Source organism: Podarcis filfolensis, assembly GCF_964270895.1.
Source record: "Podarcis filfolensis genome assembly, chromosome: 11".
Lineage (NCBI taxonomy): Eukaryota > Metazoa > Chordata > Lepidosauria > Squamata > Lacertidae > Podarcis > Podarcis filfolensis.
In genome coordinates, this window is record NC_139613.1 from 17201728 (window position 1) to 17440892 (window position 239165).

The following is a 239165-nucleotide window of genomic DNA, read 5'->3' on the forward strand; positions in this document are numbered from 1 at the left end:
TTGTTGTTAAGGGAAGCCTGCCAGGGGAAGCACACCTGACAGGTGCAGATGGCTCCCTAATCCTCTTTTATCTTACAGAGGCAAGCAGGCACCTGGCCTGCTGACTTCTCCCTCTCCATTGTCATAGCCCTTAATACATTTGACCCCCACCCATCCCAAGCTGTTAACACCCCCTGCTCTGCCCTGCTATTTGAGTCTTTGGAAAGAAAGCCAGTAGCCTGAGGGTGAGGCCACTCAAAGCCAAACACGCAGGTGTCTGAGCAGTTTTATCTGTTCTGCCTCAGGGCCATCAGATGTGATGGGGACAGCTATGTTTGTCGTTCATGTGTAAAAGGGGCATATTGAAAAGAATGACAGTGGATGGCCATTGGGATGTGTTGATTGCTTCCAAATAGCTATGGGAATATACTGGGTTTCTGAATGGCTAAAAATGAAAGTAAACTGAGTGGCCACTGGGAAAGAAGAAAGGCATTCTAAAGGCCAGGATTAGCCAAAAATAATTATGGTGATGGGCTTCCCCTGTTCTGGGGAGGGAATGAATGGATGAAGCTTTGAAGTGGTCTGTGACTAGTAGCTCAAATTCAAAAGGTGTGGCAAGAGAAGGAATGAGTGATGGTTTTGTTTTCTTACCTATGCTTATCAATTAGAGCAAGCTGGAGTGTGATCGTCTCTTTTGCTGTGTAACCCCTTTGTAGTTATTTGGTTCTAACATTTCAAACTGCTTACTTCAACTGTCAAGCAGGGACAGAATACCCAAAATAAGAAGAGTGACTGCTGAAGAGAATCAGTAGAAGCACTTATCTCCTTTTATGTAAGGAGTTTTCTACTTCACACCAGCAGGCGTAAATGGTAAAATGTCTCTAAGATTGTTTGCTTTTGCAAAAGGCTACATTTCAGCTGGCTGAATAAGAGCCTTTATTAGGCATGTGTTTTACAAGTTGAACCTACACATTTTACTCAGAAGGCGCTGTGGGTTAAACCACAAAGCCTAGGGCTTGCCGATCAGAAGGTCGGCAGTTCGAATCCCTGCAACGGGGTGAGCTCCTGTTGCTAAAACCCTGCTCCTGCCAACCTAGCAGTTTGAAAGCATGAAGGACAAGTAGATAAATAGGTACCGCTCTGGCGGAAAGGTAAACGGCATTTCCGTGCACTGCTCTGGTTTGCCAGAAGCTGCTTAGTCATGCTGGCCACATGACCTGGAAGCTGTACGCCGGCTCCCTTGGCCAATAAAGCGAGATGAGCGCCGCAACCCCAGGGTCGCCCACGACTGGACCTAATGGTCAGGGGTCCCTTTACCTTTTACTACGGAGTTCAGTGGAAATTACTTTTAAATAAGCATCCATAAGATTGCAGTCATACAATCAAAATATAGTTATGAGCAGCTGGAAGTTAGACTGCTTTGTAATTGGAATATGGCAGTTTCCCCATCCACCCATTGTTTGAACTGAACAATGAGCTCACCTGTGTACTGACGACCTTCTGATCAGCAAGCCTAAGAGGCTCAGTGGTTTAGACCACAGTGCCATCCGCTCGCAAGCTCTTTTACCTTTACCTAGACAGCTTTGTAATTGGAATATGGCAGTTTTCCCATCCACCCATTGTTTGAACTGAACTGAACTGAGAGTTTTATTTTCTCTCTCTCTCTTTTTTTTAAAATGAAACTTTCTGGGCTAATGCAGTGGTTCTCAAACTCTTTTTCTCTGGGGCAAGCTTTCAGAATAAAACTGTGCTTGTGCCACAGTGAATTTTTTTTTATTGATAAGATAAACATTGGAGAACACATTGCCACCCAATGCTATTCCTGTTTGCATTAAAATCATAGTAGTCATAGCCAGATTATTTGTATTCAGCTTTTTGGTATATTAAGTGTGCTGGGATTTCTGGTTATGCGAGTGGTCTCCTAACAACTCTCAGTGCCCTTAAACTACGGTTCCCAGGATTCTTTAGGGGAAGCCACTTTCGTTCATATGGTATAAGAGTCTTTGGGGGGGTGAGCCATGATTGTTCAAGTAGTATAAAAGTGCCCCAAATTTACAGTGTGAATGTGATCCCAATTATAGTCAAGGTCTCTCATACACAAACAGATGCCTGTTACTATATAAAAGACAATTCAGAACAATTTAGTAATAAATGAATAATAAAATAACATAGCTAGACAATTAAGAATGCTTATTACTAGCAAGGGCAAAGTGAAGCTCACTCTGGCCTGAGCAGTAGTAGCAACTGCAGAAGCAAGTCCTTAGCACCTGGTGTAATAATAATAATAATAATAATAATAATTTATTTATACCCTGCCCACTCTGGGCGGCTTCCAACAAAACACTAAAATACAATAACCTATTGAACATTAAAAGCTTCCCTAAACAGGGCTGCCTTCAGATGTCTTCTAAAAGTTTCTTTTAAAAGTTTGTTACTAGGAAAAGAATGAGAAACACTTCAGGCTTAACGTAAAATGGCTGGTAGCAAAGCTCTCTCTTCTGGTGATGGTGGGAAAAGCAGCAGCAGAATGAGCCCTTTAGAAAAACTGTGAAGAGGGAGGAGGGGCAAATATTAATAGGAATAGGGTAAAACACCCTGTGTCCATGGGAGTAGCTAAGGGGGGGCCAGGGGGGCAGCTGCCTCTGAATCAATATAAAGGTAAAGGGACCCCTGACCATTAGGTCCAGTCGTGGCCGACTCTGGGGTTGTGGCGCTCATCTTGCTTTATTGGCCAAGGGTCATGTGGCCAGCATGACTAAGCCGCTTCTGGCAAACCAGAGCAGCGCACGGAAATGCCGTTTACCTTCCCGCCGGAGCAGTACATATTTATCTACTTGCACTTTGACTTGCTTTTGAACTGCTAGGTTGGCAGGAGCAGGGACCGAGCAATGGGAGCTCACCCCGTCGTGGGGATTCGAACCGCCGACCTTCTGATCGGCAAGTCCTAGGCTCTGTGGTTTAGACCACAACGCCACCTGCATCCCCTGAATCAATATAAATCAATACAAATCTGAGGTTCTGCCCCCCCCCCACAAAAACCTGCCCCCTAACAAAAAATCCTGGCTATGCCCATGCTGCGCTCTATGATTAGTGGCAGGTGGCAATGGTGATGGTAAACCACAGTGTTCTTAAGAAGAGTATCCCTAGGTAACTGTGCACAGGAATCCAGCCTTATTGTCTAAATGTGCTTAGGACTGCAACCTTGAGTTCTGGTCCTATATATGTTTACTCATAGAAGCAAATCCAGTTGAGTTTAGCATGGTTATACGCAAGTAAGTAGCTCTAGAAATGTATTGGGCATCAGGTTCTGAATATGTTTTCCTAGGAGAGGATCCCTATGGATAATGTGGTAAGGCTTTGTGCCACTTGAAAACAATGGACAGCTCATATAAAATATGCCAACATTTAATTTTCTAAATTATAGAGGAATGTATGATATGAAGGCATTTGTGCTTTGCCAGTGGAAGTCAAAAGCTACAGCTGATGGAGCATGTGTGAAAAGAACATGTTATTTCCATAGTTGCTACTTTTGATCCATGTTATTTCCACAGTTGATATGTCACCCTAACTGTATCTACTCAGCTGTGGCAATGTGCAGGAAGCATCCAGTACATACAAAACAGTAAATTACATCCTTAACACAATTCTGTAATGCCCACAGAGAAAGCATTAAGCGAAAAACAAACCAAGCATTAGCATGTTATGAAATAAAAATGGGAGAAATTAAGCCTGCATCACTGAAGTGCAAATAAACACAAAAGGAACAGATGCTCAGACCAAAAATGGGTTGTAGGCACAAGAATATGGGCACAATTAACTGCAGGTGCAAAACCAGAGACCCAGCTGCAAAACTCCCATGTTTTCACACTGAGATATATATTTTTGTTGGGGTACTCAGTCCCATGCAACATATTAGCAAGTGTTAATATTCACCAAACATGATCTTGGGCAGCCTGGTCCTATGGTCCAGCTAAAATGGATATCCTTGGGAACCAATGTTTCTTCATTTCAAAATCTCTCTCTTGTGCTAATGATCAGAAAGCTGTTGAGTAAGATAATGTGTATTATTATTATTAATAATAATAATAATATACTGCCCTAAACCCTGAGGTTTCAGGGCAGTTCACATAAAAAGATCACAGTATATAAAATTAAAATAAAAGCAAAAACCAAATAATACCTCCTGTATCACAGGAGTAGAAATTTGACAACTTTTCAGCAGGCTAAAGGTGGAGTGGCAAGGGCTACAGGCAGGGAGCCTTTTACAGAAGGTTGCTTCTCCTACTATGCAACCCCAATTTTTGAATTGTGGCAGGGGAATCATGCACACAGGACACATTTGTGCATGCAGTTTCCTATCCAGATGGGAAAAGGCACGTGGAAGCCAGCTTCCATGTATATAGAGCTCTAGTTGGCTCCGGGTAAAGGGATTCAGATATAGATTTCAGCTCATTTAATAACTGATAAAGTTAATCAGATTTTGAAATAATAATTATGAAGTTTGTCAGATCCCCTATTATATTGTCCAGATATTGAACTGTATCCAATTGTGATTTGTAAATAATCTCTATCTCTCTTGTAGCTACCACTATTGCATCATGTGAGCACACACGTGTAGTACATGAAGAATGATGTATATTGCTGGTAATCTATTTATCTAACCCAGAGATCAGCAAACTTTTTCCGCAGGGGGCCGGTCCACTGTCCCTCAGAGCTTGTGGGGGGCTGGAATAAATTTTTAGGGGAAATCCCCCCGACTCGCCCCTCCCTTCTCCACAGCACTGGACGAGCCCCGGTGGCTGTTTACCTGTGCCTTGCGAGTGGCAGGGGCTGGCGGCGGCACGATGAGTGGTGTGAAAGGGCTGTCTCTGGAGAGGGGCTGCCTAAAATGGCACTCAACCAACTGCGGTTCAACAAAGCCCAGCCTTCTTCCTCCTCTAGGCAGGGCGGGGAGAAGCCAGGAGGGAGGGAGGAGACGCCGCTGCCATGGTGTGTATGAGGGAAGGGGGGTAATGGATCAGAATCCCCACATTGATCCACGCGGCGATTCCTGGACTGTCCGTGGGCCAGATCCACAAGGCAATTGGGCCGGCTCCGGCTCCCGGGCCTTAGCTTGCCAACCCATGATCTAACCCCCTGCCGTAGAGCACCTTATACCTGCACAAGCGACGCTGACACAAAACCCCACACATAAAGTAAAATAGAAACATTGCCACCCAACCCACCATGGCCCCTCCACCTCTTCCAACCTTTTTCTTCCTAATGTAACAGTAATGTCTCAACAAATGAATCTGATCTGTAGAAAATGTAACTTGGAAAAAAAGAGACATCGCACATACTTTTGTAAACCAAGAAATCTTTAATAAAAAATACATTTTAAAAAATGGAGGTGAGGTATGAAGAAGTGTGAGATTAAAACAAATGCTCAATATAACAACAAGGCAAGAAATGGTTCTTGTTTCTTCTGGAATGATGTTGTCCATCACTGAGTTTTTAGAATCTAATTGATGCCATAAGGTTTCAGGGTGCGGGGGATAGTAAGAATGATCTACTATGCTACCAAGAGCAATAGAATGAAGAAATCAAAGTCTGCAGGAGGTGATAATAGAACTGTAACAACAATAGTTTCTCAGCACCCCAATAACCAAATAACCCATTTATAGATTAGTGCAGACTGTTAATATAGAATGTATGCTCCACATTATATGTCAGACAAGTTATCGTGTGGATTCTAGCTTAATTCAGTGCCCTTATGTACACTTTTAATTCAACGTCCTTTTCTACTTGCTGACTCTTGAGACTATTAGCTCTACAAATGTCATGCATTATTTGCACAGCCAAATAGAACTTTGCTTTGTTCATATTATCAGATATACTATTCTCTTCTGGTCTCTATTAAGCATTCAAATTCACATGACTTTGTTTACACAAAGCTGTGACATACTGATCTATCAATGTCTCTCTTGAGGATTGATTTCATGTACAAACAATGCTTTGGACACAGATTACAGCATTCTTTTCCTCTTTATATACTGGGTTTTTAGCTTTTGCTGCAGGTATGAAGTTCCTAAACAGAAGAGAATAAAGCTACCTGGCAAGTTAATAAAAGAAAACAAATCTAGACCAGGGTACCAAATTTATGTATTTTTGAAGGCGATTCTATCATCAAATATGTATGTTTGCAAACATATATAACCTAAAAGTAAGATAGGATAGAACACTGAAGTTGAAAACATTTGTCTTTTCCTTACAAATTAAAATGTGGGTAAACTTTTTATGTTGCTGCTTAATTAAAATTGGGTAGGGGCAGCAACATGCACCACCAGCGTGGCAAAACACATGTCTGCAGTGTATTCATGTCCATTTGTGATGGCAAGGCTTGCCCTATAATGAGAAATGAATCTGAGGAATCGAATGCTGCTCATCCAAGCTCACTGTGGAAAAATAAAGGAAGTAGGAGTTCATGAGAATTCTCCAGTGACATCTTCTGCTGTCTCATATCTAAGTTGTTGGCTAAGTTGTTGGCAGAGGGATAGTGGCTTGCTGGACTAAAGCAAGCACAACCCTGCTTGAAACAGGCTGTGAGCAGGGCTGTCCTGCTTGTAGCAGCTTTTGGTGATCACTCCTGCTTGAAATGCGCACATCACCTCTACTAACAACTGAACAAGGCTCCAGCCTCACATGATGTATCTGTTGCATTTGTCAACCCTCCATGAGTGCTGAACTGAGGCTGTGTTCATATAACTATGTTATCTGCAAAAAATCAATAAATAACATTTTTAAAGGCTTGTCCTAGTCAATATCATTCAAGTGAAATATTTGCAGTGACACTGTCATTGTTTTTTAGTGTGTGCTGTTGTTTGTCTTTTCAAATTTTAGAACAGAAAATGTAACACTTATAACATTGATTATCCTTTCTCCCGAGGCCAGCATAAAATGTGTGAATATGCTAGCAAAATTAATATTTCATTAAAGGAAGGATTACATTTCCTATACAGTTACAGCTACACATGTAAGTTAAATTATTTGAACTATGATTTTGGCAATGTTATATGCTTGGGTAATTTTCAGCTTCTCGTCGCATGGTGCAAGGTAATGAATCAGCATTAGGACAGGCTGTCAGAATACTTTCACATGGTTCTAGAACACACATTCTTTAGGACAGGTTCTGAAGGCAGGCTTATTAAAGCTAAGGCATCTACATCTGGGCAGTGCCTGAATGAGAAGACCATTTGCATTCCCAACCAATTTCACTGGCTGGCTCAGAAATAGGACTTCAGGCACAGATCTTAGATTGCCAGCAGGATCACGCGGATGCAGGGTGCAAACTATTTAAGAATTAAAAGTTAATGACGAGAGCCCGGGTCCTGGTGAACAGCTGAAAGTGAAGCCCCACCATGGGCAAGCAAGAGGCATGGAGACCCACCCTCCCGGATGGAGGCAGTTCTGGAGCAGCGCTCCAACCTGATTTCCTGCTTCCTGGTGACTCAAGCCCTGACACCCAGGTGGCTGTGTTTTGCATTAAGTTTCTGAATCATCTTTGAGAGACTGCCACCACCCCCAACCCCCGAGCACTGAAGCAACCAAAGCTAGACCATGATGCTCCAGTAGGGCCACAGCTGTCATAGCTGTCAACTTTTCCTTTTTCTTGCGAGGAATCCTATTACGAATAAGGGAATTTTCCTTTAAAAAAGCGAAACGTTGACAGCTATGGCTGATATACAAGCCTGTGAAGGTAGAATGCACTCCTTGCCACAACTGCTACCTGTACCTCCCAGACAGTAATGATATCTAGATACCTGTTTGTCTTGTTAACTATAAAACACCTAGATACCTGGTTAAGAAACAATTTTCCAAATTAATTGATATTGTTATAATTTGGCTATCATTGGGGGGAATATTGGAAAATTAATAAAAACTTATTTGTCGAAGAAGAAACAATTTTCCATATGCCATAAACTAGTGTTTCTGGGGGAATAATAATTGTTGCTGTAACGTGAGCACTTTTACAAGGCTTTTAAAATAGTCCTCAGTTTCTTATATGCCTTATTTATACACCGCACTTTCTGAACAAATAAAAATTACTGCTGAAGGAAGTCACTAAAGGGCTATTACTATTTAAAGTACGTACTTTTGTCAACATTTTATCTACTTTCAACAGACATGGCTATTCCTTAAAATAATATGATGTATAATAGAAACAGCTATTAATCACAATATGTAATTATAAAGATGTACTGCCAGACCAGTACTTAAATGTACCATTGAACCATTATTTAAACCTCATTGGAATTAATGAGAAGTACAGAATAATATTTAAATTGTGTAAAAGCTCAAATTCTTGTCACCTTTTTGCCTCTCTCAGTATTAAAACTTTTATTCAGAAGTATGTTGCCAACCTCACAGATTATCAGATACTATGTTGGAATATGGCTGCAAGGAGAACCCATACTGATTTCATTAGACATTGAGTTAATGAGTTTTGCTATAATTCAGTGGATCTAGTGACAAATAGGTATAGATTCCTAGCATTTATAATTAATACACTTGGAATCCGTGGCTTTCTGTATGTATGATATTCAGCAACATACACATTCAGATTATATGCTTTTGATGACACACTCTTTGATAACATGCTATGGAAGGAAGAGCATAATCTGAGTGAATAGTGAAAAAATCACTGATCCAGTAATTGTATTCTCCAGTGTCTTAAATTGGTGGTTTTCAAACTGTTCCTAAGAACCCTGGGATTCCCTGGGATCTTCTCAGGAGGTTCTTAGTGTGAAAATACAGCAATGTCAGAAAGACATCTTATTCACCACAACTGAGCTTCCTCTATGACCGGGGAAGGGGGACCTGTCACTGACTTCAGTTCCCATCAGCTCCAGCCAGCATGTTCAGGGATGATGGGAGTTGTAGTCTAGCAATATCTGTTGAGCTGTAAATTCCCCACCCATATCCTACAATGTCTTATATTGAGAAAACACTGGACACATTATAGTGCTCAAGAGTCCATTTTGAGGATGAGCAATTACCTAAACCTTTGTGGCTTCACTGGCACTCTAGAACAGGATAGCGATGTAATGCTCTCCAGATATTGTTCTATTACAACTCCCATCAGCCCCAGCCAGCATAGCCAATGGGTCAGGGATGAAAAGAGTTGTAGTCCAACAACATCTGGAAGACAAAATGTTGGCTACCCCTATTCTAGAATGTGTTCTAGAATGCTACGCCACATATAGGGCTTCTGCAAGCAGGACCCAGCAACAAAATTATGCAGTATGGAGAGCTTCTGTTCATGGTTTCAGCCATTCCATTCTTCCTTCCAGTTTCCTGCCCCCCCTCAACTGACCCCAAAGTATGTATTTAGTGTCTAGTGAGCATTCTCAGTCCTTGTTGACTTGGGTTTCTTCCTCCATTTTTATGTTTTTTTAGGGCAGGTACTACATTAAAGTCATTGATTTCTCCATTGATGTCTATGGGAGCTATCTTAAGTTCCTTTGAACATTTTCAAATCACTTTTTGGAGTGGAGCAGGAATAATAATAATAATTTTATTATTTATACCCTGCCCATCTGGCTGGGTTTCCCCAGCCACTCTGGGCAGCTTCCAACAGGATATTAAAAACACACTAAAAGGTCAAACATTAAAAACTTCCCTAAACAGGGCTGCCTTCAGATGTCTTCCAAAAGTCAGATAGTTGTTCATTTCCTTGACATCTTATGGGAGGGCATTCCATAGGGCGGGCGCCACTACCAAGAAGGCCCTCTGCCTGGTTCCCTGTAACCTCACTTCTTGCAGTGAGGACTAGTCCTGTCCTATGACTTGCAAAGGTTGCAGTACTCTGAAAATGCCACGGCTTGTCTTTCTACACCGGTGGTTTTGCTTTATTTGACATTTCTGCCTCTACCCCCCCCCCCCCCCGCAGTTGGCATGTATGGCATTATCTCATTATATCTCCACAACAATTTTGTGTGGTAGGTTAGGGAAAGAGGTCATGACTTACCCAAGGCTATGCGGTGGCTTTGTGACTAAGCAGGGACTTGAATGCGGGTCTCACCCACTCTTGCCCAACACTTTATCCGCTTCATCCAAGTTGGTTCTTGTATAGTTATCAAGATTATTTGATGAATGCAAATCTTCTCTCTGGAAGGCTGGTGTCACTACAAAGCTAGCAGAAGTGCTGATATATTTGCAATCAATGTTTCCCATCATAGAATGGGGATTTCCCTAATCAGAAGAAAGGTATAAATATAGCACTGAGCTGGTGAACCATTGCAGCTAAGAATATGAACAATGAACTTAGGTCCCCTGCTTCAAATTTCACCTTGGCCTTAAACTCACTAGGCTACATTAGGCAAACCACAACCTCTCAGCCTCTGCATCTGCAATATGGGGATAACTGACCTACTTAGAGAGTTGTTTTAAGAATAGAGTATGAAACAATTCACCCATGGAAGGTGTTTTAATCTACTTTAGTTTTTTATTTTGATCCAAATGGGAATATATTGCTTTTCTATAACTTCCGTAACTTTTAAAACCATTTTCCGTCTTAAAACTATTTTCCATCATCAGCCTAGATAGCTCAGTTAGAGTGTGGTGGTGACAACGCCAAAGTTGCAGGTTCGATCCTCATATGGGACAGCTGCATATTCCTGCATTGCAGATGTTGGACTAAATGATCCTCAGGTTTCCTTCCAACTCTATGATTCTAATAAACTTTTATCTTGTTTCATAAACTTAGGTAGTCTCAGCTTGCTGTAAGCACTCTCATGCCTGGAAACCATACCTTGTGTTCCCTTGAGAGGCTTCAGGGAGACCCCAGGGGAGAGTTTAGGCTGATTCATAAGGGGTAGCCTGGTATATACACTCTCCACTTTTTTCTTGTAGCAATGACTTGTTTAAAGTGAAAGAGTAGACTGAGCATAGGGGTACATTGTGTTTGCTAGGAACACTTTCCCCTTGGACAGCACAGGACGTAGGGTGGCCCAACACTTCTAATACTCCCTTTCCAATACCCCTTTCCCTGAGTAGCGCGGGAAATAGGAAATCCTGCAGGTGAGCAAAACTTTTTTACAATTCAGTATGTTATGTATCTTCAGGTAAAACAGAATCATGAGTGCTGATAGTATCTTTATCTGTTTAACGTTATAGCTGGGAGCTGTTACGCTCTGAAGCTGCTCACTGGCACTGTCTGTCAAACCCACTGCCTCAGCTTTCAAAAGCTGTACTTGTCAATTTTCATATTATGCACATATCACATGGTAAATCAAATGGTTGAAGAAAAACAATCAGTACCAACCCCCCCTCAAAAAAAAACAGCCAAAGCAGAAGACCTATGAAACATTATAAAAAGGTAAAGGGACCCTGACCATTAGGTCCAGTCGTGGCCGACTCTGGGGTTGCGGCGCTCATCTCGCTTTACTGGCTGAGGGAGCCGGCGTACAGCTTCCGGGTCATGTGGCCAGCATGACTAAGCCGCTTCTGGCGAACCAGAGCAGCACACGGAAACGCCGTTTATCTTCCCGCTGGAGTGGTACCTATTTATCTACTTGCACTTTGATGTGCTTTCGAACTGCTAGGTTGGCAGGAGCAGGGACTGAGCAACGGGAGCTCACCCCGTCGCTAGGCTCTGTGGTTTAACCCGCAGCGCCACCTGCGTCCCCATGAAACATTATAGAATGGTATAAAAGCATATGTGGGGTTTTCTTTTTTAAGCCAGTTTGTCTGTCACTTGCTCTCACTGCTCATTTGTACCTGTGGATCTCCTTTATCAGGACAGTTAAGGATTTAACATTCCAAACAACTCCTACTAGCACTGATTATTTTTCATATTGTAACGGCAGGTTAGATACTTCACAAAACAACAAATGATGTGCTCCCTCTTCCATTTCAACCCCCTTTCGCAAAACTCTACTTTCTCTACCCTTCATGCTCCCCATCCATCACTGTGGTCATTGCTTCAGTTAGAAGCGGCCACATACTGTATAACGTTTTCATTAGATTGTATCACCTATATACGGACTGTTGGCAGTTTAGACTGCAATTCAAAGTCCACTTACCCATGAATAAGCCCTACTGAATTCAATTGGACTTACTTCTGAGTAGACATGGTTCAGATTGCAGCCTTAATGATGAGACCTTGTTGGAGGGGTTTGTCAAACATTTGGACATTGGAAAGAATATAAATGCAAAGTATAATTAAGCCATACTAGTAACCTTTGATGAGAGATGTTTAGGCCCTGCCCCAGGTTTTAGGAACCCTGGATGTGTTTCTATTGGTAACCCCCCACAATGGTGGTACTGCCAGACTTCCCCTCTCTTAAACAAGTAAACAGTCAGGTAGGTTTACCTGTTGGCAGTGATGTAAAGAGCTAGGAGACAAGTGACCACTGATTAGCAGCTTGTAGCTGACACATTTTATCTTCCACAGCACTGTTAGAGATTAAATGTGGCAGCTGCCAGGCACCCACCTGAGCTAAGTATCCCTTTTGCTCCCAGGCCATTACAGTGATACCCTGGCAGGTAAGCACACCTGGTGGAATCGCTGCCAAGTGATGGCTGGGGATGGTGACAGACGTCCAGGCAAAGCATCAGCTCAGCTATCCCCTGCTGGAGTGTGTGGCTGGTAGCAATTGCCCCCGTATGCTGAACACCAGTGCTGGGCTTGTAGATGCTGTTGCCGGCCAAAAAACTTCAGTATATATTTTTTTAAGATTCAGCATTCAATTTTTAAAAGACTATTCTAAAAGAGTCAGGATAGTATAGTGGTTAGAGTGTCAGACTACAGCTCAGGAGACCCCCGTTCAAATCCCCCCTCAGCCATGAAGCTCACTAGGTGTCCTTGGCCATTCACTATTTCTCAGCCTAACCTACCTCACAGGGTTATTATGAGGATAATGGGCGGGGGGGGGGGGGGGGCGACCCTCAACACTGTCTTGAGCTCCTACCAGGAAAAGTGAGACATGAAAATCTAATTAATAAAATGGGGGATAAATAAATAAAAAACTCTGAGGAAAGTTAGATGAAAATGAATTATTCCATCTGTAATACATGTTAACACCCCCCTACATATTTGTAGTTATTTATAACATCCAAAGGGATGTCAAAAGATTTGAGTTTTCCCCCAACCCATTAGCTGCGGCTGTTCATATGCCATGTGCTCTGCTAAAGTAAAAGGAAATACCAAACACCTCTCATCTTTTATTATAATTAAACGGGTCAGTTTTACACAAATATCTGCAGTTTCCCCTGCAGGTACACGATTCATGGAATATAGCCTAACAGCTCAATCCTCTGTCTTTCTCAGATAAAAAGGTCCCATCATGTTTAGTGGGACTGACTGTTAGCCAAGTGTGGCTAATGAGTTGAACCTGACTTGAGAGTAGACTCCATTTCTTAGTGGTATTTACTTTTGAGTAAACAAGCATGGGATCAGGTTGTATGTCTGATATGAATTACTGGGTACTAGGCTTTTCATCCTATTTTCTTAATTTACTTTTTAAAGAACTGAAACTTACTTAATGGGAGATATAAAGCACTGTCTGCCTCAGGAAAATGTGTCCCAGTGGTGATATTAGACAAAAAGCATGAAAAATGTTTTTCAAAACACTAGAGTGCATAAAGCATTAATGAACATTAATGTCTAGAACTGCATATATTACATGAAAAAGGATGTGTATGTGTTTAAATTACAAATCACATTCTTTATGTTGTTATGGTTTTTTGGGTTTATTTTTTTTTTAATAGCAGTTCTGTTTTTTAAAAAATTGCATCATGGAGTGACATATATTTCTGAATACACAAATTAATGTTTAAAAGATTATGACAATCTTTAAAAGCCAATAATTTCTTTAAAATCTCATATTAAGTGTGATCTAGCTGTCTGATTCTTGGGTTCTGTATGCTTTGGCACAACAGAAGAAACAGAATCATTTCTCTTCATTCTCCTGAGAGAAACTTCACTGGACCGTACCATTACCCAGATAAAAAAGGAAGATGACTTATTGTTATCCATTAATTTGCATATTTCTTTTTTAAAAACGTTATAAATGAATCCATAATATCATTGTAAAAATGTTGAAGTATACATCTATGAAATAAAATGGTCAAACCTGAGGTAAATATTTGAGGGCAAATATGGACTCTTTCCTAAAAGGAGTTTAGTGGCCTAGTCCGTTGTCTGAGGGGAATAGAAAGGCGAAGGATTTCTTCAAGTCAAAGGGCCACTCTGGAAATCTTACAGGGCTTCATAGCTATATCTTAGGAGACTTTATGAGTCCCTCTTAATTATTTTGAGGATATAGCATATTGTAAGGTCTGTTGGGAGCGCCATTTGACATCAGTATCACTATTCAAGCAGGGGTAATTTCCAGATTTTCTTCATGATAATGAGATAAAAAAGGGAACTATCAAGAGAGACATTTGCTTAAATGTTGTTCACTGCTTTGCGTATTTGTAATTAAAAGGTGGTTTTGAAGTGTATTTAATGAGCAAGCATTAGATATTCAGCCCATATGAGAGACAAGGATTACCTTCTGAGTAATTGATGGCAATGAGCAGGTGAGGAGAGAGTAATTTCTAAACACACCTAATATAAACTGAGTAAAACACATAGTTGTGGTTTTTTGTTTTCAAAAAATGATTAATCACGTGAAATTAGTTCTCTGAAGTCCTATGGGGCAGTTGTTCCCTTAATCCTTGCTAAGTTCTATAGGATTTAAATATTTTGGATTTTTTTAAAGGTACTCTGAGGAGATGTTTGGCTGGATCATATGGGTTTACCTAATGATGGGCCTTTTGTTTATGTGCTTCCAGAATGGCTGAAAACTTTAATAATGTAGTGCTATGCATGTCTACTCAGAAGTAAGACCCATTAAATTCAATGGAGCTTACCATCAAGCAAGTGTATATAGAATTTCAGACTTAAATCAATTCAGGATTTTAATGTTTGTATGTTGTTTTATCGTATATTTGAATGCTGCTTGTTTTTTATGATATTATGCAATCTAGAAATTTTCTCAGATAAAAAATTTATAGGTACCAGATGCAGAATAGACTCACTGAAATGAATGGACAAGTTACTGGACTCGATTTATTTCAGTACATCTACTCTGAGAATGACTAAAACCTCACCATTATTAGCAATTGGTGACTGGTTTTTCATTGTTCAAGGGAAATTGAGAGTCGGTTATAAGCACTGTTATCACATATTAAAACTTTTAAACATTCTATTTTAGGTATTATTACTTAAAACATGGATTTGCAGCGCATCATTTTTGTGGAAGAATAAAGAATCACAAATCTATGACAAGGTAAGGAGGAAGCAAGAAAAGGTAAGAAAATACAAATGTTTTTCTGTCTGAAACTTCCAACATTCAGCTACATAGGATGGCCCCAAGTATTATGAGAGAGAAAAATTTCACTTTCTTCACACTATGCATAATATGTTATCTCCTAATAACCCTTCCCTTTCAAACAAAAAAAGCCCAAAATGATGTTTTCAACACAGGGGAATTGCTTCAGCCGCTTGATAATTTCAATTGTCCTTTTCCAGTTGCATGAGTTCAGGAGAAGGTGTCACCCCCCACCCCCCGGGCATGGAGGGTGGTAAAGTAGGCCCAGACCCAAGGACATGATAGAGTCCTACTCTTTCTCATGTGATATTAATTGTGTGGGGAAATTAAATGTCCAAAGAGGGTTATTGTATTCTAAAAACATTACACCATGACAAATAGAAGAATGTGTTAAAAATGCAAAAAAAAAAGAATATTTTTCTGCTCCGCTGCATGAATATTTTGACATATTTACACAAAGTAACTATGAAACTATCTTAGATAACACTCAATTCTTATTACTTTAAATTATTCCATTAACCCAAGTATTTCCTAAACTTGCAAAACGCTATACAAATGCAAATTAATCATCTTCAATTCCAGATTATATTCCAGTCTAAAAAGCTATTTGTTGATAAATTTGTACGTGTAAGGCAAACAAAGCAGGTATGCAATGAGTGAAAACCTTATTATAAAATATTGGACATGTAGGTTTGTACCAGTCAAGTTGTCACTGTAGTAGTTGAAAAGCATTAGAGTAGTATATGGATTAGCTATTTACCATCTAAATAAAAGTTAAATGTATTTTAACTTGTTAGTCTTTATGGCGCCAGAAAACTCTTTGTTGCACTTAAATTGCTCCATTTGTATCCCAAGGTTAGAACAGCACTTTATCCTGTGAAATTGCAAATTCCAGTGGGTTAGCTGTGTTAGTGTATAAAAGCAAATACAAAAAGGATCATGTGACACCTTAAAGACTAAAAAATGTATTGTGTTCATGAATGCTGTTGCCTGAGTCTTTACCTTTAAAGTAAAAGACTATTATTTGGGCTTGTTGCAAGCTAGGCTTGGTTAACTTGCCCAAGGCTACACTGTGAATTTCAGAGTCAAGTAAGAATTTGAACCCAGATTTTGGTATTCCAACTCAACACTCTCTTAGTGAGGGTATTACTCATTTTGTACTACTGATACTACTGATACGACTGGTGTAATGTTTCTGACATCTAGAAGTAACAAAAGGCTCAGTAGTCAGGGGTCAGCAACCTAAGGCCCATGGGCTGGAAGCAGCCCGCAGAGGTCGTTCAAGCGGCCCACGAACAGAGCTGCCCGCTCGCGTGCTGTGATAAACTGGCGCAGTGTGGCACGGGGACCTGCTTCTGCGGTGCCAGAAATCAAATCTGCGCATGCGCAGAAATTCAAAATTGTGTCTGCGCAGACACAGATGCCGAAAATTGCACGGGCGCATGATCCAGCCCACGGAGAGATCTCTGCCGGACCGATCCGGCCCAGGCAAGATAAACCTTGCTGACCCCTGGTTTAGACCGCAGCACCACCCACTTGGTGGTTTGAATCCGAGTGACGGGGTTTGCTCTTGTTGCTCTGTCCCAGCTCCTGCCAACCTTAGCAGTTCAAAAGCATACCAACGTGAGTAGATAAGTAGGAACCGCTGCAGCGGGATGGTAAGCAGCATTTCTGTGCACTCTGGCACCCGTCACAGTGTCCTGCTGTGCCAGAAGTGGTATAGTCATGCTGGCCACATGACCCTTAATGCTGTCTGTGGACAAATGCCAGCTACCTTGGCCTGAAGCGAGATGAGCGCCGCACCCCATAGTCAAATTTGACTGGACTTAACCGTCCAGTGGTCCTTTACCTTTAGAAGTATCAATTTCAATAGAATTTTTTTTTAATTGAAATTCTTATATTAAATTATGCAAAAGGTATAACAGGTCTAGGAGCTTTGGTCACCAGGTAATAATATGCTTAATACATTCAGAAACAACTTTGTAAATAGGCTGTAGCTCTGCAACTCATGATATTATATATTATGCTCAGTACAGTATTTATGTTGTTCACCCTGCATCTAAACTTTCAGAGTGGTGCTGATTTCTGTATTAATTACAGGGCAGCATGCATATGTTAGTGTCTGTTTCTGGATTCATTTTCAGAATGCAGGTTTGCAAATAAGGGAATTTCCTGCTAAGGTTGCCTAGAAATAACTCAAAAGTTTTCTGGGCTTTTTGTGCTTTTTCCACAGGAGGGCACAATTTGGCTCTTTACATTTATACTTAGTATGAACAGTCTACATTTTAAAAAGGAAATCCTGACTGCACAAGGCAAAGTGTATCTGAGCAGATATTTTTTTGATCTGCCTTATTAAAATATATTAATATTTCAGTATCTGAGAAAACCACATTTAACTAAACTTGTTTTGTTATAGTCTTCAAACTATGTTTTAATGTATAGACCTGACTGAATGAAAACCTGTAGAGGGTGGTACTACTCAGAGTAGACCCACTGAAATTAATGAATATGACTAAGTTAGGTCCATTAATTTACTTAGGTTTATTTAAGTAACACCCTAAATTTAAATTTAAGAGCACAACTACATACAGTTTATGACCAAACAAGTATTTAGCTTGTAAATAATTTACAGATGAAATATGAGATTAATTCTTATGCTTTTTTTGCAACATACTTTAAATTGCCCGCAAATACTTTTTATCAACATTTTTCTCAGAATACATCTTATGTGAAGAAATTAAATTCATAACATTTCAACCTATATTTTATACAAGTCAAGTATTCTGGATTTTTTAACAAAAAAATTCACCATACCATAATTCCTAAACATATAGTAAATGAAGAATTTAATGACACTTTTAGTTAATGGAGAAATGTGTTACCCCTAAGTTTCTGCACCGAAACAATCTGCTTGTGGGTATACTACTGCTTTGGTATCTAGGACCTGCTACCTGTAATAATACTTGAAAACACATACAATTTAAAAAGTTAGTGTCTCTTCTCTACAAACTGTGCAATTATTTTTCAGGATAAATGATACCTAACACGTTTTGGTCACTACCTGGCAAATATGTCTAATTTTGTCTTTACTAAATCTCTTTGAAACAAATGAAACTGAATTTTCATTGCTTTGACTTGAATGTCCAATATGATCCTACACATATTTAGTCAGGAAGTCCTACTGTGTTCAGTGGGAATCACTCCCAGGTAAGTGTGTAAGGCATTAGTCATGACTAACTGTAGCAGGATTCTAGGTCTTTAAATCTGGAGTGTATGTATATTTATTTCCTTATATTCAAAGACTTACAACCCAGAATGTTACAAGTAGCTAAAATCATATTCCTATAGCACAATATGCATAAACTTAAAACTATACCCTTAAAACTATACCCATCTACACTCAAGATCATCTTGTTTGTATGTGCTCTTTTGAAACAGGGCCATAGTGCCTAATTTCTGGCAGAGGCTGGCCCTGGATTACTACATTCAAACAACTACATGAGGTTGAGCTCTGAGCATTATGGAAAACTGACTCAAGTAGAAATACTGTATTTAAAAATTAGCACCTTGATTATATTTGGCGGGGTTGAGAGCTCCAAAGCACTGGAAAAAAAGCAGACATTTAAGCCAATTTATATGAATTCCACTTCGTTCCTATTCCATAATTTCACAAACTAAAACAATTTACCTGAAGAGAAAATAGATAGGCTTTCAAGTCCGTCAATGTCCCCTTCTTCCAAGGCTGCCTTCTCAACCCATTATTACACTATTTGCAAGAAATCTGTCAACAACCATCTCAATTTTCCAGCGAAGGAGCCTTCATTTCAATATCACGGATTCCCCCCTCAACGCTATTTCAAAAAACACGGTTTTGGAAAAGCATGCCCATCTGGAAACCAGAATTTTCAACAGTGAGAACTTCAAATCCGACGATATGGCGATCAGGATCAACACCTTATAAAAGCACACATGCAAGCACGAACGAGAAATTTAATAAAAGAAAACCAGGCGTAAGCGGAAACAAGCTTCCAATATTCCATCTGGATATGAAAGAATGCAGCAGGTATCCCCCCCCCCCTTTCTAAATTTCCACTCGTCCTCTTCCTTGGGAGTTCTTCGTATTTTCAATCCTCTTCATGTGGCTTTTATCATTTTTAAAAGATAGAAAAAAAATGGACAATTTATTTTGCTGAAGTATTTCAGTCGTGTGCCTGATCTTGACAGTTCGTAGATCTTCTCCTCGTAACATCAGGCCTTTATTTGCAAACTCCAGCCTTCCGTATATACATACAGCAAAAGAGAGGAGTGGGGGAAAGAAAGAAAGAAAGAAAAACGGATAAAAAGAGAACAGCAAAGCACCCATATACGCAACTCGGAGCTGCCATCAGCTGCCTGCGCGGCGACGCAGACTGAAAAGCCTCCCCAGCGAGTGCATGGATGGATCTCTCGGCTTAGGGAGGCAGGAAAGCAGTGAGCAAGCGAAACAGAAGCAGCAACAGAAGAAGGAGAGGGAGAGAGAAAAAGGGGAGGTTGTTGGTGTTTGGCGCCGGTGGAGGGAGTCATTCCTACAGCTGCACTTCCGGTCGGCATTTTGTTCTGAGAGGGAGCGAGACCGACGCTCACATTCACGCAGGCTCCTTTTTCCCTCTCTCTCTTCTCTCTCTCCTCCCTCCCCATCTCCTCCCTCCCCGGTACCGACTCACCGTGGCCTAAGCAGTCCCCTCCCTGCCCCGCCCCACCCGCCCGCGTACACAGAGGAGGCGGAGAGGCGGCGGCGGTGGTGACGGCGGCGGAAGAGAAGGAACAAGCCGCGGCAGAGGAGATTCCCCCTCCTCCCTCCTCCCTCCCTCCCTCCCGCTCGCTCGCTCCTCTCCTCCCTCCCCTCCCGGGGTTGGTCGGTCGGTCGGTCGGTCGTTCGGTGCGTGAGGTGTTTATCGAATCCGGCTCGGCCCCGGCCCGTGTGGATGTTGGCGGCGTGAATCGGGCTTGGTGGGAGGACGACGGCAAGGAGGGGAAGGAAGAAGAAGAAGAAGAGGAGGAGGAGGAAGAAGAAGAAGAAGAAGAAGAGGAGGACGGCGGCGGCGGGGAGGACGGCAAAGACGACGGCGGCGGCGGCGACTTAAGGGATTCGCTTCGGCCGCTCCCGCCCGTCCCCGGCTCTACATGTTCGCTGCACTGAGGAGGAGACGGAAGAGGAGCCAGCCCCCCTCCCGGCCCGGATTATTGTTGTTATATTATCTCCCCTCCTCCTCTCGCTCCGCGGCGGCCCAGCGGCGGATCCTCTGAGGAGGGAGGGGGGCGGATTTTTCTCCTTCCTCCTTCCCCCCCCCACCGCTTGGCTTTCGGTTGGCTTCAGACGGTGTTTTGCTCAGGTAAAAGCCCCCCCTCTTCCCCCCCTTTCAGGTTTCTCCTCTTCCTCCTCCTCCGCGAAAGGGAAGCCGCGAGCTGGGCCTCCTCTTAGGCGAGGCGGCCCAGTCAGGGGAATCAGCCTTTTCGGCCGGTGTGGGAAAAAGGAGAGGAGTGGGGCGGCGGGGGTGAGGGGAAGAGAAATAATGAGTGGCAGCCGAGGGGTGGGGGGTGTTTTCACGTTTCTCCCCGCCTCCGCCTCCTCCCGGGGTTTGGCGGAGGAGAGAATGGTTTCTGCCGGGCTGCTGGAGGAGCCCAAGCCCGGAGGAGGGCGCAGGCCCAGCGGCCAGCGCGTTCACTCCAGCTCGGGGATTAGAGAGGCGAGGTGGCTCCTGTGTGACAGGCCTCGGCGCCCGAGAGCAAGAGCGGGGAGGAGGAAACAATACAGTTGGAGCAGAGGCCGGGGCACCGAGCCTGTGCCATATTTACAACTTCACACCGGCGGGCTGAGCTGAGGGAGGGAGGAGGGGAAAGAAAAGGTCCCAGCCAAATCGCGCAGGGTGGCGGAGAGAGAGAGACGGGCGCTCCCACGCGCTCCCTGTGTATGGTTGGCAGCAACTATGTTTCCTTCGAACCTTCCTTGCTCAATCCCGACGGTTCAGATAGTTGGAGTGTACACGGTAAATTTGTTTGGCTGGAGAGGTGATTAATTGTCGCTGGCTCTGTGCAAGGCCTTTCGAATGCGTGCACTACTACTGCTACTACTACTGCGTTGATAAAATAAAGGTAGCCCTTTCTGGATGAGTGACAGAACGCAAACACCTGCCCAACTCTCAACGTACACTGGCTGCAGCGTATGCCACCTTTATTTCCCTTTTTTCCATCTCGCTTTCCATAAAAAGATAAATAGTTAGCTGTTGTTGCTCCATGGGAACTAAAACGTTGATACTTTGCAACGACGGATGCCTAAACATCTATGTGGTTGATTGCCACTCTAAAGGCCAAAAACCTTAAATTTGGAATCTCCTCATCAATTGTAGTTAACCCTGCGGTCCTAAAACATACATGTTGAAGGAAGTGCTACTGAAGTCGATGCAGCATACTTCTGAGTAAACATGTTTAGGATTGGGCTGAGAAATGGGTCAAAATTGTGCAGAATTAGACTGAAGTTTTAATATTTTAAAAACGAAAGTAGATCAATTTCAAATCCATAGGTATTGATTGCGTCCAGGCTGTTTGTGTAATTGGGTGATGCCTCTGTCATTTATCTGAAAGTTTGTTAAGCCTCCTAACATTAAATGGTAGCATATGTAGCATTTTAAAAGATACATATAGAATATTTTGGAAATTATAGATTCATAAATGTTGTTTTAATAGAATGGAATTGTTCTGCATAGCTATGAAGAACTGCATTTCATCTGGTTGTGATAGCTATTTTTATATTGCTAGTTGCCAAATGATGTCTTTCAATGATGGTTAGAGCATAGCAACATTTCATAGTGCTAGCTTTCATGATGTTGTAAGTGTTGTATTTGTATTGGAAGTTAGTTGTTATTTAGTGCTTCTCATAAGTAAAGTAACTTTTGTTGTTGTTCATAGAGTACTATTGTGCATTTATGGCTCCTCATACATGTTAATATAGTGACGTTAATATAGCTGTCACACAGAAGGCGTGTTTTTAATGCTGTGAATCTGTGTAGTAGTCAGCAATGTGTCCGTGATTTGTATTGGTCAGGCAGCAGTTTGAATTTTAAAAAGCTTGAAGATCCTGCTGAGCCCCAAACCTGGCCTCCCTCCCTCCCACTAATCTGCCATTCCTGTCTTTGTGCTGCCTGGGCCTGTTAGACACTGTTTGCAACAGGGCCTCAGGCCTATATGCACGGGAGAGGAACCATTTTCAGTTTGAAAAAGCAGCTTTTATTTCTGAACTTTATGAATTGCTGAGCGAGACATGTCGTTTCTAATTGTGCCCGTGTGTGTAACTGAATCTTTGTTTTCCCTAAGCTGTGGTGTATGTAGAGGCATAGGTCTAGTTTACAGGAAAGAAAGGACTGTATGGAAAATAGTTGTACTTGACTGTTTTTCATCATCAGAAAGCGACACTAGATCTAATAATTCTTTTGTCACTTAAGTTACACACAATATGATTTTGCTTAAATTGCGAGATGTTTCTGATCACATTTTGTATAATTCCAGCAAGTTATTTATTTTAGTTCAAGATTTAATTATGAACTAATTTCCTATAGCCACACATTCTCCTACTGCTGTCTTTCACTTTATTCAAAGATTTTGTGTGTTTTGAAGGTGATCATGTAATATATGGAATATGGAAAATTCAGCAGACTTTTTCTACATGTATTCTATGATTTGTATTATTATTTGACCATATTTTTATTTTTATTTATATGAGATTACAAAGTCTCCAGCTTTTTTAAAAAATACCAAGCAGTGGACAGAAAACTTAAAATAGTCTCTAGAAATACTGAACAATTATTTCTTCATTGAATTTCTTGGTTAAATATGTGTGATTAGGATGCCTTAGCTAATAAGCAAATCTTTGTTTCTTGCTTCCTAAAAATTTATATATGATGTACACTTTCCATTTTTTTAGTTCTTGAATAGTTTTTTTAATGAAAAGTTCATAAAATAAAATAAGTGCTAAAACACTTACTGTAGTTTGTTTTAACAAAGTATAAAACATACCTAATTTTGCAAATCTATAATCTTAAATTGAAACTGATTCAGTTCTGTTAAAATTAATGAAAAGGAGATGGTTCATATACTGGGTTGTGAATAGGATTTTACTTGTGTAAGTAAAAAGACACTTTATCAAAAAGACACTGCTCTCTCTCCCCCCCCCCCCAATTTCTCTAAGCATTTGGGAATGGTGAATGTGCTTTTTGAAAACTGCACATATAGGGATGCATTTAAATGGTATGTAAAACTTTAAATTGTGTCACAGGTAACTGCATTTTAGCAGAGTGTTACATATATTCTATTTTTAATAGTTTTAATTTAAGAAAAAAGTTAACAAATTAGTTTAAACCTTTATTCTAACATTGGAGCTACACATTCTGGCACTACCGTATGCCCACACACTTTTGCTCCCCATTTACTTTGTTGAAATGACATACATTCTAACTGCATGGATTAAGTGTGGAATCAATGCCATATATGCACTCAATCTAGGTCAAGGACAATGCCCCTTTATTGTATCTGGTGCCCAGGACAATGCACTTCTAATCCTAAATGGGCAATAAGATGTGCCCATTCACATCTTGTATACTTTATACATATGATGAAACTAGTTAATGCTGAGTAGGGTGAATAATTTACTGTGAATGAAATTATTTCATTAACCTACATTGGCATTTTTAGAGATTAGTAATTTAGTGTTATACTGTACTTTGCAGTATAGAAGTCTTGACTGGACTTAAGTATGCAAGTTAGTGATTCTTCGAAATGCTTCTTAAGCATTGGTTCTGAACAGATCTGCTTAGAAATAGGTTCCATTGGAACTGGTGTGACTTGCTTCCATGTTTTCAAGTCAGAATTGGAGTTTTCCATTGTAAGGCATTTGTATGTATGACTGTGGACAGGGCTGGGGAAATTGCATGGGTTGGATGCAGAATTGCTCTTCCATTATCTGAAAGTCTTCTGTTAGAGGAAGAGGGGAGGTGATCTTTGCCCATTTCCCACCCAGACACCATCACTTCATTTTCCCAGGGAGTCTCCTAACCTTCCAGAACAGATGTTTTGAAGGTACAGATGACTGCAGGGGGAATTAGCAAAAATAATCTCACCCTCTTTTGCCTTCAAAGCATCCAGTTAGCATAATTCCATTCTGCTGCAAGTTTGCATGAGCTTAGGAACTTTTTAGCCTTGCTGAAAGCTTGGGGCTTAAATTTGCATTGACTGCTAAATATTGCTGAAGTTTGGGAATGATAATAATTTTTCAAATAAGTTGAGTGTGGTAGTTTTCTTCATATCATTCTTGGTTTTAGATTTTCCAGACTTACTATTTTGTTTTCCCAGATGTAGCTATTGAAAAATTAGGCATTTCACCAGGCTTGGAAATGACACAAGTTGCTAGTGCAGTACTCAGCAAAAGTTTTGCTAGCCTGTCTGTCACTGTCTGAAAGCAAAATGAAGAAACTAACTTCTGGTTTACAGAGCTCCCCTGCCTGATCACCTTCTGGAATTTATTTTACTTATTTATAAAAAATATTAATGAGTTGCCTTTTGGTCAAAAACAGCTTGCAAAGCAGGTTATAGTTTATTTATTTTTAAATAGCTTCTAATTATTAGCTTTAGTAATTAATGAGAGCCAGTGTGGTGTAGTGGTTAAGAGCAGTAGACTCGTAATCTGGGGAACTGGGTTGGCGTCTCAGCTCCTCCACGTGCAGCTGCTGGGTGACCTTGGGCTAGTCACACTTCTCTGACGTCTCTCAGCCCCAATCACCTCACAGAGTGTTTGTTGTGGGGGAGGAAGGGAAAGGAGAATGTTAGCTGCTTTGAGACTCTTTTGGGTAGTGATAAAGCGGGATATCAAATCCAAACTCTTCTTCTTCTTCTTCATAACCATTCTATAACAGTGCTTTAAATTTTGGGTTTTTATATATTCTTATTCAGCCTTACTTTTGAATGACTGTTGATATCACTGTCATCTAGCATTGGAGCTAAGAAATGAAAAAAGAGCTAGGGCTAGGCTATGGAGGAGGCAGTCACTGCTCTATCATAGGAGGGTAGTATGCCACTCAGGACTTCTCCTTATGCAGCTTCAGCAGGCTAGTGGAAAACTGTGCAGATGGTATAAATACTTTTTGGGGCATGGGATGTTTGGGATGTTGTAGACCAACAGTTTGCAAGCCTGGCCTCCTGGAGTGGGTACTAGTTGTCCCTTGAGGAGCATCTGAACTGTATGTGCAGTTGGCCAAGCACTACTGCTGGCTCTGCATGCTGCCCTAAATTAAATACTCTCCTTTGAGGCTGTGTGCACTTTTTTTTTTACCCTTTTCTCAAGGGTTTACAGCTCTTTAGAGGAGGTGAAAAGTAGGAAGAGCCATACTTTCAACTTAAAATGGCAGCAACTTGTCCACGCCCCCTGCTGTGTTTTCCTTTTTGCTCTCTCTTCCATCTGGTTCTGAACCAGAACACCCATAAGCTAAGATCCATGATAGCACCATACTGTTTGTCTGTAGGAAACACAGCATGTGTCTGTCTTTTCTATACCAGTATGGCAGAAATGTTGACAATAGTGGCCTTACCTGGCTTTTTAAATGCCTTCTGGGCTTGACTGATGGCATGGTTAACTTGTGACAACCTACCTCTTTAGCATAACACCTTGGGCACACAGCAGAGTCTTGAGGCAGCAGTATTGTGTTGACTATGTCCAGAAGGTAAAAGCACAACAATATTCAGTGAGTTTTCAACTTGGCAATGTTAGTGGGTGGGGAGGGAGATTGGGATTGAGCAGAACAATAGAATCTTAATACTGTACACTTCTTAAAAAGAGGGAAATGCTGAAGCCCTTCCCATGGCCATCTACAACGAATGGCAAATTGAAATACAACTCCTTCTGCAGTCTGATGCAACTATACTGAACGTGTGGAGTGAAGGAGAAGCAGTACTTGGTAGCAGCAGGTATTGGATTAGTTCATGCTTCTCATTACTGACACATGCTTCAGTCAAAACCACTATTCAGCTATTCACTGTGTGTAGCCTCTGAAAATGCTGCCATGTAGTAGTGTTTGAAATGTGAGCAGTGGCTGAAAACACCCCACAGTGGGGGAGATTCAAATGATCAGCTTTCACCCAGGAGTTGAACCTTGGGAAAAAATAGGTTTCGCTACTCTTTGGTTTGACCCATATTTTCTAATGTTCTGGTTTAGTTCCAGTTCGGTATCAGTTTTTGCACACTACCAAGACTAGACATTAGCTTTAAATAATAAGTAATGTGTTGTAGTACTTTAAACTAGCTCAAAAGCATTTCATGCAGATTAATGTTATCTACTCTTATGCTTACAATGCAGCTTTTGTGCAATGCTGAATAACTTCATTTTAAAACAAAAACACATCCAGTGGGCCTTTTGAACCACTCCCTCCAATTTCCACTGCAGTCCTTGGATCATTCAAAAAGCTGTCCTTGATAGTAAGGGGTGCCTCTTAAGTAAAGCTCTAGCTGATTGGATGGAAAAACTGGAATACTTTGTGTGCCCATAATTGCTTATGTATGTGAATAGTATCTTTTGTTTTCAGTTGCTTGTGTGCTTTAATATATATATTTTTATTTATTAAATTTGTATGCCAACCCTCATCCATAGATTTCAGGGTGCTTCACAACATAAAGTTACAATATTAAAACCACAAAATGCATAGTAAAAATAAGAGCAACAACAAATCAAGAATCCTCCCTTCCACAACACATTTGAAAGGTCATCAGATGTCAATCAGCCAAAGGCCTGGTTGAAGAGGAATGTTTTTTCCCTGGTAGCTAAAGGTATATAATGAAGACACCAGCTGAATCTCCCTGGAGAGAGCATTCCACAAACGGGGAGCCACTGCAGAAAAGGCCTATTCTTGTGTGGCCACCCTCAGAACATTTTGTGGAGGAGGCACACAAAGAAGGGGTACATATGCTTCAGGTTACATACGCTAAAGAGGATGTTCTCAGTATTCGAAACTCCCATTGTTCTAGGCACATTTTGCGACAGGGAATTTCATTAGCGCAAGCAGTTTCTGACCTCTGGGCACAGTACTGCTCCTAAGATTTCAGATTAAAATTGCAGAGTGCTTCCGCACTTAAAACAGCTTCCCTACTTCCAGCTTCTCTCTGAAGACTGGAGAAGAGACCCTCTTAAGAATATTAGTGAGGTGGATGGGGGAAGGACTAGCCCATGTGAAAAGTGAACATATTTTAGTTGAGGTTCATTCATTTTCAACTTTGTATTGTTATTTAAAAAGTGTGCCTACACATTCCGTTGTTGCACCCTAACCTATGGCTTGTTTTAACATTGGTTTCGTATTATGTCTGAACCCCCCCCCCTTTTTTTAACCAGCATACCCTAGCTAGAAAGGCACAGAACAAGAGTGCTTGCATGGCCAAGTGATGCTTTCTGGTTCTGTTCCAGATAAGTCCTTGTCCTTACTCTGCCAGGCAACAGGTCTTTTTCCTGCCTACCTCTTCCAGATCAAGCCTTTCCTCTCTAACCAGACCATGACTGCTTTTCAAGGAGAGGGGAAAATGTAAAGGAATTGTTATTCTATCTTACTAACACCTATGCAAGGCTGCATGTCAAAGCACTAATAAAATGATACCAAGCTATCCCAGTAGTTAAGGCTACTTACATTAAAATTAATAACTTTTTGTAGGGACAATATACTGTCCTTTCTTACCATACATATATGTGCATGCACACAGATGAGAAGAATGTGCTGGCAGGAATCCTTCCAAGATGATGGGCTATCATTCCACTAGAGTTCTAGCAGAACCTGCCTGTCAATCATCTGATGTAAAAATAATCCCACCTGTCAAAGTTGTGGGGACAGATTACAGTCTAACCTGTTGGACTTCTGAAATAATTGTAAGAGAGGTTTATTTCCTTCATGTTTTGCATGTGGGCTTCTCAGCAGTATTGCGGTTGGCCACCATGGGAAATAGGATGCTGGACTAGACAGATTTTTGTCTGAGCAGGATTCTTATGAAGTCACTGGGATATGAATAGTAAAATTATTTACTGCAAAGTAAACTCTATGGAATTGCTTCAGACTTGGTATGTTTCATGCAAAGAACACCATAGTGACCTAGATCTAGCACAGATGCAAAATGTGAGACAGTTTTTCAGGTATGCGTAAGTTTTTGAACTCTTGTGTTGGAGGCAGGTTAGCTATTGCCTCTCAAGGTACTTAAAAAACTACTAAAAATTTTCAATCAGAAAAAATGTTTCTGCTTGCATAGGTACAGAAGAAGCTATGTGGTTCTAAATTTACTTAATCAATGGCCAAGACATATCACTTTATCTATGTTATTATATGCTGTTAACCATCTTAACTTTTCTTTGCACCTCCCATTATAACTAAATATTTTCACAAGGGTAAGTGTCAATACAAGAACACATTAGAGGAATCATGATGTGGTGTTTAAAAATGGGTTGCTAAAGAGTCAACTCCTTAGCACACTCCACCTCCACCTCCAACTGCACTGATTTTATCAGCAGATAAAAAAAATTAAAGTAGAGGCAGCAATGGATTGCAAAAACTCTCGAGACAGCCCAGCATTCTGAGGGGGCAAATCATCCCCTTCCTGGTCATCAGACTGATCACTTGAAAAGCAGGGAGGGGCATTAACCCATCCAGCTGATCCGCATGTATCTGAGGAGGGGAGACTGTGCAGGACTAGCATGCAGCTGCAAACGTGTACAGTGGTACCTCGGGTTACATATGCTTCAGGTTACAGACTCCGCTAACCCAGAAATAGTACATCGGGTTAAGAACTTTGCTTCAGGATGAGAACATAAATCGTGCTCTGGTGGCGCGGCAGCAGCAGGAGGCCCCACTAGTTAAAGTGGTGCTTCAGGTTAAGAACAGTTTCAGGTTAAGAACGGACCTCCAGAACGAATTAAGTACTTAACCCGAGGTACCACTGTATTGGCTGAGGGTGATTATGAGCCTAGAGCCAAAAAGTTTAGCTACCCCTGCTCTAAAATATCTGTTATGATCCCTGTGAACCTTTTGAAGTGAATTTTTAATTTACTAGGAAACTCTTTATAAATAGAATTTTCTGCAGAAAGTGAGCATACGTATAAATAAATACCCTCCTGCAATACCTGTTAAGTGAGTAAGTAGACAGGCTTATGTGGTGGTATATACTACAGTATAGTTAAACTGGTATGTCTTTTTGTTGCACTTCTTTCTAAGGTATCCAAGAACTGCTTCATAACCTTACTTGCTCTAGTTTATTTTGTCCTCTTTTGATACAGTAGTTTTTGTTTGTTACCAGCCTCTTCTGTGCCTTTAGCTGTAATTAAAGTAGGAAATGTGCACTATAAGAATTGTGGAATTCTCTTCAGAAACTGGTATAGCTAGATTAAAACTTTAGCTGTATGGAACATCAGATTGCATGTGCATTAATGAACATGGTAGATGCAACAAGATACTTACTGCATGGTTTCATGCATGGTTTTTTTCAATCTCAAATCTTGTTAGGGGTCATACAATTTGAGAGAAATAGAACTCTTATTTATATTGACATTTTTGACATTTTTACAGAGTTTTGAAATGTTCTTGGCAGTCCCATGAAGTTGATGGGTACTCTTATTTCAGTTATGGGAACAACTTTCTGAGAATTAACAAAGGCCAGCAAGGTCCATTGCCTATAGGTCTTGGGTTGTACTACAGGCTTTTGTTACTATCACATGTTTGAGTTTCTGAACAACTGTGACGTCTGGAAACAATTTTCTTACTAAAAATATCTTAAATCAAAGGTGCAATTCTTTGCATTCTAATATGAGAAAGAAGATGAAAAAATGTTGAATTTGTGTTTACTTAGATTACAATAAGTTGAATGTTTCCAGGCTAATTATTTTCTGAGCTTTACATGGTCCCTAGTTGCTCTGTATAACAACCTTGAATGGGGTTAAATGTCTGCCTTTAGTTTATAAAAAGGCATATATCTTATAGAGAAGATAGATATTCACTATTACTGGGTGAGAAAGTGTTAACTCTACATTTCCCTAAATGGTATATTGAAAATCTACTTGAGATCCATTACTTTTAAAAATCTTGCTGGCTGCAACTTGGTAGACGCCTCCTTCAGTAAATGTTGAGGTGAATTCTTCTGCAATTAAACAGATGCTTCTGCAAGGACAGGTGTAAATCTTACACCAGTCCCAGCTTGCAAAACACACATAACAGATCTTTATTACAGGATATCAAGGGCACATGCTCCTGTGTATATGTTGAAGTTAGAGGGTGGCATGCATATGAAGGATTTTTGCTTTGTGTAGAAATATATTAAAGGAATTACATGAACACATATTAAGAGATTTAAGAGTTTAGTGTTCATGATTTTCAGATTCAGGGTTCACTTTTAATCAGAAGCTGCAGTATGGACTTTCTCTATTTTATTGTACACACCCATTTTTTTCTCTAAGGTAATGAGATACAAAGGAGGTTAGAATCCTCTAGTTATATACAAGATATCACTTTTAACAGGGAAAGCGTAATATGTGTACAGTGGATATACAGTCTTCCACACAGAAGAAGGGGCAAATCATACATTGCACATTGCCTCATAAACCATAAAAATAGGACCAAGCCTACTTTTTCAGGCCTGGTCCTGGCTCTGGTTTCCCCAGGCTTTTGTAGGGATGGGAGTGGGAGCATCAGAAGTACGTTTTGTGAGTGTGTAGGGGAAGCTGACAGGAGCTGCGAAGCATCCAGATCATAAACATTTTCAATCTTACCTCTGGGGAATGATTTGGTCTGATCATTCAAAAGAGGAAGGCATAGTTCTATGCACTGAGACTGCAGGGTTACATGAGAGCAATTCAGAGAAGCCAAAGCGCTGTAGGGTAAAACATATCTGCCTCAGATATTTGGAAAGAGACAGTGTGTAGAGGTAGGCCAAATGCTAGAAGCTTGTGAGCCAAGATGGGTGAGCTGGAGTCATTGGCATAATAAATATAGTAGGCCTAATATAGAGTACAACAAGCTAGAAATCCCAAAAGGGGTGGACTTCACATAATTGCTGAGAAGTAATTGGGTGGAGTAGTTAGGACTGGAAATATAGTATTCTCTATCTTTCCAAAATGTCCAGGGTAGACTTGAGATGGAGAATGAAATCAAAGAAGTGTGGTAGTAATGGGTGACCTGCATAGACTTGTACATGCATGTTCCATTCATGACAGGTAACATTTCTAGATGCCCTGAATGACTGTGCTTGAGCCATTGGTTGGGGGAACCAACCAGTGGTGCTTCTGGACTTAAGTCTTAAGTGATGCCTAGGAGGACCTGGTGCAAGATGTAAGTGTTGAACCTATTGTAACAGTAACCATAGTGCTATTAAATTCAACATACTTGTTGAATTTTCCAACATACACGTTGGACAGGTTGTCAAGAAAATCAAACAGGCATTTTCGACTTGAGGAAACCACCCCCAAAATGACAGGATTGATTAAAAAAAGGAAGTTCAAAGGAAAAGTGGAGGGACAGTCTCTCTGAAATGCTTGGGCTGTGTTAAAAAAATCACAGTAATAGAAGCTAAGCTCTAATGTATATCACAAATCAGGAAATATTCCACCACAGCCAAAAGCATGCCAGCATGTATAATGAGCAGAGTCCTGGAAACCTAACAGAGGCAAGAAGGTTTCCTTCAGTAGCATCCTGTGTGAGAGGCAGGGAAGGGAAGATCTCCCAGGGTGGGAAGCTGGGAGAAGAAAGGGAAGCTCCCAGGTGAGAGCAGGGAGGGTCTGCCCCCTTTTATGTGGGACAAGGAATAAGATCTACCTCTGGTAGAGGCAGCTCTGCTCAGGGAGGTTTTTTAATGTTTTGAGTATTTTTGTGTGTTTTAATACAGCTGTACCTTGGTTTTCGAACAGCTTAGTTCCCGAATGTTTTGGCTCCCGAACGTCACAAACCTGGAAGTGACTGTTCCAGTTTACGAACTATTTTTGGAAGCCGAACGTCTGACGGGGCTTCTGCGGCTTCTGATTGGCTGCAGGAAATTCCTGCAGCCGATAAGAAGCTGCGGTTTGGTTTTTGAACGTTTTGGAAGTCGAACGGACTTCCGGAATGGATTCTGTTTGACTTCCAAGGTATGACTGTACCTCGTTGGAAGCTGCCCAGAGTGGCTGGGGCAACTCAGTCAGATGGGCAACATATAAATACTAAAATAATAATAAGTGTGTCCCTGAGGACAGAAGGGCTCAAAAAGTTCTTCCTGTAGTGGGTTCTCCCTGCTCTCCATTTATTTATTTATCTTTCAACCATGCTCCCAAGGTTGTAATTGCGTGAGTAAATTGTGTATGTGGCAGGCACAGTGTACTTTCCCCCCCTTTTTGTGCACTGTACTTATACATAAACATGCAAAGGATTGTGGTCACTTGTGGTGCACAGACTGTGATTTTAGTAACAGGAAATTATGAAGCTGTACCATTGAGCTGTTCTGGAGCATCTAACGTTCTTGCAGTTAATATTTATTCTAATATTTACACTCAGTCAGTGTTTGAAGTTCACCAGGCGCCAGGCGCATTTTGCACCTGGTTGTTAGCCACTTGCAACCAAGTGAAGATGTCAGGGCACTGGGCGTCTGACTTCTCTACCATCTGGAGGTGCAAGCCTGGGGGTCCTTGCATTTTGGCTGGTTTCCCACACTAGTAACACATCCTGTAGAATTCTATCTGTTATTTTTTATCTGCACAATGAATTCTAGGAATTAAAAAGTTGTATTGAAAAATACAACTTTCAAGCCATCTAGCCCATAAATGGAAACTAGGCATTATGTTTTGGAGACTGTAACCCTGCTTTAAGGAATCATTTGGTGCCTATCTTATAAATATGTGTTTCTAACACTGCACGCAGCATAACACTGGTAGGGAAACTGAAGAAACTGTGTCTGTGCAATGCGATTACTTTCCATTTGTTTTATGTTCCAATCTAATGAATAAAAATATGGGTTCATTCACTTTAATCATTTTCACATGCTATATAAATACTCTGCATGTACACATGTGCATATCATATAATTTTCAGTTGGAAAAATAACCACAAAACATGCATAGATAAATTTAATATAACAAGTCAATGGCTTCAGTAGGTTAACAGCAAAGCAGCAGATTACTTTGTAGGAGGCAGTGTACATTTCTTTTTTCTTAAAAAAAGCTTGAACTTTTTCCTAACAGAGACAACAACTTTAAAGAAATAGGAAAATGTTTTATTGACCTCTTTGAAACAATTCTGTTATCAGTCTGAGTAAACAGAATGTCATATACCATTTAATTTCCTAAACAAAGAACCAGGATGTAGCACAGCAGTAATGCGTGGTGATTGGAGGGGGAATAGCCAGTAACTATAGGGGTCAGGCTATAGCATCCACACTAGTAAGACAGAGCCTCTATCATGGTTATCTGTTTTGCTGAACTTAACTACACTTTAAAACACATTTAAGTAGTGGACATACTGTGGTGTTTGTCATTGTAACCAACTTGTACAGGTTTGTATATTATGAGATAGGCAGTACAATTCTATGCTGGGAGATATTTATAACATATAAGGTAAGGTGGGTGCAAGGAGGAGAATGAGAAAGGGATGGATTTCTGGAGTGTGTTGTGTGCTTGTTTGGATGTTCAAGACAACTGGATTTGGAGGGAGAAAGAGAAGAGTGACTGGTGTAAATGCTGAGGGGTAGTGGGTAGAGTAGGTAGAATAGGATAGCATGTGTTATGAAATCTTCCTTGGCGATAACACGTAGTCGAGTAAGACTGTCTTCCATGAACATGGTCTTAACAGTAAGATTATGAAATATAAAGTATTCAAACACTGTTATGGAAAACAAACCATATATTCAGCTTTTCCTATAATAAGGATTTCTTCATTCAAACCACTTCTCAAATTTGGCCAAGCTATTAAGGCTGTGACAAAGTCAGCCAGAGAGATTTGTATCTGTATGGTGGCAGCAGAATACCAGTAGTTAGGAGATTGTTTAAGGTTATAGAAGCTTGCTGCTGGGATCCCTATAAGGCAAATAGGTACGGTATGTGGGGCACGGGGGTATTGAGAGAACCCTTGCCAGGCAAAAAGGGGATTGGTAATTTGAATTAGTACCCACTTGCTCCTAAGTGGTAGGCTTGGGCAAGGGAGGGTATGACACATGCTTTCACACATTGAGATTATGGGACTTGGTTGTCTGTATCCATCCTATGAAACAAAATATTGGGACATATATATGTAAACACACACACACACACACACACACACACACACACAAATATTGCAGCATATTCTCAGTCCCTAGCCAGCCTAGAAAAGGAGTTTATCCTGTTCAGGCCTCTGAGAGATTCAGCAAAACAGAAAGGAGAGGAAATCTTTCTTATTTCCTAACCCTTTGATGCCTTCCTCTTTTGTGCTATATAGTGCTCAGGGTTGGTTGCCAGTGCCAAACGTGAATATTTTTAATAGCTATATAGCAAATGTGGGAAAGTTCTATTGAGTAGGAAAGGAAAACTATCCTTCCACTGAAATTTCCATGTAATGGCTATCTATACTGAACCAAAACACCTTTTGTGATTTTTAAGACAAGATAAAGTGGTGCATTCAGATCATCATTTGGGTGAGGCTCAGGGTTTCAAAATGCGCAGGTAGCATTCATGAATATAGGAAGCTCATATAGGAAGCTTCATATAGTTGCCCACTGCAACTGGAGGATGATGGTAAGCATGAGTGGATAGAGCTTGGGTGCTCATCCCTGCTGCCTCCTCACATTTTTCTTTGCAGTATATGTCCACAGCAGCCATTATGTTAAGCCAGGGGTAGCCAGCATAGTGCTATTGAGATGTTGCTAGGCTACAATTCCAATCAACTCTTACCATTGGTCATGCTAGCAAAGCTTGATGGGAGTTGTAGTCCAACAGTTGGAGGGTCCCATGTTGGCTACTCCTGCAGTCTATTGGAGTGGGAGAGAGATGGGACTGTAGGCCCTTTGCATCTGCTGTGCTGAAAGACCAGCAGCGTTTAGCTCCACTTCTTGAAATATATTTTTTTCAGTTGGATATTATAAGAACTCTCTAAGGAAAAATGTCTGAGATTATTTTTATTATTTTCTTCCACTCAATCCCCTTTTGTTTCTGTGGTGTTTTTAGACAGTCCTTTCCTTCAGGTTTCTAGTCTTATCACTGATATTTGTATGCTCCGCTATGAGTCTTTTTGGCTGAAGAGCAGGATAAAAATGTTTCAAATAATTAAATAGTTGGTAAGCCCACAGTGGGTTTGAATCTCCATGTCAAACTTTACATCTGATCACACAGACTCTCATTGGTATTATGTATTAATGGATATTCATAATAGCCATAATTAATTTGCAAATATTACGACTATAGATTATCAACATTTGAAAATGGAACTAAAAGAGATGTAATCTGTTGCCATGCCTGTAATGAGAGAAGTGACACTAGAGGGTCATTAAGGACAGCCCATGCCTTAAACTAGGACTAGGCCAGTGAAAACCTGTTTTTTACCTTGTTGAGTCATAGTAACTCCTGGAGTGAGGATAGATTAGAAGTGAAAAATGCATTGTGCTTCTTAACCATGATTTGGAACACCTTCAGTGTTTAGCATCTAATTCTGTATATTGTATCTTAATTACTTGAAAGTGTAAAATTGCAGGACTTATTAATGAGCTATGTTGCCAATTTGATTCCTGTGAGATGAATGGAATACAGATAGCAAAACTCCCTGTTTATTTACATAAACGTCATTGTACAGAAAGTGTGTAGGTGTACTAATATGTGTAGGTGTAGTAATACTGAACATACTAAAAATTTGAGCCCTCTTGATTTTTCTTGCAAGTGCTTGCAGTCTTCTGCAAATTTACAATCCTGTTTCACCTAGTTACCAGTGATGTCTTAAGTTGATGGCTACCTCTGAAAATATAGGCAGGCTTCTCTCCCTGTGAAAGCTGAGTATAGCAGTGTTTTAGCTATTAACTGCATGCCTGGTTTGTGTCTCTTCAAACTCAGTCTTTTATGTACAAAATGTACAGATACAGTTTTTGAGTTTGAGAGTCTTGCTGAAAGCAGATTAGCAAAATATAGTAATTGATGATGGGGCAAAGCTTCTGAGACATTATTGGTAGGAAGCAAATAATGGGGAGGTTCACTCCCCCCCCCAATTAAGTATACTGAGGGGTTGAATGATTTTTCTTGCTATGCTGTGGTTGTAAATAAAAAATGGGGCCAGTGAGACAGTATGCCAAGTGCATTGTCACAGCAAGTAATATCAGCAGAGTTCTGAAACTGGCTATATGTGCAGAAAGAAACTTAAGTGTGAGAAATATATGTAACCAAAGCTGCAATTCTGTGCATACTCCATTGAATAACATGGGGCTTGCTTCTGAGTAAATATGGTAAGTTAGTTAGAACAGTCTTTCCCAAACTGGTGCCCTCCAGTTGTTTAAAGATTTAAGATGTAAATACATTGCTGTATAACAAATCAGAAATAGTCTAAACTAGATAAGTGGCAGAAATAAGCAGCAATTAAAATTAATATAACAAATCAATATTACTTACGGTTAAAGACTGAGAAGTGCAGGCCAGTTCTAACCTGGCATCTAGAAGGCAGTACAGCACCTAGCAAATATTTAAGGGCAGGGAGTTCCGTGGTTAGTATGCCACTGCAGAGAAAACCCTGTCCCTGTGAATAACCATCCCATCTCTGTAGATGTGGGATCTTGAATAAGGATCTTGGCTAATGAGTGTGTTCACATGGAAGCAAATTACAAAACTGTAGTCATAGAATGTCTAAGCCTTCTCTTGCTGCTTCTTTACGTAGCATTTTACTGACTTTGAGTAGCTTTTTGCTTTTAGGGTAAAGTTAATCATGTCTTGCCTCTGATTTAATATAACTGCAGAAGGAGTAGGTGTGACAGCTGGAAATGTAAAGGTTCATTATTTCAGGTTCATTGCAAGGTTCATCATTTCAGTAGCCATGATTCTAACCAGGTTGGATTATAATTGTTTGTGACCATAGATTTTTGTTTGTTTGTTTGTTTATGGATATATCTATCAGGCCTGGGCGATGTATCGATAAATCGCCCAGGACCGGTATGAGTGCGATGGTGTCTTTACCTGGTGGTATATCGTGGGTGAAACTGACGCCGTACCTGAGTCCCTCTGCTACCAGCGTTGCTTTCAGTATTGGGCTGCTGGTAGCAGAGGGACTCAGGAGCAGCAGTGGTTGCATGCACGACATACTGCCAGATGAAGCCGCCATCACACTCTGCTCCTCATACTGCAGAGGGAGAACAAAGTTGCATCAGAGGGCTGCTACAGCTTGTTCCTTCCTCAGCTTCTTTAAACTGCTCTGCTAAGGCATGGGCAGCCATGCACTCCTCAGTGGAGCAGTTTAAAAAAGCCACCAACTGCCTCCAGTTTGTGTGAGCCAGAGGTGTTTGTGGGCTCTCCATTAAACTGCTCCCCCTCAGCTGAGTGAGCCTTGATGCCTTGCATGTGAGCTGGGGAGGCATCAGGGCTCACTCAGCTGGGGGGAGGAGCTTTCAAGGCCCCCCAGATAAGAAGCGCAAATAAGCCCCGATGTCCCTCTAGCTCGCCCCATGTTGTCCTACAACACTGAGTGTGGCCCAGATAAATGATCTCCATTTAGGAGTTCCTGGTCAGAGCACTGGAATAGAGCTGATCCCTTTGGAAAGTAGGACTTGCAATCAATGCTGAATTTAAATTCAGTGCCAGATGCCAAGTGCATTTGAAGTATACTCCTGATTCTTCCTTTGAAGTCTTGAGTTGCCTCCAGCCGAACCCAGTTTCCCACTGCAGCCCTGTTGTTAATGTTTTGCAAGGCACCAGTTGCTTGGTAAATTTCTGAAGAATATTGTTATTACTGATTTAGATTTTCTTTTCCTATATTAGACATTAATATCAGTGGTGTATTCTGTATGGAATAGTGAGAAGACATCTGGCTGTGGTCTCTGTAGAAATTGAAGGCCTGGGAAAATCCAGGAGGCAGGCTTAGTGATGTTAAATTCTCTAAAATATTCTCGATTAATGAGAATTTTCATTTAAAATAGGAGAATATTCATCTTAATGCATTGAAGATGATATAATTTTAATGCATTGAAATTGATATAATTTTAATGCATTGAAATTGATATAATTAACATACATGTTTATTCGTGGGTAAACTTGTTCAGATGGCAACCAAAAACTGTACAGTCATACCTCTTGTTTCAGGTTGCGAGTTTTCAGGTTGCATCCCGTGGCGACCCGGAAGTACCGGAAAGGGTTACTTCCGGGTTTCACTGCTCGCACATGTGCGGACGTGCAAAATGACACACATGCGCAGAAGCGGCGAATCGCGACACGTACAGACGCAGGTTGTGTTCCTTTCATGTTGCAAACGGGGCTCCGGAACGGATCCCATTCACAACCAGAGGTACCACTGTACAGATACTTTTATTCAGTGGGGCAATGCAGTAAATTCATATTCTTTGATTTTTTTGCACCAAACTTGAAATTTAAAATTCAACATGAATGACTCATGTTAATCTGTAAGCCTGCCACTAACTGTATATTTACCATCAACTTTGAATTCTAATTATGTTGTGTATGTATGGAATGTAGCTTTTAAAGTAAAAGGAATATTAAAAAAAAACTCAGGTCCGCTACTTGAGTACATTATTTAATAAGCATATCTACATGGTACAGTATTTTCAGTCCAACATTAATAAAAACAATATAAAGTTTAAAATAAATGCTATTATTTCCAGAAAATAAAACACAAATAACCAGTAATGACATATAAAAAAGAAGCCATTAACATCAAATATATTATCATTATATGATAATATATTTCAGTATGTCAGTCTCTGGTGAATGGCACCTTGTACCATTGAATGGCACTGCAAAAACCAGTTACTGGCAGTAAATAAAAATATAGAAAAGCCAACTGTTTAAATCAAGGCCACCTCACATGCTGTTACACATAATTGTATAAGCCTAGGTACTTTAAGTGTATAAAGCATTAAAGCTACTTTTTGTAACAAAAATGTCACATTGTATGGCCAAGGGTATAGAATTGCTAAGAATAAGATCACACCAAAATAGAAAATTGGGACGCGGGTGGCACTGTGGTCTAAACCACTGAGCCTAGGTCCTGCTGATTGGAAGGTTGGCGGTTTGAATCCTTGTGATGGGGTGAGCTCCCGTTTCTCAGTCCCAGCTTCTGCCAACCTAGCAATGCGAAAGCATGTCAAAGTGCAAGTAGATAAATAGGTACCGCTCCGGCAGGAAGATAGACAGCGTTTCCGTGCGCTGGTCTGGTTTCGCCAGAAGCTGCTTAGTCATGCTGGCCACGTGACCCAGAAAAACTGTCTGTGGACAAACGTTGGCTCACTTGGCCAGTAAAGCAAGATAAGCGCCGCAACCCCAGAGTCGTTCGCGACTGGATTTAACTGCCAGGGGTCCTTTACCTTTACCTTTTTAAAATAGAGAAAAGACTATTACATATAGTTGAAATACATACGAATTCAAATGTTCATCAAATTAAATGAATAGCATTTTTAAAACTAAAAAAAAAGTTTTAAAACTAAAACTAAAAAAAGAAAGTTTTCTGTAGCTCACATTTCAGAACTGCCAATGGTGAATGACACAATGCCCAGTAATGCAACTGAATAATAATTAAAAAAAATTGCTCATTGCTTACACTGGAAATATCACAGCTTGACTTACTATTAACTAGATTTTTTAAATGTGGGTTGTAAAACTGGGTCTTACATTAGAATTTACAATTTGTGGAGAATAGTCACCGGAGAATTTTCTAGCAGAGAGTATTCTTGAGAATATTCTCATTCTCAAGAATATTCTCACCTCGCATCACTAGGCAGGGTGTCCCCATCTTTTTCCAGAGCCATGAAGGGCTAAATAGAGAAGAACATTGTGAAATACTTGTTTTTTCAGAATGAAGTTAATCTTTTTGTAAAGCAGTGTCTGAAAATAATACTGAGGTGTGGAAAAACTCTTAGATCAAAATTCAAATGTAGTAATTTGGTGATAAACAGCGTTTCTCCTGCATTTGACAGAGTTTACCATCAATCAACAAACTCTTGATCCTGGAAAAGTATGTTCTAATGTTGCAGAATGCAAAGCATCTTCGGTTATTTGACCCATGGGTGCAATCTGTGAGCATGTGGAACATTGGTTGTGTCACCTGATGGCAAGGTGTTCTATAATACAGCCTCTCTCTTACCTTGCCTCAAATTCTTTTACCTTTTGCATTAAGTTAAAGAAAGAAGCTGATGAATGTTTATAAACGTTCATACATAATTAAAGAATAGTATAAATTAACATGTGAATGAGTTGGGAATATCTTTAATTCATGCAAACTTTATTTTTTCTAAAATCCCATGAAGCTCAGCATGAAAATTTAGTATCTAATCTTTCAGATGCTGATCCATAACACACCATGTTAAACCATAGTTTAAAAACAAGCTATGATTTCATGATTATTCATGCTGCTCAAAAGCTTCTTTGAAATATTCCCCTCCCCTCAATTCCTGCTTCTGCTGATTTGCAGACAAAACAATACAGAACCTGTGTTGTTGCATTGCTCAAAACCAGGTTCATGGTTTGAGCAGTAAGCTCAAAACAACCCTTGGTTACTGCTTACGGATTTTTTTTTGGGGGGGGAGCAAACTATGAGTCTGGGTTCAGATGATGTGAAAAGCTGGATTGAGTCTTGTTTTTTCCAGTGCTTCAGAAGTGGAGGAGGAGCACTGTAGAAACTTTCAAGTAGCATGCATGAGAATGCTGCTCACTTTAAGCCATTAGCTTTAAACTATGGTTAAATGTGATGTGTGAACTGGCCACTGATTGAAATTAGACACATAGCTATTTCTTTTCATTGATTCTAGTATTTCTCCCCAATGATATATTTACTGGGATGGAGGGAAGTATAAATAATAAGGGTTCAGGATAGCTAAATTTTTCTACAGTTATTACGATATTTGCAGCCTCATCCCAGAAGCTGTCCCAGAAACTCCAGCGGGTGCAGAATGCTGCAGCGAGGCTTCTCATGGGGTCTCTGACATGGGAGCATATTCACCCAGTGCTTTTCAAGCTGCACTGGCTCCCGGTGGAGTACAGGGTCAGATTTAAGGTGCTGCTTTTGACCTTTAAAGCCCTTCACAGCCTAGGACCCTCATACTAACGGGACCGCCTCTCCTGGTATGCCCCACTGAGAGCCTCAAGGTCCATAAATAGCAACACCCTAGTTGTCCCGGGCCCTAAGGAAGTTAGATTAGCTTCAACCAGAGCCAGGGGCTTTTCAACTCTGGCTCCGGCCTGGTGGAACGCTCTGCCTCATGAGACCAGGGCCCTGCAGGATCTGATTTCTTTCCGCAGGGCCTGTAAGACAGAGTTGTTCCGCCTGGCCTTTGGCTTGGAGCCAATTTGATTCCCTCCCTCTTTTTCTTTTTTCTTTTCCTTCTCCTTCTGCGATGAGGCTACATTTTAATATTTTAATGTTTCAATATTTTAATGTTGTATTTTAATTTTGTTTTTAAGTTGTAATCATTCAACTTGTTTTTATTATTTCTTGTAAGCCGCTCTGAGCCTGGCCTTGGCTGGGGAGGGCGGGGTATAAATAAAAATTATTATTATTATTATTATTATTATTATTATTATCCATGTATACTTATTCTGAAGCAAGTTCCACTGAGTTCAGTGATGCTTATTCATAAGTACAGTGGTACCTCAGGTTACAGACACTAACCCGGAAGTAGTACCTCAGGTTAAGAACTTTGCTTCAGGATGAGAACAGAAATTGCGCAGCGGTGGCGGCGTGGCAGCAGCGGGAGGCCCCATTAGCTAAAGTGGTACCTCAGGTTAAGAACAGTTTCAGGTTAAGAACGGACCTCCAGAACGAATTACGTTCTTAACCCGAGGTACCACTGTAATCGTAGTCTTTCAGTGTGTTGTGGTGGTATACCAGGGAAGAGTTCAGTGGTAACTGTAACGTTTTTAGTAAATACTCAAACTTATGGCTATTGCTTAATTATGTTTAAAAGATTTTTATTTTCCGAGCCTTTTCCTCTAAAAGCATCATTTTCTTTAGCTACTGCATGACAACACTTAGCTTTCTCTATTACTGTTTACATTAAGAGTTAATACAGTATCCCCTGACAATGTCAGGGGTTTTTTTTGGATGGGGAGTGAAGAATTGGGCGGCATTTTTCTCAATGGTTTAACAATTCTGGAAGTTACTTGGAATACATCTTAATCCCAAACAACATTACAATCCTTTATAACTCTACTAAAAAGTAAATCCCGTTGTATTGAATGAGGATTACTCAAATATTAGTGCTGTATAGGATTACAGCCTAAGTATACTTTAAACAAAATAAATATTTATAAACTCATTGGAACTATGCTTATGTTAATTTGTCTAAAACCATCTAGAACAGATATGAAAGCAAAATTCTTGTAGGCAGAGCATGACAATAACCGTGTAGGCTATTGTCACCTGGTCACTTTAATCCATTTGAATCTCCTTTGTTCTGCAGCTTAACCAGCTGGAAATGGGTATCCATTTTGCGCAAATGGAGAATTTTAGAGTGCCTAGCTGTAGTAAAAGCCACACAAATATTCTTCTGTGCTTTCCGGTGCACCTGAATGATGGTAGTTTGGTGGCTCGGGGCCAGTTTTGATCTTTCAGTAATTCATGCATCATACATCAAGTCATCTGAAATCATATAGTACTTGAGGTTTAAATATGTAAGAGAAAGTGTATAACACTTGGGTTTATATTGCCCAGATACATTAACAAATAAATACATGTATAATAAAACACCAAATAATTCATTGTATGCCACAGCCTGTCTTTTTAAAGTTTTGGTGCTTAGCCATCTCTTAGATTTCTCTCAGCAGCTATATTTTCTTACTATTCCTTCTGGAATAATTCCCCCTCAGCACAATTTGGAATCTTTTCAACAACTAATTATTCTTGCTTGAGTATTTTGAAGCCACACTGTCAGGGAATGTGTTTGCCATTCTGTTCTTTTAAAATGTTATTTAACTAGCTTTAAGTAAAGATGGATAACATTAATAAACTTGTTTCTTTTCCATAAAGGTAAGTGAGCATTGGCTTTTTATTCAGAAGCTGAATTCTTGCATGGTGAGCTTTTCCCTTTATTTGTGCAGCACGTGCATGCGTGCATACACACACACATTTATGATGTTACATGCTTTGGGGAAATATCTACTGCAGCTGTTCCCATTTTCCCAGTTATTAAAAATATTTATTACCTGAAACTTTTGAAACTTTGGGTGCTGGATTCCTATTGGGTTTAAGGTGACATACGAAGGCATGAATATAAATATAAGGACACATTTGGAGTACTGTTTTTGATGTCACTGCCTTTGAGAAGAGCTACATAATAGAAGTTATATGGGAAAAGAATGAAGGAGCTGGTTATGTTAAGCTCAGAAAAGGTTAGCAGTTTACCAAATAAGATTGTAAGATTTTTTTTGCTCATACATTCCATGCAAAAGCTGGGCAAGTGTCTGCTGAATATAATTGATATATGTAGTACTCTGCCTGTACCAGAACTTTGGACTGATGGAATCCCTTTAACAATTTTTCTTTCTTTCTGTGTTGATCACTAAAATGTTAGGACAATATAAGAATTTAAAACTGACATGGCATTCCCTTTTATTTGTTGTTGTTGTTTAGTCGTTTAGTCGTGTCTGACCCCATGGACCAGAGCACGCCAGGCCCTTCTGTTTTCCCTTTTATTAGGCCAACCTAAATATCACAAAGTAGTGTGCAGATTTTCAAGTTCTTCAGAACTCCTTAGCAAGCTGGATGGTAAATGGGGGCAGGAATGTGGGGAGCAAAAAACAAAACAAAAACAAACACTTATTGGCTGATGTTGAAGCCATGGAGTCTCTATCAAGTCATAGTCTTAAAATGGAATTGGAAGGAGGTAGTACACATACAAATAAGGTGAACCTATTTAGGTGCTCTGCAGGTATCTGGTTGCAAAAGGCCTGTTGGGAACAAGCATGAAATGACTGATAAAGAATGGCTGTTACCCATATTGTCTCACTCATTAGCCAAACACATTTCTGTTTTAATTTGATTTTATTTGGGAGTATTTATAGACCTACGAATCAAAGTTCTTGAGCTGTGTGTGTTGCTGCTCTGAGATTTTCCACATTATTTTTTAAAAACAATTTGACATGCAATTATTCTGTCATCAAATGTTGGTTTTATTGTAGTGAGAGGATTAGTAGTGGTATTCTAATGTAGGTATGTTCTGATATTGCACTACAGGAAGGCAAACAACTCTATTCCAGTTCCCAATATACGGTGTCACTTTAGTGTGTTCAAGAAAGACTATCTGAGGCATAGTTGTGGGAGGACATCTATCTCCACTCCCTAGATGCTGGAGTCAGGGCACACCCATACACAGACACCACAATGACAGGGACTTTGCTAGTTGTAAATAAAACTAGTAGCTGAGTCATCAGGGGGAAGGGCTACATGTGTAACACTTTGTGTCACTAGTTTCCTGTCACTTTCTCCTGTATTTTTGAAAGTCTCAAAGTTGCCTAGTTGTATGATCCAGCAAGATATTGCATAGAAGCTTACTTTACCAGCAGCTGAAGACTTATTTCAGAATAGCAAGGGCACTGAATTGAGATCTGCTGAATAAAAGTGAATTCTCATTTTCTAGTACATTTCCACGAAACATGTTTAGAGTGGAAAAACCACCCAAGGGTGAAGGTTATATCTAATGTAAATGAAGGAAGAATTTGGTTCTTTTTTTGTTTTTATTTTTTACCAGTGTAGTCTTAAGTGCTAAAGCAGTGTCAGTGCAAAAGTTTATTGTTCCTGGGGCCAGTTAAAGTTACTAAGCTTACTATATAAAGCACAATATACATTCACGGTACTGTTAAAAAATTAAATTAACAAACATTTTAATTAGCAGTTCTCTGTTTAAAAAGCTGTGAATTGTTCTTGTGAAAGAGCCTTGTCTGTCCTGCCTCATTGTTATTATTGTTGTTGTTTTATTTATTTATGCCCCAACTTTTTCCCAGACCAGGACTCAAGACAGCTCACACAAATTAAAACACAAATAAAATACAAAAAGCTAAAAACCACATAAAATATAGGCATTAAAAAGTAATTAAACTCTAGTAGAATTGATACAGTAAAATTATTAAAATACAAATAATAAAAACAAAAATAGCACAGTACTATTAAAAACCCATTCCTTTAAAAAAAAACCCGTATAGTGTATGTACTGGATAACCGTTATCTTCTGCAATCTGAAACTGCCTTTGATTTAGTACTTACTGCTTGCTAATAACCTGACTAGAAATGGAAATTATATAGCTGGTTTTTGAATTTTCTTACTTTTAAAAGGAACTAGGGCAGCCTTTTGGAGATTGTGCAGATAGTGGAAATTGTATAGTAGTATATGATTTTGTTCCTTGAACTGGGTGAAAAACTTACTCCTTGTTAGATTGTGTAGAAGTGATGAATAGTTTCTTAATTCTGCAACCTCTGTGGGGCTATTTGTATGGGGGTACTGCACAACATACACACAGCTCCAGTGGGGAAACCCTTACAACCAATCCAGTTGGTTACACAAAACCGCAAAAGAAAGGGAAAGAATTTCACATGCTATTTCTTCATGCTTCCTATAGTTTTGAGGAGCTCAGCAGATTCCTTTCTTCTTTGCCTCTTTCTCCTCCTGACCCTTTTAGGTACATCTCAAAGCCACATCTTACTTCTTTCACCCCCACCTGTAAGCTCCTCTCCTGGCTGGGAACTGTTTCAGGCTTCTGCAGTTGTAACCTTGGGGGCCCCTTCTCAGAGTTCAGTTGCTATAAAGTTGCTGCTTCCGCTGCCCAGGCCTATTCCTGCATCCCAGGACCTCCTTAGAATGCATGTACTTCTGATGTCCCACAAGAGCTAATAAATACTCTTGAAATATCTCCTTTCATTATTACTTTTATTCCATTAAAAGAGAAGTACAATCTATTTCAGTATAAATCAGAGAGAGACTGAGTGAAATCGATGTTTTGGATGGGGGAAGTGTCTATACAAGTCCCTGAGTGACAGCCTTAGCCAAATCATAGTCTCCTCGTCTAGGCTTTTTCACAAGGTTATTTTGAGATAAATGAAATTAAAGATGACAAAGGTTTTTCAATACTGTACTAGAAAGTGACATTCTTTGACCAGTATCCTATATAGCAGTGATGGGGAATCTGTGGCCCTCTAGATGTTGTTTCAGTGGGTATGGCTAGGGAAAAAGGGAGTAGGAATCCCAGCAACATGTAGATTCTGAAAAGTTTCAATACTTCAATTAAGATATTGTCAATAGCAGGGAAGGTTTAAGGATGGGAATATATGACAGCAGAGAACAACACCCAGCTGCAGCAGTTACTAATATACCTTTCTGAAAATATTTGGTAGTATTTCCAATTACCTTTCTGAATGATTTGAAACTATCCAGCTTTGAAATCTCTGCTTTTGTTACTTCCCTTATAAGCTTATTTCATTGCTAGAAATATCTACAATAAGGCAACATCCACAGCTTGTGCTAATAATCATAAAAAGCAGCCTGCTTTCTGAAATGAGCCTCTGCAAGGGCACAAACTCTGTTTTCTGTTAGTTAAGATGACTGATGTGTCTTAGTCCAGTGGGCAGGGGTGACACACATTTTCATGGTCTTCCTTAAAAAGCGCTTTGGAATGTGAACAGTGGGAGACCAGGGTCCCTTCAGTGTTTTGCTAGTTAATCTGTTCTGAGGGTACATGCTGTTAACAGGAACAAGAGAGTCTTGTGGTACTCCTTGGACTTGGTCTGAAACCAGTCTCCCTCTTTTTGGTGAAGTTGCTTGGAAGCAATAGAGATTAGTTTCTCTGTATTGGAGATTAGAAAATTTAACTCTTAAGCGGCAGGTAGAAATTAAGAGAGGCTTGGTTTATTCATAAAAATGGAAACATTCAGCCCTGGGTTGTGTATACTCCATTTTCAAAATACTTTTTATCCTGTACAAAGGAAATTGAACAGATTTACACAATTTCTCTTATATAATTATTTAATATGTCACATAATTCTGGTTTTGCTACTGATGGAGGAGAAAATATTCTTAGAAAGTTGATGTGCATTCTGACCTGTTTAAGTATTTTAAATTTTTGTATGTTTTAAACTATTGTTGTAAATCGTCCAGGGATGTTATTGTTTTGTATTTTTGTAAACTGCTTTGAAGTGGTGGTGGTGGTGGTGGTGGTTGTTTTGTTTTTACTATCAAAATGCGTAGATTTTATGAAATAGATAAATAAAATGCTGTGCAGAGAGAATTCCTGCCTCTTGGAGGAAAGTAATTTATTTATTTAAAGACTTTATACCCCATCCTTCAATATGCATATTTTCATAGCAGCTTAGCATAACTAATCATTCTAAAAAGATAAAACTTTTCTAATGCAACCCAGCAGTAAAGCAGGAGGGGAAAATAGTTAGCAATGATGAAACCATCACAGAACGGTTAAAAATTAAGTCTGGGTAGTTTTGGCTGATGCTAAAAATACATCTGTAGACACAAGGTAAAACCTTCCTGGGGAGAGCTTTCCACAAGTGAAAGCTGTAAAGTTGGGGAATCTAGAAGTAGGGCCTTGCATGAATATTTTATTTATTTGTATACTTCATTTTATTCTGCTAGTAAAATACATAGTTTGCTTTCGGATTTCAAATGCAAGGCCACTCTTGGGAACATTGATTGATCTAAGAGTAGAATCTGAATGGCTTGAATACTTAGGAATAAAAATAATAAAAACAATACTATTGTTTAACAGAGGAAATATTTTTATCTTAGAAAATTGCAAGTTAGATGTACTGACTCCTTTTAAAATCAAGTTATAAATGACAATTGCCCCCATCAATGTTATAATTTGAATACTATTTTAAACTATAATTTTGAAGTATTTTAATAACCAATCAGTTTAGTTGTGTGTGTGATTGAGTGCAGTACAGATATGGCACAGTTCTTGAAAAACATTATAAATGTATATTTCTGGGCTGGTACTACAAATAATGCTTCAAGAATGATAGTACTTGTTTCTAGAATGTGCTATTAATGGGACAGTATATGTTAATTGTTGGCAATTAGTTGGCCAGTGGTCCCATCTAGTACCAAGTATTGTAGAAGTGGGCTCATTCTTTCCTGTGACTGTTCACCTGCATCAAATAGAATGATGGATGCCCCCAGGTGGTTGTCACCAATGGAAGCTAAGGAAGTGAAAAAACTCAATATGGAATCCAAATGGCCAAAATATTGGGAAATTATAGAGTATGAGGAGGGAAAAGTGAAATTGCAGAGTTATGAGAAATTGAAGTCTAAAGTAAGAGACTGGCTTCATTACTACCAAATAAATGAAGTTTTTAAACAGGACAGGAAAATTGGCTTCCAGGTGGAGAGGTCAAAATTAGAAACAGAGCTATTGGAACCCAATACTAAGAATCTGTCAAGAATGTATAACTTGCTGTTGAAATGGAATACACAGGATGAGACGGTTAAATCAGCTATGATTAAATGGGCACAAGACATTGGTCATAACATTATGTTTGCTGACTGGGAACAGTTATGGACCACCGGTATAAAGTTCACGGCATGTAATGCCTTAAGAGAGAACATTATGAAAATGATATATAGGTGGTACATGACCCCAGTCAAGCTGGCAAAAATTTACCATACGCCCAATAATAAATGTTGGAAATGTAAAGAAACTGAAGGTACCTTTTACCACCTTTGGTGGACGTGCCCTAGGATCAAGGTCTTCTGGGAAATGATTTATAATGAAATGAAAAAGGTGCTTAAATGCACTTTCGCGAAGAAACCAGAAGCCTTCCTCCTGGGCATGGTAGGCCAATTGGTGTCAAGGAAAGATAGGACGTTTTTTATGTATGCTACAACAGCAGCAAGAGCACTCTTAGCAAAGTATTGGAAGACACAAGAGCTACCCACACTGGAAGAATGGCAGACCAAGGTGATCGACTACATGGGACTGGCGGAGATGACTGGCAGAATCCGTGACCAAGGGAAAGAGACGGTGGAAGAAGATTGGAAGAAATTTAAAGTCTATCTTAAGAATTGTTGTAAAATTAATGAATGTTAAAATGTCTTGGGTAATGTAAAATAGAATTGCAGTGACAAACAATTGGATATGAAAAAAAAAGAGTTAAAGAAGGTGCTATAAGAAATTGAAATTAGGGGTTGCTGGAATGATTTAAAACAGGGATGCAGAAAGGGGAGGTATGGGGAAGTCGCTGAAAGAAGGTTTCAAGAAAGAAAGATCAAGAAATTATACGTGTTTATATGTTTGTTTGTTTATGTATTGTGTTGTATTGTCTTTTAATATGTGTTGAAAAACCAATAAAAAAATTTATAAAAAAAAATAGAATGATGGATGAGCTTAGCAGGTAGAATGATCTTCAGGCAGCCCTCCCCCTGTTTTTTTTTACTTCTGGCTACCAGCTGCATATTGTAGGTAGAAGTTATATTCATGTGGAATGCAATCCAGTGGTCAGTGGGATTACTCACACACAAAATGTTCATCAAACGTATCTTTCCAAACACCTTTGCTACACAGACACCAATGCAAACAGAACCAAACTGAAAAAGCAACTTCTCACATTCATTCAATTTCCTTTTGAATATAATCTTGGCTGAGAAGTTGTGCTTGCAGTTGAAGAAGGATGTCTACAATACCATTCAATGCATGTGAAATTAGTTATAAATTATCAATATGGGATCTTTTAGCCTGTGAAGTAGCAATTCTTCAGGAAAATATTAAAACAAGTTAATTAGGTATTTTATTAAAAAATGCTCATTTGCAAATTACTCATAAGTAGGCCCATTGACCTCTGTGGGACCTGCATGCCTCATTTGGGCTCTGTGAACAGGTGACTTGCAAACTTCCATATGCATGCAACTTCTACCTGCAGTATGCAGGTATTTTGGCCCTTTCCAGTGCTAAGCTTTCAAATTATTCTTCATGGTGTTGGGTGATAAGTGAATTTTTAATTTTTTTGCTCTATAACAGCCTATTGTCTGATGTTTTATCAATATTAATTAATTAATTTATTTGTTTGTTTATTTCTGTTGGGAGCCACCCAGAGTGGCTCAGGAAACCCAGCCAGATGGGCGGGATATAAATTTTAGCTGTACTAATGTGTCAGCTGGAGATAGTCCCGAACCTGCAAGATTCCCTAAATTGAGATGCAGAGTATATGTTGTACCATGTACTTAAAACTGGTGTTCATGCACTAAGACTTGGCTTCTGTTGCTTCGCCTTCCCTATGACCATTCACCCATTGCTGTTGTGGAATCTTGTTATTGGAGCTTCTTTGAGGGACTTCTGCAAATCTTTATCCTTACTCTGATACCTTTCATGCTGTGCCTCCATACTCATAGGAGGTACAGGTGCTTTCTTACTCAATCATCATTTAATTTCCCTTACCCCTCAATATTTTCATAGGTAGCTTACTCTTCCCCATATCATTAGTAAAGCATGTATTTTGCAGAGATGGGGGTATAGATGTAAGGTAAAGGTAAAGGATCCTTGACAGTTACCGTATTTTTCGCTCTATACGATGCACCCGACCATAGGACCATAGGATGCACCCGACCATTTAGAGGGGGAGAACAAGAAAAAAAATCTCCCCCTCTCTGCTCAGCGCCCCTTCAGCGAAGCGGCAGAAAAAATGGAGCCCCTTCCATTTCTCCTCCCGCTTCGCTGAAGGGGCACTGCACAGCTCTCCCTCTCTGCCGAAGCTGGGAGAGTCTTGCTCTCCTGGCTTCAGCAAAAGGAACCTGAAGTCTTCGGAGCACAGCGCGAGTTCCCGCTGCGCTCCAAAGGCTTCAGGCGGCTATCCCTGAAGCCTGGAGAGTGAGAGGGGTCGGTGCACATGACCCCTCTCGCTCTCCAGGCTTCAGCGAAAGCAACGCGTAGCCTCCGGAGGGCGGAGGGAGCGCTCCCTCTGCGCTTTGGAGGCTATGCGTTGCTATCGCTGAAGCCAAGAAGCCTACATTCGCTCCATAGGATGCACACACATTTCCCCTTAATTTTTGGAGGGGAAAAAATCCTATAGAGCAAAAAATACGGTAAGTCCACTCACAAACAACTCTGGGGTTGTGGTGCTCATCTTGCTTTACTGGCCGAGGGAGCCGACGTTTGTCCGCAGACAGTTTTTCCGGGTCATGTGGCCAGCATAACTAAGCTGCTTCTGGCAAAACCAGAGCAGCACAGGGAAACGCTGTTTACCTTCCCGTTGGAGTAGTACCTATTTACCTACTTGCACTTTGACGTGCTTTTGAACTGCTAGGTTGGCAGGAGCTGGGACCGAGCAATTGGAGCTCACCCCATCGCGAGAATTCGAACCACGACCTTCCGATCAGCAACCCCTATGCTCAGTGGTTTAGACCACAGCGAAAAATGTATACCCAAGCTTATAACAAGTATGATGAAATCTTGTCCCATCCCCCCCCCCCGGTAAATTAATTGGTTTAATGCTAGAAGTAGTACTGCATGTTTTAGTGACAATTTTGTGATTGTGGCAGAACGTGGAAATTTGAAAGTACATAAGAGTTTCTCATTTGGGTTAAATATTCGGTAGCAGATAATGATTTAAATACTCCTAAATCTGGCAGTGATTTCCTGTTTTCTTGGCTTTTTAAAAAAACCTTCCTACAAGAGTGGCATGATTGAATAAAAAATAATACATTTCAAAGTGTCCAGAAGGTGGAGGATTTTAATAGGACTGTAGCATGAAACTCCCTGCCTGCCTGCCCTACTGTGTACTAAGAATTTGCTCATTAGATGCATGCTTGTAGGAAACTTGCTTCAACTCTTGAGAAGGTTGGCAGAAAGTGAAGAGTTTCTAAGGCTTTCTGGTTGTTGTAACTTATAAAGTGGAGTTTAAAGCAGAAATAAACTTACTTTAAAGGAGCTAAATATGTGTCCCCCCCCTCTGTGTGTGTGTGTGAGAGAGAGAGAGAGAGAGAGAGAGAGAGAGAGAAAGAAAGAGAAAGAGAAAGAGAAAGAGAAAGAGAAAGAAAGAGCCCCAGTGGTACCTCAGGTTACATATGCTTCAGGTTACAAATGCTTCAGGTTACAGACTCCGCTAACCCAGAAATAGTACCTCGGGTTAAGAACTTTGCTTCAGGATGAGAACAGAAATTGTGCTCTGGCGGCGCGGTAGCAGCGGGAGGCCCCATTAGCTAAAGTGGTGCTTCAGGTTAAGAACAGTTTCATGTTAAGAACAGACCTTCAGAACGAATTAAGTACTTAACCCGAGGTACCACTGTATTGTATACACCAGTGGTTTTCAAAGGGTTTGGTGTGCCACACTGGTGTGGCAGGCGAGGATGGCAAGTGTGGTAGGAAGTTTCAAGGACAAAGAAACATTTAAACATTTCAATGTAGTATAGTATAGTTTCAAAATATATTTTTAATTTGCAAAATATGGATAAACATCTTTTCAAAATGAGAGCATCAGGTGATACTGAGGACAATCCTAGATGTGATCTAGAATCGCTATTCAAACAGAGTGTTGGAGAAGGTGCATTTATAACTATACGTTGGGAATGATGCATGTTCTTGTGTAACCACATTGTTTTATACTATCTGGATGTCCCATCATCATATTAGTAAGTAGTTTTGTTCTATGTTATAAATCAACCACTGCCAGTAGTCATTTCTTTTTGTTTTTCAATGTATTTCTTATCAATAAAAAAGTCAGTGTGCCACAAGCAAATTTTTATTCTGAAAGTGTGGCCCGGAGAGAAAAGTTAGAGAAGCAGTGGTATAAGCAAAGGTTATACAGATTCAGCTTGTGAAACTTATTTCCTGTGATGTTGTGATTACAACTGGTGTATATTGTTTAGAAAGGATTAGATGGCTACTATCCATGATAGTGAAAAGCACAATCTCAGTACAGTGCACCCTCCGGATACGAACTTAATTCATCCTGGGGGTCCGTACTTACTCCGAAAAGTCCGTATCTAGAGGCACCGCTTCTGTGCATGCGTGTGACGCAATAGAACGCTTCTGTGCATGTGCATGGGGCGAAACCCGGAAATATAAACTTCCATGTTTGCAGCGTTCGTAACTCGAAATTACGTTACCCGAAGGTAACGTAACCCGAGGTACCACTGTATTCAGATAGTAAATACCTCTGGACATTAAAGCTATTATTCCAGTCATGTCCAAACTTGGCCCTCCAGCTGTTTTGGGACTACAATTCCCATAATCCCTGATCACTGGTCCTGTTAGTTAGGGATGATGGGAGTTGTAGTCCCAAAACAACTGGTCATGCCTGTGTTATGCCATTAATGAGATTGGTATGTCTGTCTTCTCCCTCTGTATTTTCTCTGCTGCATATACTTGAATACTATATGTGTGCAGTGGCTTGCCTGACAACTTATTATTAATTAGAAACCTTATATTGGGTTGTATCCACATTGTATGTACCTTAGCTGCCACTTTGACAGAAACCCTGTTCCTGTGCACAAATGTGTGGAAGGTATGCCTGAGGTTTAGCAATCAGTTGGTGTCGTACCTAGGTTTTTTGAAAAAATGCTTTTCATGTTGTTGATTATGTTATATTGAAAAATGTAATAGATTTGCAAAGAATCAATAAAAATATTAACAGTAAAGTACGCAATCGGCAAAAGCTGATTGGCGTTCTGATTGACTATGAATTAAGAACTGGCATTTTAGTAAATGTGGTGTTATAAAGTTCTGGACTGCAGTCTTGTACCAAAGATCTGTAAGAAGTTATTGTTGCTAAGGTTTAATTCCAAAGCTCACTGTATCATATTTAGAATTCTGAATACTGCTACTTCATTTTGTCTGTCTGTCTGTCTGTCTATCTATCTATCTATCTATCTATCTATCTGAAGTGTAAATGTTTACTTCGGCCAATTTAATTCTGCCTCTTGTGCTTTTAAGGGCTGACCAGTCTAACTAATTTTATAGACTTGTGAGGAAGTTTAAACATTTGAAAACTAAATGTATAAAAGTTACCAAAAATAGAAAATTATACTAGTCTAAGGCCCTGGTGTTCTAAATTTAGTCCTGGATAGATGCCAAAGGACTTGTGGCAGTTTTAAATATGATGATACTTTGACAAGTTGTTTGTAAAAGACACCCATTTCAGTATAACCTACTTCTTACATCTTCAGTATAACCTACATTTTGCATTGATATGCAAGACTAACACAGCCTCAAGAGACATAGGTTTTTAAAACACCTTCTTAAAGATGTGCATCTGTATCCTGCCCCAGGCATGTTTACTCAAAGAATTCCATTGGACTTGCTCCCAGGTATTTCTGCATAGGGTTAAAGCCTTAGGCTGAGATAGTTACATCTTGTGTGTAAAGTTCATTGAATATGAATTTCAGAGTATGAAGAAGACATTAAAAAACCCTTTCAGACTATTGGAGCAGAAGGAATATTAAAATAATGAGGTAATAAAATACAAGTTTGAGAGTATAAAAAGATAAAGCAAAGTTATTACATGGAGAAGAACAGTTGCTGAGTTTTTTCTTAGTGCAAGATGCACAGAATTAATACTCATTTGAATGAATAGTGCCTTTTTGAAATCATTTGTGTTTTGTGATGGTGTGTTCATAGGACTTTTTATGCTGAAGAACGCTAGGAAAAGGTTTCACTGCAATCCTATGCATGCAAGATATCAGCTTTGTTTACATGCCTGTTCCTTTAACAGAAAAGGTGTTATGTTGTTTGTTGTATGGTGTTTTTTAGCTCTTTTCTTGCATTCTCTTTCTAACATGAAATACCACATCATGCATCTGCCAGAAATTCACACGTCATTGCAATGTAGCTTCCATAGACCTTTTCCTTCTGTTTATGTGAGCAGCCTTGTTTCCTCTTCCACAAGGGGGCAGAGTAATATCTCAATTCAAAAGAGCCTAGTGAACAGCTGCTGCATTTCGAAGTTGTAAGAATGCCCTGCCCACTTAAGAAACAGGCAGCTGAGCCAGGCTGGAACTTAAAGGAGAATGTTACAGGAGGAATCAAAGATTGAAAACTCAGTCTTATTTGTGTCTCCTTATGATTGCATGTATGTGGTTAGGGCTTAATTTAAAGTTTGCATGTTAAGTCTATCAAATTATGGGTAAATAGTGAATTGAGTTGCCCAGTTAATCATAGTGAATCTGAGAGAGATTAATTTATTCTGTTGATAAGCAAATGCAAGCTTTCAAGCATCTAAGATGTTGTCTAGAGGAAAAGTAAAATAAATAATTACAGTGCAATAATAAGCATGTTTATTCAGAATTAAGTCCCATTGAATTCACAGTGGGATTTACTCCCAACTGAGTATGTTAGGGTTGCTGCCTAAGCGTTAATGCACGGGGGGGGGGGGCTTTCTTATGAAAAGATATGCATAGGATTGTGCTGTATGCAGTAGCCTGCTGCAGATTTTGTTCAGTGGCGTGACCATGATCCAGTACATCTATAAAACTAGTTTCATGTACCCAAGGGAACTTGAGTTATATGTTTCTTAAAACAGTAGCCCTCCCCCCACCATATGACATTTGGGGGGTTCTGATACTCTGCTGCTTCTTTCCTAAGCAATGAGTACATATTTTTGAATGCCTTTCATTATATACCTTACCCTTCTGAACAGGATGTATCTGTCTAGTATGAATGGGTGGGAGAGACAATGGCAAAAGACTCTCTAGATGTAGTGGGACTCCATTTCCCATCAGCCCCAGCCAGCATGACCAATGGTCAGGAATGATGAGTTGTATCTAACCCTTCGCAAGCAGAGTTCTACTTACATAATGAGATTTCCTCTTTTCCTTCCAATCCTCTATCTGCACCTGCCCAAAATCTGCTCTGGAGAGCTCCACACCTCCCTGGGCCAGATTTTGAGGCATGAGCAGGAGAGAGAAGTTCCACAGCACAAACTGTTGTGTGGGTGGAATGGCAGTGTTAGATACAACTCAGCAACATCTGGCAATGGGTTCTCTACTCCTGCTCTAGACTTAAGTTCTAGCAGTGAGTTTTAGGATACCACATGCCTCTGTACAATCATTCTAATTATTTACATTACGTGTCTTTGTTTATTCCCTAAATTCACTAGGTTTGCATATAGACTTGTGAAAATTTCCCACTGCACCATCAATATCAGTATGCTCCCGTTTTGGTTCTTAAGGTATCACCGCCACTCTTCCCTGTTTTGAATTTGTTACATTGGTCATCTAGCTTGTTCTTGCATGGTTTTTCTTTTACAAATAGCCTGATGAGGTAGGGAATCTGGATCAGCCTCATGGCATGAGAAAGGGGAACTTTAAACCTCTGTCCCTGCCATGGTACCAGCTGAAATTGGTCCCCCACACCATTGGAAACTTTGCACCTATTGTAGATAGCAAGCCTGGGGGGATTCTGATAGTGACCACAGCATGGGTAAAAAGTTCAATCCTCTTTCTCTCACACCACCGTCCCATTCAGATCCCCACTACTATCTACTTTTTACTGAAAAACAAACAAACAAACAAACATACAAAGGCAAATTCATTGGCAACTCTTGTATCTTGTCTGTCCCTAAATGAAGGCTTTTCCCTGAGATTTTTGGTTCTGTGTCATGTCTTTATCTAGGCTAAAGCCTTATTCTGCTCCAAAAGCACGCTTCATTGGAATTGAATTTGATTTCAGTTTTGTATTCCAAGTTTAATTCATTGGATTGCAGTTTTAGGCTGGTATCCTATCCATTTTTACTTGGAAATAAGTCTTATTGAAGTAAGTGGGACACATAGTTGCATATTGTTATACTGTAAGTCTTTAAAAATGCAACTTTAAGTAGCAGGCCTCTTGAGTTGAATAAGGGTGGGAAGTGTTAGCAGCTTTGTGCTAACATAGTATACTGGTTCTTTTCTCCCTTTGGGATAGGTTTGATTTAAATGTATGTGAAATGGTGGGGGGCTTAGATAACTGCCTTCCTAGAGAGCCAGTGTGGTGTATTGGCCTAGGTCCTGAGAGACCAGGGTTAAAATTCCTACTCTGCTTGAATATCACTGGGTGATGTTGGTTTAGCCTTGCCTCTCAACTAACTTACCTCACAGGGTAGTGTGAGGATAAAATGAGGAACAGGAGAATCATGTATGCTAGCTTGAGGTCTTTGGAAGGAAGGTGGGATATAAAGGTATTTATAAAATAAGTTTTTTAGCTCTGAAGTGTTTAGAAGCTAGTAATACTGTAAGGTACAGTTGTTAGCATTTTGTCTCTTTGGGAAATTTAAGATCTGCATCTGTTTATCTATAACAGGTACAATAATCATAATGTGGTGGTGGTTATAATAGCTGTGTGAGTGTGTGTAAAATCTCAAATTAGGGTAACCTCATAACATCTTAACTCACTTTGGAAAGTGCTTGAGTGAAGAAGCCTGGCTGACGTTAAAATAGAAATAGAAATAAATTTCTGAATGTATTTTGCTGATTAACTTGGTGGCAAATCTTATTGTCTAAAACTTTTGGGGAGAATGAAGTGCTATCAGTATGAGACCAGCTGCTTGTTTGTCCTTAGTTTCCAGGCTACATAGGTGTATTCTGTGTGTCTGAGTGAGATTTCATTGCTGATGACACTGTGAGGTTTTCATATTGCAGGCTAAAACAGCTTGTGTTTTGTTGTTGTTGTTGTTGTTGTTGTTGTTGTTGTTGTTGTTGTTGTACAAATGCTTAAATTTTTTCAGTACTATTTAGTGAGTAAAATGTGTTTATATTAGTCATTTTTTCTTTGTTTATAATACTTTTAGTTCCCATGCGTATTTTAACTGGATGTTCCAATGCAGCCATGCACGGTATTTCCTGACATGTTTTCATATCTGATCAGAATTTTTCATTTTTATTTCATAGATTGGTCATTAGCTTTGTAAAATATGAAGAAAATATTCTATTTTGAATAAATCAATTTGATTAAAAAAGCTATGGGATTGTAAATGTTTTTCATGTTCCTTATCTTTGCTGCTGCTGATACTATATCTATTGGACAGATGTTACAAAATTCCTGAGATATGTTTGCAGGCTGGATATATTTGCAAGCTCTTTATTTTGCCATTTAAAGTGTTTAAATACTTGAAATATGTTTCCAAGTATTTGAACTGCTTCTGGATTCATGCATCCATCTTTGAACATGTAAAGTGCACTTCTTTTTTTAAAAAAAGTTTTTATTTTAAAATGACCTGACACCTGACCTAAAATGATAAAACACTGACCTATAGAAAATTTTGGCCAGAACAAAAAGTTAGAGGGAGAAGCAAACCATAACTCTGGTTCAAATGTCATGCTGAACTAAACTGCATGGCTTCTTCGTACCACTAGCATAGGGACAAAGTTCTGTTCATTCAGAGTAATCTATTAATTATGGCTTGCTTTGACATACAATGTGTCGTTTTTGAAGTGTTGGGTTTCCGTTTCACGTAGGCCTCTTATCTGTTTAAGTTTATCGTCAATAATAGTTAAATGGCAAGAGGAAAATCTTTATTAAAACTGTTGTAGGCTTTCCGCTTGCATGTTTTTTCAAGGGAGGAAAGCATGACCACTGCTTGGTGGTGGTAAAAACAGGTATATTTTATAGCATCATGATGTGTGCTTAGTTTTAGTAAATGAATATTTGGTAGTAGACACTGCAACTGTTTACATGTATGATTAAACTATATATTTAGAGACAAAGTGCTGATGGAGTCCATTTTGCATGCATTCAGTTGACATGCAACCTCTGATGTATGAGTTCTTTTGAACCCAGAAAAGGGCAGAATGGGGACTGAATGGGGTGGGGCATGGGCATAGCCAGGATTTTTGTCAGGGGGCAGGCTTTTGTTAGGAGGGAGGCAGAACCTCAGATTTGTATTGATTTTGATTGATTTTGGGGGCCAGCTGCCCCCCTGCTCTCCGGCTACACCCATTGGGTGGGGTATAAAGAGGCGTAATGGGGCAGGGTGGACTTATATGTGCTCTGCCGAAACACATGGTGGCCAGGAGTGTAAGCCCCAAACAAATTGGGGGTTGCCTGTATACATAGTTTTAAATTCTTATTGCACGTATATTTTAATATTCAATAAATGAACCGTATTCAATTATTTGGGTCTAACGGGAGGATTCAGTTGTTCTGCCAGTTCCAGTATGGAAAGCTAATTTTGCAACATGAACATGATTTTTGCAAGTATGAACATAAATTGTGTAAATCAATCTAATCTCATAAATATTTCACTCTTCGAGTTAGTCAGGAAACAATGCTGTTCATATTAGGAGAGATGCTCATGAAAGTCAAAGGGGCAGGTTACTGTAAAGAGTGAGATATTTAGCTTGGCTATTGAAAGTCCCTGGTTTCCTGCTTACATGTATGAGCCTTCATGAGCTGTATGGAAGAAGGCTAAGGAAAGCTTTTATTCTGCTTGAAATAAACAGCAGTTCCTTGTTAAGTCTGGACTCAGGGGCGTTGGTTTCTTTAAGTCAGGGTGGCTAACCTGTGGTCTGTGGATGTTGTTCCATTTCCAGCTAATTTCAGCCAGCATGGCCAGCCTTCAGGGATTATGGAAGCTGTAACTCAGCAACATATGAAATGGCCACAGGTTAGCCGGTCCTGCTTTAAACATTGGTTTGTTAGAAGAAATTGTGATACCAAAAGGTTTACCCAGATGGGGTGAAGGAAAAGAGGGTCTGTGATGCTACAGTATGTGTTATTATCTAGGGAGTGGTTGGAGAGCATTCATAGCTCCAAGCAGTAGAAGTCAGCGGGGTAGCACAAGTAGAGTGGTGTTGCTCACCTGCCTTGTCACTGCCAGTAACTGAGAGAGGGGAGCAGTGAAGCTTTGGGATCTAGTACAGTGTGGCATGGTGGCAGGAGTATTGGATTGGCTCTGCCACTGCCTGAACTGTGCTCAACTGCCTGCACCTCACCCCCCTCAGGAACTGGGAGTGACATCAGTGTTTAGAAGGCAGGTGAGCTGCATTGCCCTGTCTGTGCCACCTCACTAACTGCTACTGGCTCCAAGCAATATTTGCCAGGAGACTGCAGTGTTGAGGTAACCAGAGGGTAGTTAAAATGTGGAGAAAGAAGGGAGACACATGAAGCTGGGAAAGCGGGGGGTTGGGGTGTGGAATCCAGTTCTCCCATGATCTATCAAAGTATATTTTATTGATGCAGAAGCCCATCCCACCGAAGCAGCTGCAATCTGTAATCAGAAACTAGTGGACTGGGTTTAGTTTATAGACTGAACAGTCCAACTAAATAGGGAATGAAGGCAAGAATTCCTTGCTGTCTGAGGCTCCTTGTTTCTAGGGCATATGTCAGTGGGGTGGCCTAAAAGAAACATTAGCTGCAGGAGACAGTATGGCATTGAGGCACAGGGGAACTGATAGCTTACCATTCAGAACCATCGTGGAAGCTTTGCATAATCCTGGCACCCAGGCAACACCTGTAGCTCCTAGTAGGAGTTAACTAGTATATTATGATTACTTTTTGTTTGATTTATTTGTCTCCTAATACAAAATGTTTCTAGGTGACTTACATACACAGTTTTAACAAACAACAACCATAAAGTTTGACAATAGAAGAAAATACGGACTTTGAAATTGCTAAATATCATATCAAAGGGATTGCTTAACTTTTGTAAAGTTGTTGTTTAAACCCTATGTGTGTTTGGATTTCAGACTCTCATACTAGATCACTACATGATTGAACTTTTGTGGTTTTAGATTGTGGCTTGGTCAGAAACCAAAGCTTCAAGAAAAAGTATCTCACTGAGTTCATGCATGATGGAGAACAAGTGGTTAGTTTAGAAGCAGAAGCTTTCAGTTGCAAAAGGAGGGGAGAGTGCTTAAGGCCAAGGCTTGTTCATGTATTGGGTGATCATGGTTTCCTATTCTGTCTGAAACAGCCCTATATCACCTCTATCCAAGAAATCAAGACATCGATGAGTCTGAGAGATGCAGGAATAATCTTGGCAGCCAACAGTGTTCCCTCCCATACAGCTTTACATCCTTTTATTGTCTCCCTCTCCCCCCCCCCCCCATGAACTGGAAGAATCATGGAGCCCTGTGGGGAGAGTATCTCACAGAAGATTTGCAATCCTTTCTTATAGAGGAAGAAAAAAGCCCAATGGACGGAGCTGACTTCTTCCTTGCCTGGATAGCTTTGAGAATGGAAAGGAGGGCATCCGATCAGAGATGTGGCAGGCATGTTCAAACTTCATGCAGGGGCCGCAGAGCAAGGAGGAATTTCTTTAAGCATGGGAAGCAGGAAAAAAACCTATAGCTGCCTGCCCCCCCATGCGTTCATAGCATCTCATGGTCTGGTGGGTGTCTGTGAGCATGTTGGGGACCCCAGCTTTACTGGCAGTAGTTCTCACAAGTTTCAGACTAGAGTGTTTCGCTGCACTATCTGGAGTTGATAGAAAAACAAATTTGGGAATTGTAAGCATAAATGGAGTATCTGAAGCTTGGTTTAAAAAAAATCATTCATTTAAGTCACCTTTCCAAACTCTTAGTATTGTATATCGAAAACATGTAAAAAAAACAAAAACAAAATAAACAGCAGCAAACAACAGAATTGTGTACAAGACTGCATAGACAGTAATATCAGAAATTTGTCTAGTTCCTGAGCCAAATGCAACCCTGCACTGTTTGAAAGGGAAAATTTGAGAGGTTAGGAATTGAATTCAGGAGGTTTAGGTGGGTTTAATAGGTCAGGCATTATTAGGAATAAATGGAAATCTGTACTCTGTTGGTTCAACCCTCCCCTCCCCTTCTAGATCAGATCCTGCTTGCATGCGTCTCACAAGCATCTTGTGCCTGTGCTTTTGCCTGTGCTTTTCCTATCTGCATTTACTTAGGAATAAGTCCCACTAGTAGAGTTTACTTCTGTGAAGGCATATGTAGGAAGAGTCACAGCTCAGTGATAAAGCATCTGCTTTGCATGCAGAATGTCGTAGATTCAGTCCCCAGCATTCCTAGGTAGGGCTGGGAGAGAACCCTGTCTGAAATCCTGGAGAACCACTGCCAGTCAAGTGGTTCATCTGCCGAGAGTGAGATGTTGGCCATTGAAAGCCCCTTATTTCGTGCTACATCTGTCAAGTGAAACATCTGTGTATCTGTCATTAGAAACAGAATGCATGGTCTAATGCTGTATCAGAAAAAAACAAAACAAAGAGATTACACGCATTGGATAATACAAATGATGTAGACAATTTTGTTGAAATATGGCCTCCATTTATAAAATACTTTCCTGATGATCCTGAAGAATAGCGATTATCAAAATCACAGATTGGACTTTGGCAAACTTGGCCCCTGGAGTTGAGATTTTGTTTTTGTATTCTTTTTTCTCTCTCTCTTTTTGGTAATTGTTATATATAAAACTATAAAATCAATAAATCTATATATTTATTGAAACCAAAAAGAAAGAAATTGAGTACTGCATATATGTCAGTTCCTTCCCCCAACTCCTCCCCTCTTGAGCATTGTTGAGTATTTACAACAACATGGTAGTTGTCTTAAATCTCTTGAGTCAAAGGCTTTTTAATTGCCTTCTGAGGTGGCAGACACCTCCCTTTCATGCAGTGATGCAGTTACTGAACCCTGCACCCACCTGGTAAGCCCTCCTTAATTGGCTCTTGAAAAGCCATGCTAGGTAAGGGTCAAGAGGGCCAGCCAAGGGACAAGTACCCTGTCCACATCATCCAGCCCCAAGGTCTTAAATGACTTTCATAAATCTGGACAAGGTTTTGGAGACTTCAGCAGGACCCATCAAATGCATGAAATCCACATTGTTACGGAGATGAGTGATTTTCAAAGTGCCTAGGTTACAGAAGGCTGCAGTGTAAAGCAACGTAAGCCTTGGCTTCCACACCATAGGCAGAATTATGTGCTCTAATGTATTTTGGGTCATCTTCATTGCAGGTTTTCTGCCATTTGTGCTCTAGCTATTGTCCACCCTGTTTCATTGTTGAAGCATTGGGAGTACCAAAAACAGCATCGGTGTGGTGGGAGGTCTACAACGTTGGTTCAGTTGTGCTGTTGGCCTATCACATCTCATTATTCCACAGTTGAGACTAGGGCATGTTAAAATATCTTAAATGACCAGAAGCCAAAATCAGTTTCTTCCAGTTCTCTTTCTCCTGTATTTTCCAGTATATTTAAATATGCCAGCATAATGCCACCGCCCCCCCGCACTAAGCTATCTGGAGCCATGTTTAATAACTCTACCATATTTACCATGGGGTACTAAGAATAGATCTTCCCAACTGTTTCATTTATGCTAATTGGATGAAGCTGGTGGATGACATTGTTCTATGTTAGCAACTGAGTAGAGAATCAAGTTATAAAACTTACTCCAGATTAGCATGGAGTATACCGTATTTTTCGCTCTATAACATGCACCTGACCATAACACGCACGTAGTTTTTAGAGGAGGAAAACAAGAAAAAAATATTCTAAACGAAACAGTTGATGTATGATTTTTGTGGTTCATGCTGTGGCCACAGACGTGATCTGATGGTGAGTTTGGGTTAGCCCAATGCAAAAATCCTGAGGATCCACGTGGATCCATGCTTTGTAACCACATTTTTGCGCCATTGCAGCCCCATGAAACAGTGGGTGCGTGTGTGTTTTTTGGTGCAGGCTGTAGCCATGGATATGCTATGTGATCTGATGGTGAACTTGGGGTGACCCAGTGCAAAAATCCTGAGGATCCATGTGGATCCGTGCTTTGTAACCACGTTTTAAGTGGGGAGGGAAGGAAAAGCATTCAAGGGACAAGGAACATGCGTGGGGTGTGTGGAGAAGGATGCTGCTAATAATGCAGAAGAGGGGTTTAAGGGAAGAAGGAACACGCGTGGGGTGTGTGGAGAAGGATGCGGCTAATAATGCAGGCGAGGGGTTTAAGGGGAGAAGGAACACGCGTGGGGTGTGTGGAGAAGGATGCTGCTAATGATGCAGGCGAGGGGTTTAAGGGGAGAAGGAACACGCGTGGGGTGTGTGGAGAAGGATGCGGCTAATAATGCAGGCGAGGGGTTTAAGGGGAGAAGGAACACGTGTGGGGTGTGTGGAGAAGGATGCTGCTAATGATGCAGAAGAGGGGTTTAAGGGGAGAAGGAACATGCATGGGGTGTGTAGAGAAGGATGCTGCTAATGATGCAGGAGAGGGGTTTAAGGGGAGAAGGAACACGCGTGGGGTGTGTGGAAAAGGATGTGGCTAATAATGCAGGCGAGGGGTCTATGGAGAGAAGGAACACGCATGGGGTGTGTGGAGAAGGATGCTGCTAATGATGCAGGAGAGGGGTTTAAGGGGAGAAGGAGCTCGTGTGGGGTGTGTGGAAAAGGAGCTTTTCGGTGAGCTGAGGGGGGAGGGAAAGAGCACTGTTGCTTTAAAGGAGCCCACCGGACAGCAGCCACTTACAGCAGTGTAAGCAGCCCTTTCCTCTCCCGCTTTGCTCCTTCTCTCCCTCTTTGCTGCTTTACGCAGCTAATGGCGAATCCCCTGCAACCCAAGTCCTGCTCAGTGGATCAGCTGAGACGCTGGGAGAATCGTAATTTCCCCCTCTCCCTCATCCCGTGCCCTCCTGTCCCCAGCAGCCTTTTTAAAAACTTTTTTACTGGTTTTCACTGCGCTCGTGGCTCAGAGCCCTCCTGTGCCCTGCCGTCCCTCTGCAGCCTCATTGCTCCGTTTAGAGAGCGCACGGACTTTTGCTAGCTGAGGCTGCAGCAGCTGTTGCTGGCTACGCGGCACTTTTTCCGGCTCGCTATGGCTCCCGTCTGTCCCTCCTCGCGTGTAAGCGGCTGCTGCCCGCTTTGCTGCCATGGCTCTCCTTCCCTCCCTCCTCCTCGACTCCTCCCCCTCCTCCTGGCTGTAAAGCAATCAAAGCTAGAGCCATGCAAAGCCCTGCAAGCGGCTCCCGCTTTGCTTGACTGACGGCAGCCATGGCTCCGGTCGAGTGCATTCGCTCCGTAACACGCACAGGCATTTTCCCTTACTTTCTAGGAGCAAAAAAGTGCGTGTTTTGGAGCGAAAATTACGGTATGTTTGTGTCACAGGGCTCAAAAAGGGGACCCCTGACCGTTATGTCCAGTCGCAGACGACTCTGGGGTTGCAGTGCTCATCACGCTTTACTGGCTTCCAGGTCATGTGGCCAGTATGACTAAGTTGCTTCTGGCGAAACCAGAGCAGCGCACGGAAATGCTGTTTACCTTCCCACCGGAGCGGTACCTATTTATCTATTTTCACTTTGATGTGCTTTCGAACTGCTAGGTGGGCAGGAGCTGGGACCGAGCAATGGGAGCTCATCCCATCGCAGGGATTTGAACCGCTGACCTTCTGATCGGCAAGCCCTAGGCTCTGTGGTTTAGACCACAGTGCCAACCACCACAGGGCTCATAAGCATACCTACATGTGCAGTCTTCAATGAGTTGTTCTCTGCTTTCCTTTGTTGCATGATAAGATTACACAGCATCTGTAAGTGGTGTTATATCTATGAATGCCATGGAGGTTCCATGGAAATCTTTTTTGCTGAATATTCTCACTCTCATTTCTCTGCTTTTTAACTGGGGTAAAAATATCCCTTGCTCCTGTCTATAAAAGACAAATGATTGATCTGTCTGCCATTCTGTGAAATATGATTATGAAAATCAATTTAGAGATTGGCAATTGGGGAATTTAAAGCATTTAGATTCTGAAAGGGAGGAAGATGACAAAAAAGGGGAGGGGAATCGTCTGTGGGCAACACATGGGGCAAAAGGAAAGAGTATTGTGTAGAAGACACACAAAATGCAGAAGATAGTTAAGTAGACTTTCAGTACTATAGTGCAGAGTGTACATCTGTTATACCCACTAAGACTTTATAAAACACACTGAGGCATCACAGAAAATGGCCAGAAATGCAAATAGAGAGAAAGAAAGAGGTGAACCACAAATTGATAAATGTTGAAAGAAAACTGAAACTAAAGCTGCAATTCCAACACCATTTACTTGGGAACAAGTAATATATATATAGAATATATATATATATATATATATATATATATATATATATGCGTAAGCATACATAAGGTTGCACTGTAAGACATTTTATTAAACTTAATTTGTTTCATTTTCTTACTATAAAGATGATTGGTTGAACCCAACATTAGCAGAATGGACTTCCACCCACATAGCAGAACTTCCTGTTTGTCTCTTTCTCCCTGTTACCTTTCTTTCACCTTCAAAAAGGGTGGGTGACTCTCCAGGGCAGATTTTTTGGGGCACATAGGAAGCTTCATGGGGAAAGAGAAGGCGGCAAAGTCATTTTATGTCTGCTTCTGCGCCATTGAATTCCACCCAGTATGTGCACTTTTATTATGTAAAGCATTTTCATCTTGTTCTTTAGTCAAAGAGCTTTCCAAAAGAATAACACGCTATCATAAAATATGCATTAGAAGGATGCATTCTGTTTTTCATACTTGCTTTGTTGATAAATTTAAGACTATTTTAAAATGTGTGAACAATGTAGTAACTTGTCCGTAAACTAAAATGTAGCTTCTTCAGAAGTGTACTGATTTGATTTGTTCGATCTTGCAGACCTCACTTGTCTCTTGTCACAATCCCTCTCCCCCTGCTTCCTTGTTTTCTTGTGTGCAACATTTGCTCCCTAACCTTTTTGTTGTAAGCAGCAGCCATGAAAGTCTTGTTTCCACCAAGTGAATTATGTGAACTGAACGTTAAAAGTTTTCTAGGTCTTCCACCTAAATTGCATATGAGTTATACATGGATATGCAGGGACTACATTTCAGAGTTTCAGTGTTACAAGAAATATATGATCTGGGCAATGATACAAGAGGCATATAAATCATTTGTTTGGGCTGATCTGCCAAAAATTGGGCAAAGTCATGCCAAAGTCATGTTTCAGTCCATCATCTTGATTCAAAATGGCACCTGGCATCCAAACAGACAAAGACTGCCACTTACCTCTTGGGGAATCATGCAACTATATATTAAGAGGCATCAAAATAGGTGCAGGGTGGACCTGTCATGCCAAACTTGATGATGTTCCACCCAGTGGGATGGTGATATCTTGACACTGTTTGGAACTGTCATGCTAAGTTATATTTTGGTCCACATTCTTGATTTAAAAAGGTGGTTGGCACCATCAACAAAGACTGCCACCTTCGCCTTGGGAACCCTTGTTCATAAACATGAATGCACATATTTTGAAGATGGTGGTACAAATAAAATATTTATATTTACATTCCTGAAATAATAGAATTCTTAGACTGATTGAGGACCAGAGAAGCATGAAACGAACTCTGCTATTGCAATGAGGTTTCTTTGACTCCCTGCATTATCCTACTGCATACTCCTAAAAGTCAGTCCAGAAGTTTGAAGGACCCTCTGGGGGACTGCAGTGGGACAGGGCAGAATTTGGGGTTGGGCTGCCTTCCTTGAGTAGTTGTTCTTGTTGTTAGCAGTATCCGTCTGTCTCGGGAGACTGTGGAGGAGTGTGCCTTTTGGGGGATGTGTGTGTAAAATCTAACTGTTGGAAGGTTGAAGTGTCTGCTGTGGCTGTAGAGACCAATATGGGAAAGACATATTTTGTTTCAGCTGGGGCAGATGAAAGCGTTCAGTTCTGCTGTTGCAGGTGTACTATGACGTTTCTTCTTTCTGTGCTCTTCCCAGTAGTCATTCCTCCTCTAGTCGCTGGTGTGGATACATGACCTGACTGTCTGTCTCCAACCACTGTGGTCATCTGCAAGGGATTCCCATTGGGTTGGTGTTGACAGCCTTCATGTCACATGCTTTGTAGACATCTTTGTAATGCAGAGTTGGTCTGCCAGTGGGCCTGGTGCCTGAAACCTGCTCCCCGTAAAGCACATCCTTTGGGATCCTGCCATCCTTGGGAACTTTGCCATCAGAAAGGCACGTAAATTTATGCAAGATCCAAACCATTGTGTTCTAAATGTACTGAGTGCTGTTCATGTTTTTGAAATTGTAAAATTGTTTTATTTTACATCAGGTACATAGCTAGATTATATTACAGTTGGACCAGTTCAATTAAATTCAAAATCCTTTATTAGGCATAGCACACCACACATTATCAAACAAACATCATATACAGACTGTATAAAATACGGGCTCAGCGAACACAATTTATCCCAGTCCTATTCTTAACTCCAAAAAATAAATCGATGTACATAGATAATATAATACAACACAGCAACATCGCCTACCATTAAGAACCCCTAAGTCTCTCTAAGGACCAGTTCAATATAACACAATCTTTATCTCGTTTAGAAACTACTACACGGGTGTATTTCAAATGTGCTACCTGGATATACAATATTTTGAATGTATAATCACATGACACTTATTTTTATTCTAGTAATTTTCCTTATATTATCTGAAACTTAAAATAAGATGGCAGCCTGGGATCTCTCCTTTTAATACGTTGTTGGCATCTGGTAGCTTTTCACTTGAGCTTTTATAAGGTTGTATTTGAAAAATAATTAGGAGTCTCAAAACAAGTAATGCAGAAATGTTCTGAATATTTACCAGGATCTACAAATAAAAGTATTTATTCCTTTTTGTCTTTTAAAGTGATCCCTTGACAAAGACTGGAAGAGTAGCATCTTTTGATATACATATAGACCAGATTTTGATCCTTGAATGGCCACCAGGGGGCATTGCTGCATTCATTGGAATAGAACTTGCGGTGAAGTTTTCACAATAGTTGTAGCTGCTCTATTTGATGTTTAATATGGTGAAAAGGAAGTTGTTATTGCTTTTGCAGCACTGGCAAATCTGAAAAGTGACCAAAGGTTAGAGTGGCAAAGGAATTAACAGATATGAGTAAAGTATCTTATGCAGTTCTATATAAGAATTGTATGGTTTCATCCATAGAGGCATGTGGAAGGTGCCTGTGAATCTGTGAGCCAAGGTGTGAAATTATTTTGACTCTGATTGCCACTGTATAGATTTGTAGTAAGCCAATTATTGAGATTGTGGTTTGATATGGGATATGATATCGCATCTGTTTACAATTTTTCCATCCTTGTGTGCAGTGCTCTGCAGAGGCCCCCTTTCTACTTCAACTCTCTTTAAACAACTCTCCTTTTCCCTGCATACTCCTTTCTACCATATATCAGGTGCTGCGCCTCCCTTTGTTTTATTGTTGTTAGATAGTACTGTTTTGTTCTGACATGATTTTAACCAGTTTAAACTGCATTGAATGATGTATTCACATTTAATGTGAGGCAATTGTTTTTGTTAGTTGGCTTAATACATTTACTTTGAAGACTATTTAAAGATTTAGCAAATCTTTTTGCCTTTATGAAAATAGCATCATTTTCAGTATTGGTGTTTTCATTTCAAGTACAGTAAAAAATAAAAAATGACTAAATCTATGTTCTGTTCTCACCCCTCCCCATTATTATGACAGTAGAGTGCCTTAGAGGCTAGCTGTGATTCTGAGAACTTGGAAGGATAACAGCTGTCTGTGGATCTCCCTATCCACTGAACACTGATAGATGGGCTCCAACTGCTTATATATTCCTAGCAACAAATTACAGAGGCGTAGCTCTGTTAGTCTGTTTTTAACCAGAGCTCACTTTGACAAATACATCTTTGTAAATAAGATGACTCTTCATTGTTCATGGTGGTTGTGTGCTAGCTGAAATAGTGGTTTCTTTCAATGATTTTTGGAGTTGCATCACTGAGTAGCATGCCTAGATAGGGACTCTCCAATTTACACTAGGTGTTGTACTGGCTTAAACAACAACAACAACCACTAATAACATAATTTGTTTAAAAAGTTACATTTTCTGGTACAAGCAAACTTGAAACAGGTAAGGATTTCATATATTCAATATAAAATTGAATTGTTCTATCATGTAGCTAGCAGTGTGATCAGACTGGAACTGCCTGGTAGAAAATAACAAATAGAGACCTTGTAACAAAGTGTTGGAATGTATCCCTGGGAGGCCTGTGCAGAGCTCTGTGTGAAGCCTGGGGTGGGCTTCTTGGCTGCAAGGGCCTGATCCCTGGTGTGCATAATGCTTGTAGCGAAGGGAACTAGACACCTCTGCCCCCAGCAAAAAGAGAGTTAGCATCAAATATCTGTTGTTCTTGTGTGAACATTATTTTTGAACATTTTAAAGTTTTTGAACATTTTAAAGTGCAACCCAGCTTATTATACATGTGATTGATTGTTGAATTTGTTTTGAGCAGAAATCTTAGAGGGGTAATTTTAAGAAGATTACATTGGTTGTGACATCTAATGCAGGCTAGATAAAGTTTGCAAACTTCAAAATTATAAGAGAATATGGACTATATACATTAATAATAATAATAATAATAATTAATAATAATTCATGACTGCTAATCAAATAACTAGTTTTCTATGTAAAAGAAAAACATTGAAAACAATAACTGAATTGAGTTTAAGTTTTCTATTTAGTTATTTATTTACCTGCTCATCATTTAAACCAATTCCACAGCAGGATACACCATAAAAATATGTAATATGTAATAAAAAACACAATCTGAAAATCAAACCGCTGCAATAATACATCACATTTTCATAGCAGCACTATGGAAACAGTAAAACATCTCCAGTCAATTTAACTAAATGCCTGAATAAATAAATAAATCTTTAAAAGAAAGCTAAACATATCAGGGTTTGCATCAACCTGATTCTTGAGGGGAGGGCATTGGGGAGGGCTTGGTGATGTCTGGTTTTCAATATCACAATATATCGCCAGCTAAACACTGCAATATCTCAATATATCATGATGTCTGAAATAAGGCTGGAACTTTTGGGGAAAAGTAAAAATCTAAATTTGATGCGTTTAATTAAATGAAAATTTACTCAGTGATAGCATGTTAAACTAAACCGTTAAAGATTTCTGGAGGATATATTACTGTTCTGTTAAGGGTCTTATATACCCATAGCAACGCCATGTACTTGGCTCCATAACACATTGGGAACTGTTGTAGATCAGTGTTAGAAAGTCAGGTAGATAATCTAGGTGCCACTTGGCACCTGAAAACTAGGTTACAGGTGGCCAGCCAGCCTCTGCTTCAAAACCTCCAAGGGAGGACAGTGTACCACCTACCAAGGGAGTCATTTCCATCTTCGAACAGCTCTTACTGTCAGAAAGTTCTTCCTGTTGATTAGCCAGAATCTCCTTTCTTGTTACTTGAAGCCATTGATTTGGATCCTGCCCCCTCCAGAACAAGAGAAAACATGCTGCCCCCATCTTCCATGTGACACTCCATCAGATATTTGAAAGTGGCTACCCTATTTCCTTTCAGTCTCCTCTTTTCCAGGCTAAACATAACCAGCTCCCTTAACCATTCCTCATAAGGCTGGGTTTCCAGACCCTTGATAATCTTGGTTGACCTCCTTTGCACTTATTCCAGCTTGTTAATATCCTTCTTAAATGGTGGCACCCAGAACTGGACACAGTACTCCAGGCATGGTCTGACCAAGACAGAATAGAGCGGGACTATGACACTATATTTTTGTTGGTGCAGCCTAGAATAGCATTAGCTTTTTGCTGTTGCATCACACTGTTGACTCATGTTAAGCTTGTGGTCTACTAAGACCCCTAGATCCTTTTTGCATGTACTACTGGCAAGCTAGGTGTCCCTCATCTTATATTTGTGCAGTTGGTTCTTCCTAAGTGCAGAACCTTACATTTGTCCCCACTGAAATTGATTCTTGTGTGTATGTAGCTCTGCATGTATGTAGCTCTACTCACTACTATAATATAGTGTATACATATTTATATATTTTGTGCTTTTTATAAAATATGTGTTCCTTATATTGAGCCACACTAATAAAAAAGATGTCAAATTATGTGTTACTTACTAAATCTTTATAGCGTTTATCCTCCAACAAACTCAAAATAATTACATGGGTGCCTCTCATATTATTTTATTTATTTATTATGTACTATATTTATACCTGCCAAGTTGGAATTCAGGGCGGCTTACAACATTTAAAAACATCAGTTGTAGAATAAATAATAGTAAAAACAATACTTAAAATACACCACAATATATCTAAAACCAGCAATTTGAACTGACAGCAGCCCAGACATCAGCATTGTCTGCACCTTAGTTTCCAAATGCATAAAGCCTTTACTGCAGAAGTAAATTGATGCATCCTTGCCTGAACAGAAGCAGGAGCCAAGCCACATTGATCTTATCCGAAGAGGAAACTTTGTTTGCTGATTGGAATCTCCACACCACAGGAAGAGTCTAATAAACATGGCTTTAAGGCACACACCTTGCCTTTTGCTAGGCAGAGTAGAGACCCTGATAATCGTGCTTAGCCTGATACCCGTGCTGCATCTCTATTCTGCCTAGCAAGAGGCATGGGTGTGTGCCTTAAAGCCACATGGATCTTTTGGGGGGGAAAGCAGGGAAGCTGGGTCTCTGCCTAGCAAGAGAAGGGAAACTTATTATTAATGCTGGGTCTGTCTCTACCAAGAGGCATGGGATTTGTGTCTTGCAGATTGTGCAGGCAGAAAGCAGCTTTTACTGCAAAGAGGCAGCAGGGGCTTATGCTGCTTAGAGGTAGCAAGGGCTTATGCCTTGCAGATCTGGCAGGAAAGGGCCATTTACTTTGCAGTAAAGGCTTTACTTTGCTGTAAAGTGCTGCTTCCTGCCTGCCAGGTCTGCAAGGCCAGCTGGGCAGTGCATTCTTGATACACGGTGAAAAAATAGGAAAACTTTATCACAGTCGAGTTCATACCTGTAAGGAACAAAGTATGGATATATTGTTCACCTCTAGTTATGATGCCACTGTACATCTTTGTGGCACAGTTAAGAGACGATATCAGATAACTGGTTGGTATATAGTGGAAAAGGTGATCTAGCAAATATCCTAGGCCCAGTGTTAGAAAAGAATACAAAGATGAAAAATGGACGAACTGCAGCTAAAATATCATGTTAATATTTCACAAAGTCTAGTCCTTCCCCTGTCCACCCCCCCTAATATTATTAAGAGGGTCTCTTCTCCAGTCTTCAGAGAGTAGCTGGAAGTAAGGAGGCAGAAAAAGCTCCTCCTTTCTTTCCACTTTGCAGTTTTAAATTGAAATCTTAGGCGCAGTGCTGCACCCAGAGCTCAGAAACTGCTCGTGCTAATGAAATTCCCTGTCGCAAAATGCACCTAGAACAATGGGAATTTCAAATACTGCCTAGGCCCTAAGTCACATAGGGCTTTGTAAGTCACCTCAGGCACCTTGAACCTGGATTTGTAGCTAACTGGCAGCCAGTGCAGTTTCTGTAGTACTGGTGTTATGTTTGTGACTAGACACCTGCCTTGCCACAGTGTTCTGCACCAGTTACAACTTTTTGAACCAAATCAAAAGACTGCCCCACATAAAACACCTTGCAATAATCTAGTCATAAAGTAACCAATGGAAGAACCACTGTAGCTAAGAAACAGAAACAGTTACAGATGGAGTACTAACCGGAGGTGGTAAAAAGGCACTTCTCACCATGGAAGTAACTTGTGCCTCCATGGACGATTCTGGATGTAAACCAGTGCTAGATTTATAGATGACACAATAGTTGCATATTTATTACTGAGGAAAATTATGTATAAATAGCATAGACATCTTGTTTTTACCTGATGGAAAAAACACGGTTCTGCTCTGTCGCTGCAGAACTTCTATAAAGTTCTGGGCATTCCGTATCAAAGTAAGGGATTTTGCTTAGTACCCTCATGTGGGTAGAGGGAAAGCAAAAACAAACTATTTTACAATTCTGTCCCTGATCTCTCAGAAAATAATATTTGACAAAACAGGGATCTGGATTGCATAATGCCAAAGTTTTGGACAATGCTCTTAACTAGTATTGGGACGCGGGTGGCGCTGTGGGTAAAACCTCAGTGCCTAGGACTTGCCGATCGTATGGTCGGCGGTTCGAATCCCCGCGGCAGGGTGAGCTCCCTTTGCTCGGTCCCAGCTCCTGCCCACCTAGCAGTTCGAAAGCACCCCTAAGTGCAAGTAGATAAATAGGTACCGCTTTATAGCGGGAAGGTAAACGGTGTTTCCGTGTGCTGCGCTGGTGCTGGCTCGCCAGAGCAGCTTTGTCACGCTGGCCACGTGACCGGGAAGTGTCTGCGGACAGCGCTGGCCCCCGGCCTCTTAAGTGAGATGGGCGCACAACCCTAGAGTCGGACACGACTGGCCCGTACGGGCAGGGGTACCTTTACCTTTACCTTTTTACCTTAACTAGTATAAAAGTTATATTGAGTTGCAAATCAATATGCATCAACTGTTATAGCAAACAATTGGAATACGTGTTTGTTCAGGAACTTCTATTATATGGTGGCGGGGGGGCGGGGGGGGAGATACTTGATTTATACCAATTATTATTTGATTTACTTTTCTGATATTCACTGATTTTAAATATTTTGATCTATTCACTTTTGAGTTTTTGTACTGAGGGCAGTTGCTTATACCTCTTTAAGATGACTGCTAGTGCTGCCTCTCATGCCATGTTTGCTAAAAGTTTTGTCTTATTTCACCTGTTGCATTCAGAATTTCACACAAGTATTACAAGAATTGCTGTACAGTAACTTTGATCTGAGACTATAGTATAGCATGCGCCCTCTTGTGGACAAATCCATATTTATACTTAGACACGTGCATGTGTAAGGATTATTTTTGAATGATATAATTAAATGGAAGCCCTTTTCCTATAACTTGTTTTATGAAAAGAAGATGACTTAATGTTTGTCTTATATGGATCAAAATGGATCAAAATAACCATAGAGAATCATCTGTATCAATAAAGCTGCTTATATTCTTACATCTTTTAAAAATATTTTCCTCAATCTTCAAATTTATTTCTTCTTCTTAAAGATACACAGTTCTAGCTGCAGAAGGTATACTATGATAATGAAGGGCATATGGAAATCTGCTTTAATACTGTCTGCTCTGATGACTGGCCAGGTTCTCCAGCAGAGGTCTTTCCCATTACATGCAACTTAATCATGTAACTGGAGATTGAATTAGGAACCTTCTGCGTGCTAAACCTTTGCTCTGCTACTGAACTACAGCCTTTTTCTTAACCCTCAGATGTCTCTAGAACAGTTATATTTGTTATATTGTAAATTCAAAGCCTACCAGCAACTGGACAAAAATAAGAGCAAAATAAGCTGTCATTTTTCATCATATAACTGATTCTTATGTATGTTATACTTTTGTTTGGATTTGTAATTGCCTTGTTCATTTTTTGGTAACAGCCCTTAAAGCTGCCAGTTGTAATTAGCATCCTGAATTAGTAATTTATGTAGCAGTGAGATGGATATGGTCCATGCCAAGCAAGTCTTGAATAGTAAGGTGAAACCCAGCATTGAGATGGAATATAACTGCATTTTCTCTTAGTACATTTTCAGTACATTTTAATCTTTCACAACAAAATACCTTTATGTTGGTTGATTACTGTGTAAAATTACAGTAATGATTGGTCTGGCATCATCATTGGAGGCAGCAAACACTGACCTTTCGGGGGGTGGGGTGGAAGCATTTGAGAAATCTAAGGCACCCTACTTTGTCCTATCAAAACTTTGATCTTAAACTGGTGGGCTGGGACCCACTCCTGGGTCATGGCATGATCTAAGGTGGGTCACAAGAGCAGCACTACCACTGTATAAATATATGGGGGGGGGGGAGAAATAAAGAACTGGATCACCAAATGCATGTTTGGGTTAAAGGTTGGTCCTGCATCTAAAAAGTTGAAAATTACTGTGTTAAAAGAACAAGAGTTTTAGTAGGCTGAAATATAACTAGAGGATACTTTTGTTCTTAATTGCATTTCATGATAGCATAATCCTTTTGATTTTTTTTTTTAATTGTTTCATTCCTAATGGGTGTTGAAATGTGGTAGTCATCTGAACTGTATGAAACTGAATGTGACTTGTCTAGATAAACATTCTCTAATTAGCCCCCATCCTGAAATTACACTGTATTTGTTCTGTAAGTTGTCTGCAGAAAGTTAATCTAAACAGTTTCTGTTACAACACCATCATCCTGATCTAGCTAAGATCATCAGCTGTTAAAAAATATAGATAAATGCGGCACATACAGTTCCCCAATATGATCTGTCTTCCCTTTGCTACTCAGTAACTGGCCTGTGTGATGTATGGTGTATGTATTTTTGTGCTTTATGGTTTATTAACTTCTAAATAGCAGTAGATCACTATCTGCCTGTAAGTTCCACAGCAATGATTGTGCAAAAGTTGCCTTTTGATATTCTATAAGACATTTTGCAGATGTTTGGAGATTAGTGAAACTAGCTAGGCATTAACTATATATGTAAAAGCAAATGCTCTTATTTCCAGTCTTTCACTTATTTCGATTTGTCATGTGTTCTGTATGGCTAAGAAACTTCATAGTATTGTGTTTTGTTAAATGGTCAGAATGTATAATTAAAACTTACTTGACATTAAAGGCTTATTTCACACTATGTAAACCCACGTTTGTGACCAAGCATATCTACATCAGGAGCCACTCATTACTCCCTGACCCAAGTGATTTCCAATACTTTTTAAAAAGTCACATTTACACTTCAGATGTGCAATTAACTCACTTTATCTGCACATTAAAGAAAACAAATGTGTGAAAGGAAACTTTTTTACCTTGCTGATTTATAGTAATGGTTCATCAAGAAGTAACTGCTTTCACATGTTAATTATTTAATCTAGAGGATCACTAGAGGCATGTGATTAGATTTTTCTAATTTCCCAACTGTGCAGGTAAATACACAAAACTGAATAACCTACACAAATTTTAATTGGCCACATGTTGTTGGCTTTTTTGGGGGGGGGTGGGTTGACTGGTGACTTTACAAACTGCTTACCTAGAAGAAGGTGTCATCCATGTAATGTCTATCTACAGAATCATGGCAGTTGTTTTCCTTGTGTTGTTTTTTTTTTTACTATAGTTGCTGTAAGAATAATAAAGTTCAGTAAAATTAGTTTTTTACATACTTGGGAACTTCTTGGTGGTTCTTTGCAAAATAAGTATTTCTTTCTCATTCCAGTGCTTGGGAGATGGGAAGTAATGATAGCTGGCATCCGAACTAAGATCTGTGTGTAGGCACTACCATCCCAACATTTCAGGATGAATGGGGATATGCCTCATGTTCCCATCACTACTCTTGCAGGGATTGCTAGTCTCACAGACCGTAAGTATCTCTCTTGAGTTTTGTTACAATTCATTAATTAACCCATTTGGGGAGCAAAATTCTGAACTGCACGTTTATTTTTATGGTGGGGTGGGTTTAGTTTTCTTAAAACTCTCTCTGCCCTTTGGCATTTTATGGGTTTCTCTTTATGTGTCAGTGGATAAAAGTTGGAGGGGTATTGGGCAGATGGCCATAGGGCCTTTGTGGAATCTGGTTCCTACTAAAGTGTGTTTTATTCATAATTTAATAAAAACTTTGAGATTGAAACCTGCATAGTGAAATGCAGCTGCTACACTATAATCTCTATACTGCCTACCTTCCTCTTGGGCAGAAGGATGGCATTAAAGGTTCCTTTGTTCTGGTTTGAAATGAAAGCTGCAGCACCTTACTAGGCTCCCTTTGTGGATGGGTGATCACCTGCACACTCCTAAGCTCTTCATGTGGGAAGATAGTAGGGATTAGGAAATGCTTGTTTAGAGCATTGTTGAATTAGCTTTTGTGAAGTGAAATTGACAAGACATATAAAACAAAATATATTCCAGGGATATATGTACTGAAGTAAGGAGAGTGCCTAAACATCCCCCAAATTCATTTTTGAAGGTCTGTGCAACAGGGCACTGGTGCAGGTGGAACTGATAATTTGACTGGTATGCATGATGCTTAATAGTGAAAATAGTTTTGAAATTAATGCATCTAGTCCAGTTATGGCATGGGTTTTGGCACTGGCAAAATACTGATTGTCACTAATGATGTAGTAGGCACTGTAACTGAGCACATTCCCAATCACAATCTGCACAATGCTCAAATTAGCAATGGGAGGTGGGGAGAAATGCTTTCTAAAACATTTATGTATTGGTGGAATAATGCAATTTATTTTTTTTACTCTTTTCAAAATAGTTTTGAACCAGCTTCCTCTTCCATCACCTTTACCTGCTACAACTACAAAAAGCTTGCTCTTTAATGGACGAATTGCAGAAGAGGTGAACTGCCTTTTGGCCTGTAGAGATGAAAATCTGGTTTCACAGCTTGTGCACAGCCTCAACCAGGTTTCAACAGATCATATGTACGTATTAAAAGTCACTTCACAAATTAATGTCAAAAAGTTTCAGTATAAACTATAGTAGAGGCAGGTTATAGATATTACTGTGTTGTTCTGTCCTAATAAAATGCAAGATTCTGTAGTTATTGAACATGGCTGTATATTTTTCAGCAACAGATGGCCACTTATCTATTATTGCGCTGGATTAGATGCCAGCAATAAACTTCAGATTTGGTGCTGTAGAAACTAATTTCAAAGAAGGTGGTTTGAATGGATTTTAAACTAAGAATTATTTTAGAGAACAGGGAACTTAATCAGTGGCCTTGTACTGACAAGATGAAACATCTCACCAGGGTCTACACCCAATTATAATTTATTTGGAGAGATGCGGGAGAGGGCTGGATAAAAATGTACGTATTAGTTCTGAACAATTCTCAAGATTTCATAGAGAAAAATTTCTACTTAGGAAAGAGTTCTGGTCTGGGGAAAAGTGGCCCTAACATGAACTGCTAATGAATGTGTGGCTTATTGACCTAATGAAAATAGAGTGAAGACAATATATTAAGTGCTTAAGCAAAGTAATCTTATGGGCAGTAGATAGAACAGTAGTGTAGGTGAGCTTAAGTATCCCGTCCGTTGACCTGCTTTTGGCATGTGAAAGCTGTATTTAATTTAGAGATGTATAATCCATATTTTTTTAAAGCTTGCTCTGAAGAGGAGGTCATAACCAGCTGGCACAGTGTGTTCCCATGACACTGAGCTGGGCCTAATCATAACAACTTGATCAAAAGTCCTGTAGGCATTTTTCATAGCTTCTCAAATAAAATAGATCAGATCTGGTGCTCAGTTCTAAAGACAGCCAAGATGGTTGCTCTGACGCCAATTATTGACAGGCAAAATTGAGACAGGCGAAGTGTCTTTCTAATCAGAAACACAGTTGCCAGTATTGAGCCCAAAAGAACAATATAAAGTTTAAAATTTAGCTTCAGAATAAATTGGACAGAGGAATTGGTCAGACAAAACAAGATAATAGATAGCAACACAAAACTGGTTGTGTAGAGAAATTTGAGTAGATTCCATCCATAATTTACAGGATAGCTTACACAAAGATTGAGAGTGACTCTTCAGGATTGCAGTATTATTCATTGATACATCACATTAACCACGATGAGCAAAGGATTATTTATTTTTGAGAATTTACATACTGCTTAATTACAATTGTCTCTTAGTGGTGTACAAGTAACTCAATACAATGACTTCCAGAACTCAGTGATTCTGGTTGTAACTGTCCAGAGTGCTGCCCATGTAATCTGACATAGAAACATGAGTTGCAACAGTTCCCATTGGAAAGAAAAAAGGATATGTGTTAATGATCTTGTACAAACTGTCAGTTTAGTAACTTCCTGTATTTTTGAAAAAAATCTCATCAGTCCCTGTTTGTTTATCTCCAATGCCAGAGAACTGAAAGATAACCTTGGCAGCGATGATCCAGAAGGAGATATACCAGTCTTGCTGCAGGCTGTCCTGGCAAGGAATCCTAATGTTTTCAGGGAGAAAAGCATGCAAAACAGATACGGGGTACAAAGTGGTGAGAGTTTTTATTCATTTTATTATTTCTAAGCAAGATAATATGCAGCTGTGTTACTTTTCATTGTGATACTCTAAACTGATTGTGGATACAATTCAGATTCTTATAGTTGGTTTTCTGTTATTATATGAAAATGTGCTGCGATTCAGATGAATTAGACACAAGAGCATTCACTTTCAAACAAGTGCATCTGTTCCTAGGGGAGTTACTTTTTTATGTTCTTCTGCAGTGCCTAGCATAGCACTGGATCTAAGTAAATGTTAAGTAGTACAGCCACTTGAGGTTTATCCCGAGCCAAGTGTTTCAAGGTAGCAACCCAGTCAGATGGTCAGGGTGGTGATAATAATAATAATAATAATAATAATAATAATAATAATAATATGGTGATTATTATTAGCATAATATCTGACAAACTTTTGCTTTGGCCATTGCTCCATTTCCTTTGGAAGTACTGAGGAAATGAAAAGATGAAGCAAATTGGCAGCTCTAAACTTGCCCATACATTAGTAAGTTCAAATTATGGAGTGGATTTGAAACTATACACATTAAGATTTTGTGTATTGTCTGAATTGAACTATTCTTTTCTGACCTGTAGAATAAAGGGGTGGTATGGTATATTACTTTTTCTTCTATACTTTCAGCAGTAATCCAATATTTCATGTGTGCTACATTAAGATAAGCACCTGTAACTGCTCTGAAAAATTGCAGAAAGCTGTAGGGCTATGTATGCCACTGAGAATGGATTTTGAGATGCTGTCCAAGTGTGTGTGTGTGTGTGTGTGTGTGTGTGAGAGAGAGAGAGAGAGAGAGAGAGAGAGAGAGATGTTGCTCAGATACCATTGTCATATGCACAAATGTGTTTGATGCTTGTAATACTTTATCTCGATAATAGCTATAGTTGAAGATATTTTGTAATAGTTATGACAACTGGAAAACAAAGCATTGGATTAAATATACAAGTAAGTAGATACTTTGATGTGACTTCTAAAACTTTTTTTTTGTTTTAAGGAATGATGATGCCGCAGTACAAACTGTCTCAGAATTCCATGCATGGTAGTCCTGCATCTTCCAATTATCAGCAAACCACTATCTCTCATAGCCCTTCCAGGTAAATGAAGTTTGTAACATAGGATTATAATTTTTTAAGCCTGTATATAAAACCTATTTAATATTTTGAGTAAGGACTACTGTTTTTCTAAATATTGAAGTGAGGCACTTTGAACCCCAGACAAAACGCATAACTAGATGAACCATAAAAAATGGCTTACAGTATGATGCAAGGCTGTAGGGGTAGGATTCAGTAGAGTGTGCATCCAGAATTCAGATTTTCAACACTTGAGTCCCTAACCTCTCAGAACTGTCTCAGTTACACCTGAAGTAATCCTTCCCCCCAGCAAGCATCCTTATTGGCAGTTCTCATGTCAACCTTTCCCTTAACAATTGATGCAATATGGGGGTTTAAGCAGCAGTTCACAAGATTATTGCAGGGATGTACATAAAGAGAAATTCTGATAGATTCTACGAAATTGCAATTGATTCTCTGTTAAGAAATGTCTGTGAAATAGTAATTTGGAAAGCAAAAATTAAAATGAACTTATGAAATACACAAGGACTGTTCTCCAAATATTTGGCAATAAAAGGAATTATTTGATATTTAATGCAAGGTGTGTTGACTTACTAAGGTCTTGGTATTATGCAAACAATGCACTTAAAATGCCAGGAAAACTTTTTAGTGTCTTCTCTTCAATTATAATTTGAGGAGTTATTAGGAAACACATAGTATAATCAGTTAGAAAAGTTTGCTAGGATATACACGGACAAGGAAAGTACCATATTTTTCGCTCTATAAGACGCACCAGACCACAAGGCGCACCTAGTTTTTGGAGGAGGAAAACAAGAAAAAAAAATTCTGAATCTCAGAAGCCAGAACAGCAAGAGGGATCGCTGCGCAGTGAAAGCAGCAATCCCTCTTGCTGTTCTGGCTTCTGGGATAGCTGCGCAGCCTGCTTTCGCTCCATAAGACTCACACACATTTCCCCTTACTTTTTAGGAGGGAAAAAGTGAGTCTTATAGAGCAAAAAATACAGTAGTTAAGCACAGTTTATGACATTGGTTTTGAGATTTTCTGTAAGCAGCTTTTACTCAACAGCAGTGCTCACGATTTTATAGTGCTTGCACTTCTTTTTCCAATTTTCATTTACTTGTGCAAAGAAAAGGAGGAAATTTCTTAATTTTTATAAATTCATTAGTCAGACTTGTTTTTCTAAAATTTTATACAGGGTTCATTACAGATCTTAATGAATAATATATAATGATCTTTAAACAAATCAATTTTAGATTCTCACAGTCTGCCAGTAGAAGCTCCACAAGGACTTTCACTAGTGCAACAGGACTCCCTCCCCCATTGATTCTTGGGGTGTGGGGTGGAAGAGCTCTCCAGACCGTGTCAGGGGAGGAGACCGTGGACCATTCCTCCCTGGGATAATACTTGTCTTTCCTTAAGAATTTCCTCCTCTGAGAGATCTATATGGCCCTTCCATGAGTTGAAGAAGCTTTCTGCTCATGGAAGAGCACCTGTGGATCCAATCCATGAATTACTAGGAATTGTATTATCTGTTTATTGTATTGTATAGCACCTGTGAAATTATTTAAGGAAAATCATGTTTAGATTGATGTTCATATATGCTTTGTTTGGATTTTATTTACAGTCGATTTGTGCCACCACAAACAAGCTCTGGTAATAGATTTATGGCACCACAAAACAGCCCTGTGCCTAGTCCATATGCTCCTCAAAGCCCTGCAGGATATTTGCCATATTCACACCCTCCAAGTTACACGCCTCACCCGCAGATACAGCAAGGTATTTATTTTCTCTGTGTCTTTGGAATATATATATGTACAGAGTTGGTTTTTGTTCATCTAGTCAATCTTAGAATTTGTGGAGTAATAGTTCTCAAAATCTGATCTCTGAAATATGTTTTTAGTTAAAGAAAACATAGAAACCACACTGATTAAATATAAATATAAAATCTGTTCTTGAAAAATTATGCTAGAAAATATTTAAACGTATGCATTCACCCTTATCTTCTCTTATTTCAGCTTCAGTATCCAGTCCCATTGGGATGAGGAATATACATGAAAATAAAGTTACAAGTCAGTTGTCAGGCAATTCAGCTAATCACCATGCTGATAATTCTAGACATGGCTCAAGTGAAGACTACCTGCAAATGGTGCACAGAATAAGCAGTGAAGTATGTAACATATCATTTTAATGTTTTATAAACATTAAGGCACTGTTCCCTGAAAATAAATAAATAAATAAATAAATAAATAAATAAATAAATAAGTGTGTGTGTGTGTGTGTGTGTGTGTGTGTTAGGTACCTATGCTGTACATTAATTTTTGAAAGATGGAAAATTTTGTGCATACAGTTAAAACTTTAGCACAACTTCAGACTTTGTCTCCAGTCTGATTTTATAAATTAGTTCACTGAAAATGATAGAGAGCAGTAGAAACATTGCCTTTGGGTGCTTTTGTTTAATACTGTACTTGAATGACAAATATTTTATGGTAAAGCATTCCTGTATTACTTTTGGTCAAGTAACCTACAAAATGAGATTAGTATTGCTGATCCATAGTATGATGGTTTTTAAAGGAATACTTAAGCTTGTGTGATAACTTGTTGAATTCTTAGTTCCTCACACTTCCTGGTATCTTTCACATATTTTGAAATCTTTTTTGGGTGCAGGGAGGGCATGATGCAATGTGAAACTGTTTTCAGGTTCTCAGGGAAATAGCTCCACATTGCATTTACTTTGAGAATGCATCACTGTAGCCCTAAACTGTTGATGGTGAGCCAGAGCTGTTTCATTCCCCTGGATGTGAGAGAAATAGAGTATCCCTCCTCGTCCTCTTGTAGTACTAGTTTTCCTCCCCTACTTCCTCCAAGCTCTTAAAAAAAGCTGGAGAAAGAGATGGAGTGTTTTCTTCTCAATTGAGATTAAGTTTGCTAAGAAATGTTTTTCTCTTTAGCCTATGATTTGAACCACAAAATTTAGTAATGCTTTGTTCATAATTCTTAACTTTAATAGCTCGATCGTACTACTATATGATGAATGCTTTTATTTTCATATACAGTGGTACCTTGGGTTACAAACACCTTGGGTTACAAACACTTCAGGTTACAGACTCCGCTAACCCGGAAGTAATACCTTGGGTTAAGAACTTTACCTCAGGATGAGAAAAGAAATTGCGCGCCAGTGGCGTGGCAGCAGTGGGAGGCCCCATTAGCTAAAGTGGTACCTCAGTTTAAGAATGGTTTCAGGTTAAGAACAGATCTCCGGAATGAATTAAGTTCGTAACCAGAGGTACCACTGTAAAATGAAGTCCTTGTTGTTGCTAATATGTGGCATGACAGAGAAATTGCACTGGTAATTATCCTTGTGGCAACTTCATAAAAAGCAAAAACAGGAAGTCATTGAAAAAATTGCTCCTTTCTAATAATCCACTAATATGATCCCTAGGAGGGTGATTCTTCAGTAAGGAACACTGCATCGTTTTCCTTGAGATCACCACAGTCCGTATGTTCTCCTGCTGGAAGTGATGGAACCCCTAAAGGTAACTGTATGACTCTTTGATACTGTTGTAGATAAGAAACCTAGATCTGTGCCAAAAGTTCAGGACAAAGAAAGTTCAGGACAGAAAACTTTTGGATTTCTAACAAGAACAGGACTATATTAGATGAAAGACTAACTCAACAATAACTTTTGATACACCTTGAAAATTGACAGTCTTTCAACACATTGCCCATGTGGAGGGCTAAAGTGTATTTCAAGAGAGAGGCTGTTTCACTGTATCATAGTTTATAGTTTATTTTTAAGAAAATATAAATAATATGGCGCATTTATTCTGGATATTCCTGGTTACCTTCTACATAAAAAAACCCCTCCAGGTTTCAGATTCATAACTGTTTATACCTTTCATAACCCTCATACTGCTTAGAGTTTTGGCCTATCAAGCAGAATGCAGCTTGCAAAGCCATCTGTTTTTCCTCCCTCCCTCCCTCTTTTCTTTTTATTTTACAGTGATGGGAAGGGCTTGGAGGGCCACCTGGTCTGATGCCTATAACTTAAATGAAGCCTTTTCCAATATGCCTTTTACTACAGCTCCCATCAGCTCTAATCATCATGGTCGGAGTTGGAGTTGATGGGAGTTTTAGTCTATAACATCTGCAGGGCACCAGGTTGGGCACGTCTGGCTTTAGTGGGTCACAGGTTTTGCAGGCCTGCCTCACAGAGTTGGACACTGAAAAAATAAATATCAGGATTCTTTACCTTACTTCCTGCCCTCAAAAATTGTTATTCAAGCTTGGTCAACATTAATTCCTGATGAAACTGAAAATCCAAAAAGTTGAAAAAACAATTCCAATTAGAAGTTTCAAAAAACTAAGAACATGTACTTTTTGTCAGTTCATGTTCACTATGTACTTTCTTCTTCATGATACCATTAATTTTTTAGTCACATTGTTGGGAAAGAAACATGTTTAGACCACTTGTTGGCTTAATAGTTTAGCTGAGCTCAGATATATAGTTAGTTGCTGTACAACCTGAAGAATTTATAATATTCGGTTACATCTTTTGTTGAATGCAACTCCTCTTTCTTTCCTTTACATCATAAAGATATTGTATGTGGGAAATGTCTTCTATGTACATTAATGTGTTTGAATGTGTGGCAGATTGCTTTCTAATATTTTCTGAAGTTACAGAACTCCAGCACTGCCTGTCTTAAATAAAACCTTTATCTCTATTGTTGATGTATAGTGCTATAATCCCCCCCATAGTATTGCTGCCCTTCTACCAGTGTTAATTAATTTTTGCGATGATAGATAAAGCTCCCTTTATCCCTGGCAGCTAAATGCATCACTAAATAAGGTCACCCGTGCAATCTAGGCAAGGAGAAGGGTGTTCCATAACATGAGAATCCAACACCAAGAGCACGTTTTGTTCTTCATCCTATTTATTTTCAACCTGTTTAGTGACAAGATGTACATTAAGAGTGCTAGTAAGGGGCAGATTGAGTTGACCGTAGAGATTATTACTGGACAAAGAAGGCAGCCCCTTAGATAATACCAGTCAGACATAGATAGTATCTAAAAAAGAAATTATTCTATGTTTATAATGTTTATGTTTTTGTTTATAATCTGCACTTTCATAAAATATAGCAGGGTAGATTACAACACATAAAATATGATGAAATAAATCTTAAAAACAGACATAATGCATAATTAAAAATATCAACCAATACTGGTTGATTAAAAAGAAAAAATCAGCCTGCCTAAACAGTACTGTTTTCAGAATACTTCTGAAGGCAGGCGGGAATGGTTCTCCTTGAACTGCTACAGGTGTGCAGTTTAAAGGACAGGGCCTCCCACACTCAAGGCTTTGACTCCTAGTGAAGGCCAAACCTGTTGAGGCCCTCCATCTCACTGTGGAATGATTGCAAAGGGCCGTTGACACAATTTTTACCAAGTTAACTCAAAGCGACTTACAGTATATAAACAAATGCATGCATTAAAACTGGAATAAAAAACCCCCAAAAATATGAAAGTCAGTTTTTCAAAAGCTGGGAAAAAACATCCCACCCATTTAAGGAAGCCATAGATAATTAAAAGCCAAATGCCTTTTTTTTTTTTTTTTGCTGGCGCCTAAAGATACGTGATGATAGCACCAGCTGAGTTTCTCTGGGGAGAGCATTCCACAAGTGAGGAACTACTACTGAGAAGGCCCATTCTCATGATTCCACTCTCTAGACCTCCCATGGAGCAGGGTGGATGGGTGGGTACCTGAAGAAGGGCCTCAGATTCTCAGATTATGATTACAGGTTCCAGGTCAGTACATATGGGGAAAGATGGTCTTTACAGGCCAAAACCAGCACTTCAGATTGGGCCTGGAAACTAATTGGGAGCCAGTAAAGTTGGGTCAGGATTGGTTTTATGGGCTCAGATTGTTGTGCACTTGTGAGCAAATTGGTTGCTTATTTATGCACCAACTGCAGTTTCCAAACTGCATTCAAAGGCAGCCCCACATATAATGCATGGTAGTAATCTAATGTATAGGTCACCAGAGCATATACAACAGAAGTTGGACTAAAGGTAAAAGGTAAAGGACCCCTGGACGGTTAAGTCCAGTCAAAGGTGTCTATGGGGAGCAGCGCTCATTTCTTTTTAGCCAAGGTAGCCGGCATTTATCTACTTGCACTGGTGTGCTTTCGAACTGCTATGTTGGCAGAAGCAGGGACAGAGCAATTGGATCTCACCCCATTGCACGGATTCGAACCACTGACCAACCGGTCGGCAAGCCCAAGAAGCTCAGTGATTCAGACCACAGTGTTACCCGCTGTTGGACTATCCATGTCCAGATAGGGGAGTAACTGGACCTCCTGTTGAAACTGATGGAAGCAGCATGACCAAGACCACTTGAGCCTCAAGTGACAGTAATGGATCCAGAAGTACCACCAAGCTATGAACCTGCTCCTTCAGAGGGAATGTAACCCTATCCAGATCAGGCTACTTCCCATTCACCAGTCTAGGGAACCACCCACTAATGGTGCCTCAGTCTTCTCCGGATTGAGCTTCAGTTTATTGGCTCTCATCCAGTCTATTAATGAGGCAAGACATTGGTCCAACATATCCACTGTCGCAGCTGAAAATATAAAGAAGATGAGCTGTGCGTCAATAGCATATTGCTGATAATGTACTCAAGACTTGAGATGACCCCACTCAGTGATTTCCTGCAGATGTCGAACAACATGGGGGATTAATCTGAATTCTGTGGAACCCCACATTGAAGACTCTATGGGACCGGATGACACTCCCCAAGCACCACCTTCTGGAAACAATCATCCAAGTAGTATTGGAACTACTAAACAGGGATGCCACCTACCCCCAACTCAGACAGCCATTCCAGAAAGATAACGTGGTCAGTGGTATTGAAAGTTGAGATTAAAGACAAATAACGGACACACACACTCCTTTCTCCCAACAGAAGTCAAAATACAGGATGACCAAAGCAGTTTCCATCAGGATCCCTAAGTCTCAAAGGGCAGACTATCTTAATCACTCCCCCACCCTTGCAGTGGGAATACTGCTAGCTTCACTGGGAAGTCCAATCTTCACTAGGAAGTGGCCTGACCATGACAACAGAGTCACAGAGACACCCACCCGCTGCTATTTATAGACCACCCCTCTCCCCACTTGGAGCAAAGACAAAGTAAAGGGTATCTGAGACAGCTGCCATGGAGGCCATGAAATTGTGAGCTGCTCCAACTGCAGGCTTGGCATGGTTGCTGAAATCACCCAGAATTATTATTTGGGATTCCTACAATACCACGCCCAAGACTTGCTCAGTCAGGGCAGCTTGGTGGGTGGTACAACAACAACAGCATGCCCAATGTGTCCCTAAGACCCAGAGTCAGATGCAGATCCTCTGGTCCATCCCTGGGGCATAGAGATTTCCCTATGAGGGAGAATGAACTTTGATGAACCACAGTAGTCCCATCTCTCTAGCCTGGGTTGGTGCTGCACTGAGTACACAGTGGGACAGAACTGGGAAAGATATGGCTCACCCTTCTCTCCTGCTCACACCTTATTGTGAAAAGGATTTCATGGAGTTGGAAAATATTCAGAAAAGGGCAACTAAAATGATCAAGGGGATAGAGCAAATCCTCTATAAGGAAAGGTTGCAAGATTTGGGACTTCATTGTTTACAGAAAATGCGACTAAGAGGTTACATGATAGAAGTTTATAAAATTATGCATGGCATAGAGAAAGTGGATAGAGGAAAGTTTTTCTCCCTCTCTCATAACACTAGAACTTGTAGACATACAAAGAAGCTGAATGCTGGAAGATTCAGGAAATGTAAAAAGAGTACTTCTTTACATATTGCACCATTAAACTAAGGCATTAACTCCCACAGGAGGCAGTGATGGCTACCATCTTGGATGGTTTTAAAAGAGGATTTGACAAGTTCAGGAGAGGGAGTCAGTAGAGCTTTCAATGGCTACTAGCTATGATGGCTGTGCCATCAGTAATGGTTATGAATACTAGTTTTTGGAAACCACAGGAGGGAATGGTGCTCTTGTGCTTGGGTCCTGCTTGTTGGTTTCCCACAGGCATCTGATTGGCCACTGTGAGAACAGGATGCTGGACTAGATAGGTCACTTAACTGATCCAGCAGGCTCTTCTTATATTCTTTTTTCTTGGTAATGCACACCCTGGTCAGCACCTTTATCAACAATTAGATCATGTGTGAGTATGGTCTTATTATTCATTAACCTAGAATTTAGCACCAGCACCACTTAGCTTTTGAGCACAGTGGATGAGCACCCAGCAGTGTCATGGGGCTGTGGAGAGGCAGATACAAGCACCAGATGCAAGTTGTCTCCATTGTCTGCACCTTTTATGATGCCTACCATTCCCTTCAATTCCCATTATTAAATGGTGCATGTTTATTCCATGCTTTTAAAAAGTATTTTCTTTGCCTTAGCTTGTTTAACTGATACTTCCTGAGAAGTGGTTGAAAAATGGAATAGTTGTGATTTGATACCAAGTTCCAGCATTAAAAGTCCATCTATCTGACATCCAAGAATAGGTGGGCACTAGATGAAGAAACAAAGCCTAAATCACAAGCTAATCAAATGGTTAGCATTTGTCCTAACATAGTTGCAGATCTTGCATGATAGGAGCCATATATGTTGATCATATTTTACAGTTGGCATTAGAAGAAGCTTAATGGGAATGGATAACCACTACTTTGCTTGTAGGTGGCAGACAATATTTTTCTTCATAGGCTTGAATATTAGTTTACATTTATTGCACTGTATTAGACCAAAGGCATGCCTTTAATACCATTATTTTAAAAAATGGCAGGCTAGTTCTTACCCCTAAAATATTAGAGAGGGGTGTGTGTGTGTATTCATTCATCCACGCCTGGTTGGCTCTTTCAACAATATAGTGGTATCTCGTGTTACGTACTGACCCCCTTATGAATGCTGCAGGTTATGCACTCCGCTAACCTGGAAGTAGATGCCGCTTGTTGTGACCTTTGCCCTGGGATGTAAGTGGAAGTTGCGCTCCAGCAGCACGACAGCAGTGGGAGGCGCCATTAGAGAAGGCACGCCTCATGTTACAATCGGTTTCCTGTTACGAATGGACCTCTGGAACGGATTAAGTATGTAACACGAGGTACCACTGTACTTCTGTTTGTTTCAATAATTTGTTACAGGTAAGTAATTTCTATTTCAGGAATTAGATCTATTCCTGATCATTCTTGAAAAGAAGTAAAAGTGTTGATGCCAACAAACCAATTTTTTGACTTTAAGAATGTTTCCGTTTGTCCTGATCCAGGGAAAATTCTGAAATAGACTTCTGTATGTTTATGTTATGCAGAGGCTCACCCAGGCTCACTCAAACTGGCTGAATGAATCTTTATACACACACTAGGATGTGGATGTTCACTGAGGCACCACTTGCTATGCGTGACTAGTTTTCTGTGGGTAGAGCTGGAACCAGGGCCTTTAGCTCTTGTGTTTCCTTTTTAAGGAAAGTTTGAATTGGTTAACCAGTGTATGAAGACTGATAGCAAACTTTAAATGCTTATTGATTTTGTTTCAACCCTAGAGTGGCATTAAGTTTATAATACGTTACCTTGTAAATTAGATCTTTACAGTGTCTGTTATGCTGCATGTATGTTGCAGAGATGATCCGTTCTCTAGCTCCATATGATTGTCAAGTGTATTTAAACTGTTATGCCTTGAATTGGAGGCAAGGTTGACTAGATTGATAATCTCCATAAGGTTTGTATTCTGCAAATCTGCTGATCTTCTAGAATTTCTAGACTGGTGGAAACCATTCTGCCTTGGAAAAAGTTGTTAGAGACGGAATAAGAATATCAACACTTGGTAGGGGTCACACTTTTTTCAAGAGTGAAGAGCAGCATCTGTCCACAAACATGAAGAATGACCAGGAGTTTTCTTCATGATAAAAATAAAGGAGAAATAAAAGAAAATCCTGTATGGCGTGTAAAACTTTGTTTCTTGGTGTCTTGCCTTCATCTTATATCACATTTTAAATAGAATATGGGCCTTATCAATGAACTTGTATATTTACTTGGAGACTCTTGAACAGGTCTTTCCCCGTAATAATAAATTACTACTACTACTACTACTACTACTACTACTACTACTTGGAGACATTAAATATTGCCCCTAGAAGTTTCTGGCTTGCCTGAGGGCCACTTAGTTATTAAATAAATTTTGTTATACTTTTACTTGTACTAATATAATTGAGAAGGCATCTAACTGACTATAGAATAATAACTCATTTAACTCTATGGAATAATAGTTCTGGGGTCATCTGTACTTGGACAATATATTCACTGAAACATATTGTAATAGTTTGTGTGACTAGTGACTCCTCAATACTAAATACTCAATACTAAATCAACAAAGTTTTTATTCTTTCATTCATTGCCATGCAGAAAAAGCTGACATGTTTTGGATTCCAGTGTGTTGTTACATGGGATATTCATTGTTCTCTATATACAAGTCTGTGAATTAATTTCCGTATACTAGGTGAGGGCTTGAAAAGTCCCTTCCAGCTGTGACCAGTCCCATCCAAAGGGGGAAAAGAAAAATGAAGGCGCCATCTGGAGTGATTTGTTTCTTCAATTAGTGGAAATATCGATATAGTGGCAAAACTTACACTTTTAGGATCCCCAAATATGTACTATATTGTCACACTTTTATGGATGGGGAAACATCACAGTGAAGGTGAATTTCAGCTATAGAGACTGCAGAATATTTGCTTAATAGAGGTGAAGCACCATCCTGAGACTCGCAGGATCATCTTAAGAGAAGACTTATTAGTACTTTGGGGAAAAGAAGCATAAATACCAAAGTGATGTAGATTTACTACCTGACTAGTGGATTATCTATTAACAAGCAAACTGATGGAGCAGTGAGCCTTTGCAAGTTTTGGATTGTTCCTGAACCTGAAAGTTGCTGATACCAAAGAAGCTGAGTCACCTGTTGTTGGATGTATTGAGGCTGCACATGAACATGAGGCTAGAGAAGCAATTGAAAATGTCCCTGCTCATGGGAGAGTGCTTGGCTAAGGATAAACCACTCATAGACGCTATCAGACAGATCATGCAGCCTAGTGAAATATCTGGAAAAGGGGGCTCTTGCATCTCTGTAGAGTATACTTATAAGTTTGAGTTGATGCTTGGTCATCAACACAATCCAAATTTCTGCAAGCCCCACCTACAATCATCTGCAAAAGCATTCTTCAGAAGACAAGACTGTTTATAACCATCCAAAATTCAGCAAAATTCTCTACTGGTAACTTAAATAACAAATATTGCAACATCTCAGAGTTAGATGGGACCTAACTGAGTCAACTAGCCCAACTCCCTTTCTGGTAAAAGATAACTATTTGTAAAGCATCCTTATGTGATGCTTATCATTGGGGAAAAAAAGGAGAGGAATTCTTCAATCTTCCTATTCAGCTTTTTAAATTGCTGGATTTATTGTATCACAAAGTAGCGGAGCAGTAAGGATCCCTAATTAAAAAAAAGCTAATTGCTTTCTGAGAATGAGTTCATATAAGTACTTTGAGTGCTGTTATATTAAATAGTGTGTGTTTATCTGAAGTTCTAACTGTGCAGCCTTCTCAGATGTACTTAAAAAAACACACACCCTAAGATGTAGAGCAAAATTTAGAATGTGATTGGTGATTCCCGAAGTTCAGCGCTAGTTGGCAATCCCTGTGACACTTTCCCCTGGGGCTGCAAGCCCTTTTTGCAGCTACAGTGCTGCCCTAGAGAAGTAAATACTTCCTTTGGAATGTAGAGTTTGGGGCATTACAGATTAATCACTATTAATAGATTGTGTCTCATGCAGAAACATGCTATCAAGGCTCACAAATTTACAGGCTGGAAAATGGAGAAATGGCAGTAAATAACTGCAAAAATGCAAAGAGAAAGAAGATGAATAAAGCACACACAGAGAGGCAGAGATCCATGTTTTTAATGTGGACTCTATTTTAAATTTAACATTATTGCATTACTTATATAAACCTGAAGACATAAGTAATTTGAGTTTGAATATGACTTCTGTTAGTTACTTCACAGAATGTGACCTATCTGCTACTGTGTTAAAGCATTCAGTTGCTGGCAGTACCATGAACTACTACAAATTCTCTATCACTGTGCTTCACTAGCTGAAAATACAGCAGTGGCATACAATTTAATCACCCTTTTCTACCTCTGTACTTAAGTAGAGGAAGAACCTTATATGAGGAAATTGTTGTGGATGTTAAACTTTGTGTGTTACTTCAGACACTTTTTAGATAGCACAGGAGGGTAGTGGGTAGTGTGTCAGTGCAAATGAATGCCTTTAATTAGTATAGGATGTAATGGCAAATGGACTCTACCAAAATCTTTCACATAAATGGGCAATCTTGGGGGGGGGGGTAGTTAACAAACAATAACAGTAGGCAACATGGCAAAAGCAATACTTTCAGCTGTTTGTAAGTAGAAAATGTATTGGTATGTAAAAATTAAGCCAGACTCATGTGAGAGGCCTGTTCCAGTTGCTGAAAGACGCAAAACCAGCTAATCTATTAGAGTCATTTTCCTTTCTCAGATCCTTAAGAGTAGGGAACTCGCATGACGCTGCATGTGTGTATGTGTGTATGGATGTGTGTTAGTTGCAGTCCGATTTGCCTGTCTGCAGCTCATTATTTTGGGCTTTGATCACTGGACTCTAGTGAGAAGCTAGCTATCTTTAAACTTTGTTCTCCCCTATGGCCTTGGATGCATTTTGATTAACTCCATTCTTTAATAGTTGAAGCCCTGCCCCGGTTGAGCACAGTCCCAAAATGGTTTCTACCTCTTGGTACCTCTCATGTTAGATGTGGATTGCTAAATTGCTAGGAGTTACAGGCATCTTTTACTGCAGATATTATAGGTGGGTTGTAGTGAATATTACAGACCTCAATATTCCTCTAAACTGAGTTTTTGCCATTTTGTAAGTGCAAATATCTGTACAAGTACAAATTACTAATAAAGACTATTTTTGTGTGCTTTCATAGAAATGTGAACCAACATAACTGTTCAGTTTTTCTGAATTATTATTCTAGGATCAAGACCACCTTTAATACTTCAGTCTCAGCCTCCACCTTACTCATCACCTAGAGATGTTCCCCCAGACATATTATTAGATTCTCCTGAAAGAAAGCAAAAGAAACAAAAGAAAATGAAGTTAGGCAAGGATGAAAAAGACCAGACTGAAAAAGCTGCAATGTATGATATCATTAGCTCTCCATCTAAGGACTCTACTAAACTTACGTTAAGACTTACTCGTGTAAGATCTTCAGATATGGACCAGCAGGATGATATGCTTTCTGGTTTGGAAAACAGTAACGTGTCAGAAGGGGACATTTCCTTTAATGTGCAGTATCCAGGACAGACTTCTAAAACACCAGTTACTCCACAGGATATTAATCGCCCATTAAATGCTGCTCAGTGTTTGCCGCAGCATGAACAAACAGCATTCCTTCAGGCACAACAAGTGCCTGTTTTACAACCGAACACTTCAGTTTCTGCAAAACAACCTCAAAATCCTTTGGTACAGACGCATCAACAGGTTTCACAACATGGAACTATCACGCCATATGATGAAGTAGAATTGGATGCATTGGCTGAAATTGAACGGATAGAACGGGAATCAGCTATTGAAAGGGAACGGTTTTCAAAAGAAGTGCAAGACAAAGGTAAAACTGTTGCGTATGTGCTGTATTTATATTTAATCAAATTTCCTATCCCCTAGAAGTCCTTGAAAATAAACCATAATCTCCATATAACTTCACATTCTTAGTACAGAGTTGGTGATTAGTGGTGTCTAAATATTTAGAGAACAAACTTGTAGTGTGACAAATCTCTCTTAAACCAAAAAGGAATACAATTTAGGTTGTAATCTTGTGTATACTCACTTGGAGATAAGTGCTATTGAACTCAATTGGATTGACATAGGATAGGGCTGTTTACTGTAACTTGCATTTCTCTTCTCAAGAGTAGAGCAAGGGATAAGGGAAAAGCTTTGTAATTGATGATAGCCACTTTTTGCAGCATTCATCCTGTAATGCATTTGTTAAGGTGGGCAGACTTTCAGCTTGCAGGATCTGGTTTTTGTGTGTGTATATTTCCCAGAGCCAGTTACAACATACTAGTGGTGAATCTAGCTGGAAAAAATGTGGCTGGAGCTGGACACAATTGCAGTGACCTTCCTTTATCAGTAGACATTTACATCTGAACTACACACCAGAGACTTAACATCACACAAAGATCTTGTTACAGTGATTGCATTTAGTATATTATTTTTCTAAACATTATAATCCAATGCTGATCAATTCTCCCTTGTGCTCCCCCCTCATTACCTCAAGTGATGAGAAATAAGAAGAAAAGAAGGGAGGGAGAGAATGGAACTAATATCAATCCTGTGCTTGTTTAACCAGAAATAAAACTAGTAACATCTTGCATTATCAAAATAACAGACTTGCGAACCTACTCTACTTGTAAAACTAAATTAATTCATTTTAGGAGATACATCTAATATCTACCCAATGCATATATAGTCAGAAATGTCACCAAGATATGAGTGATTGAAAGCCATACTAGAACTAGGTTGAACAATTTCATAAAAGTAAGATAGCAGATCACCAGAGTTTGTCGCCATCAGACTTGGAGAGCAATTATTTGCATGTTTACTTAGAAATGTAACTTTGTGTTCGTTTGAGCTTAGTTTCAAGTAAGTGTGCTATTCCCCCCCCCCCCCGATTTTTTGTTAGTAGATAGAGTGGGAGTTATATTTAGGGGGGAAGTGGGATTTTTTTGAGGAAGGAAGTGGAAGAGTAGGAAGAGAAGAAGAAAATATGAAATAGGCAGCTCCTAAGTTGGCACAAGTTTAGCTCTGTCACCAAGAGGATAGAACTACATGCACCTTGGGCAAGTCATTGGTGGGGAGGCGGGTGCAAAGAGAGGAAAAGTTTACGGGCAGCACTTCTCTCAAATAGAACAAAGTCTCAAGTTTCATCACAATTAAGGCTGCAGGCACAGCTCTCCAACTTCTCCAGGCTAGTGCAAGGCAAACTTTCTCCTTGCAAGGGGGAGAAGATATGGAGGCAAAAGAAAGGGATAACAGCTGTGGCTCCTGCATATGGATTCTCACTTCTATTCTATGAATGGATGCTTAACATGCTTGGGAATGAGAGGGGAATTTGATCAAATAGTTGCTCTCACCTCAGCATTTTGCTAGTTGGTACCCCAAGCAATTTTTTGTCTCCATCTGGGCTGCTAACTTTGCCTCATCAGAAGCAACTTAGTTACTCTTATTCTGGCCTTTTGAACAGGTGCAGATCCGCAGTTAGGGTAAAAATGCTGCTGGACATGTGCACGAAGCAGCAATAAAAGAAAGATCATGCCAAGTCTCTCAGGGGAGACTATTGGCAGGCAAAATCATCATGATTGACATTTTACCTTGCAGTGTTCTGCTTGCCTCCACACTGAGATAATAGAAATGGCTGTTGCTGTTCAGTATGGGAATATCCATGTAGCCTACTTACATTTCATTGTTAAAGCATTTTGGCAGCATTTCCTCAACATTTGCTTCATGGAGAAATGGAAAGACAACCAAATCTACTGAATTATTGGATAGTCAATACTAGTAAAAGACATAGGAAAAGAGCTCCTTTATTTTAAAAGTTGTCTGAATGCTAGCTTATACCTTTGAAATTCTTTTTTCCAATAGCTTGTGATACATATTTGGGCTGACACCAATAAGTTAATCACCAGTTCTAGTTGCAAGCAGGGATATCTTCAAATAGCATAGAGCCATCTTAGGGTCCATTGACAAAGAGTTGCCTGCAATTTCAATTGTTACGTTTTATCCATAATTGGTTAAGTAATTCTTAAGTAATTCGGCAGAGCATTGCTAACATACATCACTACCAGTTTTCTAAATCTGAAATATCTAGGAGGTATAAGATATCAGTGATACCGTGGTTTGTAAATACAAACACTTACATTAGTTCTTCTGAAATCAGTGTAGATGACATATTGTTTTAGCTCCATTGGTCCAGTGAAATAGTCCAATCAGCATACATGCGGCCTCTTTTTTTCTTTGAAATGATAGCTCTCCGTAAATTTTATAGCACCTGATAAGACCATGGGAATTGCCCTTGTTTGTTGTGTCTTTGCCAGTATGGACAGTGGAGGAATGTTTCCCTCTTCTGGGTTAAACCTAGAGCTGGGACAATGGGTGCAATGCACACATGCCTTGCAGCTGCTGCAGACGTGGGAGAGAGATATCAGATGCTATAGTAACAGGAATGCTTTCCATACCCTGTGAGATTGAGAAGATGTTAAATAGATGGTGCTATGGGAAGGATAGGTAGCAGGTAGAGCAGAACTTTTCAAACTGTGTGTTGTGACACGTCAGCATGTTGGCTGCAGTGTGTCTCGTGAATGCTCTCCGGGATGCTCCTACCGGGGCTGGAAAGTGGTTAGTTTAACCTCCAATTTGTTAATAAAACTGATTTACTGTGTTGCAAAATTATGCATGTCTAAAAAGTGTGTCACCAACATGAAAAGTTTGGGAGTGCCTTTCCCTAATAATCTGATGCAATCACTGTTGTGCCATTAGATAAGAATGCCATGTCCTGCATAATTTACTACAACAGGAGAGCTATATTTCCGTGATGGAAGCCCGTACCATACCAGGTCACTATTTCAGCTGTCAGAAGACACCAAGTGTGTGATACAAAGTCTAAAATTCATTTTCCCTTTAATGAAGCTTTAATCTGTTTTAATGGTTTAGCATAATTATGTTTCAAAGTGTTGATTGGCATTACTTTACTTGTATACAGATTAAGTGTTTCTTTTTTCTCTTTTAAATCTAATACTTTTACTAAATTTGTCAGATCATTCTCACTTATGTATTCTTACAGCTGGTTCAGAAACGTGTGTTACATCTTAATGTTAGTGACACAATATAAAGGTGTCCTGAAATCGGCTTCCTAATCATTACAAATCCATATTTACCTTTTTTTTTGCTTTTTTATAAACTTTTTTTTTTAAATCTGCTTTCCCCTCCCCCCAACCCATTCCCAGATATTTGGGATATGTAAACTAAAAATGCTACTGTAATGTGTGGGTTGCGCTTTTCAAGGTATGTTGAGGAAAGCTTAACAGTCAGAACAAATCTTGTGCCCAGATAGATATACTTAAAAGATCTAGTAGCCCAGGAGATCTGAATTATATCTGTATCATAGCAGCTTTTAGCCTTGCCACATTGTCTACTAGTGAGAGCTTGAGAAAAATGAACTGGAAGATACCACTGTAAGTTTGATACTGTTAATTGAAAATTCATTTCCTGAGTTAAAAATACACAGATCAACATCAAATTGTGTGACTATCCATCAACATTCTGCATGAGTCAGTGCAGCTTCTATTAATTATGTGGCTCAAGGAATGGATAATATATAAAATCTGATTCATAAATTACAGAGCATAGGATAAGTTGAGATTCTGGATGATCTCAAACTGGAGGGCTGGTTGTTGTTGTTTTAGTGAGGTAAATCCAGGGGTCCGTAATGCTTGAATAGATCCTGGAGATAGTGGGCTAGGCAACATAACTCGAGCAAATAATGACAGTTTTAGGTGGGCATTGATGGACTGTGAGTCAGTATGTATAAAAATGCATGCATTTAGAATAACATAGTTCCAAGCCATGATTGAAGTCCTGTGCTGAGATTCCTTATCCAATGAAAGGAGAAGAAATTGGTTTGACTTACGGAAATGTAGATCTGATTTAAAACAACTGAAAAGCTACATATGTCCACAACCTTTTTGAATGGTTCGATCCACTGAGTGTGTGTTGAAGTCTCCACACACCTTTCATGCACAAAGCCAGAGAGTTGCATCATCACTGTTTTAAGCTTCTTCCAGTTTTCTGTTGTATGTAGGAAATTCTATCCAAAATTCCACAAATTAAGAAATTTCTAGAGATTATAAGACTTCTCTTAATTTCATTCTAGTATGCACATGCCTATAAGTGAACAAAAAGGAAGTGGCCATGTTTTATGTTGTGCTGTTTTCTGTGGTGTGTTTGCCATCTTTAAATATTGAGCTTCAAGGATCTCATTTCCTAGGATTATATATGATCTGATTTGAGTCACTTTGATCTTTGATTCAATGAAAAGTCAAAGAATCTGATTACATCCTTCAGAGGTAATTGTTTAACTATTAACCATTTCCTTCTACTAGTGTCTCACTCTTTTTCTTATCAGGAGATGGATTTAATGCATATTTTTTAAAAGACAGTTTTATGTCCACTATTGGTAGTTTTGTAATCTAAACTAGTTGTATGCAAATGATCTATTGTAATTCTCAACCCTATTTATGGACAGAGAAATTGGGGATGGGAAAGGGGGAATAAGCATTTCATCATCTTTCTGGAGAGAGGAGAAATGGGATTAGGCTTGCCATTATAAATGTAGTTATATCTATTGAAACACGTTGCTAATGAATGTGATAAATATATTATAATTGGTAGTAGAATGTCATCCAGAGCTTACAATTTTCAAGTAATATCCAAATAATATATATCGGTTCATAACCAAACAGTTACTGTAAAGAGTTACTGGTGAGGAACACCATGATGCAGGCAGGATGCCTTTCAATGCCCAAGAAGTAATGTGGTGGGTGCTCCAATGTAACGAATTTAACAGCAATCAGCAAATAAGCAGTACAGTATATCCGGATTGGATCAACTGTTTTGAACTAGACTCTTCGTCAGCTGATAATGAAATTAAAGACATTACTTACAGTGAATGACAACAAAAATAATACTGAGCAACCTGCATATTAAATAATGAATAAATAAGGAATAAGGAATACATACCAAGTAGTTTTTTTAGAATATCCATACAGGTAAATATAGTACTTGTGGATCAGAGCTCACTAATCAGTGTAGCTAACGGATACTGATACGACCGATGTAAGAACTTATAAAGCAGTAGTATAGCTTGTTTTTCTCATTAATTCCCCCGCTGCTGTTGCAAGAAACTGTTGGCAGCCTGGCCACCATTTTGCATTTTTACATTGCCTGGACCTAACACCATTCCAAGGCATTGTAGAAGGAAAAAGTGTTCACCACAAAAAATGGTGGAGAGCATTCAGATAAAATTTTCAAAGTGACATATTTTTCATGGGTGAAATCTCCAAATTCTTTTAGAAAAAAAAGGCTTTTGAGAAATTTTGGTTCAACTAAAATTGTTGTATTTAGGGATACAAACAAATGCATGCCAGGAGAACAAAAATAATGAGGTTTTAAGTGTACAGGTGTATAATGTCTGTTTACCTTCTGATTTCCCAAGCCACTCTGCCAAAACTCGTTCTCCTGAGGACTGTAAAAATAGGTGGGTTGTCATGCTGACCACAAGACATGGCTGATGGTCTGAGTTCTGATTGCTGGACTATAATTTCTGTAATCCTAAAAATCTGTACAAGAGCTATAGATTTATTAATGAACTTTGTGACTGTTGAATACTAGTCATTTCTTTCTTTGGCACTATCCAATCATCCAGACACTGGCGTGCTCTATGCTCAGTCAAGTAGGAGGCAGGATTTCTCTGTGCAATGATTTTCTCTCCACCTTCACTTTTATAGTGCTATGGTACCTGTCTTTCAGAAATTGGGTTTTCCTCCACCTTCTCCACCACTGCTGCAGTGGCCAGGACTAAAGAGACCTAGCTGAGCTACCTTTAGTTTTTTAAGTTCCTTACTTTGGGGGCAGGGGAGGGTTTACTAGAGAATGATGGATGGTGTTCCTCATAGAGATGGCACTGCCTACTGGAAAGAACAGGCAGGTTCACTGAAGCCTTTTGCCTCCTCTCCGGTGGGAAGAGTGATCCCTCACACCAGACTGACTTTGCCTGCCTGCAGTTGGTGATGATTGAGTCTCCTTGCTCTCTGTTGAGTACTTGCCTTTTCTTGGTCTGGTGCTTTTCCTATTGTATATTTTTGAATTGGTTATGTTTTTGTTTTTATTTTTACTTTGCTTCCTCCTCTCCCCCTTTGGTGCTACTACAGTTGTTTGTTTACTTCCCTTTTGTTGCCCCAAATTGTGGGCTGTTTGTTTAGGAATAAGCAGCCACAGAACTAAAATAGAAAATGAAAGTAACCACCAGAACAGGTGAAGTCTTAGCTCAACCCCGTGGGGAGGGGGGGGGAGGGAATCAAATCCTATCATTTCCCACTGATACATTTGGAAATAAGCATTGCCTAGCAGTTCTTGCATTGGCAGGCAGCAGAGCTCAGGGCTCCCCCTGGTGGATGTCAGGAATTTTGTAAAAGCTCATTGCTAACCACAAATCTTTTAGACAGAATACAGTGGTACCTCGGGTTACAGATGCTTCAGGTTACAGATGTAATTCAGAATCATATTTATTCCTCAAAGAATATTTATTTAATGAATGTTGATGAAATTTAATTATTTCCTGTTCCTGCTGGTATAGTTGGTTCTATCTTGCTGTAGATGGTTCAAACATAATTTAGTGTGACTGTTTTGTTTTTAAATCTCAGTAGCTTTCCCTAGTTCATTTTAGGTTATATTGTTTTCTACAGCAGTCCAGTTATGTGTCATAGTCTATGAACATACAAAAATGCATAAGTTTCATTCCTTCCTTGATATATTCACTAAAATGAAGATTTTTAATTTATTCTTTCTTTGATTTGCAGATAAGCCTTTGAAGAAACGAAAACAAGATTCCTATCCACAGGAGGCTGGAGGTGCTACTGGAGGAAATAAACCAGCTTCTCAGGAGACAGGTTCTGCAGGAAATGGGTCGAGGCCAGCCTTGATGGTTAGTATTGATCTACAACAAGCAGGACGGGCGGACTCTCAGGCAACTGCTACTCAGGACTCTGACATCATCAAAAAGCCTGAAGAGATAAAGCAGTGTAACGATGGTTCTGTTTTTGTTCCTCAAGAGGATGTTATTGGAGTACTTAAACTAAAATCTGAAAACCACCCTGACATCCCTAGGAAAAAGTCAGATTCCGAAGGTGTAAAGGTGGAAATACAACACAATGAAAACAAACAAGCAGAAGTGCAGCAAAATGAGAGTAAACGGATAGAAACTAAACACACTGAAAGCAAGCAGGCAGAAATTAAACATGAGAGCAAACATGAGAGTAGACAGGTGGATGTGAAACCAAACGAGAGCAAGCAGAATAATGGCAAACAGGAAATAAGGCAACGACCTGAGACTCCAAAACAGAAAAATGAAGTGAGGCCAGATACTCCAAAACAGAAAAATGAAGGCAGGCCAGAAACCCCAAAGCAGAAGAATGAAGGCAGGCCAGAAACCCCCAAACACAGACATGAAAACAGGCGGGATTCTGGTAAATCATCTTCAGAAAAGAAGCCTGATATATCTAAATATAAAATGGACATGAAATCCGATCCTTCCAGAGTGAAATCTGAAAGGCCTGATGCATTAAAACAGAGGACAGATGGACGTTCAGTTTCTGACTCTCTAAGACGGGATCATGATAACCTTAAACAAAAATCTGAGGACAGGGGTGAATCAGAAAGACACAGAGGAGATTCATCCAAGCTGAGAAGACCTGAGTATTTGAGGTCTTCGAGTAAGGGCGAGCATGACTCTAAATATATCATTAAATCTGATAACACAAAACCTGAAAAACTAGACAGAAAACACAGGCATGAGTCTGGTGAGTCCCGGGATAGGCTGTCATCTGGGGATCAGAGACCAAGACCTGACAGCCCTCGTATTAAACAAGAAAGTAAAAGTGATATTGGTAAATTAAGGCCAGATAGACCGGGTTTTAAATCACACAACAGTAAAGATGAACGAAGGACAGATGGTAATAAGAGCAAAATGGATAGTAACAAAGCACACACAGACAATAAAGCGGAATTTCCCAGTTATTTGTTGGGGGGAAGATCGGGGGCTTTGAAACACTTTATCATTCCAAAAATCAAACGTGATAAAGATGGTAATGTCATGCACGAAGCAAGGAAATCAGAAATTAAGGGTGAACCGAAGGACAAAGTTGAGAAGATTGGGCTCGTGGAGGATCTAAATAAAGGAGCTAAACCAGTTGTTGTTCTGCAGAAGCTTTCTTTGGATGATGTACAAAAAATTATTAAGGATAGAGAAGACAAATCTAGAAGCTCTTGTTTTAAACCTAACAAGAACAAGTCATCCAGATCAAACAAAGGTAAGTTTTCAAGTTTTTATCCATTATGCTTAGTATCGTGGTGTGTTTTATTCTAAATTTTAATTTTGGTAAAGAGGGTTTTTCTTGTTGTTGCTGCTGTTGTTGTTCCTAACCATGACTTTCCTAAATCAGTTTGTGTAAACATATTAGGGATTGTTTTGTATTAGATTGTACTTGCAAAGCTTGATTATCCAAAAAGGTTGTTTAACAAAGATAAAAGTATTGTAGGTGTTGATTTTCTACCCCACAGGAAAAGTACATGTTTTTATTTCAGCCTAGCTGTGGAATCGAGTTTATTATATATTTACTTAGGCATTATTTCTTAGGGTTTCTAGCTTTCATCTTTGGTGGTAACCTGCTGCATTTTTCAGAAAAATAGTAAAATACAATACTATCTGTTTTATCCAGCTAAGTATAACCAATGTGGACTTTTAATGGGTCTAAATTAGTCATGTCTTTTAATTTCAGTGGGTCTACACTGAGTATGACCAATATTTATTAGCTTGGTATAGTGAAACAAACATGGCTCTAAAAATTCCAGGTGTAGGCTTGTCCTAAAGTTGGAATTTCATAGAAGTCACCAATCTGCCTAGATTATCTAGCTTTCGGGAAATAATGATTACATAATCATTTCCCTGTTTAATACCTTATCAACAAAGTATACTTGGATCAAAACAGATAAAAGAAAAGAAAGAGATTTTTTTATTTTTCAAAAAAATCATGATTTAGTAGGTTTGTGAAAATAAAACGGTATTTGGTGCTGAGAAGGCATTGCAGTAAGCGCCGGCTGGAATTCTTTGAGGAGGAAGTATGCCACTATCAAGAAGATTCTGTCACTTGTAGCCACCTGCTGAAGTTCAGTTGACAGAAGCACACAAAGAAGAGCCTCAGATGAAGATTTAGTGCTAACTGTTTAATTCTGCATATCAACCTAGAAAGTGGAAATTAATTTGTTTTTGTAAATATTGTACAGTATAAGCAGATGATCAGCCATGTACACCTAGTTAACCATGTTCAGCTTGTTTTGCATTTCTGTTCTTGTCCAGGTTGTAGCTAATTTACTCATTTCTACACATAGTAGTCCTTTCTCAGTTATTAATATCCTTTCCTTTAAATGTTTTTGCTCAACATGATACTATTATATTGCACACACATGTGTAACTATAATTAATGCAAATTTCAAAAAAATATATATGAAGGCATCAATGTATTATATGTCTTTATTTCTGTAAATATTAGCTGAATGTAGAAGAGTGGCTAGCTTTCAATCTATGTTTGGTTGCAAAATATTGAGATCTATACTTAAACAGAGCGATTACTGTATGGTCACTGATGCTGGAACTACAGCTCCCATTTTAGCATTAAAAAATGGCTACATTCATATGTCCATGGTAAGCTATGTTCCTCAGCACAAGCAGGGAGGAGCCGAATAGGTATAATGGGCTTGTGCATGGTACACCATGGTTTCTGGCTCACTGTGATATGTGAATGTTGTCATTATTAAATGCAGACCTACTGTTGGGTTTATTTCTTGATTTCATTGTCACTTCGAAAAATGAACTATTTCCTTTCCCAGATGTGCCTGAGACAATAGTAACTGAGCTGAGCTGTAAAACAAGCATACTTCGATAGTTAATGTAAAACTGGTTTATTTAAATAGCTCTTGATCTATAACTAATATCTGGGTCAGAGACTTTAATTTGAGCACATGAACAGATTTCATGACAGATGTATTAAACATTTTAGATAACTGAACAATCTAGAGGGTGAAAGTTTGCATCAGGTGGTCAAAGTGGGAGAAGAGGTGTCTGTGAGTTTTATCTCATCCTCAGTCATTTGTTCTGTTAGAGAAGGGTAATGCCTCATTTCTCATAACTGGAGAAATATCCTTGTTTTCACAGTGGTTATGTTGCAGCTCACTGTGGATAAATAGAACAGGAGGGGAGCAGAGACTAGAGAGAACGATCTGATTTAGCAAGCATACTTTTCTTGTATTCAGTAAACAAAGTTAAAAACTTTGAAACTGCCAAGCTTACCTAATGCCTTCTTTGCATTTGACATTCTTTCATTGCTCTTAATGAACATATGAAATAGAAAATTTTCCAACGCTTTCTTTTTCTGTAGGAAATTTTTCATTTCCCACATCATTCGAAGGTGACTCCCAGAAAGTCTTTATGGGGGTGGGGAGGCTCACCAAAAGTTGGAGAGAAGCACCTTTTGTGAGCAGAAACTTGTGGGAGGCACCTTCACCCAATGTTCAGCAGTTACTGTCAGCTGCTTGCAACACAGCTCACTGTGTTAAGGCAGGAGGCCAGGAGGGGGCATGTCCTTGAATTGAACCGTATTATTGATGTATTTGCCACTTGTTTGTACAGTATGCTTTTTATAAATAATGCCAGCGTATCTAAAGATGCACATAAAGTTGCTCTGCTATAAGTTGGGAATATGCATTTTGTTAACATAACTAGCTTTTCAAAGTTGCCTTCATCTGGTTACATGCACAATCTGCTTACATATGCAAATATGAAATGGGTAATGAATGGTTGCAAATAAAACATTATGAAGAGTCATGCTGAAGTAGGCTGCTTCTGAGAGGGAGATGATTTTTTAAAGTTTAATTTTTTGCAAACAAGAGCTCTTGATTGATTTGATATTTTAATTAACAATTTGTACTTTGAAGTTTGAATTAGTATTTTTGCTGATAATGCTGTGTGTTGCTAGTTGCTATAACTTTTTAAGTTTTAGAAACTATATTGTGATACCGTGTGAAAGGACAGGTGAAAGTGCTAATCAACACATGCAAATATTAATTTGTTTAGAACCTTATTCACTCACAGTGTACTCTTCATTGATAGGTAGCATAGATCAGTCAGTGTTAAAGGAATTACCTCCAGAACTCCTAGCAGAAATTGAATCTACCATGCCTCTCTGTGAACGAGTGAAAATGAACAAACGTAAGCGTAGCACAGTAAATGAAAAACCAAAATACGCTGAAATCAGTTCTGATGATGACAATGACAGTGAAGTGGCTTTTGAAAGTAAGTAGAGTGGTGATTTCTCATTTTGATAATGGTGATACATTGTGTTAAAAATGGTTTGTGGTGTCTTCCTAATCAGTCCTGCCAGATGAGCAAGGATGAAGCCTGGGTAGTTCACATGGCGGTGGGGACCAAGTAGGTGTACACACTCAGCATTCTGTAGTCTTCATTGAGTAACCCAGTGTCTGAAGTAAATCACTTCCTGATTCAGCATAGTAAGGAAACAGCCAAGTAACATGCAGTGTCACATTTTGAGTACCTTAGATAAAAGCAAATAGGAGTTGAGACAGAATTTAGTCTGGATGGTTTTCTTGTGTAGGGTACTGTAGACATATTGAAGAAACTATAGTAGGCCGTGTTGAGGTATGCTGGTGTAGTATGTTACAGATAGGTAGCGGTGTTGGTCTGCCATAGTCAAAACAAATTTTTTTTTTCCCTTCCAGTAGCACCTTAAAGACCAACTAAGTTAGTTCTTGGTATGAGCTTTCGTGTGCATGCACACTTCTTCAGATACGAAGAAGTGTGCATGCACACGAAAGCTCATACCAAGAACTAACTTAGTTGGTCTTTAAGGTGCTACTGGAAGGAAAAAAAAATTTTTGTTTTGGTGTAGTATGGCAACTCTTGGGGGGATAACTTAGACAAGACATAGGCAAACTCGGCCCTCCAGATATTTTGGGACTACAACTCCCATCATCCCTGACCACTAGTCCTGTTAGCTTGGGATGATTGGAGTTGTAGTCCCAAAACGTCTGGAGAGCCGAGTTTGCCTATGCCTGACTTAGACAAAGGTCACTTAATAGGAATTCACTACAATACAGAGATAAACGCAGTCATGGAACTCATACATGGCTCTTTTTCTTTAAACAGTAAACAAATTTATTTTGAGAACTCATCTGTGGTGCTTCAGGAAGTTGTGTTTTATAGAAAAATTAATCACCTTTAATGAACTAGTTGGGCTGAAAAAGATGGCTTACTATGTTTTCCTTCCCTTCCTAGAAACTGAGCAAAAAGTGAACAAAATGTAAAGAAACATCAGAAGAAAGGTTTTATGGTTCAGTGGAAGGGTTTGAAAAATTTTGGAGTGGAAAATAACATTCACATGCCTACTTCTGGGTTCCTGTCCTACTACTTTCATGGTGCTACAGATACGCTTTATTTACAAGAAGATAAAATGAATAGGCCCCTAAACAAAGTGTATTGCAATTTAATTGTATTTCTAAAACAAAATTAAAAGAATTAGGGGGAAATGGAAAATAATGATGCAGATAATGGTGTCCTTGGTCTTGAAATGAAAATCAAAGTTTTAGCTAAAAAATATACCTTTCAGTAACTGAAGCTAGATACACAGTTTTATCTAGTCAAGGAACACTAACTTCAACCAATAGGCAATTTATAAAGAGCAAGAAGGGGAAAAGGCATAGGAGGGAAATTCAAATTTGCATTTTGAAACTTTTCTGGAACATACTAATTTTCTTATTATGGGTGAGGCAAAAGAAGAAAGGTTGCAGAAGTTTGATGGTATGAGAGACGTTTGATTTATCAAGAAGAGGTCAGATTAATATAGAGTCCAGACAGGAACATCAATATATATATTTTTAAGGGCCCCCCTCCAATTTTTGAGAGCCTGAAAAGTGAGAATCAGACATATAAACTGAACACCTGATGACATTTGGAGCCAGGGATGAAAACGGTAAAGAAGAGAGAACATGTTTGTTTCAGTGAGCAAGAGAAATAAAGTAAGTAAAGGAATTCTGGAACAGCATCAAGGTTTCAAAGAAGTGGCTGGCAAACAAGTCAGTTCTGCATGCACATCTGGGATGTTGCTGCTTAATTAAAAAACACTAGCACTACCACAAACAAACAAACAACCCATACCTCAGCCTATATATTTAGCAGTGGGAATTTCTGAAGTGAAAACAGCAAATGAAAGTCAGACATCAATCATAAGAATAGCTTATATAGATCTTGATCCAAAAATCGAAGGTGACAGTTGGAGCCCAGGTAAGCACAGCAATACCTTAGATGAGAAATAAAAGGCTGAACAAGCTTTTGGGTGCAGAAACAGAAAAGGATGGGCTTCCGTGTTTCTGTATATAGAATACTGTGCTTGAAAACTTTCAGTAGAATTTAGCAACTTGAGCTTTATCAGTTTGTCCTCCATGATTACTACTGCACCAAGAAAGAAGTGAAAACATGCTTGTGAATTGCTCCTAGCTGGAAGATAAGTTGAGTTTCTTTAACCTGGACTTTGCATTCATAACAGTGTGTTAATTTCTAGCTTCTCGGAAAAGGCATAAAAAGGATAGAGAGGATGATAAAGCTTGGCAATATGAAGAACATGACAGACGAGCTTCTGGAGAACATAAAAGGAGTAGCCACTATCATGAAGGAAGGAGGAGCTCTGGTAGCAGTCGATATCGCAATCGTAGTCCAGAAGACTCAGATGTAGATGATTATTCTCCCCCTCCTAGCCTCAGTGAGGGTAATTATCACACCACTGTTAAACTTGCTCTCACATTAGTGATAATTTTTTCCTAAGGCTTAATTTTTAAAAAAAGTTTCTTAAGAACCTGACTTACTGACAGATAGTTTTAAAGTTGTATTGGTCATATTGAATGTCATGATAAACCATACTTTATAGTGACAGGAAGAAGCCTAGTCTCCCCTGGCTTGTATTCCCCTCTACTTCAGTATGTCCCCAAGAAGGAGTGTGGAAGTTTTGAGATTGATTAAATGTGACATCTACCTGAACCTAAGAATTACTGCATTCACACAATGAAATCTTGGCTTAATAAGCCACAATAATACATGAGCTGCATATACTTACACATAGCCCCCACGTCACTTCTCCTTTTATGTAGGCAACAAAACAAACCAGGAAGCTGCAATTGCCCATAGCTTTCCATTCATGTGAACCAGGAACTATGGTTAATGACTTTGAAAAAAGTCAGGATTTGGAAGTCAAACATGGTTTGAATTTGGATTGTGATCCTGGCTTGCTTGGAAGCTGTTAACCTTGGCAGTGAAGCTAGTTTATTTCAACAACCCATAATTAAGATTAACTTCAGTTTAGGGTTTGGACATAATGCTAAGCTTCAGGTAACTGAAAGCGGAAGCAAAAGTTTCCTGTCTCCTCTCACAGCCATGCAGCAGGAGGAGAGGAGAGCATATGAGCCAGGGAGGAGGCTGGGCTCATTCCCATCTCCATAAACCATGATTATTGTGATGTCTGAACACAATATTTGCATTACCATATAAGAAAGCATTTGTGGAAATGTTCCATTTTGTATTTTAAGTGGCTAGAAAAATGAAGAAAAGAGAGAAACAAAAGAAGAGGAAAGCTTATGAACCAAAGCTAACACCAGAAGGTAAGGTTGCTGCCGCCGTTGTTTCCTACCTTTAATGTCTTTGCCATTGTTAGTTGCCATTAATTGATCATGGCTCAAATATACTATACTTCATATTTTTATTAGAAATGATGGATTCGTCTACCTTCAAGAGGTTCAGCGCTTCAGTAGAAAATATTTTGGACAATTTGGAAGACATGGATTATACTGCATTTGGTAAATAATCCTTTTCCTATCAAATGATACCTAGATTGCTATATATATTTCGGGCCTTTTTTGACTGACATCTTTAGTGGACTCGAACACTATTTTCCTAAAACTCCCCCTCCCCATGGCACTGCTTGAGAATTCAAGAAAGAATAGTCATTGCAACCCGCACAAAAATTCCTGTTTAGACAGGGTGGAATGATTGTGTTGCTTAGACTTTTGTTCTGAAATTCAGGGGTTTCTTTACCCAACTTTTGCCAGGGATCTCTTAACTGCTGTACTTGCAGACATTGGCTATGTTTACACATCATTTACACCTTAATTGTTTTATGCAATTGAGCAGTGTACTGGTGGAGTCATTACTTCTCTCCTCCTGCTTTCTTGGCTACACCAGGAGCAGCTTGTTGTGTCATCTAGACCCAGGCTTGTGGTTTGCTTCTCACTAAATAAACCATGAATAGTAGCTAAGTCATCTTCCTGTGTACCACTTGTGTTTTGTCAGGGGGAAACAAAATGTGAGCCAAGGTTTGCTTGACAACATGCCAATGCTTATGATTTGTTTCCAGCATTCAAGTCACACAGAAGGATCAAAGCCAAGACTTTTGAGCGGCATGCAGAAGCACACTGCTCATTCATATTAAACCATGGAATGGCATAGGGGGTCCCCCTGGATCATGAACCTTAGATTATGGTCTTGTTAGCCTGCTTGATAATTCAACCCTGCTCAAAATAGCTTCAGTTTCTGTCATCACAAAAATTTAAAGTTCATAACTTCTCAATTCTTCTGCAATGTTTCAGTGGACCAATTGAATGGAGCTGATTTATGGAGCAGTTTGAGAAACTTTGAGCTAGGTTTTGAGAGACAGTCTTCTAGCCTATGCTTCTGTAGTCGAGAGGGATGGAGAAATTAGTTGGGCTCACATTCTTCATTAACTGTTATGCACTTCTGCAACAAAAATATGCTTATAAAAAAGCATATATTTGGGGAAAGTGTACGCAAAAATGCATATATTAGGCAAAATTGCATACAAAAAGTATATATTATGTGAAATGCATATTAGTGGACTTTAAAAAAAGGCAAACTGATACACAACTAAGGTAAACTGAAGATTGGAAAAATAAGGAACAAAGATAAAATAAAAACAACAGCTATAACTTTCTTGAGGTATTGCTGTCTATCTTTAAAATCGTTCTGTCATGCTGCTGCATTGAAAAGAAAAATGAAATCTTTCAATTTCTTCTTCTTTAGGTGATGATGATGAAATTCCTCAGGAGTTTTTATTGGGAAAGCATCAACTTAGTGAACTGGGCAGTGAATCTGCTAAAATTAAGGCAATGGGCATTATGGACAGGGTAAGTTATTGCTGCCTTAAAAATGAAGAATGCAGCAGATTTTTGTTCACAGAGGGATTCTTCAACAAATATTTTTCTTCTGGAAGAGATGTTATCTGAGAGCTCTTTTAATCTTCAGGGCATTTGGGACAAAATGTAAAAGACAAGTGTGTGCTGTCAGTTAAATGTATAGACATTTGTTATTTGTTTTGGTAACTCACAACTTATACACATTCAGCTTTATTCTCTTGGGAAATTAAGAAATTAAAATAAATTTAAAAGAAGGCAAAAATGGGGTGAGCGTCCAGGAAAAACCCCCTTTGGGAAGCCCACCCACTCAAGAACCCCATGGGTTTTGATGATACATTATTTTGGCTTTAGGCGCTATCTGGAACATAATCCCAATGTAACTTGAGAGTTGCCTGCAGTCTAGTCTGAGCTCTGTCTGGGCACTAGGAGACAGCTCCCCCCCCCCCCCCCAATCCTAACCTTGAGCTGAACTAGGATCTACTTTGAATTTTATTTGGAGCCATTACTTTTTTAATTGGCAAGTGAAAGTAAGGATATGCAATTTGAGGATGAAAGAAACTCTGTTTATAAGTCCAAATGGTGGACATAGAGATTATCATATCCATGAAGGATAATAGGTAGATAAAATGTTCTGTTTTTAGCTTTCAACAGAAAAAACAGTGAAAGTCCTGAACATATTGGAGAAGAATATTCAAGATGGTTCAAAGCTTTCTACTCTTCTTAACCATGTAAGTTGCTAAATGATGCTAGTATCATTGTATTTATTTTATACATTAATTGAGAGGCTAGAAATAGCCTCTCCAGCTCTCCTTCTGAACTGGAGACTGCACTTGAGAAATCCTAATAAGGCTGGTTCAGATGGCATGGAGTATACTGTGACATTGCTACCAACCTCAGCTGAGAATGTCACTTAGAGAAAATAATATCTAGTCTAAGTAACTTACTAGGAAGTCATTTCTACAGAGAGCCTCTTTAAATTGAAATAGAGGTTCCACTAGTCTAGGTATGCACAACTCGAATAACCACAAAGGATTTGTTTATATTTTATCAACAGGACATCACTGATACATTAACTGAAGACAAGCATCTTGTTATAATTTTAACTAACCAGTGTTCTCTTTAGCTAATTTTTTTACCTTTCATTTCTCCATGTCCCATACTGCTGTTTATTATCTCTCTCCAAGTAGAGACTTTTCTTTCTTTATACCACCATAGACCTGCATTCTCCTCTCTAGCCTCCCCACTTTCTGCTCCCATTTCCAAATGCCTTTGTATCCCATTTGTTACCTTTCTGTTCTCCCTGCAGTCTATATACTTTTCTGTATTCCCACTGTACCCGATGTATTACTCCCCCCCCCAACTTTCTCTTCCCATTACCTAGGCTTCTGTGCATCCCATTTTGTTATGTTTTTCTGCCTCACATCTGTTTCCTTCCCTCTCTCTCCCCCTCCCACCCCTGTTCCATTTCCTTCTCCCTGACCTCTTCTACTCTTCCTTCTTAATGTTGGTGGCTGCGGTGCAAAAGGCTTTCGCTCACTTAGCAATGCACACACTGAGGGAATCACAGATGCTAACCAAGGCTATTTGTATTTACTCTAGCAGAAGACTGGCTACCTTTCTTGAATTTGACACTGAAAGTAGAAAGTCTAAAGATGCATCTGTGGAAAACAGGAATTCTGGCCCTTTCAAGCCTAGAGTTGGCACATGCCTGCCCTCTAGTGTCCAATTTTTATTTTGAAATGTAAACTCACCTGAAGGCTTGGGATGGACAATTTACATACATGCATATTGCTCTATATTTCTCAATCAGTGATATGTCTGCATGTTTTTTGTTCTCAAAGGCCTTTTCCCATTATTGTAACTGACTTCTTAACTGACTTCTGTGACTGACTTGTGTCAAGATCTACATTCTATTTTTTCTCTTTCTGTTGGTTTGCCTAGAGCAGGGGTAGTCAACCTTTTTATACCTACCGGCCACTAATGCATCTTTCTTGATGGTAAAATTTCCTTACCACCCACCAGTGCTCAATGGAAGGAGGATTCAGCTTGTGCTGTAGAACCCCCTACCGCCCACCTAGAATCCCGAAACGCTCACTTGTGGGCGTTAGAGACCAGGTTGACAACCCCTGGCCTAAAGGAATACTGTAGCAAAGTGCTGTGACCTCTATATAATGCCTTATCCACATCATGCTAAATTCCACAGAATTAGACTTTAAAGTGACTTGTTTACCTTCCACTTTGAGAGGGAGGTAGTGCTCTTACTTCCCTGTTACTGGAAATAGCTGAATGCACTTGCACTGGAAATTCAGATTCCTTAGCTGGAACAGGAGCTCTTCCAGAGTGACTTTTCCCTGTTTTTGTGTTGCTTCTTCCTTCCTGACATGGTTTCCTACCTGGTTAACAGAAGATGGAAAAGAGCAGAATTTTTTTTATCAGAAATGATGCTCTATAAGAGTTCATCTCAATGGATGAAGAAATACTGAGTAAGGCTCCAATACTGCCATGAACAGTGTGAGCCTCACTCACTGTTGTCATTCTGCAGGGTCATTTTGGGTGACGGTTACTAACCAGAAAAAATCCCTGGCTGATTAGACGCAAGAGCATGGCTGGTGAAAAAGTTGGCAACTGTACTTCAGGAAGGGTTTTTCTGAGATTGTAGCATTGTGAAATATATCACAGAGATTCCTGGTTTGTATTTGGCTATTGAGAGGTTTTAAAATACGAGCAATCACTAAACTTTTTCATATTGATTTATTAACTATTGCTGCGTAAACTTTGCTCACATTTATTTTTTCTGATTGCTTTTTAAAAATGTTTTCTTTTAAACTTAGCACTCTGAATTTTTCTACAGAATAATGACACTGAAGATGAGGAAAGATTATGGAGAGACTTGATCATGGAGAGAGTCACAAAATCTGCAGATGCCTGTCTTACAGCTATCAACATTATGACATCACCCAACATGCCCAAAGCTGTATATATTGAAGATGTAATAGAAAGAGTTATTCAATACACTAAATTTCACTTACAGAACACACTTTATCCTCAGTATGATCCTGTTTACCGATTGGACCCTCATGGTGGTTAGTATAACAGATATATTTCTTGCTTTTTGAAATCATACTATTGTAGAGAATATACATGCAGATCCAAAATCATCATCATCTCCTCCTCCTCCTCCTCCTCCTTTATACTCCGCCCATCTGGCTGGGTTTCCCCAACCACTCTAATGTAAAGTAAGCCTTTTTCAACTTTACTTAGATATATATTTTGTTTAAAGTATTGATATCCCGCCTTTCTATTCCACCACTGGTGTGCCCAGAGTGTCTGTCAACAACAAATTTAATAATAGAGAGAGAGATCTGAGAGGGCTGGGGAGGCTAAAATAAATTAATACTGCCAAGTATATGTGATGTAATGGAAGAAAGGGAACTCTTGATATTCTGGTCCCAGATTGCTTGGAGTTTTAAAGGTCACTATCAATACCTTGAATTGAGACTGGCAACAAGTGAAGCTCAGACAAGTGTAAAACAATTTGATTGACTACCTGGCAGCTCATTTTGGAGCAGTTGAAAGGACAGCCCCATAAGAACATATGAATGGCCTTGCTGGAACAGACCAGTGGTTCATCTCGTCCAGCATCCTGTGCTCAAAGTTACCAATCAGATGCCCATGGGAAGCCCTCAAGCAGAATCTGAACACAATGCCACTATCTCCTCCTGTGGTTTCCAGCAACTGGTATTGAGAAGCCTATTGCTTCCAACTGTGTGGACATTGCAGCTAGCAGACATTGATAGCTGTTAGCTGGTCTATCAATATATAGCTGTTGATAGACCCATGCAAAGCACATCACAGCGGTCTCTTTTCTTTTTCATTATGCTCTTCTTGTATTTTTCAGAATATTGGCTTGTGCTTTAGAGGGTTCCCATTGGTAGCTGTGGCAGCTGCAACATAAAGTATAAGTTGCATTTTCCCTGAAAATTTTGACTATGGGAAAATCCTGTCGGGATCTGAATAGTCTGAAATTATTTGGGGTCCTGTCATAATTGATTTGAGTAAATTTAATTTGCATACTTAATGGTGTAAAAGCTTCATTAAGTGTTCCCTTCAGAAGGTCTCTCTCCTCTCATGCGTACAATACATGCAATCAACTTGATTTATTATAGTCAACTTGGTTGACTATACAGTGGTACCTCTGGTTATGAACTTAATTTGTTCCGGATGTCTGTTCTTAACCTGAAACTGTTCTTAACCTGAGGTACCACTTTAGCTAATGGGGCCTCCCGCTGCCGATGCACAATTTCTGTTCTCGTCCTAGGGCAAAGTTCTTAACCCGAGGTACTACTTCTGGGTTAGCGGAGTTTGTAACCCAAAGTGTTTATAACCTGAGGTGTTTGTAACCCGACGTACCACTGTATTTCATCTTAGGAGATAAGAGAAATATATGAGCTTGGTGAGGAGCAGCTTTATATCTAATATGGTTGCATTATGCTAAATTTCTAAAAAATGTGTCTTGTTTTAAAATTTACTAGGTGGTGTATTAAGCTCAAAAGCAAAGCGTGCCAAGTGTTCTACCCATAAGCAAAGAGTAATCGTGATGTTATACAACAAAATTTGTGATATTGTTAGCAGTTTGGCTGAACTGTTGGAGATACAGCTTCTTACTGACACCACTATTCTTCAGGTAAGTTTGATCCATTTTATCCAGATTTCTCTTCCCCTTCTGCACACACACACAGGTCTAAAGTTCTTCTCCAGTGGATATTTTTTTTCTTTTACAAGCAGTAATGATGAAACTTCTTAAATTTAAGCTACTAGATTTTAAAATTTATTTTATAAGGCAACTTGGACAGTCAGTTATGAATATATATGATATGGAAAATATATGAATCTTTGAAGAACAATAACTACAAAATACCCAAGGAAAACAAATGTGTTTTTCTGTCTTAAATCTGAGGTCCTTTTCATCCCTGTTGTATGCTACTGCGACTAGTATGGGAATTGGAGAACACAATTAAATAGATGATGATCAGAGGTCTTTTTCTGTTGAAAAGATTTTATTTTCGTTTTTCAAGAATTATGAGAATTTATGTATATATTTCCTTTTCTGTTAATAGGTTTCTTCAATGGGGATAACACCTTTTTTTGTAGAAAATGTCAGTGAACTTCAGTTATGCGCCATCAAACTTGTCACTGCAGTAAGCACACCTTTTAACCAATATTTAATTGTACAGAAATGAATGACTTCTTGTGGTGTTGTTGGTTTTTAAAGGAACCTTTGTGGGGGTTGGCTTTCATGAATTACTTAATCTGGTCCTGATCATGTCCTCACTTCTAACTTTGCCTGACAACAGGTTCTTTTCCCCACTGAACTACTTCTCACTAAGCTTTGCCTCATAACCCAGATTGCTGCTGGTTTGTGAGAAAAGTATAACAACGCCACTGATCTTTCACGCCATTATTTACCTTAATTGTTAGAAGGAAGGATATGCTGGCAGGAGCACTGCCGATCAAACAAATCTATTGCTTTGATAGTAGGCAACGGTTAAGGAATTATGTTACTGAGACCATGTCTGATGTGTCTATGATGGGACACTGACTTGATTTGGGGCATGCTGAGAGTAGCTGAAAACCTACAAGGAGATATCCCTGAGAGAGAAATCTCATTGCTATAGCAAAGGCAGATTGGTCTGATTTTTAATTTGTTTTGAAGCAGTGTAGATTAGGACAGCAGCTTTAAAGCAGCTACTGTATTTTTCCATGTATAACACGCCCCCATGTATAAGACGACCTCTATTTTGGGGGACTCCAATGTAAGAAAATGGGGGGGGATTGCCCAGGGTTGTTGAGTGTTTTTTTGGGGGGGGGTGTGCCAAAAATCACTAATCCGACTGACAAACGCTACAAATCGCAAGTGTCGCCAAAGCCACAACGCGTCTGCTCGCTCACCGACAGAAGCCGGCATTCGCACGCCCAATTGCCGCAGCGACAGCCAATCCACAGCAGCCCTTGCCGCAGCCACCAATCACCCACCAAATCGCTGCTGACAAGCTCCTGCTCGTGGCTGCAACCAATAGCCCGTCTCCCCTCTGCACTATGCATGTATAAGGTGACCCCAGATTTTTAACATTATTTTAGAGTAAAAAACCCTCTTCTTATACACAAAAAAGTACGGTAGTTTGTCCAGCCTGATGGCTCAGTGTGTGAACAACTTTGTGAGCCTCACTAGGTTTGAAAGTTTACTTAGAAAACAATTTGAGTTGGTATTTTCAACTCTCTTAAATTAATGTTAGTAGTACCTTCTCCAAAATAATTTAAAACCATTTAATACATTTACATTAATACCACTTTTCTGGATACATACCTCTTGGCTATAGATATTGGTTGGTAATAGGAAAATAACTTTATGTTTTAATAAGTGTGTATGTGTGTTTGTAAAATAGTTTGTATTTTGGACAGCAAAATAAACAGGAAATGAAATACATATAATAACCATAATGAACTTTTTTCAGGTCTTCTCAAGATATGAAAAGCATAGGCAGTTGATATTAGAAGAAATTTTCACTTCACTTGCAAGGTTACCAACCAGCAAAAGAAGTCTGAGGAACTTCAGGTAATGTACAGTGCTAATTTCTCTCTCCCTCTCCTCCCATCTTTAGAAGAAGTCTGTTTTTTTAGACATTTTATTGTTAACTGCCTGCTTCAAGGGGCATGCTAAGCCAAACTATGTCTGCATAACTGCAGGGTTGGGATTTGAATCTAAGGTGCAATTTCAGATTTTGCATACGAGGTTTGTGGCTGTTGGGAGAGTAGAAAACACATCAAATGTCAGACGAGGGAAAACTCCTACCATCCTCTACTTTTTGCTTGAATTTTTTCAATTTTTTGTTAATATGGCTTAACTGAATATTGGTTAACGAAATGCCAGTGAGGTTTAGTGGACTAAGACTAGGCAAGCATCTATTCCAATCCCCACTCCACCATGAAACCCCCTGGGTGACCTGCGCCAGCTACTGTTACAGCCCAACCTACATCACAGATTTGATGAGATGATAAAAGAGGGGTGGGGTATAGCATAGGATCAAGCCATGCAAAGCATGCCACTCTGAATGCTATAAAGGAAGGGTGGGATAACATTGAAGGAAGGAGATATATGAGTGTGAGGCAGGAATGCTTAAATAAGGCATGGGGAAAGTTTGGCCTGCTGACCAAATTAGACCCAGCAGGTCTAGTTTGGCCTACAAGGCTGTTTTCCCCATGCCATACACCTTCTGTCAATCTGTATCTACACCCAGTATTAGGTTTAGGACAGGTAAAGACATTACTGCAAAGGAACAACCAAAAGCTTTGAAGTGCACTCCCAATTGTTCCATAGCACTTGGGAGCTGCTGATCCCTTCTGAAGGTGTGGATTGCTGTCATAGCTCATGGGTGGTGACTGCAATCTCCACTGGGGTTCCTGATCCAAAGCTTTCACATGCTGAAAGTGGGACTTGAATTCAGCATCAACTCCCAAGTCCTGCTTTTGTCAGGGGTCTTCCTCTACAACCTTGCTTGTAGTCAAGCTGGGCTGTAGAGCAGAAAAGTTCCCATCCCTGGCTTAAATCATGTAGCTTCAAAGTAAAGTGATACACTTCTGTTGGATCAACTTTTGTTCCAGAAATGTACTGCTCTTTGGGGGAAGCTTATTGCTTAGTTTGAATGCAAAACCACAACCCTATTGTGGGGATAAGATTTGAGATCATTGTAATAATTGAAGCCAATTGAAAAAAATGCCAAGGGTTTTAGTGTTTTCCACTGGGTTGATTTTTAACATTAGTAAAATAGGTTTGTGTTTTTCAACAGACTGAACAGCAGTGACACTGATGGTGAACCTATGTATATTCAAATGGTGACTGCACTGGTGCTACAACTAATTCAGTGTGTTGTGCATCTACCATCAGGCGAGAAGGACTCTAATTCTGAAGAGGAGTCAAATAAGAAGGTGAAAATGCTTTAGATTTATGTATTTAGCATATGTTCATATAGTTCTTACCGTTATCATCATAAATTCATGGAATGCTGGGCCAGTGATGGGTCGGGCATGGAATGTGGGGAAAGAGCAAAGGGGGAAATGTCAGTTGGTGACACTTGAAGGAGAAGTTGAAAAGGCACTGAAGAGAGAGGAAGCAAGTAAACACAATATATCAGAGAGGAAGAAAAGTGAACCTGGGCAACAGAGCAGATAGACTGAAAGAACTGTGAGAAATGAATATTCAACTAACTGTGTTAACTGAGGTTGAGTTATTTGATCACAGTGTTCATTGGCTGAGTGAATTATATTTTGTTTTTAAGATAATGAAGTAGCGTATTTACCGAGTCTAATGCACCATTGAATCTAATGAGCACCTCAATTTCCAGAACATTGAAACCAAAAAAAGTATTTCCTGGTGAATGTACTGTATTGGCCTGAATTTAAGCCTCACTTTCCCCCCCAAATTCCAACCATGAAAAGTTAAAGTGCAGCTTATATTCGCAACCTTACGGTATGCATCCAGGAGCGCAGGGCAAACAGCGCCCACGTTGTGCGTAGTTCCCCGTCCTCTCCCCCAAGGCCGGGAAGGGAGAGAGCGAGGAAGGGGAAAGGCTGCCGGCAATGCAGCCCCCCCCCAGTATGTAGCCAGGAGCAGGGAGAAAGGGAGCAGCTTATATTTGGGTATTTGTTTTTTCAATTCTAAAGGTGCGGTTTATATTCGGGTCTGGCTTATATTCAGGCCAATATGGTAAATGTGCCATCAAATCTAATGTGCACCTTAATTTTCACAGTGTAATTTGTCCAAAAAAGGTGAGCGTTAGGTTCAAGTAAATACAGTATTGTTCATGTTCATTAGACTCAAAAGTGATTGCAAGGTTGCATCTCCTTGTCCATAGTTGAGAAACGTATGTATTATACTTGCTGTTGTATAAATCACAACACACATTCAGTAAGCAGGCGCTGTGTTCATTTTCAGGTGGACCAGGATGTCCTCATTACAAACTCATATGAAACAGCCATGAGAACAGCACAAAACTTCCTTTCCATTTTTCTCAAGAAGTGAGTAGAATTCAACTGTTCATGTGTTATAAGTTTTATTTCTGTGTTGCTGTCCGTGCAGGGCTTTGTCTCCTTCCACTTGCTCAAGAGGCAGGGATCATGATAAATATTACCCTTACCTCCCTTATTAAGCTCTTAGAATTCTATAATTCTTTCTTTCTCCCTGGAGAATATCAGGAATTATCCCACTCTACCAAAGACCTATGGCATAAATTGGTTGTGTGCAGAGCTCTTAGAATAGACATCTAACGCACATCATTGTTCAGAAAATTTTATAGCCTTTTTGTTTCCTTCCACCCTCCCTGGTGAAAGAAGTATCTACTTCCACCATTGCTTAGTAGATCAAGGTTTGCATTCCTCTAGCATACAAAGCACAACACATCCCTGTTTCATTCATCATCATCGTACTTTCCATCAGGGCTGCAGTTCTCTCAGCATCCCTGTCATCAAATGCTCCAATGTCAGATCTGTTGGACAGTTATCACAGTCTGGATATCTGGACAAACAGAGAAAGGAACATTGGGACTTTCCTTCTCAAAATGTCCAGAGGCACTCAGAATCAACCCCAAACTCTCATTCAATGGCTGGCATTCAGTGGCAATAATCTATTTTCATGGACTACATGCAGACACTTCTGCATCATAAACAACCCTTCCCTCATAGTTTCTCTTTTCTTTGTCCCTCCCTCAATTCCGGATAACTCTTGACATTTATGAACTTGTCCATGGTGAAACTGGGAGGGGCTTGTTCCGGGGAGGCAAAAATGTGTGAGTGCTTTTATATTTAGCGCTCATTAACCTGGCATCAAAAGGATGTTAAGGCATACTTCTTCTCCCAGGTGTGATTATCAGGCTTATTACTGTTATATTGTTCCACATTTATGATTATATATATAGTGCCAGAAAATTCTCACTTAAAATGTAAAAGAAAAATCTAGGATTCATTGAAAGGTGAATTCATTATGTCTTATTTTCCCCTTTTCATTCCTTTCTTCAAACAGATGTGGTAGCAAGCAAGGGGAAGAAGATTATAGGCCACTCTTTGAGAACTTCGTTCAGGATCTCCTTTCCACGGTCAACAAACCAGAATGGCCAGCTGCGGAGTTACTACTTAGTCTATTGGGAAGACTGTTGGTAAGATGCTTGGATTTTTGAAGCAATAATTCTGCTTCACTTTTAATAATGGCTTGCTTATTTTGATGTAAGTTGTGAAAATAGTCTTACTGTACTGAATCTGCATGTTGCATGCAGTGCAATGTGCTTTGAGCTGGTGAAGACTTAATATAAGAGTGATCCTTAAATAGGATGAGGGATGAAGAACAGGCAATTTCACTCCTTTTCCTACCATTTCTTCTTTTAGACTTTGAATTCTTCTCCCTCCTGCTCTATTATCACTGTTCCATGTTAAGTCTCGCCAGTGTTAAACATGGTTACAGAAATGGACTCCAGATTTCAAAAGCTATGTTTGAAGTATCCTTGAGTTAATGTTGGTCAACTGTAAAGATATGCTAAATGAGAAGCAGAAGAAATTTTCTGACAAATGGAGAGAGGATGGGGAAGTGCAGGCTTTTGATCTGAAGTGGTCTGAATTATATGTGAAATGCTAAATAATGTTACTGAACTCTTCCCATTATTGTAGGAGAGGATCAAGCAATATTGTCTTGAAATGTGAGGAGAATAAAAATGAAGTTTATATATTTTTTTCTTTCATTTTCTTAGGTCCATCAATTTAGTAATAAATCTACAGAGATGGCTTTGAGGGTGGCATCACTCGACTATCTTGGTACCGTAGCAGCACGGCTGCGGAAGGATGCAGTCACTAGCAAAATGGATCAAGGATCTATAGCTCGAATTTTAAAACAGGTTTGAGTGAAGTTATTGTTGATTATTTTAAGGCAGGTTTCACTGTAGAGATTAGTGTCCATAAAATATTTGGAGTAACATCCCATACAAAACAATGAGAAAAATAGCATTGTGAGATTTCTTCTTTGTGTTACTCTCAAAAATCAAGAGTGCTTTTGACCTCTCATTTTGATTAGTTTACCCTTAAAATATAAGTTTGTGGCAGTTGCCTCTGGGAGCATCCAGTTGTTAGCTGGGGTGATGTGGGAGGTGGAGGGTGAGGGGGAAGAGACATTTAATTTCATGGTAAAATAAAAATTTGCTGCAGAAGGAGCAGCCCAACAGGTTTGCTGGGAGATGGTGTTTCACACACTTGCTACTAATTGATTGTGCGTATGACGACTTTGCTTGATTCCTTTTATTTTTGTTGTGTGTTAACGTGTTGTGTGTGACATATTGATGCTCCCGGTGTGTTTTGTAATTTGTTTACTTTAAAGTGTGTTTAGGTCAAATCAATCCAAGTTAGTGTGTTCAGATATTGGGAAGGGTGTGAATTTTATTTAAAATATATTGTGTGTTACAGGTCTCAGGGGGGGATGATGAAATCCAACAACTGCAAAAGGCACTGTTAGATTATTTGGAAGAAAATACAGAAACGGATGCATCACTAGTGGTATGTTGTAGTTGTTTAAGTGAAAGTCTGCTTAACCCTTTATGTCTTGAAGGCCACATCAGCTGTAGGCCAACCCCTTGAGGCTGGTATGTCCATGTTGGGCATGGCCAAAGTTTGCAGAAAGAAGTCACATGCGCAGGCGCACACCCACACCCACCCACACACACATCATGGTGCTGCATTGGAAAGGAAGGTCTTCTGCTTACCTTGCAAATGTGCTGGCTTGTTCCCTTTTAAGCTGAGTGAGTAAGGTCTTGGGAGACCTTAAGCCTTTCTCCCTTAGCACACCAATAGAGGAGGTGGCACAAAGGCTACTGCCTTTTAAACTTTTAAACTGCAACTAAGTTAGATACACAGGCATCACAAGTTAAACAGAAAGGTGGTATGTATGGACATCTAAAAGGTTATGTAGAGATTGATACCAACAGTTATAAAGTTCATGTTACTTGTAGCTTTCTGATATGAGGCAAAAAACTGGCAAAATGTATTACTCTAGTGTTTTTCCCTGCTGAACTTTACATGTCAGTGTTTTAGTATTACATGCAAATTGCCTCTTTTTACTGTAAACTGTTTTCTGCTTTATACACACCCAGTGTTAGGAAGTTTGGGGGCTGTCCTGACAAGCTCCTGCACTAAAAATATACCACTACACCACCGTTCAGTATAAAAATGCTCATTCTTCCAATTTGGCAATACTTTTTTTCTTTTTAAAGTTTGTGGGGTTGTAATATAACCTAAGAAAGAGATGACAGAACCACATTTGATGGTAGTTACTAAAACAACTTGAGTGATTTTTTTGGGGGAAGTTCAAATAAAGGAGCAAACATGGAAGTGAAAATCAGACATTTTCCCTGCTCCCTTCTTAGAAGTTTGAGAAGCTGAAGCAGGAGTTGCACTCCTTGGATGTGTCACAAATAAGTTTTGCTACTTTTTAAATGTTATGCTGCTTTTGCATGAGTGAAAGAGAAAAGAATCAAGTATTCAGTGTTGTGGATTTTGGATCTAATTTGCTCAGTACAATGTACTGCCTATACTGACTGGTAGGCTTCCAGGCCGGAATTTTTCCTAGTCCTATCTGGAGATACCGGGAACTGAACCTGGGGTCTTCTGAATGTAAAGCATGTGCTATGCCTTGAGCTGTGGCCCTTCTCCTTTATTGGGAATATACCACCGTTGTCATTGACTCTGCTTCCTATCATGTAAGCAGTCCTGTATTATGGACAGAGGCACTCTGGGTAGGTGAAGAGTAGGCCCTAACACTTTTATGATGGTCACATTTAATAAGCAGTAGAGGAACACGTTCATTTATTATAGAGTCTAAAAACAGTTTATAATTGTTTTATCATGTTTTGTAGTGTAAATAATCCAGGAGTTAAAGTGTATTTGCAAACTGAAGTAACTCTTGTACATGAAAATGGCTTTGGGTTAAATTCAGCTATATGCAACTCAAAATACAGTTGATAAATTCAGCTATATGTAATTCAAAATGTAGTTGGCTTGGAATATGGAAATGCCCTGCTTCATTTCCAGTAACAAGAACTTATATCAATATATTCTAAAATACTAGTGTCTGCCTTATTTATTTATTTATTTATGAAAATCTATATCCCTCCTTTCTGTTGCTGTAAAAATACTCAAGGCAGCTTTCATCAATTAAAAATATACTAAATAAGCATATCCAACAAACAGTAGAAGCAATGAAATACTTTCTGACATTGTCCTTTTTGGGACTTATTTTCCCACGCTCTCTCCTGCCGCACCAGTTTTCTCGGAAATTTTATATAGCACAGTGGTTTCGGGACACTACTATGGAGACTGAGAAAGCAATGAAAACTCAGAAGGATGATGATTCATCTGAAGGAACACACCATGCAAAAGAAATCGAGACAACGGGACAAATCATGCACAGAGCAGAAAGTCGCAAAAAATTTCTTCGCAACATCATTAAAACGGCACCTTCTCAGTTCAGTACATTAAGGTGAGTTCCACAGTTAGTTCATTTTTATTTACTAAACAACATTGGGTGTTCATGTATTGCCATATTCTTCTGTTGATAACCAAATGCTAAAGCAATATTCTACCACTTCATTACAGGATGAATTCTGATACTGTGGACTATGAAGATGCTTGCTTGATTGTTCGCTACTTGGCCTCTATGAGGCCGTTTGCCCAGAGCTTCGATATTTATTTGACACAGGTAAACTGTGCCAGAAGTCTTAGTGAAATACAGTTGGCTTCCTGGTTCCAAACGCTTATGCGGTAGTGTGCAATATCTGTTCATTGTTAAGCGCAGGTATTTAATAGGTCGTGGTAACACCACATGCTTCCATAATTATGTATCAATTCCACAACATTTTTCTTTATCCTGCATGCATTTCACACCTCCTTGAACTCTTTATTTCATCTGTTCATTTTTGTAACAAGAACCTTAAGTTAAAAAGGTGTCTTAAAAGGATAATGGTCCTTTGCCTACATATACTTTATTTGCATTCTTGAATTTTAAGGCTATTACCTCATAAAGTGTATATTCACACATCATAGTAGAGCAGCTTAATAACTCAGAATAGAAAATAGTTTTAGTAGTTTGCTTGCAGTGCATGGTACTGCCATGATGAATGTCGTAATTTAGTAGCTTGATTATATTAATACTTAATAGGAATGCAAGCATGTTTGAATGGGTCACCACGTTAGGCCTCCAGAAATACAAGCGTACTCCTACTTTGTTTAATTTTTTGGCCTTCATTGTGGTTCTTGACCAGAGTGGATTAAAAAAGCAGAAAGAGTAATGAAATAGCTACTATGGAGGACTTGATCCAAAATTATCACAAAAAAATCAAAAGAAAACACATACTTAGATGCCTCTTTAACGAAGGCATTATCAACAAGCAATCAGTCATATTTTATATCACTCTGGGCACAATCCACCTAACATTGCTATTGCACAGCCTCCATTCATTTCAAGGGGAGGCCCTCCACAAATCCACTTACCGCGGCAAATGTCCCTCACCTAGGCTCAGTGCTGTGGCCTAGATGTTCTCTTTACCTTCTCCCTGACCATATTTGATACAAGCAGCCAAGGCTCACTGTAGTGAGTTCCAGTGCACTGCTGCATCTGCCCAACAGTGCTATAGACAGGATAGTCTATTTTCCTGGCCCCAAAATCATGCATCTTTGGTGAGGAGGAAGTGCTTTCTCTGTGATGGCCAATGAAAATCCTACCCTCTTACAGTTCAGCCAGCCGTAATATTCTCTGGAGTGGTCTTCAGTTCACATCATTCTTGAGAAGTGTCACAGGTAATGGATGCACCTGCCCACCCCATAAGTGAATCAAGTGGGACACAGGGTGCCCCTACCCAGTCTCCTTTTGGAATAAGCTGGGCTTTGGAGCAGGCAAACACTTTCTGCTTCTACCAGTTTCAAATGTCAGCAAGACGTAAGGCACCTCTTGCCCCCAGTCCTCCACATATGCAAGTGTGCACATGTTCAAGGATTTGAAGGAGGGGAATATTGGCTATTTCAGATAATGGCTTGGCTACTGAATTGTGGCAAAACATGTGGACCTTTCACATGGAGTGAAATGGGGTGGTGCAATTAATATGTTTGACTGAGTGCCCCTTTGGTGAGGTTATGTTAGATTTCTGGTAGCTGGTTTTTCATTTTACTTCAATTCTAGCATGTTTCCTCACTTCATTTTTGTTCGTTAAACATTGCGTGCTACTTTTCAAAAGCAAATAAAATGCCATTTTTTTTGTTTTCTTATTAGATTCTGCGTGTGCTTGGTGAAAATGCAATTGCTGTTCGAACAAAAGCCATGAAGTGTTTGTCTGAGGTTGTTGCTGTAGATCCCAGCATTCTAGCCAGGGTAAACAAAGAAAACACTCTGTAACCATACACACATTTTTCTCACAAGCATCTTTTATGGTTTCCCTCACTTTGTGTTTCTTTTTTGCTTGTTGCTTATAGCTTGACATGCAACGTGGTGTCCATGGACGGTTGATGGACAATTCCACTAGTGTACGAGAAGCAGCCGTGGAATTACTTGGTCGGTTTGTGCTTTGTCGACCACAGCTTGCTGAACAGTATTATGACATGCTGATTGAGCGAATACTGGTATGGCTACTTTTAAATTCTAACATTTTATAAGTTCAACTTTTACATAGCTCTTTATGATGAAAATAAATATGATGGTCCTCTGTTCACCTCTGTTGAAACATAGTTTCTGACATGCATCTCAAATGGCAATACTGAGCATTAAGAAGATTTTTTCTCCATTTGTAAGGATTTTACACTAAGTGTTTTAGCTTATTAACCATGGTACCGTGTGGTCATGTTTTAATAGACATTATATTAGCTATCTGTTGCTAATCAGCTTATAGCTGCCCTATGTGTTGTAAGATGGATAACATGCTGATTCCCCCCCCCCCCAATATTAAACTTTTTCTTTCTTTTGCTTCTTCAGGATACTGGTATTAGTGTCAGAAAAAGAGTCATAAAGATTCTTAGGGATATCTGCATTGAACAACCAACATTTCCCAAAATTACAGAAATGTGTGTGAAAATGATTCGCAGAGTCAATGATGAAGAAGGCATTAAGGTACAGTAAACAAATCATTTACTACAGGGGTGAGCAGCCCTGAGCAGGTGAGCAGGTGAGCAGGATTAAACACTGTCCTCATACCCATCAGCTGACATCCTGCCTTAGCAGCATGCCATGACTTCAGCAAATAACAGGATTGTGCAGCCAGGACAGCGGGACTGAGCAGGGATTAAAGCACTTCTCAAAAGCAGTGTTTGGATCTCCTGTGAGCAGTGGGTGGTTGCTGCTTCAGCAGGGTGGAGGTTGCTTGACTGAGGCTATATTGGTGCTGATTTCCCTTCCATTCAAGTTGAACTGCTCGTGATGTGTGTCTAGTGGGTTGTGCTTTTTGTAGACTCTTGTTGGTAGTTTAGGGAATGTGGAAAGCTACTTTTACCTAATCAATATCTATCCATTTTATTTCCAGAAACTGGTAAATGAGACATTCCAGAAGCTGTGGTTTACTCCAACCCCCCATAATGACAAAGAAGCAATGACCAGGAAAATATTGAACATTACAGATGTGGTATGAGAGTGCTATTGTTCCCATTGACTAATGTATCAATTGTGATAAATTGAGTTGTATCTGACGTGTTCTAATTTTCTTATTGTCCTTGACATGATTGGTGATTATACTCTGTCCCTAAGTGTTGGTTTATTCTTTAAAGTCTGCCAGTTCTCATACTGTAGTGCTCAAGCAAATGTTGCAGTTTGTAGCACAATACTCTGGGTTTTTAGTGAGGTTCCCTATAACTGATCAACTATTCTAGTATGGCATGTATGTAGGATTGAAGTTGATTAAGTAAACATAAAGTTAAATGGATTCGAATATTTTCAAGAGAGTTTAACAATACTCCTGCAGTACAGTGGTACCTTGAGTTACAAATGCCTCAGGTTACAAATGCCTCAGGTTACAAACTCCGCTAACCTGAAAGAGTTACTTCGAGTTGCCCCACGATGAGAACGGAAATCGTGTGCCAGCGGCACAGCGGCAGCAAGAGGCCCCATTAGCGGAAGCACGCCTATAGTTAAGAACAGTTTCAGGTTAAGAATGGACCTCCGGAATGAATTAAGTTCGTAACTAGAGGTACTACTGTACTTACAATATTTTTATAGTTTTCATTTATATAAAGCAGATTTCGTGTTTATTTGAAATTGTTTCCAAAAACATATTTGGTCTGCATTGGACTTACATTGATGATTAATGAACTTAGATGGTGTTTCAAATATTTGAGATGCTATTCAGAAACCTATTAGTACTATGAATGAGCATGTCACTTTACAGAGCCTAACAGGAAAGAGGTCCCTGCTTCAAAAATACTGTAGGTTAGACAGAGTGAAGGGACAGTAACATAAAGCAATAGTCATAAGGTTAGAAAAAACTTACATTTGATATATTACTATTGTGGGTGGTGCTGTAGTCTAAACCACTGAGCCTCTTGGGCTTGCCAATAGAAGGTCGGCAGCTTGAATCTGCACGACAGGATGAGCTCCCGTTGCTCTCTCCCAGCTTCTGCCAACCCAGCAGTTCTGAAGCACACTAGTGCAATTAGATAAATAGGTACCACTGCGGTGGGAAGGTAAATGGAGTTTACGTGCGTTCTGGCTTCCTTCATGGTGTTCTGTTGTGCCAGAAGCGGTTTAGTCATGCTGGCCACATGACCCGGAAAGCTGTCTGTGGACAAACACTGACTCCCTTGGCCTGAAGCGAGATGAAAGCCACACCCCATAGTCACCTTTGACTGGACTTAACTGTCCAGGAGCCCTTTACCTTTTCTTATTGATGTTTTAATATTAGCATAGGTTACTGTTGAAAAGTTACATGCAAGTGTATTTTCATTTTCTCTTAGGTCGCAGCTTGTAGAGATACAGGGTATGATTGGTTTGAACAGCTTCTTCAAAATGTAAGTAACTGTTCAGATAACTTATTTTTTTCAAAAATGGAACTCCCTCAGTTTGAGGTTTATACTGAATGGGGTGGGCTGTGGAATGGTAATTTGAAGATGAAGGTGGATTCTTGAGGTTGTTTCCAGAAATAGGAGCAAGACCTTTTTGGGAAGCCATTTTGGAGAGGGGGTTGCCAGGAGGGTGTGAGGAAAGTCACCCTCCTCCAACCCCATTACACGCACTTTTCTTTTGTTCCAGTGCACTGCTTTCAAATTATTGGCCTATTGACAGTTGCTTCCCATGTGTGGCAGAAATATAGTTCTTTGCTTTCTTATGAAGATGGCTTGTATATTCTCAGAATCTATCCATGAGTATCAACATTGTCCATATTGTGTATCTTTGTAGTTGCTAAAATCTGAAGAAGATGCTTCATATAAGCCTGTAAAGAAAGCCTGTACTCAGCTTGTGGATAATTTGGTTGAACACATTCTGAAGTATGAAGAATCTCTGGCAGGTAAAACAGTTATTTGCATTCCATTCATAAGCTTTGTAGAATTTTTTGTGGGTACCAGAGCTCCAGGTGGAATTCAAATTACTCTTCCACATGACTGTACGAATTATTTTAGAAGTGTGTTCATATATAAACCTCATGTAGTGAGGTGTGTGTGCCTCCAACACTGTTGGCTTTCAGGAGGAATTGGAGAACATTCCTGTCTACCCAGGCATTTGGTGGCTAAAGAATACTGTAAGGGCCATCCTGAGATCACTGGATGAAATGTTTTTACCTGTAACTTTTTAGATATTTTTAACTGTAACTGTTTTAGAATGCTTTTTAAAATTTATTGTGGATGTGTTTGCTGTCTTGGTCCCCTTAGAGGGGAAGAGTGGGATATAAATTTAGTAAATAAAATACACTTGACCATGTGATTGTGTAGCTAGAAAGCAGGTACAGGAGGACCTGTTCACATTGAGAGAAAGCATCTTATGACCCAGCCTTCAGAACCAAATCCATTACAAAATGAAGCACACAGTGCAGTTTTCTTGTGCACATTTTATGGTCTTAAACTGAATTGCAATAGTTCTGCACTTGTGAAATAAAAACCCATCTAAATAATGTTCCCATGGAAGCTTTGAGGAAGCAGATGTTGCCATGTCAAACCAGAAAGTAGACAGGAACAGGATAATAGACAGCTCCAAGGGGGCACTGTTGGATGAAACATTCTCCTCCTAAGGCATCTACACCTTGCTGGTGAAGCTGGCTGGTTTGTTAAAGGGCCCTTGCCTTATTTTGTAGCCTTTGACTTCTGCAAGATGGAGTCAGAGGAGGATGGTAGCACTGTGCCCTCTGATGGGTGAAGGGGGGCAAATGAGATATTCACAGTTCTCCCCTCCCCAGGAAGCAGCACATGGACCTGGCCATTGCAAGCAGCTTCGGTTCTAATTCTGCTTGTTGATTTAATTGTCCATAATATATCCAGGACGCACATGATACTAAATAATACTAACAACAGTTTTTGTATATTTGAACATCTTAATGGAATATTAGTTAAGTGTGTTTGTGTGTGCATATGTATATACACGTATGCTTACATTTTTTTCTTTATTTTTCAGATTCCGACAATAAGGGTGTGAATTCAAGTTGCTTGGTAGCTTGCATAACCACTTTGTTCTTATTCAGCAAAATCAGGCCCCAGTTAATGGTCAAACATGCCATGACCATGCAGCCATATCTTACCACTAAATGCAGTGTAAGTACTCCCTATTGTTTCCCCACATTGCCTCTGCTTATGTTATATGAAACTCATGATTTGAAGTGAAAATTGGAAGCAACAAAGTTATTGGCTTTCCCTATTGGCTTTTAGGCACCAGGCCTAGGTAACCTATTTCCAGGGGAATTTGGGGTTGCCCTGATTTACTCCTTTTTATATATATTGGTTAGCTGCATAGGAAACAGTTGCAAACATCTTGCTGCTTTTAAATTTGCAAACTGGAGATCACGGGTTGGGAAAAAGGTTGATAGTCCTCTTGTGCCTCAGAAAGCATTCCTTTTCAGGCAGATGACTCTTCTTTAATTCAGGGTAGTTTCAAACCTTATGTGCCCGATAAGTTTGCATGGTCTCCAATACTTCCCTTGGCAAATGGGTAAAGTGTGATAACATGCAGAGTGTGTGTGTACACATCAGAAGGGACCTTATTAGACAAATATCTACATGTTAGTCATATATGCTTTTTATGTTTGCTGCAGGGCAGTTTCAGTTCCAGTTATGGAGATGGTTTCCATGCCCCACCCCCCAGTAAGCCTACCTCCTCACTGCAGCAGGTCTAGGGGGCCCTTTACAGTGAGCTCTGTTGGGTGTTGGCCCTTGTCATATGCCCATTTGTGTCAACCCTTGCTGATGCTAGTTTAACATTTATTTATTTATTTATAATAAAGTTGCTAGCTGTTTAAACTCACATACTGGCAACTGTTTTTTCTATCTGCAATATAATTTTTAATATTCCATTCAAGGTGTATTTGTAAACAGATGGAATTGATCACTAGGAGTGATTGTTACTCACTTTATTCAGATAACGTAGTAGTATAACAGAACATGAAGAGTGTAGAAGCTTAACCATATGCAATGTTTTTCTGTAGAGTCAAAATGATTTCATGGTGATCTGCAACGTTGCAAAAATTTTAGAATTAGTAGTGCCACTGATGGAACATCCGAGTGAGACTTTCCTTGCTACTATTGAAGAAGATCTCATGAAGCTTATAATCAAATATGGCATGACAGTAAGGTTTAATTTCTACCTCAAACTCATTTTGCATTAGCATGGTACTCATGTTAAATATGACTTGACTTCATATTTTTGTAATGGTTTTTACTGCACTTTATTTGCATTAGTCTTCTTATAGAGATGTTAGTTTTTGTATAGAAAAGAAAGCTAGAAATATAGTAGAATAAAATTGTATTCTCATAATAGCCGCAGAGCTTTCAGCTTTTGACATTTGCTAAAATAAGAGCAAGATGTTGATTTCTCCACTGACTGCTTTGTATTGTCTTAGAGATTACTTCTAACAAAATCTAATGTGTTCTGCTTTGTTTCTAGGTAGTGCAACACTGTGTCAGCTGTCTTGGGGCTGTTGTAAACAAGGTCACTCAGAATTACAAATTTGTATGGGCCTGCTTTAATAGATACTATGGTAAGTAAATTTTTATGCAGAATTTTCATTATTTGAAAGTTAATTAAACATCTAATAGGAAAAGAAACTATGAAGACAAGTATTCTTCATTTTTTGCAGGTGCACTTTCAAAATTAAAAAGTCAACATCAAGAAGACCCAAACAGCACTATACTTACAGCAAATAAACCAGCACTCCTTAGATCCCTTTTCACTGTTGGTGCACTGTGTCGGCATTTTGATTTTGATCAAGAAGATTTTAAAGGCAACAGCAAGGTAAACATTCAGTATTTATTTGCTTACTACTACATTTGGATAGACTGACATTTTGGGGAAAAATAAACTTAGATGAGCAGATTTTCCTATGTGATTACTTTTTAAATGAATGAAAATTTTCTCAAGCTTTTCCCCCTGAATTATCCACATTGTTTCCCCTTTAAATAGGTTAACATTAAGGATAAAGTACTTGAGCTGCTGATGTATTTTACCAAACATTCAGATGAGGAGGTACAAACAAAAGCCATTATTGGTCTAGGTAAGAACATCAAAATACTGTGGTATTAGATGCACACAGATTTGCCTATGGTGGAATTCTGCTACCAAAGTTTGGTTGATGGAAGTAGGAAAGAGAGCTTCTGCTGATTTCTGCTTTCCCCTGCAGCCTCCTACATGCCCCTCCATCTGCTCCAGAGAGTTGGTGGATGGCAGGTGGAATTGGAAATTTGCAAGGGAAAGGGGAAATTGGTGGGAAAATGCCTCCTGTCCCCTCCTCCAGAAGTAACCTGCACTGGATTCAAGTTGCTTTGATGAATAGCAGTTACCTTTGCATTTGTTGAACAGACACTCAGGATTACTTATGAGTTCTTGGTTATGATGATTCAGAGCAATTGCTATTTAAATATAGGCAGTGACCATTTTGTGCTGACATGAGGTCCTTTTGGATCCAGAAGGGGGCGGAACAGGGGCAGGACAGGATAATATGCACTCTGCTGACACACACAGGGGCCAGGAATGGAACCCCTATGCAGAATTCTCGCCACCTGTACAGTATTCCATGAGGATTTACTTCTGTGTTGAGATAGATTATTGTAAGAGTTTGATTCTATGCAAGCAAGTTTTACACTTCAGATAAATTCTAATGCTTCTAAAATGGGTTAGTACCCACTTTATGTATCTATATACTTTTTGTGTCCTATCGTAAGGCAGCTGATACTATTCCACAATTTGGCACAGTATCTTTTCAAAAGGAATTTGAAATAAAGTTGCCTGCAAATATGAATGTGGCCCCATTATAAACACTCAGGACTTTCTTTTAAAATCTGCTTCAGTAAAAGGATATACCAAATTGTATCATCTTATTTTCTTTCAGGCTTTGCATTCATACAACACCCAGGTCTAATGTTTGAACAAGAAGTGAAAACATTATACAACAGCATACTCTCTGATAAGAACAGCTCAGTAAACTTAAAAATCCAGGTGTTAAAAAATCTCCAAACATACCTCCAAGAGGAAGATACACGGATGCAGCAGGCAGATAGAGAATGTGAGTGATGAGCCTTGTTGCACTTTAAGTAAACATTTTAAAGAAGTAATTAATATCAAGTAACTGCAACTTAGTTTTCAGTTCCATCTCTGATGTTGTTTTCACAAAGAGCTTTCTGTGCATTGAAAATTTACAGATAATGGGATAACAAATTAGGAAAGATCTATACGTGCAGCAGAATGAAATGGTTGAATGCAGTTTAAGCAGTAAACCTCAGGTGTATAATCACATTTTGAATGCACCCCCAAAGTAAAAACATATTTGCAAGAAGAAAAGTGGCATAGCAGTGAAAGGGCTGTGCCAGAACCGTATGTGTGTTGCTTTTCAGAGAAGGTTTCTTGAGAGGGAGCATTAAAAGCATAGCAACTACCACCTGGAGTATGAAGTGGTACAGTCTGCTCTTCCACTTTAGCCTTTTTCATATGTAGAAAAGGACTTAAACAATGGCTGTTAAAAGTAGTTTCTCCATCATTGGAGGCAGCTACCCTGGAGTGGATTACTCCTCCCACTTGCTTCAGCAGGCGGGGCTTATGCAAATTATTCAAAGAACCTTTGTCAATGGCAGTTGCAAAAGTAACTGCTGTTTTCCAGTTTCTCACCTACTTGCTCTAGAGTGATGGAGCTTCTGAGGAGCTCTGGCTCAGTTTTCAACGATACTTAGATTTTTTTCGAGCAATTGCTTCAAACTTTTCCTTCCCTCCTAAACTTGGAATTGGTGGCAGTTTCTTTTAGAAGAAAGACTTGTATGGATAGTTAAACTAGAAGGCACTTCCCCTTCCAGTCTTTCTGCTACCTCTGTAGTAAACCACAACAGAAATGATATTGTGTGGTTTCATATCCTGAAATAAGCAATGCTTTTCTCCTGTAGCGGTAATGAAACTTTAAGCATTTGCAGCTGAAAACAACCAAGAAGTTTATGCGCCTCCATGTTTTTGACACAGGTATCAAGCTTGGGCTTAAACTGTATCTTTTGATCTTCAGCGGTGATGGTGTTTCTCAAGAGGCCTTTCAGTCATCCCAGTTAGTGAGGAGGCACATGCTGAAATGTTGTCATGTTATGCTGATGAAATGAGTTAGTAGGGAAGAAGGAGATGCTGTTTCTGTATTTCCAGCAAAGCATACAAATATTGGACCAGGGATTTGGTTAGGAAGGAGTTAAGCAGTACCACTAAAAAATTGCTGCCCACAGGCTGTTTCCAACCTGTGTTCCATATAGTAGGAAAAACCATATACTTGTATGTATATAATGTGATAAAAAGTGTTGATAAAACATCTCCTTTGGTTTCTGTTTTTTTCATAGGGAAAAAGGTAGCAAAGCAGGAAGATCTGAAAGAAATGGGTGATATTTCCTCAGGGATGAGCAGCTCTATCATGCAGCTCTATCTCAAACAGGTCCTTGAGGCATTCTTTCACACGCAGTCCAGCGTTCGTCATTTCGCACTCAATGTTATTGCACTGACATTAAACCAGGGTCTTATCCATCCAGTTCAGGTATGCAATTGCATAATTTGGGCTGCTATCCTATATACACCTGCTTTGGAGTAAAATAAAAAAACGTATTCACAAAAACCTTTTGCACTTCTTAATCTGCAAATTGATTTACGTTTTCAGTAATACATCAATGAGCTGTTTATTTGCAGACTTATAGACAATGACACAGGAACTGGTGGTTTTCTTTCATAGAATCTATAATCTCTTAAGAGGTGCTCCAGAAAAGGTTCAAAGTTTCAAAAACTACCACCTGGTTAAACTGTTGTGCTATTATTTGAGTGACTTCGTCAGATATTTTTGTTTCTACTTTGCGGTTCTTAACTGAAATCAAGAAGTAAATTACACAGTTTTCACAGTGTAGCTCTGTGGTGTTCACATAGCCTTTCCAGACCTCTTTTTATGGTGCTCTGCAGGCTATGGATATTTGTAGCATGTCAAACATGTACAATATAAAAGGAGGAAAATATAGACATCTGCAGGCATATGTGAAGATTTTACAATGTTTCTATCTCTCTTTCAGTGTGTGCCATACTTAATAGCTATGGGCACAGATCCAGAGCCTTCTATGAGGAACAAAGCAGACCAGCAGCTGGTGGAGATTGACAAAAAATATGCTGGATTTATTCATGTATGTATGCTTCTGTTTGTTGTGCTTATTTTTGTTCCTTTCCAGTGAAGCCATTCAGTAATTACTTCCAAAATGGGGAACCAACCAACAAACCAGTCATTTATTATATGGTCACAGACCTGCTAATAAAATGGGGAACAGTGGTGGAATGTATTTACTGACTAGGATCTTCAAGTACAATTTGATCTGGCGTTAAATCCTGTTTTGGAAGTAATGACCAACTGTAGTTTACATTTATCAAGATCTGTGCACAGGGAAGAGATGATGCCTGATGCGCAATCCTAGCTTGCTAAATTGTGGTTAACAAACTGGGAATGTAGATATGAACTCTGCCTCAATTCACAGTATAACAAAAATGCTTGCATTGCAACTACAGTAGCTTTGGAAAACACACATATATTTTCTCTTCCTTGGCCTAGAAAGTCTACAAATATTAAAAACACAAATAATCCCCCTAACTGCAACATGTATACCAATGTGTCAAAATTGTGCATGTTTGCTATAAAAAAAGCAAATGATTTGTAAATTGTTCAGTAGAAAGCTATTGGGGAAACTGAAACAGGTAACTTTGAGCTCAAATCTTTGTGGCAACCTCTTTCTGTTTGTCCTAAGCAAAATGAAGACTTATAAATGTTTTTAACTTCAGATGAAAGCAGTGGCTGGTATGAAGATGTCATACCAGGTGCAGCAAGCAATCAACACTTGCCGTAAAGATCCTGTGAGGGGCTTTAGGCATGATGAATCCAGCAGTGCTTTGTGCTCACACCTTTACTCCATGATCCGAGGAAACCGACAACACCGACGAGCCTTTCTCATTTCCTTACTCAACCTCTTTGATGACACAGCTGTGAGTCTAATGCAGACCTTTTCTATACTCTTTTTAAAAAGTGCTTTTGATGAAGTATGATCTGCTTTGGAGAGAATATTTGGTTTTGAAAATAGTATAAAAGTTGCAGTATAATATCTACATAGAAATTAAGTAGTGACATGTTGAATTTTGGCATTTTTTTTAATTCTTTCATTGTCTTGAGCAGCCGTCCCCAATCATGTGCCCTCCAGATGTTTTAGACTACAATTCCCATCATCCTTAACCTTTGGTTATGCTAGCTGGGGTTGATGAGAATCCAAAACATCTGGAGGGCACCAGGTTGGGGGAGGCTGGCCTGGAGAATTGCTAACAAAAATGAAGATGCATTCCCCCTACACAGTGCTAAACTTGATTCAATAATATTTATAGGTTTTCCTAAATGCGGGATTCCATCCTTAGGGTTAACAAGGCAGTTGCTTGGTCAGATTTGAGTTTTCACTTCTTCTCCTTGACAGGAGTGAAACCCATCCCTCTCTCTTCCCAGAATGCTTTGTGGCTTTCCTGGTTCATCTTAGCTTCCTTCCAATGCCAAAAGAGCTCTCTGTTTTTTTTGGCACAGCCCCTGTATTTATAGATGGAGTGGGTAGAGGCACCAGGAGACAGAATCCATTCCTTCTGTGATGTTTCAGTGGCTACAATTGCAAGAGCTTTTCATGCTCACAACTTGGAATAGGCATAATGGTTTGTATTCAAAGTAGTGGGAATCCACTACTTTGCCTTTGCACAACGGAATCTCCTCCATGCCGTCTAAATGTGCCAACTCTGTAGGGCTGAGATGTCTTCAGCCACCCCCCAAAAAAGAATCTATTGGGACAGGGCTCAGCCTACCAATCTTGAGGGGCCAGGTCTTGCAATGATGGTCGGCCTTGCGGCACACGCGATGAAACACGTGGAAATCCCCCCTCCCCAAAAAAATGTTGGGTGGAACTCACTGGATACTGTATTCAAGGAGCAAGAATGTGGCATGGAGCTCATTGAGCACAGAAATGATTGTATATGTGTATCTGTCTATTATTATTTTCTTCTACTTCCACAGAAAACGGAGGTGAATCAGCTTTTGTACATAGCAGACAATCTAGCCTGTTTTCCTTACCAAACCCAGGAAGAGCCACTTTTTATAATGCACCATATAGACATCACATTATCAGTTTCTGGTAGTAACCTTCTCCAGTCATTTAAGGAGGTAAGTGGAATTATATTATACAACATTACCTCCCTCTTCCACAAAAATAGCTGTTTACTTGGCCGTTTTCCTATGTCCTGAGGGCTGAAATTTCAATTCAGTGGAGCTGGGTCAAGATATTAACTAATATGCATGAAATTTCAGATATAGCTATATAATCCCTAGTTTAGTAAGATAAGACCTTCGGAGCAGGCACTTAAAAAAAAAAAAAAAGTTTATGAACCACCCTACTGCCCTATACTCCACTGGGCTTCCTGGGTCCTGGAAAGTCTCTTATGTGAAGAAAATGAGACTAGGCCAAGTAGATTAGGCCTTGCCTTGCCTTCACCCCATCCCCTGCGTGCAGCCGATTTTTCTTCATTTTATCGCTGTGGGTGTTTTCTTTGTTTTGTCTCGGTAAACCACTTTGCAGGTTTTTTAAAAATAAATTTTATTAAATAAATAAACAATAAATAAATATAAGCCAAAACACAACCCATCCTGTAGATTTAAGTATCTGTCCATAGTTGACTAGTTGTTAGAGGCCCAGAATCCACATTCCTTTGTAAGAAAATATGAAATAACGGAAAACTATTTTTGCAGGGGGGAAAAGAAAAGAAAAAAAAATCAATGGTGGGGGAGTGACAATGAACCCTATTGCTGTTTTCCGAATGTGCCATGAATCTTGTGCCTACCAGCTGGGGCCCTGCACCCCCACTGCAGATTTACCACCCATACATTAAAAAAGAAATGCTGCAACCATGTAAGGGGCTGCTGATAATCAAGTTAAGCAGTCCTTTGTCTTGTAGGATGCATTGACTGTATTCTGAGTTGAATATTTAATAGCTTAGATGTGCGTGTAGTTCATCCTTTGAGTCTGCTTTCCCAAAATCTTGCCACTTAATTTCCCTTGATTGATAGTTCATACTGGTGAATGACTACATGTCAGAACGGTCTTCAAATCCCTTTTTATAATATATTGATAATGGTGTTTGCTATTTTTCTAAACTACCTGCCATTTTCTTTCAGTCTATGGTGAAATATAAAAAAGAAAGGAAGCCATCATCTGATGAAGAGAGTGAGAGTGAAAGTAACAGTGAAAGTGACAGCGACAGTGAGGAGGAAGTTCACAAACCCCGAAAGTTGCGAAAACGTGCAGAGTCTGATTCAGATACTGATGAAGAGAATGATATAAATGCTGTCATGAAATGTTTGCCAGACAATTCAGCTCCTCTCATTGAATTTGCAAATGTTTCCCAGGGCATATTGTTGCTGTTGATGCTAAAACAGCATTTGAAGAACCTCTGTGGATTTTCTGACAGGTGAGGAGCATTCAAGTTTTGCTTACTTTATCTCAGGAGTGGGGAAGTTTTTCAGTTTGCATTCTTCTGCGAGCAACTTCTAGGGTGTGCATGGCAGTGATGGGTGGGGCTGGAAGCAAACTTGGAGCAAGAGATGTGACTCTTACAATAGGCTACATTCCAGCCATGCGAAAGTCAGATCTTTCCTCTTGTACACCCAGCCCATCTCTCCAACCTTTATTCAGGCAAGCAAGAACTATTATCACAGTTCAGGTGCATTTTAGCCAAGCAAAAGCTCTCAAGGAAGGCATGCAGTAAGGCTGGCGAGGAGTGTGGCTGAGGAGAGGCCTGGGGACTGGAAGGCCACATTTTGCTGGTGGGCTTGAGGTTTCCTACATCTGTTTTATCTGATCATTCCCTGTGATCACATTATTGAGGTTTTGTTACGGATTGAACTCAAAACTTGGGTGAATTCTGCATAATGCAGATGCATCTAGCAAAACCTAGTGCCATAATGTTTGTTTTATATAACACTAAGAATTTTGACCTAAGGGACTCAGAAGAATTGCTTATGGATTCTACTTTCAAAGGATGTGGGGAAATCTTACTAACTTCAAGCATTCGTTTTGTTTTCTTGATAACAGTAAAATTCAGAAATACTCTCCCTCTGAATCGGCAAAAGTATACGATAAAACAATAAACAGGAAGGCAGGAATTCATTTCCATCCAAAACAGACGCTAGACTTCCTTCGAAGTGATATGGCTCATTCCAAGCTCACAGATGAAGTGAAGAGGAATATAGTCAAACAGTACTTAGATGTAAGTATTGAGAGCCTGCACAATTTTACTGCCTATCAACTTCATTATAAAAACGCTTGAACTCTGTTCTGAAATACTTTTAAGTTTTTGTTATTTAGAAGGTGAAATATGAAGAGCAGTGGCTGCAGGCTGAAATTGTTTTTTTTCTTCAGAGGTGAGGAATGGAGTATGCTGACTTCTTCCACTGCAAGTTGCCCTCTTCAGTTTGCTTGCTGAAGAAATGTGTATCTAATGCACAGAATTAGGCAAATTAGAGGCTGTTGGATGAGCTGCAGGTTGCATCATTTTTTCATTGACAGTGCAATGTCATTGGGTTGGGCTGTCACAGTGAGCTTGAGATGGTCCATGCAAATGTAGGCTCAAGCTACATGTGACATCACAGAATTTGCCACTGAGCACAAGCTTTTGCTTTCACACATTACCAACATACCCTAGTGTGCTGTTGTCCCGATCTGGGTTGGGGGGGCCCCATGCCTTCAATCTGCATTATGGGCTGCAGGGGAGTCTCTGTTCGTTCAACTGGGAGCTTTTTACCTAATGCAAATTTCATGCATGGGCCTGGCCCAGAAATGGACCACAGAGCAGGCAAAGAGTCAAAAGACTCCCTCTTGGGTTTGAGTTGGTGTGCTAGCAAAATTTCCCCACAATTGCCAAAAGTTAACATTGAGGCTCTAATATGTACGAGATCTAAAACCTTGCCCCCTTAAGGCCTATTAAGGAAAGAGAACAGTCCTTGCTTTCTCCAAGAAAAGATGTGTCACATGCTACTAAATTGATAGTGTACTCCGCAAATTGTCTTAAGGTTACTCCCATAAGGCTTGCGCACCACCTTCCTTCCTTTTTTTCTTTTCTGTTTTCATAACTCATTTTAAGGTGGCGCCTAATCTTCTTTCCAATATCCTTTCTTAGTTCAAACTTCTCATGGAACACTTGGATCCTGATGAAGAAGAGGAAGATGGAGAAGTGTCAGCTAGCACAAATGCTCGCAACAAAGCTATTACCTCGCTGCTCGGAGGAGGCAGCCCTAAAAACAATGCAGCTGAGACAGAGGATGATGAGAGTGATGGGGAGGATAGAGGAGGAGGCACTTCAGGGGTGAGGCGGAGGAGGAGTCAACGTATTTCGCAGCGTATTACGTAAAATGATTTTATGTGCTTATAAATGTCAGTCTATAATAAAATGTACACTGAGTAATGTAATCAATATGGAAAAAAAACCATTTTGTAGATAGAAATTCTTAACCGTTTATACACCTTTTTGTAGAAAGTTCTAACAAAAACAATAAAAAACATAGAAGAGATTTTATCTAGCATAAAGTTTAATTTTCCTTTGGAATGTACTGTGTGTATCCTTTTTATTGTTGCCAAGTTTTTATGTAGCTTTATGATTCATTTGTACATATAATTTTATATATCAATAAGAGTTAAAAGACACGGGTACAATTTAATATGTGATTTTGCAAGGATGTTAACCCCTTGGCGCTGGCGGTCGCGGTGCGTCTCATTGCCGGCAATGGAATGTGTGCCGGGAAATCCCAACTCCCGGCGTCAAGGGATTAAAAGCAATAAAAGCAATAATTTCACTCAAGTTCTTTTGTGTAACACTTGGTCTTTTTTCCCCTCCCAATGTTTTAGTCATTGAGAAGGTCAAAACGAAATTCAGACTCTACGGAGTTGGCAGCACAGATGAATGAAAGTGTTGATGTCATGGATGTCATCGCTATTTGCTGTCCAAAGTACAAAGATCGACCACAAATTGCAAGAGTAGTACAGAAAACCAGCAATGGCTTCAGTGTTCAGTGGATGGCAGGCTCCTACAGTGGCTCCTGGACTGAGGCTAAGCGCCGTGATGGCCGCAAACTGGTGCCTTGGGTAGACACTATTAAAGAGTCAGACATTATTTACAAAAAAATTGCTCTAACGAGTGCTAATAAGCTGACTAATAAAGTGGTTCAGACTTTACGATCGTTGTATGCCGCCAAGGATGGAACTTCCAGCTAATGCATTTGTACATGCAGCCAAATTTTACAGGAAATGAAATAACAGAAAAAAACTTGAAATATCAACTTTCTGGCAAAAAAAAAATCATTTTAATGAAGAGTAAGAATGACACCTGGGATGCAGGAAACAGAAGGAAATGTTTGGTAAACATTTTTGTGGGAGCTTCCTTCGCTGTTGTGCAGCAGAAACTTCTCAGTTCATTTTTACTCCCACTGTATAATAGTTTAACAAAAATTGTTTATATCTTGAAAAAAAACCTTTCTGTTTTAAAAAAAAATAAACAAGTGAATGTTGGAAATTAGTCTGTTAATGTTCTTAATAAAGTGTTCTTGGAGTTTAACCTAGCAGCGGATGGCTTTCTTTAGCTTAGCCCAGTTTCCAGGGAAGCATTGTTTTTCCAGGCTGTAAAATGGCAGAATCTCCTGGATATATAATTTATTCTGTTGGGGGAAAAAGCATGCAGTATCTATGACCTATCTGCAGGAGGAGTTTTTGTAAATGTAGATTTTGATGTATTAGGTCACCCTGAAATAATACAAGAAAAGGGATCCCCAGCAAATCTGGTGGAACGAATACTGCAATAAATTTTTTTACTTCTCTTTGTTACTTGTCTGTTTCCATTTGAATTTCTTATTGTAAAGATCTGTTTAAATCCATTTATATTATTTTGCAGTCTTTTATGTAAAATTTACTATATCAGTGGTTTTCAAAGCAAGACATAAATATTGTTTATACAGTTTGTATAGGCTGACTTCTGAATAATTGGTATCTTTTATTTTTATCCCTTAAAAGGGTGTAAACACAAGTTAACTCCAGGGTTTTATTGTATCCTGCAATATTTAGTATTAACTATATATGATTTAGCACTGTGCCAAACACATTTTCAAGAGTACATTTTGATATAAAAAGAAACTATAGTTTATGCCTTGTATGCTTCAATTTCTTTCTAATGCTGTCTATATAGCAATGTTCAAAATTTGAGTGGGGGTGGGAACAGCCATCACACTCGCCTGAGAAACTAGCAATGGATATATTTCACTTGGTTAGGACATCAGGAGATCAGACTGCTCTTGACCAGGAACAATGTATGTGACCCAAGACCACCACCTGTGCATTAGGATCCTATTGTTGGATATATTTTTATGTGAACCAGAAAATCCTAGCTGCACTAGTGGTATTTTCACTTAACTGAATTACAGTCATAGGGTGCAAATATCAGAGGAGTAAATATGGATTTGTAACTGATTAATTGTGCTAATATGCTCATAAGTTATTCTCTAAAAGTTAGGGGTCAGAACAGTTGGTTGTATTGTAGTTACTTGAATTTCTTTTCACCTTTTACTACTTAAAACTCTGGAGTGGTTGCTTCAATATATCTCATCACCAGGTTTAAAAGCAGCTTGACTTTCTGGATAGTAGTCTCTCCCCCCCCCCCCCATATTAACATACGGAGAAGAAATTAATAGCATCCAAATAATTAGCAGAGAACTACTTTAAGGTCTTTGTTTTCAAGTTTGTATAAAAGTGGATGTTCATCAAACAGTTTTGGGATGCATTTATCTTATTCTGCAAAATTGGATATATGGTGGGGTGGGATTTTTATTACATCTGTTTACAGAACTCTAGTGTGCTACTTGATCTGTTAGGAACAGCAGAATAATATTCAAATCCTACATTTTCTTATACAGAATTCAAGAATTAAACTAACATGATCATCAGAATCTATTTAATAATTTTCTATGAAATAATTTTCATTTCCTCCAATTTGTTTTCTGTTGTACTGCAGTTTAGTGCTAATTTAGTCTTTTAAGTTGGGAAAGCAAATGTTATACTTAGTCACTTAATGGGTTTCTTTTACTTGTTCTTTATAAAACCATGCTGACGGTTAGTAAGTCAAATTTACCCTCTAGGTCTGCTTTCCCCAACCCTAGTGCCTTCTAGATGCTTTGGTTTACAGTTTTTGAGTTTTAGATGGAAGTTGCAGTGCAAAACCTATAGAGGGATCAACATTGGGGAAGGCTTCTCTCTAGGTGCTTACAAATTGGTTTTATTACTTCCTTATTACTTTATTACTTATTCCAATACCTTCCTGGCTAGAATTAATATCTTAGTGGTTAAACTTTGTTTCTCTGGAATACAATTTAACAGCAAAAAATGTCTGAAATTTCATGATAATATATTCCCATTGCTAATTAAGCTTGTTCCTTGCAGCAACTGTTCCAGGATATTTTGAGTTTACACAGAACTGATTCAAAGTTGTTTACTGTGTTTCCAGCACAAGCTCCTAAGGGGAGCAGGTATTGATAATGGTGAGTGGATTATATGTTGAGTCTTGCTTCTGGAGGGGCATCAAGAATTGCAATAAATTCAACCTACTCCTTTTACGTATACAAACAAAACTGTTGAATAAGAAAATATGGATGTTTGATATCTTTATACAGTCTGAATCTTGCAATCTCTGACCATTGATGAGCACTTGACAAGAGAAATCAATCTTTGGATAATTTGATAAGGACAGCAATACTATTTTCAGGAATGGTGCCTTGGAACTGGGCAGAGCAAAGGGTATTCCTCCCTTCTGAGTTAAAGTTTACTTTTTAATTAAATGTTGGCTTGTGTTTTTCTTCAAATATACCCCTTCAGCCTCCAGGTAATTTCTGCAAAGATAGCAAGTACCACTGGAGGCAAGCAGCAATTCTGTACAGGGTTATTTGCTTTGGGATGCCACCTGAGTACACCTCACAGGTAAGAATGTGAGTCCAACAGACACTCTTAAACTCTTAGCTTAGATGATTTATAACATGAATAGGAAAACATGTTGCCCTCCAGATATTGTCGAGACTCCAGCTCTCATCAACACCAGCTAGCATGGCCAATAGGGATTGTGGGAGTTGTTGTCAAGCACACACGGTTTCTAACTTGTTGCCCTCTATATATTGCTGAACATCCCTCTATTAATCTGGATTTTCTTTTTAAGAATGTTGTTTCAAAGATCAAGTTCCAACTCTTTGTTATTCAGAATTCCCTCTTTCGGGACTTCCTGCCTCACAGCCTATAATCCCATTTTAAATGTAAACAGGTGGCACAATGGCTCTTAACCCGAAGGCTGGTGGCCTGAGCCCACCCAGGGACAGCTGTGGGCAGGATTCCTGCATTGACCGGGGGGGTTGGACTAGATGACCCTCCATGGTCCCTTCCAACTCTATACTTCTAGGAGATTGTGTTGCATATACTGTAGGGTATATAGAGGTGAAATGAGATCCAAGGGAAGACAGATTGCCCAGATGAGGATAGATGCACTTTTATAAGACCACCACCACCACCTCTTGTGCTAAAGTTTTGTTTGTGTGGTATTGCGACCTAAATTTTACTTCCCATTCTACCAATTTCTGTCTCAGATGTAATTCTTCCACATCTGCCCTTCTAATGGAGTAAGGTACAATCGGTGTTGTGCCTTGTATTCACAGTACAGTGGACTGTAGGAACTAGTATTTTGTAAATGGGCACGGGATGCGTGGGTTAAACTGCAGAGCATAGGGCTTGTCGATCAGAAGGTCGGCGGTTTGAATCCCTGCTGACAGGGTGAGTTCCCGTTGTTTGGTCCCTGCTCCTGCCAACCTAGCAGTTCGAAAGCACGTGAAAGTGCAAGTAGATAAATAGGTACCACTCTGGTGGGAAGGTAAACGGCGTTTCCGTGCGCTGCTCTGGTTCGCCAGAAGTGGCTTAGTCATGCTGGCCACATGACCCAGAAGCTGTACGCCGGCTCCCTCAGCCAGTAAAGTGAGATGAGCACCACAACCCCAGAGTCGGTCACGACTGGACCTAATGGTCAGGGGTCCCTTTACCTAAATGGTCACAGTAGGCCTAAAATAGAAGGTGACTATGGATGAGGTGAGCAGCATCAGTCATAGTCTTCAAAGCAGCTGAACAACAAAACCTTGTTGGGTCATTCAATTTTAATGGCCTTTGGGGACAAACAATAAAGCTGTGACTGACTGACCTGCCAGAATCGTCTTTCTTCTGCAAAAACACCATTTGAAAGTATTAAACAGCAAAAAAAATTATTACATTACTACAAACTACTACTTAAATAATTATAAAACATGATTCAGAATCTTAGGTATGAATTATCTTTTTAATCACTGTGCAACTGTGGCTATTTAAATCTTGCTATTTAAATACTGCTTTCAGAAACTATGAATCTTGTCTTCTTTGCCCCATATACCAAACATATGTTCCAAGAAGCCTAAGTATATGTGGTATTGTACTGGTCTGCATAATTCCGTGATTTTGCTTTTAAATGCTAGCTTATTGGTTAGGAAAGAAGTGTTATTTGCTTAGAATTTTGCCGTAATTTTATGCCATGATGGTCAGCTATCAGATATTTTTCCAAATAATATTGGGCCTACTTTCCTTTTAAAGGGCAGAGCATCCAAGAAATTCTGGTTTTATTTTTCTTCCACATTTGCTACCATAGCCTCCACTGCATTCCAGTCAAGCTTGCTGAGGATGCTGCTAGTACTTTCAGACACACCGTCCAAGTTATTAAGGCTGGCAATGGAGCAAGCATCTTCATGAGGCAAAGATTCCTGTGGAGATATAAAAGGTAATCAGTGACAGGAGTGTGTGTGATAGAGCTTAGCTAGCCAGACTAAGCTCCCCAAAGTGCTTTCTTCACCAACTTTATACTGACACCACCAACTGCCAGGATCTCATTTCCCCCCTCTCTTCCTCTACTCTGACTTACAGTCTACCAAATTCCATATTTCCTCTCAGAGGGTGGTCTAAACATTCAAGATAGCCACTCCTTCGGAGCAGCAGCCAGGTTCTGCTTTAACAGCAGGAGAATAATTATCCTGCCTGCCCAGCATTGCTGTCCGTAATGCCAGCAAAGACCACCTTATTTGGAGTTTCTGTGAGCTCACACTGTTTCAGCTTCTCTTCCCCCTCTTCCAGAAACCCACCAGGGACAGTAGGGTGGGTGCATCCTATGCTGCCATGATCCCTACCACCAGTGGCTTGGACTGGCACCTTCTCCCAGTTATCATGTCTGCATTTTAGTGTCGGGTGCATTTGCATAGAAAAGGGGATTAAGATAAAGTGACTGTCCCAAATACGCAGAATGAGTAATAGCTAATTATGTTTCCACCCTTGCCTTGAAATGGGAATTTGAACCGCCATACAGTATCCTCTGGATCTCATCCGGAATGCTCCAAACACTCATGGCGTCGTCTTCACTCTCCTCATTTGTGCGCGTTGTTGTGTCAGTGTCTTGGAACTTTCTCTGCTCATCAGAAGCTGCAAGAGAGCACATTCTTTATTTGCAAGTATTTCTTTCCTTCAATTATCTCTTGTTAATTGGTGTTGTGGACCTAAATTCGGCAACCCTTGCTCCCAAAGTCAGATTTGCTAGTGGTTTCCACCTGCTCTAGAATATCTGATATGGGCTACTGAGTCCTCTTATTCGTTCTACCCAATTATAACTGTCTTAGAGTCACCCCTGCCATGGTACACTTTGGGGCCTACTGTTCTCTGCTTATAGTTCCAAGTTCACAGAAGAGAGATGCAGCAAAATGGATCTGTTACAAATGGAAGGAATAAAGATTCTGTAATCAGTGCATGCAGTATTACAACTTAACCCTCAACCGCTTACTATTTGAAGCAAGATGCGCTACAAAGCGATGCAATATAAACTTCTCAACACAGCAAACTTTACTGTAAATAAAGGGACTGCAGCACAAAGATCTGCTCCCATAGCCTCCTCCATTATGTTGGTCTTGACAGTGATGCCCATTGGACATGCTACTAAATGGTGTAATTACCAAGTATAAATTTGGCTACTTTGTTACGTTGAAATGGTATTCATCTCAAACATCATTATTTTCCTCAAAGGCTCAGAAGGTTCTGCACAGCTAGTCAAATACACCAAACATTTTTAAAGCTCCTTCAACTATTGGGCAAGCTCACTTGCATTTCCAAGTTTTGGGGAAGCTGCCCAGACCAAGTTCTGGAAAGGTCCCCAACTCCAGCAAAGAGCATCGGTAAAGACTTTTGATTATCCAGCTCTTAGTTAAACCCCTAACCTATGTATTTTGGACTTTTTAAGCTTATAAGACAAAAAACTTTCCTCCCAGAAGTTTCAGTGTTCACTGCAGGAAAGCAGAGATGAGCACCAATGAACAGTGTGAGAACTGGTTGAATAACAAACCTTGACTTCTTAAGTCAAGCCTGTGACTTGACCACTGTTGCAGGTGTCTTCTGCTTTTCCACCGCATCTCCCCTTGATGGGATTCTGGTCCCTTTCTTCTGTAAGGAGTTTGGCATAGTCGGCCTTGAGCAGAAATGACACAAAATACCCAATTTATGGATCAGGAATTGGAAAGCACAACTATATAACGCCCCCCCCCCCAATAGTTCAGTGCAAACTGGGCATTGTGGCCATCTCATTTCCATTCTTACCTTTCCTTGGAGTTATGCCACAGGACAGACTGGAAAAGGATCTCGTCTGACTCAAACTACCTTTGGAAGCAGCCTTCCTCCTTGCAGCGTGGCAACTTCTACAAGGGATATACCACATTTCTATCAGAAATAATATATAAAAGTGCACGAAAATGGCTTCTCATAACATTAGCAGGGTCCATGCTGGGGCTAATCATGTAACATTACAATACCATTATGTCTATAATGACAACCATGTGCCACTGCAGTGTTCAAATGGTTCATTTTTGCAATGAGGAGTTTGCAATGAGGAGATTCCCAACTACTGAAAAAACCATATCAAATTATTTGGCTTTCTATGCAAGTATTATCTACAGCAAAGAACTGATTCCATCATCTTACCAATTCAACTTGAACCTGGGATCTTTACATATAAAGTAGATCCTTTACCACTAAGTTAGGTTCCCTTTTTGCTGTTAGCACTGGAAGTAGCACAGATACCCACAACAATCTCCATAGCCCCAAGAGCAAACTACATGTTACATTAACATGCACACTTGTGTGTGTGTGTGCACTTAACTCTAGCCATCCATGCTGCGGTCCTGACCCAGATGGTGGGGGAAGCAGCAGCTAATATTTTTGTCTATTGAATTCAATCGGTCTTACTTCTGAGCTGGGGAAATTAAAGACATTGGGAAGCCTGTATACTTTACCCTCCAGCGGAAGCAATATGTGGTCTCTTGAAATCATAAGGTGATCTTGTTTTAGAGAGTGATTCACTTGAAGGAAGTTGCACAGTGTCAGACAACAGCTCATGCATCAGAGTGAGGGCTTCAGAGACTCTAATGTTATGATGCTCAGAAAACAAGGCCCTGAAGGGAATGAAAACAAGATGCCTATTATTTAAGCCTAATATTACAAGTCTTGTTTCTTTACTGACATTTCGTCTAGTTTAAAGAAGAAAACTAAGCCTGTCTAACCTTTGGGGGAAAGCAGAGGGATCCAAATTCATCTATGGGCCTTAAGTTGTACAACCCTGCTGTATAACTTCTCCAGAGAAACAGGACAGACAGCAATATACAACTTTTAGATGTACCATCTTTCCCCCTTTTTTGAGTCAGAATTTCCTGCCCAAGGCCTATTTTTCAGCAAATCATCAGGGCTGGAGCTTCATATCCAGGCCTAAGACAATTGTCCTCATGTAAAATTGCTTCCTTTGATCTTATTTCCGGGCAGGTGACTGAAAGGTCTATATGGAGAAATCCTAAGTTCCCACCCCCACACCAACAGGGCTTTACAGAATGACAGGGTGACATCACAGTTGGGCCCAATGCTTAGGATCCAGCAGCCAGTGGCATTTCTGCCCATCCACACGTCCAGTGAGTGAGCAGAAGGGGGGCTCCATGCCAATAGAGTGACATCAGCTGGTGGCTGCTGGGAAGCTACAGAGGCCAGCAGGGCTGACATAGACACCTCAGCCGGATCCAAACTCCACCCCCTGCCCAGGGTAAAGGGGTTGGCAGTCACATACAGCAGAACAAAATAAAGGGAAAGGCTGGAATGGCACTGAGTGATAACTTACTTATTTTTTTCACATTTCTTTTTCTCCTGTAATTTAATATCCTGTGTTGTGATTCCAAGTGGCTATACAAGAAAGGCAAACGGTTACTAAAATTATCTTCTCTTTCCAGTCTTCATAATTGGTTACACATTCATCATAAGTGCTTTTTCAGAGCTAGGATTTTGGAACTGTGCCCAAATGGAAAAGTGAGGTGTGGCCACTTGACAAATAAAAACTATTCAACTGGTTGCCTCCGAACATTTCAAGCCAACAAACATGGTCCACAACTATACTTTCAACTGATACAACCTATGAGAATTTTCAGTCAACTGCTGGGGTGGGGGTGACTGAATGGGTCAGAGGTCTGGTAAATTTGCATGATGGAGTGGTGTCTGCTGCCCTTACAGAATCACAGAATAGTAGAGTTGGAAGAGACCCCAGTGGTCATCTAGTCTAAAGCCCTGCATAGACACACCCCCTCCCAAATTTGGTTGCATGTTCCCTGTCTTTCTTGGGCTGTAGGAGAAGCTAACCCATACTCAATGCACGGTTCACTCCAACCAGAAAATAAATGAATGGAATGGAATGTGTGAAGGACAAAGAGAAAAGAGTATCTCTACTCATTTTGCTCTACCCACTACTGGTATGTTAGGCCATCCCTGGATTAAAGGATCAGGCCATGTGATCAACCCCTCCCCCCACTCCCCACCCCTTCTCATATTTTATCCCACAAATAAATAAGCTTTGATCATTTCTGTATCTGAACCAGCCCCAAATGGATCCAGCTAATTTTAAAGCTGTAATAGATTGTACAGAAGAATGTAGAATTTGCAGCGGAAGCTGATTAGGGCATTCATATTTGAGAACGACATCTTAACACATTTTTAAAATGATTTTCTACACTGAATTGTTACAGCCACATGATCACAATACAATGTAAGTAGTCTTACCATTTTTCTTCTAAAATGAAATGGATTGTGTTCTTTTGCCCTTTGTTCAGCCAGCGTTTGCAGATACTCAGCTAGCCTTTCCTTTTGCTTTCTTTTCATCCAAGTGTGTAACTCTTTTCTCTCCTTTTCTGTTTTACGTGAATGCCCACTCACTACACTGGAGAGGCTGGAATACAGCACAAAACTCAGACATAATTAACACGTACTTCAAATAATTAGATGAAATAACATTTAAAAGCATGTAAAAGTAGCATAGCAATATATATGTCTGTTTTGATCTCAAAGGACTACAAAGTTTCCAAAAATATCAAATGCATGGGAAACAAAAGTTAGCCCACAACTAGAATTGGATTTGGACCTCTCTCAAGGTAACACTAATAACTTGATCATGAATCTCCATGAAGCTGTGTGGGGAGGGAATAAATATCCAAGAGACGGACAGGAGTGAAGCCTTCCAGCTCAGTCCAATCTGCCTCTAGGACAGAAACAGCAACGCAGCCTTCCCATGATTGGCCAAATTTGGGGCAGGCTGAAATCCACTTCCCTGGATGGTGTGGGGACCATTTTTGGTGTTGTGCTGGCTGGGACACGCCCCCCCCCCCGAGTCATGGCCCATCGCTGGATAATGGTGGGGATGGGGTGGGGATGTTATCCCACAATGCCACCTGACAGGTTAAGGTAAACAGATGTGTATCACAAATCTCAGTAAAGGTTCAGCTGTAATTATTTACTTACTGCCTGCCTTCCAATGAGCTCAATGTGGTATACATGGTTCTACCCTACAAGGTAGGTTAGATATAGATAATGACAGGTCCAAATTCACCCAGTGAACTTTATGGCTGAGTGGAGATTTGAACCTTGATTTTCCAAGGTGTATCCTAACCTCTAACCACTCTACCACAATGTCACAGGTCATGTAGCAATTACCTGGATATTTTTTTTGCTTGTGTTTCTGTGAGACCCAGCTCTGAAGCAGAAATGCCACCCTCAAGTAGAAGGTCAGCAATGATGTCAGAAACACCACTCAAGCCAGTGATCTGCAGAGGATCTTCTGAAAAACTATTTTAAAAAAGCAATTACATTACTGCAAATAGGAAAAACATACCACTTCTAGAAAAAACTAGGGAGTCAAATTTGATGATACATTAAATGTATAATTGCAATTTCATACCTTTACTTAAACAAACAAACAAAGGAATCTATGGATACTTTCAATTTGGATCAGGACTTTGGGTGTGCAGGTGTTTTTTAACCCTTCCTCCCAAAGGCCCAGTTCTCCAGACAAACCCATGCCCAGTTCTCCAGACAAACCCATGCCCAGTTCTCCAGACAAATTTCCTGTTTCAATATTTTCTCATACATACCTCTCATCCAATTCTTCTGATCTAACATTAATATCTGCAAAAAGAAACAGAATTTATTGACAGCATAGATTGTAGAAGAGAAATGCACCATAAGATACAACCAACATGGGATACTGTACAAATACATTAGGACAGAAATAGGAAAGGTGTGACCCTGTAGATGCTGTTGGATGGTAACTCCCGTCAGCCTAATGTCAGGGATCTTGGGAGTTGCAGTGTTTGGATTTGCTAAGTAGTCATGAATAGTTTATACCTTTGTATTTAGACAGTATTACATTATTCAGGACAACTACCAAGTTTAGTGTTAAAACCATAGCATAAGTCTATCACTAAAAAAGGACTGTGAGGACACTACTCTAAAATAAACCATTAAAGCATTGCAGGGCCAGCCCACATAATTTAAAAAGCCACACTTCAAATGCCTCTCATTAGATGATGAACAGCACAATCCTACAGACCTTAGTGACCCTACAATTATGTTTTACAAGGGCTCAACCATCCATCTGTGGTACAATGCCATTAAGAAAAATGATTTATGCAACACTCTCATGCCAAGCCTTTGTCTAGCTCTGTAAGGAACAGAGGTAAGACAGGGCACCTCATATGGGGGATTATGGAGGAGTAAGCATAATATTCTGCCCATTTCTTTTTAATATGCAAAGATCAGAGGAAGCAGAATGCAGAACAGAGGTAACAGCATAGGAAAGAACAATTTCCCAACCAGGCTCGACTTTATCTACTATCTCACACAAGATCCATGACACTTTCCTCAAATATGACTAAATAAAATGGCAAAGTTAGAAATGTTATGGAAGCAGAACTATTCCACATATGATGAAATGTGGCTACTATACAAATAATGCTAACTAAAAACAGTAAGCAGCATGATTATAGAATAATCAACAAGTAGGGAGTGGTACCAGAAGATGACTTTTTGATTCTGGGAAGATTAGAAGCTGATGCTGAAGGAGAAGCAGAGGGTGTTTGCAAAGCAATGTAGTTAGTTTGAAATGATTCCGTTCCTAAACTCCTTTCCTCCTCTGTATAATTCTCCACAATCACACGGGTTGAATAGCGCTCTGTTTCAACAAAAGGATAATTGAAGCCAAATGAGTGCACACTGATTTTTAGAAGCAATAAAACACATTTTTACAATATGTTCAGAGGAGCAGCCGTGTGAATCTCTTGTAGCAAAAACAGGAAACGGTCTTGTGACACAAGGGTTTTTAAAAACAAAAATCCAGTGTTAATCATGCTCAGAGTTTACCCATTGAACTTAATGGACTTAAGTCTATTAAACTTACATAGATCTGCTCTGTGTGACTTAGGGTATTATCCAACTACCAAGTTCATTATGGGCATAAGCTTTTGTTGGCAATAGTCTCATTCAGATGCATGAAATGAACCAATACATTTATTAGGTCTTGAAGGTATCGTAAGACACTTCCTTATTTTTGCAATATTTCGATACATTTGGATTTTTTTACCTTTTCCCAATGCTCCCTACACTGTTTTATTCATTTCAACATATTTTATCCAGCAAAACCTCTCTCCACCCATCTCATTCTCACAAACTCCTACCATTCTCACCCTGAGCCCACATCCCTTCCACTCCTGCTGCTGACAATTATTTTCAACTTTCCATAGATCAGCCAGCAGAACAAGACCCACCTTCTTTAGAAACTTTAACACCTGGGGCAAAGAATGAGATGTCATCCTCTCCTGTACCTACATCTTCTACAGTGTCCACAACCTGAAAAAAAGGAGAGAGATCACAAAGCCACACTTTAAACATAAATATTTCTCCAATCTTTAACACAGGCACAAAAAAGTTTTAAGCAGAAGGAAGCATAAACCTACCAGTTTAGTACTGCTAAATTCTTTTTCTATTCTTTCTGCCACGTTCTGTAGGGCCAGTAGCTGCCTATCCATTTCCTGCAGCTTGGCAGAAATGTGCTTTCTGCTCATTTTTCTGGCTAATGGTCCTGTGGAGGAAGCAGTGCTGAAATCCTCGTTCAGGAGGTTCAATGTTAGACGATCACCAGAAATCTCTGTCTCTACTGGCTTAGGTGGCGCTTGTGGTGATTCAGTTTGAAGAAGATCTCCTTTGAATCAAAAAAGTGGGGGAAATGCTTTTCCATTAACTGCTAGAAACATAAAATACAACAATGAACGCTACAGCTTTGCAGGAAGAACTTAAAGTGTGTTTTGAAGGGGTGCACATTCTCAGAGGAATTGTTCAATTAACAACATCAAAAGGATCCGGTTTTAAAAGCGAATATTTTGAAATAAAATGAAAATTGTTCACCTTCTGTCTCAAATTCTTCAGGTGGAATTGTATTGGTAACAGATGTTGCCATGTGATGCAATTTTGCAGAAGCTGGGAATTCAGACTTCATAGGCTGAGTGGCAATGTGTTTTGGAACAGACTCAGAAATATCTGGCAAGTTTTTCAGAAGATCACCATCTTCTATATCAATCACATTGATAAACTTCCGTCCAGTCTAAACCGCATCAAAAAGATCAATATTAAATTTTTAAATGAAATTAGTGAACTACTCCCCCTTCAGTGGATGCATGAATGTAACACACATGTTGTATCTATATACTGCTCCATCATCAGCACATATTTCTCATAACTTACCAAATCAGATGTAATATCAGATGAGGATTGTAAAGTCACATTTCCTGATTCAGCAGGGAAAGTAAGGTTCAAGTACACATCTGGCGGCAATGCCTGGGGAACACTTGCAGGTAAAAGCTCTGTGTGAAGAAAAAGAAATTGTTAAGTCACCATGGGCAGTAAATATCCAGGAATGCTGGAAAATATATTTGGACACAGTAGCAATAGGACTGATAAGAACATTGAAAACCTGAATATGCTATGACAATAAGGTATTTTCCTCCTGTGCTGAGCAGTGGGGGTTAGTTACCATATTGTCTCCCGCATACCACTGGGCATGCTGGTTGAAGCTGATGGGAGCCGATTGAAGCTGATGGGAGAGTCCAACAACACATGGAGCACTACGGGTTCCCCATCCCTTTACTACAAGTGGGAATGAGCCTCATGCGTCTCCCCCAGAAGAGGGATTCTGGCAGAGTTTACTTGACTGATGGTGCTCATTTCCATCAGAAAAACTTTAATTAGGTTTTCAAGGGCCTAACTGCACTAGATGCAGCAAATGCATCATTGGATCTCTCAGTACGTCTTCCTTTTTTTGGTTAAAAGCAACCACAGAGGACCTGTGATTCTGTTTGGAGCAGCAGCCCTGGGGGAGTGGGTTAACCCTTTACCTATCAAGGCGAATACAGTGGTACCTCGGTTTAAGAACAGCCCTGTTGACGAACTATTTGGTTTACAAAGTCCGCAAAACTGGAATCCAAACGGTGGAAGCGCGCCTCGGTTTCAGAACAGATTTGGTTTAAGAACGGACTTCGGGAACAGATTAAGTTCGTAAACCGAGGTACCACTGTAACTGCTTTCAAAGGGAGAAAAGACTGCTTTCAAAGACTGAGAAAATTAAATGGGAAAGTTAAATCCTCTCCTCCACAAGCACATTCTCAGCAGATGTGTGCTGGGGAGTCCATTCGCTCTTAATAACAACAACATATGAAATACAAATACAAAATTTGCTCAAAAATTTTTTTCTAAGGTCTTCACAGAAGGCAAAGACTAAATATTAACTTCTTAGCTATCTTTGAAAAACAAATGACAATAAAAGAGGGTACGTAAGTGAAAAATGTGGTTCATCAACATTTTTTTGCCAATAAAAATCAACATGAACTTTATGTCCATATTAACTGGGGGGGGCAGTCTCATACTATAGTCGTATATGGATTCTAAATCAGTAAAATAAAGTTTCTTTTCTAAAGGAAGATACAATGTGCACATATAAAAAAATCAACATGGACAGACTGATGGCACACCTGCAATAGACGCAGAAGCAGGAGTGATTGGTTGATTTTTACCAGATTCAAAAACGATTTCTTCTGAGATGGTTTGCATATCCTCACAAGGTTTAACAACTTGATTGATAAAATAAAGAAAAGCCAAGATGAATCAATAGCAGGAAAGCACATTCTATTCTTTATTAAAATACAGGGATTTCTGAGGATATTTTGAATAATTTGGCCTTAGGAGAGCAAGTGAATTACTTCAAGATTAATTTAAGATAAAAAGAAATTGAAGATAAATTTAAAGATACCTGGTTGGATCCAGAGGAGTCCCTTCACGGACTGTCAGTTCAATAGATCTGCCTACTCATTTGCCAATTCTTCCTCCACCCTACAGCAGGGTTGGCTAACCTGTAGGGCATGTTTGGCTTCCCAAGCAGTTTATGGTGTTCCTCAATTTATTTTGTTAAAAGGCAATGCTGAGAAACTTTTCAAAAAAAATTTTCACCAGCAGGTGGCGCTGTTGAACACCACACCTAATAGGCTGAACCCCATCCTCAGATCTCATAAGCAAGGAGGGGACATTATAGCGCCACATTTTATTTTTCCAAAGGGCCCTTCTCCCTCTGGTGTGGTGCCCTTATTAGAATGTTTCAGAGATTCTTGGGAAACAGGAAGAAAATTGGCTACCGTGACAACAGGATGCTGGACTAGATTGGCCCCTGGTCTGATCCAGCAGGTTAGTCTTGCATTCCTGAGTTCCTGTTTCCTCTCCTTCTAACAACGGCACCACAGATTTGTGCATGCACTGACATATGGTCCTTGAACGGGCAGCAAACACTTAAATGTGGCCAATCTTCAAAAAAGGTTAGTCCCCTGCAGCACCTCCCACACTATTCTCCAACACCCAGAGCAAATTTTTAGTCATCCCAGGAGACTTCAGGAAAAGTGGAACCCACCAGAATGAACACATTTGAAAAACAAACAAGCAAGCAAAAAAACCAACAATTCATACAAACAGACTGAAAGGAAGCACACCTGTTAGAGACGCAGAAGCAGTGGTGATTGGTTGATTTTTATCAGGTTCAGAAACTATTTCATCTGAGACAGTTTGTACATCTTGGTGTGATTTATTAACTTGATTGGTAAAGAAAAAAGTAAAATCAAGATCAATCAACAGAAAGGCAAAACAAAACATTCTGTTACTTATTGAAGGAGGGTTATTTCTGGTGGAAGGATTGAAGGACTTGGTCTGAAGAGGACAAATTTCATACACAATGCTTAACATTGCAAAAATTATTGATTGCCATTTCTTCCACAATTCTTAGGCTGTAATCCTAAACATACCCAGAAGTCACACTGAACTCACTGTGACTTAGTTCTGAGTAGACATGCATAGGATTGGGCTGCTAGGAGATATTCTAATATAAATTAACTTAGAGGAAAGCAATTTAGCTGCAAATGCTAAAAAAGCAACAACATAAAAAATTCCGGCAGATTATTTTACCAGGATCTGTATTTGTAGAGGCATCTTGAAGATCCGCAATTCTTTTTCTTACAGAAGCTAAGTAATGTAGTCCTGCTGAAGAAATAACAGCCTCTGGGTCTAAGAGGGAGGAATACATAATTACTATCCACATTAAAATTAGTAGGGGAAGAAAACTATTTCAATAGTTTTTGCTAAATTCATTGTCTCAGCTGTACAATTAAAAATGAAGAAAACATAATTCATATTCAATAAAGAGGATTAGAGAAACATTTTTGCCTATGTAGGTGCGTTAGGTGAATCCTGCTCTTATATCCTGCTCTTATATCCATTATAAATATAATCACATTTCTACAGATAGGAAACCGATGCCAGGAAATAGTGATTTATTTCAAAATGAATCTACAAAAGCAGTGAATGCATGTAAAATTATGACTGACAATTCATTCCAAAGTTCTTTGTATCTACTAGATCATGCTAAATATCACTGTCATTCAAGATAAATACCACGGGTTGTGTTCCATCTTACTCCTATTCAGAACAGACCAATAGAAATTAACGGGTATGACTAAATTCATTCATTTCAATGGATCTACTCTATGTAGGACTTAGTTGGATACAACCTCATATTTAAATAGAATGGACAGGTCATAACTGGATCTTCCATTTTTAAGTTTTGTTGAAATACTCACTCAGTAAGGAGCCACCATCATTGAGGTCATAGCTGAATTCTGTTTGATTATCCTGACAGAAGAATAAGTATGATTAAATTCATATAGGTTCAACTGCTGCTAACATATTTCAAGATACTAATATTATTTCAATGCAGTATGTTTAAGTAAGAAACAGATAAGCGTGCAACTCCTTTCAACTGAGAGATCATACATGGCTTTCTATAACTTTCTTACAAATTATTATTTTAAATTCGATTTGCTTCTGTGATTCCCTTCATCGTTTTAAAATATACCTAGGAAGTATTTCAGGGAGGGAAATTAAATAGGTTTTGTTCTGATTAGTCCATCCTGTCTGGAAGATCTACTAAATACACAATTGAAAAATTATGTATGTCAACATTGCTTACTTCATAGAATAAGTCTTATAATTGTTCTGCCAGAGTATAATAATAATAATTTTATTATTATTTATACTCTGCCCATCTGGCTGGATTGCCCAGCTGAGCTGTTGTGTTGGCTGAGCTGCTTTGTCTATAAGCCTTCCCTTTTTTTTCTCCAGAGTTAACTTTAACAGGTCAGCATCCAAGTTTGTCTTTGCATCCTACTCAGAATAGGCAGGAACATGTGGGGCTACCTTTGAAGGTAACCCGGAAACTACAACTAATCCAGAATGTGGCTGCTGGACTGGTGACTGGGAGCAGCCACCGAGACCACATAACACCAGTCCTGAAAAACCTACATTGGCTCCCAGTACATTTCCGAGCACAATTCAAAGACCAGTATATCTGAAGGAGTGTCTCCACCCCCATCATTCAGCCTGGACACTGAGGTCCAGCTCTGAGGGCCTTCTGGCAATTCCCTCCCTGTGAGAAGTAAGGTTACAGGGAACCAGGCAGAGGACCTTCTTGGTAGTGGCACCCACCCTGTGGAATGCCCTCCCATCAGATGTCAAGGAAATAAACAACTATCTGACTTTTAGAAGACATCTGAAGGCAGCCCTGTTTGGGAAGTTTTTAATGTTTGATGTTTTATCATGTTTTTAATATTCTGTTGGGAGCCGCCCAGAGTGGCTGGGGAAACCCAGCCAGATGGGCAGGGTATAAATAATAATTATATTATTATTATTATTATTATTATTATTATTATTATTATTATTAGGAATTTCTTGGCTCTCGAGGGGCTACCCCTGGTTCCTTTTCTGCCCTGCCCAGGATCAGACCTATTATCATATCAGTGTCATTTCTGCTCAGCATTTAGCTGCTCTTTTCTCACTATGAGACTCTATACTTAATCTGTATAGTTTTTTGTGTTGCTGTTGTTAACCTTTTCACTGGCTGCACATATCTCTTGTTCTCCCTTCCTCTGCTCCAGAGCTGTTATTGGCAGGACAATGTCACACGAAACCTAAGGAAAAGAAATGCAGACATGTTCACATGGGTGGTAGCTCAGGCAGACCTATTTACTGAGCAATTGTACTGATTTGTCAGCAGGGAGGTTATATGACAATAAGCTTTGGACCTGATTTCCTCACAGGGTCTTCAAGTTAGTAATTCATTCATCCCACACTTTTCAGTGAATTTTCTCGTTACCTTCCTAACCACAAAAAGTCTGTTTCTTTTTTATAGTGAATTTGTCGCACTAGGGCAAAAGAGCACTTCAATTGTGCAAATCTAAATCTCCCACTATGTGCCTGAATCTCTCTTGCTGAATACCGACAGCTTGGAAGTGCTCATTAAAGCAAATAATACAGTCAACAAGATAATTACGAGTCAGAATTGCTGTATCACTGTACCTTTGCTTGCTCTACAATATCAGCTGAAACAACGGAGCCATCTTGCTGAAAAGTCACAGTTGCTTTCTTCCTTTCTTGCTTCTCTTTGATCTGTTTCTTGACACGCCTCCTCTGCCTATTATTACATTAGCATTTTAACAACATTCTGATAATTCTCTCTTTGTATTTAGGCAAATAGCAAAGTCCATCAACTGAGCAACCTAGGGATGGCACTAGTGTCAAAGGACTCGCAGAAAATACAAATACCACCTGGTAAGCCTCTTTATATGTCCAGGTGTTCCTTGAGAATGGACTCATCTGAAAACAGCAGCAGGCAGTTGGGAAGTGGCTGTTTTATTTACTTTTACTGCTTAATACCACAGTACAACAGAGATACAAATAATTAATTTTGTGTCTCAAGAGCATGTTTAAAAGGAAGCAAAAATGGGCAAGTTTTATACTCAAATGACCATGAAACTGGACCACAAGACCCTGCCTGCCTCTCCCCGTGGTGTTTTGCTCGGTGAATTGTGCCTATGGAGGTTTCAATATTTGATAGGAGAATTACTGTGAGTAGTTCCTCTCCCGGCTCATTAGGGATCAGAGACAACTCCCACCCTTCTTAAAAGAAGCAGAGGACTTGTGGGGCTGAAGCCTCCTTCTTTAAAACAAAACATGTAAAATAACAAAAGAGAAACAAGACTGATGCTTGAGCTTGGTGGACTGAAAGGAACAAGAGACAGCAAATCAGAGTTTATTGAAGTTTCTGCGGATCCTAATCCAGACTAAAGTCAGCTTGCTATCTTGCCTCTGATTTGGCAGAAGAAACCACTGTTTCTGAACCAATACAACTAGAAGGGATAAATTATATTTGTTTTGTAATTTATTATCAGCCCATAGTTACTGCCTTTTTCTTACGTTCAGTTCACCAAAACTGATATGATCACATTTAGATAGATTGGTATGATCAGTACTATTTGTTCTTACCTTTTTTTATTATTCATATCTTGTCTCACTTCACGCGGTTTAAAGTTAGCTTTTAATAACTGAATCTTTTCAGGATGGTCTTTAACCCCAATGTGGGGGACTTGGACAACCTGGCGGCTTTGCTCAAATGCAATGATATTTTGAAGTGGGATGAGTTTTGGCGTTTGAAACTGTTTAGGAAAGAAAGCAGAATTTGATAATTATGTGAATAATGTATTTTTCCCAATTTGGATGATGACTTTGAAAAGCAAAAGAGGTCAGACTCTGATAATACTGAAAGACGTTCAAATTCCACTAATGTAAATGGAAACAACAATCAAAGGAAGGAGGAATGTTTATTAAGACATACTTAATTCTTATGCATACTTAATTCTTTTAAAGCAGAGATGAAGACTCTGTGCCCCTCCAGATGTTGTAGATTCAAGCTCCCATCAGTCACAGCCAACATGGTCATTGCTCAAGGACAATGGGAGTCAAAGTCAGCGACATCTGGAGGGCCACCAATACCCCATCCCTGTTTTAAAGGAAAGGTTAAATTATTTAATTAAAATATTTCTTATTTCTTAAGTTGATATCCTCCAAAGGATGCCCAGCAGCAAACAGTTCAGTAATAAAAATACAAATGAAAATAAAAACATAACATCGAAAAACAACAAAACATATAAAACATCTGAAGCAAATTTCAGAATGGATATAACCAAATCGTGTGACCGAAACAGAAAAAACTTTCAAAAGATATCTTTATGCACGCTTATATAGAATCAATTACCTTGGTGAGTGGAGGTAAATTAGTGTAAAGCAGTGGCATTCCTGTCTGCGAAAAGGGGTCTATGGAATCAAAGTTCTTTTCCGAAAGTTTAGCAGGCGGCATAGTGGATGGATGCTTGTATTGTGAGTAGGGCTTCAGATAAAGCAAAGGAATCGGTGCAAAATTTTGGTAAGTTTTATGCAAGGGAATCCCATTGTCAACCAGTGGCTTCTCTGCCTTTAGATGTGCATGAAGGTGTTGAGAAGGCACCATATTTTCTTTTTTCTCATATTCATCCAAATTAACATGGTTGGAATGACCCTTATTTACAGTTTCTGACCAACGGCCTGCCTGATCATAGTTGTTCAAATTTAGGTGTTCTGTTGTTCCTTTGTACTCTGGCATCTGTACACCTTGAGGACTCTTCACCAGAGGAGGAGGTACACCCCAAGCTTCTCTTTGTTTTGGGAATGGTCCATTGAAAACTTTTGGGGTTTTTACTGGGCAGATATTGAACGGCTGGAACTGAAAGTCAGGTTTAAGTTTAAGCAAAGGAAGCCCACTTGCATTATTTAAGGGTTTTGAAACTGGAATAAGCTTAGGTATCTTCTCAGCATTTAGGGAAACTGATAATAAAGGTAATGGTCTGGCTGGAACCTGATGAAGCAAGTTTTGAAATGGCGGAATCTGGCTTGTTCCAATGGTCTGGCCCTCTGGCAAGCTTGAAGAATCACTGATGTGCAGTGGATTCTAAATGAGAGAAAAATATACTGTCACAAGGTGAACAGACATTGGTTTAATGTAATAGATGAAGACCCTAAATGAATTATAACTTTACATTTAAAAGGGCAACTCTCTACTTACTGAAGTATCTCCATTATGACTTTGATAATGCAAGCTGTTTTTCTCCTGAGAATTGGTGTTTTTCTTAGTGACATCACTACTGTTTTCTAGAGTTGTCATCTCTTTTACTGGCAAGTCATACGTTACAAGTTTTGGAGGAGTCCTATCGACATCAGTGCCGCCAGTGTTTGAAGCCTGGTTTCTTCCCAACTGAAAGGACTGTGACTGCTGCATCTGCTGTGACATATTTGGCAAGTTGGCAAATGATGATCCTACCACTTGCATGAGGCTCATAAAGTTGATCTGCTGCAGCTAGAATTTAAACCAAAATCATGACTAAAAAAAACCCACGAGTTCATAATATTCTGATTCTATTGCACTGACTCAGCAAAGTGCAGTTATCTAGGAAGGCAAAAGTTTCTATATTTTAGTGAAATAATACCAGCTGAATAATATCAAGCATTCTGCTCAGGAACATCATATTTCACAAGCAGAGTTTTGTCCTGCACAATTATTGCAAGCACTTTATTGTAGATGCAGAATTTTCACCAATATATGAATAAATGAAACAGTACACAGTCTTGCTCAACAGATCATCTCAAGTCACATCAGACTCCCACACTGCTCAAAAACGCCTCCTTCATGTGCATAGTTAAACCTCAGTTGTCAAACATAATCCGTTCCGGATGCCCGTTCGGCTTCCAAAACATTCAACAACTGAGGCGCCACTTCTGATTGGTTGCAAGAGCTTCTTGCACTCAAGCGGAAGCCCCGTCGGACATTCGACTTCTGAAAAACGTTTGAAAACCAGAGCATTTACATCCGGGCTTTTGGCATTCGGGAGCCGAAATGTTCCAAAACCTCAGGAGCCAAGGTCTGACTGTACTTGAGTGGAGTGTACCCATTCACCCCACTCCCAAGTGGGCTGCCACCAGCTCTAACCCAATCTCTTAACATTCAGCAGAGCATTGGAAAGAAGTTCCTATGTGCATAAAGCTGAAAGTGCCTACAGGGAACCCTGATCCCATAGGATTCATGCAAATGCACAAAGCACAGGCAAGTATTGCAAGGACAGTAGCCGCAGTCCCCCTCCCTGCATTAAACAAATATGTGGGGAGGCGAGTATTTGAACCCCCATCTGTGTCTGCCCCAGAAGCTGCCCAAGTACCATATGTAACCCACTCTGAGGAACAACCTGATGAATTAGTGAATCGTACACAAACAAACAAGGAACTTCTTCTGCTATAAGTGTTTCGGACATGTCCCGCAGAAGAATTCTAGCAGGATCTGGAGCACTTTTTCATAATGAATATTTTTTACCTGAACCAATTTAAACATTTCATCTTGCAGCATTTGCCTAACAGCATCTGAAACGTTCGGTGGTTGTTCTGTCGGTAAAGTAGTGTTAACTTCTTCGTTCTTTGGAACAAGAGGACTACTTGGAGGAACACTTGACACTGCAGTGAAAGAAGCCCGTTCATCTGAGACCGCAAGCTGTACGCTGCAGAAGCAGAGGGGAAATATACCTGAGACAAACTAACTTGTAAAATACCTAGATTCTGATCACTTCACATAAATACTCCTACTCTGATATAGTGTTTCCCCCTCAATCTTTCTACTGCTGGAGACAGTAACTTTGGCCATTTAGAGGAATATAAAGATGTGACTAAGAGTTTTGTTTTGTCTGACAGCTTGTCATTTGCATACTTAACACAGTAGACTAGGAAATATTTTTAGTGATTTTTCTCATTAACAATTAGAAATGTGCTTATAAATATACAATCAATATGTCATACCATGCTGTCTTTTATGGGCTCAAAATGGCTAATAGTTTTTTCTTTAAAGCATATTATCTACAAAATTGCTACTTTAATCAACCACTGTGAAAAAGACAGAAAAAGTAGGCTGTACTTAAGATACTTGATCCTTAATGCTGATAAGACATGAGATGTTAAATGAGTATTGACACAAGGAAATGGAGTTCAATTTGGAATTTTGTACTGGTAGTACCTCCTAGAATACCTAGCAGTTCCTTAAACATCTACCAACCTAAAATCAAGCAGATAGTGCCTGTTTAGAATGTGTGGCCTGGGAGACTCAATCCCCTGCCTTGAGTGTCACTGACATTGAAAAGCAGGTTATCTGACTGAACCCTTATGAATCCAGGCTCAAAAGTAAACTGAATTGCTCAGCCACTACCTGTATGCAGTACCAGACAATGGGTTGCAAAATGTATGAAGCAGCCAACGTATCTTTAATTATAACTTCAACTTGTGATAGATGACCTTATGCTTAATATTTAAAAAGAGCTTCTTAGTTTCTTTTACCTAGTAGTTTCTGACTTCATTTCAGGGCAAAATGAGCATGGAGTGTTACTGGGAGTTGTCTCGCATTTTGTATGGTAAATACTGTAGAGAGAAAAAATATATCAGGATTTTTTCATCACGTTAGGTATCTTGATTTGAATGCATGTCAATTATTTTAAGAGAAGTTATACTTCCTTTGATTCTACTTAAAATACAATTGGGCAATTCAGAGGGCGCTTGCTGGCCCCACATATTCAAGTGGGGGTGGAATGTCTGTATTATGTCATATGCTCATAAAAGCTGGCCTGCTTTGTTGGATCAAATGAAGTAGTTCTGTTCAGACTAGTGCAACTGAGTTTCTCCTCCATCTTTTCCCTCTGTGCACTCCCTAATTCTCTTCTAGGTTGCCACCCACTCCACTGCCAAAAGCTCTGAAGGCAATTTTGGAAGGGACACAGGGAGAGGAAGTTCTGTTGGCAAAGTGGAAGTCCTTGCACAAACAGAAGGACTGCAACTTTCACCGCAACATCTGAAGGAAAGTGACACAATATGGTGTCCCAGGAAATAGAATTACTGAAAGTTCTAATAAGATCAGAGGAAGGGGAAGAGGAGGGAAGGGAATCTCCACGAGATACAGTTCTTTGTACACGTTAACTGGATTTTTTTGGACTGGGGCCCTTGCAAACACCAATGGCCAAGATACCAAAGCAAAAAGGTGTCTTTTGAGCACCCTTCCAATAATTTTTGTGCTAGGTTGTTTTTTCAAAAAAATCAAGTTTAGATTCATGTAAATCTGCAGGAGTCTGATAAAACTAAACTGTACTTTTAAGTAGTACATCCCTTTCTTTGATGACGAATTTAATGTCAGGTATCTAAACTTCCCTTAAACTAGAAAATAGTTAAAGCACAATTTTATTTTATTTTAAATTAAGGATATAATTTCTCTCACTTATCCAGCTTGGTAAATTTTTCCTCCAATGTTTCCGTCAATGGATCTTCTTGTGGATATTCAACATCTGATGCAGACGGCTGCTGTAATTTTAAAAAAGGCTTTTAAGTGCATTTGAGCATGTTAGCATGCAATTGCCTCTATAAAGTCCAATAGTGAGTGCTTGGGTCCTTACGGCTCCCGCTGAGGAGTGCCCAGCACTAGAAAGGTGTCTGGTTTTCTTTGCTACTGGTGGTAGGGAAATTCTTAAGACCTGCTTCAAGACCCAGAAGGAGCAGAAAAAGATGGTGGGGGTGGAGTGGGAAAAGGAGGAGCTGCTGAGGTAAACAATGAGCTTTTTGGTTTTATACGGTTAAATGGAAAATATCCAGGTAAAACTCAGGAGAGAGAGAAAACAGAAGGTAAGGTGAAGATCCCAAGGAGGATGTGCTCTGAGCTGACACAGGAAACAGACTGAGCCTCAACAGGCAGAAAAGAGCAAAGACTTTGAAGTTTAGGTATTTTTTGTTTGCAAGCTTTAGGGCATGCAATGCAACCTGCTTAGAGACCTCTGGCAACCATAAGAGAATGTGCATATGTACACGTTGTGGTGAATATATTTTACTCATTGCTGTGGTAACTTGCCTCTTTCTTTCGTTGTACCGATTTAATGCTGACAGAAATGGTAGGACTCTTTGAAACGGCAAACGGATCTTCATGATGCTCTTTAAAATAAAAGGCACATAAAGAGAAACTAAATCACTATGGGGACAATCCAGTCTATTGCCATCCCTTCTCAACTGTAAACACCCCTGCTCCATGCAGATTATCAACTGATTATCCCCTAAAAGTGTGTATATTCCAAGGCCAGTGGGACCTGCTACAAAATATCCTAAGAAGAGTACTCTTCTTAGGCAAGGAGCAGGAACCTGGTAGTACTGTTCTGGCTGCTTGTGGGATAGGGCGTTTCAGGAGTGGGGAAGGAATAAAGAGCACCTCCTATTTTCCTTCCAGCTCTCCCAAGCCTTCCCCTCAAACCTACTGTACAGTGATATACTGGGAGCAGGGGCATATTGTTCTGAAAAAGACACTACCCCCCCCCCCGCATTTACTAGAAAATGCCAAGGGCTTCCTCTGCCCTTGATTTTCCTTCATTCCACTTCCTTTTAACTGACATATGAACAATATGTGCCTCCAATTGCTCTCAGCCACGTTTTATATTTTCATAATGGTTGCAGGGACCACCTGAAAGTGCTGTGAGAGCCACTATTTGTAAGCAACTGGCTTAGGCTTTAACTATAGATAAAAAGCATAGCTAGAGGCTGAATATTAGAGTATGAATTCTGGAGAAACAGCAGGCTCTAGCAGTTGTACTAGTTTAAGCAGATATATAGGTCTTTGTTACAGAAAGGCATTGTTTTAAAATGTGTGTAAAATAGCAGCTTAATACCATCTATGTGGATCTCTGTAGAATTAAAAGGTAAAGGACCCCTGACAGTTCAGTCGCGAACGACTCTGGGGTTGCAGCGCTCATCTTGCTTTACTAGCCAAGGGAGCCGACATTTGTCCACAGACAGTTTTTCTGGGTCATTTGGCCAGTATGACTAAGCCGCTTCTGGCAAAACCAGAGCAGTGCACGGAAACGCCATTTACCTTCCCGCCGGAGCGGTACCTATTTATCTACTTGCACTTTGACATGCTTTTGAACTGCTAGGTTGGCAGGAGCTGGGACAGAGCAACGGAGCTCACCCCATCATGGGGATTCGAACCGCCGACCTTTTGATTGGCAAGTCCAAGAAGGCTCAGTGGTTTAGACCACAGCGCCCCCTGCGTTAAAAATAAAGAATTATTTTAATTAATTTAAATTTAACTAACCTTCATTTTCAGATGTCACATCTTCATTTGATATGTATCCCCCTATTTCTTCTGTCAGAAGTTTGACAGGATTTCTTTCTTCAATCTCTACACCATGTGTCAAAGGATGATCCTTGAAATTAATTTCTTTCTTCTCAGACTGCTTTTCATGTAAGGTCCTATACATGGGAAAAGATTGCAAGAACTGAAGATTTCAGACTGTAGACAGCCTTTCATAGCATCATGCTCCAGCTCCTGACATTCTAAGCTCTTAATGAGACTGAACAATTATTACCCTGAAAGACTTTCAAAAGGTTCGCCAAAGGCATGTCCATCTTGGATACCAACTGGAGTCCCAACTGATGGAGAATAGCCTGTATCCACACTGATGTCTTTCTCTAGTTTGGTTCTAATAGCTGAAGTACTTGCATACTGTTTGTGTCGTTTCTAAACACAAAACAAAACAGAACACACATATAATTTCTATATAAATACATGACTAGCAATAATGTTTCATCACCAGCAATGCCCCACAATCTCTCTCTATATATTAATGCCTTTATCTAGCAAGGAAGATCTGCCTGCCTAAGGAGAATGGTGAGCATGCAACCAATTTGGATCCAATGAACTGGATGTAGACTTCTGATATGTATTCCCCTCTGTGGAATTAACAGTGGAGTACAACTTGCTATATGCTACTAGATCTAGACAGAGTTTGAAGTTGATGTTCCTCCCATACCAAATGCAAGTTAATAAAGAAAATTATCAAACTTGTTCTTTATACAAGGCTTTGCTCTACTTAGTTATTATTAAACTTCTCAAATTAAATGCAAAGCAATGAGTTCAATGGCCAAATTGTTCATATAGTATGGTATTTAGATCCATTAGAAATATTACATGTCAAAACTTTAATTACATAAATACCATAGCCCTAGTCTTTCTCACTCAGGTCTTCAAGGCAGTCAAAGTACATCACAGAAAGAACTTGTGTTTATGGAATGTCTGTGATTTCCTAGCAACGGCACTATAGGCAGTTACTTCACATTCTAAACAGTCAGCATAAAAGCATGTTATGCAATCAGCAACAAAGAAAGTATGACAGTATTTGCTATGAGCATTTTGAATTATATTTCAACACTGAGGCAGACCTATCTACAGTGCATTCACCTAAAATATGTCTCTCATGAAATATGTGATTATCCACATTGTCTCCTAAAGATACAGCTGAACATTATAGTATTTTCATGTTCCTCATCCCTGTTGGTGACTCCGCTTTCCTTTTTTATAAATAATTATAGAATCCTAGAACTGTTGGATTAATAGATTTGGCAGATACCCCAAAGATAATCTAATCCAACCTCCTGCAGTGCAGGAATCTCAACTACAGCATCCATGAGACACGGCCACACAACCTCTGCTTCAAATTATCAAAGGAAGGAGAGTTCATCACCTTCTGAGGGGGGTCCTGTTCCACTTCTAACAGCTCTTACTGTCAGAAAGTTCTTTCTGATGTTCAGTCAGCATGTGTTACCTTGTGCTACTCTCTCAAGATGAAACAGGGCTTAATACATGTAACTGGGAACATACGAGAACATTGTACAGACAGTTTAGCACATCATGACTTCCTATCACTCCTGGGGTGTGTGGAATTGTACCCATATTTCCAACACATCGCAAGAACTGTGTGCACTAGTTGCTCCAAGTGGTTGCCGACTGGACAATTAGAAGTCAGCTCATTGTGGGATCTGGTAGGAGTGTGGACTCTGAAAATGACCCATGTCCGATTCTTACATCAGTCTAGGAAATGCAAGTCTGATGAGTCTGCTTCATGAGTCACATTTGCTAAATTCATCCCCCACCCCGACACAGAAATGAGTCCAACTGAGTTTGATGTTGTTTGCTCTCAAGAAAGTGTGAATAGGTTTGCAGCCTAAATATGACACAGTGTGGAACAAACAATAAATTAAAGCCCCCCCAACTACACTACAGCTTAGAAAATGTTTTTCCCCCTTAATACATACAAAAAGTTGGGGAGAAGTCTGAGCGACTGTATACATTGTTGCTCACAATGAATATTATTGAGATTCTTACATTTGGGGGAAGTTACATTTAAAATAAGATATAGAATGCAAATATTCCCGAGGCAAGTATTTGGAGTTAGGAAATGTCCACTCTAAATTTGTGTCTTTCTGTATCCATATTTTATTTGTACATTGATGCACATTAGCTAGCAACCAAACCTGGTGGGTTTAATTTCTCTTACTTACCCAAAGATGGACATTTTGATTTTGTGATTCATTGGAGAAATTTTGCTCTAAAAGCCACAATGATGTAAGTATGGCAGATGCAGATGTTTTTACATGCATCATTGGCTGGCATTCCTGAAATGGCTCTGTGGAGATGGGATCATAAAGCAGTCTTCTATCAGACCATCTGATCATCCATTCAAGCAAGCGAGCTACGTTGTTAAATTTAAAGTTCATGTCTGGAGTTGGTTCTGTTCTTTGTAGAATATCGGTTACCTGAACTGCTTTGTAGATATATCTATGAACAGGAGCTGTTTGGGGGGAAGAAGTTTGTTCAGACAAACGCTGAGTTAATACAGGCGCAAGGGTTTTTTCTTTACAGGCATCTTGTGCACCATAAATTGATTGCTGGCTTAGACCAAATAATCCTCTTCTTGCAGTGAGTCTCATCACTGAGTCACAAACAGAAGTCTCAAGCACAGCTGGTTTATTAGAAACCTTTTTCTTATCATCACACAAAGGATCCAGATTAGCAGCACTGGGATCAAAAACAGGAGTGTAGCAAGAACCAGCCCTAAAAACATGTTGGCCTTTATTTCTGATCTGTCGACGTTTCAGTGTTGTGTGAACATCAAAAAGGAAAGAGTTGAGTTCATGTTCCCTAAGGAGTGTGGAAAAGCTCATCAGAAAAGGAATCATAGAGTCTTTGTGACTGACCAGATCTCTTTCAAGCATGTATGTTAAAAAGAGATCTAAAAACTTAACATATTCGTCATCATCACGTTCAAATTCCCATTCACCCACTAGAGGCAAAACATGCTGATTGGTTAAGTCTTTGCAGTTCTCTTTTATAATACGTTTTCCTTCTACATTTAAGTCTTTTAGCTTTTCAGTACTTCCATCGTATCCAGTCAATTCTCCTGCACAGTTGGAAACTTCTCTACAAGAGATCACAACAAATAGATTAGAAAGGGCAATCAACTAACAAATGACCTCTTTTTCTTGAAAAAACCCACAAACAAATTAAATACAGTGGTACCTCTGGATGTGAACGGGATCCATTCTGGAGCCCCGGTTGCATCCTGAGTAGAACGTAAGACGCGACTGCGCATCGCGTTTTGCCGTTTCCCCGCATGTGCGTGATGCCTGTCATTTTGAGTGTCTGCGCATGCGGCGAAACCCGGAAGTAATGCGCTCTGTTACTTCCGGGTCACCACGCAGCATAACTTGAAAATGCTCAACCTGAAGCACATTTAACCTGAGGTATGACTGTACATAAATGCAGGTTTTCTGTTTTCAATACTAGTAACATGACTCAAAGTCTATCTAGCCATTAAAAAGATCACCAACCTTTTGGGACCAGCAGGGACATTCCAAATTTTGATAAACTGTGTGCAGCAGTCACAAATGGCTGCCATGAGGGCATGGTATAACATGAAATGTGAGTATAATCATTGCTGCTCCCTTCACCATGAGACAACCATATGCATGCTGTGGAAGTTACTTATGTCCTACTGGTCCTGACTGTGGAGATCATATAATATTGACTCCCCCACCTTCAAATACACCCACCCACCCATGCTGTTGCAGAATTTCCCAGTACCAGGAAAAATATAAAGCAACAGTAGGCATTGTAACTCTCCAACGGTTTGACTTCATCCCCGAAGGCACACTCTTCCAATGTTTCCTGAGATTGATACCAAAAAGGGGCACTCCTCCCCAAATTTAGAAATTCCCTTCCAAAATCCTATTAAAAGAAAACACATCCCCCACCCCTGCCAAAAAACATGAGGGCCACCAACCTGGTAGCCACAGGTTCTGCGTTAGCAATCCCTGCACTATTATTAGAATAAAAGATGAAAATAGTCCTGCACCAATTACAGTGGTACCTCAGGTTACAAATACCTAGGGTTACAAACACTTTGGGTTACAGACTCCACTAACCTGGAAGTAGTACCTCGGGTTAAGAACTTTATCTCAGGATGAGAACAGAAATCGCGCGCCAGCAGGCCCCATTAGCTAAAGTGGTACCTCAGGTTAAGAACGGTTTCAGGTTAAGAACGGACCTCCGGAACGAATTAAGGAACGAATTAACCAGAGGTACCACTGTACAGCTGTCAAACTAATGTCAACTCCATATGGAATCACAATTGTTAACTGAAACTGAAAGGATTATTAATTATACCTTAATATGATCATTTCAAAACATTTTTTTAATGTCTTTCTGGTAGGGAAACAACATTTTTCAATCAATGGAGGCTGACAGTAGACTCACACAATGTTGGGCAGGCTACTAAATAAATAAATAAATAAATAAATAAATAAATAAATAAATAAATAAAAAGTTAATAATAGTTACTACTACTCCTCTGCTGAGTTTCCATGTAGTTCCCAGACACTGATGGAACTACAGAAGCAGAATTGCTTGTTACTATCCAATGCACCCCTACCCGGGAATACACTCCACTGAATACAGTGTAGCTTATTTCCAATTAAACATGCGGAGCAGTTACATTGGACTTTTCTCGACTGCCCAAGTATTAACTTGCTATGAAGGGCTGGAAGGTGAAATGAACTATATTCAGCAATATCATAAACTCATACTTGTGATGTTCTTGCGTCTGAGAAGAAACGTGCCTTCTTGTTTCTTCCAACATCAAAGCTTCTGAGATTGAGTCCGCTGTTTCAGCATCACTATAAACCTGAGAGTTTCCCAGATCTGAAATTGTGCTTCTGCTTAGACTAGTTCCCAAAGAAAATCTATCATAGCAATAAGCTTCAGGATCTTGTGTCTCCTCTTCTGGTGGCTCCCAGATGCTTCTTTGATGGGCTCCTATATTCCTTATCACACGCTTTAATGTTTTCATATTCACTTTGTGCGAAGCCTGTATTACAACAGACATTATTTCTTCATTGTTGGGACCTAATCAAAGAGACATGAGATTTGTTGCTATGCTTTTTCTACAGAGACTACAGTATATACACACAAAATGCCTTTCAAATAACATATGACCCTTTGAACATTTCCACCCTTTGAACATTCCACCACTTTCTAAGGGGTGGTTTTTTGGTTTGCTTTGTGTTGTTGTTGTTTTTTTAAGAAAATGCTGATAAGTTAGTTGTCCACTTTGTTTTCATCACCACTAATGGTACCTTTGACTACGCAGTGTCTAAGTCGCTGGTGCAGAGCATTATATTTATCTCTTAATGGGACTCTTACATCATCAGGGTTTGGAAATGCTTTCACCAAAATTTCTGCCACCTGTACAAGAGAACAATGTCAAGATAATTTTAAGCTACTTAACATAGGTTCTGGAAGATCTACACACAACAACAAACATGAAAAAGAAAATATTAATAAAGGAAGCTAAACTCTGTAATCCCCTATAATTTCTGATCTAGATAATATTACCTTTTTGGTTGGTGGCAATTCTCCAGTAAGGCTTAAAATTATATCCTGTACAAGTTCTTCAACGTTCATGAACCTAGCAAAAGGCAGCATTCGGCAAGCCCACTCCAATGCACTGAAAGAGTGTTCAACTATACAGGCATCAAATTCAGTTGTCTTACATTCCTAAATAAATAACACAAAGCAATAGGTGTAAAAGTCTCAAACTACCTGTGATGGCAGCAGATCTGTTTGTTTAAACCTAGGTATGTCCCAATAACATATAAAATATGGAATTGGGTTCAAGTCCCAACTTTAGGAGCAAAAAGGAGAGCATAGGTTAGGAAAACTAAACTCTCCCCCTCCACAAGCTTCCCTTCCTCCACATTTCCCCCCAGATGATACTCAACACTAGAAGCAAGTTCAACTGGAAGATACATGAACATGTTCTCTGTTTCTTTTGGGTCCTTCAGAGATGTGTGCAGCTTCTCACCTGGCAAGCCCCAGGTAAACAGAGGACATGTGTGAAGACTTGGGAGACTTTATTCAATTCTGCTGCTTCTATATCCGTCCCCGCCCCCCCCCCCCCAAAAAAAATTTAGAGGAAGGCCTATAGCTCAGGGGAATAACATCTACTTTGAATGCAGAAGGTGCTAGGTTCAATCCTCAGCATCTCCAGGTAGGATTGTAAGAGACTACTGACAATAGTGAGCTAGATGGACTACTGGTTTCATCCAGCGTAAGGCAGCTTCCGAAGTATGCCTGAGAATGCAGGCTGTGGACAGAGTTCAGCACTGCTACAAACTCTGCTTTGGCTTTTAAAACTGGACACATGCACCCATTTTACAAGTGAGTGGGGTGGATCTGGGCTAAAACTAAGACGTCTGCATTGTATCTATATTCTGAGCCTCAGTCTTGGCTGTTTTTTTGAGCACAAACATGTCATTTATAAGATGGCCATTCAAGAGCAATGGAAAGATGACAGTATGGTTGCCTATGAAGTTAAAGTTCTATGCTATTAATATTACCTTCTGATTTTCCAAATTCTCTCTTGCAGTTTGGTACCGTCTGCAACTGTCAGATAATCTTTCACGGACATGAAACATCCAACACAATGCACATAGTTCTCTAAAGCATGCTGTGAGAGGAAGCCAGAGAGATAAAGTTTTGATCAAGCAAGAGAACAAGAATGTTGTAAAATAAATATAAATTATCAACATTTTCACTAAAAATCATTAACTTTTAAGTGGCAGTATCTAAAAAAATGTTGGTTTTAAAAAATGATATTTGCTCACAGACTGTTGTAGCAGCATGTTTTGTCAATAAGCTTCAATTGGAAATACTAATTTTTAAGAAGTATATTCCTCATCCTATGGGCAAGTAATATTTGATAGACTTTCCTGGGGGGAAAGACAGGATTAGTACATAAAAGGGAAACAATGATTTAGGTGATAAAGTGGTCCATTGCACCTTCCAGGTTCTTAAATAAATCTGACCACATTCCCAGATTTGGGGTACCTAAATTAGAGTAGCCTACAAACTCCTATAGCTTATAACGGTGCATTCATGTTGGAATACAATTTTGCGTCAGGTGGCATTTCATCGAGAGGAAATCCAAATGTTTTTCTGCAAAATTCACATTGATCAGACTACATTCACTTTAGATGTCTGCAGGAAGCTTCATGAACTTCTGTTCAGCACTGTTTCATGACATAAAAGCCCCCAAAGAAAAAATGATTCTTTACATGTGGGGACTGAACTGGCTGTGCTTAGCAAGAGGTTCCTTCTAACTTTGATGAATACACCCTTAAAGTACTTCTAGTAGACAGACCTGTCTACTGATTGAGAGTCAACATGAAAAGAACTAGAGCTGAGAATCTGACTCTTTGTTTTTATACTCTTTTCAACAACAGGTCAAATATTATATTTAGCACATCATTTTCAAGTCTTAGGAGAACAAAGGTAGCTTTCACAGTAAGTGATCAGTAAAATGGTAAGGAGTTGGAACAAAGGGTCTTTGCTATTTTCTAGGCTCATTGGCTAGACTAGTAGACAAATACCTTCAGAACGCAGGGTGGGGGTTTCAAAAGGACCATTGTCAATAGGCATTGCCACTCCAACTTGACCTTTTACTCCGTTTCAACAATTTACAGCATCTGTGCACTTTTCTCTAGATACAAACCTATAGTTTTACATGAAACAATGTCAAGTCCATGATCACCAGAAGATGTAGGCCTTAAGAACACCGTATGACATTTAGAATAATTAAGCAAATTTTCTGGAAGAGCACTTAATGAGGGAAGAGCACCTTTCTTGCGAATCTGAAAGTGTGAAAAAAAAGCAAAGGTTACAAGAGAACAATTTAGATAAACAAGTATTCCTGAAAAGACAGAGGTGTTATGTATCCCAAGTTCTCATTTCTGGGATGTCTGGACAGTGTTACATGTCCCTGAAGGAGCATTTTCATCTAGGTTACATGGATGCTGACTAGGCCGGAGACATAAAGGATTACAAATCAACAGGTGGCTTTCTCTTTATGTTTGAAAATTGTCTTGTTTACTGGGGCAGTTATAAACAAGGATCTGTAGCTTTTTCTTCCACAGAGTAAGAGTACATAGCTGCAACAGAGGCATGCAGAAAACTGGTCTGGATTGACCAACAGACTACAGTGGTACCTCGGGTTACATACGCTTCAGGTTACATACGCTTCAGGTTACAGACTCTGCTTACCCAGAAATACTACCTTAGGTTAAGAACTTTGCTTCAGGATGAGAACAGAAATCGTGCTCTGGCAGCACGGCAGCAGCGGGAGGGCCCATTAGCTAAAGTGGTACTTCAGGTTAAGAACAGTTTCAGGTTAAGAACGGACCTCCGGAATGAATTAAGTACGTAACCAGAGGTACCACTGTATGGACTTTGGGTTGTTTGGGGAGAAACCTGTCTGGACTGATGGAGCACATCCAAAGCTATTCAAAATTATCTCAAAACAAGAAGTTTCATGCAAGAACTAAACACATTATTAGGATGAAATACCACTATGTGAGAGTCAGGTGATATAATATAAATTTGTTGAATTGGCACGCTGTCAAAGCTGACATTCTCACCAAGTGCCTACCAGGAGAGTTTCAAGAACCTTCTTGTCAAGATGGGATTCTGGGTGGTTCATTAATTTACATGCAATTGTTATATTTGCCTGGGAAGGGATTTATGAGATAATCAGCCTCATATTACCAACTTGCTTACATTTAATTAATGAATGAATGGGTAATGCATGAAGAGTATGCTGTCCTGCCAGGCTTAGTTAAGTCACTCCCCCATACCTTGGGAGGAAAAGTAATCAAGGTTTATCAAGCTTTTTGTTCCCCTATCATTCTATCATGTGAACTCTGACATGTAAATTGGTCTGGGCTGGCTGCTGCAAGCTCAGACTGCATGGTTTTCTACAAAACCATCTTTGTGTTTCTATGCAAATATTTTAGAAACATTCGTCACTTTTGAATCTATTTTACTGCCTGTGTTTTCTGAATGCTATATGGAAAAGCACATGAATCTGACCTTTGAAGAAATTGTAAGTACAGTCATATCTCGGGTTGCAAACACTGCGGGTTGCGTGTTTTTGGGTTACGGACTGCGCCGAACCCAGTGCTCGCGCATGCGCAAAAGCGCTGAATCGCGTCACGCATGTGCATAGAAGCACTGAATCGCGTCACGTGCATGCACAGACACAGTGCTGCGGGTTGTGAACGCCGCGGGTTGCGAACGTGCCTCCTGCACGGATCACATTTGCAACCCGAGTTTCCATTATAAGCCATTCTTAACTTACCAAACATGTGGTCTCTTTCTAAGCTAAGGAAAGAGAGGAACTTTGGAAGCAACTTAGAAGGGGATATTTTAAAGGTCTAACAGTCTATCATTACATGCTTTACTTTGTTGCATATTTCAATTTTAAATATTTGCTGGGGTTCTCACACCAAAGAGTTCTTGCCCCAAACCTGGATCTAGGCAACCAGGAATTCTCCTTTTTATAACATGTCCCCCCTTTCCAACCAAGATTCAAAGCCCCACATATCTGAAAGACTTCCCTCCCTCCCTACAGACCCTCTTGAGTGCCGAGATTGGCAGAGGGGGCCCACTTGGTACTTTCTCTGCCCTCAGAGGCTTGAGGGCTGGCAGCCCGAGAGAGGGCATTTTCTGTGGTGGCCCCTAAGCTGTGGAACTCACTCCCCCCAGAGGTGCATCTGGCACTTCATTATACACCTCTCATCAAATGCTATATTTACACTGCTTTACCCTGGCTACTGACACTTGAGGTGCATTTTATAGATCCCACCTTATATTTATTTCATAAAATTTATTCACCACGTACAGTGGTTTACAAAAAGATAAAACAATAAATTCAATAAAAAAATCACAACCATACTTACAAGCTTACAAAAGTTAGTTATTATCAGTTATAAGAAAAGTTTAAAACAATTTCATCAGTATACCTTTTGCATTATTTTCCGTGCCCGTTTCAGCTGTACAATATACCACTGAGCAGCAGGGAAAGAACAGTGAGCTGCCCGAAAAAGGAGAAGAATTCGCTGAACAACTCCAGACACCTTCTTCCGACAAACTCTCTCCATTCTTAATGCCAAATCGATGTGTTCTTCCTAAATATTGCAAAATTAAAAGGGGATAAAGGGTATGGCAATGAACAATGAAAATGACAAGTGAAATGCAGATTCTCCACTCAATTATCTCCACCCTAACCCTTTTTCTATATTTATGGCTGGAATTCTAAGAAAAGCTTAATGGGCTCCCCCAAAAATACCCCCCCCCCAAAAAAGCAGGATGGATTCAAAATCCAAAAGCAAAAGAAACAGTGGGTCAAGTGTAGACAAAATAGAAGAAACAATCAAATGGCTTCCAAATATACTTACTTCACCAGGAAATGATGGTTGAGGACAATATAAGGGTGGTGCAGGAAGATATAAGCCATCAGGCACCAAACCACAAAACTTTCTGCTCAGGTCCTTGGCAGAGTCCACCAAAAGTTGAAATGTCTCTGACAGTATGTCTGTTTCTGCCATAACAGCTGCTTTCAGTATTTCTTCTATTGAACTAAAAATTACATTTACATCTTCCTCTTCAATAGGATCTAAAGACAGACAGCAGAGGAAGTAATAAAGCAAATGCATTAATAATGCTTCCGATCAATGCTGAATAGCACTGGCGGGATAGTGCTCTATGGGTCCCTATAACATAACCACCATGGGCTCAAAGAGCAATTTGCTAATACTAATCTCTGGACATGAGTTTGCAAGTAGGATGGAAATCAAGGTGACACAATGTCCCGAATGCTCCAGCAGGATACTGTAGTTAATGGTATCAAAAGCTCAGGTAGAAGAAACAGTCACAATCCTCCTATCTCGTCTCTTGCCTGATGAATTCCTCAGGGCAACCAATGATGATTCAGTTCCAAATCTGAGCCTGAACCCAGAATGAAATGGATCTATTCTAGACAATTCACTACCTCCAGAAACATCTGTAGATAGATGCTCTGCCATGACATCCTCTCCACCACCTTATTCCAAAATAGAGTGTTGGCATGTTGTTGACAGTTGCTGCATTCCATTGGGTCCAGGGCTGGCTTTTCAATGAGTGGACAGAGTATTGCTTCTTTCAAGACTGTGAGCACCATGCCATCAATGTATCGCCCAGGCCTACTGCTATCTTACAAAGTTCTATATGCATGCATGAGGCAATCTCTGAGTATGTGCATGGTACATTGCCCATACTCAGAGATTGCATATTGCACACAGATTTACCATATTGCAACCTATTGAGGTGAAAAAACTTTACAAGTAGAGGCTACTTCATATAATTTTTTTGGCTAGGCTAGAGCCTTTCTTCCATAAAGCTACGTGAGTCCCACATGAAGACTGACATACTACAGTCCAAACACAGATCTCCCATCTCAATGAGAACTGAATCATAGTTCATATAAAAAATGCAGAAGCGTGTAAAGGAATAACATGGACATGCAGAAACTCTGAATAGATAATTAAACAAATGGCATTCACATTAGCATCTCTGTCCTAGCATCTATGGTCATTCCCTGATCATGGAAAAGGGTGGATATTTGCATGAAATCATAGCATTTCCACAAATGTGTTAAAAAACAACTTCAAAAAAATGAGCTCAGATGTATAAATTGCACACCTGTGAACTGTTTGCATTTGGGGTCTCCTTCATTTGATGTTTCACTGTTGATTGGCTTGCCCAACAAAGATTGTAATTTTTCTTGAAAGATTTGTGTTGGAGTCAAGTGCAATGGCATGCAGAATTCTACTTTTTGTGACCTGAGAGTGAATCAAGAAAGAGATTAGCTTGTCTCTAACTGTTGCTCTCTGAATGACTTTTGTGCAGTCATATATATGGGATCTATGGAAGTACAGTGACAATTCAAAAAGTTTGACAGGCACAGAGGACATCTGTATTGTGTAATGATCTGAAGGGCTTTAGGACTAGTTCTTTCCCACTTGGTATTTTTGATACTTTCAAATGGTGGACACAGATACTTCACAATTGGTGACCAGAGGGCTAACGACTGCTTTGCTCAACTGATGTTACAATAAGGATATGAGACATCCCCGTTTCCCAGGGACAGTTTTTGGATTTACAAATCAGTCTGCATACAAAATCCATTGAAGTTGAGAAGTATCACCGGATTCATTGAAAAAGATCTGGTAACCTTATGTTACAATTACTGCAGCTATCAGCTAGATGCACCACCACTGGAATTATAGAATGGAAGGCACCACTGTCATTATCAAGCGATGTCCATATGGCACTTCTGGGAATTATGCCTTTCAGTTAATAGATGTAAATTATCTGTCCTAATCATTCCACCACCCAATAATACTGCACTCCTTGCAGAGCCCTCCTTATCTCTATGTGAAAGAATCAGGTTGAGGGCAGGAGTCAAAGGAGCAAAGAGCATATCCTTTTCCAAACTACTATTGTCCAAATCACCAACACAAGACAATGTCATCTTTCTTCTTTTACAAAAATAGGAATAATAAATAGATAGATATAAAGGCATTCAGTTAATTTTATTGTAAATAGTAGATAACATGATAAACAACAAAATAACACTGCAGCATGCAGTTCTGTGATTTATACACACACAACTTACGTTGGGAAGCCACTGCTACTTTGACAATACAGTTGATAAGCCACCCCAACTGAAACAGCCATTTTCCAGTCTCCAAGTTTATGTGCTAGCCACACAGCTTCCGGAATTAGTCCACCAACAAGCAACAAATCAAGAGCATATTCAACTGTCCAGACGCACGAGAGACCATGGTCCCTAACTGCATTGGTGACTATGGAGTGCTGTAGTGGGACAATACGAAGACACCTGTCTAAGATACAAAGGAAGTTTATTAGTTATCTATGTTTGCTTTGTTGTTAACTGAATCCTGTATGATTTCCAAATGCGTTCTACACATCTTTAAGTGGAAAATCCCCTGAGTTCCAACTGAATTACTCGCGAATAAGTGTGAATTACAGTCTTCATAATGCAATGTATCATTCAGACCATGCTTTTTGTGGGAATTACCATGACTCTTGATTTTTGCTGTTCCTCCCTTTCCCCACTTATTTTTAATTGTTTGTGCTAGAACAGAAATGTGAATCCACATCAAAAACTCATAATGAGAAATGCATTCATACAGGAAAGTCAATCTTCACTCAAAAAATTACACAAGGTAAGAGAAGGAAGGATTATCACTCCAAAGTGCGGGGGGGAGGGGAGGTTAGAGATTTTTATAAGATGAGCCTGAGACAAGAGACTCTAAACTAATATAAAAATGGCAGATATGAAGTTTTGAGGAAAACTCTTCTCCCACAAACATCAATGGGGCTTAGAAATCCTAACTCTGTCTGGATGATAGTAAACCAGAACATGTGACAGCATTAACAGAATACCTTGTCTGATATGAAGCAGGGGTAAAACATCAACATTATGTGGAGGAAGCACATAAAGTGGTTCATTAGTGAAGTAAGCTGCCATGAATCGTGCCAGAGACCGAACCACTGCTAATATAGCTTCAGTATGAACATCTGTTATCATCTGCTCAGCACCTAAAAAGAGTTTAAAGAGTCTTACATAAACAAAATATCTGCTGTAGAAATAAAAAGATATAACTGATAAATTCAAGCCTATCAACCCTCATTGCTACTGAAGGCAAAGGTACATTGCATATTGTGCTGAAAGAATTCTTTGGTCTTTCCAAAATAAAACCCTAGAAGCCTCTTTTGTACATCACCTTTACCTTCCTGCATGACAACTCATACTTAAGTCTCACTCTGTAAGTAAGAATTCTTTAGTAAGTAAGTAAGAATTCTTTAGTAAGAATTCAATGACAATAAAACCCGATTAACTGTACAAACTTACATATATTTACTGAGGTACAAGTCCCACTAAGTCCAACAGGACTTACTTTCAAAAAAGTGTATATATGATTGCAATGTTATACTTGATTACACCAAACTATACAGTTATTAAATCACAGCCAGATATAGCTTGAAGGACAATATCTCATTCAAACTAAATCTGACCTTTTAACCAGCTTGCTAACTATAAAAGACAGCTGTTTGTCACCATACTTCTACAATTCTGAGGGAAAGATATATTTAAAATAGATAAAGGGTTCTTAAAGGGACTTTTAAAAATTAAGCAACTAACAGATGCTTAGTCAAGTCTTAAATAAAAATTCTATAATCACTATAAAACAACAAAAACACCACTCTATTGCAATAATGTTACAGTTTTAAATAATGGGATAAAATGACAAATTATGTTACACATCATTCATTTAACTATACTAGGATATTCCACATTCACATACCTGACACATCATCCCTTTCAGAAATTTGAGTTCGTTTTAGAAGCTCGCTCACTAGATGATCGCACAGACCCTGAGCCTCATTTACATTGTAGTGATATAGATGGCAATATAATATAGCAAGATAATATCGAGTTTGAAGAAAAGGTATTCTCTTTCCTCCTGTATTAAAAAGTGAAATAATTATCCAGTTAAAAATATAAACCCTGGAGATGTAATGAAAAATAAACCCAACCTATATGAGTGTACTAAGGTCTCTGCACCCACCCACAATAAATAAGGTGAATAAGATTATACAGGACCAAAATCAACTCCACTGAATTTTTTTTCAGAGTTACTGTTAACAGTAATTCAAACATGAATGGGTCCATATTGTTTGAATAATGCTCTTCAACTCCAGTACTTCAAAAGACACAAAGCAAAGAGAAGTCGAACAGGTGAAGGTTCTCTAGTTACTGTGACAGAAGAAATGCAACTGTCAAACCTAACATTTGCTTTAATTTATTGCATTTATATCCCAGCCTTCCTCCAAGAAGCTCAGAACGCTGTATGTGGGATCCCTCTACAAACAACAACTCTGTAACGAATGCTAAGGTGATATGCAGTGATTGGCACAACATCACATATGAAGCTTTGTAGTTGAGTGGACATTTGAATATGAATCTTCCCAGTTTTACTCTTAATACTGTAAAGTAGGGTTGCCATTTTTCAAAAAGTTAAAACTCAGATACAAATGTTGTTGAGCTTCTCTTGCAAAATCTATAACAACAACAATGAAGTTATCGCGCTATTTCGCAGGAAATTCGCCAAAATCTAGACTTCCGACATTGGTTGCCATGTGTCCGGATTTCCCCAGACATTTCAGTGATTTCTGCCCAGACACTGCTTCTGACTGCAGTATTCTGGCTATGTCCAAGAAATTCCGGACATATGGTGACCCTACTGTAAACGCTACACAGAAGTGGCTCACAATGTTTATATTTCTAATCCATCTCACCACACCTGAGATGAAGATATTCAAGGGACAGAAGTCCTCTTTGAGTGAAGCACTGTATGAGCAACACAGGCTAGTTGGACTGACACAAAGTAGCCCATTTGTACACAGTGAACACAGCAATAGAAAATCCTTTGGCAGCATGAGATAAAGGATCTCTAACACTGCTGCCTGAAAGGTTATGCACTGGCATCTGAAATCTTAAATGTTACCTTGAAGAGCAGCTTGCCTGTCACTTAAACAACTTCAGGAAAACACTTTTAAAAATCATGTATGTCAACACTGAATCACATTTTATTTACTTTTATTTACTAACCTCAGTTCTGCACCATGGCAAGTAATTAACCTACCATGATTTTCATGCTATACATAGATCTTTTTAGCATGAACTTAGTTTTATCAAGCATGTTAAGGTACAAACTAGTTCTGCAATGCAACAACACTGCAGTATTATTATTATTATTATTAATAATAATTTGACTTGCTAGTCATCTTATACCAAGGTCTCTAGGCAACTTAAACAAGCACAAAGAAGAATTCTTTAGCAACAGATTATGTATACAAATACAAAAGTACCAACAATCAACTAGACTAAAAGCGATCAAACCTAAGAGCAAAAATCCATCTTCCCCAATAATCTAAACATGATTAATATAAGAATCAACAAACTAAGAACTCCAGCAGCAGGAATATATTACTAACTGAAGGCTGGAGAAAACATAAAGGTCTTCACTTAACACCAAAGGGATGTTGATGTGCATGCCAGGGAAACCTCTTTGGGAATAGTGTTCTCTAAGTAGAGGGCTTGGCAGAGGAGTTGCCACTCAGTAGACTTATGAAAAAGGCAGGCCTCTAAAAATGACCATTTTAGGTTTTAAAATGTATAGAAATTTTCTTCCATACATTTATGCCAATGTATAGAAGAAAATAAATCTCCACTGCAAAATTTACTACGCTTTCTCCAGAACATTTTTCCAATGAAATTAAGCTTAGAGTTTCTTATTACCTTACCTTTTCCTTTTATTTCTTGAAGAGCTCTCTCCCATGCCTCCACTGATTCTTTATAAGACCCTATTAGAAATTGCTCCTCACCTAAATAAATAAATAAATAAATTTTAGCCAATAGTCAATACATTTCTTAACATATAGTAAAAGGGTAAGGCTGTTGTCACACAGCAGTTCACTTGACTGCTGAGGGATGCTGCTGCTAACTAATGTGATGCCAGACTACTGAGAGCTGCTGGACCATGACAGCAGCATTGGAGACTGTGTTGTCTTAAGGCGGAAGAGAGACAGAATCAAACAGACAAGCAATCCAGGGAGGAATATTCAGGATAGTCTAGGGCAGCTCCCAAGCAACTATCCTACTCTGTTGCTGTCCACCTCACAGTGATGACAGCATTTCGGCCTCAGCACTGGAGCATGTAGATGAAAGAGAAGAGAGAAATGGATGTAGCACGAAGGCCCCAGTGAGCTGCAGAGGAACTCTTCCAAGGGAGCTGGAGGGGAGTGGAGAGTGGTCTGCAGAGCTCTAAAGGGAGTAGTTGGGTTTGGCAAGATCCAAGAGGGTGGAGGATTTGGATACATAAAAAAACATCATAAAACTGCCACAATGTTCAATGCTACCCTCAACTGCAAGCTGTAAAACATCTTATTTTAAGCACAGGATATTTCTGGAGAAAGGAAACAAATTTTAAATTGTCAGGGTTCTAGACCAGAAATTTTGTTATTTATTAATTAGAAATGTTTCTAATTAATCAGGTTTATTAGTTAATTAGAAATGTTTGGGACAATGTCCCTACAAAGCGGTTTCTAGCAACAAGTAAAATAATTACAATAAAACGTGTAAACTACAAATAAAAGCTAAAGAGAAAGTAAAATACAATCTTTATTAAGATTCATCTTATTTGCCCTTATTGAAATCAGAACTGCCTCCAGAAATCAATTAAGGGATTACACAACCTCCCCGGGATTAGTTCACTAAAACATGTCACAGTGGTGTGTCATTTGCATAATAACAACAGCTTGGCACAAACACCAGATGACCTTTCCAAGCAGTTTTATGCAGATGTTAAAATGTATAAGGAGCAAGCTAAAAAAAAAAACCCCTGCAGCCAAGGGATAGAGTAGTCTTCCAGCACCACCTTCTGGACATGCTCCCCCAGAAGGGATCAGAGCACTGTAACATCCTTGCCGCAATTCCTACTCTGGCAAAGCAACTCATAAGCATACAACAGTCAATGGTACTGAAAATCACTGGTTCCAGAAGAACCAAAAGAACCACACTAGGGTGATGGAGGCAGCTGCAAACTGATCTGAAACAGAATGAAGAATTCAGTATCATGCCACACTCTCTGGACTTGAGATGCCACCACCTTTTCAAGTACCTTGCTAAGAAACTTGATACTGGACAATAACTGTTAATGTCAGTAAAATCTAAATTGCTTTCTTTAAGAGAAGTAAAATTATTGCCTCTTCAAAGCAGCATGGACATCTTTACCCAATCAGGATAAGCCATCTGAAGGTTCAAAATGGAAGGTCACTTCCGTTATGTATCACAACAACGTAATGCTTCCCAGCTATTGGCTAAGCAAACTCTAAATGCTAATTTAATTGACATACTGAAACATATGTGCAATTACAAAATTAATAAAATATGGAGCTGACTTTTTGCCCCACTCATTATTATTGCAGAAGAATAGTATCAAAGTTGAAGCTCAGGAAATTGTCCACTGTTACAAAAATCAACTGATCACAGTGTTCTGCACGATACTAACCAATCACAGAGTTGAGTTTCAGTATTCGTTCTAATCTTTCTCCTGAAGACTGTAAAATTGCCTGTGTATGACTTGCCAGTGCTTCAATGGTTGGTCCTTCATACGTAATTTGTATTTCAGTTACTGGCTTACTTGACTTATGCACTTTTCTCCTTAACTGTGTCCAGTACCGAAGGACATGCTTATACAACAGTTGCCACATTACAATTACCCTGAAGTTCAAAAAGAATCAAATATTTACAGCAAAAGTCAGATCAGAGAAAATTAGTGATGCTAATATGCTAAATATCAGTGAATTAAACTAGTAAATCAGTGAATTAACCCTATCAGATATTTCAGTGCATTATCACAATTTTAATGGTGTCCTACTTTTATTTACCTGCTGTTAAATTTATTATTACTGGTTGTGGTAAAAAAAATTAACTCCAAGATTTCCCTGCTAAATATACTGTACACAAATTTACTATGATCAAGATAGATGAAAGTTACAAAACAACTTATTAATTCAACAATATTAAACTTCTATAGAATGTGGATTTCTGAGGTGTTAATGTTTATGTAAAGGACACAGAAAACGTCTACTTAAACATTAATTACATTGTATCTGCAACATTTTTCCTTAGCCATAAAGTAATCTCTTGTAAGGTTGGATACCACTGACAACTGTAGCCCATTTAACTAAAAGCCAGATAAGGAAGCTATTATCCAAGTAATAATTAACAATGGCATATGTATGGTGAGTGCAACTTTTTGAATTTTTGCTTTGACCATCTAGGCCTAAATAAGAACTTTTAGGATCTATGAAAAAACTCCTCTCCCATCCCTTAGAAATCCAGCAAAGTCTAATATCACACAATGTTACAAAAAAGCTTTAGAACTATCCCTCTTAGAATGGCAGTCAATGACTAGCACATACTGTATGCGATATCTTTAATTTGATTGGGTGTTTTATTTTAATTGCAATAGCCACCCAAGACCCTGGAAAGGAGTAGGAAAGAAACTGAATAAACAAGGGAAATAATATATTTTGCAACTCCCATTTTATGCAACACAGCACAATGGTTGGGATCCAAAGAACCATGGAACTACTTCTGAGCCCAATAGAAGGGTGAACACAGATTATTTTGAGCAGCAGCTTTGAATGAGATGAGGGGAGAGTTATAACACAGCATGAAGACCAACTGTTAAAAAAATAATGTTATATTTGGTTGGTACATGTAAACCACACCTAAAATACCCTTACCTTTTAAAAAAAAAATCTGGCCAATGGCAGTCTTCTTATTTTGTTCAGAATTCAAGTAATCCAATAATCTCTATTTCTTTCATTCAAGACAAATTTTAAAAAATATTTAAATACAATTACAAATTATAAAAATAAGTTTTCAAACAGATAATAAATACCTCTTTTCTGAATTATTGGACAGGTTTACAGCTGGAGGAGAGAGCTTCAGTATGCAATTCAATGCACAGAAATGTTGGTGGCTGCTCCAATCTATAGCTTGAAACACAGACACAATTATGGAATCAAACTCCACCTGATTATTAACATCCGGGGCTGCTGGAAGTATCTCATACTGAGGTGCGTTCTTGCCATTTAAAAAATGAGTAACCATCTTCAGCAGAGAGAAGCCTCCCAAAAGATTATTGGAGAACAGTTGGTTTTGTTGTTCCACAAGCATAAGTTTTAGGGTCTGCAATGTGAGCTTCATCAAATGTCCCAGAATTTGTCTATGCTTACCATCCCAACTTAGAAGAGACAAAAATTGCTGGAAACATTTTAACACTGACTGTATCCAGGTACAATTCCGGACAGGGTGATCTAAATGTGCAACATTAAGTTTTGCATACTGGAGAATGTTAAAAAGGTATATAATGCAACGTATGGTACAATTTAACAAAGTGTCTCTTTCTTGCATGCTTCTTGAAATCCCTACTCTCCAAGCTGCAATTAGATTTTTTTGGATATGGTTCAGTTCCAAAGCTGTGTCATCTTCTTCTTCTGCTGCTGCATCCATTGCATGAATGGTGTCAAACATGGATGCAAATTCCAACCGGCCTTCATCAGTTACAAAAGTATCTCCTTTTGGGCTCCCCAGAATAAAGGAATGACTCTGAAACAACTTGTCACCATCTGATTCTTCTTCATAATCCTAAATTGAAGATAACATTACTCGTTATCTGATACATGTGAATTTTATCACACATTTATATAAAGAAGTACTCCACATAATTGTTCTGGGAACTGTTTCACAGGTACTAGTGAAAAATGTTGTGCAATAAATATGCGGAGCTGTGTCACTCAATGTAAAACTTAACGTATAACCCAGGCTATTGTTATGGTACATTTTGACATGTCTTGTATTGTATAGAGATGGATGAGGATCCATAGATTTTTCCCAATGCAAACTAAACCTTAACAACTAGGCTGCAGATACATGTCAAACCAAACTCAAAAGGCACAACTGCAATCATTTCACCAGAACAAAGCAACCCCAGTGTCTGGGGCACACACGGTTCCACATCACAGACTTTGCCATGGAATGGGGAACTGTTTCCACCCTAGCCATTAGTATTTGCTTTGTGAACATATAAGGGATTTATGGTTGCATCTCACAGTAGTTCTACTTAGGGTAGACCAATTAAAATTAATGGACATGACAGATCTATTAATTTCAATGGGTCTAATCCTGAGCATAATTCAGCTGGCTACAATAGCTATTATTCCATAATACCCATCAATTAACAAGTTAAATCAATTATATGAGATGGAGTCTGATAACTCAAAATGAGGTAAAGGGTAGGTTTCTTGTCTTGCTGGTGATGTGAAGTATATAATGCATTCAAGAAAATGAAGGGCATATTTGTACTTAGAACAAAAGTGAAATTGCCATCACAAGCCAAGCTAGGAGTCCCAAGTCATAAATTGGCTTATAAGCACATATATGGAGGAAGTAGGAACCTTCTTTTATTATTATAGGTATCATATCAGGATTTATTTTTTTAAAAAAAATATGTCTTCCATGCAACAGAACTGACATCTATGCAGATCAGAAGAACAAATATATGTGTTATATACTATTATTCTAATTCATGTTGCATTATATCAAGAAACTAGTATCAAAGGAAACTTGAATACCTGCAAGTGTGTTACTTCTCCATTTAGCTCTACTGTTTCCTCCTCCTCTTGCAGAAATTTTGGAATGGTAGAGAAAGCAGAGCTCTGACTTTGATTGTGTTGTAACAGATTAGCTTTTAAGGAGGACAGTGATTGCAATGGCAGCCTTTTCTCCTTGGACTGTGGGAAACAACGTGTTAGTTTTATTATCCTATTTTTATATTCTGAACATCTGAAAGAGATTGATGAATGTGATGCTGAAGCTGACAGTGCGGATAGATCACAAAAAATATGTTCAGAGATGAAACTTTTAAAAGAACATGATTAGAATGGACTTGCTGGGCAGTAAAAACAGCCTAATCTATATTTAATATCTCAGATGTTTATAAATACAGACTGCAGTTTTATACACTTATAATTGGAAATTTTGTCTTATTTCTCAGTACATACACAGAGAATGATTTGACAGGATCAGGGAAGAGGAACTTGTTGGAAACATCTTAGCAAAATATCAATAAATGTATACAAGACAACCAGCAGATAAGCATGCAAAAACAGAAACTTTTAAAGACTTCAGATTATTATTGAGATTGTGTGTGTGTGTGGCAGCATTGATTTCCTTGCATGTCATTACTGAAAAACCCTTCTCTCTTGCTCTTACCAACCTTGCTTCTGATGTTATTTTGAGAAGGGCATTGGACAATGATCTTGGCAGATAAGCTGGCTAGTGTGAACTCTGTGGGTGCTTTATTCCACATCACACAATTTAAGAGATTCAAACACTTCATTCTGAACAGAAACCTAAAATTAACTTTCCTTCTCAACACTGAGTAGGCTAAAGCAATATAAGTATTTAATCATGGAATAAGTGAATTGTCCTAATGTGACCAATTAATAATGTCTAGAACCAATTCCAGGCAAGAATCTGAGAACTATACTATTAAACCTATGTTGCAGTAGAAAACCAAATGAAACAATACCTTAGATTTAATCAAGCTGTGTTGCAGTTTTTCAAGCCTCTGGGCTGAATCAAGCAGCAAAGACCTCATATATGCCGAGGGTGAGAAACCATCATAAAATTTAAGAACGGTGATTATATACCCATCAGAGGCAATGATGAAGGGTAAACTTGGATGTGATGCTACAGAAAATCTCTGCCTCATTAGATCCCCTTCAGAGGCTGATGAATCATTAGAATGATTCAGATCTTTCATCAAAGAGTTCTGTGATCTAACAGATAAAATACTAAATTATCAGAAAAGTAAAGTAAATGCAGTTTTGTAACACAAAAGACCCTGATGTTGGGAAAGACTGAGGGCACAAGGAGAAGGGGACGACAGAGGACAGGATGGCTGGACAGTGTTCTCGAAGCTACCAACATGAGTCTGACCAAACTGCGGGAAGAAGTGGAAGACAGGAGTGCCTGGCGTGCTCTGGTCCATGGGGTCACGAAGAGTCAGACACAACTAAACGACTAAACAACGTAACACAAAAGTTTTATGGGGACAATCCAGCTCAGATTAATATCTTCTCCTACACTAGCACAACAGTTGCCAATCTGGTGACCTTGAGATGTTTTGGACTACAACCCTCATCAACTCCACTCAGTACAGTCATGCTTAAAAATAAATAAATTATCCTAATAGTGGCTCAAATAATTTGTACTTACATGATTAAAATGTCATTTGTTCAGCAGGAAAAGCCATTATAAGAAATAGGAGAGAACTATGAATGAGAAACAAGATATTGAGAAGAAAGACACAGAAAAAGCAAAAGAATTATTTGAAAGGTGAAACATTTAAAAGAGAAGAAATGAATGAAAGAAAGATATGAGCAAATGAATTTAATAAACCTCATTATGATTGTCTCACCTGTATGTTATTAGTGGATGTAGAGGAATAAATTCTGCTGGTCCAAATTCTACAGAGCAACCATATGTTACTAAAGTAAGCAATTCACCCAAACAAGTCATTAAGATCAGTGACCCACGTTTTAACATGCAAGCCAAAAAAAGGCTATCATGAGTCCAGCTCATGTCAGAAATCCAATAGGATCTAAAACAAAAGAACAAATATCACCTTCAGACATCAGTATCCAGCTATCCAAATATGATTTTTAAAAAAAATCTGAAAAATACTATACTAACCTTATAAACTTTGACTGAATTTTGTGTTTCTTACTACCACAACCTTTAAGGCTACCAGAAACCGCAATGAAATTTGCTGTGCTCATAAACAAAATCTGAGTTGCCTGAATATTTTTTTTTAAATGACAAAAGAAAGAATGGTTAAACTGCATGCAAACCAAGCAACATAAAATATAATGATTAATTAACACTTCACAGCACATATATAGCTTTCATTAGAAACTTACAGTGGTGCCTCGCAAGACGAAAAGAATCCGTTCTGCGAGTCTCTTCGTCTAGCGGTTTTTTCGTCTTGCGAAGCAAGCCCATTGACGGATTAGCGGATTAGCGCTATTAGCGGCTTTTAGCGGCTTAGAAAAAGGGGGGGGAGGAAAAAAAACCCGCAGGAACTCGCAAGACATTTTCGTCTTGCGAAGCAAGCCCATAGGAGATTCGTTTTGCGAAGCACCCCCAAAACGGAAAACTCTTTCGTCTAGCGAGTTTTCCGTCTTGCGAGGCATTCGTCTTGCGGGGCACCACTGTATTGGAATAATCTAACATACATATAACTTCAGTTGCTGAATGTGCTGATCTGAAGCACTGATGAAATTAACACAATACCACAATACAAAAAGTACAGCAGACTCCTTCTCTAATTCCCTGTTTTTATTACTAGCCCCTTGCTGAAATATGAAGATAACCCTGAAGACTGATTTGCTGCATCACACTTAATATTATTTACAGTATTAACAAGATCATTTTTGCTTTATGTTACTAATATTTGTACCTGTAAATCCTCCTGGTTGACACCTATTGCTAGAACAAGCCCATCATTTGAAAACGCAGTAAGCAAAGCACCTCTTGATTTTATTGGCTTACAATGGGGAGCCAAACTAGACAAAGAACATGTCCGCTGTGTCCAGTGTATCAGAAATGGAAAAGAGCTACATAAAACAAATATATATATAGATAAGAACATAAAAGGAAACATTATTTCTGGATGTCTGTAAGTTAACTGGCTGGTTTCCCTGTAACACTAAAGCATAGATACATGACCTTGAACAGGCTTGAACAAAGCCTCTGTCCTCCTGTCTGGCCAGGAGAACTTTGGCAGAGTTTAGTTTAGCAGTATGCACCAACCACATGACTCAGCTCAAATCCTGATTCAGTGCTTTGGAAAACAGCACAGTTTAGTATGGACTATTTCATGCCCAATTTGGGGTACAAATCCCAATTTGGAAAAACAAAAGAATATTGTCCCTGTTCCATATTATGGGGAAATTTTAAAAACATCAACAACCTTTTTCAGCATAAATTGCAATCCTACTGTACATTCAATCCCTGCATATATAAAAACACCTTAATTAATGCAGAATTATTTTTCTTGATTAAACTATCTACATGTTATTCAAATGATGTGGCAGTTTTAAAACCAAGCCTTAAAAACCTATATTAAAATTGAATTAATGATTTAATCTTACCAAGCAATCTTTAAACTGTTCTCTTGCCATTTAATTTCCAAAAGTGCCAGCATTAAATGCTCCTGAGAATAAAATGCAAAACAACACAAGCAGCAGTCCCCCAGCATCTGCAAATGAATCAAATAATGTTTAATAACTCGAATTTCTTAAATGATTCATATACAAGCCATGTTTTAAGGTCAAATCAGCTGAAAGCAATTAACATTTCACCACATGGTTTGTATAATTCACATGGAGCAAGAGAATATATAAAACATAAGCTTTCACATCTTACACCTTGATGATTTAAGCAGAAATTACATTGAGATTTTGTGTTCATGCAGTATTATAGTGAGGCCTATTTTTTGTTGTCTAGGCATAAATAGGATAGGGTATATTTACTATTGCCCTGTGCACAAATCATGAGGACACCTCTACTGCAGGCACATATGGTGAGGATCAAGATACCAGACACTGATTTGTCATAGACTATCCTTGTCCCACAGAAGCCTCAAAATTAAAAGAAACTGTTCACTTAAGGTAGCTAGTAACAAATGCACAGTGCCTTTTGGGGTTGTGCACCACCAACTCAAGATGCCTTGTTAAGGGCTCAATCCAACCAAGGCCATATGAAAATCTCACCTAAAACACCCTTATTTGCCTCATAATTCAGAAAGTACATAGAGCTGGTGCACTTCCACTTTCCACAATAATCAGAATTGCACAACTGATAAAAGGTCACTATGCATTTTACATACACAGCTTACTGAATCTATTTAAATTAGACCAATTTTATTGTTTACCTCATTTTGGATGAAGTCAACACTCACTGACGTTTCTTTCTCTTCAACAGATGGTAATACAACTGACGCTTCAGGAATAATTTGTGACCACTGTCCCATTACACAACCTTTAGATGGTGTAATTTTACATTCCTTGCTTTCCCATAGAAAGATACTGGCAGTTGGCGTAGTGAGAAGAACCTTATTTCCATCACCAGAAACATATAGGTATAATCTCATTGAACAGTCTAGAAAATAATGTTGTGTTAATGCAGCTTCTCACTCTTTACATTATCTATCCAAAATAGATTGACAGTTTTAATAGTTTTTGACATTAGCTACTGTGCTAACTTTTTATTGTATAAAAGTCAATGAACACAATACAAAGATTAAACCTAGGACATCATGTTTAGTACTTATAATAGCACAGAACTAAGAAAGCCTACCATATTTCACTAAGAAGCAGTATAATCTTTTTACTGCCCTCAACATGATTATGACTACCTTCTAAATCAGGGGTAGGGAACCTCTCAACCATGGGTCAATCTTGGCTTGCCAAAGGGTCCAAATAAGGTCCATGATGCCATTTCCCACCAAACACACCCATCAGTTCACTGGCTGTCATTTGATATGTGGGGTTCAATGCTGTTAGGTGCTGCATCCTCAGCACATTCCCTGGTATGAATGCCCTGGTGGGTGGAACTGCCCAACCATCAGTCACGTGACATCATGACAGCTGATCATTGATAGGTGGGTGGCCATGCCCACTAACCAAAGTTGGCCCATGAGCAACAAGGGTGATAAAGATCTGGCCCACTGGACCAAAAAGCTTCTCCATCCCTGTTCTATAAAAAATACATTACATATGCTAAGGTTTAGCTGAAGAAGTCATTTCTCTTTGAAATATAAACACTATTAAATAACTCAGAAAGTCATGAATAAAACCAACATTTTCATTTTTAGTTTGTAAATGATAAGCAAAATTGTAATGTTTGATAAAACATTTTTTTGAACAAAATAAATGGGGGAAAGGACAATGTTAATCAAAATATTAAATATTCCTACCTTGTGCTGCTAAAACCACCTTCTTACATTCTTCAGCTGCCGAGACAGTTTTTATAGTGTCTTGGTCTTTGTTCCAAAGAAAGAGTTCTCCTGTTTTAAGTATCCCTGCCAACCAAGCTCCTGTTTGATTAAGGAGAATTTTGTTGTTCAAAGTGCAACATTTTAGACAGATAGTACTATTTCATGCATATTTACTCAGAAGGGAGTAAACTAGGTTCAATTAGCTTACTCCCAGGGAAACATGCATAAGACTACACTATTTCCCCCACTTTGGTCCCAAGTCATTACATAGTTTTAGATCAGAACTATATTGAGGGTAAGGTACTAGCAATGGAAACCCTTTACTTGTTTATTTATTTAAGATACTTAGATACTGCCCTCACAAAGTAGAGAGCCAGTACATTTTTAATTGTCAGAAACACAATTCATTTAAATAAATTCAAAAAATAAAATCATGCAACTTGTTAGTGCTAATACTTAACCATTTCTTGAAGTTGTTAAGACAACAACATTCTTCAGCAAGGGATGTAACTGGGGGATCTTCTTTGCCCTCCCCGAAAGCAGATTAATTTCATTTATGCTTTTGTCATCTAAAAGAAAAACAGCCTCCTTTTCCTATTATAAAGAAAGAAAGCCTTTTATTCAGGTACCTACTTCCACATTTTTCCAGAAAACTAATAAGCACAACTACTGTATAAAGTGGTACTTTGGGTTACGAACTTAATTCGTTCTGGAGGTCCATTCTTAACCCGAAATCGTTCTTAACCTGAGGTGCGCTTTCGCTAATGGGGCCTCCTGCTGCCGCTGTGCCACAGGCGCACAATTTACATTCTCATCCTGGGGCAAACTTTGTAACCAGAGGCACTACTTCCGGGTTAGCGGAGTTTATAACCCGAAGTGTTTGTAACCCGAGGTACCGCTGTAATGCTAGAATTACAGAAACAGAAGCACAAAATTGTAAAAAACAAAACCATGCTTGCATTCCAGTGCCTTATGTATACAGAACTTTCGCTTATGCTTACAAAAAGACAGTTCCCCACTGCTAAAAGGGTCTTTTGCATATCACAGAAAAGATGTAACATAGAAGTTCCTACATAGGAGGACTAAGAGAACACTGGAGCTGCTTCCCCGAGTGGGTGAGGCTTGTTTGACAACAAAGAGAAACCATGTCATTAGTGTAATCAGCCCAGACCTGTGGAACACTCTACCAATAGAGATTCAGCGCTCACCTTCTGTGATAATTTTTGAACACCTGCTGAAAACTCTTCTATTCCGCCAGGCCTATGCAGGCAATTAAGAATTCATCATTCCACAATGTTTATTGATACTTGTTTTTAACTTTTTAGCTTTTAAATTGTTGTTAACTTTTTACACTTTTATTGTACGGTTTTTATCTTTTTAATGTTATAAACTGCATTGATGTATTTTTATGATTTAACTGTATACAATTTTTTTATATAAATAGATGAATTAAGGAATGGACAGTGTCTTTTAACATATGGAAACAAATCATATGAAAACTAAGATTAACAGAATTCCTACACATTTATTTATTTCATATGTAAAGAATTTAAATCCTGTGAAATGAAGTGGCAGTTGCAGACATAACCATAATATGCCCCTGTATTTCCTAACAAATCTGTATTTTTATTACTGGTCTCTAAAGGATGAGTTCTTTGCAATATAACCAAACACAGAACACAATCTAATCAAGCATTTTTAAGTACTATTCATTTCAGCCAGGAGGCTGAATTCTAGAGGTGTTGTGCCCCTACTGTATCATACAAAAATAGCAGATGATTGATTACCTGTCCCAGCCAAGTGATTTGAGACCATGGCTTCCTTTGCTTGATACATGTAGAAGTTAGAACTTCCAGTTTAATTTCCATGATTATTAAAAGGTAGTATAGCCATTAAACTTTTCAAAAAGGGAACGTCGCTTTACATGACTGTAAAAAAAGAAGCACATAACTATAGAGACATTCAAATTTATAGAACTTCTATCACATTAATGTACACCATTGTAAAAAGAATGTAAGAGAAACTGTTGGATCAGACCAAAGGCCTATGTAGTGTAGCATCTTGTCTCACATAGTGGCCAAGTGGAAAGCTTACAAGCAAGATATGGGCACGATAAACTCTCCTGCTGTTGTTCTCCAATGACTGCATACTGCCTCTAATCCTGGAAGCAGCATATGGTCATAATGACTAATAACCATTATCCACCATCAATTAGTCTAATCCTTAAAGCAAAATTGGTGGCAGTCACTACATCTTATCCTAGTGAATGCTGCAATTTAACTATGAGTTGCTGCTGTATTAAAAAGCATTTCACACCCTGGGGTTCGAGCACTGAGAAAAGGATACTTGATACACCTTTATCATGTCCCACCCTTGCTCATCTCCACCCCCCTAACTTTTCCTCATAAGGAAATTGCTTTAGCCCTGATTAATTGGATGTCATTTTCGGGGACAGGAGCATTTGCTGTTATCAAGCGCAGTCTGTCTACTTTCACGCAGGGGGTTAGGGAGTGTGGGCAAAAACAAAACAAAGAGCGGTTAAGAGGGACCACAAAACCCATAACTGGATCGGGGAGCAGGATAAGCATCCGTTCCCTACACAGGGGAGGCTGGTACTTCTGTCAGCAATGCACCTTTCCCAGCTCCGCAATATCCCTTCTGAGAGGCAGCAACAGGTTTATTATACGCTGTATTCCAAGTGCTATCAGACCATCAATATTTATTAAATTTATATGCAGCCCTTCACCTCAGGATCCCAGGGCGGTTTCCAGCATCCAAACACAGAAATACATAACAATAAAGCAATGACCCACCAGGTCACAGATTGTTTCGTTAGAATAACTGCTCCATAGAGATTTTATACAAAGCTGCCGACCAGCTTTGTCTGCCTACCTCCTCTCTCCATACATACATATACAGCTAGATAGACAGATACAGTAGATCGATAGATAGATAGATAGACAGACAGACAGACAGACAGACAGATAGATGAAGCTGCCGACCAGCTTTGCCTGGCGCCCCCCCCCCCTATATAAAGGAAGCTTTGCCTGCCTCCCCCACTCAACCTCGGGCATGTAGGTTCAGTCCACCCGCGGCTGGAGAAGGGATAAGCGCATTTTTGTGGGAAATAGAGAGGTCGAGTAGTGTAGGGAGGAAAGAGCTCTTCCCTAGCCGCCTCCTTTTCCTCATAGCGAGCGCCGCCTTCGCGGACCCACCGTGCGCGTCGCCGTCTCGTCACCGCCTCCCTCTCCCCCCTCAGCACCAACGGTTTTCCTTCCTCGCGGCTCCCAACTACCTCCCGAGCGACCAACCGCTGGGGTGGGGGAGGAGCTGAGCGACCGAAAGCGCATGCGTCTCTCGACGACGGTTGAAATGGGAGTCAAGAGTCGAGAGTTAACGGGCGGAGATTAGAGGCTGCGCCGCCCCGTCTTTTATATCGTTTTCTTCGTCGCTCGAGCCCGCTTTCTAGCCCCCTGCGCTGGACTCGCAGGGATTGCAGATTCCAAACGCGCCAAAAAGGTTTTGTGGCAGCTTAAAAAGCTGGGTTAGGATGCTAGTGGTTTCTCTGACGCCTTGAACTACAACTCCCGTCATCCTTGCTGCGCGCAGGGCTTGATGGGAGCTGGAGTCCAAGGATATCTGAAAGGATTTCCCCATCCTTGGTCTCAAGAGACTTAAATTTTGGCTTCGACCCTCGAAAGCCTTGCGTCGGAATAAAATTCGCTTAGTTTTTAAGGTGCCACAGGGCTGTGTAAATCAGGGGTCAGCAAACTTTTTCAGCAAGCGTCGGTCCACCGTCCCTCAGACCTTGGGGGCCGGACTATATTTTGGAAGGAGGAAAAATGAACAAGTTCCGATGCCCCACAAATAACCCAGAGATGCAATTTATATAAAAGGACACATTCTACTCATTCCCGGACCGTCCGCGGGCCGGATTTAGAAGGCGATTGAGCCGGAGCCGGCCCCTGGGCCTTAGCTTGCCTACCCATGGTGTGTAAGTTATGCAGGGCTCCTTTAAGACTACCCCCCCCCCCGTAACACTTTCTTAATTGTTGTAGGAAATCGTGTGTTTCAGAAAGCCCGTGGATATATAAGCAATACATACAACAACATACAAATATATAAAATACACACACACACACCCCTTTCTAGTTTACCCAATATAGGCCTTATAGGCCTTAAGAGCAGCCTTGTTAAAATATTTAAATCTCCCAGCTGAGACAATGATCGGGTATTTGATTAACTTTTTACTAAAGGACAGGTGCCCTGGCACCTTCTAAAAAAGTGACATGCTTTGCCTTTAGAGCAGCAATTTCAAGGAGAAAAATTTGTTGGGATTATAAATTAAATTAATCAGGAAAGCAAATTTATGACAGATTGTCTGGTTTCAATAGTAATTTTAACTGTAATGTGTTTTATTCATTTTTATTATGTTTTGTGTGATTTATCTTTTGTAATGGCTTCGGCTAAACAAAATAAATAGTAACTATAAATAATATCTGTAACAGCAAACGCATCTTAAAAAATGATTTCCTGTTCTCAATGTCTTCTTCTACCTGAAGCCACTAGGGTTGGAGTTCTTAATCAATTAAAGATATATCCTGATTCATTGAGTACATGTGCTTATAAAAACTGCACATTTCAGGCCTGTTTTCAATTTCTTACACCTAAGAGAGAATAACGTTTCTAAGATTATGCATGATACAGCATCTAAACCAGGGCCCTCCGAGATGTTGGGTTTCCTCGCAAGCCACACTTTCCAGCTCTCCCATCACTTCCAATTTCCCGGCACCACACATGTGCCCAGTCGTGCCCAAGTGGGGAGTTGCCTGTAGTTGCCATTTATAATCCTAAGCCTCTTTTTCATAGCAAACTCTCAAATACATAGCTGTATGATTTCCACTTTTATGTCTAAGCACCTTGTGTAAATTCTATGCAAAATTAATAGAGAAACCCATTTTAAAAATAATTTTAATTGCCAGGGCAAGATTATACAATGCATTTTAATCCAAAGCATATAAAACTGTTTCACTGCTAGAAAAATTTAGTAGTAAAAAAAGAAGACAAACAACCTGCCATTCTGCATTCTATGTGAGGTTAGTTAAGAACAGACAACACAGAAGTATGATAAGCTCCACAGCTTGTTTTAATGCTTTAATAAGCATTTGCCTTTTCAGATTCCAGTGCAGTGACAGTTCATTCCACCTGAAGAAATAGTTGTGCATCACTCAATGAAGCCGTTCTAATTTAGCCTGTAGAGATTTAAAGTTCCCTGTAATTGTCTGTACAGCTAGTGTTGGACTTATGGACTGCAGTTCAACAAGGTAACAGCTAACAGCATCCAAGCAAATATTTGTGAATCGCCGCCTAAAGAGAAAGAAAGAAAACAGTTTTAGTTTATTGTTAGGATACAGAGACCCAAAACTTTGTAGAGAAATGTGCTGCCTCTATAACTTAAGCTATAGTTCGGGTCAGTGAACTTCTGCAACAAAGCTGGCAATGGGATATGCTGGTGGTTGTAGCGGGATGTGTGTCAGTTCTGAGCAAGATGTATACAATTTAGTATGGTAAGCTCCTTCAGCAGTCTGCCTTCTTTGCTTATGTTACTTTCTAAATCACCACTTACATTATTTATTAATTAAACTTCTATACCGCCCTTCATATAAGGTTTACAGAGTTGTTTAGAATATAAAAACACAGAGTCGCAAACAAAAACACAAACCCCACCACAAACACAGTTTAAAAGGCAATAGATTGTTTAACTGGCCAAATGCCAGGCAGAAGAGGAATATTTTTCCTCGCGCCTAAAGATATGTTATGAAGGTGCCTGGTGAGAGCATTCCACAAGCAGTAAAGGTCCGTGGTCGTGAGGCCACCCTCCAGGCCACTTGCAGAAAAGGCATACGAAAAAGCGTCTCAGATGATGATAGCAGAGTCCAGATCAGTTCATCTGGCAAGCATTTCCAGCATATGTTAAGTCTGTTTACAGCATCTGCATTCAAAGAAGTACCTTTCAAAGGCAAGAATTTTGTTAGGCTCTTGCACAAATGCTGATAATAACACATGGATGCATTCCAAAAGGTGCAAAGGCTTCTTCATTTTACTCCAGTATGGATCCTGTAAAGAAAAAAGAAAAATACATGACAATTTGGAAATTATTCATCAACATGTTGAGTGTACTACAGAGTGCCTCATAATACCCATTCTGCATTTGAAAGAACTTAATTGTTTGCTTAGTGAGATCAAGCAGGCTCCAATTTAAAGTGGCTCCTGCTTGTGGCATCACCAGTCTTGTTTTTAAAGAAAATGAAAGAAACTGAGTAGGGCGAGGGGTAGAAGATGGGGGTAAAAAAAGAGTAACAAGGGTTTTTTTAGCACTTTAATCATTGTGTACAAGGCCAGTATATTGGTAGGTGTGGCATTTTCACCCGTTTGGTGAACTGCACTTGTAAAATTCAAGTCTTATATACAGCTATGAAAAATACAGGAGCCTGTTGAAAAGTAGGTGGCAATAGGCTTGACTGCTGGACCTTACTAGATATGATACAGATGAGTGTAAATACAGCTGTGCCAGATAAGATGTGACTTGGCTGCAAAAGCAGACTGAAGGTGCTAACTTGGTCCCCACCTGCATATAAGACAATGGGGGGGGGGGGGAGAGGCAGCAACAAATGAAGTAGTAGCGAACAAAGGTCCTCAACACAACCTCAGAAGCAACCGAGGCAGCAAGTTGGTATTCTACGGACCAATTTAATGAGCTCATAGAGTCACAATCTACTACATGAGGATCAATGCCTACTAACTACAAACACATTTTGAATGTCTGGCCCAGTACAAACCTAGAATTTTCTTCCTGTTAGTATCTCAGCAGTGATATACCTTTAAAATCTGGTATTCTGAGGTCCACCCCCAACATTTGTGATGATACAGAATTTAAACAACAGATCAACAAGAAAATATGCTACGTTTTTCCTCTTACCCGTGCTTTGAATAGGTGATCATATACTTCAAGAAGTCTTGGTAGCGGCACACCAATTTCTTGCATTGTGTAAGTTACAAAACCCACATCCCAGTTCAAAGAACAAACTTGCTGTTCTAGATACTGCACTAAGAAATCTAAGGGGGAGAAACAGTGGCCAGTGAGATGCAAATCATTTGCTGCAAAGTTTAGTTGCTATTATTTCTTTTATATGCCTGTGAATTCCTTCACTTAAGTCAACCTGACAGGAAATCTACTCAGTAGATGTTTTAAAAAAATGGGACACAGTGCAATACAGAAAGTTCTGAAGAGACTGTTTGAGGACTCTGACCATTTGACTTCCTAGTTCACAACAACTAGTTCTAGTTCAGCGATAACCAAAGGCGTTCTGCTCTTTTCAAGTTTGGCTTGAGAGAAATGACTGTAAAAGGTGTTTGCCTCACCTCCATGTGTACAGAGTGATGACTATAGGCGAGGACAAAATCCCTGCTACCCTAAGTTCAAGAAAAATGGGACCTATGCAAATGCATACCCATTTCTGGGACCTATGGAGGCCATAAAGAAGAATGTGTATTTTCAATACTCAGGGTATGACTCAACTGCATATGAGGGCATTACCTCTAAATGGAAAATTGTGTGCACCTTCCACATACTTATAACATTGCTCCTGTGCTCCACATGGTCACTGCCTACAGTTACTTCTAATTCTGTTCAGAGTAATTCAGATGTTGCTTTGAGCCTGGGTACATGCAGAATCTATTTGAAACTAATGGATATGCACAGAAGCCTCCTCACAATCAAAGCACATTCTTCCTTCTATTTTGCAGTCTTCTAAGAGCATTCAGTCAAATGCATATACAAGGTGCTTTTGGGAAGGCTCCAAGTGGAGTTTATGTGTCTCAGGACAGGCCTTGTGTGGAAGCTACATCCTTCCACATACATCCTTTTTATTTCTATGCTGCCTTTTCATAGTTAAAGCCATGTTCAAGGCAACTTACAATATGAAAATAATTACATAACTACAAACATAGCAAAAGTAGTCTAAACAATAAAACAGCAAAAACACATCAAAATTGAACAATTTCCATATAAATAATAAGATCTAAAAGATAGAAATAAATTAATATAAATAACAGCAACACCACCCCAAACCCCAGCCCAAGAGTCTTTTAAATCACACACATTCAGGCAAATTCTTAAGTAGGCTTCTCCTCCCACCCACACTTTTAATAAATATTTTATATGGAATTTGACAGCTCAGCACTTGATAATACAGAAGGTACTGACTTTGATCTAACATAGACTCTTGGAAGAATTATTGGATTTATTTCCTGTTTGTTCTTTGTTTTATTCTGTTATTTTATTTTTTCAGTATCTCCAAATATCCTTAATTTGAATTATATACCTAATGGAAAATAGCGAGGTGTCCCAGCGTAGATTTTGCCAAGCATTACCATCTTCAGGCTAAGAGCCTGCATTCTGTCAGGAGCACTCATAGTCACACTGTCACTCAGCGCTGAAATAGAAAAGACACTCTTTTAGAAGATCAATTAAACACTTGCATTTATGTTATTTCCATTTTCAACATGCAGAACCAACTAAAAAAAATAATCATGCCAATTTACCCTCCTACAGGTGGGCTATGAATGAGTTTCCAGTTTCATAGGACTCCAGATGGTTTAAAAAAATATTCTGGTGATACAAATGATGCTCTCTCTGGGCTAAGAACACAGAAACCATGACACCAAGCTCTTTGGGAGAGTTGCTGAATGTTTACCGTTAATAATAAAAGAAGTAGGATGAAATGAACTCATAAATAAAACCTAGACCCTTCCTTAGCAAGGTTTTTGGGGGTTTTTTGCTAATTTTTTGCTAATGAATCTGACAGCCTGCTTGCTGAAGGTTAAGCTACTCCACCAAGTCTATGCAGATCATATTCTTGCTAATAAACAGTTGACTCCAACTTGCATGGTGTGATTTACTTCCAGCTCACTCCTGTCAATTCCTTCCCACCCCGCAAACTGGACTGAAGAGCAACACAGAAGTGAGTCATTCCATAATGTTGTGTGCTTCTAGGCATCTCTTCTAAGTACTTGAACCTACCTTTATCAATTATTTCTTGCCAAAGTGTCTGCACTAAGATAGGATCCGAATGACCAGCGCAATGAATAATAGCCAGTTTACATTCTGAGAGTTTGAATGGATCAGCAAATTCCCCATAAAGCTGAAATTTAAAAACAAGTTTGATCATTCACATAGATCAAATGCAGAATGAAGTATAAATGGATTAATAGGCAGTTTACAGACATTAAACAAAATATTGAATAGCATAGGTAAAGGTACCCTTGCCCGTACGGGCCAGTCGTGACCGACTCTAGGGTTGCGCGCTCATCTTGCTCAAGAGGCCCGGAGCCGGCGCCGTCCGAAGACACTTCCGGGTCACGTGGCCAGCATGACGAAGCTGCAACTGGTGAGCCAGCACCAGTGCCGCACACGGAAACGCCGTTTACCTTCCCGCTATAAAGCGGTACCTATTTATCTACTTGCACTTAGGGGTGCTTTTGAACTGCTAGGTGGGCAGGAGCTGGGACCGAATGACGGGAGCTTACCCCGCCACGGGGATTCGAACCGCCGACCTTACGATCAGCAGGTCCTAGGCACTGAGGTTTTGCCCACAGCGCCACCCGCGTCCCACATTGAATAGCATACCTATACCCTAAATAACAAATAACAGATAGTGCATTTCTTGTGGAGTTCCGTTATATATATGACTGTTTTTCACACACAAGAGTGATGACTGCTAAAGACTGCACACAACATTGTATTATAAAAGAACTAAAATAATAAATATGTAAAATAAAACACTTTTTTAAAAAAACTGGTGAGGCAGAGCAATTTTTCTTGATTAAGTGGAAAAAATTGTTTGGGAGATATCAGATGAATTTTTTGCACAATACAGAGGAGCCTGGGAATGTTTGTTATTATTACTATAAGATCACCTTGCTAATTTCCATCAACTCGGAATCCAGCTGGGAAATGGCATCTTGTACCGAGGAATGATGTGAACACTGACGGAGTAATGCTTCCTGTATTTGAAACTGAATCCTTGCAACCTGGTTAAAAAATTATAATAGCCTTTAATTAAAAGCTCAGTGAACATCAGCAGCCACTTACAATTAGGTCCAACACAAAACATTTCACTTCTTGCAATGACTACATATACACACAACACATATGGACTCCGAACTCTGCAATTCAAAATAGCTGACTAGGTCTATATAGGCAAAGTTACTCCTTCAGATTAACAGGATACCAAAATGTTTGGGGTTTTGTAAGTCAACAACTAAACCATAAACTAGGCCAGTAGCAAACTGGAAGCCATTTCAGCCACCGTGTTACACAATAACAGTAGGTTGCTTGAGTTAGAATGAAGTCCTGTGCCGACACAGTTGAAGTGGCCGCATTATGATTGTTTATTTTAGCTACCTAAGTACCACTTAGTTACCAAAGTTTCCAAGTGCTGCCCATAAACAGAACATAAACATATTAACAGATAAAATCAATTATTAAAAACAGGAAGCTTATCTAAAATGCCTATTTTAATATTTTATTTCAGCTGTTGAAATCGCCCAGGAACACAGTCCTGGGTTCTCCAGCATCACCCCTGACCCCCTCCACCAGCTTGGTCAGGGAGATCCATCAATACCATCTAAATTAATTATCATACTTACTTCCATTTTCTCTTCCAATTCATGCAAAAATTCACCATCTGCAGCTATTGGTGAGATGGCTGTGGAACTCTTAGCACTCAAAATGGCACGCGCAATATATTCAAGACGCTGCTGAAGTGAGATCTCAGTGCTGTTAAATGACATAATGGTGTGACTAATATGGTAGCTTCCATGAGCAATTATCACAAGAATGTTAGCTGTTTTCAATATTTTAATCTAGTTCTTCAGTCTGTCTATTTCTCTGCAGTACGTTATTCTTTGTCTAACTGCTCTAACACCATTACTCCTGTATCTCCTCGCATCTTGCACCTTGGCCATTTCTTCTATACCATCTAGAAATACATAGAAACCAATAAAAATTCAGTTTTAGAAATGTTACATACAGATGCATGGTCTGATAACGTTGTCAAAACTTATCAACTGCTATCCACAATAAATTTCCTCAATGCATGTAAATGCTTTTATGTTAGCAGCTACAGCCACATCCTATGCTACTGGAGTCCCCCACACTGTATGCCATGGAAAAAAATGCTTCCTTGTTGGTGTCTTAAGAAAACATTGCTACTTCTTTAAGGCTAGTTGAGATTATACCTTTGGCATGATCGGGAGTAAGTTTGAATCACTCTCCTCACCCATAGATAGCCAAAAGTATCTCCAGAGGGGGGCTGCAATCTCTCTTCCTCCTATTTCAGGTGGAGTGCTGAAAAAAGGTCATTCCCAGTATAGAAACAAGGTGATCTCTTCCTCCATTGGCAGAGGCTCAGGACCAGGGAAGAGAGGTTGCAGGCTGGATAGGAACCTTCCACAAGCCACATCTGGCCCATAGGCTGGAGCAGGCATAGTCAAACTTGGCCCTCCGGATGTTTTGGGACTACAACTCCCATCATCCCTAGCTAACAGGACCAGTGGTCAGGGATGATGGGAATTGTAGTCCCAAAACAGCTGGAGGGCCAAGTTTGGCCATGCCTGAGTTTGATGGATCACAAGTTCTATTCTACCTTAGTGTCATAAAGATTGCTCTGCAAAAATTATAACGTAAGTAAATAACTAAAGAAGACTGGAAGTACTTCAACCTACCCTGGGACCTTACAGTGAAGGCTGAGCAATCAATCAATCAATCAATCAATCAATCAATAAAAACATTAGATGCAATTACTGATAACAAGCTACCCTTACCTATGCATGTCTGCCAATTTTGCAAGTACTCTGGCCGCATTACTAAAACTTCCGTTTTTCTCAAAAAACCTCCACAGAAGATCCATATAGCGAACTTTGTTTTGATCAACTTTGGCCATACGTGCCAAATATGGCTCCAGAAAGGGAGAGTTTATCTGCAGGAATCAAGGGGGTAAAGGTAAAGTCCTATTAGCTTGCTAATGCAGTGCTTTATGAAATGTGACGATGAAGTTGTGTATTTACATTGTATTTATTTATCTTCATCAACTTGGTCTGTGACCTTACTTACTTGCAGCAGTTTATCTGACAGATCAGCTTGGACCAACCAGCTGTAAAGAGCAATACTAAAAAGTTCATCTGTAGAACGCTGGGCCAATTTTAGCATTTGTTCAAACTGCAATGAGAGAAGGGGAGGGAATTGAAAAAGATCTCTAACAGTATATTTTTATTACACTTTTAGTACTACTAGGTGTTTCCTATGCACTAGTTTAAATTCCTCTAATGAATAATACAGGTGAAGGTTTTTATAATCTTTTTATATGCAACAACAGCTGCCAGGGTAGTGATTGCTACTAAATGGAAATCTCAGGACACACCAACAAAGGAAGAGTGGATTTGTAAATTAAATGAGTATATAGAATTGGCAAAATTAGCTTCAATTATAAGATATCAATCAAATCAAAAATTAAGAATGGAGTGGAAGTATTTCGAAGATTATATGTCAAAATATTGTTCTAAAAATGACATGTTAAGAGACTTAGAATAAAAATGTAGCAATAACAAAACCAATAAAAAATAAGGTAAAATCAGAATTTAACAAAAATATTTTATTAAAGAATGCAAGGGGAGAAAGGTAGAAAGAAATATAAAGAAGTTGAATTGCTGTCGAGGGTGGGTGGTGGGTTTTATAATTAGGTGTATAATTATGCAGCTGCTGTTTTATGTGAGGGAATCATTGGGAATTTTGGTTGTTATGTATATATGTTAAGTTTCAATAATGATCTTTGAAAAAAATAATAATACAGGTGAAGGTTGTTCAACTGTACTAACAGCTTCACAATAAATTTGCAAAACAAAAAAAAAATTTTTCCTTCCAGTAGCACCTTAAATAAATTTGCAGTAAGTTAGTAGTCTGGCTCTGAAAAAACATACATGTCCTGAAGGGAATTTTATTGAATAGCAGGCCCTTCCTGGGCCTACTCAAGGCCTTCCTTCAGCATAGCTAAAGCAGTTCTTTGAATCCTGAATATTAGATTTATGACAAGCTTAAAAGTACTTCCTGGGCAAAGTTAATGGCAATTCAGTGTATGCCATGTTTTTTCTTACATGATGTCCTGCTTCTTCATTGCTTAGCATATTGGGATCTGATGTCAAGACAGGAGGACCAGGTTTTTTGGGCACGCTGGGAGACTGTGGAGCAGCTTTACTTTGATTGACTAACTCCTGGAGAGTGTCCGTGATGCACTTATAGCTGTTTAGCCTGCAGAAAAGTGGAAACCACAGGAAAATGACTCACAAGCAAAAACGTCCAAGCACCCACAGCAACAATTTATTGTCTTGCATATGCATGTTATTTTGTGCTAGATAGTAGAAGCTTTGATTCTTAACATCACTTCCTAGATTGCCAGAGGCTGGAATGGCTGTAGAAAATATGTAGGAATTCATTTGCAATTCAAAATAATTAGTGGATAAAGCAACATAAAGAAACGACCCACTCTGTCACTCTTCCTTGGTTACACATCAGCGGGGGCAGGGGGGATGACAATGGTGAATCTTAAAAATTTGGACCCTTTCCATTTCTCAGGAAGGTAAAAAATAAACATCAGAGCTGGTCACTTTTTCCTATCTGTGCTCACAAATACAGTTTTTGTTGTATTTAAGGCTACAAAGCCTGGAGAGGGGAGTCCCAGTGCCTCAGGTTAAAGCCCAGCCCAGGTAGAGGGAACCTTAAGGCACTCTACTCCTCCTTTTGGCTACTTTATTTCCATAAATCCACAACCTCAGAAAACAACTGCTAACATCTCTGTCCTAAAACTCGCTTTGGGTTTTAGTAAAGCAAACAATCTAATTTGTGAGCGCCTAAATGTTATCAAGCATCAGAACAACTTGGCCACAATAAGGAAATTTTGCCCATGGTGTGACTATTTTCCACCTGCCCATTTCGACTCTCTGGCACCCTATCTGCATAACCTAGCAATTCTAAAATACAGATGTGCCTTTACTCTCACAAGATTGAATGTATTGCCCTCGGCTGTATTTGAGGGACGATTCCAACAGATTCTACACGAAAAACGCTTATGTCCCTGTGGAGATGGCAGTACCGAATCGGTGGCGCATGCCCTTCTGGCTTTATAAAGACTTGAGGAATGAGATTATCACCCCTCTTTTAATGTCCATTCCGGGTCACCCAGCCACTGCCACAGTGACCTTTCTCTTGGCAGATCAAGATGAGCAGGTGACAGCAAAGGTTGCAAGGTTTTTAGCTGGGGCAATTAGAATAAGATCCACTATTTGACTATTGATTCAAAACCTAAAATGTATTCTATATAAATGACTTTTTATTTTTATTTTTTGTATATCGTATTGTTGTTTTATTGCTATGGTCGATGGCTGACGCAAATAAAGATTCATTCATTCATTCATTCATTCTCTGCCCTGAAGAAAATTTCAATTGTAACCCAAAACTTGCCTTTCCTGGAAAGCCTGACATCCAACAACATCTTCCTCTGGTTCTCCATTTTTGTAATAATGGAGTCCAAGACCTTGGGGATCTTTCTTCTCTGCAGCCATGAGAGAAAGTTCTACCACACCCTCATAGAAACGTACTTGAGATTAAAAAGAAAAGAAAAATACATTAACAGAGATAAGAGTGAACATAATACTACAGAAATTGACAATATGAATACAACCTATTTCAAATTAGAAAATGTGAAGTCCTAATTCTAATTATCTGATGCTGTGGACTGCAGGGGCATCTGTGCATCTACCCACATTTTGAAAACTATGTCCCTCTGTGAAGCCCCAGAAAACTAGGTTTTCTCAATGTTTCAGTATTTTATGCAAGGGCAGTATACAGTGGTACCTCGGGTTAAGTACTTAATTTGTTCTGGAGGTCCGTTTTTAACCTGAAACTGTTCTTAACCTGAAGCACCACTTTAGCTAATGGGGCCTCCTGCTGCTGCCATGCCACCGGAGCACGATTTCTGTTCTCATCCTGAAGCAAAGTTCTTAACCCAAGGTACTATTTCTGGGTTAGCGAAGTCTGTGACCTGAAGCGTCTGTAACCTGAAGTCTATGTAACCCGAGGTACCACTGAAATTCGAACACATACAAAATCACGAGTACTGTGTGATTAGTTTCTGAAACCCTCAATTCACGTATTAAGTGTTACACATATGATATCAGATTTCTCAAATGATAAAATATGCCTGATGCACACAAACATAAAAAATACAGGGAATCTGAATTTTATTTGAAGGTGGAGGAGGAAATGGTGTCTGGCCATGAAACCAAACACAAGTCACAGTTACCCTGCTTGCGACTTCATTCTTCCAGGAAGGAGACAGGAGTTAGGGAGTGGGAGAGGGCGAAACGCAGCCATGAGGTTGCTTTGGAGTAGCCAAAAGTTGGCAGCAGGAGCACACTCTCACTCCGTGGTTCCTCTCTCTTTCTCTTATTTTTAAAAAAGCTGTTCTGCAAAAAGCAAGAGACCTGCATCTGTTCACTGCAGAGGCAGAAGAAAGAATAGTTTCAGAGAAGACGTGGGAAGGTGCCTCCAGTTGCAGGACCCAGCCAGTCTTTCTTCAGAAGAGCCTGCCTCTTGGTGAACAGCGCAGCAAGCACACCAGCGTTCTGGGCCACTGGATGGCAGCAGATAGGGAAAAATATGTGTTCTTTACTGTTGTATTGTATTTTTTCTAACTGTGATGTACATGCATCACTTCCTATACTGTTTAATACTGATATTCCTGTAGCAGTTGGTCTGCAGAGAGAAAGGTAAGTTGATCAGCAGACCCACTGAAATTATGCTCCTAAATCATGTCCCTTTCTTTCAATGGGTGGGATTCAACTAAGTTATACGCAGAGTACACCCACTGAAATTAAAGAACATGACTAAGCTAGGTCCATTACTTTCAATGGGTCTACTCTGAATAAAACCTAGCTGAATACCACCCACTGGGTCTACTCTGAGGATGACCTAACACTGGAAACAACACTATATTCATAAAGTTAAAGTTCAGTGATGCTTGTAACTCACCTTGCCTATACTGTGCACAGACATTGGCAAGATCTACCTGTGTGCTAATCTGCTGATATTCTTTCAATGACTCTCTTAGCATCTTCTCTTTTTCAGATTTGTTCTGAACTTGTCGGGACCGCTGAAGTAGTTCATTTGCCTAGAAAGACACAAGCATAGATCAAAGTCTGCAATCTTCATTTGAACTCCACACACTGAACATTCAGTGGGAAACCAAGGCCTATAGCAGCTTTGCACTGTGTGTTGATTTACTGAGATGGAGGTTGAAGCATCCCTCACACTTAACGAAGTCAATAAATTCTTCTACTTCTTGGCCAGAAGTGATATTTTTTTGTCTAGGAAATAATTCTTGTGCTAAACAGTCCCCTTATCCTTCTACAGATTGTAACACTCATCTTTCAATTATGTTCTTAAAATGATCGCAGTAGTTTAATATTAAATATCTTCCTGTGACAACTGATAAATCTTAACACGTCTATATGTGTATTATTCTGAGCACAGCATGACACAATGCAATTCACATATTATATTGCCCTCACTAGATGCAGAAATAGCATGCTAATGCAAACACACAACCAAACAAAAAAAACCACACACCCTTACTTCTTCTCATATTGGTTACTATACCATACCTTGGAACAGATAGCATCATCTGTGCTGTAGAGCAGGGGGCAGATGTCTTGTAAATGTGAACTAATCCCATCAACAGCAGCATGGTCTCTGATGTAACAGTTGATGAGGGATGCAATAAGGGCTCCAGTTAGCTCTCTATCTCTAATTACCAAGTCTCTGAAAGTAGTCACCTTCAGGTGTTCCTGAAGCTCCTATGGAAAAAGCACATCCCCAATTTTTACTGTAAATGCTTTTTTCTTGTTTAAATTTCGTAAGAGAGAAATCCCGCTGCATTTACATTACAACAAACCATCAAGGACAGCATAATTTACAGCACACATTATCTTTTTTAAAAATATGCATAAGATTAAAATAACTTTGATAATGTCAGCAGAGAAGGGCAAAACCTGCAAACCACCCTCTACATCAGCGTGAAACTCTGTTTTAATAAACCAATATAAGAACTTGCATCATAATTAAAAATGATTTTGGTACTTTGCAAGTTGCCCTTTAAAATAGTGAAGCACTCTGAAATATTTAAAAGACTGCAAAATCACTAAGTGATACCTATTGTCCAGAAGATCCCAATGTTCTGCTTTGAACAATAAAACTCCTATGTCTTCCAGGTCAAGAAGCAAGGAGTGCTCAAAGGATGATCGATCGCCAAATATTTGTGGAATACAGTTTATCTACATTGTAATATTGCAAACAGTTTTGCCTAACAATTTAACTTGGAAGGTAGTGGTTCAATAAAGCTCAAAAGGAAGGTTTGGACAATTAATGATTGGGAGTTGCTGCGCCATTAAACTTCAGGTAACAGACTTGGACAACATCTCGGATTGGAATGGAGTCAGAGGAAGCTGCGCTGATAAAAAGACAGTTGGAAAAATATATACTAACAAAGCTGTATTCGATGGATGAAAGTACATGATGTTTGACATGATTGAGAATCGTGGACTCGGGGACAGAGAATTACAAAGCGTCAAAATCGAGATGTGGAAAATATGGCAACAACGAGAGGCAGGACTGAGATGTGGAGATATGCTTCAGAGATCCAGACTGTGGAGAGCTCCGAAAAATTAATAACTATAACTTGGTCATTTTTATTTTAGGTTTTTTATTTTAATTGGAGTATTATGATTGGATATATTAATTGAAAAATCAATAAAAATGATTTAAAAATAAAAGAAGAAGCAAGGAGTGTTGTGGCACATACCTTCTGAAGTTCACCCACGACAATGTTGAACTGATGCTCACAAAGAAGCTTCCACAGTGCCAAAGCCTGGCAGGTTTTCCGAACAAGTTGCTGGATGCCTTGAAGGGAGGCCTTCTCTGCTAATTGTGCCTCCGCTGTAAAAGTGAAATGGACACAGCTGAATTATAACTTATTTCTATCCCCTGAACATGTCTCTCACACACAAGGGTGAATGTGTCAAGTAACAGGTGCTTTCACAAAACGTTTTCAAGCACTAGAAACAAAGAACTATGTGGCATGAAGGGATTGCTAGGCTTACCCAGCTCTAACACTTCTCTACTAGGTAGGATTCACCAGGTTTAAGCAATCCCTAATACGGTAATGCAAGGGACGCGGGTGGCGCTGTGGGTTAAACCATAAAGCCTAGGACTTGCCAATCAGAAGGTCGGCAGTTCGAATCCCCGCGACAGGGTGAGCTCCCGTTGCTGTCCCAGCTCCTGCCAACCTAGCAGTTTGAAAGCACGTCAAAGTGCAAGTAGATAAATAGGTACCGCTCCGGCAGGAAGGTAAACGGCGTTTCCGTGTACTGCTCTGGTTCGCCAGAAGCGGCTTAGTCATGCTGGCCACATGACCCGGAAGCTGTCTGCAGACAAATGCAGGCTCCCTCGGCCTATAGAGCAAGATGAGCGTGCAACCCCAGAGTCGGTCACGACTGGACCTAATGAACAGGGGTCCCTTTACCTTTACCTTAATATGGTAATGCAGTCATAATAAATAACAAGATGGAAAAAAATCTTTATTAATAATTCCAATGGCACCTTGAAGATCAATTAAATATAAGCTTTCAAGGTATGAGCTTTCATGTGTAATACACACTTCGTCAGGTACTCTGAAGCAGAGGTTGCTTCAACCTTATAACTGTTGATGACTGTTATGGCAGTTGGTTCCACAGTGAAGGACAAGGAATTTTTAAAGGGATAGATGACCAAAATTAGCTTTAGTATGTATAATGGGACATGAATCCAATATCTCTATTAAGATCAGGTCTCTCCATAGTTTTTAGTTTGGTAATGAGTTGTAATTCAGCAACTTCTTTCAAGTGTATTTCCAAAATTCTTTTGCAGTAAGACAGCTACTTTAAGATCTTGTATAGAATGTCCTTGGAGACTGAAGTGTTCTCTTATTGGTTTCTCTGTTTTATGATTACTGATGTCTGATTTATGCCCATTTATCCTTTGGCGTAAAGTTTGTCCTGTATGTCCAATATAGAGAGCTGAAGAGCACTGTTGGCACTTGATAGCAATAGAAGAAGAAGAAGAAGAAGAAGAAGAAGAAGAAGAAGAAGAAGAAGAAGAAGAAGAAGAAGAAGTAGTAGTAGTAGTAGTAGTAGTAGTAGTAGTTTGGATTTGATATCCCGCTTTATCACTACCCAAAGGAGTCTCAAAGCAAATGTTACCTTATTTGGTACAGATGAGAATATTCTCTGTAAAAGCTTATTATCAGCGGCATGACTTGATATAAGGCTGCTTACCAGGTTTTTGCCATTTCTTACAAGTAGTACTATGAATTTGTACCACAGTCATGCAATGACGATGGTGTTCAAGCTACAGACATGGTAAGTCATAGAACAAACATTGGCTATAGCTCATGGATTTTGGATTTGATATCCCACTTTATCACTACCAGAAGGAGTCTCAAAGCCGCTAACATTCTCCTTTCCCTTCCTCCCCCACAACAAACACCCTGTGAGGTGAGTGGGGCTGAGAGACTTCAAAGAAGTGTGACTAGCCCAAGGTCACCCAGCAGCTGCATGTGGAGGAGCGGAGACGCAAACCCGGTTCCCCAGATTACGAGTCTACCACTCTTAACCACTACACCACACTGGCTATATATATATTGTTGGAAGATGAACAGTTAAATAGGGCTGAGATGATATGTTTGATGTTATTGGGGCCAATAATGATGTTGTCCAGGTGTATGTGGCAGCAAAGTTGGCATCTAGATTTATTGCAGGTTCTAGTGCCAGTGTCCATGTTAAGTCTGGTTGCTGTATTATTGTGTGCGAGGAGCTGTTTAAGATTGGGTGGCTTTCAGTAGGCAATGAAAGCTTTTCCTCCCAGAGCTTGGGAAAGAGAGCTGTCATCTAAGAGATGTTGCAAATCTCTGATGATGCATTGAACTGTTTTAACTTGAGAGCTGTATGTGATTACTAGTGGTGTTCTATTGTTTTCTCTTTTGGGTCTATCTTGCAGCAAATTCTCTCTAGGTATCCGTCTGGCTTTGTTGATTTTTTTTTAACTTCATCAGGTGGGTATTTTAGTTCCAAAAAGGTTTGCTGTAGGTTTCTTAGGTGAGAGTCCCTGTCTGTAGAGTACAGTGGTACCTTGGGTTACAGACGCTTCAGGTTACAGATGCTTCAGGTTACAGACTCTGCTAACCCAGAAATAGTACCTTGGATTAAGAACTTTGCTTCAGGATGAGAACAGAAATCGGATGGTAGCGGCACAGCGGCATTAGCTAAAGTGGTGCTTCAGGTTAAGAACAGTTTCAGGTTAAGAACGGACCTCCAGAACGAATTAAGTTCTTAACCCGAGGTACCACTGCAATGGTAATGCAGTAACCTTGAAAAAGAACTCTTGTTACCAGGCTGATTTGTCAGCTGAAGGCTTTAACTTGAAGTTGCATTCCATAGGCACAAGAAGGGTTCAGATAACTTGAGTATGTTATGTGGATAGCTCAACTGGTAAAGCATGAGACTCTTAATCTCAGGGTTGTCGGTTCAATCCCCATGCTGGGCAAAAGATTCCTGCATTGCAGGGGGTTAGACTAGATGAACCCTGTGGTTCCTTCCAGCTCTACAATTCTATGATTCTATGATTAATTTCTGGAAACTATTTGCTGAAGTTTCATCTTCTCTGGAACAGATTTAGTCACTACCTATTATTAAGGACTAGCCTCTCTCTTTCAAACAGTCTCAAAATATTCACTGTTTACTATTAAAGCTAGAGAGAAATTGTCCCCATGTATTTTTCTTCAAAGATACATGCTAAAGAAGAGAGAAAATAAAAAAGAGCTATTTATCTACCATGAAACTTTCTCTGGAGCTCTTGCTGCAGTTGCTGAGAACTTCCACCATCGGACCGCATGAATCCGAGTAATCGTTGCTGCAGGTTAGCTGAGGTGGCAAAGCTTTTTCATGAAAAACAAGGGGAAAACGTAAACAGTGTATAAATAGGGTACGGTGTGTTGGGGCCGTCGCATGCCAAATATACAGTAGTAAAAACTGGTTTAGATAGCAGAAGCTGTTTAATATGTTAACAGTGAACTCAGATTCACCATCCTTTTAAGCATCCCGCAAAGCACCTTAAGTCCGGTTATCTTAATTTTGTCTGGGAAAGGCCATCTAATAAGAAGACTTAGAGACAGGTAGGGCAAACGAGTTCTACTTTGTATTTGCTGACCTTGAGTCTCCCATAGGGCTGTGAGTCCTAAATTAAAGTGCTCTGGGAGTTATTAGGAAGCTAGTCTAGACCAGGAGTCTGGCATAAGTCAGTTTAGTACCTATGGCCTGAGGATTGGCAGGTTAATGCAGTCCCTTTTTGGTCCCCCAAAGTCCTCATTTGTAGATTCTGATTAAACTGTAAAAGTGCTGGTAGTTCACAGAAGAAATATGGTTGCTCCAGAAGCAATATGTGTCTGAAAACTGGCCTAAGCTGTATTTTGTAAGCTGCTATAGAGACCTATCAAGTTGGATAATAAATCTGCTATAAAGACCACAAATATTCATGCACAAATATTGGAGATACATATGTTTTCTAAGGGAACAACTCAAACTTTCATACCAGTTATCTGTACAACACAACTGTCAGCCACCAATGCTTGTTTTCCTCAACACCCTTAATCTTACCTGGGATTTCTAAGGGATCCTATTGCTGCAAATTGTGAATTCCTATCCAAAAATTCCTGCAGCCCTTTTAATTCTTGTAGTACAGTTTCTAACACTTGTGGTGGAACACTGCTTTCAACCTAAACAAGAAAGAGGTTAACCGAAATGAACATATTTGAAACTAACCAATTTTAACTTATTCTAAATTTCTGTTCTTGGAGGTTTCTGGGTAGATGACTAGGAAGTGAATCCTCCTGTAACCAGGAAAAGTCACTGTTAGGAAATGTTGCTTTGCAAAACCTTTTGAGCTGGAGTCAGACAGGGGAAGAAGGGAAGACCACAAATTTCTCCTTTCCCCTGTGCATGAAAAGAGAACTGCAGGGGAAGCCACTCCTTATGAGGGAGATGGGGAGGAGAAAAAGGCAAATCTTTTAGTTGCTGCTGAACCAATTCTGTGCAGCTCTGGACAAGTTGAGAAAGCTCTTTGCTGTAGTGATCAGGAAGAGCTGGTGTTGGGGCCTGAATCTCCCTTTATGATGTAACTTCCTGATACCAGCCTTGCCTAGTTACTAGTTACACTTCCCAGTCATCAAGACTGCCCTATCCCAGAACCTCCAGAGAAACACACCTGACAACAGGTAAACAGAATCCAGATGTATGTTTACACAAATAACTGCTTTTCTAAGCTTACACATTGTGAAGAATCAAGAGATTAACCTTCAAACCTGTCCTTTCCCCAAAAATTGGGTTTCGTAGTAATGGGTTTTTGTTTTGAGATCACCAAGAGGGAGAATTCAAACTTGCAACCCCCACCACCACCTTGAAGTGGAAAACCTATCACTTGATTCTGCAAAATTAAGCTATTAATATTTTTGGGAGAGGGATGGCTGAACCCTTCTATATGACAAGCTGTTTTTCTATCTGAAGAGAATTTGGGTGAGGAGTAGAATTCAAAGGTGAAACTTGCTATTCATCTTTATCAGGGGCCGGCAAAATTTTTGTGGCTTGGGTCTGTTCACTGTCCCGCAGACATAGCAGTGGGCTGGAGTGCGCGCATGCACACATGCGCAACCGCTATTTCCGGCACTCCTTCCAGTGCGGAGGAGGCATGCGCAGCTTCCCATTGGCTGCAGGAGCTTCCTGCAGCCAATGGGAAGCCAGCCAGCGTCGCGGAAGGCGGTCCCTGTTCAGCTCTGCACCGGTTTAGCGCAGCACACAGGAGGCAACCGAGCGGGCGGCGGGGTTCCATAGGCCAGTCAGACCCCTATGGGCCACTTGTGGCCCATGGGCCTTAGGTTGCTGACCCCTGATCTTTATTATCATCAGCATTTGAGTTTAAAGGTTTGCACTTACTATGCATATATTACTCGCCTGCCCCCCAAGCTCTGAATACGCCTATACTAAGAATGGCACAACAGTGAAGTGATGGGTTTGGATCTGGCACCCACTGTTATCAAAGAAGATCAAAGGTTACAGTCATCTCCGCTGATTCATGCTGGTACAAAGTTCCAGCCAAACCTATTAAACCCAATGATTACAGGGACAAACATGTTCTTCCCTTCCAAATCCATCTTCCTGAAAGGAAGAAAATAATAATACGGTTCTTATGCAGTGTGGTGCTTTGTGATGGCACACTGACCAATAGTCACCATGTTGATTTCCTTCATATATAGACATCAACACCAGTATTAACCCCCAAACTACCAACTACCCTTAGAAACTTCATATAAGATTCCAAAACAGCCATTAATACTCATCAGTACTTACAGCTACAACTTCTCGATTGCCACTTTTGAAAACTCTCTCCACAACTATACTTCCATCCCAAATGTTTCTGGAAAGCAAGAAAATACAGTTTTGAAGTTTCATGTAATCGGCACATGATGACACTGGAAGCTTCTGCTTCCCTTTTAAGTTTAACCACAGCTTAGTGTGCTGTGAAACCCTAAACCATGATTAATCTTATCCATATTTAGTGGAAACATACCAACACCATTTGAAGTTGGTTGTTTCCACCAACCACAGTTAAGATAAACTTCATTTTGTCAGGTTATAACAACATGTCTTCTCACCTTTCCATAAATAACTTACCCTATGATTCGAGAGAAATATATGCAGATACCATTGTGCTTTCCAGAAAACACTATCTCGGGGCACATTATGCCACTAAGAGAAGCACTGGGTTGAGACATATGACTGCTTGAAGTGAACACTGGAGTTGACATGGTTGGAGGATGCAAACCTGGAACATAAACTCAATTTTTTAAAAAAGACAGAAGCAAGATTATAAGTACTAGAGAAATATATTTAAATAATTAAAAGGAAATACCTTGGGCTGGTGTTGCCAAAAAGCTTGGATTAGGGTAGGGGCTACTAGCAGACATAGGAGAACCTAATATAAGAAGAGCAATGCACACTATAAAGCAACCATAAAGCAATAATACACAGCCCAACAAGACAACAGGAACCCACCAATAGCATACAAATTGATCCAACAGCCCCCTCAAGCACACAAACAAAACTCATTGCGGTCAACTATAGGCAACCATCCACACCCTACCCCCCCATATCTATCTCACCACCCACAAAAGCCAATAAATGAACAGAAATATAACCGACCCACGTGATGCTAACACAAAACCCTTATGCATACACTATGTAGAAGAATGACAGTTTACAATCCCCCTTCTCCCCTCTCCCAACTTTATACTGTCCATAACGTGTCTCACATCAAATATGAATGATCTGTAGAAAGTATTCTATGAACTGAAAGAGATGCTGTATGTACTTTTGTAACCCAAGAAAATCTTTAATAAAAACAATTTTTAAAAAGCAATAATCAGAGCACAGCTTTAAGAGATTACAATATAAAACCAGGGAGTTTGAGGCAGGGAGAAGGGATCATTTTTATTCAGTAATTGTCTGCCATCCACAGATGTCACTGGCAGAGATGGCTTACAGTTCAAGACATATTGAAAGAATTTAGAGGGCCGGGCACATCTTTGCATCACACATGGGAAAGGGTGAAGGAAAGAGAAAATTAGTTCCCCCTCTCAAATCTTCATTTATTGTTATCACTATTTCAACGCTTACGTATTGTAGATATAAAATATGAAGGTTTATGTTGCTAAATTGATCTGTATACTAAAACAGTTCAAAGTACTGCCAATTTGCTCTTCTTTCAGCATGGGAAGGGCAATTGTACAGTAAGTATAAATGCACTTCTGAACCATGAACTCAACAGTAGTGAATGACTACTAAAGCTACACGAGTGGGTGCAAGTGGATGGAATGTTTTTGCAAAATAAAAGGTAAAAAAAACCTCTTGCCTAAAAGTACTGACTATATTTGCTGCTTACCAGGTGGAACAGGAGATCCCAGTGCGTACCCAACATTACTTGGAGGCGGCAGGGTGGATGGAAATCGCATCTGTGTTTCACCACCATATCTGAGATTCACAAAATTAAAACAACTGTATCAACGCTGCAATCAGTTCTCAGATTATTTTTAAGCAGTCAAACAGTCAATAAATACTTCTTTAGGTGGTTGAATTGTGAAGCATATGTAAAAAATAGCTTGTCCACTGTCTAATGTTATGTCTAAACCCTATAATGGTGTGTCAAGGGGACCCTCTGGCCCATGGGCCTAATTAGTAAGGTAAAGGGACCCCTGACCATTAGGTCCAGTCACGGCCGACTCTGGGGTTGTGGCGCTCATCTCGCTTTATTGGCCGAGGGAGCCGGCGTACAGCTTCCGGGTCATGTGGCCTGCATGACTAAGCTGCTTCTGGCGAACCAGAGCTGCGCACGGAAATGCCGTTTAACTTCCCGCTGGAGTGGTACCTATTTATCTATTTGCACTTTGACATGATTTCGAACTGCTAGGTTGGCAGGAGCAGGGACCAAGCAAAAGGAGCTCACCCCGTCACGGGGATTCGAACCACCGACCTTCTGATCGGCAAGTCCTAGGCTCTGTGGTTTAACCCACAGCGTCACCCACGTCCCTTATGGGCCAAATTAGGACTGCCAAAACAGTTTTTCCTTAACCATGCCCACCTGCCCCACAGCTAACCATCAGGTGTGAAACAGGACAAAAGGGTGGCAGCAAAGGAACAACTGGAAATTTAAAGTGTGCTTTCAAGTGCTCTTTGGCAAGCAGCACTCAATCAAGCCCTACTGGGATTGGCTGCACTAGGGAGCTCCCCATGTGTAGATCAGCTGGTGATTGCTGATAGCAAGCCCCCTTGAAACTTTTAGTTCCTGCCATAATAACCCTGCTAATAAGCCCTAACTCCATTCCACATGCTGCTGTGCCAGAGCCTTGCTGTTCATGACATCTGAACTAGGGTTTGTGGTTTGCTTCCCTCAAAGAAACCACATGAAGTAAGCCATGAACAAACCCTGGTTACTATTCACAAACCATTAGGCTGGCTTTGGGTGTCACAACCAATCAGACCCTGACATAGGAGCCAACTCCTAGGGGCCACGAGGGCTTTGGCCCCCACAAAGTTGATGGGCATTGCCATTAAAATGGTGTATGTGAACTGTGTCATGTGATCGATTATGCAGGGTGGGGCTTACCTGGGCCCCACAATATTTCATTCAAGTTGGCACCCCTGAACCCTGACTTTGTTTTACAGTTGGACAGCAGCGGAAGTGGAGCAAGAACTTTTCAGCAGTGTGCATTAGCATTCTGTGGGTTCATGCTAAACAAAAGTTTGTTTTTACCTACAGTTTAATGTGACACGCAGATTGGGCCTCTGTGGCTAACCTTAAAAGGTAAAGGGACCCCTGACCATTAGGTCCAGTTGTGACTGACTCTGGGGTTGCGGCGCTCATCTCGCTTTATTGGCCGAGGGAGCCGGCATACAGCTTCTGGGTCATGTGGCCAGCATGACTAAGCCGCTTCTGGCAAAACCAGAGCAGTGCATGGAAACGCCGTTTACCTTCCCGCCGGAGCGGTACCCATTTATCTACTTGCACTTTGATGTGCTTTCGAACTGCTAGGTTGGCAGGAGCAGGGACCGAGCAACGGGAGCTCACCCCGTCGCGGGGATTCAAACCGCCGACCTTCTGATCAGCAAGTCCTAGGCTCTGTGGTTTAACCCACAGTGCCACCCGCGTCCCTATGGCTAACCTTAGCTATGGTTTATTAAAGCAAGTCAGTTTCATAAACCATGGTTTGAAGTTGGCTTGAAGGCCACTGTGTGCCTACTAATTAAATATGAAAAATGTAATTTCAACACAAATTAGAACTAAGATGCTGCTTTCCCTAAACTATTTTTCTCAAGAGTGAGGTACAAAGAGGCATGATCATATCTTAAATCTATAATGACAAAATGAAACATAGCACAATAGTTACTGAGAAACAGGAATCAGCTATGAAACTTTATGCAATGCTTAGTTTTAACAGTTCATATGTTCCAACCAGAGTCCAGCACAACCCATTTACTGCTGGGATACCATAGATTTTTAAAGTATAATCTCTTGGCATAATGCAGATATGAATAATTTTACCTGAAAAATGCTCGAGTGGCCCAAACAGATACTTCTCTATCACAAGCAGCAGAAGAACAGGCAAGTATTAGGCAAGTAGCACAAGCCTGCTCTTCCTGTAAGAACCATCAGTAAAAAATATCAGTAAAAATGACAGAACAATCTTGGTGCAGTTTTAATGAAATGAGGAGCAAGGGGACTAAAGGGTAACTTGTCTATTTAGAAGGAAGTCCTACTGACACCAATGGGGCCCATATAACGGTGTAAATAACTGCAGCCAGTAACATGGTGTTGCTACCAGATGTTAGGTATATATCTAGAAGTCATCACTATAGTGGAGAAGCATGCTGAACAGGTACATTTTTAACTGCCTTACTTGTCCAACACAATTAATAACACACTTACAGAATCTATTAAGATAAAATAGGATGATGGCCACTAATCAAGACAGCGTCAAAACAAACGAACAAACAAATAAATAAATAAATACATAATGGAGGCTAACTATTAACCACTGGTAAAGGTAAAGGGACCCCTGAACATTAGGTCCAGTCGTGGCCGACTCTGGGGCGCTCATCTTGCTTTATTGGCTGAGGGAGCTGGCGTACAGCTTCCGGGTCATGTGGCCAGAATGACTAAGCCGCTTCTGGTGAACCAGAGCACTGCACGGAAACGGCGTTTACCTTCCCGCCGGAGCGGTACCTATTTATCTACTTGCACTTTGACGTGCTTTCAAACTGCTAGGTTGGCAGGAGCACGGACTGAGCAACGGGAGCTCACCCCGTCGCAGGGATTCGAACCGCCGACCTTCTGATCGGCAAGTCCTAGGCTCTGTGGTTTAACCCACAACGCCACCCGCGTCCCTTATTAGCCACTGAGAGACACCTAAATTGAGTCTCAGATGCTCCCCCCCCCCCAGTTTCTTACATAGCCAGCAAGGGATCACTATCACTATCATAACCTGCTTATGAGCTCCCCACTGTTAGAGGTTGCATGTTGAACCCCTAGTTCTATCTTTGGCCTAATATAGGAAGGAAAAGTTAAATTCTCACCGGGTGCAGTTTGAAAAATCTTTCAATCTCTTCTCCATCACCTCCTGCATTGCACACAAAAAGATGTCGCAGCTGATCTACTGGTCTGAGTTTATGAAACATAAAACTCCCCTAAAGAAAAACAGAACATTTTTTATTAATTTAATGGTGATTTCTACAGCATTTTTATTGGGCCAAAATAATTTACACTTCTTACACCTTGTTCATCTTTATGACAGCCCTATAAGGAAAGTCATTAATAATTATATTTTACAAAAATGGAGAACGGTTTATAAAGAAGTGGCATGCTCCAGGCCAGGCACCCCCAAACTCGGCCCTCCAGATGTTTTGGGACTACAATTCCCATCATCCCTGACCACTGGTCCTGTTAGCTAGGGATGATGGGAGTTGTAGTCCCAAAACACCTGGAGGGCAGAGTTTGGGGGTGCCTGCTCCAGGCTGTCCAGAAAGTCCTTGGCTAAGGTTTGAACCTGTAATGTTCCCAAGCAGCTATAATATACAACGAAGAACAATATTTAAGCTATAGTAAAGGGCTGGGGGGGGGGAATCTTCTCCCATGCCTTTATTTGAGGTAAAGGTAGAGCCTAGTTTCAGAGATATTTGAAACAACCTCAATATATCAGAGCTGTACCTCAAACCTTTTCATGGCTAGGTAATTAACATAGCCACTTGTGCTACATACAGGACTGGAGGGTAGGGCTTAAGCTTGATCTTCTCACTTTTAGAAATTAAGTACAGTCCTCTCATGTCTGAATTCTCTATCACATAGAGCCAGCATATTAAGAACGTTTTATTTTGCATCTACATTTTGCATCTACAAAATAAATACAATGTTCCATGTTTAACAATTATGGTTAACACATACACATTAAAAGGCTCTAACAAAGACGTTTCAAAGGAATAAATTACTGGAGTAAGAAAGAATAATACATCAGTATAGAGTCATAGAAGCGTAGAGTTGGAATGGACACCGAGGGTCCTCTAGTCTAACCCCCTGCAATTCAGGAATCTTTTTGCCCAGCTTGGGGCCCGAACCCACGACCCTGATCTTAAGAGTCTCATGTTCTACCAGCCTGAGTAGACAATTAATCCAGATTATGTATGTACACATATGAAGTTACCGTATTGGCCTGAATATAAGCCACACCCGAATATAAGCCGTACCTTTGAAACTGGAGGGGAGGGGGAGAAAATACCCAAATATAAGCTGCTCCATTCCTCGCTGCTCCTGTCTGCATACCGTAAGGTCACGAATATAAGCCACACTTTAACTTTTCATGGTCAGAATTTGGGGGGAAAGTGAGGCTTATATTCAGGCCAGTACGGTACTTCCCCCCAATTCCTTCCCAGAAAAGGTAGTTTGCAAAGTCAGTGGCTTATATCCACTGTGTCACTCATCTGATGGTACTGCTTCAGTCAGTGGAAGAAGGAGAGAGGCAATTTTAAGAGATTCCTTCCTATAATTCGTCCACATCCCCAATATGCTCTGGAAGGTTCCCCATTACCTCTGAGCAGATTTCAGAAGTGGGGTGTGGGATAAATGGCCAAAGGTGCTTCTCTCTTCCTTTTACTGATGAAAGCCTTACTATCAGCTGACCCGACAACATGGGATACAACCAAGTGGTAGGACGCCAGAATGATTTCAGACAAGAATAAAAAAAAACCACATCAGGATGTAAGAGATCAAATTCATTTCTAAACAGAGATTAAGAGCTTCTGAAAATGTCATGTGAGGTTCAGTTTCATCTTCCTCCTCTTTCTCTATTTTTATTTTATTTTAAGCAAGCAGTTGTACTACAAACCTGTGCCGAAAGGAGAACAAATTTCTTTGGCGGTAGCATATGCTGTTGTACAACTACAGGATAGTCAGTTATGGGAATTAGATCTTTATTCAAAGGTGTTACTATCTTCTGAGCTTTGTGATCATCTATCGCAGAAAGAGCCCAAGAATGTCCATCCACATGTGTCTTTGTCTGAAATAAGAAAGTAAAGAGTAAAAAAATTATAAAAGAGTAACTTGCTTTCCAATCATATGCTTCAGCTATAACATTATTGTACCTCTGCCTGCAGCTGAGGAAGCTAGTTGTCCTCCTATCTTTCCAGCTGCCAATTATAATTCTATCCTTCACAGCCTCTGCAGTATTACTGTACCATAGCTGGATCAGGATGTAAAAATATAAAGGTAAGCTACAGGTCCTCTGGACGGTTAAGTCCAGTCAAAGGCGACTATGGGGTTGTGATGCTCATCTTGCTTTCAGGCTGAGGGAGCCGGTGTTTATCCACAGACAACTTTCTGGGTCATGTGCCGAGCATGACTAAACCGCCTCTGGCACAACGGAACACCGTGACAAAAACCAGAGCACACGGAAACACTGTTTACCTTCCCGCCACAGAGGTACCTATTTATCTACTTGCACTGCATGCTTTTGAACTGCTAAGTTGGCAGGAGCTGGGACAGAGCAACAGGAGCTCACTTTGTTGTGGGGATTCGAACTGCCAACCTTCCGATCGGCAAGCCCAAGAGGCTCAGTGGTTTAGATCATAGCGCCATCCATGTCCCTGAATCAGGATGTACTTCCCACCAGGCAATTAAATCTATGGCTGCATTCCCCCCCCCAAATAATTTTAAGTCAGTATCAGAAAGGTGAAAATCTGGTCACAACTTGTGATATGGCCTTGCAACATGAAGCAGTAAGGTGTCAAAAGGGGAAGTATCAGAAGTAGAAAACTTTTGAACTCTTACACAGATTTATGAAGAGAGAATAAAGAAATCTAGGTAGGCAAAACTATCATCTCTCACAACAGCTATTACTTTCAAAATAACCTAGCAAAATATAAAGAATTACCTGTGTTTCCATCATTGGCTTTTGGAAAGGAAAAGAATCATGATTAACACACCACAATATATCATTATCCTCATTTTCTGAAGCAGCCATTAGCAGAACACCTGAAAATATAATAATAATTTATTAAGAAATGCTGATTCTGAAACCTAAAATCGAGTCTTATGGGTCATCACTTTCTATAGGACAAAATAGCCTAAACTGGACAAAGGACTCTTAAATTACTGATAAAAACTCATCTCCAGAAATTACCTTTGCTGTAAAGAGCTTGGTGCACCTTTGATGGCTTTTCCACATTAGAAGCAGCAGAAAATCCTGGAGGCAGGCGGATGTGAACCAACGTTAATGTTGAAGGACGTGAAAAAGGATGCTTGAATGGGCATGTACTAAAATACATCCGTACACCTAAGAAAAAAGCACAAGATACTCCATTAACAGTATAAACGTATTTCATAAAAGGGTTGCAGTACAATCCCATACCTGTCTACTCAGCGCTTTTTTTCTAGAAACCATGAAGTTGTTACAGTAAGTGCCACACTTTTTAACAACAACAAAAAAGAAGTGCCGTACTGCATAACCTTCAAAACCCCCTGAAAAGCATTGTGTCTACTTCAAAATTAGTCCCATTGAGTTGAATGGGGCTTGCCTTCCAGTTAATAGTCTTGGATCACAGCATTAATGTGTCTGAATTATTCTGTTCAGATACGGAACTATTGAACAGTAACGACACAGACTGCTTCATTTTCCCCATTTAAAGGTAATGGTATGAATGATAATAGAAACCTGGTTATTTCTAATTGATCCACACATTTTAATTCCTCTTCACACAAGCTTCTTGACCCCCCCAGACCCTTTAGGATTACTAGGATACTATGATGCCGTGATCCTATACCCTATTGACTCCCTTCTTCCTTTCAGTACGCCTATCTTCTTCCTTTCAGTACCCTGTTGCTAGTTAGTTTCTTCCAGTTTGCAGGCACTCCACTCTCTAGGCCAGTTCAGATTCTAGACTGGGTAGAGATACTAACTGGGTTGTGATACTACCCACTTCCCCACCAACAGGTTATCCATGTCTCCCTTCTACCATGCCCCAGAAATGATTGCATGAATCAAGCTATTCTACATAGAGGCCACCACATGCAGTGCCTGCCTTATGTAGCACGTTATGTTCCTGACGTTATGTTATATAGAATAGAGGGGAGGGACATGTACCTGCTCATTCACCATGTGAGCAGGCTTGCCACCCAGTAAGTTTTTGAACCAAGGCACAGACACGGTACTTAGCGTTATAGAAAAGGATACTGAATTCTTACCTGCATGAGTGATTGCCAATAACTGGCAATCAATGGATTCAGAATTTTCAATCACTGCTATCTGAACAATAGGCTTAAACACAGAACGGTCTATGGTCCTAAAAGAAAACCAAGATATCAGCATGTGTACATGCAAGATCTTTTTACCAAGTAAACAAAATGATCTAATAATAAGAAATGTAATAAGAGATTAAAGTCAGCTCCTCAAGCATAATACCTTTTTGTAGATATTTTACCTGGCAATCTTTCCAGCTGCAGCCACAATAGCATTCTGAGAAACAGAAGCAATCCTCACCATCCCTTGACCATCTGGACCTAAATCATAAACCTGCAATTTAATTATATTGCTTTTAGTGGGTTTACTATGAATTCACTTAACATTATTCTCTTTTGCAATGCCTACCGCAAATACGTCAGGAGGCAACTTAGTTCTGAAATGAAAGATGGCAGCTGCACTGCACTCCAAGGTGAGTAGTTCATTGGACAGAAACACAAGAGAATCTTCTTTTATTGAATGCAGGTGGGATGTTGGAATAAGCTTGGAGTGCAAAGCCATAAAAACAAACAGGGGAGGTGAAAGGATGCAGAGCGAAGGAACTTGTAGTACATTTGCATAGTGAACAGGAAACAATCCTGCATGAAAGTTGCTATCAGCAGGCACAGGACTTACAGCTAAAAGGAAGAGGATAACTTTATGTTGGGCAGGTGGGACAAAGAATAAGTGCGCAAAGTACAGACAATGGTAGGCAACTACCCGCTGAAAAATGTTTCTGCAAGGCTGGATTAGAACTGTGTTATACAGTAAATTCCCATCAATGTAATGAAGTTAGCATTGATGTGAACCTAATTTTGTGAATAAGGGGAAACAGAATGTATCAAAAGGCATACCTGTATCACACCTTTTTCAGAGCGTGTGTATAAGATGTTTCGGGAGTTGTCAATGGCAATTTGAACAATGGGATCTGCAATTTGAGAATAGAAACCCAGAATCAACTGCTTAAAGTCTGTCAACATTTGGTACTGAGAAATAGACTTTCATTCATAATGTCCAGAAGATATCAGTGGACGATCAAAACATTTTTTTTCTTACCTAAGCACTTCAAATAACAAATTTCAAACTTAAGACTAGCCGAATTACCCAAGTGTCTTAACAGCATTTTTGTATTGTATTTGAATTGGTTAAACTGCTTTAGCAGTAATTTAGTAGCACGAATCTTGAAAGAAAGCAACCTATTGATTCATTTACATAAATGAAACATTTAAGTGAGCCAGAGGTGCCAGACATTTGTAACGTATTATCAAACACAAATACATCTGGGTTTTAATATTGGTATTTTAAACATGGATTTTACATCACTTACCATCTTCTGAGAATGTGAACTGGAGCAATGATGGAACAAGGAAAGAAAGGGTGCTCTTTGAATGATTGATCTTCCTACAACGCTGGCTAAACCAGCCAGCCTCAGCCTACAAAAATAAAAAAACACTAGAATTAGATTATTATGCAAACCCATAGAATACTTTACTTGACCCATCTAGTTATCAATGAATTCCCAACATTATTATGCAGCCTAACTAGTCCTGGCCCCCAGATCATTGCAGATGAACAGTGTGCTCTCCTCCAGCACCAGCAGTCTGTACTTCGAAAGAGAAGTCATTTTATAAAGTTCCATTTTAAAAGCTCCAAAACCTCAAGAGTTTATTACTCCATATTTTTCTCTCACTTTGACTGGACCCTAATCTTACATAAGGACAGCAGTAAATCTGCTTTATACCACAGGGTAAGCCAGCATAACATTACATCAGATTCACTAGCACATGTGTTGATGTGCCAGCTCTAAGCACGTGTGTGTTGATGAAGCAGGTATGAGACTTGACCTTTTGATTGCTGGCAGAATTCAAGAAGGAAGCTTGGTCTTTTGAGAACGAGCCAGTTTGTGGCCTCTTTGATGCAGGCCATAGAATAAACTCAACAGTATTATTGTCTGTCACTGTAACAAAAATACTTAAACATCAGATGGTTCTTTGCCAGGATTCTTAAGATCATTGAAGATGACTCAGATTCAGTACATTATTTGCAATGAACAAGAATATTTATTAAGTTAGCAGGAGTTCCAGACTAACATTTATGCTCTAAGAAACTCACTACTCTCTTTCAAATAAATGAAGCAATATAGAAGAGGAAGAAGTGAGGCATCAAGAGCAATGTACTTTCCATCCATCCCCCAGTATCCATCTCTAGCAGATTTCACTTGCCTGGTAAGCAATTTCATACAAACAACCATCTTTGCCAGCCAAGAAGATACGTCCATTTTCAGAAGAAGTTATTGTCAGCAGATAGGTGTTATCGGTAGGCAGTGAGTAGAGTGGGTCTGGAAGAAGCTGCATTCCACCAGACATGCTATCATTCAGAGATCCAGAACCTGATTAAAAATATATATATGTTATTTTATTTGTTGACTATTTCAACTAAAATGATTCCAAGAAATAAGGAAGACCTAACATTGAGTTTGTATATCATAAACTCTTAAGTGCTATTTTCTAAAAGTTGATAGGTTTGCTGCCAAGGCGCCAACCCTAAATCCTCAGAATAAATAAGATTGAGTCAAAACTCATGTTGAAAAACACAGTTCTTAAGAGTTAAAATTTCATTTCACCTCAGTAATCAAACATGCTTAATTCACAATGCCAATTCTTTTCCTATTTATACTATTAAAAGTATACACTTCAGATACAACAAAGTAGTAAATTTTCTAAAAACGTGTTATCTTGAGCGTGTATGTGTGTTTTAACACAGACTTATCTCAACCTAAAACTTATTTACTCCCAGGCTCCATCTACACTAAGCGTTTAAAGCCATAACATACCACTATGACTGTTTATAGTTTCTTCCAAGGCATGTTGGGAACTGCATTTTGTTAAAGGTGCTGAAAGTTGCTAGAACAGGCTTCCTCAACCTCGGCCCTCCAGATGTTTTTGGCCTACAACTCCCATGATCCCTAGCTAGCAGGACCAGTGGTCAGGGATGATGGGAACTGTAGTCTCAAAACATCTGGAGGGCCGAGGTTGAGGAAGCCTGCGCTAGAAGATCCCTATTCCACGCATAGGACTACATTTCCCAGAGTTCCCAGGGAAGAGGGCCTGATTGAGAAACCACTCTGGAAATTGCAGTTCTGTGAGAGGAATAGGGGTCTCATAACTCTCAACAAATTACATTTCCCATGATACTTCAAAGTGGCATGATACTGTTTTATATGTATAGTTCAGGTGGGGCCTCTAAAAGGTTAATCGGACATTATTTCATTCTACTGCCACTGAACAGCCTCATTCTCTCAGCTCCACCAACGATCAAGTTGGTTGTGTCTAGCCAGGTACTTGAGTTGGTAAGGTAGCAAGCTGAATCTAAGAGGAGCCAGTTGCATTAAACAGTCACCAGCTGGTAGCAGCAAGTTCCTCCAAATTTGTCTCCCTATCTCTTCATGAAAGCAAGCATGTGAATACACAATTACCTCCTTGCAAGGTTGCGTAGCTTAGTCCTAGAATGACTATATCCACAGGAGTAGCCAAAACGAGCAGGTGCCGTATATGTGGTTGAAAGACTCCTGTGAGTAAAGAAAGCAGGAAGACAACTTGTCAATATAAGGGGGGGAAACCACCTCTAAATAACATGCTACTTGTCATAATCGAGATCTAGGAGAGTGAAGAGGCATATGCACTAATTCCTGTCAGTCAGGAAATATCATTTCAAGTCTTTTAACTGCTATTTTCCCAATCCTACAGTAATTTCAGCAATGCAACCTCAAAAATAGAAGGTATATTTATGCAACATTTATCTTTGGGGTAATTATGCGAACAGCATGATAATATTCAAAAGGCCGAGTATGTAAGACAGTTTCTAATACAGAACAGACACCAACAAAGCAGACAAATGAAAGCTTGTTCTCAGGATAAAGATAAAATGATTTTCCCCAAGTGTATTTTGTCCACAGCCTATTATTACCTGCTTTTGGTTTCACTAGTCCCACAGCAAGGATGGTTTCACTAAGGCCATCAAAATAAGCGAGGTCCCCACTGCAATGAACAGAAAAGGTTACATGAAAACATTGAGTACTTAATATCTCAAAGAGTGAATGAAATTGTTAAGAGCACCAATCCGTTACTTACACAAACCTTTTCTTCTTATTAACCAATATTGAGATTACCATACCCAAAAACTCCCTAGACAAAAATCATTTATCTTACATACCCATCTTCGTACTGCCACATAAAAATGTCACTGTCAATGGTCAGCCAGGCCCTGCTAATTTCAGGAAACACTCCCATCATACAATTGCATTGCATATCTGAAGTATCCAGATTTAAGGATAAAATGCACCAAGGCAAGACATGCAATCCTGCATTACGTTAAGTTTGCAATTAGGGAAGGGGAGGGGAGGATCGGGATAAGTGTCGAATTCCACAGCTCAGTATTATAAATGTAAAGTCACAACATACGTAGCAATTATTTTATTACGCAAATGCTCAGTTGGCAAGACTCCCGAATCTTGATTTGTATGAACATAAAAGAACATTCATGTCTCTCCACAGAGAAAGAATGAATTTATTTCAAGCTAGGAGACAGTATGACCAGGAGCCTTGATTTCTTTTTCACAATGTTTCATTTACATTTAGCAATCAAGGGATGGATAGAGAGAATGTTAAACAGAATAAATGGAGGTTCTTTTACATGACACTAAGCAGTCTGAAGTACAGTCATACTTCTAGTTGCATTAGGTTCATGTTGTGGATTTTCGGGTTGCGAACACAGCAAACCCAGAAGTGTTCTGCGTGCTTCGCACATGTGCACTCTGCGCAGGAGCGCTCTACTGCGTCACACGCAGAAGCGGCGCTCTACTTACGGACTTTTCGGGGTGAAAATGGCACCCCGGAACAGATCGCAACCGTAAGTAGAGGTACCACTGAAGTACCAAGCATTTTTTAACTGCTGTTTAAAACACTGAAATAATTAAATTCCAAGCAATAAAATTAAGTTTCAACAGCAGAATGCCATACTGATTATTATGCAAATGTTTCCTAATAATCATTTGTGTGCACAAAAGCCATGTTCTATTCCGTTTCTATCATTTCTTTCATGATGCCTGGAAGCCCCAGCACAGTACAGATCACAGATGGGGAATCTTTGGCCTTCTAATATGTTGCTGAAGTACAATTCCCATCACTCCTGCCTGTTGGCCATGGTGGCTGGGGTTGACAGGAGCTTGAATCCAACTATATCGGAAAGGCCACAGCATCACCACTTCTGACATAAAAGAAAGGCTGAGAATGGATGGAGGGCAAAGTGTGAAAAGCCAACACCTTTAGAGCAAGAGGCTGGCTTCCATCCACTCTTTACTGCTCCAGTCCCTCACCATGCTGTGCTTCTTGGTCTGCTGCTATTGCAACCTCTTTTGATGCTGAAGGGGAAAAAGGGACATTGGAAACCAAAAACTGGGCTTCTTTAAAAAAGAGACTACCTTAGGCCACACATCCAATGATCATTTAACTGCTATTACTGTACTAGTGTCTAGGCAGCAGCAACTACCTGTAGTAGAATTGGAGGCAACAGCAGAGGTGTAATGGTGAGTGAAATAAAGTAGAAGGGACGCCCTATTCCCAGCTGGGCACAAGTACCTATGAGGAAGAGAAAAGGGAGAAAGATGGGTGGGGGAGAAGAAAACAGCAACCAACAAGAGATGACCTTGTCAGATGGGGAGAAGGCTAGAATGAATAGGGATTAGCCAGCAGCCTAGAGCCCATCCTTTATCCCCCATGGCCTTGCGCATCTCGCAAGATTTAATGTGCCTTTCACTTGTATTATAATTAGGATACGTCCAAATTGCTCAACCAGTTCAGGGGGCAGAGGAACTCTCCGAATTGAACTTATTTCTGGAAGATTGGGAATTGAAAGAAAGCCAGGTCCTTGTAATGGATAATCCATATCTGACATCCCAGAAACAGTAGGGCTACCTGCAAATGTGAAAAATGTAAAATAATTAGAATAGAAACAAACAAAATGCTTGGATATTTTCACTTTAATTGAATATTTTCTTTAACCCCTAGAGACTTATTCTTTCTCTCAGTATATGAAAAGCAAGTGCTTTTCTCTATAAACCTAGGAATCAATTAATGCTCATACATCTTTGAATTTTAAAAATTAAAGTAACCTTGCAATATATACTAGTAATAGCCACCAGTCTCATAAACTGTTAAGATAAATTAATGTCATGTGGAATTGCAAATCACAATACAAAACTCAGGATACACAAAAGTGATCTAGTTTTGCTTGTTAACACTACAAATATTTGGTTTACAAATGAGTCATTAGTTCCCAAAGTGTTGGCAACTATTTCAAATGTATTAGCAAGTGTCTGAAGTCCGGGGGGGGGGAGGGAGGGAGGGAGGGAATCTGATCACTAGAAACATGAATTCTAGAGAGTACTGCTCAACTAATCTATGTGAACCTAAAGGCTAAGTCTTTCTGGGAGCAAGGGAAAGGGAAGCTAAGTGCTGGCAAGTACTGTACTTAACCATAAGAAATACCTTAAGAAAATTAAGGGCTGTTTGGAGTGAAACCATTTCCAGTACAGAAGTCCTACTATATTTGCATAGCTTTAACATACTATTCTAAAGTTGCTTGATAGAGATTCAATGCTAGTTATTGCCTTCAAATGAACCAACTAATGATTATAATGTATGCTTGTTTCTATTTGTTATCATCAAGATAAGCTTGAATGACTGTTTATTGCAAGCTTCATATTTGTTTTATCAATTCTGTTTAATCTAGAAGGTAAAGGTAAGGCTGCCTCAAAATACACCTCTCTCCTGATCTTAACTAAAAAACCTAAAGATTTTTGAATACTGCAATTTATTGCCCTAAGATTAGTCTTATAAAAGGAATGCATCAGAAGATGGCAGTTGAATAACATAAGGTACGGCAAGATAATGGTTTATTGTATATACCGTAAGTGGAATATGGGGGAATGAAGGGAAGCAGATTTTTGTAGAATCTTAAGCTATTAAAGACAAAGCACCTGTCCCCAAAATAACCTAGTAATGAGACCATTACTGTACATTCATATGTGTATAACCAGTATGGAACAAATGTACCTGGTAGTAGCACTATAACATTTGGTGTGAACCCCAGCTTGCAAGAAGTACAAAATGATTAGCACTAGACATTAGAGATTAACCAGATTATTGCCAGCATAATGAATTAAAATAGCAGCAAGTAAAACATAGCAACAAAGGATTCCATCAATACAAAGCTAAGTGGACTAAATACTGTATATATTAAAATCTGCTAAAAAGCCACCAATGAAGAGGCCAGGATGTGGGGCCAACAATGAAAGGGACCTGTCCTTGGTACCCATCAATCTATGTTCTTGGTGGTAGAAAAGAGAGTAGCGCCTATGAGGCTAATCTCAGGGCCTGGGCAAGTTCACACAGGTGCTGGTGGCCCTCCAAGTTACATGGCCGCAAACCTTTCATGGCTTTAAAAGTCACTACCTTAAGTTTGAACTCTAAAGCATATTACTATAGCCCTATCTAGAGAATCGGTAGTCTAGTTTGTGTAACAGACCCCGAGCTATTTGTTCAAATAGACCAGTTCTCCATTTACAATACAAAGCTGATGAAGGGCTTTACTACATACCTGGCTATATACAATATTACTAACAACATTTCCATCATGCCTGGGCTAATATCCAGGTACCCAAAGAGTCACAGGATGGAGAAGAAGGCCCCACCACCTTCATTTACGCCCAACGCTTCAGAAAGAATCAGAGCCACAGTTAAGTCTTACTTTGGAAGTGGTGATAACACTGATTTGCAGTGCTTTTACCATTGCTGTTATGACAGTATTCTACTACTGCATAGGTGCCAGGCAAAAATGTTCTTCTTCAACCAGGCCAGTCCTTGGGCTGGTTAACATTCTACAGTGGTGCCCCGCAAGACGAATGCCTCGCAAGACGGAAAACTCGCTAGACGAAAGGGTTTTCCGTTTTTTGAGCTGCTTCGCAAGACGAATTTCCCTATGGGCTTGCTTCGCAAGATGAAAACGTCTTGCAAGTTTGTTTCCTTTTTCTTAACACCGTTAATACAGTTGTGACTTGACTTCGAGGAGCAACTCATAGAACGCAGTGTACATAGTAGCCTTTTTTGAGGTTTTTAAAGACTTTGGTGATTTTTGAAGCTTTCCCAAAACTTCTTTTGCAGCCATTTGGTAAGTTAAGCTTTTAAAACTTTTGGGGGGGGTTTGGATTTTGGGTTGGGGTGTTTGGAATTCAAGGACTTGGTGTTGGGGAGGTTTGCAAGAATCTGGAAGCTTGTGTTTTTTTCTGCATTTTTATGATTTTCTGTGACCATTGGGCCACTCTGCTGTTTTTAAAAAAAATTTCTGGGTTTGAATTTTGAAATGCTCTTTACAGTATGTGTGACTTTAAAGAGCACTTAATAAACTCTTGTTGTACCAAATTTGGCTTTGTTTGGACTTTTTTTGACCATAGGAACGCATTAATTGATTTTCAATGCATTCCTATGGGATTTCGTGCTTCGCAAGACGAAAAATTCGCTAGACGAAAAAATTCACGGAATGAATTAATTTCGTCTTGCGAGGCACCACTGTATGTCCTTTAAATGTGTTTGTGGGAGGGAGTGCTAGGAGTCTGTTTTGGTTTTGTTCTTGTTTTTATTGTGTATGTTGTGTTTTTATGTTGTGAACCTCGCTGAGTTCTTCAGATGATGAGCAGTATACAATTTTAAAAATAATATTTTAACTTGTTTTAAATGTTACTATTACTTGCTGAATTTGTTGGCCACTTTATCTAGCACAAGGAAACGCAAAGCGACTTACAAATGCTGCAAGCCTCCATTGGTATTTGTCCATCTCGAAGGGAGCAGCTAATAAATTCCCTCACTAAACAGGTGATTCAGCAAAGTCATGAACCTTTTTCTGCTTCCCCACTTCCAGCTATTTTCTGAAGACTGGAGAAGAGACCTTCTTAAGAATATTAAGGGGGTGGGCAGGGGAAGAACTAGACCACGTGAAAAATGAACATAATATTCAAGCTGCAGATCATTCATGTTCAGGTTTGTACTGTATTCTTGTTATGAAAAAAACACTTTGCTGCGCCCATAACCTAGGTTTAAGGTGCCATTTAGCTCCTAGCTTTCATGGCTGGGAAACCCAGCCAGATGGGCGGAGTATTATTATTATTATTAATGGTACAGTGGTACCTTGGTTCTCAAATGCCTTGGTACTCAAACAACTTGGAACCTGAACACTGCAAACCTGGAAGTATTCTGGTTCGCAAACTTTTTTCGGAAGCTGAACGTGCTGTTTTGAGTGCCACACTTCCGTTTTGAGTGTTACGCTAAGATCTGCCTGTTTTTGCTATTTATTTTACGTTTTTGCGGCTCTTTTTGTTTTGTTTTTGTGACTGTGTGGAACCCAGTTCATCTAATGATTGACTGATTGTGTGACGGCAGTACATTGTTTATTGCTTTCATTTTATGGATCAATGGTCTCATTAGATAGTAAAAATTCATGTTAGATTGCTGTTTTAGGGGTTGTTTTTAAAAGTCTGGAATGGATCGATCCATTTTGCATTACAGTGGACGCTCAGGTTGCAAATGTGATCCGTGAGGGATGCACGTTTGCAACCCACGGTGGCATGGCTGTGGGTTGCAATTTGGCACTTCTGAGCATGCGCAAAGCACAATTTAGCACTTCGGTGCATGCGCGGCCGCCGAAACCTGGAAGTACCCGTTCTGGTACTTTCCGTAACCTGAAAAAGAGCCTGTGGTTGTTGATCAGAAGGTTGGCGGTTTGAATCCCCGTGACGGGGTGAGCTCCCGTTGTTCGGCCCCTGCTCCTGCCAACCTAGCAGTTTGAAAGCACATCAAAGTGCAAGTAGATAAATAGGTACCGCTCCGGTGGGAAGGTAAACGGCATTTCCGTGCGCTGCTCTGGTTCGCCAGAAGCGGCTTAGTCATGCTGGCCACATGACCCGGAAGCTGTACATCCGTTCCCTCGGCCAATAAAGAGAGGTGAGCGCTGCAACCCCAGAGTCGGCCACGACTGGACCTAATGGTCTGGGGTCCCTTTACCTTGTAACCTGAAAAAATGCAACCTGAAGCGTCTGTAACCCGAGGTATGACTGCCTTGGTTTTGGAACGCTTTGATTTTGGAACGAACTTAAGTTTGAGAACCAAGGTACCACTGTACAAGTACCTCAGTTCCTAACCCTGGGCTACAGTTCCCGCCAGCCCTGCAACTTCTGGGGGGGAACCAGGGAGTGTGGGGTGAAGTGGGTGGGTGGAAGCATGGCATTGAGGCTGGCAGCGCACACGGGAGACCGTAAAGGGGGGGCGAGGGCAGAAAATATGAGAGAGAGAGAGACCCCCCCCCGGGAGCCTTTCCCGCCCGCTCACGCGCGGCTTACTGGGCGCCGGCACCACCAGCAGCTCGGAGAGGTCCGGGTAGCAGCGGTCTTCTTGGATCTGCCGGTCGATGATGCGCCCCGCATTCTCCAGCGCCTCCTGCAAGGCCGGAGCGGCCGCCGGGCTGAGAGCGACCGGCATGGCGAGGCGGCGGCGGCGGCGGCGGCGAACCCAAGCCGACCTTCCTTCTCCCCCTCAGCAGAGTCGAAGCAAGGCCGGGACTGCGCTGCGTCGCGCCCGCGCGCCCAATCCCGGCATCCACCGCGCTGCCGCGGGAGACACGAAGACGGGACCCGTAGAGATAGGAAGAAAAGGGTTAGAGTGATCCTCGTACGCACACTTCCGGGCTTCCAATATGGTGTGGTGGTGGTTTTTTTTGGTGCGGTGAGGAATATGTATCTCTCACTACTGAGAAAGCGACCGTAGAGAAATAAGCATTCTGAGTAAAGTTAACGCGAGGAAACGATTTCGTTTATTCAGGAGAAAATGTACAGTAACTGATTTCAGTGGGGATTGCTTTTTGCAGCCCATTCATACCCGTGTGTTCATTCAGAAATCCAGCCGAGAAAGTGTGGCATTACTGCATAGGATTGCATACACAACAGGTGTTGGGCTTGACGTGGTCTTTCTGATGTTCTCCCCTCCCCCCGAGTCTATGCTGAGGTTTTTAAATTTGATGTGACGCCCTGAGCCCTTGGGTAGGCTAAAACAAATGTAGATTTATTTAGTTTTTGAATTTCAGCGAGGCTCGCCGCCAAATAAATGCGCATCACTGAATAACATTGCAGGCATGAAGCGCGATCCTATGCCCACTCACAAGTAAATCCTGGGTAAG

General features: G+C 39.7%; 3 protein-coding genes and 1 long non-coding RNA gene across 15 annotated transcripts; 1 reads left to right on the plus strand and 3 right to left on the minus strand.

Annotated features, from left to right (window-relative positions):
• Positions 1–5318: 5318 nt before the first annotated feature.
• On the minus strand, positions 5319–19141 carry LOC310744504. Of its 2 annotated transcripts, none has more exons than XR_014539576.1 (3): positions 19024–19141; positions 9986–10209; positions 5319–6732 (listed from the first exon to the last, which is right to left on the minus strand). It is a non-coding gene; the product is annotated as an uncharacterized lncRNA (long non-coding RNA). The 2 variants fall into 2 exon arrangements; XR_014539577.1 differs by lacking the exon at positions 19024–19141 and adding an exon at positions 13392–14079.
• On the plus strand, positions 14158–143247 carry NIPBL (NIPBL cohesin loading factor). Of its 8 annotated transcripts, none has more exons than XM_083575449.1 (48): positions 14158–14343; positions 15219–15314; positions 77525–77668; positions 78566–78731; positions 80165–80295; positions 81304–81403; positions 83004–83155; positions 83395–83546; positions 84819–84912; positions 94493–95125; positions 102150–103658; positions 106514–106696; positions 108978–109181; positions 109996–110067; positions 110173–110262; positions 111503–111606; positions 112257–112343; positions 114467–114698; positions 116148–116299; positions 116733–116813; positions 118128–118228; positions 119460–119598; positions 120605–120687; positions 121688–121820; positions 122406–122549; positions 123112–123201; positions 124965–125179; positions 125296–125398; positions 126965–127063; positions 127165–127311; positions 127661–127795; positions 128205–128303; positions 129628–129681; positions 130070–130178; positions 131276–131412; positions 132300–132440; positions 132758–132851; positions 132951–133105; positions 133274–133364; positions 134199–134372; positions 135673–135863; positions 136384–136491; positions 137138–137338; positions 138396–138542; positions 139551–139843; positions 140467–140641; positions 141551–141736; positions 142276–143247. In XM_083575449.1, the coding sequence occupies exons 3-48, from the start codon at positions 77605–77607 to the stop codon at positions 142639–142641; spliced, it is 8316 nt and encodes a 2771-aa protein (XP_083431575.1). In that variant the 5' UTR covers positions 14158–14343; positions 15219–15314; positions 77525–77604; the 3' UTR covers positions 142642–143247. The 8 variants fall into 8 exon arrangements, with proteins under 8 accessions (XP_083431575.1, XP_083431576.1, XP_083431577.1 ...); XM_083575450.1 differs by having other exon boundaries at positions 15219–15293; XM_083575451.1 differs by having other exon boundaries at positions 14172–14541; positions 15219–15293.
• Positions 143248–146685: 3438 nt separating this feature from the next.
• On the minus strand, positions 146686–198622 carry CPLANE1 (ciliogenesis and planar polarity effector complex subunit 1). 3 transcript variants are annotated; one of them, XM_083575967.1, is made up of 55 exons: positions 198485–198622; positions 197100–197240; positions 195774–195906; positions 195292–195411; positions 194248–194474; positions 193466–193572; positions 192772–192928; positions 192006–192109; positions 191731–191913; positions 190840–191089; positions 189881–190039; positions 188146–188894; positions 186745–186956; positions 184979–185059; positions 182977–183135; positions 182054–182209; positions 181260–181488; positions 180284–180423; positions 179002–179219; positions 178567–178731; positions 176262–176400; positions 175108–175217; positions 174104–174265; positions 173845–173953; positions 173296–173614; positions 170713–171631; positions 168741–168892; positions 168467–168624; positions 167237–167316; positions 166613–166695; positions 165685–165765; positions 164678–164858; positions 163379–163669; positions 162536–163264; positions 161767–161936; positions 160801–160915; positions 160332–160412; positions 159027–159078; positions 158356–158454; positions 157887–157985; positions 156882–156980; positions 155599–155717; positions 155263–155458; positions 154815–155059; positions 154626–154707; positions 153875–154033; positions 152955–152988; positions 152518–152649; positions 151591–151756; positions 150662–150723; positions 149793–149951; positions 149101–149198; positions 148850–148972; positions 147797–147939; positions 146686–147230 (listed from the first exon to the last, which is right to left on the minus strand). In XM_083575967.1, exons 2-55 carry the CDS (start codon positions 197178–197180, stop codon positions 147090–147092), a joined length of 9717 nt encoding a protein of 3238 aa, XP_083432093.1. In that variant the 5' UTR covers positions 197181–197240; positions 198485–198622; the 3' UTR covers positions 146686–147089. The 3 variants fall into 3 exon arrangements, with proteins under 3 accessions (XP_083432093.1, XP_083432094.1, XP_083432095.1); XM_083575968.1 differs by having other exon boundaries at positions 198378–198522; XM_083575969.1 differs by lacking the exon at positions 153875–154033.
• Positions 198623–200269: 1647 nt separating this feature from the next.
• On the minus strand, positions 200270–238633 carry NUP155 (nucleoporin 155). Of its 2 annotated transcripts, none has more exons than XR_014539620.1 (35): positions 238333–238590; positions 233720–233857; positions 232098–232194; positions 231852–231922; positions 231361–231453; positions 230108–230274; positions 229213–229318; positions 228740–228813; positions 228088–228179; positions 227852–227949; positions 226791–226943; positions 226542–226642; positions 225498–225668; positions 223696–223806; positions 222665–222759; positions 220508–220596; positions 219479–219541; positions 219241–219391; positions 218917–218983; positions 217171–217289; positions 216349–216452; positions 213285–213418; positions 212089–212280; positions 211457–211595; positions 209888–210023; positions 208525–208678; positions 207488–207592; positions 207199–207353; positions 206023–206354; positions 205291–205404; positions 204395–204515; positions 203697–203807; positions 202292–202428; positions 201323–201429; positions 200270–200679 (listed from the first exon to the last, which is right to left on the minus strand). XR_014539620.1 is itself a non-coding variant. In XM_083576007.1 (35 exons), the coding sequence occupies exons 1-35, from the start codon at positions 238469–238471 to the stop codon at positions 200541–200543; spliced, it is 4173 nt and encodes a 1390-aa protein (XP_083432133.1). In that variant the 5' UTR covers positions 238472–238633; the 3' UTR covers positions 200270–200540. The 2 variants fall into 2 exon arrangements, 1 of the variants encoding a protein (XP_083432133.1); XM_083576007.1 differs by having other exon boundaries at positions 206023–206152; positions 238333–238633.
• Between the last annotated feature and the right edge of the window lie 532 nt (positions 238634–239165).

Coding starts and splice junctions, on each gene's coding strand:
- NIPBL (XM_083575449.1), top strand. CDS start 77,605: ATGAATGGGGATATGCCTCATGTTCCCATCACTACTCTTGCAGGGATT. Junction 119,599..120,604: donor AAGAGGAGTCAAATAAGAAG/GTGAAAATGCTT, acceptor GTTCATTTTCAG/GTGGACCAGGATGTCCTCAT. Junction 129,682..130,069: donor TTGAACAGCTTCTTCAAAAT/GTAAGTAACTGT, acceptor GTATCTTTGTAG/TTGCTAAAATCTGAAGAAGA.
- CPLANE1 (XM_083575967.1), bottom strand. CDS start 197,180: ATGGAAATTAAACTGGAAGTTCTAACTTCTACATGTATCAAGCAAAGG. Junction 166,696..167,236: donor CGGTACAACGAAAGAAAGAG/GCAAGTTACCAC, acceptor TTAAAATTACAG/CAGCCGTCTGCATCAGATGT. Junction 155,718..156,881: donor TGCTTCTGCGTCTATTGCAG/GTGTGCCATCAG, acceptor TTCTTCACACAG/AGCTTTTACCTGCAAGTGTT.
- NUP155 (XM_083576007.1), bottom strand. CDS start 238,471: ATGCCGGTCGCTCTCAGCCCGGCGGCCGCTCCGGCCTTGCAGGAGGCG. Junction 220,597..222,664: donor GCCACTCGAGCATTTTTCAG/GTAAAATTATTC, acceptor TGTGAATCTCAG/ATATGGTGGTGAAACACAGA. Junction 216,453..217,170: donor GGATCCCTTAGAAATCCCAG/GTAAGATTAAGG, acceptor TTCATGAAAAAG/CTTTGCCACCTCAGCTAACC.